Source organism: Sturnus vulgaris, chromosome 7 (assembly GCF_052056855.1).
Source record: "Sturnus vulgaris isolate bStuVul1 chromosome 7, bStuVul1.hap1, whole genome shotgun sequence".
NCBI lineage: Eukaryota > Metazoa > Chordata > Aves > Passeriformes > Sturnidae > Sturnus > Sturnus vulgaris.
Genome location: NC_142249.1, coordinates 18,151,146 through 18,409,573, shown reverse-complemented (window position 1 = coordinate 18,409,573; position 258,428 = coordinate 18,151,146). Strand labels below are relative to the sequence as shown.

Genomic DNA, 258,428 nt, shown 5'->3' with positions numbered 1-258,428 from the left:
AGTATGAGCCATTCAGTTAACAAGGGATTAATTAAATCGATACAATCATACAAACCACACCAAAACACAAAAGCCATATTGTTGCTATTGTTTGGAAAAGTGATGTGAACACAACTTTCAGGAGGCTAAATTTAGAATATGTACACAAATATGTTTCCCAGCCACACATCTAATAGAACATTACTTTACACTTCTGATATTTATCCAGAATAGAAATATTGAGCAGGGCAGTTGAATTTTAAGTGTTAGAGAATCATGAGGCTTTAGAATCCTTTTTAAAAAAGTCATTTATCAGTGGAGTTATAAATAGCATGCTTTGTTTGGTTTTAAAAGATAAGTCTATCCTTATAACTGCTACTTGACTTGAAGGTTGACATTGCTGAGGATTCCTTTGTATGTTCTAGTCACACATTGCCCTCTTCCCGACCTTGATGCCTAAGACATGGAGCACATAATCAGGTCCTGCCTGCCCCTTTCAGGTGAGTACTGAATTGTGTCACATACTTGGGAGAGGAAATCTTGGAATTCCAGCCCCAGCCACCTCAGTCTATTTGTCTGGAGCTGTGTTAAACAAATGGATGCTTACCCAATGCGTCAGGAGTGTGGCTACAGGGTATGAGGATACTCCCTCTGTCCTCCCAGTTTAGGTGGCCCTTCACCCTACAGAGGTTAGCATATAACACTCCAGAATTCAAGTCCCACAAAAATCTAGGAAGCATTGCCTACAATTAAAAAAAAAAAAAACAAACAAAAAAACCAAAAGAAAACCTTTCCCCCCTCTGCTCAGTACTGTTTAAACACTGAAGAGCAGTGAAGATGGATTTGCATGTTTCACAACCACTGTTTGCCATAGCAAAAACACCATCACCAGGAGTAAGTGATTTGTTCCTTGTTCTGGGTGCTCAAACTGCTTTGGATCCGAGCACTGCTGTCTGCAGCAGCAGATGGGTACCTGCAAAAGGAGAGGTTCAAGGGACACAAACTCGGTACTGGGACTGGATACAGATCAGTGTTCTTCCTGCTGCTTCCGAGGGACACCATGATGAGCGAGCTGCCTGCACGACAGTGACACTGTGTACTACAAGACACCATGGTGTAATCCTGTGGGGACATCACCTGCAATGAATGTATCCTTATCCTACTGGAAGACGTTAGGAAAATAAACCCCCAAAACTTTTGCTGATTTGTTTTTGTTTTTATTTTAAATACTCCTGGAGTGGCTTTTCTTATGATCTAGCTATGCCAAAAAAAAAGCTCAGGGCATGGGAAATTGAATGCAGGTTGATGTCATATCATTAGGACAGCATTACCTTTCCTGTGTCATAGCTGGTGCTTTTGGTTTCTTCTTCCAGAACCTGAAATGTGAGGTGTTCTCCTCCCTTTTTCTGAGGATTAGAACTTTTTCTGTAGGTCTTGGTTACTGAGAAAGTGCTGCTCTATGCCTGCTTGGGTGGATGGGGTAGGGATGGGAGCATTCAGCTCTCTGCTTGAGTAAGAAGTAACCTCAAAAAGGAGAGATGAAAAGCACTCATTTTTATAATGCAAGCTTCAGCTCTTTTTTGAGGCACTACTCAGGGAGTGGCAATGTTCTTCAACCTCATAATGACCCATCAGTCATCTTTGCTCATGCTTGCTTGCATGCTTGCTCCAGAGTGTCCTCACAGCTGGGCCTCTACTGTTGCAGGAATTTTTCCTTCCCCACACACAAATATATAAGAATCCAAGGTGTTCTCATGCCTTTTCCCATGAGAGGACCCAATAGTTTGTCTATGAACTGGGACTATAAGGAATAGAGAGCTATGTTAACTTGGTGTTAACTTCTGCACATTTGGCTCACTTGGGCACCAGGACTGGGTATCCTACACAGAGCAGGACCTGGACAAGTGCACTTCAACTGGGAGCTGCTTCAGGAAGGTTTCTGTCACAGCTCAGGGTCCTGAAGGGATTGATTTCAAAGGCATAGCAGCCCATAATCTCAGTCCAGAGATAGGTGTCACTTTGCCACACCACTGCACCCAGTGCTGTAATATCAGCAACAACAACAAAAAAAAAAATCAAGAAACCTCTCTTCCCAGATATATGCACAGAATATCACTACCTTTACCTGGCTGTAGTAGTGGTCTCTTAGCATGTCCTTGTTGGATTTGTCTGCAGATTGCAGGGACAAGGACCCTGGATCAGCTCCAGAAGGTTCACACTCCTTTGGAATCTCCCATGCTTTGATCCCAGGATCTGAAAGCCTGTCTTGGCAGTGCATTCCCATCTGACAGTCTGTTCAGGCTCCTTATACAGGTTATGTGCATGCAATGCTGCATTCCTTTGCTTCGCCACATGTCCAGAATTCTTCCTATGAATCGCAGAATAATTTACTTTTGACTACTTATTCTGATTTCTCAAACCAGCTGCTTCTGAAATATCATTCCTCTAGTGAACTCTGCAGTCAGCTCCTTGATTAAGGATCCCCGTTGCTTAATTACCTTAAATTTCACACTTAAAAATAGACTTGCCTGGGACAATAATCACCATCTTTGTTTGAAAAAAGGACAGAAACTGAGATTTAATGGTATGGTGGATACAAGATGTGATGATCTCACATTTTGGAGACAAAGGGCAGACAAGAATTATAGTTGAAATTTGCAGTCAGAAACAAAACTGCACTTGAGGCCCTCTATATATAATGGAATTAGGGAAGAGAGGAGAGGAAATACCAAATCAAGTACAACTATAAGCTTCTTGTATCTTTCAAATTGCATAAAGGTTCTTGCTTTGTTTTTAACCTTAACACAATTTCACTGTTAGAATTCAGGAGGCAGAGTCCTGTGACATACATTCTTGGGCATTACTTGCCTGATGTTATGGCCTGAGAGCAGCTCTGTGTTTTCACTGACATTAATAACATTACTAGGGTGCTGAGTAATGCAAAATAATTTCCAGATTGAGGTTTTGACTGGCCATATTGAAAATGCATGGAAGTTGTTACAGAAGGTTTACAAGGGAATCACGGTGTCACTGCTGTGCAGTAGATTTTGCTCCAGTCTGTTCCTCTCCTCTAATCTGCAACTGAGCATAATCAGTGTGTTACTTTGAGGTCCTGAGGTAAAAGAGGTGTATATCAAAGTTTAAAATAATAACAATGCTAATATAATTGCAAATCTTTACACTTCCTCTATTTTTGCACTGGTTGTTTAAAATCATGCAATATGTTTTATGGTACTATTAAGATTAAAAAAAATCTTAAGTAATTCTCTCAAGTTGCATGATGGAATATTAGATTTAGACTTTTTTATAGTTATACAGTTACTGTGGGCTATTTCTTCAGCTAAATCAAGAGAAAATTTATTTTTTAACTATTTCACTGCCTCCATTTTTTAACTCACAGAGCTTGAATCCAACATCAGGAATTCCAGGAGAGAGCTGAAAGACTGAAATCCACATTTTAATGAGGAATCCCAGAATTTGGCCTAAATTAACAGACACTTTTGAGGAGTCCTCTGTCTTCCTTTCATGTAAGTCTTTTCAGAAGCACAGACAGATAATGTACCATAAGCCATCCCTTGTCAGTGCATCAGGATCTGAAGTAACCATGTTTCAGAACCTTGCTTTCAGTGTTCCTGGGATAAAAAATACCATGCAAGAGTACTTCATGGACTGTGTATCTTTTTTTTGTCCACTTGACCTGATATTTGATAAGTATCCTGTAATTAAACTCCTTTCTCTACATTAGTCTTTCTCACTGAGTGAATTTTCCTTCTTTTTGCAGTGTGTTTGATTAACTGACTGCAAAGGACTTGATCTTCCAAAACATTAAAGGCCAACTATTGAAACTAAAATATTTTTATAACTATTTCCACTGTATGTGAAACACTTATACCATTCACCAAATGATTTTTCCACCTTTCTTTTTTTGCTTGCTACTGCTCTTCAGGTCTCACTGCTATATATAGGGAAAAACCCCATCATCTCAGTGTTCTAAGATGAAAATTGTTTCAGCTGTGCTTTTTACATTCTCCATGTGTGTGTATGATTTTCACGACTATAACATCTTGCCACTCCTTAATATTGATGAGGTTTCCTTTCTAGCAACACTGTGAAGCAGGGCATGCAGCTGGCACCCTCTCCCAACATACACTGGCACTACCAACCATTTCATCCCAAAGTAAATTCTTCTTTGGAAACAATGAAGAAACTCTTTAAATGTCTGTTGGATCACTTGAAAAGTCTTTGATGAAATTGCTGCTGAAGAAGAGAGTTTAGTGGTATAGGCATGTGGACATGAAATAGTTCACATTTCTGCCACCTGCAGGAACAAATGCCCTGGCTTCTTCACGTGTGGCTGGCTCTGCAGAGGCAATACACCATGAAATGATGCCTGCAAACAGCAGCTACCTAACAAATTGGCCACATGTGATGAGTGGAAATAAAAAGCCAACAAGGCTCATTGAGCACACTGCAGCCTTTCGATGCTGTTTCAAGCAAAGCACCAATATTAACCCTGGCTTACATGTCACCATATTACTGTGTTCCTTTGGATACATTAGTGTTGGGGAGGAGGAGAGGAGGAAGGCCACGCTCTGAGAGGCACCGAGTGACATAAAGCAGACAGTGGGCATCACATTCACATCATCACCACTGATACGTGGAGCAGCACTCAAATGTGTTGAATACATTGCACAATCCTCACCCTGCTCAGCCCAGCTTGCAGTTATCTACCCCCCAACAGAGGTACACTGAGCTGTATACAACGGTTGAGAAAAAGAACAGGCTGCTCTTAGTACCAGTTTAGAATATGGCTTGTTCCCAAGTCTCTGAAAGCCAGATCCATATCACACAATCACATTAAATATCAAGTAACCAAGCTGTAAGTCTTGCCTCTGACAATGGCTGAGACACCATGAAAGCTACTCTCTTGCCCAGTAGTCTGAAAACCTTAAGGGAAGAATGGAATGTTAAAAGACACTTATCACACATAAATCCTGGCACAGTATTTGAGAGAAACATCCTATTGGAGCTCACTGGAACTCTGTAGCCTCTCAGCCTGTGAGGAACAGGAATCTTGAACAATCCTGGCATGCCTGGAAATTCAGCAATGACAGTGGGAATATGTTGTCACCCAGCATCTGCAACTCATGCTAAGAAAATGAACGTGGGAAGCAAAAAACCCAAAATTGAGATAGAAACTCATTCACTGCAAACCAAGCATAACATGGTGAACCATGCCTGAAAATTACAACTCTGAAATTAACACATTGATGACTCCTGCCAAAATGGAGAACACAAACAAATTAAAATCAGGGTTTTGATAGGTACTTGTTCATGTTTCATTCTGATACAGAATGTCTCAAGTTACAGGTCTTCTCTCAGTTCTTCCAAAAGCCTGTTCTTAGAGGTAAGATAAGCTTTCCTCTCCACTTAATTTTCATAATGTATAGATTATTAGAATTCACATTTGGTGTGAGAAAGGGGCTCTGAAGTTTTTAAGGCCCAACCTATAACATTTTTATCCATTCAAATGGAGCCAGCAATTCTCAGGACTTCACTGAAGTCTCAGAGCTGTTCTACCAAGAGCTGTCACAGCCTTATTCCAAGCACAATACAGAATACACAGAGCTGCCCAAGCATCTTGCTGTGTATGTTCTAGGACCTACAGCTACCATGGAATTTTATTTTTGCTGTTTTCCAATCCACATAACTCGTGTTGCCTTCTGACAGTGACAGTATTGTAGTGGAGCAGACAGCACAAGGCTGGGATTTGTAACAACAGGATCCTCAGAAGAGCCAAGTGTATTTATATTTATAAGTGAACACTACATCCTAGCAGGGTGTGCAAAGGAGTCAGAGTTATCTGGGCCATGAAGAGTCAGTGGCATGGTTTGCTATAGAAGTTTGACACAATCTGGGACTAAATCTGCCTTCTTAAAGACAGAGCTTTACATTCTGAGTATTAGAAAGTAGGGGTGGTTACATTAGGCCCACTCAAACATTTTAAGCACAGATGTATGAGCTTAGTAATCAATAGGATATTTTACATAGCTTGCAGTATTCCCGCCCTTTGCATACAAATCCAATGTGCATTAAGAGGTTTCCCAACAGGAGCTGCATCAGTGGTGTCTGAGCAATTATCAGCTACCTGCTGGTAGGAAAGCTAAAAGGCTTCCCAATATGTAAAAAATATCTAGAACTATAATATATAGAATTATAAATAAAAGCGCATAACAATTTTAAATTAAACTTTTAAATACACTTACTTGGAAGTGCATTTTGTCTGATAGTTACCTGTGCACAAAAAGGTAGTTTCTCCTGGACATTCAGGGATCACAATGCATTTAATGCTTCGATGTTGTCATTAAACTGCATTATTATTATAAAACCTGTGGTTCACCTGCACTAAAAAGGAATGTAAATTATCTGCACAACTTTTGCTAACACAACCAATTGCTTCCACTTAACAACCTTCTCTCAATGTATTCCAAAAGGATACCAAATAAAATTTCCTTTGCTTTCCTTCATGCTTCAAAAGTCAGAAATTACAGTCCTACTCTTTGCTCTTTGGCCTATAAACTGTAAATATCACTAGTATCTGGAAAATTAGCTGAACTTTTCCCATTGAACTTGAATTAAAAATGTGGATTTTCACTTTTGACGTTTTCCAATGTATTGCCTCAGCACATATGATATTTTAAGAAAGTTTTTTTTTTTTTTTTCCACAAGAGGCATTTATCTCCTGACTCAGCCTTCCTCTTGTCTCTGTGTTATATTCCCGTAATTTAGCTGTAATAGACTCATGTAAACTAAAGTCAACTGAGAGGAAAAGAGAAGGCTGTTACATTAATTTTCCTTCTATTTTGAGCTTAAGTGTATCATTGGTGCTTTAAATATACTAAAAGCTCCTTAATATATCCTGTATTAATTCTTGTATAATATAACTAAAATTTTAGAGCCACACAAGCATCTATTTTGATGAGTATCTTTGATATGTGATATGTTGCCTTCCAATTTCACATAATCAGATGTATTCTCACAAGTTTCTTCAGTGATTCACGGTCCTAAATGGTCCTAAAATACCATGTGCTTAAGAGATCTGTATAAAGGGACCCATTAGGAGTAGGAAATCAATCTCCTTTTTCTGTGGTTATTTTGTCTTACCTGTATTTTCACACAGTCAACCTTCACAACAAAACTACCTCCACTGAGCATCAGATGAAAAGTATCTCGAAGCACTCCTTGGCTCCATAGCCTTGCAGAAGGCATGCAATTAGATTTTGAATAGAATTTTCAATTAAGATGTAGTTTTGGCATGCATCAGTACTATAATGATTCCCTCCACTATTTAACTGAAGAAAACAAAAGTGGGACGACTGTGGAAATCAATTTTAAAATGATATCCCATAATATTTTCCTAGCATCCGATATTGATTCTGCAGAAGGAACCCTGCAATTGCCTGCACTGTTAGACATCAGAAAATTGTGGAAATGGCACACTACAGAAGACTCAGTCCTCCAAATGACTGTGCAGGGATCCACAAATAGTGTAACTGCTTGACTACTTGCCTTTTTATCTTATTTCAGAGTGTATCAGTTTTCCACAAACCTGGAAAAGACAATATTTCTCCAAAGAGATAATGAATTAATTAATTACTTGGAACCATGTTATGTAAATTCCAGATACTCAAACTGGTTTTGGCTCTGCAGCTCACATTCAGGTACTTTTGCAGCTATTACATATGTATGGATGGTTATTCTGTTTCAATCAATTATTTTATTTTTTAAACTAGAGCAGAAATCTAACAACCTAGCATTTTTTAGTCCTAACTCCCTTTTTACTAATACAATCTGTAGAGATACTAAGTAAATCCTTCAGAAGTTAAGAATTAACCAAATCTTTGCTTTCATCCATTTCTCAGCATTTTAGCTTCAGAGCTATTAGAGAATTTTCATCTGTAGCTCCAAAAGCTTTCCTTCTTCCTCCTTCTTAATAATCTCCTTAAACAGATTAAAATTATCCTGTAGAAAGAATTCAGGAAACTAGAGGCTGTTATAACACCATTACATGTCATTACTGTTGCAGAAAGCCTATGACAACCTCACTTTGTAATCGTGACCTACTGACACTTTTATTTTTTTACTGTGATGGAAAAAAAATTTTCCCCTCATCTTTTTGTCAGCTGGCACTGATATCCTTGGCTAGCACCATGGAATAAGAAGTGCTATATGATCCTGCTCTGCACACAGTCCTTCTCCACCCACACCTCCAGAGTGGCTTTATTTGAATGCTAAATCAGTCACTCACAGAAAGCAATACAAGTCCATGGCCCAAACCTGTTTTTTACCAAAAGAAATGTAACCTCATGAATCCTACTAAACACAATATAAACAGTGAAGAGCACCAAGCATTTTTATGGACACTAATACAACAGTTCACACACCTTTTGCAAATAAAGAGCTTGTAGGTATAAGCATTTTCTATGGCTGTCAATCTGTGCAACTGATGCCCTAGGAGAAAGGGATGACACTTACCGAGTCAATCATCTTTGCATTCACTGTCACAAAAAGACACTCAGGATTACATTACCAGAAAGAGTAACAAAATAGTTATCATATTTGAACCATTTCAAATACATTCAAATTTGGCTAACAGGAACAGAAAATCTCAGTGCTCATTTCATTACCATGAATAGGATTGACTCCATCACTTCGAAGTCATTAGTTGTAACGTACTGAGGGGCATAACAATCACAGTCCTTGCAAATAATCCTTCCCTTTCTATGGGTATCTCCCCATCTCACACCTAGCAGCACTGTTTCCTCCACTGCAGGTGATCTCTCTAGAAAATTCGAAACATACTTGCATCTTTTGGAACTCCATTGTTTGAATTATTTTTGCAACCAAAAAAATACAGAGCAAGAGCTACAAGTAGAGCCATCACTTCTGTTTGCAGTAGCAAATGCACAGACAAGTTAAAATGGATTACTTGAGCACAGGGTTTTTCACTTTTTAGCAAGTCTGTATAACACTGACTTTGTGTAATATTAAAGGTTGCTTATTTCTAAAGGTTCAGTAGCAAGTACAACCACAGAGAATGGAGTAAGAGTAAAGACCAGTACAAAAATTCCCCTCTCACTTACATTCAATAGCAGTATTAACTGAAAATATTTATTCCATTGTTTCAGTAAGCTAGGAAGTCTCAGAGTTCATAGGATTTAAAATATCTGGCAACACAACTTAGAAAACTACTTTCCCTCATTCCTGATACATAGAAAACTGGCAAATGGCAAAGTGATGGCAAACAGCCCTTTGCCAGACACTTGATTTGCCTAAGGGCAAGGAATTCCAGAGGAAGAAAGCAGAAAGACAGAGTAAAAAGCTGGCACAGCCCAAGATGCTGTACTGGAGACTCCGAGTCAATGGGGTGAAAGTCAGGATCCACTGGCCCCTAGGAATGTCAAACGACAGATTAGAGCGGTGTCAAGATTGGACTACACACACTGAGCCAAAATTAACATCAGGGTTACTGGGGTGAGCAGTCAACAGTTCCAAGTTGTGCATGCAGCTGTCACAGGAATGAGTGAGGAGCTTCTGATACTGCCCTGGGTTTACATATAGTTACATATATTACATATACATATATATGTTACATATATAGTTGCATATATTGAGCCCCTAAAAAAAGTTTAAAAATAAAATAAAATTCAAAAAACCCAAAATAAAATAAAAACTTGAAAATAATATTAAGTTTTTGTAATACTTGCTTAATCTAGTATTTTAATGAGATTTTATACTGCAGACCATTATTTACCATAAGCAGATTCAATTTACAAATGCTGCAGAACTGGAGACACAGTGCTTATTAATGACTACACTAATTTACTTCTGTGTTTGCACTTTATATTAAATATATGCATACTTTTCACGTTTGGGTTCTTTCTAAATTAATTTATAGCCTCCAAATATTAGCCATAATAATAACATCAGCTTTCTCAAATGTAATTAAGCAACTAATTTAAATTTGAAAAGATTATATCAAAAAAGCCTCTTTATAAATAAGGTCTGTAAACCTTCAGTTAGTTTTAAACTAACATTAATGTAATATTGCACCATTGCATTCAGTTAATTAAAAAAAAATTGTATTTCCTCTGCCAAAATACCCCAAGAGGAAAAATACCTTTATCACTGAATTTACAGGTAAGCCATTAATTTGTATTTACTGTTTTGGGTTTTTTTTAATAAACGGCTTTATGTGAAATATCACTTTCCTCTGGAGAAAATGTACAAAACTAAGAAAAGTAAGTATAATATTTTAATGACAGATCCATCAGGAAAATGTGCAGAGTAATAGCAATGCCTGTAGGAAGAGCATTATTTTTACTGTGAGCAAAGTACAGTGCAATAACAGAGTTCTCAGACCCACAGTTGTTCGTTCCACACACAGTACTCTAAACAGTCAGATCCCACATCATCTTCCAAAAATATAATAACTGATGTATCCAGATTGCATCCTGAAGATTAAGAAGTTAACCAAGCCATGCACACAGCTGATTTGGTTTCAATCCAATCCCATTCCCTGAATAAATTTAATTTCATTACTAATCTCATGGTTTTAAGTGATGAACCTCATGTTAATTTCTCTTTCATTACATGAAAACCTTTAACCACAAAGGTACCAGCAGGGATATTCACATTATTCAGGATTCTCCATTTAAAAGGAAACAAAGGATTTAGAAATAAAGCAAAGGAGACATGTGCCAGTCTTACAAGGGAACAAAACTATGATTAATATAACAGTGACTTATGCAAATACCATCTTACTTTTGTGCAAGTACTGCTATGAGAAAGAAAGGAAAATACCCATCAATAATAAGTTCAAGAGCTACAATGCATTTAGCAAGAAAAATCATACAGACTTTCTAAATATATTGGGGAAGTAATTATTCTTACTACCATTTATCATAAAAATGTAACATGAATATTTAGAAATACAGACCAGAACAAATTTATCTTAGATTTTAAAAAGATGATTTTTATTAAGCACAAACAGCTTTTAATACATTATCAATACAAATAGGAAAACATCTGTTTAATGAATTTGATATATCAAAGATCTGATGGGCAGGTTGCATACTGGCACAATAAAAATGATTTTTTTCTTTTTAAGTCTTTCAAATTAAAATTACAGGGTTACCACAGTCTACACTGCAGGTACTTTCCTTACAGTCTAAAATTACTACATCACCTGGGCATGGGGGAAGCAAAGAACTAGTTTCATAATATGGAACTTCTAACACTTTAATTAGCACCACTCAAAGCTTGCATCAGCTGTCTAACTAAGAAGCAGCTGACAGGTCAGGTAAAGCTTTACAGCAAATTTCAGTGCAAAGTTTACAGTTCCTTTTCATAAGATACTTGAAGTCTATGGTTTCATAGCATGTTAAATAATTATGGCTTGATAGATGTACAGTATTAAGATGCTGAGAACATTTACTTTGAAAAAAAGATGAGACTCATAATAGCTGTGAAATGCATTTTAATATATTATACCAAATTCTGTAATATGCAAACAACATGCTGGATTACAAACTGAAGTCCTGTTATGAATTCACAGACAAGGTCAGTATTAGCTCTCTGGGGTAGTGGCTTCTGGTTGTCTCAGCTGCTGCTTTTTCAGGCTAACTAACTTCATCTTCTCTCTAATGTGTTCTGCTGCAGAAGCCATATCACTTGGGCTCCCAAAGTACTGCTCAGACCTAGAAAAAAACCCCAAACACAATAAATTATCAGTAATAAGTAAGTCAGTACATGAATACACCTGTTAATTGTAATAGAAAACACAACGCAGATAAGAAAAATAGTCACTTTTTCCTCTTGTCATTTAAAAGCCACCTGGAAAAGGCTTTGGAGGCTTAGTGATGAGACTCAATAGTAAATTTTTATGAACTTGTTACATATACTCAGTGAGCCTTTCATATCCAAAAGACACTGTAAACAGAAGTTTGAGGGTGATAAGACACTGGCACAGGTTGCCCAGTGTGGCTGCCACATAACTGGAGGTGTTCAAAGCCAGGTTGGATGGGGCTTTGAGCAGCCTGGTCTAGTGGAAGGTGCCCCTGCCCATGGCAGGGGGTTGGAACTGGATGACTTTGCATGTCCCTTCCAGCCCAAATCATTGTGTGATTTGAACAGCAAGGGACTATTCTGTAAGTGCAAATGAATGCTTCCAAACACTCTTTCCTACCTCCCTTCTCTGGCTCTCCTCCAAGTCTGTCTGACAATTTTGCATACTGTGACAATCTATGATACCTGTCTGTACATGAATTCTGAGTTTATAAAATTGCTGTATTATTAAAGGACTCATCACATATTGAGTCAACCACATACTGTCAAATTATGCCATCTACCTCTCAAAGTGGAAGGAACACATGGCTGTGTAGTTCAAATACATCAAAGAACAGCTGAAATGTTAGGGAAACCACTAACCAAGCTGTCAGCAAAGGGAGGGTTTGAACAGAATATATGTTTCAGAAGAACAGGTATTAAATCTAGTTACAAAGCAGAGAAGTTGTACACTTTGGAAATGGAAGTAGGACAAAGGACTTTCTGACAGGCAAAAGTGGACAGAAAAGTTATTCTATGCAGGAAGAGCCTCATTTGAGGAGGTAACTGGTCCCACTGCATAACTGCACATGGGTCACAGCACTTCCTCATATAGAGCAGAAGCCATGAGCAGGACAGGGAACAGTGACCTGAACTTCCAAAAAGATACTGGCAAAAGTCTGAAGAGGTGAACCGGCTGATGAAAACACCCCCAAGCATTTATGACATTCTGCATGTTCTTAAATCTCAAACTATTTCTAGTAATGAGCAGACTCTGTGCAAACTTTGTTAAACACTTCGAAACCAGACTGCCAGGATGATAAGCAGGGGTCCTGAGATACAGGACAACTACGATACCATTTTTGCAAATTTTTGCAGATATGCACAACTCTACTGAAATTCCAGAGAGGTCAGAAATAATGTTCAGGATTGAACAGTTGCTACTTTTACCAGGTCACTCAAATCTGCTATACAGAAGTTATACAAAAGTACTTCAACTTGATCTGGTTTTGGGTCAGTTTTTTTTGTTTGTTTTGGTTTTTTTTTCCCCACAGCTATAAAATCCTCCACTATTTTCAAATACACTATTGAAAGAATAGTAAAAATCACTACTAATTCAGGCCTGGGCCCATCTACATGATTAGCACTTCGTACACTGCAGAAGGCATATGGCATTTTGGAAATAAGATGACAATAAATTCTCATAACCAGCTCCCTGCAACTGTGTTCTTCAGACAGACTTCAGGTAACCCTTAATGCAGTTGCCTGATGCTATCTTATAAGGTTTCAGCCTCTAACTCAATATACTTATTTCAGACCTTTTTCATTATGGTGTGGCTTCCTACACACCAGAGAATTGTTCCACAGCTTGGCTGTAACTCACGCAGAAATTAACTACAAGCTCAGCATAACAATAGACATCATTAAACACAGAGAACTGAATTTTATTATGGCTGAGATTTCAAATTCAATTTGCTTTTGTAGCTCAAGAGAACTAGTAATTCAAGTAAGTACTAATACTTGAGGGAAGTACTGTTTTGTTTACCGAATAAATCAAATATGAATTTATCTTCAATATACTGGCTTAGATAGAAAGAACTGCAAATAAATAAATAGAAATCCTGTAATTCTCCTCTGGCATCTTTCTTCAGGGAGAAGAGACTGGGACTGGTCATTCTTCTGTTACTTCTGCATACCGTGCTGGTGCAAAGACTGCATAAATTTAACAATCATTCAGTATGAAAAAGTCACTACTTTAAAAAGGCAGTGCATTAATACTCATTAAAAATTCTTTCCCATCTTTTCACAGAAAGCAGGCAGGTCCTATTTCAAGCTTTATAAAAACAATATATGTTCACTTTTCTATTTCAGCAATAAGCCTTCAGGATTATTCTGCACATGAGACTATTGTAAAACTTCACCACAAGCATTAGAAAAACCATTCTACATACCCATCAGGATAAACTACAGGCACTGTTAGTCTGTCCAACAGTGATTTCCCAACTGCCTCAATTTCGTCAAATTGATCCATTTCATTGAAAGCTTCAGGCTGCTCTGGACATTCCTGCAAAATCTGTTTAATCAAAGTAAGAAAATACAGAATAAAGTACATAAGAGATAGCATGTAGTTTTCTAAGTGCCATTAACTGGCAGAGTCAATGTTCTTTTGGCATTTTCACCACCACATTGACATGAGATCAACTGACATATGCAATTCCAGAAAATAAAATATTGATTAAGGTCCATTAAGAAGACAGTTCAGGGCCACCACTGTTTAGTATGAGAATATTTTATGTTACTCTGAGAAGGATTAAAAAGTAGTCTTCCTAGACAACATTCCTGCAACAAATATGAAATGCATAAAAATAGTGACCGACATCATTAAACATACAAGACAGTAATGTAAAGTGGAAATATCACATTAATGAAGAGCCCCTTACAACAGGTTTCAAAACTAAAACCCACATCTGGCACAGAACAGGTAGGGCTAAAAAAATCTGAACACAAGTCTTTTCAGATGGGATTGTAACCCAATTCTAGTACTCAGTACTCTATTTTCTTCCACTTCTCACTCTGTTGCTTCTTACTTTTTTCCAAAGCAGCATGGATATTAACAGTCTACTTTCCACATAGACTCATTAATATATGTCCAATAGTAAAAGAAGAATTATGGTTTTGAACAAGAGCACTGTTTTGTCAGCCTTTAATTTACTTTTCTTTAAACTTAAGACTGCCTAAACGCAGCAATTAACTACTGCGACAATGAAAGAATGCTCATAATATGGATTGAGAGATTCCACTCTTTTAGGAGTTTACGAACCACTGAAATTAAATTTGGTATCAGGTAAGTCTCTAGAAGCATGGATTATATATTTCTGTTTTTGTGAATCTCCATCTACTCCCAATGCCTGCAAATTCGAAGTATCTTCCACTAATGCAAATAAGAAACTAATAAAACCAAGGAGCATATGAATCAACTCTGAATCCATGCTCTCTTTCAATGACAGAATGATTTTTTTTTTTTACCATGTGCAAGATTTAGGGGTTTTTGCAGTTACATGAAATTTTATTGTCACTATTTGAGATACATACTCTAAACTGATTTTTTAAAACATACCGCTTACAAAAAAAAGCAGCTGTTGACAAAAAGGAAAAGGCCCTACCCCTCATGACCTACAAAAAAAACCATTGTCTCAAATTCAAGCATTTGAAAACTTTCAACATTTTCCCTCTTCAACAAGCTGAATAGCAACCATTCTTCATCACATTGTTGACTGCTCATCCTCCCAGTGGAGGATGCTGCTTGCATCACCTGACTGGGTACAGCAGTGAGACATTTGGTTACAGGAGTCTGAAAACCTCACTGAGGTAGAGGTGTGCTCAAGAAGAAAGCGCATGCAACCCCCCTCAGGTGCAAAATACGAGATGGAACAAGACAGCATGTGTGGAAACTACAAGAGCTGCCCTAATTTACAGTTTGTGAGAAGGTTATCCCATCCAAAATCCATACAGCTTAAAGGGCAATACGCCTTTAACTCTCCAAAGAACTTAAATGACCTAATAGCTTTGTATCACACCTTGCACAAAGAAGTGCTCCTGGCTTTTAAAAACTACAATCTAAAAGACACAAAGAAATGCTTTATCATCAGTATCAGAGTTCCTATTTGAAGAGTGCTGTTCTCTTTTTTGTTAAGCAGGCACTATACCAATACAGGCATATGAAAAATTATTACATTAAGTACTGAAATTAATGGTTGGAAAAAGATACTTAAATTCTTCTTTCTGCCTTTTTTTTTAATATTTAAAAAGGGTAAATGTACACACTGGCAAGTTCATACTTCTTATATTTTGTTTGCCTGAACTTAGGCAAGAAATTTTTCTTCTTAATAAAAACACAAGGCTCACCTTTTCAGCAGTTGAATGAAATGCAACAGCTGTTTCCAAGCGATGTACTCTTTCTTCAGAAGTCACTGTAAACTGTTTCCACACTCTGTTCAGCCTGGGAAGTGTGTCCCCTGAGGACCTTGAAGTGCATCGCAAGGACTGGCATAGCACCACTGTTGCTTGCAGTAACTGTCTCCCATAATCATAAGTACTCTAAAAATTGGAGGGGATGGGAGAGTAAGTGCATTAAAAACTCTGCACTTTACCTGGGAGCAAAACAGCATCTTAAAGCAACAGCAGGCAAGTTTATGGAAGCTTCACAGTTTAGGTTCACAAAGTACATTGAACTAATCTGGTCTACTAGAAAATGCTGATGAAGTAAGAATAAAATTGTAATGACCAAACAGTGCTTTCACGCTAAAAAAAAAAAAAAATCCAATATCCACTGCTGCCTAGTGTTCACACTGGCAAAGGAGGAGAGCTTCACAAAAATTCTGAATAGCAGTTTGGATCTTCCAAGAGATACTTGATATCCACTGCTGTCTCCCTGACTTCACTGGCACCATGTCTTTGGTCAGCAAGCATCCAGGTGGCCTGAGGCACATCACTGTGACAGCAAATGACTCCTATCATCATCAACTCTTATTCATCAAAAGAGGAAATCAGTTCCAGTGCAACAGGTGAAATTGGAAAAGATCACATTTGTTAACTAATAAGTCCAAATTAGACATTCCTAAAAGCAATAAAGACTGACAAAACATCTGACCAGGTGCTTTGGCCTAGCATGTCAAAAGTAATTTTAAAGACTGTTTGAGATGTGTCTTTCACAAAAGACAATGAACTTTGTTTGTTTGCATTGCCCATGTGAAGGTTAACTAAGGTAGTGACCTGCAGCATTGGTACCCCCGATGGAACTGCAACATCTCATTAGGCCCCTCACTAACTTCAGCAATCAATTTCTTCACTCAGGCATTGAGGCAAACCAGTAAGACCAGTGACAGCTGTTCAATGACTGTCCATACAGATATTGATTCTGTTGAACAGAGGATGTGAAACTGCACAAAGCCCATATTGCTTAAAAAAATAACACATTTCACCTGTGCAACATCAACAAATTTTCGATGTTTCTCCAGTAAAACTTTTGTTTCTTGAGCATCATCTCCCAGTCGGATGTGCGTCTTCAGCAGAGCATCCAACAGTTCACTTAACCATTCTACTGCCTGAAAAACAAGCCAAAAGAATAATAACTAATACATTAAAAACAAATTATACCAGAAGGGTGATATTACTTCAGTACTAGCATACACTTTTGACATAGAAAAAATGTTAAATGAGCTGTCACAAGCTGGTAGATCATGCATGCAATTCCCAAATATACTATTTTCAGAAATTGCTATATCCTTTCTTTTCACTGTACATATTCCCTACATAAAACTCCATTTGAAAGTTGCAGAAAAGTACTGTAAAACTACCAGCCCCCATGAATCAACCCAGTGGACTACAAAAACCAGAATGATGAAATTCTAGAAATATTTCCATACCTGAGCAGCATCCTCTTCACATTTAAATAACTGCACCATCTGAAGCATCTTCAGCCGCCGCACATCCACCATATCCTCACACCTTAAAAGAGCAGCACAGAAAAACTCATCAACACATGTACAGCAGGCACAAAACACTCTGACATTGACAACAATGTTTTCAACTGAGTAACATTAAGATAGAAGCATTCATGAAAAGGTGATCAAAGCTGCTTAGCTTGGCCAAAATACCTAATGTCGCAGAGAACAGTAAGAAACTTGTAATAAATAAAACTGAGCACTCAAAGTTACCAAAAACATGATCCTCAAGATTCCTGGTATGGTTAAGATGGAGGCAGTACCACCAGAGACAGCTACCAGGTCTTGCAGCAGCATCCCAAGTTCCTTACCTTGCTGCACTGGAAAACTCTGCAACACAGAGGCTTATGTAGCTAAGACAGACTGTCCTACTAAAATTCAATGAAAGTCAGTTTCAACCTGGCATAATCCTGAATTGTTCTGGTTGTTTGGGGTAATGTTTTCTTGATGAATACAATGAGGCTATTTAAAAGATAATACATTTTTCCTTGTTTCTTTTTAGCTGACTAAAGATGGTAATGTCTGACCACTTACATGATGATGTCCTTCACTTGACTTGTCAGGAAGTATTTCAAAATCTAATTGATATAAAAACTGACCCTAATTATCTTGCTCTGAGTTGAGCACAGTTTGCAGTTCCTTCTCCAAAATTCCAATAAAAGTGTAGAAAGTCCTTGTCTTTCCACAATGAGACCTAAGCTAATACATCTAGCAGAATGCTTCCCACTTCATTTTCAGAGCCTGCTAAGCAGACAGCAAGACTCATGCTCCTGTTCAGTGCAAATGGAATTACTAATGTAAACAACAGTTGGCTTTATAAGCAAATGCAAAAGACTGTGTGCATGATCTTTTCCAAACTGGTTACAAACATAAGCTCTTCCAAAGAACAGTTTGTTAGCATGCTGCGTTTTGTTACATGTCCTGCAATGCTTACACTGAAAGGACATCAGCTGCTCTAGTAATGCAGGAAAATACTTTATAGGTTCCAAAATCATAAATAAAGCAGCAAAATGCCCCTAAAAATAAACATTACATTACACGTATGTAAATAACAGGAAATGTTCAACAGAACTTGGGAAAGAAATAAAATTAAATGTTGCAAAAAATACTGTTACATGCTACTGAGAGATACTTAGTTCTTTTACTTTTTTGTCTCTCATCATGGCTAAAAAACCTTGTTTAATCATTCACCATCATGGAAAGCTGCTTCATCCCTTTTTTCTAAAAATATTATTGATGTTATAGTCCTCTGAGTTCCCACAATTCTATAACCCTTCTGAGAACAGGAAGCAGAATAGTGTATCACAAACAGAAATTGACTACCAATCTATACAGTGACACAATTACATTCTTCTTTTAGTTTCCTATTCCTTTCCAAATAATTCTTAGCATTCTACTTGCTTTTCCCTGTGTGTTTGAACATTAAAGCAATTTTTGCAAGTTTTCCAATATTTATCCTCGAGTTCAGAGCTGATTCAGATTCCATTACTGTATATACAAAGTGTTTCCTTCTCCCATGGACATCTCTTTTCTCAGTAGGGAATTCCAACTGCCATTTTATTGCACAGTGACACATCCTCTTGTGGCTTTTTTGCAGCTCGCCCTCTAAACACAAGTATTGGCTTAAATGAATAGGATTCAGAGGGCAGACTTAAAACAGTATTTTCTCTATGCACTACCAAAACACACAGTTCCTTACTATAAGCTCCCTAAAAAAACAATTTATGAATAGTGGAATTAGTTTGTAAAATGGGCAATTTGATGCTCACTAGACCTTGCTGTTGCCTAGAGGCATCTTTTTGCCCTTGAGCATCAGGCCCCTTCTATAGACAGTACTCCATTGTCACAGGGGTTCCAGCAGTAACACTGGCAATAGCATCTAATTCTTTCACACTGTTGATTGGAAAAGAAAAAAAGGCAGTACTACAGAAAATCCAGTACTACTACATCTTTAATTACAAATAACCAAATTTTGGAGGAAGAGGACAATGGCAAAATCCATCCTTCTTATCAATTCAACTCTCTCCAACATTTTTCCCAACTGCAGCTTCATCCCCCACTGTATAATTTTCCAAAACTCACAAACCCCATGTGCTGAGATGACTGTACAGTCCAGTATACCATCGTCTGTTCTTTTGAAAACTGAAAATCTGTGCCTCCATTTCATACCCTGTCCCCTCCAACACCATCTCATTTGTCTTCCTATCTTCAGGAATGATAATTTCAAACTCCAAGGATAGAGCTTGTGATAAAGATTTTACACCCATCACCATACTGTAGACATAGTATACTTTCATCTCAAACTGCTAACATATAAAAGATGCCTCTTGCATATTTTCATAAACTCCATATAAAAGGAATGTATCATTTTTGAGCATTTACAAGAACAGGAAAGCATTCAAGAACTTCATCCAGTACCAAAATATAAAAGGTGCTTGTTTTGAGGAATACACTACAATAGATTAGTCAGGGAAGTTTCTGTCCCATTCAAATACACAATAATATAAATTACAGTTGTAATACATCCCTTAACATAAAACAAAATGAGTTCTTTAAAACAAACTAAATTGTATAAAAAGTGACTTGTTAACATACAAAAATCTTAATGACTAGAATTGCTGTTCTTACCTTTGTTTCCTTAGCTGCATATCTTCCATCACTCCTTGGATGTGGTCCACATTTTCTTTGTTTTCAATGGTCACATCTTTCCCATAGGCCCATGATGCCTGGTTAGATATCTGATCAAGAAGACTTTGACCTTTCTCACGCAAGCCTTGCAAGCCTAAGTCTAATAAGAGAAAGGAAAAAAAAAAAGGTCAGTGATCACTCAGAATTTTGGTGGGGTTTTTCCTCAACTGAGGGAGATAAAATGCAACAGAATCATACATGGATGAAGACTGGAACCTGGAAAAAGGACATTACTATGCCCTTCACTGCCAACTCAAGTTTGAGTGAGTATTTGTCTATATTAACAAAGAACTGAGGCTTTGCTATTTTATGACCTAGCAGATAACAAGAAAAGGAACTTCTGTTCCTTTCTGGGCTTTTTTTCTGTTCCTTTTTGGTTTTCTTGTTTGACAGCCTGTCAACTTTTCAGCATATACATAGCTAATTAATGCCTTTCATCCACACAGTTAAATAATTCCTAAAATATTTATCACTGCTAAGCAGTTGTAGCCCAAGTGTTCTTCCAGTGCTGGCAGAAGTTACTACTTCATAATACATCTGATAAGGCTGATAGAATTTTCTACACTGAGATTTGCCAAGCCTTGGGATCTGCTGTTACATCTCTTATTTGGCAGCTCTATTATCTGTTTCCCTGAAGGAATATCTTCTTTATGCATCAAACTGTTATATTCCAATCACACCTACTTCTACCATAAATTATTTTTCTTTGCAGCTCTTTCTCCCACAACTTAATGGACAAGCTGATCACTGTAGACCCCTGCCAACTGAAACAATCTATTCCATATGTTTTACAGTGTAACAACCTTTAATGTGCCATTTATTAACACATACATTCAAAGCTACTGCAAAACACCCAGTATAAGCATCCTAAAACTGAGTGGATAAAACCTTAATCATCAAGGCATCAATTCTAGAGACAAAAAGATCATCTAAGCACTATAATTCCAAGTCACTAAAGAAGATTAATGGGAAAAGAAGTTGGTTTACAGATGAAACACATGATAATGGCATATAACAAATACAAGAAGAAAACAGTTCCAGATCATTTCCCCAGACAAAACCACTACACAGTAGATGGCATAAGCCTACCCAAAGTAGCTCAGTGGAACATTACAGAGTGAGGAATCAAAAGTCATAAGATCTTTATCCCCTGCTTTTCTGGTGACTTTTTAAAAGAGATTACTGTACCTTCCCCCTGTAATGCACTCATTAAAATGTGTGTGTCTGAAATGCAGAAATATCTTGCTTACCAACACTTTTCAATTTCTCTTCCAGTAGTTTCAATGTTTGTTGAATTGATGCTCCATCTGCTGGTGCTACATCCACACACAACATTCCTAGTAAACCATCCAACTGCTGAGACAACTAAAATGTAAGAACATAAATGCTGATATTTAAAAAGAAGTTTGAGCTTCAGATGGTTGGGTCTACAATCCTCTAAATGCTTTGAAATTTGTCATTTTCAAATTTCTCTTTGCTGCGACAGGAAATGAAAATCAAGATGAAAGACAAATGACCCATCTGCCTTGTAGAAATCCAAGAGCACAAATCCCCAGATGGTGGGAGAGTAAGAAGCCAAGATTCTACTTGTTTTGTAAGAAAAATACAGGAAAGGAACATGCCATTTTACAAAAAGAAAATATGAAAAGTACAACAAATTCCGTTTCAAGTAAAGCATATGCCTCTAAATAAAAATAACTCTTCAACTAGTAACCTTTTCATTTCAAATACTACTGAAATGTAAGACATATTACAAAGTACATCCCTCCTAAAAAAAGGGGGAGCCAATTTTCTCAGTGTTTCAATTACAGTAAATGATGACTTACAGTATTTTCACAGTGACATTATATTTCCCCTCATCCCTCTGAATATTTTTCCCATGTATTCAACGTTTACAATACTAATGCACTAATTTATTGACAGTGCCTCAAAAAAACTAAAAAGAAACACTTACATCCTGGGCAACACTGTGGAATTCAAGTGCTGCTTGTAATAGGTTCTGCCTGAATTCCAGCTGACTGGCCTGCCTGTAACACACATCACTCAGCTGTTGCTGCAATGCTTTCAATTCCACAAGGTCCTCCTCATCCCCTGCATTTAGAAGAGCTGCTATCTGCTGATTAAGCTCAACATAAACAGCAAACCACTCCTAGAAACACAAGAAGATGAAGAATTAAAAATGCCAAATACAATTTTATTTCTCTTAAATGGTATACATCCAACTGCGAGCTAATAAATAATCAGATTGAAAAAGGAGGTAATTACAGATTACACTGTCTCACAAAGAAGGAAAAATATTCCTAATTTCAAATCACATCTCAATAAAGAGCTTAGCAGATGTTGATACATGCATTGTAGTATAAAAAATGGTAGTGCAGAAAGATGAAAAGAGTTCAATGCATTAGTCTCAGCACAAACTTCCACCGAAAGTGGAATTCCACCATTTTAAAATTTCTGGTGCTTAAACGTCTACTGGTTTAGGGAAAGAAAAGATCACTTTTGCCAAGTGATCAGCTATTACAAAAGGCTGTTCACAGGACTATCCAGATGTTACCTTCAGTGACATGACTGAAACTAGCAATAACTTCTTTAAAATATTTAGAAAAAATACTGCTGTTGACAAAGTGGAAGTAATCTCTATCTTCTGAACAAAAGAGAGTCCATGCACAGAAACTTCAAAATGATCCTTGTTTCTTATTTAAGGAAAGCTTTATACTATTCAATATAAAATGTGCAAATTTGTTTTTCACATGGTTTGATTAATGAATACATAACATTTAGTTATGTGGTCCTATTGGTGTATTTGCAGAGGAAAATAATTCAAATATTTAACAATTTGGGGAGATTTAAAAACAGCTTGACACATCCAGATCACATTCACATCTTGCGTGACTGAGATGCCTGTAAAGCAAAACGTGTTTGCTCAACAGCTCTAATTTTGACCTTGAAGAGTCCTATGCATTTCTATGGAATAGCACCATCTCTTGGCCTGCAACACTTGATTTAATTTATATTCTTGTCTCACTCCTATTGGGATGTTTAGAGTTTTGTAAATCATGTCTTCATCTTTTGCATCATTTATTTACAAATCATGCAAAACGGAATATAAATATCCATATTCTGAATTTTTTTTCTTTTTTCCCAAAGCTGCCTCTACCATCTGCTCACAGAAAAAAAGAATATGAAAAGAGCAAGGAAGGGAACAAAGAGAAAGTAATGAAAAAGTTAAATTAGCAATCATTCAAAAATTTAAGAGCAGAATAAATCTCTCATCTGTCCCAAAAGGGGCAACTATGATGACATCATGTGAAAACTTCTTCCATTGTGACACGTGTACTGTAGATACACAGATTCAGCACAATCAGTTCACAGAACACACTTCTTTGACACTGAACATACAAACCCAGCTAAATGTGACATATAAACTGCAACATGAGAAGTCAAAAAAATTTAGATTAATATGTTTAAGGATTTTGGTTTTGGGGTTTTTTTTTTCAGGTTTTATTTTTAGGATTAAAGTAGGTAAGAGTTGCAGTAATTTATTTTGATCAAGCTGTCATAAAATTTAGGTACCAGAAAATCAGGTATAAAATTGTGTTTCTCATCTTTTTCATGAGAGAACTTAGGCACAGTTGTATGTGACAACTCAAACCCATAGAGCAAAGACCTGCTCAAAAAACAACAGTTCCAGTGTATTGCTCAAGAATAAAACTAGCAGAAAATTAACCCCCCCCCCAAAAATCCAACCACCCTTTCCCGACAAAAAAACCAAAAATACACCCTATGGAAATTATTTTTTTTCACTTCAGAGTAAATTGAAGCAAAAAAAAAAAAATCTTCAAAACAAATCAAACATTTTTGTAAGTCTCTTTAAAATACTATAATCAACATTAAACAGAAAGTGATGAAAGAAAGCAAGCATACAAGCTGTCAATTCAATTATTAGGAGAGGAAAAAAAACAGAAAAACAATGGAAGAGGAAGCATACACTAAAAATCAAAGGAAAAGGCAAAGCACGTTTTTCTAGCACTGTTGACAAGAAATGGTTTTAATCTCTAAAGGCATCAAAATTTAAGGTAGGACAGTGGTCTTCCAATTACTTCTTTTGATATAAAATTAATTCTTTTTCTGACTGCTATTTCTGCAAACTCCTGCCAGTACCTGAGAACCAAGCTACATTCCATGCTGCCAGTGCTTCAGCACACTCTAGGCAGCCTGCAAACTTCAGTGGCATTTCAATGATTTCAAGGACTGCATTTAGCCCCAGCTCAATCACAGTTCTCTGTCATAGGTAACCAAGTGAAAACAAATATGTTCAGTCTTGTTTACTCTTTTCAGTTTGAAATAGCAATACAACAAAAAGACACTCAAATTTATTTTTGTCAATGAAATAGGTAGTCTAAGGTGTTTCTGTTGTTTTTTTTTTTTTCTTTTTCACCTTTCCAATTAGGATTTCAACTGCATGATGTTTTACACTTCAGGAGGTACAGGTTTCCACACTGCTTGAAGAAATGGCAAGACAGAGGAGATGGGATTTACTTAACCAAACACAGACACCTGCACTGCTGCATCCAGCAAGGAAACCACACTCACTGAAGGTGGAGTAAGTAGAGCTAATGTTGTCTAGGGTGCTGTGTTTCTCAGATTAAAGGTTTAGGGGTTTTTTTGCCGCCCCTTAAATTACATCCAAAAACCTATAACACAGTGACTATTTTTGTTGCCATGACTGCAAACAGAACTTAGGAAAAGTAGACAGAATTGTCAATGTCTACATCAAGGAAAGTCAGAAAAGGTGAACAGCACTGTGAGCAAAACTCACTTTGGGAGCACTGAATATTCATAACCTAATTATAGTTAATCATTTGATGGAAAGACAAAATTCCGCTGAAGCTTAGGAAGTATTCAAAATTAGAAGCAAAGGCATCAAGTTAATGTAGTTACAAAATAGCATCCTCATGATTTCATTATGAAAGTAAAGTATATCTAAAGTCTCGATCAATGAAAGTTTTAAGCCAGTTTCAGTGACTGGTAGTTGTAGTCTAATAGAGACAAAAATATTAAGTTATTCACCTGAGAAGTGCAGGACTTCTCAGACATTTTGGCAGAGAGGAAAAAAATAAATTTATTCCTTCTACTCTACGTGAACTGCTGTACCATACTAAACCCAAGAAAAATCACAGATAGAAATCTGTATTTTTCTACAATGGAAAAAATAATATACAAATATATTGAGCATATTAGTTCTATAACTGCTCAGGTAATTTCCTCTGTAACTCATAACATCTACGTTATTATATTATATATCATAACACTATGCAAAATTCCTAGATACTCATAACCAAAATACATTGCTCATAACCACATGCATTTAGAATTATTTTGATACTTGAAAAGGGTATGGGAAATCTCACACTGTGCTGACTCTCAATCTCTTCATGTTTCTGTTGCAAAGCTTGTGAAGCTCTAATGGAATCTCCTATTCCCCACTGGGTTCTTAGTTGTTCTGATCCAGGTCCTTCAAGCCAATTGACTACCTGTCAGTACGATAAAGATGATAAAAACAAAGGAGCAAATCAATTACACAAAAACTGGTGTAAACAGAATTTTGTAGCATAAGCAGAAATACAAATAAGCATATGTTTATGAAAAAAAACAGAGTTTTTCAGCTCTGTAAAAATCTTGTTGTTGAATCCATTCACATCCTTCAAAGTTTCAAATAGAAACTACTTTTCATTGCCCTTAGCCTGTCAGCTCCATGAAAACAGGTGGCAGCTACGACAAGATTTTTCATCTAGACAATTGTCATTTCATATCTCTTGTCAATAAAAGAGCTCAAAACACAATGATAATGGACCTCTTGTGTTCAAACCAGATTTTTTTTTGCCCAAGTGATTACAATGCACAGTTGTGTTCAACCTCACATCTGAGAACTTTCTCCTTTTATTGCTGAATAAACTAACACTCAAGTACACGATACATACATATTTGTTGCAAAATTAAACTTGCATACCAACTTGCTCTATTCAAATAACAAAAACCTGAGGTTTTTTTAGCCACATCTCATGGAATTTGTCTTTGCAGGGTCACAGCAACACAACTCTGGACTATAGCATTTGATTTATTATTACTTTGAAACTATTTTTTGCTGCAAATATTACACAAAGCAAAGCAGAATGTTTCAAATCTTGCTTTCCTTACACACATTTGAATTATCAGATGATACCTATGGAAAAATTTCCTAATAAATTTTTAAATATCTGGGAAACAAGAGATAGCTGCTATGAAACCAAGTGCAGAAGTCACTTACTACTGGAGTCCTGAAGTAAGGAAATGAAGGAATACCTTCAGATTCTGAACCTTAATAAAAAGGCATAGGAAGCCAGCTTCCTGTCTTTAATGTGACTTTTGTTTAAACATTGATCACAAAACAGCTTCACACAGGTTTTCAGGAAACATAATACAATACACAATGTAACCCCATAACCACGAAGACAAATGAAACAAGGACTAATTGGACCATTTTCCTAGTGCTGCTAGACTGCACTGCAGCAGTAATCAAGAGCAATCATTGTTAGAGAAGGCTACTCAATTCACTCCAGCTTTGAGTCATTATCTATCTGCCTTCCCACTGCCCTTTCTGCTCCATGCCAAAGCACTGTTTCAGAGAATATATTCATTCCTCCAAAAGTATTCTGAGTCTTCCTTGCTTTTATCATTACTAGGACAAATTAAGACTCTACAGCTACAGGTTCTTTTTTGTTTAAAGAGAAACTTCCTGTTGTGCTCAGCACCTCTGCACAGCTGTTATGGGTTAAATATAGAACTGGCCTAGAAGGGAAGGGTCCCTGATGTCCCCCTCTAAGGTCAGAGTGGCCTGAAAAACTTACACATGGAAATGACAGTTCTCATGCAAGTCTGCAACAGTGGACAAGGCTACTGCTTAGCAATTGCCCTCTCTGGCCAAGACCCAAAATCACCTCCCCATGACAAGTTTCCAGCAACTACTGCAACTGTTTAGGCCAGAGCACATGGCTTGTTCTTGTGACAGATGCTTAAACTGAGGAAGGAAGAGTTACTAGGGGACACACAGAGAAATGTGATGTAATTTTCATAAAATAAACTTTTAAATCATTAATGACAAGACTACTGCAAGACCTCACAATTTTTCTGAATTAAGATCAGAAAAATAGTAATTAACACCTCTGCCTAAGGAGGGACAAAGCCTGAGTTTATCCTAACCTACAGTTACAATAATAAGCAGCATTTAGAAAAACTGCTTATTACAAAATATCTGACAATCATAGAATCCTATACATTACAGAACGAAAGACAAAGGAGAGGGAAGCAAAACCATGGAACAGAAGCAAAAGGGTAATTCAAAAGAGAGGGTAGGATATTGAAGGCATAAGGGAGAGACTTGGTTTTGGATAAGAAGGCTTTGAGAGAGGAGTAAGAACTAAGCACATCTCAATAAGGAGAAGCAGCAAGTAGTGAAACTGAGACAGGAACACAAAAGCAAGCCAGGAGTGGTTAGCAATATAAGATAGTGCACAAATAAAGAAATAGGAATGTAACTCTAAAGAAAGCTAGCAGAAGATCAAAACATAAAAGGAAAAAATAACAGCAACACAAAGGAAACACATCCATTCTAATTAAAGTACTGCAAGTGCTCTTATATGGCAACTAGTATTTATTTTGTCAAAATTAATTCCATGGCAACTTTGCCTCCATTGGCTTCCTTCTGTACATCATTAGCTTCTTACAGTTAGCCTTTAACTCTTTCTATTAGCCTAATTTTTTGCCATAAATCCAAAGGAAACTAAATAGTTTCCTAGATTTAGTAAGTTTTTCTCAAATATTTGTATGCCATTTAGAAAGCTTCTAAATGCACTTTAAAAAAACGGATTAGCTTGGCAAAACAGCAAAATGCATTCTTCCTCTGTACTGAAACTCAGTTCACTTGCCAGGTAACATCTGTAGCATACACAGAGCAAACAAGCAACTATTTCTGCTACAAATATTGAAAAATGAAGCTGAATAATGGTAAATAATTCTATTTAAATGCATTATCAATGTCAGCTTGCCAAAGTACGATAAAAATCACATCTTGTTCAACTACTAAAACTTAAACACAGGATAAGAACCTCACTTGATTATACCCAAAGCTGTGCTGATATGCTCTATATAGGATTATATTAATCTCTCATATTTTTAATACTCAATATATCAACAAATGACATCTGCTTTTTAGATTTTTTACAGTAATCGAATTACTGTAGAAATTAAAATTATCTACTCAATAGATTTCTATTTTCACTGCTAGACATGACAAAATTGATTAGTTTTTATTTTTACCCATATCTACAATGCTGTAAAGTGCAAATACTCGACTTGCACTCCTCGTGCATTAGCAATGGCAATGTTGAAAGGTTAAAAGCAATTATCTATTCCATTTTCTGCATATTCAAACTATACAGAATCTTAAAAATATACATATCTAATTTCAAGTGATAAACACATGAAGAATAAATTAATTCCATCTCCTTGATTTTCTCTACTGACACTCTGCTGAGAAAATGTTGAAAGTGCTAATTACATGGCTGTTTCCAAAGGACCAAACCAGTTCATCACGATCTTTAACATGCAATTGATTAGGAAGTTTCTATTATTGTCAGGGTGTTCCTGAAATGCAGACAGTTTAAGCACTTCAGTTTAGGTTAAATCGCCAAGCATTAGACAAATAAAGGAATAAATAATGGCTTGTCTTCAGCAACAGGAACTTTAAATGACATAGACAGGGGAAGGTTTTCAATTCTCAAGCAAAGCTGACGCTCAGTTTCTCTCCTGCCAGCAGGGTAAGGATTTGCTCCTCCAACAATGCAGCCATGCACTGCCACACTGTGCAGCACAGGGGCAGCCCCAAGGCAAGAGAGCACATTTATAACAACCTCCACATAACAAAATAGCCTTTGGAAAGTCACTGTGGCAGCCACAAGGTAAAGCACTGAGTGAACCTAGCACACTGACGGGAGGCATTAAGGCCTCCCCTCTGATTTTCGCAGAAGTCACAGTCTGGGACTTGAGCTCAAAACTCCACCTCACCACATTCAGGACGAGCTCCAAGCTTACCTGCATTACCTTCTGCTGAATCTCCTCTAGCTGTGTGCGCTTGCTTCGCTGTCTACAAACCTCCTGGTAGCGGGTGTACTGCTCTCTGAGCGAGTCCAGCAGCTTCATGACCTGTGGCTGAGCCAGCAGCTCGTCATCCATCGGAGACCAGGACACCCCTCCATCAGATCCATTGAACCGCCGCTGCTGCAGCTCCGAGAGCAACTCGTGACCTTAGAGAATACGTAGAATGATGTGGTTCATCTCGATTCAAAGAACAAAACTACAAAAATTAGTAGTAAGATTGCCTGCTTTTAAACCATCAACAGTACATTTTTACAGCTAATGATCTGTCATACATTGGGCACATTTAATGATAAAACTTCATGCAGAGCTTTGGTCACAGTCTGTGGGGCTGGATCAGTCATAAAACAGAAGAAAAGAAATGTGGTATATTTCAGATCTAGAATATCTGAACATTCTAACATTCAAATTGACAATAGCATCGATAAATGTAAAGAAAATTGTAAAGCACAATCCTGAGTCTGAAACAACTCTGAAGTATTGATTTACTTCAAAATGGTAAGCAGCATCCAAAGTATTTCTCTCAAACAATTAATGTTCTTATATTGAATGAATGCTCTAAACGGAGGCACTAAAAATCTGACTATATAATTTCTGTGTTGTCTTTCAGGATTTTTATATCAAGTACAACTCTTTCATAGAAAGTGTGAAGCTGAATAACAACTATTTTTTCAGTGTTCTATTTTCACCTGTCTTGCCCTTTTCTTTATGCTCTTAGGCATCATATCAGGGTACAGACTCTCAAATTGCAGTGACTTCCATACACACAAAAATAGCATGTTTGGCTATTTAATCTTTTGCTTCAACTGTTTGAAGAATGTTACTGTTGTGTTAAACTTCTCAGTACGTAGACACCACACTACAAGTAAACCCAGATCATTGATTTGTTCCTCAAAAGCTCAGTGAAACACAAAATAAAACAGTGTTTGGTCACTAAAGAGATGTTGGTGTGAAAGTGAAAATGAGCCTGTTGGAGATCATTAGTTCTGCAGGTCTTAAAATGGTAACATGACAGTTCACTAAAAGAAAAAAACTACTACTTGAGTAATAGTAATACCTCAAGGAAAATGCAGAAACAAAAGTCTAAGTTCAACTGCTATTATTGAGACATTCAAAATGCCAAGGGCTTTGAAGATTGCAGCAAATAACTTTAAATTACTCAGCATATATTACTGTGAAATGAAAATGTTTTAAGAATTCAAATATATTTTGCTGTACTACATGAAAAACATCTTGGATTTCATCTTTTATAACACTCCACAGATAGGCACAGATAGTTGCAGAGCAAACAGACTTTTTTACAAGTTTGTTCTACTGGGGTAATTTTGAAATTTTATTGTATTGTTTCAGCAGCAAAGGATCAGCATTTTTACAGGTAAAAACATCTTTTGAACTAAGTTCTTATCAAATTCTATGAACTATATATATGGATTTGGAGCTTGTGAAAAGAACAGTACTGTAGTTATGGAAGACAGAAGCCTTTTATCTAAACCCTCTGTTCACATCTATCCTTAGGAGATAAAAATTTAACTGGGGAGAGTAAAATTTTTCGTTTTCTCAGCCTTTCAATACTGTGACTCTAACAGAGAAAGGTTGCCTCTTAAAACTCCCATGATTTAATCACAGAATATGCTGAGTTGGAAAGGAGCCATAAGGATCATCCAGTCCCATGGAAGTTATGAAACTTCATAGCACCAAAAAAATTCATTAACAGAATTAAGAAAACAGAGAATGCATATACACTAATGGGCTAAGGAACCATCTGCTTACACAAAATTGGAAGTGTTGTTTCGTCCAAAAATCTTCCTATTACACAATTAGGCTAAAAATCTGGTGACACTCTCTACAGACACTTCATGTTTTAAAAACTTCAAAGACCAGAGCAAGAAATGATTGTTTCACATTTTAACTCAAACCAGTACTATCCCAAACCTAGATAAGCTAAATCTTTACATAGAGGGCACATAAAGCCACTGTGACAAGTGTTACATGTGATCCACACATTGGTTTATAGGAGGCTATAGGGTAAAAATTCTAAATATTCAGACTCTGATCACCACCTAACACTATGCATTACTTCTTATTCCACAAAGGTACTAATCAAAAAAAAAAAAAAAAATTCCAGTCCAAATAGAAAGACTATTGTACTTTATTGTCAATAGGAATTTCATCCTAAATCAAACATGTTAAAGAATCCCAAATCATTTAATGCTGAATAGAGAGTCCAAGAAGTGAAGTATGCTTCACTTTTTTGACAGATGATCAGCTCAGAACTAGACTGATGCAAATTGTCAGAATTGTGCAGGAAAATGGTGGCTACTGAGATGAATTTATTCTATAAGCCGAATATATTGATATCGGCTAGAAACAAAGCATTCCCAAACTTCAACATAATAGCTAAGGTAATATTGTAAAGATGTTAGTGGGATTATAAAAATATGTATTTAAAAAGACATGTTTGGAATTCTGCCATTTCTTAGCACCACTTTTTTAACCCAAAGATTACAGTTGATAAGTTTGCTACATTGTGAAGATGGCTAAGATAACAACTGTGCCCTTTGTGCTTTCACTTGGGGACTAAAATGAATGATGTCACTTTACTAACCAACATTCTGATTTTTTGACTTACTATACCTGTCTGCAATACCGTCTCAGGATCAACTGATGGAAGGAAGTTCAAATCTATTGATCTTTGAAAAAACAACAAACACATTATTAAAATTTGTATTACAGTAGCACTAAAAGCTTCAGCTAAGGCTAGAACTACCTAATGGTCTTAAAAGACCAAGTTTTCTTCTCACTTAGTAAAGCCCTCACTTTTTCAACTCATTGAATCAAAACAAAAGCGGAGGTGCATGTAATCAGTTGACTGAGCATCCATCTACAGACAGACTCACCTATTTTGTAATCTACATTATAAAGGTTTAGAATTTCTTTACACATTTCAAGGTATTTAAGGTGCGTCATTTTTTCAGTATTTTCTGGAATTCAAATGAAACCTTATATCCAAAAGCACTGATTTCAAAAAGTGAATCACATACCTCTCTCTCTCTTGTTGAGTTCCTTTATCACTTCCATTGTTAATCAGAGCAAGCTCATCCAGTAAAGATGTTGATTCTTTTGTGAACTTTTCAAATACCTAAATAAGACGAAGGTTTTGATTTAAGAAACAAAAATTTTAGGTAGTTGTATTGAAGGCATCAGTACAAATTTATCCAGTGGTTCCATTAGTATACTTCAGTCTCTACACAGTGTAATTATTTCCAAGCATTCAGATGGTAGGGAGGAAATAACAGAAAACAAAGTTTTGTTCAGAGAACACTTAAGAGCACTCAGATTCCTTAGGGAGACAGTAAATATTACACTGAATATAATGAACACTGAAAAAATTTGAGATACCTGCAAAATCTGTAAGATCTTATGGACATATTTAGTCTACATCTTCATTTTAGACTTTAATAATGCTAGAGAATCCAAGCATGCTACAGAACTACTGGACAGCTTACTTGGAATGATTAAAATAATTTTGTAAAGATTCCAGCTTCTAATCACTATTAAAATAGGCCATATTGTAATGAATAATTGAAATAAAAGAAAAATGTATTATATTATATAAAAAGTTTATATAGAATAAACCAAAATAGCCTCATAAGTTTTATTGTACTCAGGGGCATCTGATCTCAGGTAACACGTGTACAGTCAAGTGTACAGTCACTGTGTACTGTTCAGACAATTCCTCTGTACTTGACTTCTGAGGGTTGGTTTTGCTTTTTAACAGAACCGAGCATAACTGGCTGCCTTACGTGACATGCAGTAACTTTCAGGTCTTTTTGCTGCTATTAAATTATTGATCAATAGCTTGCCAATAAACTTTCCTTAACTTATCCAGGACTACTTAAAATTTCAGGGGAAAGCAGGTGCAGTTGCACTTGGAGATCCCCCCTGGAAACACATATTTTAAGAACAGATTACACAGGAAGGGAGCATGCTGAGTTAATAAAGATTAAATATTGTTTTGAAAATTCAATTTAAATAACTGAAAAGCAAGTATCAATTAAGAAAAGATTAAGAATGTTCTGGAGAGCTATGCACACCAACAGCTGCTTAAACAATTTGTGCTGATAAATAATTAAAGGGTTAAAGTTGCTCCTAGACATTTACTGCTTCTTGGACTACTGGGGAAACTGTGCTGACAGAGGTTTTTGTGTAGGACAGCTTAAAACCACAGAAACCAAGATCTAACTGATAACCCAGGAGGATCTGCAAAGTCCCAAGTATTTTCTCCTTGTTTCAGTCTTCTCCTAGAGCAGCCAATTTCCCCTTATAGCAACTATACCACAAACTCCGTCTCTTCTAGAGTTACTGTTACTAAAAGAGCTTCATTAAGGAACTGGTTATTCTACAAATTGATACATTAGCTTTATCATCCCTTGAGTAAAGGCAGCATTATTTATCACAAGACTATTCATGTAAATGAACTGCACGACTATACACGTGACCATTTCCTACACAAATAAAAATTTCAGGGTTTAAGAAGGAGACATCAAAAAACCCCTGAACCCCCAAACACGCAGATAACTAACCAGCCTCTTATTCAACCAATCCATGTGATCATAGGTGAGAGTTCCTCCAAAATCTTCTGTTAGTTGGCATGGTTCTATGTATCGAGTCAGCTTGTTAGCAGATACTAAAATAACCTGCAACAATAAAATAGGTCATTTGTAGGTAATGCTCATGGCTTCCTGATGTACCTGAGAAGTGTGCCTAGAGATACTGAGCAGATCTTTCTGTGATTCAGATCTTACTGCTAAATGTTTAAATGAAATATGGCTGTTTGCAATTAATGTGGGTCTAAACCAGACAGGTAATTCTGACATGGGGTGTATACCTCATGCAAAATGCTGTAAGACCATCATCCTTCCCACCTTCTCTATTTACAGTGGGAAAAAGAAATGTGTTGCCTGGATATCTGTTCTCTTGCTGGGAACTGATGCTTTGTGATTAAGTCATATACCACACTACCTATTTCCAGTGAATATAGCAGCAGGCTATCATACTACAGAGCACTTAGTGTTTTTACCACTCTCTGGCAATACTTTCAGTCCCAGAGGTTAGTTTGTGCCATAAAAGTTAAGTGCCTGCATTTACTGTACAAATATGCTCAGCAAAAGTTGGATCAGTCATACTCTTTCCATGACCAGTCAAAAATTCAAATCTTAGTATGCTTAAAAGCCTGAGTCATTCACTCAGAAGACAAATCTAGTTCATCAGCTACCTCAGGCCACACAGGAAAACACAGGTCCACTGCTATGTGGAAAACGAAATTCTTGCTTTTATTTCTGCATTTTAGAGGCTCCTGAACAAGCCGTATTCATATAAGCCTAAACCAGAAGCTGGCAGCACAGCCTGCTTCGATGAATGATATGCTAAGCCTGGAACAATTCCTGTGGAAAAAACCCCCAAGAACAACCTCTCTATGGAAGCAGGCATATTGGCAATATATAGCCAGAAACAAAAGAAAAAAAGGAAAGGAAATTTCCATAACCCATCAAATCATTCACATACTCTTGCAGGGCACAAGAATATGTGGAAAGAGCTAACTAGAGAGAGGCTTCTATTCCAGCTCCATTTCCCTGCAGATACTGAAACTAAAGAATTCAGTGTAGCTCTGAACAAACAGTCTATTATTGCAGAGGAAAACCTTTCAGCAACATCCAAATATACACTATTGTCCTGTACTCTTAATGGTACATGGCTGCTGTAAATGGAATTGGCTAGGAGTTTCTTTAAGTAATGCCAGTAACCAACCCAAACCCCAGAGGATTCTACGTCCAAGAAACAAGGAAAAAAAAGCCTTTGTTCTTCCTTCTTTTGGCACTAGTTTATAGTTTAGGTAACTTTTAACATTCATCTCTATGAATTCATTAAAAAAAAAAAAAGAAAACTAATTTTGGTATGGACATTTTGGTATGGAAACTAAAGCAAACAGGGCAGCTAGTTCTCATTACTGAAATACAAGTTTTGAGAAGATCCAAATAGCCCGACAAAATAAATGGACTGCATTGACACCACTTATTTCAGATTTTTTTAAAAACAAAATATTTTCTACATCTTGACTTTGAAAATTAAAAAGTTCCACCTCATTAGTAAAGCCTGTTGAAACTTAAAGCATTACTCCCAAACCCATTCATTCTGTAGGTTTCTGATTTAAAAAACACTTATTTCTTAAACTGTTTATTGACTGTTCACTGGCTAGCTGCTAAAATCCTGTCTGAACTTTTCACAACATAAACAAACATTTGAATTTTTGACTAGGTCGTGGCAGAAATGAAGGCTCCTGAACTGAATTTAGCTCTTGCTCTAAGCCTGAACTAGTGGCAGTGCTAACCTAACATCCTCTACATCCTTTAAATTAGTAAATTAGCATTGATATTTTCTAGGTGTCAAAAGTGCAGTTTGCCTCTCTGAAGCTTCAGAAATAATGTTTTAATCAACTGCTACAGATTAATAGTAGAAATATAAGTACACAGACCAAGAGCCAAAGAAGAAAAAAATGTTGAAAAATGCAACGTGCACAGTGAGAAGACATTTCTCTTTTACAGATATGAATTCTACTTCAAGCCCAGCAGACTTCTGCTGTCAGGTTTGCAAAATGTTTCAAAATCCAAACAGAGCAATTATCTTTGGCCTTTTGTGAAAATAGATGTCAAAATACCCCACCCTAGAAAAACTGTCCCTTATGAATTAGTGTTTCACGTTTGCCTTTGAATTTCACCCTCCAACGTATTACCACAGGTAAAGATAAGGTCATTGACAGCTGTAAAAACAGAAATAACTCTGTTTGCTTGCAACTGAAATGATTTTTTTCTTTTCCTTTTTTTTCCCAAACTATGTTAACTCCAGAAAAAGGGGGGAAAAAAAGCAGCTTTCATAATCCAAAGTAAAAGCCCTTGGACAGCAGATTATAGCTGGATGTTAGAATGAAGAGCTTAAATTTCCCAAGGGAGAAACAAATAGGTCTGGACAGATGGTAAGACAGAAAAAAAAAGTATAAATTATTGAACCCTTTAATCTTTGCTTCCCTTCCCATTTGATCCACCCACTTCTGACAGCAGGGACAGCTAATAAGCTGACAGTGACAGTAGGTTTCAAACATGTCCTGTTTGCTACTGACCAGAGTCATGGAATCATCATCTGCACTCAGATCTTTTTAAACAACTCTGGAAGAGTGGTAGCAGCTCTCATCCTTGCACTACTCTAGTCAGTAAACTTGCTCTGTACAATATTGGCCTGCTAAATCCTTGTGAAAGCCTTTAAAGAAATAATTCAGAACAGCGCTTTGGGAAAAGTAGAAGTGCAGTATTTTAATAAAATCAAAACAGACTTTGCTGTCAAGCAAAAGAAGAAAGACAAAGCTAAAAACATGGACTGCAAAGTCTTGTGCCTTAAGTGCAAAATTCTATTTCTCAGGAGTCAAAATACAGGATTTTGATCCATGCAACATGTATCTTTGGTAATAAGAAAGCTTTAAATACTGTTCGTGGTAAGCTGATCTCTCTATGTCATTTGCTGTTTTCTGCAGTTATCAGTGATCATCTACAAGGGGATAGAGGCAGAAGTCAAGATGAGAGAAGAATTCTAGATATTCAAGAGGGCACATAAAAGTGCTCCCAAAATGTTAAATACATCCATCTCAACTTACTTTCTCTCTAAAGGGAAGAAATGAAAAAGTTCTTTAATACAAGTGTCACATAGTCAAACAAGACAAGAGTCAAACCCAGGAGTTACTTGAGAACTGGATGCTGTAAAATTTCAGTAACAAGGAGCTTTTTTTCTGAAGTTTGTAATATCAGAGCAACCACACTACTGAATATGAAAAGGAGTAGTTACTATCCAAAGAACAATACACACGTCCCTTGAGAACAAAAAATTTAAACAATCGTAATCTAAGTATGATCTTCACTGCCATGGAACACAGTGAAGCAAAGGCTACCTCTTCCTGAGGAGAATAATCCTATTTTTTCAGGCTAATTACTATTTTAATCCATTTTTTGAAATACAATTTGATTAAATACTGAGTAGCATAGGGTATTATTTAATATGGAACACTAATCTAAACAAAGACCATTTTCTTTAACATTACACCAAGAAACACAAGTTGAATATTTATCTGGCCAGTGCACAGAAACCTGTCATAGCAGAAACCCAAGAGCAGCTGACAGAACCTAGATAAAAACAAGATGAACCCCACTCCCAGGAACTGCCTCCTTCACTTGTGGTTTTACTCACTCATCCACCTTACCCTCCAGGGCTCAAAATAATTAGCACACTCTCATTTTTACATGCCAGAGAAGAAAAAACAGGCAAAGATTCTTGTATTTTTCAACACACTTTTTTGAACAAAATTCAGAAATTGGCATAAATGCAGGCTTACATGCCCCAGATCCACACAGTCACATCCCAGATTTGCTGAAAAACCCATTGCCTCCCATATTAAAATAGCAATAGAAATGCATACAAATATAAAGAGAGTTAAAAAAGCAATTTTGACTGGAACTCCTATATGCTTTTTTAGGAAAGTCCATGGAAGCGACAAATTCTGGTGCCTCAGTCTTAAAACACTGAGCTGAAAATGGACAAAAATTAGGTACTTCCTACCAAGTGTTATTCATTCTTTATTTTGTGAAGCAACACTCTGCTCGTTAGCACCATTCTTAAAAGGTAAATTAGAGAACTTGAGATTTTCCAGAGCAGATGCTGCAGAGAAATTATCATAAGAAATTTCTGAGACTCTTTAGTAGAGTTAGAGCTGTCAGCTGCTACAGTAGAAGTGTGAAGCATTTAGAACTACTCAGACTTTGGACTTCAGGATGATAAATATCCTTATGCTATACACTCTATTTTTTTCAACTAATTCATAGTACTTTACCACCTGATTTTTCCTTCCTCTTATTCCTTTTTTTAATGCACTTGATTTCCTTACTCCAAATTCTAAGTGAACTTTTAAAATTTTGCTCCCTGATTTCCACAAGGATAAGAACAGCAAGCACATCGTCTTCTTTCCTGCTCCTAACAAACTGATTTTTAAAGTACTAATCTAAATCAGGCTCAGAGATTATTTTCCCTCTAAGTTCCTTAAATGAATGGCATGTGCAAAAGAACCTCAACAATCTATAGGCAATTGTGCATTGTGTACAAATTTGTATGTTTCTTCTATTTTTATGGTAAATTTTTTCTTCCAGGCATGCTCCATGTTCTCATAAGAAAAGCTCACACTCAAATACAACACATTACATCTACTAAAAGAGTGATTTGTTTCACATCACTATGTAGAGTATATTAATAAAAAGGCAAAAAAGCTCCACCTCCCAACTCTCTAAAAGACAGCAATTTTTATACTCAAATCCTGTTCTTCAATCTTTTAAAACATTAGCAGTATTAAGTATTACAATGTCATATATGCAACATTTCGGTTTAAAGACAGTTTTATACCAATTAAGACAACTCTCCTCTTATGAAGCATGGCACAGGACCAGATAAAACTGCTTCAATGAACACATAAGCTGGTTGCTAATAAGGGAGGAATGAAGTTACAGAAGAAAGTTCTGCTGGAGGACAAATGGGAATTGTCCTGAGGCAGGTCCAAAACCAACACTAATACTAACCAGAAATAAAGATATGAACGCTTACTCAGCTGAACCAGCCCACCTCTTTGTACTTATCCAGCCAGTACTGTTTGATCTCAGTTCCTACATTTACATTCAGTGCTTTGTAACTCATCATCACCACATCTCATTCTGAAGCAAAAGGGAAAGGATGACCCAGGATGACACTGTGATTAATGGCTTCATATGGTAATATTAAGCAAGGTATTAAGAACAGATCAGGTAGTAGGAAATAGGAGGTAGATGTGATGCCCCATTAGAAATCACAGTTACACAGCATTTACTTCAAATAAAATGAGGTTACATCCAAATGAATAAAAATATTTCATATTTTAATTCAAATCTTTAATTCATAATGATTTCACTGGTGCATAACCAATCCTGAATTTTCCAAGTAGTTACACAAATCTAACCCAAGATCCAAAACACGAGTTGGGTGTTGTTTGTTTTTAGTGCCAGTAATGCAAAATTAGGCAGCTGTAGATTGTGCATGAGTTGGAGCCTTACAGAGCTTTATCAGAGCTCTGCACCTGTATTTGGAATAGAAGAAAGACATACTCCTGTCTCTGACACAAAAATTGGAGCTCAGGGTCATTTTTACTGAAACAGTTTTCCTGACTGCAACTAAGTAACAGAAACCAAAAGGTCTTGTTACATAATTCCAGTGGTCTATGCCAACAACAATGCCAACACAATTACTAGCACAGAACGTGCTTTATAAAATTACTAAGATTACTAAATTAATGGATTATCATTTAATGACAGTTAGCCAAGCCTTAAAGTGAAACACAAAATCTTTTTATTATCATAGTCATGTAAAAATATCCCTGCTTTGTTGATACATTTTCTGTAGGCTTTCTGCTTATTTGTCTAAAAATGCATTCCAGCCAAATCATGCTAAAGAAAAACCTAGGAAGAGTCTGCTAGAAGGATTAACTTCCAAACTAGCAACATCATCATATATACACTAACAACTGCTATATCACATACTTGGATATCACAACTTCGAGGACTTCCTGAACTTATCTAAGAACTTCGTTTACAGCAGTGTAGCTGGGAAAAGAGAGCCTAAATCACACAGTAAGGACTTCTAGAGAGGGGCTTTCCTTTATTACCGCTGCTCTCTGGACTCTGACATTTACCTTATGTTGTGAAAGATCTGTGTGAAGCTGAATATTGCAAACTTAAGTCACTTTCTAAACAGCAGCTCTTAAATCTTATTTTTGGGTACAGATGGTTAGTTCAGAGGCTTCGAAAATTCTCATCTTGGATGTGGCTCCAAACAATATACTAATTTATAAAAGTGGGCGCTGCCACACTCATGTTTTTGATTAAAGACACTGTGACTGGGCTGCGTGCTACATGCCTGTTGTAGTTCAAACAGGTTTAGCTTAAAAAATGAGTGGAAAGTTTGATGACACAGATATTTTCTAAAAAAACAGGGAAAATTGAGGTTTCCATTAACCTCCCAGACAGAGAGAGCTGCTAAAATTAACGTGTAGTCTCTTGTACACACTCTACCTCACAACACAGAACAGTGCCAGCCTGTATGTGGCAAGGGACCTACAACCTGTTCCTGATGCCAAAGAACTTACAAAATGAGAGAAAATGTATGCAATACCAACAAGATATTTGTCAGAATGGTTACAGCTGATAGAAGTGACACCATACACCATCTATCTCTACAGCCTATTAAAAAAGTCATGAAAAATTTCACACTAAATCCTGTACAACAGTTTCTGACTCAAAACACCAACAATATGTATCAAATAACTTTATTTTCTTGCTAAGCAAACAATTAAATGCCACACATTTCTAAGTTAAGAATATTAAATGAAGAAAGACTCATTAAAAATGGGGAAATACACAGTGGTTTGTTAAGGTTATCCACAAAGCATCTGGAATATAGTTATTTTAAAGATACTTTAGCTGTCATCCAATTACATCAGTATTTCAGAAACAGTATTTCTGACTGAAGTAGACAAAAGCTCAACATACCTCAAAGCCAAGTCTATCTTTCTCTTTCCAAAAGCAGAAATGTGTAACCTTCTTATCCCAAAATTCATCCGGCTTTACTACACAAACAAGTGACACCTCAGCTGGAACAACATTCTGTAAAACAAATGAAAAAATAAGTAAAACATTCAAGATTAAACATTCATTTACCACAGATCTGAATTCCACTTAGATTTCATCATCTAAGATTATACAAGAAATTGAAGTCTACTTCACCTATGTCACATACTTGTTCCATCCTGTTTTGTAACATTGCACAAGATTCTATAGCAAATTGTGTCAAAACTGAAAAGAAAATAGAACCTCTTTACTCCCAGTCCTAATGACAAACCATTATTCTATGCTGTGTTAGTACAGAAAAATGAACTATTGGCTAGACTTAATTTAATTTATGGTATTTCATGAAAAAGAAGAAGAAATGTTAAAAACAATGCTTTCCACCAATGTTATCTTCTATGCAGAAGAAAATCATAATGAAAGCTAGGAAAAAATTGTATACTTGTTATCAGATCACATGTCAAGATGATATCTTATATTTCTTTAGTTCATACTACTTAGACTAAAACGAAAAAGGTTGAATATTGACATTTCAACATACTAATTCATTGAAATACTAGCAGGAAAACACTTCTCAGACTAAATCAGTCATTTCATCTATTAAGTTGATTTTACGATGTCACACTGAATAAAGATCAAGACTCTTGGTTACTCTAAACTCATCAGCTATAGCAATAAGTAAAAGTTAAATAATCAGAGTAGTGATATAAAGATGACACAACCCATGGGATTTCTCTTTAAATATCTAATTTTATTCACAAAAATTTAATTCAAAAGAAGTTAAAGAAATCAGCAAGAAATACCCCAATTCATTCCTGCACTATTTTAACAAATATGCAAAAACTATTTACAAGTAGACAATATCATGAACACAGAAGTGTTTTTGAGAACTACATATGATGAAGCAGACAGAAATTTCATGTAATCTGCACAATTCACACAGGAAAGTAATCTTTATTGCTTCCTTCTCAAACTCAAGACACAGATGTGTAACCCATGTTTCTGCAAGCTTTGCAGAGGCACGATGAGTGCTGCCAGCAAGCCAGGGAAATAAGAGTGTGGGCAAAGAGCTGACCTTCCCCACTGAACCTCACAGCCACACAGTGGCTGATGCAAAACCCAGTTGAGATCATAATCTGAACACAAGGGATTCAAATACTGTAACTCTATTAATAGGAAAACCATCTTAGTCAAGAACAGGTGAAGGACACCTTGACACAGACTTCAAAACCCAGAAGCAACAATGACCCAGCAGGACAAAAAAAAGAGGAATTATTCATATTTGACACACTTTCTGAGGCTTCATCTAAGTCTGAGAGGAAAGCTGCTCTGATAAAGAGGAGCCATCTGTGTAGTAAGAAAGGCAGTAATCCAACTGTTTTAATGTGGTAGAAATGGCATTTTCTTTCACCACTGAGACCGGAAATAATCTATACTGTTCTGCTTGTAAGCCCACAGTTCTGAAAAGTTAAAAAATATTTTTTTAGAATTTTTTATTGGAAATTGTCACACTTCTTCTACTTTTGGAAGTACACAGAACATGATTTGTGATTGGAACTATGATCCACAACTAAGTCAACTATATCCTACTGCAATGGAAACCAGGTAGTACAGCATATATTGCAGCAAAACCTGCTCAGCTGCAATACCTGTGTGAACTGCAGCCCTGCACACATTCCTACTGCTCATGGCTGGTGATGCCAGGAGCACATTTCTGAACTTTTTAAACTAAAATGCCATTTTAGAAAAAGGTCTACAACTGTGTGTCCTCAGCATATAATTTGTCTCTCACTTGAGTGAGCTGTAGCATCTGCTTTTCAGAATTTCTTCCTGCTGCACAGAACTCCTCACAGAACCACATTTTAAGGAAATACCTGTCTCTACAATAACACAGCCATTGGGCTCACATCCATAAAACTGATTGGTCAACTACGAATGCATAAATATTTATTTACCTGGAGCATTAACACAACCGTCTTTACCACGTTCCACTGAGATTTTCTGCCATCCACTATCACAGTGAATCCTCGAGCTTTACACTTCTCACTAAAAGAAAAAAAAAGCACTTAGAAAAACATAAAATTCACTCTAACAAGTGTCATATCATCACAACTTCGGATTTTAAGCCTTCTGTAAAATACAACTCCATCGCTTTTTTCCTTATGGAAACACTGTCTTATAAACCTTAAGTTTACTCTATAAAATAACTTCTAATTTTAATGCTCCAGCATATTATTAGATATTACAATTTTTCAGTAGCTCTGAAGTATGTCTCATAATACAAGTTCTTCTTTAAGCTGTGGTAACTCTGAAAAGGTGTCACAACCATTAACTTGACAAAATCCTCACAAAAGAGATCAATTTACAGTGTCATAAAAGGAAGACAAAGGAATGTCAATTTTCACAAGGAGCATCTAGAAGATGACTTGCGAGTGAGCCCATGGTTTAACATTAGTAACCACACTAGATTATCATGTCCCAGGTTGAAATTCTTGTGCTGGTGAAGTTATAAGCAAATAAAATCCAAAAATTACATTTACGTGCAGTAGGAAAGTATTGTGTAATCCTTCCCAAATCTGCAATTACAAAACAAAGCTACTTCTGTGATCTCCTCAGCTTATAAAAAATAAGACATGCAACAGTACTCATTCTGTTTCACAAGAAGAAATTTACTGTTATTTATTTCAATTTTAAGCTGAGCTTCATCAGGTATGGGTAGAAGACATTCATTTTGGAGTTCAAAAAAACAAACAAACAAAAGATGGGGGAAAGCACTTTACTAGCCTATTTAGGAAAAAATAATTCAACTTGGCTGTTTAATTAAACAGTCCATGAATGCTTTTGGTTTTAAGGAACCTCTAAGATTACACACATAATTTTTCTGGAAGCACGCTGAACATTCAGGCTTCATGAGTGCAATTTCCAATCAAAACCAACTCAAAAGGCAAAATACTATTGCTTTTAAGAATAAGGTGAAGAGTGTTATTATAGGATCTTGAGATATGACTTCCTTAGGCTCATTGGAATAGAGCAGTATCTGCATCTGCTCCTCTACTACTAATCCTATTAAACCCTCCAAACCCGACAAAATACACAACCTATCAAATTCAGAAGTGACCAACCACTTCTAAAAAGTGTAGTCAATGCAAGTGTTTGTATGTAAGTTAAAATAAAAAGTAAAAAGCTTGGTGATTTGAGCCACAACTGAGAGAATACAATAAAGGAAGCAAACTTTAGTATGGACAACATCACAATGTCACCACTGTTATTTTTCTTCAGTTCTGAAAAGACCTCTTCATAATCTGAGAATTTTAAATACCATCAAAGAAAGGCATAACAGTAGACTTCAACACCTGGAATAAGTTGTCTGAAATTTCAGAATTGCTTTATACACATACTCTAAAGAAATTCTACCCAAGACACTTTAAGCAGTTATGCCTCTTAAATTCTGAACAAAGCCAGCAATCCACAGTAGACTGCAGATCTCAAACCATTTGTAGTTACATCATATACCATGCTCTATTGAATTAAAAGTCAAACATACTACGTTACCTTACACATAGAACTTGGGGAAAAAGTAGCATTAATGTTGCTTGGACAGCTATCTGGGTTTGGGACAACATCTCTCCCCTCAGCCCTATTTTTCCCAAACACTGTTCAGCAAATCTTTCCAGAACCAAAAATAGAAGTGCTTGGGCCAAAGTTTGCATTTCCCACTGAAAAACAACATGCAAACCAAAACTACAGTGATTTTTCCATACTGCTATAGAAGAGAGGTCATTTTTTCCACAATTGACAGAGAGCATTAAATGTGGGAACACTGACTTCCCTTTCAAACAGATTTCCCAGTTTCTACTGAGTACAAAGAGCACTTTGGCTCAGCTTTTACCCAGTTATTGTTACACTAATATATGTAAAGACATACATCAGGATGAGACTGTGGAATAATTAACGCTTACTAGAACAAGAATGCCTGCATCTGTTCCATAAATGTGGCCAAGTCCTTAAGTCAATGACATGACTTGTGTGGATGACCATTTGGTGTTTCATCACTTTACAAAAGACAACAAGCTGTTTGAAAAACCTTAAAACTTACACAACTGAAATGTTGTGCGGTATACTCATATACCCACTGATGTTTTACTTTTAAATAATTTGAGCTTATTCTTTGCTTCTCTCTCACCAATCAGGATTTTTTAAAGTTTTATCTACCAAAAAAGTCTCAACATTGGATCCTTTAACTGTGTTTTATATACATTTATAGATTACAGTATGCAAACTACAATGGGTATCTTTAGTTATGCCATTGGTGCTCTGTTTTCAGAAGAGAAATTTGAAAAGATACAAAAGCAAACATTTATCTGAGAGGCTCCTTTTCTTTATAAAGCAGTGAGACACAAGAGGGAAAAATATTATAAAGATCAATCCCTGAATCTTAAGAAAACAGAAATTCAGGTAACTAAGTCAGGACCAAAAACTGTCACTATAAGCTGGCAGTGACACATGCAACTTGAACAACAATAATTTTACAGCAAGCTATGGATGACAGGATACTCAAATTGTCAGGCAGCATATTTAAGCAGTACCACAAGCTGCTCATTAACTTCAGTAAGATTGTACATTTTTAAAATTTAGTGCACTTTTAAACTGAAGCCCTACAAGCTACAAAGCTTAGGCATGTAGCACAGAAAGGGCAATGGGCAATGATGTTCCTGCAAGCTTAGGAGTTTGACTGGAATGGCTCATTAATTTAGCAATTTAAGTGCATTGTCATTAAAAAGAAATTATGAAAAAAGCTATCCCAAGAAAGGAGAACATAAGGACATAAAAGGACACAGACAAGCCTTAGTACACATCCCTTAGCTTATTGAGATGTGTGTTTCTAACTCAGTCAGACAGTATCACATTCTAAACAAGTATTTACATAAAATTAATTTGGTAAAGAAGAGCAAATAAAATGAAAAACAATAGATCCCTTCTGCAACTGGAAAAAATAACCCCAGCTCTGAACAGAACGCCTTTCAAATCACCTTGGTATACTTAGAAGATAGTCTAGTGTGACACTCAGCTCATCCATACTCGTCTGTTCAAGGCATAATGGAATTGTCAGAATGAGGCCACTTCTTCTGTCCTTCCCTCCTGTTTCAGAAAGAAAAAGTAATTACAAAATTAACATGATGAGATTTAAACAGAAGAAATACTTTGCAGTTTTGTGGTCTCAAACTTCATCATAAAAGCAATCTTTAAAGTTGCTGTGAAAACCTCAACTGACATTTCACCTCCGTTGTGAAGGTTCATTCACCACACGGATATTTAAAACATCACCAGGGCATCAGAGCACAGCCCACATCCACAGCTGTCACAATTTTTCACCTAATACTTTCAACATAAACAACACAAATCAAGGGTTCCAGAAGCATTACTTTTACATTTTCAGATGATGTTATTAAAAAGCATCTCCTAGACCTTCTACACTAGCAGGCTATCGGAAATTCAGTCCACTCCCAAGCTGAGCATGTACCCAGAAGATCCAGCTGGAGCTCCTAGAAAAGGAGGAGACTTTTCTAATCCAACTGACTACTACAGGAGGATCTTGTACCACACAGGCTGCCCATGGCACATACTCTAAACTGATTTTAAATTAAATTGACTCTAAAGGAGTCAGTTACTAAACAACCTTCTCTATATTTTAGAAAAAACTGCACAAAGACATCTATAATTCTTTAGGTGAAAATGAAGCAAAGTAAATTTCAGCAACCTGAGAAAGAACATCTTTATTCTCAATGGCTAAAGCAATTAAATTATGCTTTTGCTTCCTGAAGCTCTTCAGTAGAACTGAAGTTCCATCTAATCAGTAAGAACAACTTTTTACAGAACAGTAACAGACGTGTAGAAATAAGAAAAGGCAAAGCACAGTACTGCTTGCAGACTCATACACATATGTTGACATAATTTGGTAAGAATTCTCCCCATCCATGAGATGCATGCAAGATAATGAACAAACGCTGTTTACACAACATATGTTAGAATCTTAATTGCAACAGGCCTTTTTTCCTTGTTTCTAAAGCTGTGCAAAATCTCAAAATTTGGAGTTTTAAAGATCCACTGATACATAGATATCTTGTACATTTTCTTAAAGAACCTACTGCTTTCACTGCTCCACTGCAGTAGTTATGTCCCCCTCCCTTCCTCTCTTTTGTGAAATAATTGTTTCTGGAAAACAGCAACACACTTTAATAACTGTATTTCTAAACTGAAGAATCAAAGAGTGGTGCTGTATGAGAAAGGACAAATGGACAGATGCTTCCAGCAGAAACAATCCAAAGCAACAGTTATTTGCAGACTGTCCACCTTTCTGTTTCTGAACGGCAGAAAGCCTGAAAATTGGAATGAGGAAGCAGAGGAAAAAAGGAAAAATGCTTGGATTTAAATAGCAATTGCTGAACTGACTAAACAAAACACAACCCAAATCCCAGAAATATCATCTCTTGCCATTTCACGAAAAGACCACAATAATTATCTAAATTATTATTTCCTGACAAGTCATCTTGTGTAACAACTGACAGGTTTTTCCCCCGGCTTGTAAACACTGCTAAGGAAAGCAACTGAGAGAATCACAAAAGAAAAAAGCAAAAAAAAAGAAGAAATAGAAAAAAGAGTTTTTTTAGTTAATTTTGCACTGAAGTGGCTGTTCAAAGCTTTTTGTTGACTTAGGAGCTTTCCTTTTCTTCTGTGCTATGTGTAATGCCATATCAACATGAAAGCTAGAGCAGCCATGGATTTCCATTAGAAACTCCTTTTTTTTCCAGAAAAAGGCAGGATCAGCATTATTTGTACCAATTTAACTCAAAAATGACAACAGACTTCGGCACATAAACACTGCAGAACATATTCCTAAAATATTATTTTTCTGAGTACATGTTTTCAATCATTAATGAAACTATTACAAAACTATATGGAGTAAAATTGATGTAAAGGGCCATGATGAACTGATTTGTGTCTCTCAAGTTACTTTATTTACACTGAAGAACACTAAAAAATCCTGCTGCATCAAGCTTTACCATTCATTAAATTAAAGCACCCATTAATACTAATCAATTCCAAAATGATCAAACCTACTTAGAAATACAGACGTCCAAAATGGTTCCTAGCATTTAAAATGCCACTCAATAAATTACTTTCCACTAAGAATACCTGTATTTTGAAACGGATCAGACAGCTTCAATAGCAATTTGAAAATGCACTCTAGTTAATGAGAATATCCCCTTGCAATATAATGCTGAACAACCAACTCACTGCACATCTGCTGTTACAGTGGAAAAACTGTACCAAGCTTTAATGTGAGATGAGTTTCAGGGGTTTGATTGTTCATTTTTAAAAAGGAACTGTTAGATTTGCAATTGATGGGGACAATGGGCAAATTCAAAGCAAAATAAATTCTATTAACAAAAAGAGCAGTTTTCACTTCTCAGGTGACTGGAGCAGCCTAAACTAGACTGGCTAAAAACAAACTGAAATGAACTACGCCAGAAGAGTATTTATGGCAACACTTGTCAATTTTTGAAGATGACAAATGGTCTGTAAGTTACCTGCCTACACTAGATCAGACAATCAAACACCACGAACTAACACAGCTATCTATAACAGCAGTGAAACCGGTAAGAGAATGTCATTCACCGTTTGAAGCATTCCCTTTAATTTTTTTTGGTTTTCTTTTAGAGGGAGGAGAAAAAGTTACCTTCACTATAAGATTCAGGAAGTTTTAAGAAATACAATGATAATTACAGCCTTCCCTTAATTAACTAATTGGCAATAATCAAACAGTTGCAATGCATGGCTAATTCTGCTTCCACATGTTTCTATGTTGGAGAAAAGGCAGGTGAAAAGGAAGAAAAAGTTTTCTATAGAAAATTCTGAAAATATTCACTCTATTTCTAAAAACAAAAAAGTAAAATCAGCAAGGATTATTTTTGGATGTCTATTAAATCATCATTCTCTTACATATAGACTGAAACTTCTCAACAACTTTGCAGGTTGAGCCACAAGCTGCAGCAAAGCAAGTCCTAAACACCAACAGCTTAGCTACTATATAAAAAGTTCCAGAGGTTTGTTTGGAATACGACAAAGCACTAACCAACAACGCATTTTTGTTAAAAACTGCTAGCAAACACAAACAACCAACTTAAATATGCCATCCAAATTATGCAGGGTGGAATCAGTTGAGGAAAACTGAAATTGTACCTGAAAGAAAAGCCAATTTTTTCTTCAGAATGGGTAATATTACCGACGCTTCCATTCTACTTCAGATACTTTTCGCAGCTCTGAAACACAAGAAGTTGAAGTTGTCAAGCATGGGAAATCAATTACAATGTTTCACTTTTGTATTCTTCTGAAGAAAGAACAGAACACTGTAACCAAAATCTAAAATACTGTCAAAACTAAAGAAAAAACATTATTGTAGGCATTTATCCATATAAATATTTAATTAAAGATTTATTTTCCCTCATTGGGGGGAAACAGTCCAACCACAAAAAACACAGCAGAATCTCAACCAAGGACAAGATAATTTATTTAAAATCCCATTTCCCAATCCTAATAAACTACAATTAATTTACAGGTAGGTCATCTGCTTGCTCATTCAGATGTAAAGTAAGTGCAAATAAGACTCTACTTTTGCAGAGTCTGTCTGGTATTTCAAAGAATATAGTAATTATCTAAATATGTTATGGTACATTTCTGTCAGGACACTGCCATTACCCTGCCATTAGCAGGGCTTCAGTTGAACAAAAACATCCAACAGTGTGAATAACTATGCAATAACAACTACCTATAATCTATACCTGGAAATGCTCCTGCTTCTTTTACCTCTTCCTTACCCTCATGCAATTTTTATTGCACTGTGAACTGCAATTCACCATGATGAAGCTTTTTTGCTTCACTGACAAATCCACAGGATGCCTCAAGTGCAACCTCCTCTTCCAGCCTAAACAAAGTAAGAACTGGCATCTGCTTGTAACTTGCTGAGGTCCTACTTCCACAGATCAATCCATACAATTAAAAAACTTAATTCTGCTGGGAAATAGACAGTTCAAGATGTGTGTCAATATCCAGCCAAAATAAAAACAGATCAAAATTGATTTTTTTTTTTTTTGTTTCTCATTCCAGGCCCAGGGCTTTGGACTGCAAACTGGAATTCTCCCTCTAATACTTCAGAATGCACACAAAGATAACTTCTTTTCCTGGCATGGGGGAAGTTAACTGAATAAAAACTATAAATGATTTAGGAAAAGAAAGAAAACCCAAAAAATCCAGAGAAATCCAAATAGCCTGAGGTAAAATAGTTATTCCTTTTAATGTTAAAGCAATGAGTTTCATAACAAATAAAAAAAAAGAACTATCATATTATTATAAAAAAAAAATCAACAGCTTTTTACTGCCTCATCCAATGTGCAATGTGTCACAATGTTCATTCCCATCTCTGATCCCAAAATCTCCATACTGAAGTGCAATTTTTGCCAATTATATAAAATTCACACTTCATGTATTACAGAAGGAAACAAACAACTTTCTGTTCTCTCAGGAAACTGAGTCCCATGACAGTCTGCACTTTGAACAACTACTCAAAAAAGCATCCTATTAATGCTTCCTGTATGCTTTAGACAAAGATTTGCATTTATTTGTTGCAAAACCACAAAATTCCAGAATTACTCAGGCAGTCATTTTTGTGTCTCAAACCTCTCTGTGTAAACTTTTTAACTTTCTTTTTATTTTCTTTTTTCAAGATATGGAACACATACCTGAATGATTTTTTCCCCCTCCTTCCTAAGTTACATTTCCAAATTATTACAGATGCCTCTTTATTATAATGAATGAATGAAGTTCAAACCTACACACACTTCATTATCTTTGTACTTTCACATAGGAACAAAAGCCTGCATCAACTTACTGACTCTAGGGAACATGTCTCCCTGCTGCTCTGAAAAGACCTATTTATTTAATATGAAAGCATCTCTTGGCTTTCTGCCACAGTAGTGGCACTGTCCATGGATCAAAATAGTTCTTTTATTCAGTATTTCCTGGAACCAAAGGAAGCATTTTGTTCAGAGTGGAGGGAGGTGAGTCAGACCAGTTAGAAGAACTGCTGATAATTCCAAACACCTGGCCTTTGTTCTATAAACTCCTTAAGTTTACAATTATCTCTCTTCTGTGAGAGCTTAGATAGGTTTCATCTAGAAGAAAACTCTCACCAGAGCAGGTTATCAGAATGTACCAGAAAAAAAAAAATCTTCACATTTAAAAAACAGGCTTAGCATCCTTCTCTATTTTTGATGTCCAAAGAGTCTCAGGATGAATTAAAGGAAATGTCTCTTTTTAATACTGGAAAGTGAAACCATTTCAAGAAAGCTGGCATCTACTTTCCAATGGGAGCTACTAAAGGTGTTTTGAAAAGGTACACTGTTTTGTACCTTTGCAATGTATTCAGACCTACAAAATACACGTAAAGTCTTCAATTTGTTGGAGGAAGACAAAATGACAGGCTCTTAAAATTTTCCATCAAGCTCTCAATTTAGCATGAGGAAAGAGTAATTTGTTGCTCAATATTCTACCACTATTTAGCTGAAAGAAACATTTTCAGTGTATATTCATCAATTAAAAAAAACCATTTGGTTTCATTAAATACAGAAAAGAAGAAAAACAAAAGCATTGAAGAGAACAGATTTCATGTGAGGAAAGTGAAATACTTCAGGAAGCTGCATTTTATCACTTCCAAATCAAAAGACATAATTTTTATATGCTGAAATGTTACAGATATGAAATAAAGAGGTTAAATTTGTTTGCTGAATTTCAGGAACAATCTAGAGTGCTGTATGCCCACCTAGAATCTACTTCACCATAATACCATAAAAGACCATACACCAAACTGTAGAACTTGTAGTTCTTTTATTTAACAAGTTTCCTGGACACATTCAATGCACTTTGAAGAACCTCTTTGAACTTGTTTAGAATGACATAGGCTTTCAGGTTATTAAATCAATATAGAAATGTCAGTCTCCAAAATTGTATTAATTCCTTTTAAGATTTCCACAAGAAGGTGGCAACATTAAATTCGCATAATATTTGTATTTAAAACCTAAATATTTGAAAGGCATTCCAGTGGAAATAGAAAACTCTTCCAATCCCTTGACAAGCAGAAACAAATACTATTTGTGGAGAAAATTCCCTTACATACAAACATGAGATATGTATGCATTAAGGAGAGAATGGGAAATATTAGACAAATAGCTCAAAAAAATTACAGAACAGGTAAAAATGCAAACAATATTTCAGGTTCCATTCCAGTGTGAAATCAAATCACAACTTAATAGGCTGCATCCTCTATTATTTCTAGACTGGAATAACTGTGAATTATAATGTTTTACTCCACACATCTAAAATTCCTCAAGTTCTTCCAAACACTAAAAACAAACAGAAAAAAACAACTCCTCCCCCAACAAACAAAAACACACCAAAAACCAAAGAAAAATACCCAGCCAAAAATCAAAATACTCATACACAATAAGTACTATGTGTAATTCATCAAAGAGCCAAATTTCTGATGAATGGAAAGTTTCACCTGCATTTTGTGCTACCCATCTTCATTGTCATTGAATTAAAAAAATAAATAAGAATCAATGTCCAGACACTGTTTAAAGCCATTGTAAAAGTCTATTAAAGACAGGGGAAGGAGGACAGGTTGACTGGACAACTAGAGTAAGATGACAGAGAGAAGTTCTCCTGTGAGTAACAGGTGTTTTCTTTCTAAGCAACCCAGCAGAAACAAAAAATTACCAATCAAACCAAATTCAGGCTTAATGAGAATTAATATTAACACGTTTATTCATGTTTGTTAGACTTGAAACCTGTAATACTCTCAGTACATGGTGCAAGGTCTTGAAATGGGTTAGTTTGCACATGAGCATCTGTTGCAAGACTCAAAAAAGGAGCTCGCTCTTCATTCCTTTAGCTTGTATCTCACAAGAGCATGTAGCTGGTCTGTTATGCACAGGGCCACAAGTAAGAAAAAAAAAATCTGGTTTGTATTCCCTGTTCTGCTATGAAATATACATATGGCTTTCAGCAAGTCATTTATCCTTTTTAGTCTCCATTCAGTTTCTCCATTTAATTCTCTTTTTACAAGAGTATTGTGATGTTTAATTCATTAATGTTTTTGAAGACTTGAGAGATTAGAAGGATCTCCACAAATCTGCCTATAAATAACCAAGGAGCAGATGGGCAGCTATGTTCAAAACTGTAGCAGCTTGCAAGTCCAGACAGAAACAATAGCACAAATAACAATAGACATTCTGAAGTACCAAAGGAAAATAAGTCTCAAAACATACAGAATGAAAACACTTTTTCTTTTAGATCAACTTTTGAATTGCAGACCTTCAAAATTAACATCTTCATTCTCTGAAGCCAGCATGCAAGCTTTTTCAGATGCTAACTTCAACCCACAAAGCATTACCCTCTTTTTCCCTGAATCAGCTTAAAACTAGTTCATCTGTTCCACACAGAAATAAAATCCACATGTAAAAGACAGGGAGAAAGCTGAGTATCACAATTATCTATGTAGATTATTATTTCACCTTCCTTTAAAGCTACATTAAAGGATGTCATCTCTCCCACAGCAAAGCTGTACAAAGAGAGAATGCAAACGAAGGTGTCTCCAGGGCTGATGCCCCAGGGTAATTTGAGAAGCACAAACCTGCCCCCAAAACAGAAAAAGGCTGTAAATATTTATTAGTTAATGCTGTCTTCAATTAAACACCACCTGGAACTTGGCTACTCAGTTGGACAGTTTTGAAATAACAATAAAACCTGGCAGATGAACATCAGCTTACATACACAAATTCAGTGTTTGGTTTTTACTCTTCAAGGTAGTATGAGCAGCACTAATAAATATTTACCATTAGAGCCCTCAGGAGAAAAGGTAACTCCAGATATTTAAGGAATATCAAATTTTTTGCTTTTTCAACCACTTTTGTATTTTTAATTTTTTTATTATCTGTAAAAACTATCCAGAAAAAACCCACAGAAGTTTTATGTCTGAAGTTGTACATAACAAAAATATTTCTGATCTTCTTTAACCTGCTAATTCACACTAAAGAAGTCAGAAAATAAAAAACACTGAATAATTTCATGAGTATGTAAACTGCTTTAATTCTTAAGCAAGATGCAACCATTCAATGCCACTTTCATAACATATGCACTGTTAGTAACCTAACTCAGCAACTTGCTATGGCAGTTCAAAGGACACACTGAAAATGTGCTCTGACTCTGGTTAAAGCTGAGGTTAACAACATGCTAGGCCATGACCCAGAAGCACATGGTCACAGCCACAACAAATTTAAACTTGGAAAAATTCCAATTCCACTCCATTTTCACCTGAAGGTTCAAATCTTGTCTTCTAACTAAAGTTAATAATAGAATTCAGAACTGTCTGTTAACTACTTTCTCTATTTTAACCCATCTTCCATATTAATTTCCCACCCTTTTGCAATCCCTCAACATTCTGTGAAAAGTGAAATAACAACGTGAGCAACAAAAGGAAGTGATGAGCAATAGAATATAGAATAGCAAAGCAGCAAATGGAGAACAGGTGAGTAAGAGGTTATGCCATCTGAGAAGAAAAAGACATTGTGTGTCCGAGTTCTAACTTTGATCACAGTCAACTATTCATTTCACACAAAGGCAGAGCTTTTCCTCAGACTTCAAGCAAGTGCCAGAGGAAAAAAAAAAAGGAAGAGTAGCAAGCACAGAAACAATGTAACTCAGGATGAATAACAACACCTGCATGTACAGCTGTGAGCCACCATACCAACACTTCAGTCTTTCCATACACCAAGGCCAGCCATGAGCACTCTCTCAAAGGGCAGCACTCCTTGGGTCACTGGCCATGTTCAGAGAGCAAACCTCCCAACCCAAAGGAACACACACGGACATGATAATGATGCTGCAACACCTAACACAAAAGATAACAGCTCGCTAGAGTTTTCTACCCTTTCCAGCCTCAGTCCAAGCCAAACACATGGTCTGTGCCAAGTTACAGCCGTTTTCAGGCATCTTTAATCCAGGATAGCAGAGAAAATAAGCCACAGGTTTTGGATGCATCTCCATATTCCCTTTGGTGCAACATTCCTGCCACATTTTGCCATTCTCTCGCAAAGTGAGAGACAACATCTACCTTCCTGCAGAGCCCCATAGCTTGCCCACCAGCATCAGAAGACCAATCTACCTCACACCCTCCTTCCCTCACAACAGGCAGCCAAACCTGCAGTCATCTGGTACAACCCCATCTCACTGAACACTATCAAGTGACCACAGAATACATAAAATGATGCAAGTTGAGAGGCTGCATCTTCCACCATTTTCTACATAGCAATATGTCAATTGAAATGCCATGTTCAAAGCATAGCCAAGGCATTTTCTCTTCCTCATCACACCGCACTAAAACCCATTAAAAGAAAATTCTCATTTTTAGGTCTTGAAATTTTCCTTAGTCAGAAGTCACATGGAAATAGTACAGAATCACATGGATTGCATTATCACAGAAATACTTTGTGAGGTTAGGGGAAGAAAAATAACCTACTGATAGTAAAATAAAACTACAGAATCCTCTCCTAGCTCCCTCTTAAAGAAAAAAAGGAAACACAAAAACCTCCAACAAACAAAACAAAATCAACATACAAGTCACAAGTGCTTGGAAAAATAAATACCTTATCACCAGCTCTTTAAGGAACTGTCCAAAACCAGTTTGTGATGAAAGATGAGAAAGCTCCTATGACTACAGTACTTCATGCAATGAACTAGGACAGTGGGTAGAATGAGATTGGACAACCCAGGCCATGAGCAGCCAAGTCAAAAGACAAAATCAAAAGACAAACAGCTGTACTGATGAGTGCAACTGCTGGCAGTCTGGAACAAATGAAAAACACTTTCCTCTGGGGTGCAAGATTAGAACTTGTTGTTCTTTTTGCAACACTTATGTAAGAAAACAATCTACCACTTCATAACAATACACAAATTTGGCATTGGTTACAACTGCATGTGGCTCAGGGCCTCAGGATTCAATTCCCAGCTCAGTATAGTGACACTCCCCTGAGTGGAAGCAAAAAGAAATGCTCCCCTACACTGAAAGCAGTCTCGTGCAGCAGACACAAAAGCAGTCATCCTTTTGGAGTGGAGAAAATTAAGCAAAACAAGATGACAATGAAGAAGGGACTAACAAAATGTCAGTTTACAAATCCCTAAAACTCTGAGTTTGCTACCTGACCAAAAAGTCACCAGCTGAAGAGTACGATTTTGTGTGGACCTTGAAACACCCTGAACAATTTCCTCTGCCTTAAAAAAAACAAAAATTACTGTTGTGCACAGCACACAAAGTATCCATGGTAAGAGTAATAAAAAAAAATCCCTTCAATAAGAAATAAATAACTTGAAAATTTTGCTAATGTTAACCAAACAAGAGATTGAAATATTCCAGATCTGGTAAATAAATACCTTGTTCACATATTTCAGAAATCCATGGATTCACTGCTCTATAAAGCAAAAATAATTATCTAAGATGTCCTTAAATTAGTGGGTGCAGGAGAAATAAATCTTAACTTTCATGGATGTCTTCAATTTTTGTACTCAGATTAAAAATTCTGAACATTTCTACTGCAAATCACAAATTAAATCCACCACAGCAACCACCTGCAGCAATCACAGCACCTCTCCCTCTCTCCTACCCCCTCAAAAATACATATACAAGTAGCTTTCCACTACCAATAAATCAATAAATAAACTGTCACATGCTTCAGAGAACATAAAATCAATCTCTCTAAGCTTCTCCCTGGAACATCCTGCATAGAAGCAACACTCATACATTTTCCAATTATACTATTTTCTAGGGTCAAGTGAGAATGCAAAATGAAAGAATTAGCAAACAGAACACCAGCAGAGAGAAAACAGACAACCTCCACTGAGGTCTCAAGTTCAGCCACAGATATCATTTAGTGACCAAAACATCAAGCTAACATCAAACCCATTTATCTTATTCTTCAAATAAAAATTCATATTTTTTTTTTTAGCCTTCCTTGGTCTGGTCAACACTTATCCTTCATGATACCTCACTAAAGAACACCTCTCAAATACAACTCTGCCAATATCCTAGTAATTTATCTTGGTTCTGGATTCTCACATATCTACTACCTCTATCTCCCTTGAATTATTGTTTCTGCAAAACCCTAAGTCATACCTTCATCTCCTCTTAACTATTGTAATTTCCTTCTTAATGGGTTCTTTATGTCCCAGCATTCCAACTTCAGCTTGTCCAAAATGCAGCAGTTCATCTTCTCACCTGGAAACAGGAAAATAACACTCCAGATTGATTTTCACTTGCTTCCTTGTTGAGTTTAGCATCTGCTGGAAGGTTATCCTCACTTCAAAAATCTCTCACTCTTATTTAGTCTGAAGAGTCAAGAGCTTTGCCAACACATTTTTCTACTTGCACAATCAAGGTTCCCAAGTCTCTCATTTATCTTCCAGCACAAGCTTATCAACACCATCAGACCAGCAATAATTACCTCGATGCTATTAAAACTTCTTTCCTTACTCTCACTCACTACCACAGAACCCTCTTAAAAATAGAATTCACTTATCTCCAGTCTTATGCTTAAACACCCTCTAACACATCTATAGACAATCCTCTCCCTGTGAGACACTACCACTACGTGAGACACATTAACACAAGCTGTACTGTGAGATGCACAGCCAAACAATGTAATTTAATTTTAATATCAGTTTTGTTTATCTTATAGGGCCTTTTAAAGGCTTTTTAGAAGTCACAAAATGAAAAAGCAAAGCAGGTAAGTTAGAGAAGGCATGAGTTAAAGGCCAAGTAAGTTTCTACAAAACCAAATGCAAAGATGTTGTTCCAGGCAGTATATTCATCAGTATCAAAGCTTCGTAAGAACCAAATATAATGCATGAAAATTATAAAGATTTATTTTTGGAAGAGACCTATCTTACTTACCATTGGTACCGGAATGCAAAACTGTCTGCTAGGGTTACAAGTTTGAGCTCCAGATCCCGGGTTCTGTAAATTTAAATGAAAAAGTATTTGACCATATTTTTTGATTTTGCTACTCAATCTAAAAATTTATTTCCTTGGAGGTTGAAAACAAGAGTTTCTTACAGAACTACATGATAGGGGAGTCAACATTTCCACTGTACATCCACAAATACTAGTAAGCTAGGCATTTGAGTTTAGTGGGACAGCAGGAATCCTGCACTTTCTACCAAAACATATGGTAGACATCAGCATTGTTTATAGTTAGCAGGCAATGCTCCTGAGGCAGCACCGGAAGCAGCGGGAAAGTAACAAGAACCAGAATCCCTGTAGTATGCTTTCAATCAGAGGTAACCTACACGGAGTTTTAGGCTGAACTGAAAATACAACAGTGTTAGTAGAATTTTTGTGCAGAGGAAGAAGGTATTCCACAAAGGTACTCACTGCTATAAAATTTAAAAAGGCAAAGTATAACTAGAATAAGAAGATATAAATAGTCCCTCTTTGTATTAGAGGATAAGGAGTTAGCATATAAGCATCAAATGTTAAACCTCAGCAAACGTTTTAAGACTTGCATGAAACCTTGTAACTTGATCAAATTCCACCCATTAAACAAAACCTAACGACAAAACCCCAAAAGTTCACACTAGTGTATACGGTGTAAAAGGCAAAGTCAAGGTGACAAACACACTTCACTGGTTTGACAGTAATTCTGATAGATCAGTCAATACAGTAATCTAACTCACAGTAAATTTTAAATTAAAACCGCCCCTCTGTTGATGGAAGTTTACCAGTCAGCCTCAAAAAGATGGGAGAGAAGGCAGGAGGACATTCTTATAGATTGGGAACAAAAATACAAACAGCAAGTACTTGAGACAGCTGAAGTACAGACACACTGGAAACCATAAAACATGATTGCCAGGGTAGGCTCTGCCTCCTTTATCAGAAGCTGCCTATTGAAGGTGTTCTGTGTTTCCCCACCCATCATCACTGGGGAATAAATGTGTTCCTCCTCATAATCTGTTCGTAGAGATTCTTGATGGTTAGGTAGCACTATATTAAAGATCTTAGAGAAATTCCTCTGGTTTCCCTTCCTACTACCACTCTCAAGCAATAGCCAACTGAAACTGAGCTAAACTACACTTCTTTATTTTGTTGACAGAAAATGACAAAACTATGTTAATTTCCTGTTTACATAAGCTTTACTGAGAAATCCGAATCCATATCCAATTTACAATTACAGCCTACAACTCGACATCACACCAGTTTTTCTTACACTAAATATTCTTATGAGAAATTTAAAAATACATCTATTATCTTCTCTTAAATTGTATTTCTAGGAAAACTGATGTTACTGATCAACAAAATATCATCTATTAGCATACTGCTCCAGGAAAAACAGTCAGCTGAGATGATTTTACAGGACTCTTCAAGCAGCAATCTATGACATAAAGAATTGTGCAAAATCTTAAAATCCACCCCTAAAACCACATTGCAATTACTCCTAGTTTTGGCGGAAGATTTTCACTGAATTACAGGATTATTAAGATTGGAAGGGACTTCTGGAGATCATCTGTTTGAATGGAGCCCCATTTGGACACATTCCTGTGTAACTGCTGGTGGTGACCCAGCCTAGGCAGGGGTCTTGGACGTCTCCAGAGAGGAAGACTCCACAATCCCCCTGAGCAGCCTTTTCCAGCCCTCTGCCTCATTGCTTTTCTCCTGAAAGAGGCAAGGCATGACCAGCACCTCACCAAGCCGTAGGCCTCTCTGAGCAAGCTCCAGTTCTATTCTATAGTCCACCTTCCCCCTTTTCTCTCTTAAGTTTCTACTTGGAATAGACAATGGCATTAGGACTATAAATTCTCTCATTCAGATAAAGGAGAACTCTTATTAGCACAGTAATTAATAACTATCAGTAATCCCATAATGGAGTCAAGTAACAGTATTCATTATTTACTATACACTGAATCTTAGCAGGCAGTGTCACGGAAGGGAGAAAAAAGGGAAAAACCGAGTACTTCCTCATCACAGTGAATTTTAATGCATGAACAATTGTGAGGACACTGCAGACACTGCAATACTAAAAATGGAGAGGACCAATATTTCCTTTGGGATGCAGAATTATGAGAGAGCAACAGACAAAAGCATCTATTAATACATGTCCACATAAACCTCATCAATTTTGCCCATTAAAAAACTTACAAAAACTAAAAAATAAAGAACCACTCTCCTCTAATTGTTTCCAGTCTTGCTTCCAAACAGTCGTTTAAATTCTTTAACAAAACAGTGCTTTATAGCATCGCCTTTGTACAATTGCCTGGCTAGCAAGCTCTGCTAGGGGGTAGCAAGGGACACTACAATAATGGGAAAGAAGGCAAAACTGCTGGACAATAGACCTGTCAAAAATCAGAGAAACGATAACCACAGCTATGAGCAACCACGTCTCCAGCAGTGAATCAGTTTCCCGACTAGGCAGCGCTTCCAGAAACCCAGGAGCGCCCGACGCGGCGGCAGTGACACGGCCGTGACTGGTCCCCAGCCCGCCGGCCACGCACCGCCAAAATCCCCGCCGGGAGCCGAGGGTTCCGCCAGCCGGGCAGCCGAGTGCCGCCCCCGGCTGCCTCCAGGGCTGGCTCCCCTTCCCGAACCCCTGTCCTTCCTTGCCGGGCCTGCCGCGACACCCACGGCGGGGCCGGCCGGGAGGGGCGGCCGCCCTCCCGCTCCCGCACAAAGGCAAAAGCTCCGCCGCCGGCGGCCACTCGGGAGCCCCCTGGGCAGCCGAGCCCCCCCGCCGCCACCGCGGCCGCGTCTGTAGCGGCGGCACGAACAATGCCCGAACCTGTTGCGCGGGTTCCCCTGGGCCGCACCGACCCGCCGTGCCAGGGCTCCCACCGCAGGGCAGCGAGCGGGGCGAGAGGCGAGCCCACAGCCGGGGCTGCTCCGCAGCACGGCCCCGCCGCCGCCGCCGCCGCCGCCCCGGGAGAGCCGGAGCCGCCGCACGGCAGCGCGGAGCGCCCCGGGCGCCGGCGCCGCCGCCGCCCGGGAACAAAGCGCGGCCAGGCCGCAGGGCCTGCGCCGCCCTCCGCGGGGCTGGGGCCAGGGCAGAGGCGCTCCGGAGCGCGGGTACTTACCCGATGCGGCGCTGCGGGTGCCCGGGCTGGGAGGACGCGGGGCGGAGCCTGGACCCGCCCGCTCCGGCCGGGCTGCGGTGGCTAACCCCGGCCGCCTCGCACCGCCTCGCTCACCCGGCGGCTGCCCCTGGGGACGGGGGCGGCTCCGACCCCTCCTCCGTCGGCACGGAGACGGCGAGCGCCGGGCGCTGGCGGGCCCGCCCCCGCTGCGCTGCCCTGGCTGAGCGCCGCCCCCGCCCGCGGGCGCGGAGCCGCGGTACCGCCCGCCCGCCCCGCGCGGAGCCAGCGCGGCCCCGCTCTGCCGAGCGCTGTGCCCGCAGGCTGCGGCCCCGCCCGGGCCGGGCCCCGCGGCTACCGAGGGTCGTGATAAATACCCAGCGTGGGACATGCCGGAGTCCGTCCCACTGCGGAGTTTGTGGCACTGGCGGCCGCGTTACGGTAACAGTGCTGTCGCTCTGCTCTTTGGAGGGACCCGCTGTGCCGGCTGGATGCGAGCCCAGCGGCTCCCAGGTGAACGCTGGCAGTCTCAGGCAGGTATCGGTTGCGCCTGGGGCCGTTCGCCACCAGTGTTTCAGCATTCACAGTATCTCAGAATATTCTGAGTTGGACGGAACCCACGAGGATCATCTAGTCCAATTCAGCACTGACGTGTATTTTGTTTCCCCTCCGATGGCAGATAAATAACCCAGTGTCTGTCTTAGCTCCTGGACAAACACCCTAAAACTCTGTCATGCCAAGATTAAAATAATAGAAGCAAAAATGCAGAAAGAAATGCTGTGAAGAAAGCTGGCTGGGACACTAGCCATGCATTCAGCCTAACCACTCCAGGACAGGTTTGCAGTCTTAAATCTCCTAGCTGAATACATCATTAGGTGACCTAATGGCTCTTTAAAAATTGGCTTCTGCAAATTCTATCTTAATCATAATTTTGCTCTTGGTTTTTCCAGAGCAGTTGAATATAATTTACTGAATCTCATTCTGAGTAGGAAAACTGTCTCACAGAGGCTGCAATTGCTTCATTTCTTCCCTCAAAACAAGAGTTTGCAGAAACACCACTGTTCACCACTTTTCCTGTTTGCTGTCCAGTCAACATCTGCTGCAGCCATCGCCCTCACCGTCACCATCGGGCACGCCTGTGGTACTGACCTCATCCCTGGCCTCTGCTCACTCAGAAAGCTGTCCTCTCAGCAACACCACCCACTGGACATGCAAGACATAAAGATACTGTCATTCCGATTTTCAGATGAGGCATATCAGCCAAGGCCTGCCAGCCTCAAGAGCATACCTTTTGAGCCTTTCTCTCCTGGAAAAATACTTAAAACAGCAGCAGCAAACAAAGAGGAAGGGCAAAATTGCTTCCTTCACAACCTGTCGAGATAAACAGAGATAAATTATCAGCTTCCCACTAAAAGTAATTGCTGTAGAGAACCAAAATAATTGGGTTTTACTTTATTAAAAGAGGAAAACTCTAACAATATTTGAAGTGTGTTCATTAATGATTTAAGAATGTGCCAGATAGAACTTTTAGATCACTGTTCTACATTTATGCTTATTGCATACTTGTGGGCGAAAGGTAAGATAATAGAAGCTTTCACTATTCATGAATGCTTACTTGAGATCCCTCAAGCTGTATCTTTGTAAGCTCTGATTGTAGGACAAATAGTATTTTAGAGCACTAGTTAAGTGATCTGATGCCCAACACATGTGAAAACTCAGTAGGACTCACTGACACATATATCTTTAAAAGGAGCAAGACAAAAATAAACAAAGGAAAAACTATAGCAGATTGTCATACATGAATATCTCTTTCTTATTTCATATATCCAAGAGCCTCCATAATGCAAATACTACATTCTGTGTATCACAGCTATCACATAGCCTACGCAATAAAGGAAAGTGCAGCTATTTAAATAGGGTGTTTTTGCTTTGGCTTGTGGATCTTAAATTTTCAGTACACTTGAACTCATTAATCCCAATAAATTTTCTTATGGTTACTTTTGGGAGAGGAGGAGAGTGGGAGAGAGAGATGAGGGAGAGGGAAAAGAATTCAGGCCAAAATTTCTATTGAGATAGAAATGTCTCCATTTTTCTGGTCTCAACTGGAGTCTGTTCTCAAGGACAAAACAAGGCTTCTCCTTCAGAGGAGGAACAAAATACTTGCAGTGCCTTCCATAAGAGAGAGTTACCCAAAAGTCACTCTCATTTGTATTCTGGTTAGAGATATGCTAGTTTAAATATAAAGAAGTGCAACAGGTTTTCTGACTTTTGTTTTCCATGCATACTCTGCTGAATGAATTGCCAGGATAGAATCTGACATAATTATTTTTTTTAAGGTCATACTTCAGTTCAGAGTCGTAGTTAATTGCCTTTTCCACGCAAACTGCCTGTAGGAAGAAATCAGAGTATCAAAGATCCGTTTGATTAAAATGACCCTTAATATATGGTGTTATTCTCCAGCAGCTGTGCCAGATTAACTCAAATACAAATGAAAGCAAATAGGCTGAAAACATCCTGAGCTTTGGGCACTGTGCTGCGTGCTAGCACAACAGAGCCTTTGTTACGAGGCAGAGCAGTGCTCTCACAACAGTTACTGCTTCCAGCCTCAGTCGTTGCACTTCTAGAAAAATCAGCCTTCAAAGAAAAACAAAGCCCCCATACACTTCTACTGAATACCAGCTCATGGTGGCACTGGTGACACTGATCTCAGGTGTCACCAGATGTGACACTGGCCATCCTGTGCAGCACCCCACAGGCCTGTAATACACCTTCCCTCTTGCTCCACTTGCCACTGGGCCCAGGGAGGTGCTGCCAGGCACAGCCTTGCACCTGGTGGGCTGGAAGTCCTCCACGTGGAGTGATTTACCTTGCTGCCTTGCTTGTAATTTGCTTCCATGTCTCCCTGCAACTAATAGGCAATTGATTTTACTTGTAGCACAAAAATGACTGTGAGCAGTTAAGTTAATGTAAGCCAGCAGTATCCAGTGTATTGGCTAGAGATGTAACTTATAGAACAGTCCAATTCATAAAAGGTATATACAGAAAATAAGGAAATAACTATATGCAATGGGATAAGTATAGGCTGGCAGCAATGAATTGTAAATAAAAGCTGTAGAATGTTTTCTATATGGAGCTTTTTGATCATGGCAAGATGGTATCATCATATTCATGGGTAAGCAGAGGCATCTACTACTTTAAAACCTTATGTATTTGTCATACAGCCAGATTCATGTTGGAAAACAGTGAAAAAAGCCCTTTCTGTGTTGATAAACAGTATCAGGAGGTTTGGAAACTGAAAGTGACAAAAAAATACAAGCATTCAGTGCACATTCAAAACATCACAGAAACAAACAAAAGATCTGCGGAATTCAGTACATGAGCTGGCTTCTGAAGGTAAGCACATTCACCTATTAGCATCGAGATTTGAAATGCCCCTTTAAACACAAATACTAGGTTTTAATCCTGAACTGAGGAGTGATTGTTTCTTCTGAAACAATTACAACAAAGCCTTAAATTGTGCTCTTAATAGAATTTGAAACTTGAGCCCCGAATAGCCCAAACCCAAGAGATTTTGTTTACTGACTAGCACAGGCTGAAAGCCTGGCACTCTATGTAGGCACCACCTAGCAGGTTTGGAAGGATCTATGTTTTATTGTACTCATACTTATCAGAGGGTGTGCAAAACAGTATTTTAAAAGTCTGGCCATAATTTTGAAGTTCTTCAGTTAAATTATATATAAAAACAAGATAAACTCTTCATTTTATAGAGGTATGAGTGACATGTCTGTAATGAGATACAGCAGTATGAAACTTTGCAAGGTTCTGAAGAATCTGGAGTGTTTTGTGTTTTTATTCCTGTGCTTCTTAATGCTAAGGTAGAAACAATAAATTATCTCCTTATCATGTCCTTCCAAGTACTAGTTGGATTGTGCTTCCTGCAGCAAACTTGGCAGTGACTTTTATTACTTTCTTTAATGACTTTTTATTTTCTGTGAAATACAGTCTTCATAACTTGGTCTTTCTTGAATAAAATAAAATATAAAAGCCTAAAGGCTGCATTTCCTGAGAAATATTTAAAAGGTAGCAAAGCTCTCTGTGGTTAGTATTTTGCTGCTCAGATTTCTTAAATATGAACGTGGGAAAATGGTTTATGGCTGTCAGTAGACCCTGAGCATCTTTGATACAAGGGGGAATGCCTTCCTTTCTTCACAGCACCTAGCAGAACAAGGAAGTTGGTTCTCATGTCCTTCCCTAGTGCCTACAAACATGGCCTGAGATACAAGGGCAGGGATCTTTATCCCATGGCTTCAGTCAGAAGGTACACAGCAGCAGAATGGAGATGGGAATGTCTCAGGTCATGTTTGTGACCACAAGGGAAGGACATGAGGACCAGCTTTGTTGTTCTGTTAGGTGCTTGTGCCATGCCACTGGTCTACTGGAATGTCTGCAGCATACTCTGTCTCCTGATGGCTCAATCTGATCAGGGATTATTGCTGGTGTTTGCTGAAGAAAAGGAGCTGTACTTACCATACTAGTGATCACACGAGGCATAACAGTTCTGAGAAGACATGACTGAAGTGCTAATGTAGAAATAACACAGAGAGCTGATAGTCAATGACATTCTGAATGACTCCTGTACAAAGCAGGATAATAATAATATTCTACTGGAACCATATTTACATGATGCTTTCTTCTGCTTGTGCCACGAAAAAGGAAAGAAAGGGGATTTTTCTAGTGGGACTTGATTCCCATCTCCCTGCAACTCTCTTGCTCTTCAGGCATGGAGTGTATTAGCACTGCAGAGGCAGCCACACTCAGTACCACCACCATTTTTGCTTACATTAGATTTACATTTCATTTCCAGCTTCAAAATTAACTATTTGCAAATTGTTCACAGCATAAAAGATGGCAATGTTGGTCAGGGATTGAGAAATGTGTTTCCTGTTCTGTAGCTGTTACTTTGTGTGGCCTTACAAAAGGGGAAGACAAAGACAGCTTTACAATTTTTGTGTGCATTTCCCATTATTGTGTGATTCTACATTCTAGCACAGTTGTGACATGGTGATGTTACCATGCATCTTCTTGAGAAAAAAACTCTTCTCTAAGTTTCTTCAGAGGGCCATAAGGATGGGGTGTTTGGAAAGAGGATAAATTGAAAAAAGTAATAGCCTTTTCTCTAAGCCTAAATAGATTATCTTTCTATGATGACAAAAATTAATTTACATGAATAAGTAAAGGTTCTGCATTTGTTCCTCTTCATATGGCTTGAATTTCTTACATTACAAACAGCAGCATGCTTCAAGGCTAGGTTATACACTAACACTAATCACAATCATTGTTAGCAAAAGTGAGTTGAAAAAGGATAAATAATATGAGCTATTTTTAGAGGCAATAAGAGGCAGAGCTCTTCACTTACAGGGAAAAGTAATTTTTAGGAGTGAGTGGCTGAGCTGGTTAAAATTCTTCTTTGTATCTGCATAGATGTCCTTAGAGCTACCTGACTTCATAGTTTATTACGTTCATGTAGAAGCTGTAAATTGTAGTCCTCTGAGTCAAAAAGAGCTTATTTTATAGAGATTCAGTGTTATTTGATGTTCAATTACTCACTATTCAATGTTCACCCAGAATCAGAAATTCTCTTCAAGACAGAGAGAATATCATGGCTTAAAGTCCAACAATTTTTCCAAAGAAAGTAATTACATCTGTAACTATAATTAAAAAAAAAATCTTGGCATGTGTGGAGTATATTTCTCACTGCTTTATAAAAACTTTTGTATACAAGCTTTAATGCATTTTGAAAGGGTCATTTCAAATATAATGAAGTATGTTTAACCTTAATGTAAATTATTTCTGAATTTTTTGTCAGAATGGCAAGGATTTTCAAACACATCCAAAAGCCCTGGGAGCCTAATCACAGTACATGTTTCTAACCCACAGAAGTGTTTTGAAATTCCAGTGATTGGTCCTTGTTTTGTCTTCCTGCAACTTTTTTCTGCACAGTTGTGGGCAATCAGGCTGCAATAGTTATCTTAGTCACAGAGGTCATACACATTAGGAGCAGGTTGTTAAATCATTCAGGCTACCTTGAGAATAAAGTGCCATTTAAATGGAATTTGAATAATACTGTCTAATCCAAAGTGCTGATAATTTTCCAGTCTGAGGCAAGTATTTCTTGAACTTGTCATCTTTAGAGTATTTGGTGTTATACAACAACTGAAATTTGGATGTAACTGCTGAGTACTAAATTAGGTACTTGGCACTTTGTCTTCCAGTACATGAACATAATTTCAGAACAGCTCATACTGAGAGAGAGAAAAAATAGGGCAGAGATTAGCAAAATCATGCAACAACTTTTACTTAATAAGGTAATACTGAAAACCTTTGATAAAAACAAATATTGTTAAAGAATATTATCATATACTAAGTTACTCTACATGAAATTTTGCAAAATGTGAAAATTTACATTTCTATATGTAAAAAAAAGATAAAAACCCATTCCCTCAGAGACTCACAGCAAATTTTATATCAGTAAATGATCCTTTCTAAAGAAAAGATAGCTAAAATCCCTCATATTCTTCCCATGTACCAGTGAGATTGAAAACGCAATGGTACTATGAATGAAACTTGCAGTATTCTTTATCCTGACATAGCAGCAAATTGTCCTGATGAACCTTCCTTCTTAAAATTCATGAGCATGCTAAGTGTGTGCAATCAAAACCAGCACGTTTTTAAACCTTCTTTAGGATAAGCAGGCCCCAGATGTTTTCATTGAGTGGCCACCTACAAGCCCTCACAGAAGGAGGTCCTTAAGCCTGGTGGTTGTTGTCACCAGTGCTAGTGCTGACTCTTCTATAAAGTTTCTCAGCACCCTCTCTAGCTCAAGTCAAGTCCTTTTCTGAGCTCAGACTTGCTGGCCTGCTTAGGACCTGGAGTCTACACTTCAGTGTTGTGCCATAAGGGAAGCAAGCAGCCTGCTCAGCTTTCCCCCCTGCTAACAGTAGAAACTTGCTCACACATTTCTCTGTTTAGGTTTCCTCTCCACCTTTCCCTCCTACCAAGCACGCTCTGGATTTAGCTCAGAGGGCTCTCACTGCCCCTGTTCTGCCTGCCAATGCCTCTACCAGTACGTGTCTCTCCAAACAGGCTCTCCTCCATGGGGGGCCATTCAGACAGACTTTGATAAGCCCTAACTTCGCTTTCACCTGCCCTTCTTGCCACTGCCTTTTGTTGTGCATTTTAATTTGTGCTGTCACACAGTGAGCCAGGCTGGAGAAATAACTAAGATCAAAACCAGCATCTTTCCCTCCCTGCAAAGTTGATTTATCCAGCACTTCCATCAGGGAAATATACATCAAACTCTAGCCCGAGTTATAAAGTAAATCCTTCCTGTTAAGTCATGCCTGCCCTTCCCTCTCAGTACTCAGTCGCTCCATTGTGCCTTTCCTGGTGTCAAACCTTCTCTTCAAACATTTTCCTGCTGTCTGACAAATTTGATTAGCCAAGGTTTTCCAAGCTGCTTCTCTGCCATTCTTCAGATGGCGTCCCCCTGATGCAACAGCGAAGTTCAGGGGTCCTCCAATATTCCAGTTTTTGAACAGGTCAACCTCTGTCAGAATGTGGCAGGTTCCACCTATGCTGTGATATTTAGTAACGCAGAAATGTTTTGACATCAACCAGAATTTCTCAGTTGCACAAACATTACCCTGGAAGTTATGTACAACTCTTTCCTTCACTCTTTTTAATTTTCAACCCATTGTAAGGAATTAAACCATTTTTGATAGAACAGGAAGAAAACTCTTTTCATAATTCTTGTTTCAGTCCTGCTAAGCCTCATCAGTTCAATTAGTGCTCTTGTTTGAAGTTGAGTGCTCATGTATATGAAGTTGCTTGTTTCAGATATCTGCAAAAATAGACATACTTTTTGCACCAGAGTGCAAATCTTGTATAGGTTGCCTCTGGTGACAAGGAGCCCTGCACATCTCAAATATTTCTGTAGCTCCACCGGCAGGTTTGAACTTTAGATCACCTATAAACCATATAAGTATGTAAATAATAGAAAAGATTTAAAAGCAGATTTGAGCTGAGTGAAACATGAGTCAAACCAACAAACCTGTCTTCGGATACTTCTGTTCTGTAAAGTGTCTATCTGGGTCCAGACCAAAGGCAGTTTAATTCCCAGAGCCTATGTGTAAGATCCCTCTAAGATCACAACTGAAAATGCATTTCTCAGCTTCTCACAGGAGGCAGGACACAGATACTCAGTTTGGAATATTCGCAGCAGTTAATCTGCAGCAAAGCAAAACAGAAAACAAATCAAACACTAAGTATTTTTGTGTAGTACTTAGTAATAAAACATCGTATTTGGGTTTAATCCAGATTATGCCTTAAAATTTTCCCCCTTAAATAAATTTAAAGTTTTTCTATTCTGCATATTAACTATTATCTTTATTTTTATCAGTGGCCACCATACATTTTTTTCAATTACTTTGTTAGGCTTCCCTGGCAGAGCAAAGTCATTAGCAAACGACAGTATCCTGTGTGCTGAGTTACTAGACAATCTTTGAAAAGTATAATCTCCATTTCTAATTTCAGGTTTAAATGCAAAAGGATAGAGTTTTCTCACCATTTCACGAAAATCTATATAAGAATCTCCAATAAAAGAATTGAAAATAAGTTTTATAAAATATGCAAAATGTTTACTATTTGTTGCAGTAAAAGGATTGTACTTTTTAATAGGATCATATTCTCATTTTCATTACTATATTAACAATAATCACCAGCAATAATATATATATATATATAATTGCTATAACCAGGTTACATCCAATCATAAGGAAACTAAACAACCCAATAGAAGAATTTTATTTTGTTCATAATTAAATCAATAAAGCAGCTGTGTTTATTGATAGTGAAAACAGGATGCATGCAATTATTTTCCAAATAATTATAATATTAAAATAATACTTTTTTTAATTCTAGCTATACATGAAACATTACATGCACTTTCTTGCCAACAAATTTCACATATTTTTTGGTGGAGAGGGGAATTATTTCATAGTGGTTTTGAAAGCTTAGGCATCTGTATGCCATTCCAGCAAAAAATCACTTTCTTTTTCTTGATCTAGAGGTTTTCAGTTGCTCAGAAAAAGTAGGAGGCTGCAAAAATGTTAGCACAGGAGGAAAGGGAAACAGTAATTATGGCCACATTATTTGTGAATTGCTCAATAAAATAAGGCTGATGTTGGTTTAACTTTCATTCTGGCATTCCTTAAAAATAGCTATAAATGAGAGTACTGCACAAGCATAATGAAGATTTTGTTTATTTGGGTTGTTTCAAAAGAGAAATAAAAATAAATAGCTATATGGTAGGAAAACTGCAGTGGTGGAACCGTGTGCATAGGAGAGAGGAAGGTGTGCTAATCAGCTTCATATCCTATGCTCAGATCCCTGAGAGAGCACAAGTGATAATCCTTTCCTGTGCAGCACAGGAAGACATCACTTTCAATCTGGACATTGATATGAGAAATGTAATGACAATTCAGAGCTGGTGCTGATAATTAGAAAGCTAGAGGGACTGATTTATGAGGAAATGGCATTGATTAAAATTTGCATTTAGAGGACTTTGTCGGAGACGATCACAGCACTGTGCTGGTGTTAGACCAACATTTTCAAAAGCAAGCGTGAAGGGGCTGCTGTGCTCCTGGGGACTCTGGTAGTCAGCAGATTTTCTGAGCAGGTGTTCAACAAAGCCAAAGCCTGCTGAACACCCTTGTGCTAAATACTCTGGGAGGAAGTGGTGGGGATTTAGTTGAAGCACCAGACACATTACTTTTATTTGTAAAAACACTCAGGCAGCCACTTCACTTTGTTTCCATCCAGGTGCCTCTGATTTAAACAGCTCAAAGGCATAAATAAAGTGACAGGAGTGAAGGGTCATTAGGATTATATAGACACTACTAATAGTTCAGCAGACTGTGTGCTTGGAACCTCTAACAGAAAAACAAAACAAGCTCTCTTCCACTACTTCCCCTAAAACCTTAGGAATAAAAAAAAATTGTCTGAATATGAATGGCACTACAATAGATGAAAGAATGCAGAAAGAAAGAAGTGGTTATTGAGATGCTTGGATGAAACTGAAATTGGGAATTGCACTTCAAAGGGCAGTTACAGCTGCAGAGTCACATTCACCACCAAAGGCTCCACCAAGATGGATATTGTGGACAGGGGAGATGCAGGTATGTGATTACATGTCAGATATATGCACACTCTTAAAATGGTGAGTGAAAGTCACTGTGAACTTTTTTCTTGGAAGACAAACATTTACCAAAAGGATGAACTTGAGAAGGACCTGAAAAAATAAATAATTTAGGGATCAGCCAGGCTTCTGACAGATTTATGCTGTACATTCATGCTCCCATGGTTTCTCCTACCCCCACCAGCAAATACCTCCTGTTCCTGCCCTTGTTACACAGAGTTGCAGTAGAAATGTAAAGATTGTGGTGAGTGAAGAATGAATGGGAGTGCCTGGAACAAAGGGCAGGAGAGGACAGAGGGGCCCACATGTTCCTGGAAGCCAGATTAATGGGTCATCAGGATCCCAGCAGACTGTGTGCAGTTTTTCACCCAAGTTAGGAGACAAAGGAGAGAGAGTAAATCCCAGTGACTCACAGAGCTGGGACAGGATGGAGAGACTGATGACTGTCAGCTCCTAAATGATGTATAAGAGGCATATCCAAAATCAGCACATGGAGCTCATTGAGAAGACTGCAGAAACTGAAGAAAAGCTCAGCATGCAAATGCAAATCAGTTCAGCTAACAGAAGAAAGGAAATAATATCTGCTATAAAAATAGAAAGGTATTATAGAGCCTTTACATTGTTTTCCATGGCTTATTCTGTGGAATAACTAATTTGTATTAATGGAAATTAAGACATTGCAAAGCATTATGAGATAACCTTGGAGAAGGAGAGCCTCAGCACACAAGTTCTTTGCAGTCAGATGGGTCTTTATAACCTAACATAGGACCAAAGCAGCTGTGACTTAGGAATTAACTACTTATATCAGAAGATCTGGCACATTAAAAGACTTTATGCTGCTGCTGTTAGTAATTAAAGTTTGCTTTTATTTTGAAGCAGATGCATATAGGTCATTGCTTTGGTGAAATACATACTTCAGTAATAATTTTCAAATCTCTCAGGTTCTCATAATTTAACCATTGTTAATTATTTTGCAATTATGCTGATGAAAGGTTAAAAATTATTACAGAGGCATTTCTTCAGTCAGGGAAAGGAGAAATGGTTTAAAATTATATCCTTGCAGTTGGTACTAAATGGTAATGACATGCTATTTTTGTATTACTGGAAGTTACAGTTGATTACTTAGAAACTTCAGCATTGGAAAGTGGTCTAGAAAAGTATGGTGAGCTAAATAACACACAAGCGTTTCCACTGAGAGATTAGTACATGGTAGAGACCTACAGAAATACAGTTTACAAATTAATATCTTGATGATCATTGAAAAACCACAATATGAGGTTTATATGTTGGGGTTCAAATGTAAAGTAGGCAGAGATTACAGATAGGAGTGTTGAGAGAAACTTTACCTTTCTAAGAAAGACCAAGGTGTATTTTCGTGCATTACTAATGCATCAAGTAATACATATTTAAATGAAAAATAAAAGTGAGTTATGTCAATAGTAGGTGTAGTATCTTAAAAATCATACCTGAAGTTCTGTTAAATTGCAGATTTTCTTCTATTTTTTGAAATTTAGCATAGTTTAAGGAGCATAACTACCACATCCTATCATCCATTTCAGATTGCAAAAATGAAAATGAAATCTATTTAATTTCTCCCACAAACAATATTCAGGGTACATAGAAAAGCCTATATTTCATTATTTTTTCCCCTCTTTAAAGGAAAGCCAGAACAAATGAGCCAAGTCTTATGGCTCAAAATTAATAACTCCAGAACATTTCAATGTAAGAGCAAGAAAACATCTCAAAGCCATTAGAGATCCCTGTGAAGAATATCCTGCCAAGCAGGAATGAGGAAGGTGTATTATAAGCACCTTTACCAATTGCATACACGATACCAGAGGAAAGTAGAGGGGAGAAATGTACCTGCCCACACAAATTGATCACTTCTGGTGCTTCATTTCAGACAATATAAAATCTCCACTGAAAGATAAGCCACTCTTTTGACTATGGCAGAGGCATTTAACATAATTCTGCATGCTATAAACAAGAGTGAGGCAATTGATGACCTCACACATGTCAGAAACAGCTAGAACATATGTTCAAGCTCTGGTTAGAGGAGAGGTATCAGCACATTTAATCTAAGAACAAATTTGAATTCAATGATGCCTTACAGTATACAGAAGTATATGGCAACATATGGAATTTCTCAAACATTTCTGAGTGTTTATTAAAGCTTAGTATCCAAAGTTAACTACAACATATTTTAGGAAATATCATGCTTATGGAGATGGGGAAATATAACCTTTCTGTCAGGTTTTTAGTGACAGCAAAAATATATGAGTTCTAAGTTCAGAAGTTTCTAATAAACACCAGCTTAAATTTATACCCTGGAACTTGAAAATATAAAACTAAGTGAACTAATTATTCCCATTTGCAAATGGCAGATGAACTTAAATACTAGAAAAATATTTCAGTGAAGCAGGGAGGAAGAAGCAGTGAGGGAGAAGAGTTATTTAATACATAACCACTTCTTTCCAGAAGCATTTGATATAATCCTTCTCTTTCATCTCTTGTGCTGGGCTCTGTGGCTGTGATTCTCATCCTGTGCTAACACCTCAGCCTTGCAGGTTCCAGCAGCTGTGCTGGGGGGATGTTCCCCACACTGCTGAGGACAAGCTCCTGAAGCTCCAAGTGTCCAAAGCTGATCATTGTTTGCCATCTTTGCTGGTGGCTTTAGCCACTTGTCTTGGCCAACCTGATACTCCAATTGGCCTTTGCAGTTCCAAGCTCACCTGAGTAATCACTGCTGCTCTGCTGCAGGCACCTGCTGCTCAGCCCCTCTGCTCTCAGCAAGTTTGCCAAACACACAGGGCTGCACGGGGGTCTTTGCTGGTCAAAGGAGGCTTGCTAAATAGACTTCCTATCCTGCCTGGTCACTCTTCAATGTTTGCACCCTGAATCACATTTACCCAAGCTGACTTGCCCTCGGGTCCACTCAGGATTGCACCTGCACAATTTCCCTCGTGTTATGATGTATCTGCTTATTACAAAAAGAAATATTCACCTTGTACACCAGCAGCAAACTGTGTCTCAGAGCCATCCCTTTGTTCCTCTCCTGTTGCCAGATATTAACAGTTCTCCTCCTCTTCTGGCAGGAAGGCAGCTCTTCCCTTCAGGCCACAGCCATCAGGACTGCATTTGTCTAAAATGAGAGAAAACTGTAGACAATCTTCCTGGCTCTTTCTTGAAAGAGCAAAAGAGCAGATAAAAATAAATGGGTAAACTGAAACCTTTTGTGAACATAAACTGTGGTACAGATTAAGAAACTAATTTCGGTCAAAATAGTAGAGTTTTGTTGCTTTTAATGAAAACTTCTTGCTGCATTTGTATGAATAAGGGTCATTGCTTTTAAGCTGTGTCTGTATTCCTCTGTGATTTCTAATATCCAGAGTTTCAGCGCAAATATATTTGAACTGCACCATACCCTTCCTTTTCTGTTTGGGCTTGGTTTGGGGGTTTTTTGATTTTTTTTTCTCATTGGGGCTTTCTTTGGTTGGTTTTTGGTGTTTTTGGGGGGTTGTTTTTGTTTTGGGTTTCTTGTTTTTTGTAACGTATTAGACTACCCAAAGTTCCTCAAAGTTCTAAGAGATATTTTTTAAAGTTTGTGTGCTTCTTCTCACAGTGATCATCAACTCTGAACACATCCCTCATTCTTACCAATGCTCAAAAACTCCCACCCATTTTTACTTTAGAAACCATTCTCACTTGAGATTTGTGGTTTTTCAGGATTTGGGGTTTTTGCATCATGGTTTGCTTGGGTTTTTTTGGGATACAACATCTCTAAAATCAACAGTTACCCATTATCTGGGAGATGTTAGACATTAGTGACTTGTAAGTAGCCCTGTTGTTCTGAGGTCATCTAAAGCACATACAGGTGCAAGTAGCAGTTTCAGTTGAGGTTTTTACATTATTTAAATTATCTGTGTAAACCTGTGTTTGAAGACATTTTCCAAACAACAAAATAGCAGTACCTGTTGAGAGGCCTCAAGGGTGAGGCAACATACCTAAAATGACCCCTGTTTGTAGGAGCAAGGAAATTAATGAATCTATATTTCAAGGAAAAATAAGCCCAGACCTCTGTTATCTTAAGCTTGGTATCCATGTGTCTCTGAAGGTCCCCAGGCCTATGAAATTAGCACTGCTGGAAATCAGGAGAGCCATCACTGTAGTCAGTAAGGAAATCCTCCTCCCCACAATCCTCAGAGCTAGGTTGGAGCAGATCTAAAGTATCCTCTCAGCCTTAAATTTCTGTCTGAACATCAACTGCTAGTCAGCACTCTGGAAAAGGTGCTATGTGCTGTGAGTGGCTTCTAATCTACTTCTCTCTCCCCACACACTCTATTCAAACATTTTCTATTTGTCTCATAACACATAAAGCTTGGCTGCCTTCACAGTATAGAGGAGCTGAACCATTTCAAATGCCCACAGGACTTCCATTATTCTCCTTGCTCTTCTGCAATGATTAATGCTTTGGAAAGCACAGTTGCCCTGGGACGGCTGGAGCAAATACACGAATATCTGCAGAGAGCTGTACCCTGAGGCAGGAGCAGAATCACTAAAGCTCTGCTGACTGCAGTGCCCAATCAATAACCCATGGCAAAAGCATCACATACAACATACCATAGGTCTGACAGTGGTATTGCTAGCACCAGATTCCTCTATGAAAATCCAGCTCTGGAGAATGTGGAATATTTGCAGGTTTGTTCTTCAAAGCACCACCTTGGTATCCACACAGTAGAAATTTGAAAGGGAACTTGTTAGGTGCATTAATTTGGATTGCTTAGTCTCCACAAAACTGGAAGAAAAACTCTTCTTGAAAATTAACATGAATATAAATCTTGATGTCATTAAAAGGATTAAAAATATACGTAAGATTTTTACACAGCCATTTACTCCTACAGGAGTAAAATCCTATGTGCCAGAAGACTTGTTAAACTGTATCTGCTAAACAACAATATGAATTACAGCGATTATTTTGTAAGAATCCTTCAGACTCATATATTTGTCACAAATCCATAATTTAGTAGCCGAAGACAGATGGAAGAGCCATTTTCTTTAGGGAGGACCTAAAGGTCGTTTTGAGCTCTTGAACTGTATTTGGGATCATACCATGGAAACTTATCTGCTTGTAGGTAAGGCACTTTTCAGTCTGGTTACATGCAGCCTCATCCTAACAAAGATACAGATCCCTGTGCATCAATGGCACATCAAGGCTTCATGAATATTGATAGCATAGTTTCAGCAGAAATCCTTAGACAATCCTTAGTGTGAAACTCAGTGACCACAGTGCTAGGTATGAGGCTTATGCATTCTGTAATTCTGATGGTTGTTTTTATTTTCTAATTTTCCCTTATTTTAGTCTCTTTCCTGATACCATTCTCTATTTGTCCTCTGCAAAGCTATTTCTGTCTGTCTACATTCCAAATTTTCCCACAATCTTTCTTTCCCTCACTTCTATTCCTCTTGCTTTCTTTCTAAATATTTTCTCAAATTTCTTCCTCTATAGTTTCCACATTTCTTCTCCCCTTAACTTGGGGTTTTTATCCTTTTTTTTCCCCTTTTTTTGTGCTTCTTAAGTCTCAGAGAGTTGTATGGCTATTTATTGAGCCCCTTTAAAAATAATTCCTTCTTTGCCAGCTCTGTCTCTGCATAGGCCTTAACTTAATGTTAATTCATTGTTAGCTTGTAGAGAAGCCAAGCACACTAGTAAGTCGGACTCACACATACAAACAAAGAAAACTCCAATTGGATTCTTTAGCTGTAATTAATAATTTAACACCACACTGATTAGGTTTTAATAACAGACTCCTGATAAGCACAAGAAGTCTTCCTGGACACCTCTTCTACCAGTTATCATTTGCTTGAAGTCTCCTCACAGTACTCACATTCTTTCCTGATAAGTGCATCATCTCTCTGAAACTACTGGCACTTCTACAAATATATTTGCTCATGGAATGACAGCCGCCAGCAATTCTGATAACACTAAATTAGCAGGAGACTGAGAATAATGTGCTTGTCAAACACCTTCCAGTCCCACTCCCTTTCTCTGAATGTTCAGGCAAGGGAATGCATTTTTTCCTCCTTTACTTTTCTGTGATTTGCATTTTCATTTGCTAAGTGTATTACAATGTCCCGTTTATCTTGGACTGCAGCATCAAGATCTTTGTACATCGTATTCCCTCCAGTAATTTCCCAGGCAAGTATTTCCCCACTGCACCTATTTGTTAAACAAAGACAAAAGATTTCTCTAATGTAGAAAAGTAGCAACTCTCCTCAGAGAAAGCCAAAATCTTTCTAAAGAATAATTAATTTTCTGGAAACAATTCAACAGAATGACATTGTGTGTGTGAATATGTGTTAGTAAGAAATAAAAGTTTTAAATTGTATAAGCTCTCTCCTAGTTGATTGGAATAATCAGGAAAAAAAAACAAAAAAACAGTTCAACGTATTTCGGGGTTCTTATATACCATTAGTTCATGGCCCCACCCAGGATTTCTGGAACTGCTAAATCCTGAAAGACCTCTTAAATTGTCCCCCATTTCTAAGCACTGTATTCTTGGGGCTGGGAAGAAAGATTACCTTAATATTCAAACACAGCTTCAACCCAACCCTGCCCCCAGCAATGTGCTTATGATGACACATAACATATTCTCTTAAGCTAGTGTTAGAAATAGCCCATTGTTTTGACTCCTCACTCACCAGAAAAAGCATGCAGGAGGCATGTCTGCTTTTAGCTACCACCTCTCTGCTTGGTGCATGGTTCTCACTTTGTAGCACCATCCAAGAGGGCTTGCAGAGAGGCTTCAGCCTCTTGGGAACACTGCCCAGCCCTGTCCCCTTCAGTTCAGCCAACAACGACTGGTTCAGCTCTGTTTAGTTCTGTGACAAAAGAGGCTCTCTTGGAGCTAATCCAAAATTTCTCTCATGCTCTTCAGCTTCTGGAAGAACTTTCACTTTGTTTGGAGTCCTTCTGGTTCTTCCTGTTATGATGGCTCAAAAGCATCAGTAGGGAAGTGCTGAGATGAAAGCTGATGCAGTTGAAGCTTTCTGAGGGCTGACTTTTATGTGCCAATAACTAAGAGTAGAGAGCACTTCTCTGTGGTTTTACCCCATCAGGAGTTCTGGGTAAATAGTTTATGCAGATGGGCTAGCTCCCTTCCCATTATTCTTCCTTTCTGTGAAAGATGAGAGTCATGAAGATTCAGAGCATGGGACTTAAATGAAGTTTTATGAAATTATATTTTTCTGCTTTAGAACAAAACCTGTCAGAAGGAAAAACAAAAAAAAAATTACAGGAGTTAAAATTCCCACAGCTGCATCCAAGTATTTTTTAAATGTCATTATCCCTCCAGAGTTAGCACAATGTTGATGATACTGCACAGAGGTGCAAAGTTCTTTAGCTGAATCATTCTGTTATCAGATGCCATGTGCTGTGTGAAAACAAAGTTTTTGTTGATTCAAGGTCAGACAAATTCCATCAATATTTATCTCTTACTGACTTGTCTAGAAAGCGCCTCCAAGGTTTAAACTGGTCAATCACAGGTACATTTGAGTGCATTCTCTTAAATTTTCTCAAACATATACAGTGCTTACTTCCCTTTCTCCACTTCAGCATCCTCATGAGACATAAGCCTGCCTCCTCAGTATCCTCCCACCTTAGTCTGTATCACCACTGGTAATGTCAAGAAGCAGTTTCAGCTGTAGCATCCTGGGCTGAAAGAAGAGACTTATCCCCACATGGTTCTGCATGCCTGTAAACAACAGTTGCCACATTTCTTAGGGGGAATAAACTGATTTTTGTGATTCTGCTTAGTGTCCTCTGAGCCATATGATTCTTTTTTAGGTCTTCCTGCCCACTTATTTTTTCAGTTCAGTTTTGACTCTGTGGCTTCTTCCCTTAACATAAGGCATGAGCTTTTAGTTGCAAGTGTTTCTTAAGCCCACTTATTCCAGGAATTTTTTAGCAGGGCACCAAGATTTTTTCAACTGTTACACTGCATACATTCTCTTTCTCACTTTAGAAAAATACTGAGATTACTAGCTGCTTTATCTAATCTTATCTTTTTGAACCCAAACCTTGTAATCGAAGGTATTTGAAAAACAGCTGAACAGAGACCAGGCATATTTGATTAGGACTGGCAGTATGCAAATATAGCTGTACTTATTCTGGGCCAGATCCAGACTGAGTCTTGTGGATTTACAGGCTCAGCTCAGCTTGGTGATGTTTGTACCATATTGTCTTCCACTATATACAGACATATTCTCCCTCACCTGGGCAGTATCTATAGCTGTGCACAGCAGCCCTTTCCTTGGGCAGGGCTTAGCCCTCGGACATAGCCCTTTTCTATATCCTCTTCTCCCTGCTTCACTTTCACAGTTGCTTTTATGTCACTCTCTCAATACAGTGGCCACCTTTATTTTTCTGTACTTTTAAACCACAGCCTGACTGTTAGCATTCTGTTGAGATGTCTGGGTCATTTCCCTTAAGAAACTCCAAGCCCAGGTTTCAGTTCTTTGGTCCTTTGCTGCACTGCCTGCACTGGGACAGTCAGGGTCTCTTCCTGGTGCAGCTGTGCAGCTCCTGCTGGGATTCCTGGCTGCTTCCTGGTTCTTACTCTACCATCAGCAATAGGGGATGATTCCTCTCAGAAATATTCTTCACTGAATTTATTAAAAATGTCATAACCACTGTTATTCATGGCAGAAAGATGTACCTACACGCTAGTCTGAACCACAGGAATTAATGGGACTATGAGTCCAGTGCTTGGCAGATTTATCATAATGGAAGCAATTTTAATCCCTCTTGAGCCAGTTTAACCAACACACAAAAGATTCTGTAGCTAATTAGAAGGTCTTTGTAGTATTCAGACCCCAATAAATATTAATGTGATGTCCTAAAGAATGAGCTTTATGTTCCTGAATCATACATTTATTAAGTCAAGGTTTGACCTTTTTGGAGATTACACAGGCAAGCTCCTTCACTCTCTGCAAACACAAGCAAAAATCAATCTCCTGCAAGCACTTCCTAAAAGAATTCAAATGCCACATCCTACACTTAATGGACACATTTGATTAAACGGAATACAAAAAGACAAAATAAATGGAACCATCCTAACCTAGCTACAAAAAGTTAAGAATTAACACAATATCCACATCTTTAAAGTGCCATTTATTAGTTTTGAATAATGTCAACAATTACAATTCTTCTGTTCTTCCTACATTAAGAGGACAATATATATAATTGCTGCTAAAAACCTACATTAACATCCTGCTCCAGATACAATGTCAAACACACTCAAATTAGTAAATGCTAAAATGAAATCTATCAGTAGAGTGATCATTCACTGTCACATAAGCATTCTGCTATTTTCCTCCCAAAGTAACGGTCAATAGGATTTTAACTCCTGCACTTCACACACAGCTCCCTTACACAGAGGAGTAACTGATGGCAGAGGTAAAAACAGCAGCATGGCACCCTGGCTGCCAAAGGGTGACAGGGAACAGGCAAGGCCTTGCTTGCTGTGGAGATTCCTGGCTACCAAGAGCCTGAAGGGGGCTCAGGGAAATGAATTCAGAGAGGACACTTGTGGCACTTGAATAACATACACAGTAACTGTGAAGAGCCATGAAAATGAGCTGAGAGATTTCATTTTGCCCAGAGAGCCACCTGCATTCCATTCCTATAAAACACTGGCTTAAAACTCTGGAGTGCTGTACTGACAAGAGCAAAGAGAAACTGCCAGCATCCACGGGCAGAAGTATTAGAACTTGGCCAGTGATTAGACTCATGATGTACACAGAAATATTTACAAAAGCTCACAAAAATGAGGGTCCATGATGTTGCAACTTCTGGCCTACCCTGTTTTAGCAGAAGTGTGCTACAAAGAAAGTCCCACCACAGGTGCAGCCAGGTGTGACAAGACTGACTTATGTCATATTCAATAAGGTATAAATCCCTAGCAGAGGTAGTCCTGTGGTGATTGATCCATTTGAGAATAATTCATTCCTCCCAAATACTTTCTACCATTGGCTGATACACTGTATGAATAGCTGAAAAAAACTGGGATAAGAAAAAACTTTTATCTTTTATCAGGCCATCATTACTTTCATTATTGTTCTTTTTTTACTGAAAGACTTCTTTCCCTAAAAAGAAAGACCACCACAGTAATCAAATATGCCTATTGCACATCTGCAGCAATACTGCTACAGTTACTTAGCAACCAGTGAGGATTAAAAAAAGAAATTATGTAAAAGAAGAGAAAAATTAGAAGCAAATTGAGCTGAATAAAAAGAAAGCAAATACCATATTAACATTCAATGTGCCTAAATACATGGGGCAGTCTTTGCTGCATGCACCACCAACTGCAGAACATTGTTAAATCAGCTCCTATTACTTAAAATCAAAGCTCAGTCTAACTTAGATTTGAAGATGTGCTATCTAGACTCTTATTACCATATCCTCTGTTTCATATTAGGGGCAGAAAGATGCAGGAAAATGAAGAATGAGATAAGGCTTTTGGAGGTAAGAACCATCCCTGTCAATGAGAAGAGAAAGCAACCTCAAGAGAAATAATTTACAAGGAGTAAAATTCTGCTCCCTCTATTGAAAAATAATAACCACAAACATTCATGGGCTTTCTGGAGGGGTGGAAACTCGGTTACACCTCTGCTGGCCAATGAGTTTCATGCACGCTGTTAAAACCTGCTCATTTGGACAAACAAATCCTCCCCTTCTCCCGTGACTGGATCCCTCCTCTTCTTCACAGCTCCCTCCCAGCTCAGGCAGGATTTAAAGCTTTCTTTGATTTATTTTAAGAGGTGAAGATTTCATGTATGTTCTGGCATGGAAAAAACATGATAAAATTTCTATATGTTTGCCAATCCAACATAAATTTTTGACTTGACTTCTATAATTTAGGAAGGAATTAATCACAGTTTGAAAGAAATTACAGTCTTTACTGAAAGTAATGATGCTATGAATTATCACTCAGATTCTCAGCAGGAGGTAATTATGTTTATGGTAATTTGAAAAATGTAGCACTGCAGGTTTTTTTATAAGTCAGCAGTGTTCCCTCAGGAGGCCATATTATATATATCACCTTCCAGTGCAAGGAGAGTCTTAAGTGTAAAATATCAGAGACCAAAATTGGTTTCTGTACTTGATTATTACATTATTTCTTACATTACATTTCAGCAAAACTGCTGGCAGTTACAAGTCGTTAATAGTTTTCTGTGGTATCGAATGCATCAAAATGAAGAAAATTAGTATTTTATTTAATGTTTTCCACTGAAATAGTCTTTTGCCAATAGAACCCACATATTTCCTGGGCTCTGCTTTCAAATTTGTTCACAGGTAAAACCAGTTCAACATAAAACATCCCTCAAAACTCTCCATTAACTTATTTTTTTTCAAAATTTTGAAATAAAAATCCACAGTGTTTAATGTGGTGCAGGTCTGCCACTATCATATTCTACGTTTTGATAAAACAAGTTTTTTCTTGTCAAACGCAAGAGAGAAATTCAAAGGTCTTTTTCAAGTATTCAAAGAGAGAGAAAAATAAGGTAAAAAAAGGCTTGTGAGCTGGGCTTCTCTGGGTCTTAAATTTCAGTTAAGTAACACGCATTTTAAAGGGAATGTGTGTTCATTTGCATTTGGCAGAATAAACCTTCTCCTAAGATGCTGCTGCTAAGCAAGTACCCGGCACTGATTTCTGCCTGCTGCTCTTAGCCCAGCCCAATGCTGCCAAAAGAAGCTCTCCTTACCTTTGGACTTTACAAACGGCAGTTTCCTCCACAGCTTGTCCTGGAGAGCAAGGAATGGCACACGAAGTTTCAACAAGGGGTAAACTTGTGGTTTACAGTAAGCAGAGGAGTGGAACAGGACTGCGAAAGCTTAGATGGAAATAGGAGCATTTTAAGAGGTTCAAGTGAGGAATATCAGTGCATAACCAACTCTTCATGCAGTCTTTGAACACTGCAAGAATTGTCACCGAGGTAGTGTAGGTGTGAAAGGCTGACTTGCAGTGGCAAACATGAAAGTCTTGCTGTCAGACTGAACAGGGCAGGTCTAGTCCTTCACAAGAGGCACCAGCAGCTGACAGATTGACTTTCAGTGATCATCTCAGTCCCACACACCTCTAGCCACTTGAGAGGGACATTTTTCTTATGATTGCACCTTTGTTCAAATCATACATTTATTACCTTTCCAACATAATCATGGGAAGCTTTTTCTCAGAATTCTTATTTTCCCTTTTGTTATTTGCATCTAGATTTTTCAGCTGAAAGGCCTGAAATTCAGTTATATTTAATTCCAAGAAAACAGAAATAGACCTCCATATAAGCAGGTAAATAAAGTATGAGTATCCTAGGGAAAAAGGTGCTTTCTCTGGACTAGTGAAGCACAGAGAATGGTTTGAGTTCTGGGCTGGTTTTCTGCCAGTCATGTTTAAATCCAAGACTACCTGCAGCTGGTTTTCCTCCTGCTTTTTAAAGAGAGTTCATTATCTCTTCTTCACATCTCCATGCCTCACTCCAAACCTTTAATTTAGAGAAGGATACAATAGACTGTTAAATTTTCCTACTTACTTTAGGATGATAAGGTTTGATGACTCCAGAAGCAGTAGGAAGAATCCCAAAAGCTGAATGGGCAAAACCAGGCAGGTCTTTCTGGAAAAAAGATGAGCTCATGATAGAGTAGTTACATGGAGTGCCATTTCTATTATTACATATTATCCTCTATTCTGTCCAGTTCATTCCCCTCCAGAAGCCCTGCAGTAGTTTCTTACACCAATTTATTTGTCATACATCCAAGCTCTAGGTTTTCTGGGACAAGATCATCTTTTCTGTGTGCAAGCAATAATGAGGACAGTGAAGGCCTGATTGCTGACTCAGACCATTTGAAATGAAAGTACTGGTAAGAAATGCTGTGGGGGACACTGAGGGGTACTTCACCCTATCACAGAAAAGCTGATGCTTCAGCTTCACACAGAAGTTTTTCTTTTCCCAACACTATACATTAAAAGAAAGAAAGCATGATAGGTTGTCATCTAAACTATTTACAATAATTGTCTTATGTTCTTTGTATTTAATGTAAGACAGATTTCTTGTCTATTAAGGTTGGTTCCTGTCAGTAGATTTGAAGTAGTGTCTTTTGACCTTGGACGAGAGGCTGAAATGCTTTGCTACAGGCACATAGAGTCATCTTCCTACCTGAAGGTATTTAGCTGCAATCATTTCCCATTCAGAGAAGTGCAGAGCTAGAGACTAATAACACTAGTTTCTGGTGGCCAGATATAACTATTTCTCTTAAGAGTTAAATTGCATGAAAAATATGCACCTGGGGTTCCAGAAAAGTAAAGTGCCAGGCAAAGATATTTTTCCATCAACTCCTCATGCCCAGCACAACAATTTTCACAGCATGTACAACAGACACTACTTTTTGCAAAGAGCTCGTGACTTTTGGAAACCCTTTGGCATACAGCTGTGTAGAGATCACTGCTGAAACCCATGGTTCACTTAGAAATATGTCAACTGCAGTAGCTTCCAGTGTTGAGTATTCTAAGCTTTGCTGTTGGTATTTGAAGGATAGTTAGTAAGCCCTGTGTTCAAAGCAACCTTTCTGACCAATGCAAAAACTGTGTAACAAACTTCTTTTCTTTGAAAGACTGACACTTAAAAAGACCTCATTTAGTTTTAGATTTAGTTCAGAACCATTCCATTTAATGGCCTGACAATTTAAGTCTTCCATAGTGGATGAATCATAAATGCTGAAACCTAGCACAGTTTTAGTTTTACTGTTGTGATGGGCATCTGCACTGAGCAATGTATAAATAGAAGAATCCAAGTGACTATGCATCATAAATATTTCCCAAATTGTGTTTCCCTATCCATCAGACAGACCTGGGACTGATGCTGAAAAATGTATTTGCGATAAACCCTTCCAGCAGCTGCAAAGTGAGCAATGGGGACATCTTGGGGTCTTTATTAATTTAGAGGTAGCAGGAAAGTGAGACTGAGTTTCTTAAAACTGTGCACCAGCAGCTTTCCTGACACATTTCACAAATGAGCCAGACAGCTGTTCTCATCTTTCCTGCAGACAAAATAAAGATGACTTTTCTTATCAGTGCGACTTACTTTTCAGTTAACAAGCTGTCCCTCTAAGTCAAGAGCTGCCCTCGATGGTCACTCTCTGTAGATATCATTTCTGTGCTACCAGGTATCTGGCAGGAAAAGGAGCAGAAAGGCTGTAAGAAGTTGCTGGTCCTGCCAGACTGCTAGTCTGGGGAAAGCTCTTCACACTTACTATTTACTCTTGAATTACTGGTATTTTCCAGGAAAAAAATAGTGAATTCTTGATGGAAATACATTTATTTGATGGCAAGGCCACAGGCCCCCCTTGTTATTTGAGCTGATGATACCATATAATCTTTCACACTGGGGGCTTCTGGGAAAAAAACAGCAAATATGCCACTCATCACTCTCAGTTTCTACTTTTTGCTGTAATGTATTTTTAACAGCTTTAATTATTGTTTGGCTCTTGTACTTGAAGTGTTCTCTATGAGTCAGGCTAAAACTTAATACACATTAAATAATAAAAGAGAAGCAGCCAATTAGTAAAAATGCATCTGAGTACTGTGCAATACAACCATCGAGAAGCTGATACAGGATGTTTGATGTAATTACTGGGGCTTAGATGTCAAATGATTGAACAAAGCAGCAAATCAATGAACTGTGCTTATACAGATTATTAAAATCAAGAGTGGTGAGGGATCTCAAGGTATCAGTCAACACATTCCACTGCAGTGAGTCATTTTTTGGCAAAAATTTGCTGAGGGATTGTGAAATCTCCTCTGTTGTAGGTTTTAAGAACAAAGCCTTGACAATCTATGCCAATGCTTAGTCACCCGAACCATGAGAATTTTTTCCTAACATCTCATTTAAATCTTCCTGGAGTTTAAACTCATTGCCTCTTGTGCTAGCCTCAGTTAGCACAAAGAACAGGTTGTTTTATTATTTTCTGCTGGAGCCTTTCTCAGACTTGGCACAGAGCAGATGTTGCATGGGGGCTGGTGAGGGCTGCACCCTTCCCTTACCCCATCCTGTGCAAATCCCTGCTCTTGCAGCTCCTGTCCCAGCAGCAGCAGGGCTCAGTGGGGGCTGCAGCACCTCTGGGGGTGTAAAGAGCCAGCTCAGCCCTAAGGGCAAGAAGATCTCTGCATTTCCAGTCTCTGCTATCTAAGCCAAGACAAGGGCTCTCATTTACCTCTCCTCCCTTGTTAGCAAAAATAACTAACTCTTGCTTTAGCTAGAGCCTGGACACAGACTTCACTTGCATATTGTGAGAATATTAATATTTTATTTCTTCTTCACAATTTTTTTTGTTTGAACTATTTAAATAATATAACTATAAAAAAATCCAGATAAGCAGGACTGACTGATACATTATTCAGTCTTGGGAAAATATTAAAATGAGATAAAAAGTCCCTAACGAAGATTTTAAAGTTTAGGATATTGTTCCAACAATAAAGAAATTACTGAGAAGTTGTGGGAGGAAAAAAAGCTTTTGTAAGTTCCCTGCTTTCTTTTCTAGCTTATAGTCCTGATACTGAAGTAGTTGCTGACCTTTAACTGTGATATTATAGAATGAAAATGAGGACATTCTGATAGGAAAATGTGTCATCATGTACAAATCATTAATGCTGGTGCCCTCAGATAATTAACTAGCTGGGAAATTTTCAGACATTTAGAACAAAGAGAAACCTAACTATTCAATTTCACTGCTTCTCTGTGAAGTGTGAGTTACTACATTTTTTAAATGAATGTTCAATTGACTGAGCAATCCCAAACTGGTAATTTGGTTGTGCCCTCAGCAGTAACTGTGGCAGGCTGAGTGCAGCCCCAGTGCTTTCACTGCCTGACAGACAGCAGGAGAGGAGCAGGAGAGTGTGAACAGCAGGACTCCTGTGCTATGCACACATCTCCCAGTCCACACCATATACCGGCAGACATCACATGGCAACTAGAAGCTAAACTGAAGCTCTGGTGATTTCAGGGCTGTTTCCATAAAGCAAAGGGAAGATAGTACATAAACACACAACACAGAACAGCTAAAAGCAACGTAATAGAAATCTTTAGGGTGAAGGGAATCATTGTGTAAGACGGGGCAGAAATCTGGAGTATTTTGAAGGTCTGTGACAGTGATGAGAGACTTCTCTCAGTAAATTATCAGCAAGGTGCAGGAGGAACATGTTTGAGAAATGAAACAAAAGTAAAAGCACTAAACTCATCAGTGAAAGGGCTTTCTCAGGGTTTGTACCTGGTGTTTCACTTTAATATTCTCACAGATCCAGCTTGGCAATAAAAGACATAAATGTAACACCCTCACTGTGCTCACAGCTCATGGAAGGTCCCTGGCCACCTTGGCAGGTTCCAGATGATGCTGGGGAGGGCTGCCCTGTGCAGGCCCACTCTTTACCCCCTTCTCCCAGCCTGCTAAAAGGTGTTTAGAGGCAAACCCAAAACTTATCCTCTGAATAGAGATTATTCCACAAATTTAAATTCACATGACAAATGTTTACCTGGAGCACAGGTATTTATTACCCCGATTCTTGTGTTCCTGGTTACTTCACATGAACAATGGTGGAAGTCACTTGAATGGTATCCAAGGAGACCACTGAACTAAACTAATTAATCCTCTCATGTTGCTGTTTGCAGTTCTTTTTAAGCAGGCAGTAACTGATCCCGTGGAGCCGGTTATGGCTCCTCCTTAAGGACTGCTTTATGCAGATATATAATACATTTATCAGAGCTGGGTTTGCCTCTTAAAGTAATGTTATTAAGCTTCTCCAGTTCATTTCTTGCATATTATTTTCCACTTTTAGCTACCAGCCTCTAGTTTACATTAGTTCCCCGTGGATTTAATTTCCCTTTAGTTTCAGTGACATGGCTATCCCACACGTGATTCCATTTCTGGTGCGTTATTCCAATTTTGCCACCAGGTGTCATCCAAAGGCTCAGCAGCACTGCGGCTCGCGCCTGGAAGGATTTGGGATCTCCAGGGAAGTGTACGGGGACTGTCATTAGCTGCCAATAAATTGACACAGTAATAAGGGGGCCACACTTCTGGTTTCCCCACGGCTTTCTTTGTTTAGCTAGACTTTACATTACAGCAACAGAATGCAAAGCACACGCTCCAGATGTTTGCAGCGTGGTGGGTGACACCAGCCTACCTTTGGTTTTGCTAGGAGCTATCCCAAAGTCTGCCTGGATTTACAGCCCTCATAAGGAAGTTTGGAAGAAGTCATTCTTCTTGTGCCTGGCCTTAAAGGCTTTTCAACCAACCATTGGAACTCCCACTTACAAGAGATCTTCAGGATAAAAAAACAAATTGGAAAGGCATCAGATAGGTCACACTCATTCCAAGGTTTCATTTAAAAGGTGTTTACTTCCTTCCTCTCTTCCTGGTAGATTGTGAAATAATTTTTTCCCCAAGAAAATGTAGCTCTTTATCTTTGTTCTCTATCCCTCCCTCTCCAAATTTTCATTTTTTCGACAAAAAATATTCAACACTGGTTCTACCTATCACCATCTACCTGCCCATTTCTGTAGGCCATCACTTGGCCAGTTCTCCATTTCTACATGAATTTACTGTGTAGGGCATTTCCTTTTCATCTGGACCAGAATCTTGGATGAATTGGTGTTGCCCAGGGCTGTTAATTACCTGATACAAAGGAATAAACTTGCCCTGACTTCACACAGGCAGCCAGGCACTGTGGGACTTGCTGTCTCCATGGGGGCAAAGCAAGCCCAGACAGCAGGGCTTTTATAGGTATCATCTACTTCCTTAGATATCATCTACTGGCAATTCACAGAAAGAACATTGCAGTAAGCAAAGACCAGCACCACTAAAGTCTTTAGTATCTTTCAGACAATCAAATCGGCTCCAATGTACCAAAATATTACATATTTCCAAGTTTCTATTATTTTGTTTCAACTTATACAAGATTTTAATTGATTTATCCTGCAAGATCTAGTTTTTTAGATTTTTCCCTTCTGAGGCTGTTTAGTTGGAGTGGATGCTGCCCAGCAGCTTTTAACTCAGCTGGCTTCTGTCTGAGCACACTACTTCCCTCTGGGATTTGAGGGGAGCAACCCAATGTCTTCATTTGCAGTTACTCTTATGCAAGGTGAATAGCAAGGGCTTCTTCAGTCAATCTCTATGAGGATAGAAAGAGAACTGATCAAACAAGGCTAAGGAGAGTCTCAATCTAGAAACCCTCTACTTTCCACACCCTTGATGCCCAGAATTGGTAGAGAGGAAGGAAGCACACCAGGGAGGAAGGAGTCCCAGGCCAGTATTGAAAAGTCTGAGAAACTCTGGCCAGTGCCTTTGCCTTGTATGAGATGGAAGCTTACACAAAATTCAATCTTCAGAGAATTCCACAAACTGAATTTACTGCTAAGTATAACCCCTAGATTTCACACAGGATGGGTTATTATTAATATCCCATCTATTTGACCTAGATTCTGTCGACTGTAAAGTGCCACATTTAAATTTAACTTCTGAAGGAAAAATAATTGAATTGAAAAATCAATCACTAGGCAATTTCACATTCAGTTCATTTAAGGTCAAGTTATTGCTGTCTCAGAGAATAAAAGTTTCCTTAATGGATCAAGTTCAGGAGTGATGTAAAATCAGGCATAATTACAGACTGGCTAATGAGCCTAAACTGGCATACAGCATATTGAGAGGTATATATCCATTTACACCCTCTCTGACTCACTTACTAGCTGGAGAAGACAAGGGGCAGGAATTGCCACCAGGGGCTTTGGATGATTCAAAAGGCCACAGCTGAGGCAGACAAGGACCAGTTCTCTTCCTGCATGAGCAGCCAGGACTGGGCAGGGGGATCACAGGTTGCCTCTCAGGAGTATTTTTGCTGATATGCAGGAACTGCTGTGCCAGATGTGATCTGTTGTGGGGGGCTGTCCTTTGCAATCCATAGGGCACCATTTCCACCATTCTGCCCCTTTCTAGGGCTCTAGGGAAAGTCCCAGTCCAGGGTGAAATCCAACATGTTCAACTTGCTTCAGACTTTAGTCTTCTTCCATTGTCAGCTCCAAATTATATATGGAATTCCTGCAGAAAATCCATCATAATCCAGTTTGAAAGGTTCTTCGATCTTACATCTAATTGGTTCTCCAGCTCAAGGTGCTTTGAGTTTTCACCTATTTTTTCAAACTGCAAAAATTCCATTCAGCAGAACATTTTCAACAGAATTTTGTAGTACTATGAGGCATAAATATTTTCTAACTGCATCATGGTATTTTTCATCTCCATTGTTCAGATTTTAGTCCAGTGTAACTTGGTTCTAGATTAAGTAAATAATTCCAGATTTAAGGCTTTGCATGTTTGGCTTTTGGGTTTTTTCTTTCCAATTTAGCTTATGGGCTCTAATTAAGTATAAAAGTATTTGCCTATCAAAAAGAAACACTAGTATTTCTGTTACATCATGATAAATATCAGTTCAGGTTGCATAATACGTCTTTTGAAAAGTAAGATTTTATATGCTATATTTTTAAATGTCTCATTAGGTTCTGTGGAAAACAATTTTATTGACTTATAACAATAAACTATGAAGTAATTAATCAGTTTAGGATAGTAATCAGCAAAGTGCTTTAGAAAAGTATCTTTTTCTTTTAATGACATATTTCTCATTAGTCTGTTTTTAAGGAAGCGATGTTGGTTCTCCTAATGAAATAGTTATTGCACATGCAGTATATTTAAAACTCAGCCTTAGTAGACTCAGTTTTACAGACATACAGAACTTCTACAACTTAAAGCTGTAGTGTTAAAGGGGAAAAAACCTATATGCAAGTTTAACTGCACTCATCTTAAAGTAACAGAAGCTGGCCACAAGAAAATCCATCTCTGTATTACTTCCTTTACTCTGAATTGTAGAATAAATCAAATATCCCTAGTGCAACTCTGTTGAGTTACACTTTTATTCCTAATTTTGCATTTCAAGGTATCACGTAGCATCAGAAAGAATTACAGATTGTTAGCCCTTATCTACACATCAAGTCAGAATTTCTAATATACAGATTCTTGATTTTCTCTTCAACAGGCATGACTATGACAGGAGCACAGGTGATGAGCCAGCTGCAGTGGGGTTGCAGGGATTCTGTTCATCAGACACTGACCCACGTTAGGGATGCAATTCTTTCCAGTTCCCTCTTTCCTGTTTCCTTCATTCCTGGATTAGTGAAGGAAAAGAAATGACATTTTTGTCCACTGTATTTTTCCTTCCTCAGGAGATCAAGCAAAGGCCGTGTCAGAAGATGAGGCTGAGCTGTGTACTTCAGTCACAAGGCTTCTTGTGGCAGCCAAGGCTGTACCTCCAGGAGAAGGCATTGGGCAGATCAATGACAGTATGAGAGGACTCTTTGAAAATCCAGTTAATTACAAAGCCAGATTCTACCTAATTAAAAAGGTCAAAGAGTTCTTCTAATTTAGCCATCTCTTAAGAATATTAAAAATTAGTTTCCGTATATAAAAATACATCTAAAAAAAGGAAACCAAAGAAGGACGCTCAGTGCGAAGTTTGCATGGAACAGAAAATAATATTTTATCTTCCTTTTGTTTATTTTTTTTTAATCAATCTGAAAACTTCTTAGCAGACTGAATATTTCTATTGTAAACCTACATTCAGCTGTTCCAGGTGTGACAAGCTCTACTGAGCTTTTCTTTTGTCTGTTGTTGTCCTCCTGGTATGAAGTCTCTGTGGGAATAGCAGAAATGCCTGACAGCAACTCTCCATTCCTCACAATGCCTACAGAGAGATTTCTTTGGAGCTTCACATTTCCCCTCTATATTTTCAATCAGTGCCAAGAAGAAATGCATTTCTCCTGGGAAGTGATGGTGCTAATTTTTTGGTTTCTTTATCCTCTAAAGGGACTCTAGTCAGTCTTGTTATTCCAAGGCTTAATTCTGAAAATTGAGTTTCAACACAGCAGAAACATTTTGTTTGTTTACTTGTTTTAATGCCACTAAAAATAAGAAGATCTGTCCCAGAAAATAGGGGGAAAAATCCGTCTATCAGCAGTATATGCAGACCAAGTATCATGCCTTCTTAACAGTACACAGAAATAAGAAAATTGGTCAGACTTCTCTACTGTTACAAATCGATTTTTTACTCTTTTCAATACCTGTCCATACTTCACAGAGATCACTTATTCATGGCTCCAGGTTGTCTGCCACACCAAGGCAGCCCTGCCTGTGGACTGACTGCATCAGAGTCATGTGCTGCAGGATAAGTGCCAAAGATCAGGGAAGCAAAGCATTGAAGATTTCCAAAAGCTATGGCCAGGACACTCAGCTGTTTGAGGAGAATGGCATCTGTTCATCTTTGCTGTTATATGGCAAAGAAAAGAACCGTGATGTGATCTCCAATTTACTTTCTCAGCTATTCCCTTTGATAACAGATAATGGATGAGAGGCTGACTTCCCATCAGCACAAGGCCCTGGCAGTCTGTTTCCCAGACTGCTTTGATTCAGTCCTGCTAGAACTGCCCGTGTCTTCCTTTTTTCCAAAAATCACTAGCTGGTTTTGAGGTCCTGGTCTTTCTTTTCATGAGCACTCAATATAAAAAACTCCCTTTGTCTCCACTGCATGTGAAAGAGACACTCACAGAATCAAAATTTTCTTATTTTAAATGAAACTAGAAAGCAAGTAGCTGATGTGTTGGAACACATCATTGTGTGAACTGCTTGTTGAAAGCATGCAGCCAAGAGTTGAGAGAAGGTGGGAACAATCACCACTATCAGCCTTCCAAATACCAAGCAAAAAAAGTTTGATGATTTCCATGTTCTCTATCTGTCATGACAAGATAACTTCTTTGACAATGTGGTGAAATATATTCCTAAAATGAAAGAGGACAATTGTAACTTTTTTGTTCCTACCTTCTTTAAAGAAACTTTATTCCCTATCTGGAATCCATCTCTACTGACCTTACTCTCTGGAAACATCCAAGTGTCTTTTGGAAGAATCAGATAATTTAAGACGTGGTCAAACTAGGAGTAAATTTTCCATGAGGCATGTTTTAAAGGATGTCTGGCTATGTCAATACAAACTTTAAGTTCTATTAAAGTTTTATCTTCAATTTCAATGTTCTGTGTTACAGAAGTAACGAGCTGAATGTCTACTTTGGAATAAACACATGCATGTGAATAGAAATAAATAACCATCACTATCCCAGTTTCTTCACTGTTTTCTGGTAATTCCTTGAACTTGGAACATTTGCCAACTCTGGAGATATTGATAGTAAATGTGCCTTGTGGAAAATGAATAGGGTTTCTGAGTTTGCTGCACATCAGAACTTTTTCAAGTCACAGGATTAAATTTCGCAGTTTAAATTGTAGCACTAGCAAAAGAAAATGAGAAAACAAATTGAGTCTTTTAGCATGCAAATATATTTTGTAAAACACAGAAAAAGAGATGCCAGTAAAATAAGTTAGAGTGGTGAAATTCCTGGCACTGAGGAATGGTCCACTTCATAAGATCTATCAAGCATCTATAAAACAGCTCTTTAGTTTAAGTCTTCACTTAAAAGTTGTCTTTAAGTGACAACTTAAGTGCATTTCAAATCGCAACTTAATTCTTGCCCACTCACAATGTAAACAAAATCTGACAGTCTGAAAACCCGTGCTTGTAAATGTGTTTTCCTCCTTAAGTGCCTGTGAGTGCACTGTACCTCTCAGTAGCTCACACATCGCTGCAGTGCACGGAGAGCTCCCTCTCCCCTTGCAGCCTACCTTGCCCAATCCCGTCTTGCTGCCTCCTCCCTGAACTGCTGGAGCATCGTCCTAGCATACGGCAAGCAGTTGCAATGCGGATTTAAAGTGTCTCAAGTTTCCCTTGAATTCTCTTGAAAAATAGATAAGAGCAATGGCAGGCAACATATATAAGGAGCTAAGTATTTTCAGAAGGAGACTAAAACTATTTAATGCCTTTTTTCCCATGACAGAGGACTGCAGAGCAGGCCAGCTCTGATGATTTAGAAGGCACCAGAGCATTCCCAGCATTCAGTCTCAGGAAGTCAACAGCAAATCATCATTTTAAAACTAACTTCTGCATTTGAAAATGTGGATGTAAATCTTATCATCCTCTATATTTAAACACTTCTGGTGCCTTTGCTACCACTAATCAGTATCTCCCACACTAAATCATTTACAGAAAGCAACCCCTGAAGCTGATTTATGAGCCTGGTGCCCTGTCTGGCACCATGGAAGGCACACAGGGCAGAAAGTATCTGTGTTTGCATGGTCTGCCACCTCATGTGTTCCAAAGGTGGGTAGTGGAGAAGGGGAAGAACATAAGTGAAGTCTATTTAGTATCAGCAAGGAACTGGAGTCTGGAATTTATTTTGTTTCTGTCACAGGTAAAAAACATTTCCTAATGAAGTTCAGTGTGGTGTCAGACATTGTGCTCCTGTTGCCATCTCCCTTTCCTTAGAGAATGAATAATTCAGCAGCAAACACCTACCTGAGAAAGTCACAGGTAAACCTCATACTGCATGGGTTTTTCTGCATGAACTCTGCCTCTGCACTGGGGGAGGGAGGCAGGAAGACAAGATGCAGGAAAAGCCTCTGGAAAGGAGGGAGGCATAGACTTGAGACACTTTGGAGAATTAACTTTTCAAGATATGGAAGGGGACTGCTGTAGCCCTAGACTAACATGCAGACAGACAGCAGGAAACAGATCTGTCTCTCTGATTCAAGTCAGGCATTCTGCAGGAAAGGAAGCAGAGCCCCAGCACAGAACACACTGTAAGGCACAAGTGCACCCTCCATAGCCTGGCTGTGCTGCAAACAGTGCTGTTCTCCAGGCTGGACTGGGCTCCAAACAGGAACATAACTCCCACTGGAATCATACAGGCAAGAAAGAGCAGGGGTGGAGCCAGTACATTTGTTCTTGCATGAAACAAACTCCTGCTATTTCCTTTGCCCTGTTGGGCAAGGGGTAAACTCACAATTCAACTGTGAGAGCCCCTGAGCAGCTCTGGTGAAGTCAAGCAATGAAGATCCACTGTTCATTCAGCCTTTGCAGAAAACGTTAGAGAACGTTTTAAAATTCAAATTGCATACGAAAACCTGATTTGGCACAGTTCAACGTGAAAATTAGTTTTGAATCAAGCTACCACCTCCCTTTCTGAGGAGATAATATATCCTGGAAAGGAAGAGTTTCAGGCATCACTGACCCTCTAAGGCAAGCATCATATCTGCTAGGAAATGTGCTTAGTATAGTCAAGGCTGACAGAGTTTACTGTTATGCTGTCCCCTATTCTTAGGCTTTCTTATTTGCTAAAATTTGACATCACAAAATCTCATGGCAGTTTTACTCTCCCTGCAGTGGTGGTGGCTCATTTTAGGGGAGGGGTAGGAGGTGGGTCTGGGTTTTTTGCTGCCATAAGTGAGCTTTAGGAGAGATATTGAAGGTGGACTTCTGCCAACTTTATAGTTTAGGGAGTTGAACTTTTAAGTTCAAGGGCAGAATGGAAAAAATCTCACTAGCACCTACTGGAAAATGAAAACAGAGGTCATTCAGGGGATGGAGAAGGGAGCTGACATCTTGACAAGCTATGAGAACTCATACCTAAGAGGCTGATAGAGGGCTGGAAAAACAAGGGCATGGTTTGATGTGGTCAAGGAAGGAGCTAGAGAGAGTCAGCTGATACAATCAGAGGGTGAGGCAGGACAATACAGCAATAGGTTCAGAAATGGGATGGCAAGAGATTGGACAGCAGAAATTAATCCTTGAGCAATGGGAATATGTTCCCCCTCTCACAACTGGAGGAGGGAAAGAGTTTAAATGGAGAAGTAATTTGGGTGGATGGTTCTGGGGAGAAACCTTAACCAACAATGACATCTTTTATGAGCAAGATACCGCCTGAAAAATATAAAAAAATCCTGAGGAAACAAAATTGAAATGTCTCTTGCTGGACAAGAGCTGGGTCTGGAGCTCTAGAGAGGGTGCTCATTGCCTGAAATATCCTGAAAGCTGTAGCTGAGATTTAGAACTCTGACATCACCAACTGGCTGCTGAGCATGTTGGGCATTTAAGTCTGCTGAAATTACATTGTATATCTAAAGTGCAAACTGCAGTTTTTGAAAAAGAAGGCTTTGTGCTTTGGCTGCTACTAGCCTAGTAAAATAGCTCACAGTAGCTAAAACCTTCTAATAAATGTGTCTTTTAGCACCACTATAGTCAAATACTTTCATATAAGATGGATGTATTTGTTTTAGCAAAACTCACAAAGGCCTGAAACACATCACATAGCAATTACTGCAAGATCCTTCTGGTCTGAAAAATACAGCCTTTCCTCAGCCCTTCAAAAATCCAGTAATAATACTGCAGTACAAATCATTTGCCCTCCCTGCCACTTCGACTGCCTCACCTTTCCAGGTACATCCTCCTCCCAGTCCTTCTTCTTCAGCCTTTGCAGGCAAGATGTTTGTCTTCATTTTTTCAGGCATAGCAGGTGCCCACCGTGTTGTGAATCATCGGTCAGTATTTACTGCTGAAAAGTTTCCATCAGCTGTTAATTGCACTGTAATACAATGATTACTTTTGATTTTTCAGCAGACCTTGTTATCTTTTAGAATTATTGATTTATTTAAGATGACAGGTCTTCTGGAGGTCACCTACTTCAGCCTCCTACTCAAGAGTGGATATTGCAATAACCTTCCTGTGCAACCTGCTCCAGGCATTATCCACTATTACTTCAAAACCTTTTTTCTTATGTACAGTCTGAGTGTTCTTTCCTACAGTTTCTGGCTGCCTTCACTTATCCTCTTATGGTGCTTCTCTGGGAAATATCAATCTCTCTTCCCTGTGACCCTGGGCTAGCCACTTGAGGACAGTGGCCAGAATCCTGCAGCCTTCTCCGGGCTCAACACACCCACCTCACTTTCCTGAATATGACGTGCTCATTTCTTGACCACCTTTTGACCTTCTCCCAGACTTGTTCCCATTTGCCAGTCTCTCTCACACCAGAAGCCCCGGGCTGGACACATTTCTCTGGGTGCAGCCGTGCAGAGGGGCTCTGCATGTCCCTTAAGCTGCTGCCTGTGGCTCATTTAACACAGCCCCATATTCAGCCCGGTTCTGCTGCCTCCAGGACACACTGCAGACTCCAGCTTCCTCTGCCCACCCAGATCTGGGTGTCCCCTGCCCGCCCAGGTCCTTTCCTGCAGGGCTCCTGCTGGTGCCGGCCACTCAGCCATACTGCACAGCAGGCTCCTTCCCCAGCTCCTTTGGCATTTTCCATGTTCCCATCAAACCAGGTCTCCAGCTTGTCAAGGTCCTTCTGGAGGGCAGCCTTACCTTCCAGCACACCGCTGGAAAAGCAGGCTCCTGGTTTGGTACTCACATACATTTCTTCCCGAGGACTGCCCACCCCACTGCACAGGTACTCAGCAGGAGCTGGCTCTTGGCATCCAGCACAGAACTCTATCAATACGAATAAATATGAATATGACATGAAACCAAATATAAACATTTCTAAAGTAGTGTTAATTTAACAATAAAACATGGTAATATGGAAGAATTCTAGACACTCAAAAAAAATTAGTCTTACCTGAAATACTAGCCATTCCAATAAATACTTGAGGTTGTCTCAGCTGTCACTTGAAACAAAAGCATTAAGCAAAAGGTAGTTAAAAAGAATATAGAAGCCACAGTAAGGAAATTATTGTGACCACTGTGACCAGATGATGGCTCTGGAGATTTAATGTCCAACCAGGCATGAATAAATAGTGCAGTACCTCACTTGTTCAAGGTGACACATTCAAAAGATATACAGTAAGACTCACTGGGTTATTGCCAGATCCGTAAAGATAGTGGAACACTTCCTGCAGAGTTTAAAACCACCATGCTCTTTTTTTCCCCCCAGAAGAATGTGACAAAATCTTTTGCAAAACTTTCTCACCATAATATTCATCAATTTTATGATTGAGCTCAAGATCAGATTGTAAGGAAGTAAAACAAGGCAACTTATTTTTAATTAAAAAGTCTCTTTCTTAGAGGAACTGCCTTTTAGTTTATCAGTAGATGTGCCCAGTGTAACATTATCACGAGAGTCCAAGTGGTGATATTGACTGGGCAATATCCATGCTAACTCCTGTCTTCTCTTGCTATCTGACCAGAGCTGGAAGGAAAGATTTTACTACATTTTGACCTGCAGAAATGAGAGACACACACACTAGTGACCTGCAGGGGTTATAGAAGATCCTATCACCATTATTTTTCTTTTTAGAAAAGCAGTCTATATAAATCTTCATTCTGTACAGACTAGTGGACCACATCTCTGATAACCCTTTGTAAAATCTTCTGTGACACAGAGACCACGATCCAGTCACATGTACCAGCAGAAAATTCCTGTTGATGTGTCTGTATCTGGTCTGGATCCTTCTTTTTCTGTTACAGAAAGATGGCAGTGCCAGGTGATAATCCCTGACCAACAGAGTGCCCTTATAACTTTTGTACTTCCAGCTCAGAGTACAGCCACCAGACCTAGAATAATAGGCATACTAGAGGATATGATCCCATCACTAACATTATTACCTTAGTGGTTTCCACATCTGATATTGTACTCAAAAAGATGACTGTACTGCACTGCTAACTGCACTGTATTTCAATACTTGCTATTTTTGCAATGAATGCATGAATTTCATAGCTAGACACATGTAATGATGTAACACTTCAGGAGAAAATATCCTAACATTACAAAAAAGCAGCGGATTGTGTTTGAGTATGATACAAAATTTCTTTCTCTTGTAAAGCTCATTTTTAAAAGGAGAGATTCCAGCAGGCATAATGAGAGGATTTACCATTTACCCTGTAATTATCATCTCAAATGCTTGGTCCTGCATGTTGTAGAAAAAACTTTGGTGGCAAGCAGAGTTTCAATACACAAAATGTATATTAACATAGAGTTTTTGAATAAGGATCTTCCTTGGTTCACGATCACATTTTTTAGCTCCTCATATTTCACAGATTAATTCCTTTCATTGCTGAATGACACAATGCATTCTTTCACCCTTTGTGACCCAAATATTTCTCCATTTTAAGATGCTCTTTGAAATAATCACCTGTGCAAGAAATCTGCACATGCTTAGCCAGTCCCCTCCTTTTCTGTATTTCATATAGGAACATTCTCAATTGCAGAAACACGTAATTGCTTTAAATTTCTCATCATCATCAGTAGAATATAAAAAGAAAAAATAGTGGTTTAATATACAGACAACTCTGGGTTTCTGAGGAACCAGTTAAAATACAGAAAAAAATACAGAAATAAAGTACAGTTCTGTAAACCTAGCTCATGTTGGACAGCAACAGGCTCCTGATGGGATTAACTCCTCTGAAGGGAACTGAGCAATTAAATCTGACTCCCTGCAAAACCAGGCACAGACAGATGCACATGGCAGGGTGTCTACCTGTAACCCTGTGATTCTCAGAGTCCACAAGATTAATATAAAGGTAACTTCTCTCCTAGAGGATGCTAAAACCCTGGATTCCCTTACCTACCCCTTTGGCAAGTGATCCTCCAGCCAATTATCCTCTCTCAACACAGCTGACAGCTCCACAGAACAGTGGTAATTGGGCAGAATTACACTTGCAGAAAATGGTCTCTAATAATGTTGCTACTATGAGGTATATTTCGGTCTGTAAAATCTCTACTAGAAAGTTTCTGAAGTCTTTTTCCTTGGCCTTTGTCGATTTGTAATGGCCCTGTTGCCTTTGTATTAATCCTAACAGCCTTACAGTTGAGTCTTTTTACTCTTGTACTCCTTAATTTCCACTTTTTGTTAACAAAGGCCAGTCTTTTAAAGAAGAGATTTCGTTTTTCAGCCATAAAAAAAGATAATTTCAAGCTTCCCCACACATCTCCTCTCAAAAGCTTGCTGATGAGTCAAGCAACTGAATACTTCAGAGCAAGTCCTGGCTCCCAAGTGACCTGCTTCCAGTCTCAAGTCTGCCCAGGCTGGTTTTAAAGTTAATCCTTAATCTCCATTAGCAATGGCATGACCATGGTGTAGCATTTTGGTGGTACAGTAAAACACCCACATAATCACATACCTGTCTCTGCTGCATCTTCCTCCAAAACTCCGATGTAGCCCCAGTAAAGGCTGCTACAGGCTACAGTGAGGAAAAGACATGAAAACACAAGGGAAACAAACACAGGTTCTGTAATTGTACTTTATTGCAACTCCAATGCTTTGTCTGCTCCTGGAAGACTCCTTTAGCTAAATTTGTTTCAGGCTTTTTTTTTCCTGTACCAATTAAAACACAATAAGCATGTATAATTTTCTTATTATTTTATTGAAAAGGTACATTTAAAAAAATACACAGACATCTTACTATTATGGATTGCTGATAGAGATGCTCTAAAAGTTAATTCTCTTTTTTTTTTTTCATTTCTTCCACCTGTAGTCCTCATTATCACATAATGACTCCAGTCTGAGCACTGCATATTGATTCACCTTTATAAAAGGGTTGGGGAGGTAAGAAGATAGGTGGGACATTACTGCAATATATTCAGTAAACAGAGAATACGGTCAATTATAAATATTTTATGTTCTGTACATTATTGCATTAGGGAGCCACAATGTTATGCAGCATCATTACAAAGGAAACTAGTTAGAAATTAAGAAAACAGGATATTTACGTACAAACACATGGATCCATTGTCTTCTTGAACAACGCATGTGAGCTGTGGCAATGTGCAATTGAAAAGCTTTTTTTCTCTTTAAACATTGCTTAGTAACACCAGTGGAGAAACAACAAAAATAAGTTAAATGAAAGTAGCAAACAAGCAGTAATCTTAACTCTATGTTATATGGCTTTCTATTTTTGATTTCTCTAAATAAAGTATGACACAAAAGAAATAATTAAAAGCTTCAGCATTGCATTGCTTTCAAACATTTGCACAGAAACTAAAAATATTAAAATCAGACATAGTACATCTGTAGTACTACACAAGATACACCAGTACTGGGGTCTAGGACAGCACACAATCCCTGTCAACAAGAGCACACAAAAAGAATGGATGCAATTCTTTTTTGAGATGTTGTCTGCAGTCAAGCATTTGGTTCATCTACCTTTTCCTTTTTTCCACATTAGATTATACCCCGTTGCTTTTCAGAGAAGTATTTACATAAGTGTGAGTGAGGAAGACCCTAGTTTTCAAGTCTGTCAGGAAAATATTTAATGTTCCTTGATTCCAAGGTGCGTCATATAAATTGAAAAAAAATAAAAAAGAAAAAATGAATAGATGCATGAATCTTTAATGGTATAAATTTTATGAGCAATTTAATTCTCAATCAAATCACACTGTTTTGGTTAAAAAAATATAGACAGAGAGAAGACAGAGTTGTCTAGACTCCAGAATGCAGTGCTGTCAGTGATGGATTTTATGATGCGGTTGGATGAGGTGTCACGCTGGATGGCATTGCAAAAGAGAAACACTTTAAAATTTCAACCCATTTCCTGCTTCCCTTTACCCTTTGTACTGGCCATAGTTAACTCTTTTTCACATCAATAAATTAGTACGGTGCAAAGAGTATGGAGGCAGGCGTTGCCCGGATGGGCCCGTGGGCTGGCCTGAGCAGAGCTGGCGGAATTGCTGGTGCCTGGAACAGGGATGCCGAGGGCCGGGGAGGGAGGGACAGAGCTGATGATACAGCTGCAGCTGCAGCAAGAGGAGATGACAGGAAAGCAGGTGCCAGCGGCTTAATCATGTCCTTCTGGAATGCCAGTTTCGCCTGGAATAAAACACACACACAAAAGCAATGTAAATACAGTTCTCCCAACGCCCACTTTTACACGAGGGAAAAAGTGAACCCTGCCACTGGGAACACTGTGGCTTCTCACTGAAGCCTCTCACCAGCTGCTTAGAAATGTTACCTGCACTGTCCTCTTACTCCCAGGGCAATCAAAGCAACCAAATCCTATATTTAAAGATAAATCTCTTGAGTCTATAGAGTCCAACACACTGATGTTTAGAAGGAATCATAACTTGCAAGTGAGTAACTTTATATAAATTATAACTGTGCATGAAATATTAAAAATACCCCCACGATTAAGACTTCAATATCAAAAGTCACATTTTCCACTTGCAAAAATGAATTGTATAAAAGTAGAGTGGACAAGATGGGAAGGTCATATTAGGCCAGTCAGCTTTGCACCTTCCAATGCAGACTTGCTCTGCTCGAAATAAAAATATTATTTAAGACTGATACCAAAAAGAATTTTTTCTGAAATATATATATGTCTTAGTTTATGATCTACAAGTGTTGCTGGTGCTTGTGGTGAAGCAGCTAATTAGAAATATATACACTCATATCTATATCTCTCACTGAAAATGGTTTGCACTGTAATCATTCAATCGTGGAAGCAAAAATGCTCATGTTTTTCCTTTATAGTTGGTGGTCTCTCCTTATGCAATGGATGATAAAATGATGTATTCTATAAGTGAAGAAGATTAGAACAGGCACAACCTATCAGATGGGGAGACTTAGAGGAAGCCTACAGCATTTTCATTTGCCTCTAAACAGTTACAAAGAAATATCAATATTTTAGCATTTACAGGCTTTTCACATGCTTTCTTTTGCCCATACACATTTGCATTTCTCTTTTCAACTTGTAAACTTGTTTTTGTGCCATAGGTGGCAAGAACTTTTCTCTAATGAACAGTGGCTGTGTCATGAGCAAATAAACACAAACTGTGCTGTGCTAAAGCCAGCCTGAACTCCAGCTGCAGATGATCAGCAGGACCAGCTTGGGGGATTCCTGGGAATGCAGGTGGGTGTGACAGGGATTGGCTACTGGTTTGATATCCAGTGACAGACATGGCCTGAACATACAGGCAGTCTAAACACCTAAACACCTGATGGCTCTTTTGCACCAAATAATAGATCCACACAGCATTCTGTTTTGCTGTATGCAGAGAATGAGCACTAGTATTTTTACATCTTAGCATCCTATGTCCTTTTCCCTGACTGCATCCGTCATAACTCAGAGTTATCTCAGGTGTGCAAAAAGACAGAGTATACTCATTGCTGCCTTCAAAGAGAAGAGCCTTCACCCAGCAGAGCTGATACCTTTCCACGGGGCTCATGGTTCATTCCCCATTCCACTGATTATTCCCTTCTTTCTAGCAGTAAACAACACTTGCAGTGCTGTCTGCATGCCTTGGACTGGGCAGACAGAATACATAACTGTCTTCAAATCTGATTCCTGTGCAGACTCAGCCTGCAGGGGAAGAGAGGCTACAGAAGCATCAGGTCTGTCATGTTCCTGTCTCTGTGCAGTGGAGTCCCCAAGGTCACAAATTCACACAGACAGCGATGAGAAATAAAAATACTTACTGCTAAAATACTTGGGTTGCGCTGCAGTTTGTTGTAAGGACTATATTTAGGTTTCATAGGCTTTCCTGCAACTCTGTCCTTATGCCTTCGGCTGGAAATGTGCTGAAATAAATATCCTCACATTTAATTAGCTCTTTAAACATTTCTCAGTTTTGAGTTTGAAATTGATTTATCAGTACGATATGCCTAAGTCCCTGTTTGTAAGATAAAGTAGGTTCTTTAGAGAGAGCAAAGATGAGTTTTGCTAAATTAAACATAATAATTTGGAGGATATCAAATAGAGAATCAGAAACTAATCAAGTACAGCATATTTTGTGATTTAAGACAGGCTCTACAAATTATTGATATTTTGTTTAGTATTTCCTTTTTCCATTTGAGGAGCTTTAAACTAGGCAGAGATGTAATCACTAGGTCATAGGGACATTCAGAAGTAAGAGGTAAATTTTCATCTTGCTGATACTGTTCAGTTGTGTAAATAATTCAGTATTAGCTGAAGGAAGAACCAGTACCCAGGGATATGTCTACACATGCAATTTAATATTATGTTAGAGCTAACTAAAAAACAGGGAATGAGAGGACACATTCATGCAGCACAGCATCATCCAGTCAGAGATTCCCATCTGGGTATCAGAATCACTGCATTTGTATGGGCACAGCTCTGAACCCAGGGCTAATTGGCTCAGAGAACAGCTCCACAGGCACACAACAGCCACACTGTTAATGATAATGTTGTTCTACATAATTCAGACATATCTACAGTATTACCCTACTGGTGATTGTCCCAAACCAATAGATTTGAGTCATGTTTTTCTTCTCACATAGCATTAAACATTATTCCAGCAGACTGAAAACAGCACCAAAAGATGAATTCAGAGAACCTCAACCCAGAATTTCTTCTAGTCAGGAGAACAAGTTTCAAATATCTGTCTTGAACCACAGAAAACTTTTAAATGAGACCTTCAATGTCATTAATTGATATTGACACCTCTGCTTTTACAACTATCTAAGCCCATTTTTCCCAACTGAAATAATTAGGTGAACTTGACCTATGATGAAATATTTAGGAACAGCTGTGGGAAGAGAGATAAGAAATACTAAATTTATTCAGTATTCATCAACACATCTTCACACAGCCCTACACTGCACCTACAACATTGCAATGCAACTTCAACCAACAAAGAGCTCCAGATACATGCAAGTTACCTGCTTAAGCTGAATTTCTGAATTAACATGGACATCACAGATTTCACAATGGAACGTCTTGTTCTGCAGTCCTGAGCCTTTACTGCCATTCTGCATCTTCATTCGGGATCCAGGCCTAGGGTAAGACTTGATGGGACCAGCACCATTCCGAGCTTCCACCATGGTCTTGTGCTTGGAACCTAATGGGCAAAGAGATGCAGGTGAGTTCATGTTCAGCAGCACAAAACATTCCCTCAGCCTTGGGACTTTATGACATTTATCTTTCAGACAGAATGGTTGCAGTAACCACAGATTAATGATCACTCTTGTTTCAGTAAGTGTAGTTCCTACATCCTTGATCTAAGGGCAAGCCAGAAGGCTTTGTGCAAAAAGGGAACAGCAGGGATGCTGGACCTCACTGTTTGGGGCAGTGTGTGACTGAATGGCCAAGTGTTTGCTGCTTTTTCTTTTGCCAGATTACATAGAGCCAGTGAATAGTAGAAAAGGGTATTAGCCAACACTGGGACAGGAACCACAGCAATCCCTCAAAACCTGCCTAGGAACAGGAATACTTCAATAAATATCCTCTGATTTGGAAGAAACGGCTGCTTTTCCCATTTCAAGAATGGATTACAGCTGTAAAATCAGCTTCAATGGTTTGTTAACAAGCTTTACATCACCAGCACACCATACACAGATAGATCACATTAGGGATTGCTGCTTGTGGCCTAAAAAAAGACACATATCTAATCTTCAATAATCAGAAGATTCTAGGACATCTAGGAAACCTAATGAGTCCACCCTAAAATTATAAAAAAATGCCAAATATCAAATAACAAGAAAATTACTGTAAGTTTTAGCAGCAAAATAACAGATACCAATGATAATGAAACAAAATATGAAAGAGAGAGAGCACTGACATTTTAGAAACCTTAAGTGTTCTAGAAACCACTATGATCATACTGTGATCCTCAGTGTGAAGGTAGGGATTTTGTCAACTAAAAATTTAGAGAGTACATAAAGGACAGTTTAAAAAAAATTAGAGTGCTTTAATAGAATATCAAAAACCACACAGGAAACTGCTATTAACAGGACTGGTTTTTTAAACTTGGTATTTTAAGTTTTAACTAAAAGATGCTTCAGTGAAGTGTGGTTACCACCTTGTTACAATGAAGTTTAAAAATGTTAACACACAACTGACTTGTACCATATGGATACTCACCTGTATTGTGGGCTTCTAGTTGTGAAAGGGAATTCACAGCCACTTTGCATAATGAACAGTAAAGTAGTTTTTTGGCTTTTTCCTCTTCTGACTCAGTAACTGTGTTAGCAGCTCCATTTGTGCTCTTGGAGGATGAGGCAGGTGCTGCAGGTGCCACTCCAGGTTTGGGAAGAAAACCATCCACGTCTGTATTGGACTGCTGACTTGCACTGTTGGGTTTTTCTTTCCCTTTATCTTCTAAAGGAAATAAAATGCATGTGTTGTTGTTTTATGCCACACACACAAAAAGCATACAGTAATAGTCCTGCGGGTTTAGTAAACGTAACACAACAGGGGGCTAATTTATCTCATTTTATAAAAGAGAGCAGCATCCTTGAAATCTTGCTAAAAGTCCTGCCATGAAATGTGTGTAATTTTACAAAAGGGGTGATTTTCTGTTTTTAAAGTTACAAGTGAATACCAACCAGTTCATGCCAGCTGTTGTTGCTGTTGTGCTGCAGGCATGGCCATTTGCACAGGGCAGGAGCCCAGGCAATTCCAAAGGAAGCCAGAGTTAAGGACTGCACAACATTCAGAAACAAGCAAGACTTTGCACTGGGGATTAAAAAATATTTCTCAAAAGCAATACATTTGTGTTTGAAAGGGCTCAAGTTTCTCAAAGTCACTGGGAGGACGCTGAGAGGCTCCAGCACTATCATGACACACATCCCTCATTTCAGTTCCAGGAGTTATGGTACTACATGTGAAGACAGTTGCTAACATTTTTAGGTTTTTCCATTAACAATTCCCCATATATTTGTGGATCAAATGGCTTCTGTGTGCATTCAGTGCATTCCTTTATCACTTCACAAGCATGAGTCAATCATCTGTGCTCCTACAACACAGGTAGGCAGGTATTACTTCATTTTGCAGATGGCAATCACAGAGCAAGAGATAAAATGTCCCAGCTGGGCCTACAGAGGAACTTTGTGCCAAAGCCAGTATTCAAATGCTCCCTGCATACATGCTGCCCCTCAAGGGCTCACTGCATTTGAAGCTGTTCAACTGCAGCCCTTGTGACCACAAGCTCTATTAACTGCCAGCAGTAAAATAAGCTCCATCCAAAACAAACACAGGATGGGAGGGGGACAGTGCAGTGGTGCTGGTATGAGCAAACCCGACAAAACAGACATGAGAAATGACTAAGTGTCACTCTGAACAACTGCAATCAAATTTCATCATCTAAGCAAGTACAACATCTACACGAGAGCAACCTCCCCATTTGAAACCCATGTCTTAGTTTGAAATAGGGTTGAACTGACTTGAAAAACTAGGCTCTATTTTGAGCATTTATTTTTTAACATGGACCCTTGCACTTTATGTTTACAGCTACCAGACTCTGTCTTAACATGCCTTTGTGTATCAGGCCAAGATTGTGCTACTAAGAACTCTGAAAACAGGATTGTACCCACTCAAACACTTGAAAGCCTGTATGAACTATGAATAGCCATTCTGAAACTAAACCCCACAGTTGTTGGCATATTTCCCAGAAGTGCATTGCAGTACATCAAGTTTAGATTGTTATAAACCAGGAGAAAGAAAATTCTAATAAAAGAACTGTTTTTTAAAAATAACCATAAAAAGACTTTGAAATTTCACAATATAAACTGTATTAAACATTGAAAATAATGAAGTACAAAGACTACTATTATGACCAAATTTATGTTAAAACCAGATTCTGGAGGTATTTTGATTGACAAAGCGTGACAAAAGAAACTGATGTTAAATTGTACTTCATAACCTATTCAATTTTAAAGTCTCCATAGGAATAAGTCGAATCTGCAAAAATATAAAATGCTTTATACGACTTATGAGTCTTCATAAAATACAGTTTCAATAAATAGCACTTGCTAACATTCTAAATTAAAGAGTTTTCAATATGGAAAATTCTCAGAGGTGCTAACATCTACAAATGAAACACACTGAACAGCTGTCATTTGCGAATTTACATTACTGAAAAATGGAATTGTTGTTGTCGTTTTCTTGTATGCAATATTATGCCAAACTGCAAAAGGCATAACACCAGTATATATGTGAACCAGAGTGCAATAAAGGAAGGTTCCACAGTATTTTGCATTTCAGGCCTTAAAGGAAAAAATACACCTACAGAACTGCAAGCTGTATGTTAACATATACCAATTACACTTATAGTTTGGCTTTGGGTTTTTTTATGCCATTCCCTATGTATTTTTTTTTATGCAAGCATAAAAATGTGGAGTTTTTGAAAAACCTCCTGGAGATAAAAATCATCACCCTTGTGCAACAAGAACAGTGCTTACCTTCCTGCCCACATCCCCTACCTGCACTGATCTCATTGACCAAGACAAGAGGGAGCAGACTTTATTTGTTTTGCTATCAAGTGTCAGTGGAGAAAGATCCCAAGATATGGAAGAAGATCCATTTTACATGGGCCACCAATTACCATCACAGTGATGGTTTTACAACACTGAATTTAACAGATGATTGAAAAAATTACAGATTTAATTTCCCACTTCTCACTTAGCTGTCCAACAGCTGATGTAGTATGTTGGTTTTTATAACACTCCCCAGATTTACAGTGTTTTCACTAATCATATTCCAACAATTCTAGAGTATAGAACATGTAACACACTAACAAGAAAACTTATACAAAACTAGAGAGAAGTTACCAGCATGCAGCTGGGCTCAATTCTGCCAGTATCACAGCTTTTGGAAAGAACCTCAGTTCACACAATAATTCCATCATTTGGAAAGCTTCCTGACACAAATAAGCTCTTCATCGATGGAGATGGATAAGGAGAGACATACGCCCCGCTATGAATTAATGTTTCCTTCCACCATTCTAAATGTTTAATGCAGAACATCTTCAAAGATCATAATTGTAAGGCTATTATACAGTTTAACTCCCACAGAAAGTACATGGAGCTAAGTGCGTATTTGTCACTGCAATGGGGCCAGAACTGCATTTTCCTGGCTTCTAAAATCAGAAAATTGCACTTTTCCAAATGGGCTTTTGATAACAGCTTATTGTTTCAATCCACAGAATTCAAAACACCATTACTTACAGTTTTATGTTTGAGACAGAAATGCCAACTATTCAACAGTGCAAAGCACAGGAAATGCAAATTGCATGTATATACAAAGTGCAAAGATGATTACTCTTTTATTTGTACTTATAGCACAGGGCTAACAAATAATATTTGCACGTAGCAATCAAAAAATGTAACTGTTAATGGCTGTGCTCATATCCATACTTCCAAACTATCATCACCTTATGAAATGCATGTGAATTGTAAGATGCAGCTGTAGGATTACAGTCCTCTTGCTATTTCTGAAGATATGACTGAGAATAGGCTCAGATTTCCAGGTGGAGCCCAAACAAGTGCAGGAGTGAGTCCATCCTGCCCAGACCATGGGCACACCAGCTTCTGCTGCACAGCTGGCAGAGCACAGCTGGAAGCATGGGACCAGGGCAGTACCAGCCTACTGCCTGAAGGCAGTAGCTGTGATTCAATCTGCATCAGGGTCAGGCTGAAATGCTCACACCAAAACTCATGTGCAAGAAGTTAATTTAGAATCTAATTTGTACTGTTTCCCTATGTTCCTTTTCCATACAGAAAAGCCATACTTCATGTATCTTAAATTCCTCTCTTAAATTCCAGAAAAGTAAATTGATGATTCAGATTCTTACTGAAGCCTGAATTTATTCTGAAGTAGAGCCCAGGGAAAATAACTAAAGCAAGATAATTAAGTATTGCTTTGGGCTCAGTAATATCAACGCTTTTCTCACCCATTACATTGTTTTAATTCTGCTTTGAAGTCGTTTTCACACATTTCTGCTCGTTGGAATCATGCATGTGTCAGCGCCATGTTAAAATTCAAGATTTATCTGATCAGGACTGCTTCATTTCAAGTACCAAAGTCAGGACACTGCAGAGCAACACCTCACAGGTTCAAACCTACAGGTTCTACTGCTTCACTTCTACAGCTGAAGTGGCTCACTGACCTTTGCAGGTCATGTCACTCTTACTTCAGCTGCTGTGGCATAGACAATAGATCCTATCCATTAATGGGTTTTTTGTTTGTGGTTTTTTGTTGGTTTTTTTTTTTTTTTTTTTTTGGTTGGTTCTTTTGGTTTGTGGTTTTGTTTTTTTTTTTTTTGAGTCAGTGTGATGCTTTGGTACACATTAGAAAGAAAAACCTTTTAAAAAAAGGACTGCTTGGTGATCCTGAACATTTTCAACTGGTTTCTAACTATGTCAGTTCCTGTGGTAACTAAAATCAGAAGTGATTTCTGAAAGTAAACATTAATATTTTATTGTTGGGATATGAAAGTGCGGTGCCAGTATTGGCTTGTGATAGCCTTGAGTTCATGTAAGTTGTGCTACAGGGAGTTGCCATTAGTTTGAAGTGTTGATTTTGGAGACTAAGAGAGACTTTGAGGGAAAGCAAACATATCTCCCATACTGTAAAGCTGCACTGAGTGAAACAGATTACCAGGTTCTCCCTGCAATTTCAACAGCTCCATATATGCCTGTAAATATTGGGCTGCACATTAAACAACCTTTGAAGCATACAGTGATTACAGAATGGAAAAGGAAATCCATGAGATTGTCAGAGTATTAAATATTCTTTCCACAAACAACTGTGCAGAAAGGCAAAATCATTTGCATTAATTGCACTAGTAGACAATCCAAGAAATTTTGCTGAAAAGCTTATCAGTAAAGCTAAATTAGCATCCATAAACACAAAGCAAAAATTTGTCTGTTGAAAAATAAAATTCTCAGTTTAAATTTGACATGTAAAATACTTGGCACATGTGAAATAAATCTAAAAAGTGACGAAGTTAATTACATCTTTCCCAGACTTTACAAAATATGCCCACTGACAATGCTGAAGATAGGTGAGTTACTTGAATAGTTACTCAATAGTCACCAGCTGACCTCTCTATTCCAAGATTTCTGTGCACCGAAGTTGTTCCCCAGACCAAAGGATCAGCTTAAGAGCAGAGACGACCACTGCAGACAGGTGTGAAACCACAGAGAGACACAAGAACCAGTCACTGACATAGGCACCACTGTGGCAGGCAAACTTCTCACAAGTGTTTTTCTGTTTTTCAATCCATCACAGCAAAAGAGAAGTTTTTAAAGGTGAGAATAAAAGAAGCAAGTTTTGCAGCTGATTGTAGGGAACTCTTCACAAATTGGTCCAGGCAAAGCAGGAAGCTGTATTGGAAGCTGGTTTAAATGGCTGTGTGTGGTAGGTGCAAGACAGCATTTGAAAGTGCATTACAAAAGACATACAAAGGTATGGAGAGCTTTGAAAATGAAGGCCATAAATCTGGAGAGAGAAAAATCAGTGCCACAGAAATACTGTAACAAAATTTGCAGGATTTAGAACAAAAACATTAAAGTAGAGAGACCACAGTCAAAGAGAGAACAAGCCTAGCTGAATGTAATTAAGGGAGATGTTAAGAAACTACAACAAAATAAAATCAAGGTGGGAAAAACTTAGTCACATTATACTTGTGACATTTAGTCACATTATACTGCCTAACCAAACCTTAGCATCTACCCTGGAACACAGGCCTAGGGATAGAACAAGAACACTCACAAATAATTATATTGAAAACAAGAGCTGCTGTACATCTCCTTGACCTGAAATAAGACTTGAAGGGAGGAGATCATCAGTGACTGAATTACTAGGACAAAAAGAAGAGCCTCTTTCAGTGTATTAGCAGAAAACTTGCTGAATAGAAACTCAGACAATAGCACCAATAAGAAAAGCAAGTTTCAAAACACTGTTCATCACAAGAAAGCATTTTCTCCTGGTTCACAGCACTATAGAGGAATAAACCACACACACACTATTAGCTTTTCTTCTTATGATGGAAAAGATGAACACTTTGAGTAATACATGCCATAAAGACAATAGCAGGACAGCAATTAAGTTACTAGTGGTCACAACCTTCATAGATTTGTAAATACCCTGTCCTGCATCTCAGCACCACTCACAAAACCCCTCAACAAAACAAACAACAAAAAGCATTAGATTATTTCTTCACACTGGAAGATGGAGGTAGCAAACTTGTCTAAGGTATTTCAAAATATTTTTTGTTCTATCTGCACATTTGCTGAATAATGAGAGTCTAATGGCTGTCAGACAAAATATCTACTTTCTCACCAGTTGTGCAGTCTACTGAGAAATGAGGCTGAAAAACCCGTAGGGCTCTGTTCTAGAAAAATTCCACTGCAAACCTACATGCAAATCAGACAGCATAGTGTATCTATTAACCCTTTGGTTACTTTTAGTTTTTTTCTTGTACTTCAGGCCTGTATGAAAAAGAACATTTTATATAATGAAATAAACGTGTTTGACACATTCTGAAGAGAATAAATCTTGTCTCTATACAAAGATGGGAAAAAAATGGAAGCTATAAATATAAAGCTTTTCCTCTCAAACACAAATGTGCCCTCAAATAAGCTGCAACATATTTTCTCACGATACTGAAGCTACATCAGGAAATGTCTGGATGGCTGTGCAATATTAGGCGAACTTGGTTCTTGGTAGCTAGAATGATTATTTGATTAACTGCATCACTACCCTCCAGCAGGCTGAACCCAAGTATCTTTTCACTTCAGAAGTATGGCTTGCATGGTTATGTTACAACAGTGATGCTGACAATTTCTAAGATATTTTATTTTTGATTTGGCATACCAAAGGCTCTTACAAAGAAACCTGCATTTTCTTCAGAGTATGAAAATATTTGTGCTGATCAGAATAAAGATGTAATGTTAAAAAAAGTTCACTTTTGCAATTTTGGTTAGGTTTAATTTTTATGACAGCGGACTGATGAGAATTAGAAAATATTCAGAAGTACATGTAGTTCTGCAAGTGTAAAACCTTGCCCTACAAAATCTATTCCTGTACCTATTTGTACACCTTCCTGAAGTGAAAGTTCCTGCAGCTTCAATTACTGGGCTGTCAGAGGTGATCCTGCTGTATTGCCTAGGATTTTTAATCAATTTTACTTTCACATTTGGAGATTCTTAAGGAATTGGTTTAGTTTGGCTGGCTAGTGTCTGTTTTAAAAGACATGATCAAGAAAAATCTGTATGCACTCATGAGCAGGGAAAGAAAAAGATACATTGGCACATACATAAAAAAATATACAGTAAAATAACTGCAAAATTGTTATGTATTAACAAAGGGCATTCACATTTCAAAAGCATCTTATTCAATACTTCAACACAATGCAATTTCCAAAAGCTAGAGGAATAAGAAGAGTTGATTTTGCACTGTTAGCCAAAATGCAGGAGAGTATGTAGGATATCTGGAGAAAACAAACTTTGAACACTCACTTAAGGCCATTTGCATTGTGTCTCCATGTCACCTGCTGATCTTTAATGATATTTTACAGAATGCATGTTGTATCAGACTTCTCTTTTCCTGATTTGAAAAAAGATTATTACAATTTCCAGTTTCCTCCTCCTCTAGGTTTTAGACCTAATAGGGTGAACAAGAAACCGTGGCAAATGCAGAATATTATTTCTGGAGAAAATGCCTACAAACACCAATACAGAGCAATTTCCTAGTGTACAATGCTAATATCTAATTTCTCAGTGACATGTTGACAGGTTGGGAAAACTATCACTAGAAGTTTGCTCGTAAAACTCAGCAATATCAGTAGCACTACAGTGCTGGCAACTGAAAACAAGGTGGAGCTAAAAAACAGCTAGCAAGTGTGAATGCTAATTTAAAGTGTATCCATAAAGTGAGATCATCCAAAAGCTCAGTCTTCCTGAGTCCTGTTGCTTTATAGCCAGTCATATTTATTTTCATCTATTCTGAGCTATGCCAGTCTGTTTGGGCTCGAATAGGAAAATTTGTGAGTTGGAAAATTTTAACACAGTGTGAGCAAAGCTTGAAATACAGTATAAGATTTTCTATTACAAAATATGGCTTTCCTCTGGGTGAAAGCAAATGTTTTTTGCTAGCTATAAACTTATGGTTTTCTGGCATCAGACATCTATTATTTTGAAAATATTTTATACTTCCATTGCAAATTCTAATACATCTATTTCTTATGTCCTGGGATGCAAACTTTCTATAGTATTGTACTGTCTTCTAAACTTCTTAATAATGTAGGAACGTTTAGAAAAATAACTTTTAAAGATTATAACAAACATACAATATTTTGCCCAGAGATCCTTCACTTCTGCTTAGTCTCAGTTCATCATCTCAGCTGTAAAAGTAACATTGGCTCCACCATTTATGAATCTGAAATATATTACTAGAAACATATTTCACTTGCTGCTTGTGCAAAACAAAAATCTTAAAACTCTATGCTCAGATGCTGAAGTGCTTTGGAACTTAATATGAAATTTATGGGCATCTAAATAAAAGAATCAAGGAGATCTGACACACTCTGCAAGTAAATCCTCGTGGGTCTGTGTCTGAGCTATTCACTTGGTTCTTGCCCAGGCAGAACTGCAGTTAAAGGCAGCTATGAAACACTTGTCTTCATTTCAGTTAAATGACATCTATAATTGTGGATTCTCAGCCACTTCTGTAGCAGGTTTGCCTGAGCACTGTGAGTATTCAGTCGTGCCCTCAAGATTTGAAAAAATAAATTGCATTTCAGATATAACTTGTCTAACCAACACTAAAATACTTTCACTCTCCTTGAAAACAAGTAATAAGGAAATAATGAGTAGCTTAATGTTTATATAAATAATTTTTCTATTACAGGAAATTAAGTATATTTCCCCCTTCACTGCTAAAGCAGCATTGGTCCTTAACGATTATATTTGGACACTAAATTCAACCAAGGGCTCAGAGAAAAGGAGAAAACTTAAATTTTGCAGTTTCAACACGGCCTTGTTCACTTGTTCAACTACCCATTTTATGAATAATCACCAGAATCCTGTTCTTTATTTTCCGATACCAGTGAAAAGTACATATGTGTATCAGAAGAACTGCCTTATCTCCTTAGGAACATGTTGCTTCAATAAGTGTTGTGAAAGTATTAAATACAATTGAAATTATTTCTCCCAGGGTTGTTAAAAAACCCAACAGAACCAGTAGGTATCTTTTTAGCAAGTTATATTGTTATTTCATACTGACTATCATTCTGTTATCACCATCATCTTATTTAAAAAATTCTCTTGGGATATTCAATAGGTAATGCTATATTCAGTCATTAACAGAACAAACAAGAAAAACAGATGCCTGATTTCACAGTATAAAAGAGGTGCTGAAAGATTCAATGTATATGAAAGGATTCTTCAAATGACCACATACATCTAGCTAAAAAAACTCCAGTGGCTGATAGCATCCCTGGGCCTGCTGCCATCGTCCAGCTCCACTAGTACAGTCAATTTTGCTGGGCCAAATGCCTGTCTCTACTTCTTGAAGAAAGAAAAGCTTTATATCATTTCATGCTATGAAATTCACATTTTTAGAACTTGAGTAAGTAGAAATACTAGAGGTATACAGTTTTAATGATACAGGACATGAGTGCTCAGGCACAGAGCAGACCATTCAAAATAGTCTTATTTTACCTTACAGTATTATTTTGGTACCAAGCTTATGCTTATTTTACTACAGGAAAAGCAAAACCTTACCATTCCTTCAAAAAAAAATCCTGGTTTCATATATTTCCGATTACTATAACTGGAAAGAGAAAAGTTTGGCCTTTTCCAGTTTGAACAAGAATTGCAACAGCTCATCCATGTACATGTGTCAGCTGCAGAGCTTGTTTCTCATTTAATGGCACCTATAATCAGTTCTCAGTAGAGGTGCAGAATTCAAAATGTGCTAGCATTATAGACAGACCAAAGATTTCCAGGAGCTGCCAGGAGCTTATGAAAAGCAAAATGCACAGTATGACTGGTCTTCCATTCAGATTTAGACACGCATAGAAAGATGAGTTTTGAATATCCACTTTTGAAAAGTATGAACAGTAAGACTGGCAGGGAAGAAAGTGCTTAAAGATCCCAACCTATTATAATGATTTCCTGTTAACAGACTTTGACTTAATTTTTTTTGGCTCACCTTTCATCCTAAGAGCATAAACCAAACAACTTCCTGAAAGAGCTACTGAAATTTCCTGCCAGAAAATGCCCAGAAGCTATTTGCTATTAAATCAAATACAGGCATTGCATGTGCCATGGATGTAAGTACAAATATGGTACTTGCATGTGTAATTGTGAAGAATTTATGAGCATTTATTAATGATATATTATATTATCAATTGTAAAAGCACTGTGGCCAAGCAGAAAATTCTATACTATGCCATTACCTCTGTTCTGGGGGTAGAGTTTCAACAGATGGCAATATAGAAGGATCTTCATATGGCTGTGAAACACTGAATCAAAAAAGAATAAAGCTTACCATCCTCAGAGGATGCAATGGGAAAATGCCCTTGAAATGACTCTCCTTGGTGGCTGAATCAGATTGAATTTACTACTTAGTTGACTGTAAACTAATACCTTTATCTAATAGAAATATGCCTGTGCTTAGCAGGCACCATCTGAATCCACATAAACACAGATGCATGGTTATTTTATAGAGTGTAGCTTCAGCAGAATTCTTTATGTCATCATAAAAGTGAAGAAATGATGAGATTTATCAGTAGCTTTGAAGGAGGCCAGACAGAAGCACAAGCACCTTTGAAGGGCATAAGGCAGAACCTCTAAATAGGGCACAGTGACACTCTGGGGGACACCAAGCCAAACACATCCTCGTCCTCTTCCTCTCTTAGAGCCTCTCCCTACCCCTGCCCCACCCTCAAAATTCAACTTGGTCACAACCTGTTTGGAGGTCTAGAGGTCTTTAGTACATTACAAAAAATTATAAGATTGAAAAATAATTAGAAACACTGTAGCTTTGAGGTTCTTATAATGGTATCTGTGTGACAAATAACCTCAATTTTGCTAGGACAGATATACCACAGTTCAGCTGGGTAGGTTGTATGTCTTTGGCTCCTAGCTATTTCTGAAGGATTGTATAAGAAACAGTTTATTTGGGCTATGCAAACAAGCCATTCCTCCGAAATGTGTGGAAAACAAGCTGATAAATAGAAAACAGAAAATAGAAAGATAAATAGAAAATGTTAAAGTGAAAAAGAATTTTGCTAAGAGGTCTGGTATAATTTTTTGCATTAGTCCAAGTAAGGAGTTGAATATATAAAAGTTTAGAATTTAAGCACTGGCAGAAAGATTTTTAATATAAACAATGAGAACAAGATGAGTACGGGAGTGTCCTGATGGTGGATTTGTGAAATACAGACTGAGCCCTCCAGTGGGACATTTCACCATTGGCAGTTGATAAATGCAAGGCACTGGCAATGGGGACACTGGAGAAATCCAACCTATCATAAGCTTCCTGAATAAATGTCATCCAACATCTTGCATGCTACTTCAGGAATATAAGGAAATAACTGTCAGTTTTTGTTGTGAAAGCATCCAAAGACAGCCCTTGATGAACTAAAACCCACAGACAAGACCACAAGGTCAACTTATCTAAATCTGATAAAGCTTGGAGTTGCCAATGGGACAACTAATTACCATGTCTACACGACATCAAGTCATTTATTAGGCCCATCAACAGGCCCAGGTTATTTTCCAAATGTGATCTAGTTCACTCAGTGTCAGACACTGCGCCACATTCCAGCATGACAACTTTCCTCAGAATAACCTCCAGCTATGTTGAGTTATGCAGCTGTAACCACTGGAGTAACTCTTACAGGACACACTTAGGATCACGAAACTGGCAATAAACGTTGCAGTCACAGCCCTTTCCTGCCATTCTTGCCATACACAGGAGATCAGCCCAGGACTGCTCATATGCTGGAATACCATCACTATGACCCTGTGCACTGCTTGTTGAGCTGTCCTGAGACAGGGCCCCAGAGCAAAGCTGTAGTACATAGGGTCAGGATTTAAAACAGGTTCTAGAGTTTGGCCTAGTTAGGAGTGTAACATTCTCTGTTCCTGTACCAGCTGAACAAAATGGGGTTTCAAAGAGCATCCAAACGTTTATATCTATCTACTAATTCCCAAACAGCAGAGTCTTCTGCTCTTACTGCAATGAAGACTGAACCTGAAATGCCTGTACCTATCATTTCACAAATGGGCATGAAGCCAACAGAGCATGCAGTGAATGATCAAAGGCCAAAAAAAGATTATCTTTTATAATCTCAAATATGATTTTGACTCTTGAGTAGTTTAAAACAGTTGCATTTACTTTCCAATTTTCATATCAAAGCAAAATGCAAAGAAGATGATACCACATCATTTGTATGCTTCATTTTGAACTATTTATTTTGATTTAGAAGTAAGATCAAAGAATTCTTCTTTGCTTGATAAGTAAACAGTGACATTTCAATCCAGTCATTATCATATGCATTCCTGAAGGATTCATCACTGTAAGCATCTAGACTATGCTGACCTGGGGTCACAGACACCATCTTCTATTGCATTCTTAGAGCTATATTTAAACCACACTTCAAATATTCTAAACTCTGTTGTGTACTTGTTATTACCCTTGCCCTTTCTCAAAGCAATGCCATCCACAGATGTATCCTTCTGTGTAGCCATCTTGAAAACCCTGGCTTCCACTGGGAGGGAAGGCTTCTGTGAGAAGCTATCAGAAGTTTCCCTTATATTTGACAGAACTTGACTCACAAGCTTTTTGCTGTATTTTCTCTCCCCTGCCCAGCTGAGGGTGGGAGAGGTAGAGTGGCTTTGGTGGGCACCTGACATCCAGCCAGGATCAACCCACCACAGCAAGAGCAGCTCCCAGTGCTATTAGCACAGCTGTTCTGTAACCACTATCAAAGCAGCTACAAAAAAGTTTGCAGGGTCACAGTAGTGATTTTCTAGCATATAAAACTGTAATATAGCCTTTACTGGACCTTTCCTGGGTGGTTTGAGAAACTGTGTGGGAGACAGGTTATGCATACATGCCCTATGGCCACCTCCAGTCTGCAAATACCTATCAGGACAAGCAGAGATGGCCCAGCTATAGTAGGAGGGCAACAACTTTGTCACACAACCTGTGGTGATTCTTTCCTATCTGCAGAGTGAATGGGGTAGGGTGGTTGTATTTACAAATACCAATAAATAAGTATTTTCTGAACAGCAAGGAGTTGTAAGCTTAGACAATGAGATCACACAGTAGCCTAACAAAGTTAGAGTGCAAACCTGTTCAGTTAAACCCATTGATATCCACCTAGGGTGCAGCCACCTGCACCATTCCTGCACTATGGCTTTATCATTCTATGCTTGCTGATGATTAATTTACAAATGCCATTTCCAAGTCACACTGTATTATTAACAATAGCAGGGAAGAACTCTCTCTTACGATGTGAGCATTGTCATGCTCAGACTACAGTTACACCTTTCCTTTTGGCTGAGGCCACTTTTGTCTACAGGAGCCCACATTCTTCTGGAGATATCCCAAAAAACCTTTAAGATTAATTTAACATTTGTAGAGTTCTACCAGCAGCCACATTTCTCAAGCTGAAAGGAACAGCTGTAGAGATACTACTGCTTCATACGTTTTGAAAAATAAGGATTAATTTGTATTTTGCCTTTGATAGATTCATCACTAGCTGAGCTAATAGTGAAATGATTTTTCCTTTTAGTACTATAGTGGTGACTTCTGACATGTAAGTGTTTTGGACTTCATGCTATGTCTGACTCAAAGAACATATGGCTCTGTAGCAAACTTAACCTGACATTTTAGTTCAATATTTAACAAGTGTTCTGTCTGGAGAGCTCCAAATCATTCATCATTATCTCATTCAAAATGACAGCACATTAGAAAGGGTGCTACTCATGTCTGTTGTGCCCCTTTATTAGCAGACCTACGTAAGAGAATAATTGCAGATTATCACTTTACTGTAATGCTCCCTACTCTTTCTGCACTAATACCCACAGAACTACACAAATACAAAAAGATCACAAGAACTTGTAATTGTCTTCTCTGTTTAGCTTCTCTTTCCACTTTTCCATACACTAGAAAAGGACACCAACATTTCTCAGGAACTCTCCAAAGTACAATGGCTAAACAACAGCTTCCCAAATGATGGAATTTAATTCTCTTCTGTGATTTCATTTAGCTTATGTACTTCTAAAGCAATTTTTTCAGATCTACAGCACACATACACAACTGTCCCATCCTGAAGGCAAAGTCCCTGGTCAGTCAGCAGGTCAAGCAAAACAGAGCTCACATGGGAGCATCTTTCAGGATAGACCATAAGTTAGGACTTCTACCTAAGCGCCAATTTTCATCAAACGAAAAGGATTTATAGGACTTATTTATATGACTTATAGGGCTAAAATCTCTACATCTCTTTTTTTTTGTTTATTTTGTTTTTGCACACGAGGCAATGCAGCCAAAATTGTGAAGACACAACCAGAAAATAACAAAGATAGGAATAGCTGATATGACCATTTCCTCTGGAAATCAGGATAAAAACAGAAGACAAATACACACATGAACTGAAATTCTTAGTATTAAAGATATTCTAAGGAAAATGAAAATATTCCTAAAAAGTTAATATCTAGTACTAGCTTATTTCTCAGAGAACAAAAGCTCTGTCAAACAATTCAGAATTGTCAGGAAAAAAGGTATATGTTAATCTTTTGCTCCAAAGCAGAAAAACCAACCAACCAAAAGAAGACACAAAACAAAACACCCCCAAAACCCCAAAACACTACCCAATGGCAATTTAGTGAGTGCTTCAGTTGCAATAAGCATTATGTTAAGGAGATAGATATATGTCAAAGAATAGATGGGCAATAGTTTCTATAAGGGAAAATGTAGGTGAACAAAACTATTATTTGTTCCAAGTCTGGTAAAACCCCCAGCCTTCAAGTTGTTCCCCACCTCTGTGACCAGCTTTCCCTACAAATACTGAAAATTTGCTCCAAGTTCAGGTTTTTTCCTCCCAAACATCCCATCCTCAGTCTCCTGCACAGCAGACACAGAGAATACCACTGTTCTCCTGATGGGAAGAAAGTGTTTAACTAAATTGCTACTGGGATTTATTTTTAATGTAGAAACAGTTGCAGTGGTGTAATCCAACCAACACAGATGGAAATCTGTCTAATTTGTACAGAGCAATTAATAGCATAACAACACACTGTCAAAACAGGGGAATTAAAAAAAATATCAAGACCAGGTTTGCCTTTTGACTTGTTGTATTATTTTATCAAAAACTGAATGTAGATTTTAGATACATTGCAGAGGAAAGAAAAGAATTAATGCAATTCAGATCTCATAGTCTGGCAAAGGAAACACAAAACAGCTCCAGATGGTTTCTGGAAGATGGAGTTTGAAAAAGATGATGAAACTTTTGCTATCTGGACCTCAATGTTTAGCATTGAAGAGGGAGGGCATTATAAAATTATGTTACCACAGATGAATTCTTAACATGTTAAATCCTCTAAAGTCTTAACTGACATTTTACTTTGGCAGTTGTCTGAGTTCTCCTCATGTACACCTGGAGCAGTAAGCTATCTTAAAGCTATTTTGAATATTTCAGAGAGCAAAATATTTATCAACTATTTTAAATCTTTTTCTGTTCAGCAGTCCACCTCATATTTAGATCAATGGCAAATTGCTACTGTTTTATACCAGCATGTCTTGTTTACCTGAAGATGCTACTTGGACTTAGCTCATCTCTCAAAACTAAAATGTGATTTGCTAGGTAAATTTGGCATCCACTGTCATTGTTAAGGACCCACAGATAGTTTTGCAGCTGCTGTAAAAACATCAGGATGACAAATAATCACTGATACTTTTTTTGAGTTGGTTCTTTTTTTTCCTTATTTTTAATGCGCACTTCAAAAAACTGTTATTCACCTCATGGTACCCGAGTCAAGATCAGCTCTGGTGAAGAGGATAATAAATTTGCTTCCCTAGGCAGAAGCAAATTTATCAGCAGTAGACTACTGGACTGTCAGTCAGGTAATCCACAGTAGGGGCCTTCTCTTGAATAACACTGTCAGCAAGTTCATGAAAGTCTCCTGTTTCATTCAGTAATACAACACTGACAGAGCAGAAACTCTGTCAGCGATTCCATTGCTATTAGTGTTGCTGACCTTCCTCAGATTACTCATCTGGAAGGTTAAAAAAAAAAAGAGAAAAAAGAAGTGATGTTGAAGCACTAATGAGCTAACAAAGTCTGGAAATACCCAGACCACGAGGCTTCATATTTCTGTGGGTGTGTTTTCCTACTAGAGCAACATTGTCTTATTCAGAAAGGAAAGAATTCTTACAAAGATTTCTTGTGCTTCAGCTAAATATATAACCTCAGAATTCACCCTTCACCCACATCCATCCACTATTGCCATAAGAATATCCATACTTTTTAATAGTAAATTTCATAGGTTTTCAAAAAATACACTTCAGCATTCAGAGGCACCAGCTGTTTCACAGACATGGCAATGCAATTTGAGAGTACCAAAAGAAATCGATTCTGTACAAGAAAGCATAGTAATGGCTTAGAAAAGAGAAGTTATAGATCACTATCATGCAACCAAATTCTCTCATACAAACACAAAAAAGGTAGAAAGTAAAGGATGTATAGAAAAAAAAAGTTTCCATTGACCTGATTTGTCAGAGATGTTGGCTGTGACTGGCGTGGCGGAGCAGCCCGTGTTAACCTTTGCGCTGTCCTTGGAAGAACCAGCTTTGGGTTTGTTTTTCGTTGCCTCTAGTGCTTTGACCTTCTTGGCATGTTTACTTCCTTTGTAGTGGGCCTCGGCCTGGCTCTACAAAGGAGAACAAATCAGGCTCACTTTTTTTTGCACTTGTATATAATACAATGGATGACAAGGCAGAAAAGTGACACTTTCAATAGTAGGCACCATATTATTCCACCTAAAAAAATTGAATAGCTTTATACTAACTGTTTTCGACAGGATTTTAATGAATATTGCATATTTTCAGTACCTTGGAAAAAGAGGCTCTAACATTCCATAAAGCTCTGTCACTCCTAACATAATTCTGTACTTCTATGGTGCTTAAAGATTTAAAGGACTATACAAATGTAAACACATCCAATTCAGAAAGATGCTACTCAATTTTCATGTGGTGTTCCTTTGTCTTTATTGCTTGCAGCTAGAAAGATGGACTGTGCTGAAACATGATTAAATAATCCATTCTTCCTTCTGTTTGATCTAGTACAGATGTCATAAAATACTTTCACCTTCACACTAACAGCAACTGAGACAATTTAAAATTGAAAAAATATTACTTCACTATCAAAAAAGAAGGGTTAAAATGAGGAAACACCATACCTGTAAACTTCAGTAGACCCAAGTATAACACAGAAAAATAAATACTTGTCAGTCTTGATTGCTTTATAAATTGCCTTGAATATTATTTTTTAAATACTAAGAAAATTGGAACCTGAAGTACAGGGAGAAGAGGAGCTTTTAAAAATTATTATTATTTATTTCATCTTAATCTGCCCAAACAGAACAGTCAAAATATGTACTGAGATATTTTGCCTTAAAACTATCTTCAGAAACTAGGTCAGTGTTTTTGAAGTTGCACAGCTAAAGCTAGACACATAAATATCTGCCCATGTTTTTCAGTGCTATTGAGTCCCCTTCATTGTTCTTGACTCTATAGAATCAGATACCTTGACAAATCAGTTTGCTTTTGTTAGAAGCAAAACTAAGGAACTACATACTTAATACAAACCCCAAAGCTTGGAAATTTCAGCAAATGATTTTAAGTGTTTTTCTTGACTTCTCAATAAATTAATTTACCAAATTATGGGCAAGAAAAAGTTCTATCCAAAACATTCTGTTTTCATTGCATTGTCCTCTTCAGCAATAGCTTTGCATTATTAATATTTCTGAACACAATTTTAAAACATTATTTCAGGCATACCACTAGGTGCCTCTATTGAAGGTTACATATTAACCAAAGAAGTTAATATTGTTGTTTACTTCGAATTAAAGCACTCAGAGAAAGCATGCTTTTCCTAAGAACACCTTGGCACCTGGCATGTAAAAACATCAGTGCAAGTAAACTTTCACTGTATTCATGCAAAACCACATTCATTCTCTCTCGTCAATCAATTATTGATTATTTTATTTAGTTCGCTGTGTTAAATGAAGCGAGCCATGAAAAAAGTCACATGCTTTTTATAAAGAGCAACTATAATAGCTAAGATGCTTGAACTCCATAAAGAGTGCTGCCCTAATGAGGAAAATTGTTTTAAGATCCAACAGAAATGGGCATTACAATACCGTCACCTTGGGACAGCATAATAACAGCTTTATCATATGGTAGAGTGGAAGTGAAGAGTGGACACAGCTGGAGTGGGCAAGAGAACAGACAGCATGTTGGAGTCCTCACACAAGTTACTGGCACCGTTAAACTCATGGAGAATTGCTGCTAAAATAGAGGAGTGAAGTTCTTACACACCAGAATTTCTTAAGTGATTATATAGTGCTTTCCACCTCAGAAGGACAGTGTATGATGTTGTGGGTGCATCTTTCCATTCATAGGAGATTTTAGTAAGCAAGCATTCTGCTAGACTAGTTTTATTTAGAGTTCCCCTGAAAGTGAGATGTCTTTCTAAAACTTTTTTATAAATTTATTATAAAAACAGTGAAGAGTTTACTCATCAATTGCTATTAAAATATTTCTTGATTTTAAAACCTTTGAAATATTAACACGCATACAAACACAGTTTAAGGATCATAAAGAAACAACTAACCAGCTATACCACTAGTACTACGTGCACTACTTAAAGGGACACTTGTCAACTTCTGGGTTGGATGTCTCCAGTTGTGAATGCGGGCAGAGGAGCACATCCTGTTTGTGCCCTGCTAAGCCAATGTGCCTCGTGAGGCACAGGAGTGTCTGCCTGTCTCTCTCCACCATTGCTGGGTTTTATCCATTTCTCCTAAGCTTTGCAGTTGCCACATGATGCACCAGAAGGGATGTTTTCCATCAACAACATTCAATAAACTCAATTCAATTCACACGTTGCAGTGTACAAAAAGTGGAGCTAAAAATTGGGGTGAATATATACCGTTTCCATTCCAATATTTTAACTATTAATAATAGCAAGTACAATATTCTCCACTCAAGCATTCTCAAGTTGATGATGTCCCTTTAAATATTTTAAGTCTATGCTCTGCGCATATGTGTACTGTTGATAGGATCATATGCTGCCTGAGGCCAAAGCTATGACATTAGAGACATAAATGCACTCAAGAGAAAGACTTAATAAGTCAATTCCTTGATAATAAGCCTTTCTGCTGATATTTGCAATAATAACGCCTGCAATATCAGTGTTAACCTACTACAGTCTTTGATTCCCTTCATTCAATCCTCATATAGTGTACATGAGACCTGTTGAGAACAAACAAGCCCAGGCAGAATTAAAATTAAGATTTCCATAATAACAAGTGAAACTTCATGGAAACATGATGAATGGACTAATTTTTAAGCTTTCTAATTATCATAATCTATCAATTTCATAGTTGTACGTTATAAGAGTAAAAAGTATTGCTACGACCAACCTAAGCAGGAGTTTGGAAATGCCGTCCTTCAATACTGTTTCAAACTAGACCATATTCCTTTGGGGGCAGGGGGGATTCTCCAGGTTGGATTTTAAAGTAGTTAGGGGATACAAAAATCTACCTTTAAAAAATGGTTTCAGTGCCTCACTTTGTAAGTTAATTGCATACTTTTTGTTTCTACATTGACTTTGCCAATTTGCAGTTCCAGGGGCTGGATATTGTTAAACCTTTGGGTTTTAGGCTTTTTCAACTCATCTCTGCTCTGTGAATAGAAACACAGATAGTCTTTCCAAGCATGAAGTTAGAGGAGCATTCCTTAAAGTATTGAAGTAATCTTTCCTACCCACATAAGCATTATTTTCTAGTCCTTTCAGATACACTTGAAGTTCAGAGTTTGCTTTTCATGCACTGTGGGATAAATCATTTGATTCAGCTGCCTTTAGGTAACTGAAATGCTGTATCACCATGTTATGGAAACCTTTGGAGTTTTCTGGAATCATAGTAAGCAAAAGAAAAAAGGGCAGCTGAGGCAATCTGAAATTGGAACTCAAGTTCTGATTATTACTGATACCAATTATTGTGACTATTAATTTCCTGGTCATTAATAACTCTAATTTTATAAAATATTTGCAAAAGCACCATATCAAAGGCAAACATATTTGTTCCAAGTCTCACTTAAAACTTGCTTATGACATAAATACAGCAGTAGAGCAGAGGTTTTGAGCTTTGTAGACTATATCATTGAAATACTGGACTTATCTTTGAAATAAACCATGACATATACAATTTTCATTTTTAGTTAAGGCAAGAAGCTGAAATTTTTTTTCATTTTCTCTGGTAATCCAGAGGAAGTTGTGTACTCATAAGGTTCAATAGTCATTGTGCATAAAAGAAAGACACTTTACCAATTTTAACATAAATCCCCACTAAAAGACAAAGTTAACTTAAGAGTAAATAGCTTTGAGATACAATATTTTAAATGGATACTGAAGGTATTTTTGGTCATCATTAATTACAACTAATTAATGCAAATTCTGTGTCAGCAAAACAATATTTAAGAAAAAAAAAAGAAAAACCAAAATTAAAATATCTTACCTCAAAATATCATTGTATAAGCATGTACTATAATGATTTTAATTGCAAAATACTTTATTCCAGTGTATACAGCTGCATATATTGTAGGCAATAATTCATTCTACAGTAAAATAATTTATCTGTGCCACAATTCAATATTATTTAAATATTTATTTTTCAGTTCAAGAAGATTAAGTTACATCTGTTGCTTACATAGTTGGTATTTAACCTCACCATTGAATTATCATTATTACAAATTTAAAATTAAATGCATAATAGGTTAGGAGGACACGTTTTGAAAAAGAGAAATAAGAAAATATTTATATGAAAAAACTCCTTAACTAAAAGTTTAATTTTGAATTCAATCTAAAACTGTGATCTACTAACTTGATATATGTACATTGCAATATTTTAAAAAAGAGTCTGCCTCCTTGTGAGACAGCACGGAAGGTCATCAAGTACTGGCTAGAAAGGTTTAAGGAAAAAGAAAATCTTTAAGCTGCCATAAATGTGACATTATGAATCAAAATGTAAAAAATACCTGACAGGCCAAATTCCAAAAAAGGGTTTATGCATTTGTCTAGCATTAGTTTTTGATCAATGGGATGCATATTTTATGACACTAAAAAAGAAATAAGTCTATGTATTTTTAAGGCCATAGCTTAGTGAATAGCTGTATTTCAAATAAAGTTGCAAAAATTAAGAATATAATTAAAGACTATTAATGCAGTTTCCCCCCATAATTTTTCTAATTTATGCACCTTAAAATTTATACACCTTAGTTCTATCCACAGTCTTTTATTACCAACTAAAAACTCCCAACTAATCAAACCTTATGAATGTTTCAATTTTTAAGAAAGTCTCTATGTTATAAGGATTAATGACTTGGCTGTAAGAAAGGATAGCTTTTTCTGCTCTTAAAAATTATCTAAATGCTGCATTTTATTTGAAATCTGTATTTAATTGCTACTTTCAACTACAAATTATTAAGTTTGAAATCCAAGCAGGATGTTAAACTGTACGACTACATAAAATACACATACAATATAACTTATATACTACGCTGCATTTAATAAAACATCAACGATTTAAATTGAAAAATAAATAAAAATAATTTTTAAAATAATTGAAAATAAATGTGAATGACATTAGCATATTGTGGTGCTTAAAACAACCTCAGTAGCTTTACTACGTAGAAAGTTAAAAATGTTTATAAATCTGCATATATCTAAAGATCTAGATAACCAGGAAACAGGTAGATCATATGGATTCATTGATAGCAGTACCATCCTTAAGAAAACCCTGAACTACAGGCAAGACTGTAGTACAAAAGATAACAGAACAGTCCCCATCAGGAGCAATGACTGACACTGTGTTTGAAATCCACATGATTCATTTTGACAGTTCACAAGTGACTGAGTTGTAGAATCTACTTGTGATGTGAATGACTAATTAACTGAATTTATTGCTACACAAAGAAACATTAACCTGATGAAAGGCTTGAGTAAGTCTAAAGGTTCAGTGTGTATGTGTGTGAGATCAAGATTTTTTGCAGGTTTATTCAAGATCAGCTGAAGTAGCCCTTCATTTGGTCTTCGTGGAAATAAGACAATTGTACCATCTATTCTTTAGCTGAATGCTTGAATCTGCTACCACATCATCCAGTCTGGAAATTAACATATACAATTAAATATGAGTACATCTGTGTGGAGAGAAAGGAGGAGAAATGAAGAAATAAAGGGAGACTCTGCAGCATCCATGTGGGAAATGCAGGTTCATGCCTTGAGCTGTGCAGTATTAGGTGAGTGCCACAACTAAATGGAACTGAAATGGTGGCTCACAGCTCCTATTTCTTCTTGCTTGCTACTGCACCTTCTTAAAGCAGGAATTCCACTCTGGATGGGAAATACTCTCAATAGCAAGGCTGTTAATAACAGGCTGCCTGGTGAAGTGGTGGAGTCACTATCCCTGCAGCTGTTCAAAAATCACCTGGGTGTGGCACTTGGGGATATGGTTTAGTGGTGAACATGGTGGTGGCTGGACTTGATTATCTGAGAGGTCTTTTCCACCCTCAACAATTCTATCTGAAATCCTGTGTTCATTTGGTGTTGATACAATTGGTAATCTCTAATGAATAGTATTTTGTTGAAAATACTACAAAAGCCTCTGCCATAACAGTTCAGTCACAGAAAATGGAACAACTGAAAGACTGAACAGATAATCATGAAAACTTCCATTCTGTTATGGAGTAGTTACAAAGATGATTTTTTTCCTGCATATCACAAAATAATTGAATTAAAGCTAAAAAAAAATAAACATGTCCTAAATATAGGCATAACTTATATTGTAGAAAGAACACCTCTCAACACCTGTGTTCCTGCCCACTTTTATACATCAAGTTGAGTACAACAGTGGTCCTGGTAGAGGAGGAAACTAGCTGTGCAAGACAGGAGCAGAGAGTGTGTTTGCAACATACTGTTATTTTAATTCACAGCAGATCCTAAACTAGAAAACTCTCTTAATAGTAAGATGTCTACAAATGTTTGATTTCTTAGTTTGTCTGTTGGAACCATTCTGTAAGAGTATGCACATATATATGAGTATACAAAGATTTTAGACTAGAATCATAACTCTAATAAAAGTTACATGATAAATTAGGAAGAAGTGTTGCAAAATATAGTTTTATGTCATTTGTTATTAATAATAGATGTAATTGAGGAAATATGTAAACCTGGCATGCTCATATATTTTTTAAACCAAAGGCATGTGTTCGTTTTTCAATTCCATCCTTACAGATTTCTAAAACCTAACTGCTCAAAATAGTAAGGTAAATTTTTATTGAAAAGAACATAGAAAAACCAAAGAGCTGTGAATATTAGCCATGCCATAAGAAGTCAACTCTTATTTTAAATACCTTACCAAACTTAGTTAAAAGCTCCATTAAATAGCTGTTATTTGAACAGAACTTCCATCATGTTCTAACCCTGTACCCTATAATCATGCGGTATTTCTGTCATGTTGGAGCTAACAACTTCCATCATTTTGTCAGTTCTGTCTACAAAACAGAAAATTACCTTCACAATTTCCTGAGATTTATGCTTTTAATTACCTCCTATCTGCTTCACTACCCTCCATACCCAAAGAATCAATATAGTCTTATAAATAAGAAAAATGTAAAACGTTTGACAGAAGACAATGACAGTTCTCTTAGATTTTTATGTGATGTTATTGATTATTTTGTTTATTATCCTTTTGACAGCACGAATGATTTATTTAAATCTGCAAAGTCAACTTTTGTTAATACTTGCCTAAACTTAAAAAATTTACCTTCTGGCTCTTAAAAAAGATGAGGACTGACATCTCATCATCTTTATTAGCTTTAAATGCATTCAATAAGATGACCTTCATTGTCTTTCAATGCCAAATCGTTACATCCATTTTTCTGATATGCCTACAAGGTGTTTCTTCCTGATTTTTGAGGTGACACCAAAAATCAGGGCTGACTTGCACTCATTGCCCACGCAGCAACACACTGTGCAAACATAAGTTTGTTTTCAATCTGATTATACCCTATGAACAAGATGGTGCCTACCAGGCTGTACCACAGCCAAAGACATTTCTATAAGAAACAAAGTGTGCAGAGGGAAGCAGGAACTTATTTTAGGCACAATCAACAGATGACAAAATCTGTTTATGAAGAGGACACCATTGAGCAAAAATCAGAACAATAACATGTGGACTGCCAGCATCATGTATTTGCAAGTTTGGACTATAGAGAAGTCGTTTCCTGGCTGTTGGAAAAAGGGAATGGAGTAGTACTGGCATTATTGTGTAGTGGCTAAGCTCCTAAAGGTCTATGGACTGTTATGGTATCCTTTGTGTTGGAAAGGGCCTTTAAGAGCAAGTTCAAATGTTAACTCAGCACTGCTGTGTTCACCACTAAAACATGTCCCTACACTCCACCACTTCCCTGGACAGCCTGTTCCAATGTTTGACAACTTCCTTTTGGTGAAGAAATTTCTCCTGATATCTAATCTAAGCCTCCCCTGGCCCAACTTGAAGCAGTTATTCATCATCCTATCAGTTGTTTCCTGAAGAAGAGACTGACACCCACCTTGTTACAACCTTCTCTCAGGTAGGCATAGAAAGTGATAAGGTAACCCCTGGCCCTCCTTTTCTCCAGGTTAAACAATCCCAACAACCTCAAGACTAAACAAAAAAATAAAAATAATGAGAGAGAAGAGCAGAGACACTACTTGAACACAAGGTAATGATTCAGATAAGGAGAAAAGAGCAATTCTGCAGGAGCCAAATATCCTTCCAAGTACAGCTCACTTCTCCCTTATGTCTGCAAGCTACAGTGTCAGATATTGTAACAGAATAGACAATCTTGAGGCCAAAGCTCCATAGCTGCTGGGAGACTTATTGCCACACACCAGTTGAGGAAAATGCTGCAGATTCATCTAGTGGCCAGAAGCAATGAGAAAGAATGAGCCAGGGGTAGGCAGAGTCTATATGGGATAAAAAAGAGCCATTTTTCCCCTTGCCCTCTTGCTACTGCACCCTCTCACTGGTATCATATGGATTCAGCAAACTCACTGTTGTGGTTAAAAAATGGTATTCCCCAATTTAATACTCCAGCTAAAATCATGTGTCGCTTCCCTTCCCTCCTCCAAATAGAGGCTCAAAAGGAAAAGATCCCAGGTTGATATAAGAACAATTTAATGGAAATAGCAATGAGATAAGAAAATGAGCAGTAAGAGCAATATTAATAACAAAAAATATAAGAAAAAGAAGCTCCCAGCAATATATTATACAGGACTGCTCCATTCACCACATTTACGTGAGTGGAAGAAATTCCTTCTTAAAGAGAATCCCTTTTGTCCACTCCTAGCAAGGATGTGAGGTGATGTAGAGCAATCTTCAGAAGTTGGCCAGCTACTGCAAAAAATTAGCCCTGTCCTGGGCAGAACCAGGATACTCACTTGATGATTTTTAGTTTTGCTAGAATGTCTATAGTATTTATAATTATTATCATCATACAAATGTATGTTACTAATCTCAGCTTTCTTAAAAGGAAAAAAAAGTATTTCTTCAAAGGTTAAGCTAGATCTTCCATGGCATATCTTGCTTCCTCTTGGTGGAAAACACATACTCTAAAAGCTGACTCACAATCACAATCTGTTCCACGGAGAGGATTCTTCCTCTTCTACTGCCTAGTCTCTCATGGTAGTAAATATAACTGAGTATTTCTCATTTTTCCTGAGCTAGATTATAACACAAGACCATAGCTTGAACTTCATTGACACATTAGTCATTGCTGCACTGGAGCACATGCTGTGTCATCACCATGAAGAAATTAAAAAGTAACATGGTGTTTACAGATAATTTGATGCAAAGATGGAAATACCTGTGTTTATTCCAAAGCACTGAAGCACATCCGATTGCAACTGCTAATGGATAATATTGCTTTCTCCTTTTTTTAAAAACTATCTTCAAAAAGAGTATGTTCCTCTGTATAACAGAATGAAGTTTATGCAAATTAGAATAAGTATCTCATTGGCAATACTGTTTAATCAAACTTATTAACTATCAATCCTCGTAACACTATGCTTCCTAAAATGAGATTTCTAAACTAATTCAACTGTATTTGACTTCCGGTATCTACCACCATTTAAAAAATGCTAAGGAAAGAGCCCTTTTCTCTATTCCCTCCTAACATTTGTTGCCCATGTCACTTCCTCTATTCCTATACTTTTATGCTTTTTCTCCTCACTGAATCCTGCTTCTCTCTCCCATCTTAAAGAAAAAGAAAAAGAAAATTGAAAGAAGAAGGAGGAAAAGTAATCCAGAAGGCAAATGAATGAGTGGGGATTCAGAGACAGGCATCCCATAAAATTTGGCATGTCCTCGGGTGTCCTTGTATTAATCAGCCAATTCTGGATGTCCCAGATACCTCAGATATTTGAACAGCAAGACACTTTGATTTAGGCACCCAATCCCAGTCTGGGTTCCAGCCAGGGTATCTTAAGCAGATCATGCAAAAAAATGTTGAAGCAACCACAGTTATCATCACTGTAATGTTGATACTACTTTTACAGATTTAATTCCCCTAAAGAACTTTAAAGTTCAGGCTACTAAGACAACTTTAGCTTGCCATTACTTCAGAGATGACATTTTATTTTTTTGTTTCTCAAGACTTTGGATCATCTCTTCTGTACTACACTTTTTTTCTGGAGATGACAGAGATTGGAAGGGGTGTCCACTAGTTGTACTAGAATTTATTAACAGAAATAGACAACCTCCAATTTGACCAAAATGAAGCTGAAAATATTAAAAAAGGACAGGCAGAGTATGATGGTGAATGTCTGTAAATATGAGTCAAATACTATAATTTCTTTTTTTTGGAAGAAGATAGACATGTCAAGTTAAGACTAGCCAAAAATTTGTACACATAGATTTTCTTCATGTTGTACTTTTAAAAATTGAAGACTGGGAGATCCTGAAGAGTCCAGTTAAAAAATACTGTTCAAATTATAATATGGCAGAATAAAAATCATTCTAGGAACTTTATTTTTGAAAAAACATCATTTCAACACATGCTTTATCCCACATTCAAGACAACCTATTTTTAAATATTTAAATTTTAAAACGTCCTCCCATCTCTGGTCTTTCTTTTCCTGCAGGTAGCTGCAGATCCTTGCCACTGAATCTGATGCCAGAACACTCTCACCAAAGCTAAACATTCAGACACATAAACAAAAGAAACCCAAAACCTTTGCAATTCACTGTATTAATTTAGTGGGAGGTTTGACAACTATAAATTGACTAGTCTGATTTTTACTCTTTTTTTTTGTCTATTGATTCAGACCAGTGAGTGTCCACAGCACAAGGAAAAGATTGCAGGCAAGGAAACCAATTTTCTTCTCACAGATGAATGCCCACTGTCTGTGTGTTTCTTGTGCAATTGATAGAACACCACTAGAATGAGATCAGCATCCTCAAACACCATGTAAGTGAAATTCATTTAGGAGACTAAAAATAAAAAAAACAAAAAAGACACTCTATAGTTTATTTTTGTGATTTTTATCTCATTTAATTGCATAATTTAGGTCAGAGAAGGTTCGAAGGAATGGAACGCCTATCAACACCAAGCAGTATGTCAGCCTTGTAGAGCTAGAAGAAACTGCAAGTGTGGAGTGACTGCACAGAAAATCTCATTCTTCAATGTGCTACTCTGAAGTTCTAATGCAGGTTAATAGAGTTGGATGCTACTCAAAAGCGTGTAGCATGGTGGAACCAATTTCCTGAGATATTCAGTGGTTACAAGGTTCACACCTATATGACTCCCTTCTTCCCCAGTCAGCAAACAAGGGATGGATTGTAAAGATTATTCCATGCCCTGAGCATAATTTCGTATTATTTTTGGTCCAAAGGGACCAAAAGAAAAACACATGCAGAGTCCAGATTTTTATTTCTGTGAAGGTGTTTCAACAAGCTAAGAACGAACTGTGAGCCTGCAGAGCTTGGTTGAAACCCCACTACCTTTACCTCAGTGAAACAATAATAATGCATATTATGGGGTGGGGGTGTGTCTATTTGGATAGGCAAGAATAACATCCAAAGAAAATAGGATCTCACTCTCAGAAAAAAAAGATGCAGCACATGCTCAGATAAATAATTCTTAAGGTTAATTGGCTGAACCTGAAGAAAAATTTAGAATCTTATGTACAGCTTCTCAGGAGAAGCTAAATAACCCAGTGAAGTCTAGAAAGCTTTTCAAATAGAAGTACTACACTATGAAGACCCATTCTCCAAATATTCCTGAGGTTGAAGTTATTAAACAATTGCAAAATTAGATTTATATTTAATTATCTTCTAGTATTTGTAACATTACTATAACCTTAGCACTTTCCAAAATCAAATTTCTATGTTGTTTGTAATGTCCTGGTAAATTAAACTGCTGTAGAAAGCAAGGTGCTGCATTTCAGCATGTAAAGTATCATAGTCATGGTGCTTCACCCTTTCTTACAACCACTCATCTCAAAAGGATGATGATATTTCCTCGTAACTACAACTGAATATATTTATCAAATTTAGGAAGAAAGAGCACACCACCCTCTTGAATACACCTGGCCCAGAAGAAGAAGTGTGGCTATAATTTGCCATGCTTTTGTGACACCACTATTTAAAGCAGAATATGATATGCATGTTTTGTTCTACTTTGTAAGTCTAGACAGGAAAAATGTCTTGCTTGACAGACATACAAAATGATATAACATTTCATCTCTTTTTTTGTTTGTTTGTTTCAAGCCACTCAGTTGTGATTCCATTTATCTGCCTGAAGTGCTGTTTGTGCACCTGAGTGTCAGCACAGACAAAGTGAGTGACTCTTCTGGGGACAGGACCCATCATCAGAGGGACCCTGACCTCAAGAGGAGAGGGAAGAGTAAAGACAGCCTGAGCTGCCTCACTGGTGATGGATCCACCTCAGAAGCAAGATCCATGAAGCCAAAGAAAATTTTAAAAAATGTTATTGGTTCCTTGATTTAATCAGTAAAAGGAGACACCTGGACCAAACATCAGAGCAGAAAAGATTTTTTCCCCTTAAATCTTAACCTTAAAGTAGAAAGACAAGCGAACTAAAATTAAAATAATGACTTCTGAGATCAGTTAACTAAGCAGATATTGCCACTTCAAAGGAAGTTTAATAAGCTTGTCAAACGATGACAGATTTAGAAATCAATTTGAAGCTAAGATAGCACTGCTTCAAAATCCTTACCAGCCTAGACAAGAAAGGCAAACTGGGAAAAACACTTTACAAGACACTTTTCAAAGTGCAATGTTACAGGAAGAGAAAGTGAAAACCAGAATAATGGGTATGGGTGCTTTACTGCACATCCCTAGGAGCACAAAATACTCAAAGGCTTTGAGGAGGTTCCTGAAAACTGTTTCTGAGACCAAAATTATGGCGGAAAAATATATACTATTAACACATCACTTAGGGATTTGTTCTTACCCTTGAGATTTAAAAAAAATAAGCTGGGAATTTGGGTTTCTTTTAATTAACTTAATGGCATCAGTAATAGTCTCCAAGAACAAGTACGTACTCCTTAACAGTCAAAGGTCATAATTTTCTTAGATATAGTGTCCTTGAATTTCTTTAATTTTCAAGCTACTTAGGAAAAAACATTAAATGGTTATATATTTTAAAAATACGAGTGTACTCTTTTGTAATGAGTTTTTTAAAAAATAACCTCCAGGAAACAGTTCCTTTGAATCTCTCATACTCAAAATGACAGCTAGAACTAAGTGTTTATATTTTTTATAAATGAAAGCTATTGGAAGAGTGACTTTATTCAGAAATTGAAAGACCTATCAGCAAGGACGTGCAAACAACAATAAAAGCTATTTCTTCCAGAAGAAAAGCAAATATGACCTGGAGAACTCACTGGGAAGCTTTTCTGCTTCACTTTCTTTTAAAAAAAAAAAACCTCAGGCAAACATTTCTTTTTGCAATACCTCTTGAAGGTTACTGTACCATCAAATGGGGTCTCACCTATGGACAGGGCATTGGATATCATGCCAGAGCTATCCAAGACAATTAAGAGTTCATGCTCTATGGACTTCTGCCTCTGAGTGGACAAAACACCAACCCATAAGGCTGAGCAGAATGTAGATAGAATTGGAATGAGCTATTTGGGAAAAAGAGATTTAGATTAATTATACTTAATGCACCAAATAAAAAATAAAAAAAAAATTAAAAAAAAGGAAGCAAAATAGGCAATACTCACATCAGAGTTAAAACGAAGCTGGCAGACATTACAGGAAATGACTTGCTTCTTCTTTGGGGGAATGGACACTCCAAATGTATGGTTTATGACTGCTTTTTGCACAGGATCCATCTGGAAAACAAACAATAACCAATTCTTAACTTTTCAGGGTAATAAAGAGTACAGAAGAAAAATCAAAAAACAACACTTGCAGCAGCAAGCTCTTTTCTTTTTTAAGATAAAAAGGAGAAACAAGATTCCAGCCCTCACAATAATTAGATTTAACAAAGGTTAGGGAATTGGTAGCATGCCAAAGCTGATGAAGAAAAGGCGGCTTCATTGTTGCTGTCATCCCCAGGTTACTAAATAGTTCTTTCCCCAACCCTGCACATCATCTGGGCTGCAGGGTCCCACTACCACCTCTGAATTGCCAATGAAAGCCCTCCCTATCACCCACTGTTCCAACAGACATATTACAGAAGCCACTTTTGCACCTGAGAAGTCACTATCATTTATTTCTACATGTTTTCCTTTGAGTGATAGATATTAGTACTTATTTGAAAAAGATTCTCTCCTGGAGATCTTTTTATGAAAGGAGGTCCTTTGCAGGCTCCCTTACCAATACCTCTTGCTGGAAAAGAGGCTGCAATCCCCAAGCATTTCCATGCAGAACTGATGAGTGACAGAGCCCATGGGAAGGCTGAAGTTTGGAGGAACATGAAGGGAATGTTTGGACCAGGAAAGTTAGCACGCCTCAGAAAACATTTTAACACTGAAAAAAAATGTGAGGCAAGGGGGAAATCTGAACATATTACTCCTAAATTTGACTGAACCTTTTCAGGAACTCAGAACTGATCACATCTTTTTGCCAAATATCGGGATTCCTGTTGGTCATTAATATGCTCAGGATTGCAGAGCACTCTGCTGTTAATGCTGCAGAACCTGGGGAATGACAAGGGATGTTCAGAAAACAGAGTTTATAACTGCTGCTGTGTCGAGGCTCAGTCATAACATGTCATTCTTCCTGATGTGACATGAATACAGATTAAAACTAATTTCCTGATGCAAAAACACTCAAATGAAATTTTCTAATTAAAGAAAAAGCAGAATATCTGGTCTGGTCTCACAACTGATTCTGCTCTCAGCAGGATGTTGAACTAGATGACATCTGAGACCCCTTCCAACCCAAACGATCCTATGAGCATCTGTATGTGTGGTCCCTCATCCTTATCTAAGAAAAGTAATGGATTCTAAAACCGAGTGGGGAAAAAATAGCAGTCTACGACAAAAGATTTCCCCATTTTGTTTTTAAACCAGTTCAGAAGAAAATATTTTGATTTTTTTATAAAGTCAGGTTTTTCTGAAGCTTGCTTTGCAACCACAGTGATGTTTTTTTCCCTTACAGTACTATTGGAAGAAACAAACCTGGCTATTTAATCCCAGGTGATACACATGACACACTTGGTACTAAGCCGACGTACAAAAGGACAAGAGAAGAGCTAAAGTAACTGATCCACTGAAGAATTAGAACAGGAAATTACCTGCCTCCAGACTTTCTAAACATGAAGCTAAAGACTTTTATTTTCCCTTAGTACAAATTTGAAACTTCCAGAGAAGCCTGCACTACTGAAGATTATCTGCACATATTTGCAAACACACAAAAAAATGAATTCAAGAAAAACATATTGCATTATATCTGCCTGAGAAGATATTCCCCTAATGTATTACCTAACATTAAACAACCACGTTGGGTTTTTTTGGACAATGGCTACATATGTTTCTTGCTGCATTCATTTTAAACCAAATGCATGATTTTGTAAATGGCAATAGTAATAAATTTCCCTGAGAGGTAATTTAATTTTTATCAGCTTCTGCCACTAAATGCTATATTTCATTGCCACAGGGGTACCACATGACAATGCAAAAGTAAAACCACTTCATCTGGAATGATCTACTGAATTATTTAATGATGCACTGTTGTTACAATGAATTGTGACAAAATCTAATAAAAACCCATGAAATAAATGCCCTTGTTACCTGTTTCATCTATTTCTAGGACATAGTTAGAATTCAAAGCCTAAAAGCTTAAAACACAATAAAAATCCCCCTTTTTCTGACTTGTACCATTTATGGCATTGTCCTACATGGTCTATCAAAGTTTTAAATGCAGATTAAAAGTTTTTTGAGCATCTACTTTATAATAGATATGACAGTCAGTATATATTATATTTATTATACATGTTCAAATATTGCTGTACTATTAGGGAAGAGTCGATTGGATCTTTTCTTAAATGGAAGATAGTATTTAAGTTAAAACATAAAACATAAGTGTTAATCAGTTAATCTAGAAGAAAAGAGCAACGTTCAAAAGTACCTCAACCATTTGGAGTGTCTGAGATCGGTGAAATAGCAAAAATACCCAGAATTGTCTGCAGACCCGTTTAAAAAAAATACAAAGGGAAGAAGCAGTGCTCAATGACTCCTCTGTGCATTCCAAATAACAATCCACAGCGCTAGTGCGAGGCCAGGCACTTCACAACCACACAATGCACACTGTGCACAAAGTCCCAGCTTCAAACAGATACAACAGCCCAAGGAAAAAAATCCACAAAAATAATACAGCTCATGCTGCCTCCAGAAAGTACCACTCGTGATCCCCAGGGGAGTGGGTAATGATCCTTCCCTAACTGGAGCCCTGCATGCAGGTTGGTCATGATTAGAATTCAAGAAGTGCAACATTAACAATTAATATGCTTTAAATATATCAGAAACTGGCGTGGATTACAGCATGCTGGAAAAATAAAATAGTATCTCTCTGTTAGAAGATTAATGCTGCAGGGTAAACTGATCTTAGATCCCTACACAAAATCATCCTCTTCATTGCAGGGAGGGAGGGAGCAGGAAAGAGGGAGAGACTTATTTGTTGAGGTGTTTATTAGAAAATGACATAGCATAGCCTTGCCCAGTGGGGATCACCAGTATTTAAGAACCAGATCTATAAAACAAAATAATAACAGAAGCTAACAGCTACCACAAATTCAAATAAAAATCTGCACTACACAGTTTATGCTACAGGGAGATTTAACAAAACAATTCATAGTACTCTGGTAGCCTTAACTACGTTTAATAACCTATTAGTATTGTTCTCCTATTTCGATTTGTTTAATAAAAAGGTAAATTTTAAAATGCCTTTCCAAGAAAGTTAAAGATACCATCTTTTTTGCAATAATTCTCATTAAAACCACCCAAACTTTCGAAGCAAGTAAGGGTTAAGAGAATCCAGACAGAAATACTCTACAGTTACTGAGATTTGCAAGAAGAACTTTAAAGGCACCTAGAAAATACAAGTGTAGAAACAGACAGGAGCAGCACAGATATTGTATTTCTGACTGATTTTTTTCATATTTTCCCACCAAAAATTTTCCAGACTCAGGTGTCTTCTGTGTATTTGATCAATTCCAGTGACTTTCTGTTGCATAGTTACCCCTGGAATGGATGTAAACCAGTTTCCACCCTTTGAATGCACTTCCAATGCCTACAGTCCTCAGTGCCAAGAAATTATTACTTTTGTTTAAATGTACTTTCATAAAGTTCAATTTTATAAAACCTGTACCACATCTCAAGTTATCTTTGTGCTACTCGGTCATTCTGTGTATAGAAAGTATTCCATTATTTTCCACATTCTTGTTGCCCATATCAATTTTACCAAAAACCAACTAATTAAATTAAATATATTGAAGATATGGACAGGAACCACATAAAATACTCTGGGTATATCAGTATTGAACTCTGAGCTGATATTTTCAAGGAACCACTGTTATAAAGATGAGCTCTCACTCCCATGTCTTGATGGCCAATTCCTAGCACACTACTTTCTATGTCAAGTTTTGTGAATTTTTACTCCCATGTGCCTCACTTTAGAAATATCTGGATGTAACTTTACCAACCACTATTGTCTGGCTTGTCAGTCTCATCAAGGTATTTTACAAGTTTGTTGTTTTTCTTCGTCCTCACTTCCTTGGAGAACTTTGTCAAGAGCAAATTTCCTCAGCTCACTTAACTCCCAAGCATCTTTTTGTCATGCAAGAATCTTCTCATGCCAGTTTAGTTTTCTTAAAAAATCTTTGCCAAGGAGTTTTGTGAAAAACCTTTTTAGCAATTCAGACTATGTAGATTTAAACATCCTTATTCACATGTTTGTTGATACGCCTATAAACAGGCATGTAAAGAAGGATTTATCTTTACAAAGGAATTATGTTGACACTTAACTGGCGGTTTACAGGACGAGGTATTCTATTATACTGTTCTTACTGAGGTACCTGTTCATTTGCCTGGTAAAAAAACCCTTTAATTCTCCATGGAATGGGTTTTAAAAACTTGCACCATATTTCCCAGCTTTTAGTCCTCAGGTACAAAGGCAGTTTTAGATGAGCTGTTACACATTGTCATTAGAAATTCAGGAATTTCATCCTTGAATTCTCTTATTCTTGCTACCAGAAACTCTACCTGCCCTGCTGTATATCATAGTACCACAGATTCTTCTGGTGCCTCCTGGGAAAGGAAACAGACTAAAAAGAGAGATGAAATTAGGCACAGGAAGAAGAGAAAAAAAATAAATACGTTGGGAGAATTCGTTTGGTGAAACTGAAATTCTGGTTATTTTGAAAGCTCTCTTTATACACAGCAGACTCTAAAAGCACCTATTTGTGAGCCTCAGAAATAAACTGCAATGATCTTGAGGGGAGGGAAGTAAGTGCTGTCTTTTTGTAACAGAAGCATAACTTAAACCTGAGTAAGGTTTAAAATTGTGACTGGCAATGTATGTCCTCTTACCTCTTATCAAGATGTAAATCTTGGGTCAAATATAGAGTTAAGTGTTAGACAAGCTTTTGTAAACATAATATTGGTTGTGAGATGTAACCCAGTATCACTTAACCAGCAGGCATAATAAGCTTCTGAAAAACACAGAGAGTGGCCTTCAGCATGTGATGCTGGTCTACTCTGATAAAGAAGTTTTAAAGCCAATGTGGAACAAACATAATATAATCCAGTATTTCCCTCCAGAAAAAAAACAAAAACACTGGCATGTATAAACTACCAGTGCAACATCTAAATTAAGTTCTGTAACTCATGTGTTTGAGCTCCAGTTGCTTTGAAAGCCAAGCACACTGCCACTGTGGAGAATAATCATACATTGAAGCTTATCATAAATTCTGCCAGGTATACACGGGCCCCTACCATAACAGTACATATTACAATGACTAAAAGAGTGACAGGAGTGAATACGCACTCTCAGCAAAGCACATATTTAAAATGCCCAGCATAAAATCAGAAACATTAACATTGTGATGTAATGCTTGGCATGTTTGGTCAACACAAACCAGCAAAAATCTGCTGTCTCCACATTTGTGCTGCCTTTGTTCCAACAGGGAACATATTTCTCATTTGACTAATTCTAAGCATAATTTAGTGCTCAAGTCATTACAATTCTGTTATTCATTTCATTGCTTATTTTGCATCACCAGGAACCCTTGTGGCAGCTCTACTGATGGAGCTCTACCTGAAAGCAGGTTGTAGCAAGGTGAGTGTCACTATCTTTTCCCAGGTAACAAGCAACAGGACAAGAAGAAACATCCTCAAGTTGTACCAGGGGAGGCTTAGATTGGATATAAGGAGAAATGTATTACTGGAAGGATTATCAAGCATTGCAACATTGCCCAGGGAAGCGGTGGAGTTTCCATCCCTGGAGATATTTAGATGACGTGTACATGAGGCATTGAGGGGTATGGTTCAGTTGTGAACTTGGCAGTGCTGCATTAAAGGCTGAACACAAGGATCTTAAGGACCTTTTCCAGCATAAATCACCCTGTGATGTGAACAACTTTCTTTTCTTGCAGGAAAGCCATCAATATTCCCTGTGCATCAGCTCTCCTTGAGATGTATTCCTGTAGAGTGAGCCTGCAGCTCTCTAAACCTCTGTCCCTATGCTCTTCACAACATTTTGGGGATTCTTAAAAAACAGGCAGGTGTAAATGGCCAATAACCAAACCAGGAGTGACTCAGATTCTCAGCAGATTCGGAGACTTGTGTAAATACTTCATTAAACAAAAAGAATAATTAAATTACAACATTATAGAGGTTTTTTTAAACTGCAGTCCTGTTATCTGAGGGTTGCTTTAATCACTTTTTTTTTTTTTTTAAGGAGGCTCTCTCAATGTTCTTAGACATAGCACATTTACACAGAGCATGAAATCTGGATCTCAGGTAAATCAAACCTAACCATACTCAGGTTACAGAAAGTCCATGATTTTACTTTTTCTTTTAAAAATTCTAAGTAGATGTATTTCCCCAAGTGCAGAAAAACATAAGCATTCACTAAGAAAGAATCCAGACCACAGGACTAGCATCTCCCTTCCCTTGCACATGATTCCTAAAATACAACAACAACATTGTGCTCTGAATGCAAATCCTTCTGAATGCAACTTCTCACTGTGTTTGTCTGTCCCCTCAATTTGGCAGCAAGCTCCAACTTCCCTGAGGAAAACAGTGGCTGTGATAGCTGTGACCTCCACACACTACTAGTAGTCAGTGGAATCAGCCAGAAAGTATCTTAAAACAAACCAAAAATCTTGCTGTAATTCACTCGTTAATGTTAGTTACTACAGCTATCCATGAAGAGTTGCAGAAATAAGACTGAGTAGTGAAAAATAAAGGAAAGAGACACCTTCGGTGTTTACATTTCTACTTCATTTTTAGTACAAGACAACTAAAAGGACACCCAGAGCTGGAAACAACGTTTTACATCTTAAAAGAAATATCAGAAATAGTAATAAATTCAGCTTCCTCATTTTCCTTTTAGATTAAGGTTCAACTAATTTTGCTTTTACAAATTCCACATAATTTCTATTAACAGAGTTGCAGGGCTATATCCCTGCACTTCAGAGACCGATTTTCCATCTCCAGCTCCTAGCAGCTAAATTTCCTTCACTACATTTTTATATCCTATGTTATAATGCTTAACGTTAAGTTTATGTCCTATGGTATAATGCAGAGCCTCTGGGTGTGCTACCTGCTTGCATGCTCCTCCTTTAAAGTAAAGTTTGCATGGAAAACTGAAAAAGATGCTGATTCTCTTTGTGTGCCTTGATCTACAGTCACACAGAATACTGAAAGTGATGTCTGAAGTGATTTACAGATTTGGGTTAGGCCAGAGGGAACCATTACATCTGATTTCCCAAAAAATTTACGATATAATTTCATTCACTGAAAAAGTTCAGCCCTTCCTATTACAAAGTCCAATAATTTGTGGTCAACCAGAGGCTAAAGTTTAGGGAAAAAAAAAGTCTCAACAGCTTGATTTAAAAGTTTCCAAACAAGTTAATTTACATCACTGTAGAAGCAATACTTTCTGAGTTGTTATAAGCCACTCAATCTAGTAGTGTTTCTCTATTAAAGGTCACTCAAATCTCGAATACCTTCTGAATAGTGATTGCATGCACTGCAGTCATGTCAGCTCTTAACCTTTTCTTTGATGTACTCCTTAAGCTGCTCACAATAAAAACCTCGATTCATTTGCTAGCTTTTCTCCAACTCCTTTTCAGATTTTCAGTATGCCATTGAAGCCCAGGTACTAAAAGTCAGAACACATGCTCAAATATACTTTCTCTTTAACTACCTAATGACATCCTTTCTGTTTTAACAAGAAATGCATTCATCATCTTTCCTCAGCATGGGCTTTGGAACCAGAGCCCTAAATCTTTAGTGGCATCCACATTTATCCCTCCTGTGTGTTAGCACAAGCAATTTCACCATCACACATCCTTCTCTCTTAGGATGTTTTCTGACCCAGCCTCGTAGAGGGCTCGAACAGCACCACCCTGGGAATCAGGTTGAAGCAGTGACTGCTTTCAGCAAGGTTTGCACGTAGGAATTTGAAAACCATTGTCAGACCAAGATCAGGAGGCTACTGATGAATCCCAGTCTTCTCAGTAGAATTTTCATTCTCCTAACCCAGTTCTGAAATCATGGGTTAGACCAACAAAAGCAAAAGAAACAGTTGAAACAAAACCAAGGATTTTCTAATCTTTTGCTCTTCTGGCTTCCTCTGTCTTTGCACTACTATAGCCTACATCAAGTAACTGATATTAAAAACCAAATCAAAGATAAATAAACTCTCAGCTCTTCCTATCTCTCTCTTCTTTCCATGTAATGTGATATGATTAAGCACAGAAGTCAAAACTGAAAAATGAACTGAAAAACACCTTTAAACTTTTGTTTACTATTATTTTTTCAGTGCTGTGAATATTTCCTCTGCCCTTCCTTCCTTTCATGCTTGTATAGTTATTGCATGCTAAAAACAATTTCTGGGTTAGAAAATCATAATCAGGATAGTCTTACTCTTAAATTTTCAGAATTTTCTGAAAATGAAATACCGCTGCTGTTAACTCTTTTAGAAATCTGTTTGAAAAAGATTATGAAAATGTGATATTTGATTCCGATAGAAGTACTTGACCAAAAGAAAAACTTGATGAGACACCACAGAAAAAAAAAAAATTCTGAATCTGGTCTCTGTTTCTTCTAAGGCTTATTCTCAAGCAAGGATATAAATACACAAAAGGATTGAGTTTGTTATGAGAACACCAGAAATAGACTTAACCTTTATGGTAAAATTGTCAAATTCTCTGCTCCAGACAAGACGGGAGACTTTTGTAGGTGAAAAAAACAGAAAGCTGCTGAGAATGTTTTAGGATAAAAGAGAATTCCCAACCAAACAAATGGGGAATCACTAAAAAAAAAAAGCAAGTGGCTTTTTTTCTTTCTTTTTTTTTTTTCCGTGGCTCAGGGCTTTTTTATATGTAAGAGAACCAGCTTTAAATATTGGCCAGCTTCTTTTTTAATCCATCTACTTTACCACTGTGCAATAATTTGTATCTGTAAAATGAAGTGCTGGGACCATGACAGACCAAACCTAAGAAAAAGAGTAAAGTCCAAATCCAATGGTTAAGCTAATGCTCAAGGAATAAGACAGTTTTCTTTCCCTCTGGCTCACAGGTTTTACTGTATATGAGTATTTTCATCTGAGCCTTATATTACTCATTTTTAAAAGAGGGATAAAAATATTTGCAACCTCATAAAAAAAGCTGAAAGGTCCAAATAACAAGTTAAAATCATCTGATAGAAGGTGTTATATAACTGCTATTTATTATTAAAGCTGCTGTTATTCAGAGCACTCAGCTGTGTCCAGCTAATCAAAAAAACATTACTGTCTTGCCTTCAGATCCAGCAAAAAATAAAAACATACTGTAGTTTGAGACTTGCTGAAAAGCAAACCAATAACATACTCTGAGAGCAAAACTATTCCTGTTACAATACCTTTTACCAACTGGCAGAAGAATAATACAAATAAGTACCTTTCAGCAAAATCCTGCCAAAAGATTTAAGTCTAAGAGTTTGTACTCAGAAAAGGAGCTTAGATTGTACACGGAGTAAACAAGATTCCTGATTTTTCCTTTCATCTTTGAGATGGTCCTTAGCTATGACCCTTTTCTGCTTTAAAGTCTGCTCTAAGTTTTGATGAGTTTTCCTGCTCCCAGGCTGCTCCAGAACACCAAAACACAAAGATGAATGGTATTGCATTAGGTACACTTGGATTCCACTACAGTTCTGAACTATGTTGAGAGATTAAGGACAAATTCAGAGCTTTTGATTAATTCTGTGCACAGGAGAGAATAAAGACACAAGAAATCTAGTCTTCTGAAATTAATTAATACTATTGCTTTTCACATACTGAAAAATACAAAACAAACGAATAAGAGGATAAAATTCATGTGTATATAGAGACTTGGGTATGAAGGTATAAAATGGCTCAATATAAGTGAGAAGCAAATCAGAACCAAGATTGCTTAACTATTTTCACAGTTGTCTTCTGCTTTTCACCATATATAAGAAATAAGGCCTTTTTCACTTAAAAAGTAATAATGATATTTCTGATTTGGGTTTGTTTTTCTTGTCTTTATTTCAGTTTTTTTTATCAACAGAATACACTACACAAACTTCAAAATGCTTTTGATTAAAAAACCCTTGTATTTAGATATGAATCGTTAAAGGATTCTTCTAATTAAGCCTGTTCTGAAATTTAATGTAGTATCAAAAGACTATAGTCAAAAGACTGTTGGTTTGGGTTTTTTCTTTATGCTTGGTGGGGATATTTTTCTTTAAGTAAATGAGAAACAAAGCCAGGTAGAAACCTGTCTTGTGTAAAAAATACACGGGTAAGAAATGAGATCCTCTTTCCCTAGTAGTAACTTGGGGAGGCAGATGAAGTTCACAGTGGAAATGGACAGACTGAATATAGACAAGACTGGTCTGAAAGGCACAGCTCTTCAAATCAGCCTTGCTCTGTCACTTGAAAGGAGCTGGTCAGTGCTCCAAACCTGGGTGGTGTTGGTTTCCAGGCTTGCAAAGGAAAGACAAGTTTCACAGTGCAGCTTTAAATTGTCATATGGTACCTTCAGATTGTCATGAAATTGACTGTATTTAGATTAAAATACTACAAGTACACCCACATTCCAAAGGAATGAGTGTGACAAGAATTAAATTTTAACTACATTTTTATAACATATTAACTAATAATTATTGCAGAAATTCTCAGTTTTGCACGGAACAATGTGACAAAACTCTAAGGCAGAGCAGGAAAACTCACCATGTACAGCCAGGATACTACAAAAGCAGCCACTTCATCAGACATATGGAGAATTACTCTTCTCTAAAGCTGCTCTAGAATTTTGCTTAGAACTTGTAGAACTTAGGTTTGTAATTAGGAACTAGCAAAATCTTTGCAAGCAGAGTGATAGAACACATATTACTTGTCCTAAACTACAATTCTGTGATTGCTTGCTTAGAGGGGAGATGTTTTAATCACAGTCTACTTGCAAAACATCCTTCAGTTACCTAATGCCTAAAATATTTATGATCAACAACCCTCTCCCTTTAAAAAGCTTTCTTGTATTAGGAGCATGCTACTAACTTAAGAAGAAAGCAATTCAATGCAGATAAAGGCTTCTGAGCTTTCCCATGCTGACTAGTAAAAGAAATAAATATTGCTGAAATGTTAGAAAGAGTAACTCCAAGCTTTCTGTTAAGAAAGATATAAAACACATAGCGAAGGACCAGATTTTCTGGAGGACTCAGCAAATTGTAGGATTTGTACACAGAAACTGTATTTCTTTAAAGAATTAGGTGGACCTAATTACTTTTACATGCAATAATGGATGTAATGCAGCCATTTAGGAACCATTTTTCAAAATCCACACAGTGGATGCCAGATTCCTGCAAAGGGGTAGGGAAAGGCTGCACCTGGTGACTTCTGCTCCTCACCAGTGCATGTCAGTGCAATTTCTCCTTAGAGACAGGGCTCCCTCTCAGGCTGCTGATCTGGAAACTGAGAGAAGGAAGCTCATCCATCCAATTCCTCTTTGAAAAAATACAAAAGCAATAGGAACATCTATTAAATAATTAATGTTTGAAGAGATTCTCCCTTAAAGCCTGACTGTATTATTTTAATAAACACTTTTCCCCCCTCGCAATTACATGTATGATATACTAGAAGAAGAGACAGAAGAGTGCTTATTTAGGCTCACCAATTTTAGAGAGTTGCTCTTTGAGAGATTCCTGACAGGAACTAGGGAACCTGCATCTTTTGTTAAAATACCAGAAACCGAAAAATCTGTCAAATATCAACTGACAAACCCCTGCTTTTGGCAGCTTTTTTTCTTATATCTCAGTGTATCTTACCAGGTGTTTTCTTCAAGCTCAGAGGTTTTTGAAAGTTTCAGAAGAAGACTCAATTATTTTGTGGGAAAAAATATACCACCTTCAATAAACATTTTTCAGGGCTTCCACAGGCTGAGAAGAATTTTTCCAAAAACTCCTAACACAGCTGAAAGAGTTCTCTGCTGCTTTGCCTCAAAGCTGTAGAAAGACAAAGAGGGATTCCTGGCTTGGTAAAAAATGCCAAAGGAAACAAAGAAAAGGGACTACAGAAAATTGAGAAAATGATGATATGGAGAGTAAAGGGGCTCTGTAGCCAAGTACTTGGACAAGAGACAGCAAAAACTAGCCACACAACAGAGGTCCTTGCTGACAGAATCTGGGCTTTAATATGTGGTCCCTGAACTTCTGCTTTCCTCACTTATATCTCAGAAAATACCCATTACATTTTTTATTCCCTTAATAAATGGCAAAAGGATGACTCCTCATATTGTGAATTGGATGATTCTGGCTATGATTTGAAAAACATGAACTTTTATATCTGCAACAACTAAAACCGAAATGGGAATACTTTTAAATTTTCAAAAGAGGAACAGAAGGCAAACCTGGAGTCCTTGTGTGCCTGCATGACTATAAAGGGTGTAAGAGGTTTGTAAGAAAAACATTACCATTTCTTAATTAAAGAAACCTCAACCAACAAAAATCCTCAAGAACAATACCCAGCTCCCTGAAAAACACCACTCTTAAGTAAATTGCTTAAATTTCCTTTCTGTGAGGTTAATGAATGTAAAGAATGGCTCTTAAAAATTTTCACCTCCTCTCTGGAGTAGATGGAGAGGACCAGAAAAGGTCACTTCCCTCCAGCACTGCATAAAAGGGAAAAGGGGAAATCAGAGCACAGGGACAGGGTACTTGGATAAAAAGGATGGTAGATAACAGGCTGGCAACATCCAGCTGGCTGCGTTTGTAATCTGTCCCTGCCATATACAATCCTGTGCTGCAAAGCACTCTTTGGCACTGCAGCAGGGTGTTAAGTGGCTGAATTCAGACCCTGCTAAGGAAAGAGAAAGCTCCCAAGCCACAGTGTCCTGCCAAAAAGGCAGAAGAGGCACTTGGCGCAGAGGGGCGAGTGAAGCTGGTGATACGGGTGCCCTGTGCTCTTATCTGCTGAACTCAGCTCCTGCCTTGGTGATTACTGGGCCCTTCAAATGAGAAAGAGACAGGCAGCAAATGAAAATGTGAGTAATAATTGAAAATGCAGAAGAGGAAAGAGAAAATTAGTTCCTCCCAGTAGTTGTCTTGGGGGTAGGCCAGGGATACTTGGTCCAGGCAGGGCTAATGTTGGAGAAGAGTCAAATTTCTGACTAAGTTACTAGTCAGCTCCTCTTCCCTTCCTGTAGCACATTCCAGCTGGCTCACCTTCACTGGCAGATGTAAAATATCTCTGGTCCACTTTGCAAGGGGGACTGAGAGAACTCTAATATAAAGAATCAGCATAAAGCTACTTGAAGAGAAATAAGACACTGAAGCAATAACTAGGCCACATTAACCCATGTGTCCTCTAAAACGTGAAGGGTATGAACTAGCATTTAGAAACCAATCATGGGCTAGTTAGATGCAAAATGTTTCACTAATGTGAAAGCTACAAGAGATGCTCTAATCTTTGATTACCCCCGAGGCCATAACAAACTCAGAAAGAAGCATATGAATTGCTGATTATTTTCTATGATGATAGAATCTGAGAAGCTGCTGATAATGTTTTTGTGCAGACTGACAGGTCCCTGGCTGTACCACTTCAACTAAATGTGAATCATGTAGTGCTGCTTTCATTTCAGGACATGGCAGAATATGCTGGAGTTTTGAGATTTCTTTTTTTGGGGAGTACACAACCTTTATACAAGGAGACAAAGACAGATAATGATGATAAAGAGAAAATGATCGTGAAGTGATCAGTGATCTTGGTCTTACAAGATAAATCCTGGCTTTTGGCCACTTTAGCAGGTGGAATTGGAAGTTTGGGAAGTTCCTTTGATGACTTTTCCTAACTTTTTATAAACAAGAGCATTTTAAGTAATAATAGCTGAAAACTTGTTTCAAGCTCTTCATTTCAGACAGAGGGGTATTGAGCAAGACCACTTGGAACTTGATGCCTGGACAAAGGTGATGTCACCTTTGGATCCACTACTGCAAGATTTCATTTCCGTTTCAGAGGGCTTGTCCTTCCATGTATCATCTCAAGTTGAGACTCTGACAGTCCTATCATGCCTCTACTGTTCTGACAAAACCACTTGCTGCTGATATGAGAAGACCAGGGAAGACAGCACCTATCCTGCAATACCTCTTTGCTTGTTATCCTTCATCTTGCCCTTACAAGATACCCTTCTGGCCAAGCTGTTGAAATAGAAAAGTTTTATTCCCCTTACTGAGGAGTAAAGATATGTATCCAGTGAGTTAGTAAAATCATTCCCCAAATAATTTTTCCTACATAATAAGTCCTAATGAAGAAAGACAAATTTAATTGGGGCATGAATTGGCAACTACTGTACATACATCCACAGCATATTTAGAACTATTAATGATTTAAAAAGAAGCAAAAGGGAGACAGCTTAAACTAAATCACACAATTTCATCGAGAAAGTTAAATTATGACTGGGATAAGCATTTCTTTTACAAAATCATGGTCTGCTCAGTGCTTCAGCTGAAAGTACTCCTTGTGGAGAGAAGCTAGGGATCAAAACACTTCCACAAACAAAATGAGAGCACTAATGTTTTATCTGGAGAATCACAGATGTTTTCAGAACTGAAAACTGTCAAAGTTAACTAAATAAGAAAGGGTTTACCCCAGATTTTAAATATATTTCCATAAATAAGTTCTTTTGGGAAAAAATTGTAGGGGGTGTTACTTTGAAGATGTTTGTAGTTAATACATTTTACCTTGTTTTTCTGCCTTGGTAGTTACTGTATTAAGCTCTCATGCAGAAACTTTTCTTTTTGAAAGCCATCGATGTTAAGTTAGAAATCATCTCCTGGCAAGGTTTAGAATAATGTTTCTATTTCTGACAGCCATTGAAAATGCAGGTGGATCCAAAGAAGTTTTGTCTCAGACCATTTCTTTCTGCCACCTTCAGTGAACACATGCAAGAACAACCAATATCTCAGAAGGGTCCCCTCAGTCCCTTGGAAGGCAGAGAGGTGAAGGGAAGCACACTGGAGGATTCCCTGTCTGCAGTCCTTGACAAGTGCATAGATTTCCTGACTGATCCATAAAGCAAATGAGGACTTTTTTGGATCTTCTAATATTCGCTTCCCCCATAAGATAAAAGAATGTGGCGCTTTGGATGATGCATATGTTATGGATCAACTGGATTTAGCTTCTATAACTCAAAATCATCTTCTGGAAAATTGTTTTAAGCACTTTTACATACTATTGTCAACACTTTGGAATGAAAAAGAATAAAAGCATACTACATATACCAAAACCAAGAAATGTACATTTGCAAAGGTTGTGCTAAGCTAGAAATAAAGGAAGTGCATGACAGCTGGCATTCATGGTGCCTGTGAGTAGAAGATCATGAATGATTTAGTTTTCTAGTGAGCTTTGAAGTCCATTGTGAAAGACTCTTAAGGAAAATCAATACCTGCAAAATAAATGGCAAAGTCTGCAAATTAGAAATAGAGAAGTACTGAACCACTGTTTCTTAAAATAAATAGTTTAAACATGCAACGTCTGTGGTGTATAGCAGCATAATTTTATATAATTATTAAGAATTCCAAGGGAGGAAGTAGACACCAAGTTGACAATGTTTGCCAATTATCCCAGGTCTAATTTTTAATTAAAACTACAGAAGTTTGGAGAGGAACGACAGTTGTGAAGGATAAACATGCCAGGAATTAGGCAAATGAAAGGTAACCCAGATAAATATAAACTAGGCAAAATCAGTGTAAATATACAAATTAATATGTCTCTAGAGGCTTCTGTGACTCTGATATTCAGTAATACCACCAGAAAGGAAATAATGGTTGGTTAGCACTAAAACTACATCTCTAAAGAGAAGCTTCTCTGAGTCATAATGAACAGCTCTGTGAAAAAGCTCACCTAGAAAACCTGGGTAACTGGAAAGCAAACAAATCAGTAACAAACAAAATTCCTGAGAGTATTAGGAAGAGGATGGAAAATTAATATAAATTTAATCATGCCTATATATGGTAATGACACACTGCTTCCTTAACGGTATTGAGTTTTGAGCCTGCTCTTTTGACATACCTGGGTTTTTTTCCTAATGATTTATACCTTTGTGCAAATGCACATCCCCACATCTCCTCGACAAAGGCACATTTTTCACATACATGTTTTGCAATGCATTAGTAATAATTGTTGCTGTTCACACACTGTGCTGCTGACCCACGAGAGAAGCTGGCTCATGTGCCACCTCCCAAGCCCCCCGCATCACGGCGTGCTGCAGCACAAGGCCTTCAGCAAGGGGGACCTGCTCGGCAGGAGGAGAAAGAATGCTGTTGCTGTTTTAATTTCAGACATTCTTGTGAAAGGAAGCGCTCGGCAGTGGTTCAGCTGGTGACTGTGTGGTGGTGATGACACTGCTCCCCTTCCTGCCCCCCGCAGCCGCAGTGGCAAGCGCAGCACTTCAGGTGACGGTCACCTACAAACACACTGTGCCCACTGCCTGGGCAGAAATGACTCACCACATTTTCCTCCCTGCTGCCATTAGCTTAAACATTTAAACTAAAGTGTGATGGCAAACAAGCGTTTTGATAACACTCATTGCCTTTTTATGAGCTGATAAAGAAGTGAGAAGTACGGAAGAGAGTATTTTTTTAATTTCTGCTCTGATAAACATGAAGAAACACAGAAATATTATTTTGGCAATATTATTTTGGCAATATTATTTTTTGTTTAAAAAACCCCCAAGATGCTTTACCATAAAGCAAAAATAACAGGTTCACATTTTTCACATTGGCTGGCTGTGCAGTTTTACACTTTAATGTTGAAATTATGCAGAATTAACAACACCCTTCAGTTGCTTTCCTGGCTGTATTATACTTAGCTTGATTCACAGCAGTGTAGAATCTAGGTCTGACCTGTCACACCTGTCTTTCCATTAGCTTTTATTCTTTCTTTTTTTACGGCATATAGAAATACACTTATCCAGACAAATGCTCCAAATCATTCTACTGTTTCTCAAATCTTAAGCATAGCACAGGATTATTTTTGTCAACGTGCAAACACCACCTCAAGAGACCAAGTTAAAATCAATCAGCTCCATTCACAGTGAGAAGGCTGGACACCACTTCAAGCTTTTTCATACAGGGGAAAAGCAACCACCATGGCACAGAAACAAAGAGCTCCCTAGAACTGTGTAAGCAATGCACTATTTTAAGGCAGCTGCAGTACTGGATATTAGAACCAGATTGGAAAGCATACACTGAAACTAAATGTGGAAACACCTTTACTTACTGTGTTAAAATTTGGGAAGAATCCAACAGCAGAGCTGCTGTCCACAGGGAAGGACATAAAGGGTTTGATATCCAGGGAAGGCTGCATCATCAAGGTAGGTGTGCGCACAAGGGTGGGAAGTGTAGTAGTGCCTGCCAAGAGCAAACAAAACCAGGAATTCATGGTGTTCTCCTTTCTGCAACACACACAGTATAGCTGACACAACTGCCAAGAAAAAATTGTACAGAGGTTGATGAAAAGGCTCTTTAGGAGTTAATATTAAAAGGAACCTATTTACACACAGTACAGACGAGGCAGAACACTTCCCTATGGCCATGGATACTCAGATGCTGAAGAGAAGACATATGGTATATAAATCACACTGGAAGGAAGAATAAATCCTTTCTACAGCTGCAAAATTCTTCTTGTGCCAAAAAGGCCAGGATGGGTGCCCATGAAAGCCAAATGCTTTTGCAATTCATGGTTGCCTACTAGATCAGCCAGCACAGACAATACATGTATGTATGGTGAAATCCAGAGGTTTGTTTCCAAATAGTGATCTGCATGCTATTTTTTTCCCTTTTCTGACTAACCATCAGGTGCTACACAAATAGTATTTCATCTAGCATGCAAAAAATTGCATATTTTATGGTGCCAGGAAAATATTAGAAAACAGCCAACAATTAAATAATCAGCTAGCATATAGATGAACATAAATCTTTACATGCAATGCTAACTATTTTCTAAATTGGACCTCTCCAAACAAAAGTTTTCTACAAATTTATATGCCAAAATTTTTGCTGCATACACTTAAGAATCACTGCCCAGCAAGATCCCAAAGGAATGGGCAGGCACAGACATCCAAATATTCGTTTTTAACTAGATGTCTGCCCTATTCACACAATAAGTGTGCCTAGCACACAGCTCCCAGCTATGCCAGTGGGAGTATTTTTTCCCTGAAACCATACAAAATAGATTTCAAATAAAATTTCCCTCATTGAAATACAAAGTGAAAAAAAAAATCACCCGAAAAATCCCTCATGTCTCCTTCCTGGGTTGAATAAATAATTCAACACTGACAGGAGCAGGCAGTAGAACATAAGTGTCCCACACCTCTAAAGGAGGGTGAGTCACTCTCTGTCTCTCCTACCACTGTCACAATTTCTCCATAATTACCTCCTTCTCCCACTCATCAGTGGCCAGCAGCTGGGAGCATAACAGGCCTCTCAGGAGCTTCCCTTGTCTCAAGCACAGCTTACACAATACCTGAGCTTCTTCTCAAAGAAGACATCTGAGCTTTTCTAACCCAGCCAGGAAGGAGATGGGTAGGAGGGAAGGGGAGGGCTACTGAGAGGGAGCGAGAAGGAAGGGGTTAGAAAAGTAAACAAGCAATTTTTCTTCTCTTCTCCCATAGCATCAAATCATTTGTATTCACTTGCAAAATGCCAGACAATCCCTATGGGCTGCATGAGCACCAGTCTTCCACTAAAGGATCTCCCTTTCTGCCTGATAAGGACACACAAAACTGAAGGCAAAGGAGAGATTTTCCTCCTTCTCACTGTCCTGCCTCCACAGGCACAATTTCAAGCCCATCTTATGGTATCCAAGAGGAAAGCTAAGTCCAGCAGCCAGATGGGGCTGCATGGATTTTTTGGATGACCAAACACTTGTAACTAGCCCTGAGCTCAAATTTTGTTGATGCTGGAGAGACAGTCATTTTGATCTCAGCTGCAGCACAGTAAACATTATATTATGGTGTAGCAGATGAATAGCAGGCTGTAATCTATTCTCTGTTTCTTCTATAGGAAAAGCATGATGATTGCACAAAGATGGGTTAATGATATCTATGCAGAGAGAATGTTTTATACCACCCCAACAGAGCTGCACAACTTGAAAGGAAAAATATAGTCGAGAAACTTTCCCAGAATATTTTCTCCCTTCTTCTATCCCAATACTTTCATAAATGTCAGATTTGTTCCTGCATAAGCCCATGAGACTAATTGACAGTTGTGCCTAATTAACTGTATGTCAAAGCTTATTCAATTGGAGTCACAAATGTCAAAAAGCTAAAGGCTAACATTCCTATAGTTTCTTATTAATATCCATTATGAAAAAGATGAATCAATAGGAAAGCAGTGTGTCAGAATTTGTCCAAAGAAAGTATCTTCAACTGCAAAAATGATGATTATTTTTACTAGCTGGTTCTGAAACAGTAGATTTACATAATTTGGATTTACTCATGCATTCAGACAGGAACTATGTTGTATTCAATTACCTAAAGGGCCATCATCAATCTAACTTCTGTAAGTTTCTCTTTGAAGTTCATAAGCAATTAAAGATCTGTGAAGTTAAAGAAGACCTGTCCTCTCTTTATATAAATGTACTTCAATGAAGCTATGCTTACATATTTTAACTCGGTTTTACAGAAAAAACAACCAAACCATAATAGACCTAAATCGTGACTGACATTTAAAATTAAAGTTACTTTTCTGATACTTCTGTCCTTATTCAATGTATAGAAAGTATTTGGCATAAAATCTTTAAAGCATCCTACTGAAAAAAATGCAACCTTCTTTGTACTCCTTGGTTGAGCACAGACTCTTTCATGTGAAAAAGACATCTGAAATCTCTTTCTAGTTTTGCAGTTCATGGTGTTTCTGCTGCCAGAGTAATTTATGACCAGGAGACTAGAATACATTTGGAGTCCACACAGAAAAGAAAACATATACACCTACTGGACTGATTAGTGAAGGCATTAATCATAAAAAATGTGTTCGATAACCCTGTTGGACTGAAGTCTGGCTTTCAGACCTACCTCTGAAAGCCTCTGAAGGAATTATCAGGTCAAGGTGACCTAAATTACAAGTAGAAGCACTTCATGACAAAATCGTCAAATCAAATGCAATGCGGCAGTTTTAGCCTGGCATTGCTCCCAATGGTCAAACAGATTCTCACCATTACTCCACTAAATCTTTATCCATACCTGAACTAAGCAGGAATACTGGCACAAAAAATATGCCACTGACAAGTTCATTATCTTAATGAATTTACCAGATGTTTATCATTTCATTAGCATTTTAATGATAAACACAAATTACCATGTCAAACACGGATTGGTTTAAACTACCTATACATCTTTGGAATAAATATAACTGCACTTTCTTGTAGAGGCATTTGCTTATTTCAGTTTCATACTTGTTAAAAAGTATTTTATAACTTCAATTTTGATTCCCACAGCAGGAGTTATCTATGTACTGGGAATGCAAGTTGTGGACAGACTGCAAAAAGCACTGATCCTCACTGGTCCCTTTTACCCTTGTCAAAGAGAAGGAAAAGAAGTTTTCAGCTGACCCAAACTGTCCCATTTTATTAGAAGTTTTTCTTCTTCCTACACATATTTACCTGAACAAGCAAGTCCCTGTGTAACAGGTGCTGCTCCTCTTTAGCCATGTCCACTTGGCTTTGCACACACTGCAATGCACTGGGACACTGATGTTTCTACAGAAGTTAGGAAAGGTTGTAATCTTTACCCAAATTTAATTTGCCTCTAACAAATAAGGTGCAATGGATTAAGCAGCACAAGTGATGTTTTTGGGGAGCAATTAGAAAGTCTTGCATCTGTCACTCCTGTGGCAAGATGTGTCCCCAGGGGCCAGTGAAGCAAGTTTTAGCCTGTTGCCAGCAAGGGGACAGGTGACACAGGGACTTGCAGAATCTCTACCAACAACCCCTGTGCTTTTCAAACGTCACAGAAAAAACATAGAATTCTAGACTAGAAAGATTGCAGTTTTGGCAGAGGGAATCACAATTAACTTTGGCCATGGTAAACAGTCACTGGTCCTCTTAGTCAAGTAAAAGTGGTGCCAAGTTCAGTCAAATCTAAGCACACAACTTCACCCTCTGTATCTCCTGAAAACTATTTGTGACACTATTACTTCTGTGATATTCTCACCACGTGCTTTTCTTTGTCACTGAAAAACACAAAAAAGTGTAATGCCTACTCATTAATTCCTCAGATTTGGGTCATTATTAGATCATTAAACAAAAAAAAGCCCCAATTCCATCACAAAACACACTAATATAACACATATTTTGTGAATTATTTCAACTTTCTTAAAGAAATTAATTATGTTTCAGACTTCAAAGCATTCTCTTCCCACGTCTTCATTAAAGGCAACTATAGAGAAATCTGAAGCCATACTAAAGTCTCTCCTGTTTTCCTGTTACCTAAAGATGTTACTACAGTACTTTAATCCTCTTATTAAAGGAAGCAATCCACATTCAGAGCAAGAGCAGTGGAGGAGTAACTGGACTCAGTCTCAGGACTGAATAAAAGTATTTGGTTGACAAATTTCTGTGCACTGGACAATCTACATCCACCTCAGATTGCACATGGTTGCATTTGTTTTAATATGTGCCAGTGACAGTATTTGGGAAAATTCCAAAGGCACATTGAGATATTCAATTTACCAACCACATCTTATGTACATTACACTGATAGATTTCAGTTATGGACACGCTGTGCTGCTTTTTCATCCCTGAATTGTCTGACCATTTTCAGCTATGAGAAACCTTTATTTTCTACAATAATGTTACCTGGCCCCAGAACAGTAGCAATGTAACTGGTAAGATGGATCAGTTCTGGGCTTTCTCCTCCCTTCACCTTTGTAGAACTGTGTTTTTGAGACACTGCTTGAGCCAACAGTACCCCTCTGAGGGTGGATGACAAATTGCTCCTTTTGTTTTACCCACACTGGCTGAATTAGTTAAGAACTGCAACCAGAGTGTGCACAGCCACCCTGTCTCTAGACCTCACAGTGTCAGCTCCAGCTGCAGCATTTTCCTTCTGAGCTCCAGGAGGTGGAAGCAACTCCCTGGAAGGATTCTGAGACCATTCTGCACATGTTCACCTATGAACTTTTTCTGGCACCCTACAGTGTCATGCAGTTTATTATTTTGTCAGTGGAAATTTTCAACATTTTCAGAAATATTTACTTCTGCATGTGGCTAATAACTCCAGTTTTATAAACAGATTATAGCCAGAGGTAGTACCTAGGGCTTTCATATTGAATAAAAATCTCTTCAGCTCTATTGCCTACAACTCACAAAAAAAGCCCCAAAAACATCAACCACTGCTAGAAAAGCCTAACCTACACAAGACTTTCCTACATTTGCTTATATGCAACTGTTTTGAATGATAGGCATAAAAAAATACGTTTATAAAAACCCCTCCACCTAACTACATGATAAAAGAGTCACAGTTTTCTTCCCTTTTATCTGATGCTCCCATTGCATCATGCCTCAGTTCTGCTTCCACCACAGTTTTTTCTTCCTACCTGACAGGTAAAAAACAATCCCTTGTAAGTCACTACATTTTGTTGTTTGGGTATCACACTAGCCCTTGAGATTTTTCACCATGCTTAATATTAGCAATTTTTCCTTTCCAGTATGATTAAAGAATTGAGAAACTTTCTAATTTCATTTACTTACAGCTATACTGGGTATTAGAAGATGTAATTTGTTCCTGTTAATACCTAAGATAAACTCATAAAAACAAGTTAAGTGCAAGTAAAATAATTCTGAGTTTCTGAACAGCAGGTGTTGATATCAAAACGCTTAAGGAAAAATCTATTCTAGAAGCATCTCATTAATAATACTCCTGAAGGTAGATATTAACACATGCATCCCTCATATTAAAAAAGCCAGTAAATACAGAATTTTAATTAATTTTTTTTCACATTTCACTCAGCAGACCAAACATTTCTTCCTTATAATATGGTATTATGAGAAATGAGACCTATGACACCCGTATGGATTGCAGTCAGTCAAAAGAAGTCATGGAGAGATAAGACCATTACTTCAACAATTTTTCCCAAATTAATGTGGTGTTAAGAGATAACTCACTATCCATGCAACTTATTTTTACAAGTAACCTGAAGCAGAGGCCCAGAATCTACATGACATGGCAAAGCCCCTAGCTGATAACAGGGAAAATGCTAACAAGTTTTCTGCCCCCTGGACACCACACCAACTAAAACAACCATGAACGAGGATGCAGCTCCTCTCGGAATTGACATGATTAGCACCAGAGCTAGTGATACACATCTCTTAAAACTTGGAGACTGCACTGTATTCATATCTCCTAAACATTATTCAGATATCAATGGAATAGTCCTTGGCTTACTGATGAATTTAAAACCCAAACTACACATACTCATTTGTGCCTAGCAAATAAAACCAGGTAAATACTCAAAAGAAGTGTTGTTTTGCTTTCTCAGGAGCCACAAGGAAAGGCAGCAAGAACTGGTGTAGAAATCATGGCTACTTAACTAAAGGAGAACATCTGCAAGGAGCACTCATAAGGCACATGGTAAGAAAGCATTGGTCCAGGTCCAGCCTTCCATAACAACATATGAATAAGAAATGTACAGAGTAAGCTCTTCACATTCAAGAATGACTTACCTAAAAACCACGTCAGATTATAAAAGTAATTCTCTCCCTAAAAATTAAAACATGATTTCCAGTATGCTTGAGCATGAAGTTAGTATTTCCATTATTATCCATACAGAAATGGTCTATGAAGGTGTATTATCAGAATTACATATTCTCCTTTTGCATAAAATTGGATATCTGGAAATGGGCTATTTCTATGTTTCAAATACATGTAGGCTTCCACCAACTAGGTCAAAACCAAAAATAAATTGAAATCTGGTGCTACTGAAATGTATGGAAACTCTGGCATTTTCAAATCCAAAAACTCAATCATCACTTACTTAATATTGATAATTATACATAACTCATTTAAAAAGTCTGTATAGCTATATATTGCATGCAATTTCATGTAAGAATTCTAAAAATAAAAACAAACTTTACAAGTAAGCATAACTCCATTGGATCAGATCCTTCCTCATTGAAATATTAGTTGGTTACTTGGAATTACTTTGACTTACATTAATTGTTAATATTCCTTTGCCTAGTTAATTATTTTCCATCTCCAAAGCCATATGATAGAAAGATGGTCATTAAAAAAAGTAGATTATATGTCATAAATATTATGTGTACTTGATAGGAAGATAATGAAAAAGCTGATATTGAAAATTTCTCTTATGATAATATGAATATTGAAAAAAACTGTGTCAATACTTATTGCCTTAATCTCTACATTTAGTATATCAAAATCATATATATGGACAAACATCATGATATCTACCAGGGATGGGGGGCTGCAGAGGGAGAAGATAGAGACAAAACTATAGGAAACTGGAATTTCAGTGTTTTAGAGACAAATATGTTAGAAAATTAATTTAAAAACTGCAAACTTTTTTTTCTTGCAGTTGTACTGCCTTTCTAATAGTTTTCAATAACAGCAGAAATCCCCATAGGTTTTTTATGGAAGATACCAGCTAGAGTGGAAAGTGAAGTCCAATAACTAGAAGTGGAACAGATTATCTTGCATTTTCCCTAAATAGCTGTGTTACAACTGCCTGATCATAACATCAGGAAGAGCCCTGTCCTTGCTGCATTTGCAGGACGTGTGACTCACACTCCTGTCCCCCCTCATGCAGCTGGCCCTGTGTGTTCCTGTGGCTCAGGACGCACACACCTGCACAGCAAACAGCAGAGTTTACAGCAGTTGTGCTTCACTCTTCATTTCACTTTTTTTTTTCCTCAGCATTGATATCACCCAGCCAAGCAAACACCACTATACTGCTATCAAAGCAAGTTTGTTAGCACTGGCTCCTTGTCAAGTCTAAGCAATTAAATAAATTACAAAACATCCTTTACTATATTTAGAAGAAACATGCTGGCGGGAGTACAATTGCAATTTGTTATTATCTGTAGATACCATGGAAATATTTGCCATTAGTTTCTTAAAAGAGAGAATTCTCTAGACTTCTAAAGCAACACAGACTATTTGTTTGACTGAGAAAGAGAGTGCCATGTCAAGGCTTAATATGATCAAGCTAAGTAAGCTGGATTTTTTTCTGATAAAACAGTAACAAATATTAATAAATGCAACACTCTGGCCTGCATTAAGGTCAGCTGAAGTTTTGCAGTCTGTCCCTGTTGGTTTTTCTCAGAATTCTCTGGATGGGTCAAGCTTCTCCCTCTGGTCTCCACAGAGTGAGTGAGCAGCATTACCCTCTCCTGTGTTCTTATCTGCTTCTAGGAAACATTGCTTTGGATTTGTTTTCACTTTGAAGTCTTCCAAGTATAAAAGAAAAAACAGCTGCATCTTTTTCAGCTCTCTGTTCTCCTGCCATCTGGACTAATGTAGATCTTTCTGAAATCCTTAGGATTCTTTTACTCGATTTATTTAAACCAGCCCCTACCCTTGCCTTTTGTACTGTCCCAACCCAAATGCAGGGAGAGGTGTTTGCTTTGCTGCTGTCCCCTTAATTGAAAACACATCAGGTAATACCTACTGAAGCCACAATCTTGTCCAGAGCATGGTGCAACTTCTATAACAGTCTCCATTTTATTCCTCAGTGCATGTTCTTGGGTGCTGGGCACCAAGCCTGTAATTGTCTCAGGATTAAGCACTGCACTCCCTTCCCTTCCAGTTTAGGAAACATGAGTTTTCTTACAAATTGAAGCTTCCCTGATAAAGAACAGGAGCAAAATAGACCAATATATATTACCTTGAGAGTTTCATAATTTGGAGGAAAGCACTTAATTGCAGTCAGTTTTTAGAGTCTGTTATCTCTACAACTCTCATATGACCTGATTTTTCTCAAAATCCAACCCTTTCTCATGATCCTGGCACCACCGAGGCCACCATCTAACCCCCAATGAGCCTCAGCACAGGCTTTCTTTCAGGAGGTACTGAGCTGCTACCCACAAAACCCAAACAAGTCTGTTAATCATTTGTTATTTCTTGGACAAACAGATTTATGTTTGCAGCTGGTTTCTTGCTCCTCATTCCCCTTCAGTATGCCAACCCACTAGCTCTGTAGTGCTGTGCACAAACGTAAGAGGGGTCTAGACACATACAGCCTCACAGATGTGTCAAATCCCTTAACCACATTAGACCATTTCCAATGCTCTTGAACGTCATCATAGTTCAGAGAATTTCATGCCTCATTTGCTTTTCCTGCATAATACACAATCTCCTATACAAAATATAGTTACCCAAACTGCTGCTTGTTTTCTTTTTTAAGTTTTTCTATTGTCATTGTCCTGTAAATATCCTTCAGATAAAAGATTGCTGCGAGAACTAATTTAGGTTATTCAAAAAGGTCTCTTGAAAATATTGGCAATAGAAACTCAGGTCTCCACCAAATGAAATCTATTTTCCTTCCAATTATAATTTTCAATTTTCAAAAATTTCAAAAGGAGTTTGTACATTCAGTCCACCCCTTTTCTATCCAAACCATCACACCAGTCACAATCTTCCCCTTACTTGCCATCATGTCCATAGCTAGGCACATGCTTTTTGAAGAACCACTACCTTCTCTGTTTGAAAAGAAAAACTGATGATACAGGGGAGAAAGGCAGATTTAAAAACCTTCATGGTATTTTCCTTGTAGTCTACACATGTTCCACATTGAATTTAATTGCTCTGCCACAGCACAGGCCATGCAGCACACAAGCACCTGTCCAAAAGAGATCAAACATGTATATGTTTCTTCTAGCTGTTTCCCCTAACTAAAGCAACAAGAACATCTTCATAGGATTTCCTGGAGGATTTCAACTTCCTTCTAATCAGATCTAATTCCCTGAACAACTACAGCAAGAGACAAGTCAGAGCTCAAGCTTTACAAGTTACCAGTGCATCCTGTAGCACCATACCTGGAAAAAAATAGTGCAGACCTCACCCCACACACAAGGGTAGGAGCCAAGCTTAGCACTTCTCTCACCTAAAAATACAAAGAAAGGTACTTGAACCTGCCTGTGGAAAGAGCATAAGGGTTGCATCATTTTTCTAGTTTTTTTAAGATCTATAGGCCATTTACAAAAGGAAGACAAGCACTACAAGTTTACCAGTTTATCAGAATCTTCCTATGTTTTTGCTCTGACCACACAATCATGAATGATTTTAGCAAACCAAAAGGCATAATAAAACACACACCATGCAGCCCCATAACGGCTTCCCACTATTACTCAGTGCCATGGTGCTTACTTAAGTCACTAAGGTTATAATCCACCACCTCTGCAGCACTTAAACATGTATATATGCACATATAAACAAACAGCTTAAGACTCAGAGGCAAATAATTTCATTTCAACACTGTGCTTTTGTGACTTTGGGCACTGTGAAATAGTGAGCAACTATCAAGCCTGAACTGTTGTAATTGTGTGTTTAGCTCTGATGATCTGTGAGAAGAGCACACCACGTGTCTGAAATGTGCCCTCTGATTCTTGGGGCTGTCCTGTGCAGGAGCAGGAGCTGGATTTGATGATCCCTGTGGGTCCCTTCCTACTCAGAATAATCTGTGATTATGTGAGTTTTTGCAACTTGACCCTGGAAGGAGGGCAGTCTGCTATTCAACATTAAAACATAACCTAAAAGACTGATAAACTGAATTTCACTGGCATTTTCCCTGCTATTCTTCTTAGAATTAAACTTAAAAGGGTTTCTAGCTAGCTGTCTGCTACAGAGCTGTATTTAAAATAACTTCTGGGTGAAGAAAGAAACAAAAAAAATGAAAAGAAATGGTGTCTGTTTGAATTTTTTGAAGAGTTCATAAAAGGGGACCTCGGAGCACAGGGTTACAGACAGCATGCAGTCATGGCATTCAGAAGATCAAAGTCCACAAATCCTGTCTCCCTTGAACTAAGGTGCACTGCTTTACTTATTCTCAAAGTCAGCATTGATGAATAAGTAAGAACTTGAAAACTTATAAAACTAAAATATATGCTATCTACCTTCTATTTACAGAGAATGAAGAGAATAGATTTCAAATTAACAGACCTGCTATGCCAGGCTGCCACATTTGTGATGTTATTGAACATTAATTAAACACCGGTATATGACTAAAAACCCTGTTCTGCTTTGGGGTGCAGCAGTGCTCCAGCCCTGCCAGGGCTGGTACATAAAGACTTTTGATGCTGTTATGTTTTCAAAGAATGCATGACATGAACTTTGACAATTCTACCCTCAGCTTATCTTCAGAAAGAGAGAACAAAAAAAACAAAAAAAAAAAGAGAAAAGAAGCAGGTAACAGAATGCTTCTGCTAAATTAAATTGAGATTGGACTAAAAAAGACTTTTTTTTACCCAAACATTTGAATTGATTTAACAGTGCTTCAACTGATTTAAGCTTTTCAAAAAGAGGCTTCTTTTTTCTCCTAGTTTCCCAGAGACTAATTAATATCACTTTAATATGATTTATTTCATCAACTAAATGCAATTAATCAAACGCTATGCTGAAAACAAAGACAAATAAAGAGGAGTGTAAAAGCATTATTTAAAAATGTGCCATACAGCCTGTATCTACTTTCCATGATGACACCAGGAGCAGGCTGGGCAGCCCCACTGCTCCTCTTCTCCTCCCACTCCCCTTGAGCCAGCACAGGGAATCAAGCCAGTTGTAAAGAAACACAAATCAACAAAAGAGAAGTGAGCTGGTCGAGCTGAAGTCATGGTTGTGAAACAGAGAGTACCAAGTTGACGGCAGCAGAAATGAAAAATTTTGTTGAGCATTGATGAGCCTTCTTCTCATCCAGACTCATGTGAACTAGGCCTCATCTTTCCTGCAGTGTAACAGTCAAATTTCATGCTTGCCACATTGTGTTTTTGGTTATTTCTCTCAGGATCTGTTTAAGTTGACAACACGGCAGTGTTAACTCAAGTTCATCCTATGAACACAGCGGCCCAGTCCTGCATTCACAGAATAGGGATTCCTGCTCATGTGCTGCATTGGTTATTACTCAGCTCCTGATTTCCATTATATACTTTGGCATAATTTATTTTTCCTTCTCTTCAAAGGGAAGACAACCTATTACTTCTTAAAGTTAGTCTGTTAGTTCTTCTCTTTTAAAATTACTGTGACCCTATCAGCTCTCTCACTTCTCTGGAACCTCTTCTACAAGTACCACAGATCTGTATTGTCATCCATGCAAGTACCTTGTGGCATGTCTGTCAGAGCCAGAGCTTTGAAGATTCTGCTTCATCGAGACACTCTGACCTGTTCTTGGAGGCTTTTTTTTTTTGTTTATATTGGCAACTGTCACATGAAAACAACTGATCTTTCTAACAAAAAGTAATTAAAAACTGGCTCCATGCAACCCAGACTTCTTGGGTTTATCTGACTCTCATGGTAATAACCCACCTTTTAATTTGGTATTTATAAGAATTGCAAGCGCACTTACAGAAAGATTTCTTTAAGTTTGATGCTTATTTCAGTCTCATTTTATTTTCTATTTTTCCCCTACAGATTCATATTGCTCTTTCTTCATCATTCTTAGCAATTTTAACCCCTTTCCACTTCCTACCTCTACACACAGCTCTTGTGCTTGAGTCTGTAGGAATTTTAGTGTTTAGCCAAATGATTCTTGCCACATTTCTTAACTTGCTTCTGGCATGAGACAGTTTGAAGCTGTGTTCTTATTGGGGTTACTTTAGAAATACTTTCAAACCCTTACAGTATGCTTGATAAAAAGAAATATCCTGATAAGGATATCTTAGAGAAAAAACTCAATCCTCTTTTCAGAACTGCTTTCACTACTAGTTGCAACATTTTGCTACATAATTAAAAACCAGGCAAGATGGCCATTCTGTAATATTTTTTTCCTACTAAAAAGCAACTTCCTCTCACTTCTAATAAATAATATTTTCCTATCTTAAAAATTAGTGTAATATTTCACTCTAATTTTAAAAGCAATAATCAATACTTCATATTCAGTGTCTTAAATGCTAGTTTAAAGATGAATCTAAGCAGCAGAAAGACTCCAGCTTCCCTCCTGGAACAGATAGCATATTTATTTCTTTTTCACTTCTAAACCCCTGGTTATATACTGTGGTAAATGATTGAGCCTGTAATTCTGAGTAGTGTGAAAGAAGCAATGAGCCCTTCACTTTTTTTTTCTCCCTGTCCTGATGCCTGATTTAAGAATGCGCTTAAATTCCCAATCACTGGGCTTTAAATTCACATTTAAACATTCTTATTAATTCTCTCAAGAGAACTACACATCTTTAACCTCACTTTATACTTTGTGATTGGCACTACTGAAGAGAGGATTTTCTGACTGAAAGGCAATACACATTTAACAGAAAGCATATGGTGTGAAATATGACTTTGTATTTCTAAAATATTCAAAACTTAACAATGAGAATTGAAACGTTCAAAGAAAGGCTGTTTTGATTTTGTGAAGTGGAAAGAACTGGCAAAAAGCACAAAGGAGGAAAAATACTGACTGCTATTGCAAAGGTGTGTCTTCCAACCCCAGTGATGCTTCTAGTAGCTATAATGCCACTCCTAGTGAAAGGGAGAGCAAAACCACTGAAATGCTACCCAGATTCCTGGAGAAAATTATTCATGTAAGATTCTGAAGTTACAGTTGAAGGCATTTTATGAGTATTATGTTTAGACATAAAGAAATCTTTAAAATATCTGTAATATAACTGTGCTTTTCCCTTTTAATTACCTATATTTACAAAACCAAGAGAAGCAAGCTCGCTTTTATAAACTTAAGATCTGGAGCTATGATGTGTGATGTACGAAATTCTGGCAAATAATTCAAACACGGATCTATTACCCTGGTGCAAATCTGTCATCATTCCTTTTAAGTCCAGAGAATCACCAGGATTAGCAGCAGTACAAGTGTGAAGTTTGGCTGAATAACTTCAGCGGGAGGAGCTCTGTGTAGAAGCAGCAGCTGCCAGGTCAAACACCACAGTGAACCTTTCCCAGCACAAAGCAATAGCAAGACAAGGTACCAAAGTATTTGTTATCAGTTTCACGTAATCAGTTTGGTACTACATGCACAGAAACTGCTGCACTCTCTTTGTTGACTAATAGTTCTCAAACTGCTGCACAGAGGAGCCCACTGAGGACATGAAAGATGCCAACACTGACTGGAAAGAGGTGAACAACTGACAGCAGCACTTCCACAGAGCAGCACTTGTAGGAGGAGCCCAGCAAGGGAGTCGAGCAGAGTGACTTGGAGTGCAGGGAAGGCAGCACAGCCCACCCACTCTATTTATTGCCACTTTTATTGGACTCTCTCTTCATTTCCATGCAGATGTCTGAATTATAACATTTTACATAAATAACTGCTACAGTAGCATACTAAATCTGCAAGAGAAGCATGAAACACTGGCTCCTTAGTTAAGGTTGAGGCTGGTATGTTTCTGTGGATGTACCAGACATAGTTTCACAGTTCATCATGCATTCCAGAACGGGTTTAAAATATGCCACATATCTCCCCAATAGATACACCTTTTCATACCATACCCCAGAATACACTCAGAGCCATATAACCTAAGGATTCTAACCAAAGTCCCTGATTCAGGAGCTGGAGTTCCTTAAGCAGGCGATCAAGTAGGCAGCTCTGAACTTGCATTCTGCAGTTGCAGTTCAATCACCTGAAGAAGGATCCCACATTTTTTAACACAGTCACCTCCAGGAGAAGTATAAGTGATCTCCCTCCATCTCTACTGGTGGTCCCTACACCCTTGTAATTTCTGTATCTTTTTTCCAAAATTTTCAAAACAGTTCTGGTGAACTCTTCAATTTGGGTCTGAGAGAAATTTCTCCATTATAGTATAAATCTTTTAGCAGAAGGAAGATCAGATAACTGAACTTAAGATTAACTTACTTTTATGCATTTTGACCAGGAAAATGCATGATGACCTTAGTTGGTTATAAAAAAAAAAAAAAATGCTTAGGCATTTGAAAAAGTATATTCAGATTGGAGGAAATAAAAGAATAAGGCCATTTGCCAATAGGAAAATGCTTACATTTATGAGAAAAATGTAAATTATTCTAAATATACCTCAAAGATTCAATATTTATCAGATTTTAGTTGTTTGGGGTTTTGTTTTCTTTGGTTTGTTTTTTTAACTTAAGATCCATTTCACTATCTTTGAAAAGACAGTTTTTAATCTTACAGTTTTCTACCAACACAGAGTTTCAGGCTTGTACAACATCTTTTCGTACATAAAATTCAAACATCTTCTATTAAACATTTTTGAAAGTTGCACTCAAAAAAAACCCAACAAAACAACAAACAAACATGCAAAGTGAAATTTAGTCCTTGGATATGTTTTCTATTATAAAATAATAGAAATGTATGCCACATATTTTAAATGCTTTATGGAACACACTTGAATTATGGAATATACGTGAATTGATGACTATGACTAAAGCCTCAACTGGAATAAAAAAAAAGAAAAAATGGAAAAAAAACCAAAAAAACAACAGTTTGTCCTTAGAAAACACCAGAGCCAGAATACAAAACAGACATAAATATCATCTTTTTTCCCCTAGATTTAACAGCATTGCTTGCAACAAAGGATTTCAGAAGAGCAATCATTCAACATGAAAAAAGAATAGTAAATATGCCTCCAACACAAACTGAGAAGCAGTCATCCTGTGACATGAGTGCTCACCTGCAGCAAATTATTTTAGTCTTGGAATCCATTATGAAAGATAGAAAAAAATTAACTTAAAATGGGAATAAGAAGAAATCATAAGCGCAACTGGAATCCAGTGTGGCAAGCATCAGAAAACTGCAGCTGACTTTGAGATTAGATTTCTTGTAGAAACTTTGGTGTCTACAAGAACAGAGGTTTGAACATGATCAGCATTGCCCAGTATTTCTATTTCTGTACATACATGCTCAAATAAGCGGAGAAAATTTGTAAATCAATTTAAAACCACCCAGTCTTCATATGTTGGGCTAGGTATAGATTGATAAATCACTCTATCATGCAGTAGTGCTGAGTTTAAAAGAGACAAAACACTGTAGAAAATAAAAATATCTGGACATTTTGTCTGAAAAAGTTTTAGTTCCCTTAGTCATGCAGTGAGAAATATAAGAAAAAAGTATAAATAGTAAAAACGCTTGATGCACTTCCAGGTAACATTTGAGTTGAAAGAGCAAGGGATTGACCAGCCAGAGTAGCAATTAAGGTGAAGGAGGAAAAAGCCTAATAGAAGCCTAATAACCTGGTCACAGCATGAACGACAAAGCTCAAACTGTCCATGTATCCTTTACATGAAGGAAGCACTCATAAGTCCATCTCTGATAAAGCCTATTGTGCTGAGCAGCAGGTATCTTTTAACTGGGAAAGGGTTTACAAATTGAAAAGAGACTGAGGTAAAGCAAGCTCTGGGAAGTCCAGAAAACACAAAAAGTTAAATGTGGACACCCTTGGAACAATACAGGACAGATGCAGAGGCTAGAGAGGCTACAGGTATTTAAAAGACTTCTGAAGTGAAGAATTCTGAAAGGTTTTGGAGAATAGAGAGAACTGAAATAAAAAGATGTAAGTGAGAAAAACAGGTCTGAACATCACGGAAAGCTTCTTGACACAAAGATTAGTCGGAGAGATATTTAATGTTGATGGTGGCAGCCTTTTTTTAGCTGAACCAAAGTGCGGAAATAATCTCCTAAGAGATTTTGAGATTCTCAACAGCACATGCATTTGTATCAAGACTGAACAAAACAGTGCTGTATGTACAATAGAAGCAATTCCACACTGGCAAGGAGAGGATACCAGCAATGGATACCATGATTGCACTTGTTAAAGATAATATGAATAGGTTATTGATAGTCCGTGTTAAGCTTTTATTTTGTGCAGTACAAGCATGGCCTTGCTTCATTTCAAGGATGATATCTCTTTCAGAAAGTTTTATCATGAGTTTTGATCAAGAGATCAATAAAACAAAATTTAACAGAAGCAAATAAAACTAAGCATATGTTACCAGCTAACATCAATGAGAACCCCAATGCAATGTTTTATTGGGTCCATTTTACAGCAAAAGAGTTGGTCCTTCCACCACAGAGTTGTCAAAAGCTTAACATCATAACATAGAAATAGATAGAAATAGCTCTATATTTCTCTGTATAGAGCAGAAAAATGCTCTAGCTTAAGAAACAAGAACACTTATTTCTGTTTCAAATTTGCATTTTTATTTTCTGATGGTACTTGCAGTCTTTTTCACTTGAAGTGCAGAAGACAATACAAACACTAACAGTGTCATTCTGGAATTATGTACCTATTCCTGTGGAGAAATAAAGCAGAAAAAACTTTTTACACTTCTGTAAAATCTGGTTGTTGACAATTGAAAAATTTAGTAGTTCTGAATATAGGAGCAGTTGCAAATTCTGGGAAAAGAAGGTTGCTAAGATTCCCTCTATGCAAGTGGAATATTCCACTTTATATAAATACTATTTTTGTCAAAGCAATTTGTACAGGGTCATGCTACCACTGCACATGAAATGGAAAGTTCCACAGCTGTAATGGAACTGGGAGCTTTTGTTCATGCAGCACTTTTATTTTCATATTAAGAACAAATGTGCGTCATAGTCAAAAGCAGCATTGCTTATCTTTGCAGTAAATACGAGATTTACAATTTTATTCCTAAATATCAGTTGTATCTCATTTTAAATGCTAATGTTCCATAATGCATTCCTAGGAAAGTTCATGGTAAAACACCCTGAGCACAGCTGCTAGATGCCATGTCCCTTACATCCACTGTAACTATCAGCTTGCATGCAAAGCACTGTGAGCTGAATCAGCAAAAAGCAGAAGGAGCTTTCATTTAGGGACATTAGGATTTGTGACAATGGCAGCACACGAAGACATCTATCCAAGAACTTATATTTACTCTTTCTAGAGTGATGGCAACTTTCAGCTATCATTCCTACATTTATCAAAGCATTTTGATTAAAATCTGCTCATCGAATCATGAAAAGCAAGGCTAGATAATCTCAAGTCATCCAATCCATCTACATGAAATCAAACAAGAATTCTACCTCAAATCTACAATGTCAGTCAAACACCACTTTATTTGAAAATCACTTTATTATAAATAGCACTCAGAACAATGGGAAAAGAAGTACAGGTAAATGAAATGCTGGCAGAGAAGAGAAATAAAAAGACTGGCTGCAGGGAATTTGGTGTGTTTTCCATACAAGCATGTATCTCAAAAAACCCTCCCAAAACACATATCTTTTAACAGATCTATTGAGGAGAAGCTACGAAAATCCCTAATATATGTCACAGTTAAAGGAATGGTTAGGAAGATTATATCATATTTGCAGAGTAGATAGAATATAACGACAAGTATCAAGATCTTGCTCATAGTCTGGAACTTTAATTACTTAAAAGAAAATATAGAGGAAAATAATTAGAAAGATGATAGCTGTTAATGATGCAGAATAATTGATGAAATTATAACAACTGCTTAGGCATTTCAAGGATCATTCTTCAACAGCAAGAAAGAACTGTTCTGTCTAATAATGGTAACAATGTAGAAATATCAAACACTTTTCCCTGAACATCTGGAATCCCACTGCTCCATGTTTTGCTTATGCTGGAAAACCGATAGTTACAAAAGTAGAAATATGTATTTGGCTTGCAAAGAAAATTGTCACTGGCGATAAATCACAGAAAAAAAATATATGCAACTTTCAGAAGCGTTTATAGGGCTGGAATTTAGGACAATAATAGCTTTGCTTGTAGATTGAACAACTTACAGAATTGGTGAGGTTTAACACATACAATATGTCAAAAGGGAAATGCTTTCCAAAAGAGTCAAGCAAAGGGAAGAGGGATAAAATGGGATATAAAATTTCATTGATTGAGTCAGCAGATTTGACTTCATAGAATCAAGCGAATTCTGAGTGGGTACTGACTTAAGCAGGCACTGCTCAGTTTGATGCCAGGCTGAAGTTACCTGGTGGCCTTTAGTTCCTATGACAGACATACATTTAGCACCTTTACAGACATAACTGTCCTTCTCAGGAGAGCAAATGGGTCGAGAAAAACGTCCAGTATCTGCATTACAACCATTTTGTTAAAGGAGCCTGTCAGTCTCAGGAGCTACTGTTATCCTGTCTCTCATTTTCAAAAAGTTCATTCCATTGAGTGCCCTGCAACTACAGACACCCGGTGGCAGTGACCCATATAAATTAATCTCATCAAGAACATTAACCCAAGTTGATTTCACTCTTAAAAAGATTCCCACCATTATCTCATCTTGTACTGCTTTACATATAGTTGAATGTATAAGAAAAATGAATGAGTAGATTAAAAGTAAAGAAAAGCTCAACAGTTTTCTTAGTGCCTGACATCACAGTGATGTGATGACAGTAGAACTGGTAGGATATTCAGGGTGCCTTACTCTTCCCCATGTCACTGGTATCTCCCTCAGCACCATGTCCCACACTTGGTTCTCACAGCAAAGCAGGAGACCTTGCCTTGAAGGTCCACCCCCACCCATAGTGGCCTGCTGTCCTGGGAGCCTGCTCCTGTGAACTATTCCACTTTTCATCACTGCAGCTTCACACAAAGTTCAAGCCCTGATCTGGAAGAGATCCCATGTAGAGAGCCACAGTGCTGACTACAAAGACAGCTTTCTTAAGTGGTCCATCTTTTGAAGGATACATATTTGTATAAATTTTAAAAAAAAATATATAGGGGAAAATAAATGAGACAAAAATTTCATTAGTTCATTCAAACTAATACTGAACTTTTCACAAGACCATTAGGGAGCTGTTAGCACCAAGTAATAAATAGCTTGTAACAGTGCTCTCTTTTGAAATGTTCCCATGTTAACCACAACAGTTGCTGCACTGCTCCCTTAAGCTGATCTGGTCCCAAACTGCACAGTAGAAGAAGCTATAAGCAAAAAAACCACGAATACATGCTGTAAGAGCTCAGCTTAAGTTTTGTCACACAACATGTTGACATTTGAAAGGCTGATGATGTTGTAGGTTAGAATTTCAGTTTCATTAAGAGTGTTAAGAAAGTCTAAATAACTGGGATCTTCAAAAACTCTATTACTTTGAATTAAATCCATGCTTTGGGTTTATTTATACACTTTGAGACCCACAAAACTGCTCAGAAAGCTTTCATATCTCAGATGAAAACAATCAATCAACAGCAAATAAGCAAATAACAAGCATTAAGCAAGAGTTGGATGTGTTTCCTAGAGTAAGTAGGCTAAATTATTGGAATACAGCAAATTAAATAAAATCCACTAATGTTATCTCCATTTAAGCAGGGCTGAAGCAGGTGTAACTGGAGCCATAGTAATCCAGGGCCATGTATCTGTTCAGTTTTCTGAAGTCTAAGAGAGACATCAGATGGTATCATGTAATGTTTTAAGTGAATGAAGTTGTTCCTTTTGCCTGCATCAAAATAGGGTTTGCTTGATGCTGCCAGGTAAGCTCTGGAGACCAACTGGTTGCATTTTCCATTCTCCATCTTTCTTATGGAGGAGAAAAGCCTTCTTTGATAACAGACAGTTCAAACAATGGGGAACCCCATTCAATAAATGAGGTGAGATTTTACAAAATACAGGGCACTAACATGATACTTAAACTGGAGAAAGTGGCACTCAAATTCAGCTAATTCAAGATTGTAAAAGGTGTATTGGTGCACACTGCATTGACTGCATGCATACATACAGATTAAGAGGCAGAATTCCCACAGTACATCCGGTACCAGCAGTTCATATAGATTTGTCAAATATCAGACAAAAATTACTCAAAATAATAGAGTTTTATTTTCATTAGCTTAACACATCTGTCACTACTTTTTCTTAAGAATGGGTTTCCTTATTTAGCATGTCTCTACATAAAACCTACTGTAATTCCTATTCTCCCTGCTTTAGCATCAATCATCCTTTAAAAATTTTTCTCTCCTAGCTGGTTTCCAGCACTAGTCTCAGCAATGTTCAGTCTGATTTCTCATGGCTTTTTCCCTCTGATTTTTTTTTCAATTATACATCTCAGTAAAACTTCCAAATCCCTGACACCATGAGATTAAGATCAAAAACTGACATAATCCCACCTCAACTCCTTTTTATTTTATTATTTTTAAGAAAATCATTCCCTTTTCTTTCTTTAACACGCTTCCTTTTTCAGATCAATGCTGAAGTTAGATGAGAACTTCAACTTTTATCACCTTTAGGAACTGACTCCACTTTTCTAAAGTGGCTCACATTCTCTTTTCCATCAAGAAACTGAGAAGAAAGCTTGAGCTGCTCTCCAGGTGGCATATATTGTACACACAAGGAGCTCTTCACTTTTCATGCAATTCATTCCATTAGAGATGGTAAACCACAGTTTTGAATTTTAAAGCAGGACCTCATGTATAATTTATAAAAACTGCCAGTTGCAACCTTACTTTTTCTGGTGTATTTTCTGCTTCAAAATGCTATTCTACTTCAGCCATAGTTGCAGTATCAATTACTGGCTTTAAGTGACCCTGCACTGGCATGAGTTTTGTTGCTATCAACAATCTCTTGAACGTTACAGATTTTTGGCTGACAACATCACCTACTGCTTTGTTGTTACTTCTTAAAGTTGCCATAGAGACAAAAGAACAGCTGAATAGCAATCTTAATGCTCAAGAAATGGTTATTCTTTAGTAATAGGATGCTACTTGACTTGCCAGTTTGGAGTCTCAGATTCTAATGGAATTTATTTTCAATTGTAAGTTTGGAGTCAGAGAAAGCTCTGACTCAAAACTTACTATGGAACATAAATTAAAAAAAAAAGAAAAAAAAAAGAAAAAAAAGGCAAAGACAAAAGCCTTTGTGCTTCCTCCTGCCCTCTGTAGTTCTGCTGCTAACGAAGAGGCAAAGGAGACAGTCTCCCTGCTGTAGCATGAGACAAACACAGCAGAAGTTGACTCCAGCCCCATACCCTGAAGGATAAAACAGTCATTGCACAAAGACCCTTACCTTATTCTCTCTTCTCACACATATATTTTCCTCTTCTTATGTCTCAACATGGGAGGCAATAAAGAAGCTTCATGCTTCATCTTTCTCGCCAAGTAAAGTGCTTCACCACCTCATGCAAAGTGCTGCTTCATCCATAGAAACACAACACAATCTAAAAAAAAAAAAATCAAGGATTCCCTCCTTGAAATTTTTTCTCTAGCTGTACAGATCTCCTTTCTCTCCAGTACAACCCTTCCTGTACAGGGTATGTGCAGAAGCTCAGACTAACAGCTGAAACTCACTGCTCTCTGCTCATAATCCATTAACTCATATTACAGCATAACTTGCAACTGATGGGAATTGAGGGCATTCAGCCCTGGGATACTTGGAGCCTTTCAGATTCCAGTCCTAGGTTTTGAAATCTCTCCATCTCCCCAAAACTCCTGCCCCTGAATGGACAGAATGCATGGGATCAGATTAAGCATTACCTTTTCTATCTTAAATCTTGTTGTTGAGGAGTCAGAGAATTTCCAAAGATAATTATAATTAGCAGATTATCCCTGGTTTGGTACAAACAAAATGCAATATATCAGAATCCTGTCCTGCAAAGCCATCCCACGGACAGAGCAAGCAGCTGTCAGGAACAGCTGAAAGGATAATTTGCTGTCCAAGTGTCTTTGCCTCACCCTCAATTTGACATCGCTGCCCTGCTCCCAACACCTTAGTGGCAGAATGAAAACAAAACCTATTCCCAGGGTTTGTTGCCTGATCATCCCCCAGCAGCAGGAGTAGCTTTGCCCCTCAATTTCCAGCCCCATGAGGAGACCCTGACTTGCTGTTCCTGCAAGGTGCAGGATAATAGGAAGAATATACTAGCAAGACAACAGGTAGTAGGGGATAATGCAGAAGAGAAGGGGGAAAACTGAGATACAAGTGATTCTTCCTCCTCCTCACTAGGCCTCCCTGCTGAAAGATTCCTACATGCCCTTTCCCTGACACCGAATTTTCTTACCCCCCTGCCTCTGCTCCCCACAGTCCTGACATCCCACTTGAGGCACCTTTCACCTCTACCATGGCCTCTTGTGAAGCGTCAGCTTTCAATAACCTGGCCTCTGTGCCAAGATACATTTTGTTGACACTTCAGAAAGAACACTTCACACTGACAATCATGAGCTTTTGCTCATATTGGACAAAAACTGCTTTTACTAAGAAGACTTGAATTGACTTTGGAGCTCACACAGGAGCAAAAACATTAAGTATTAATATATGAAAGGGCAAGCAGGCTTTAAACAGTGGAGGTCTGTTCCTCCAGCTTGGGAGTTTCCAGCTGAGTGAGAACATTCTAACGATAAACTGAAATTAAACACACAGATTGATTTTGGTATTACAAATTCTCTGATCTACAGCAAAGGTGCTTAATGTGGAAATAAAATCCTTCAAGATCACTACTCTTCGTTCTTTTGAGCAAGTAATTTTCTACCACTTGAGAGAGAAGAAGATAAATTCAGTATCTCAGATATCACTCATCTAGGGGCTAAGGAACATGATCTAAACAATCACAACAACAAACAGAAGTAGTAGGACTATAAAAGCAGCTTCATCAGACAGAAGGCAAGACCATATTTTAAATAAGCTCCTTGCCCAATCTCAGGAGTTTTGTTAATCCGACCTCAGCATTGCCTCAGCAGGTCCTGCTCTAGGCTTGCTCAATCATGGCACACTTTAGGAAAATCACCTGAGCAGACACCCAGCAAGACAAGAGCTCATTTCAAAAAGAGAAAGTGCTCTCCTCTGACGGAGGAGAGGCAGCAGCCCCTGTGCCAGGGATGCCCAACAACAGCACACAATGCACCCTCTGGAAGAGCATCCATGAGGGGCAGCAAAAGGCTGAGACCTGGGCACCACTCACTCACACAGCAGCAACTGCTGGACTCTGAATCTGAGCCAACTCACAGCCCCAGCTACAGACAGGAAAATGCAGTCTGGTACATCACTGCTGACAGACTGCCAAGTCTAATTCTACACCTCTCTGAAAGGGAGAGCTGAAGGGAAAAGACAAATCTTAATAATAATAATAATAATAGTAATAATAATAATAATAATAACAGAATTAAGTAGGTTGGAAAAGACCTTTGAGATCATCAACTGAAACCTATGACCAAACACCATCTCGTCAACTAAACCATGGCACTAAGTGCCACATGCTGTCTTTTCATAAACACCTCCAGGGAAGGTGAGTCCACCACCTCCCATGGTGATGAAAATAATAATAAACCATAATGACATTTCTGATCCTGTTGCCCCCATAGGCAAGACTGAATGGAAGGCAAAGAAGTCCACAAACCATGAAGTGAGGTAAAACTCAAAAGGAAAAGGAAATAAGTCGAGTGGCAGCCTCAGACTCAGTCCCAGCAGTATTTTTATCAAACATACCATTTCGAATTGCTCTCGCCTTGGGAGCAAAAAAATCTTTCCTGAAACATAATTTAAAGAAATATGTGATGGGACAGGAAATAAAAGGCTTCAGTTTAAAGAGTTATATGGAAAGACTATTTTATAGGGGAAAGACTTGGACATAACTTCTTCAAACAAAGTATGAATCTTTCTTTCACATGATTGAAATTATTATAAACTCTTGACTTCCATTGCTAGCAGTTTGCCTTATATTTCAGCTCCTATTTTTAAATACCTTAAATAAAAAACAGTATCTGGATAAACCAGGAGTGAAGGAGTAGGGGTCTCAGACTACATAAGTGCAGAGGCAGAGCTGCATTTAAGACAAACAGTAGAGGTCAAATATATAAAGTTTTTAAAGGTATCAAATCAAATCACAAAAACAAAGAACAGTGCAGAAACTGGAAAAAACACCCACAGCAACTTCTAGCATTAACTACTAAAAGCAGAGACTTAACTGCTGTCTTGCTGAGTTAGCTAAGAAGTTCCTTGCTGCACTAGTCTGTGGAAAAGTGACTTCCTTGGTGTGAAGGCTCAGCTGTGGGCAGCTTTTCCCTCCACAAGTCTGGCAGAGAGAAGCTGCAGTGCTGCCCTGGAGCAAGGGGCCCTGGGCAGAGCACAAAAGAGCTGCCACAGCCACCATGCAATGGCCTTGCAATACTCAAATTAAGAAACCTTTCTGTCCTTCTACAAAGTCCATCTTTCATCTTTTTGATCCTTTTGGTGTGAAAAATCATTCCAGATGCAATTTAACTGGAGTTTGTATATTTTCTCAGAGGTCAGTAGCAGATACATCATTATTTATGTTCATATTTCCTTAGGGAATTAATTTTAAGGGTATCATGGTTTTAAAATTCTGATGAAAGGCCTTAAAATTCCCCCTGGATTTGTATTAATAATTGACAGTATTACATAACTTTTAAGTACTGAATGACTCACAATTGGATACAAAATACTGACTTTGTAGAAACTTTGTTATGCTTCTTAACATTTCTTACACTTTCTTTGCTCTAAGGGTCTAGGATTTCAATCCCCAATGCTTGGATTTACAAGAAGCAATTCCTCTATTTCAAGTAGAAGCATTTCCTTTGTTTAATTTTAAGAAGCAAAGACAGTGCAGAGATCCTCATTTTTGTTAGACTTGCATAACTACATATCAAAGTACTTCTCAGGCAGCTGTAACAGAAGGATTTCCCAAATCTTACAACTCCAACTAGGAGCAAATGAAATCCATAGGTTTGCAGACTCAGACTGTTACATGTATCTGGATGAATCTTTCCTATTTAGATCAAATATTAGAAAGTTTTAATGTGTGTTCTGTGGTTAGGTTTTCTGTCATCAGCTGACCCTCCCAGTTCACAAAAGCTGTTAATTCCTGTCAACTCAAAATGCTACCTAGATCCTGGGTACTCATTACCCAGATCCTGGTAATGTATCTTTGGGGCATTCAGACTATCACTAGCTTCTAAGTATCACACCACAGTATAATAAGTCTTTATGTTTAATTTAATTGGAGTCCTGTAGAAAGAAAGTTATTTACTTGTTTTCATTTGCTTGTTTGTTCCACTATTATTAAGCTGTAATAGGATCTCATCTCTTTCATTATTTGATACTATTTCTTAATGGTCAAACTTGAACAGGGACTCAAAGTAAAATGATAGTGCTCTTAATGTCCCACAAGCAGGCTGCTAAAACAGTAAAGTGATACCATTTACAGCTGCTGGAACTAAACATTTGGCTAAAAGACCTCTCATGTAATGAAATGTGTTTTAAAGCACCACATATGCACAGAGAATGCCACTAAAAGTAGCTCCAAGTCTGCTGTGTGCAAAGGAACAGCAACACCCACATGGCAGAATACCCAGTGCCACCTTTATGATCCTTGTGACCAGGGCAGAACCAGTCACTAACTGCACTGCAGGGAAAGCACTGTTCAAAAGGTGTCTCTGAGTCGACTTGAAATCGACAATTTTTAAATAAATATTTTACTGAGGTTATTAAGACTGGTCAGTTCAACCAGAGAACACCATTCCTACCTCTAATACCAGGATTAATTTAATAGCAAATTACTGTCTGAACCCCTCGCTGCACAACAAATGTTTGAGGTATTAATACTGTAATTAAAGCGTGTCCCTTAGTTTGATATATCGTGGTTATAATTAGGAATGACAAGATGGAAGAAATGAATGGTATTTCAAAAGCTTAATATTGGAAAAACCAATATCCAAAGCAATCTATTCAATAAAGCAAAAGGAAAGTGACTCATGGGAAAGACAGGAAAACCAAATAGCTTAGGACTTTTAAAGGAAGATCAGAAAGTAATTAAATTAGTGAGTGCAGCCTATTTTCATGTGTTTCAATATAATTTTCACTTGTATTTCAATTGTATTTTTAATATTAAAACTTATAAAATGTATTTTAAATGTGATAATTACCATAATTTTAAAATTTAAAGAGCACAGAGCCACAGAGTAATTATGTAGTCTCTAACAGTGCTCATCTTGAAGTATATCCCTTACTATTGAGTATGCCCAGTAAAAAACTGATTTTGTTCTACAGCTAGAGTTCTACTTAATCAGAAGTGTATATCTCTCCTCATGTACTACTTTGCACTCAAGATGCAAAACTAAAATGAAAATACCCTCCCTTTTAAGAATTTAACTTATCTTCCATTTAAATTGGACAAAGACCAGATTTTGTGGATTGCTGATCCTATTTCTATTCTCACACATGCTCTTGTCCCTTAGATTAATTCTACTAGCCTCAGAGGGATCACATGAGTAAAGAATAAACATTGAGCAAGCCAGCCATGACACTTTGAGCTGAAGCAGGAACCCTGTGGGAGTGTGACCTGCAGCACATTAAGCAACTGATGGGCAGTGGAGACGGTGATCAGCCTTTTGTTTTAAAGTGTGTTAGAAATACAACATATTGCTTCAGAGGCCAGCTCCTCATCCCACTGCAGCAAAGCTTCCAACAAAACAAGATAAAAATTTAAAGGTAAAGGAAAACAGTCACAGAGAACCTTCCAAAAGCTGACCATACATCTTTAGAGCTCAGCAGACACCATATGCTATAAAAAGAATGGGAAAGAGAGACAGACACCCAACTCCCTCACCTCCCAGTATTCCCTGTGTCTTTACTGGCTGAACAGCTACTCTTTCATTGCCATCAAAATCACACAAGCATATAATTACTTTTTCAGTTAAACCATAGGACTGAGTCTATCCTTATTCCTCAATCTTTTCAAAAGCTTTAAACACTTTGAATTACTTTCTTTTCACGTGCTTTCTCATTCTGCTGTGCTACTACCTGTCATTTCACAAAGTTGGTGCGAAGTTTTCAAAGACCATTTCAGAACCACTTTTCAGACTTGTTATTGGCATTTCTACCTCCTTCAGCTGTGCCACCACAACATGGTGACACACTTTAATATATGGTATTTCAAGTCACTAAAAAGCAGTTGATAATATCAAAAAACTGGTTCGTTTCTGCACTGGAAATAAAACCCATGAATCAACCTAATAGCAGGCGGGAAGTATTGCCAAACTCTCTCAAGAATTAGCCACCTTTTCAGAATTCTTCTAATTTGGTATGTACCCTGAAATAAACCTAAAACCTCCTGAAGAAAAAAACAAAACAAAATAAATTTAAAAAACCAAAACAAAACACAAAACAAAACAACACAACAACAACAAAAAAAGTCACCTAAAAAAGCCAAGAATTAAGACAAAAGTGTATATTTCCACATCCCCTTTTAAAAATAATCACTGGAGGCTGCTTTATAAACATATAGCACTTTTGAAAGGAGAAGGTGGTCTGTGGCTGACTTATGTGACAGCCACTTGCTGTGACTACTGCATTCTGCCCCTCAGTTTCGTGAAGGCCTCCTAATACATGGCAGCAAGAACTCCTTTCCCAATAAGTCTGTAGGGATGTATTCCTAAGTAATCTTATGCAACATAAAAGTAATTTATGTCTCCAGAGTCTGCAATACTTATAATCCTATTTTTAAATGTCTATTTATATAAAAGGATATATTGTAATTCAGTATATGCCAAATTTAGCATTTTGTGGGGGCAATGTTTTGTTTTGGGGTTTTTCTAATATCAGCCTTTTCTCAATCAATCCAAACAGGCTATTCTACATGCTTAGAACACCATTCCAAGCTGTTAAGCAATGTGGTAGGTTTGTGTAATGTGAAAGGTATGAATGAGTGCTTCAGTGAACAAGAACAAGAAATACAGGTAACCAGGAGCAAGATATGAGGAGAACACGGGCATTGGACAAATGCCTTGACATTTAATAGTGCATGTATTGTTGTACAGTGACAAAGGGGAAGAGTTCAAAAAGCAATTTTCTTTCCTCCCTTCTGAGAAACTTGTCTTTCCTCAGGTTCCCCATACAAATCTAGAAAGAACAATCTGATTCTGTAGTTACCAATTTCATTTTAGCACAAATCACAGCATCACCAAGGACATACATTTTAGTTATTGTGCAAATACCTGCAAAAAGCAGAGGAAAAAAATTAAAAATCGCTTCAGCTACACATGAAACTCTCTTTTTTTACGATTACCACACAGGCACAGCCATACAAACTGGGTGCTAAAAAAGAAAGCAAAGTAAATGAAGTTGTGCATGGACATGAAGATCCAGGACGGCCATCAGGTGGGTTTTGAAAACACCATATAGGAAGTACTCTGTGTAAATCATGGTGAGATCTGGTGAGATACTTCATCATTTGTGGCTAACTGCACTTATCACTGCCATACCAGTCTCCACCTCTTCAAGGAAGGAATCTGCTCTAACAGGGAACTGGACACTGGTTTGGATTTATGCCTGAAGGGTGTATATAAAGTTCTTTATGGAACACTACCCTCTGAAATATGGAAGACTGAGGTACATTTCTCTTCAGTAACAATTAATGAAATTACCTAATAAAACAGAGATTTCAACCACAAAGCCTACAAAACCAAATTTGGTTTCACAGTATAAGCTGAACTTCGCTATCTGGTTTGTATTACTACAACAGGCAACACATTTCACTAAGAGGTTTGCACATTGCTTTTTATTGCAAGACCACATTTCTCAGTAACTTATGTCACTCTATTAGCTGAAGTTTTCCTCACCTAGTTTAAATTTCTGTTATTGCTATAAACTTCAAGTCACTTCTGAGAGCAGCTATTATAAGTAACTTGAGTGCATATAAGCTTAAAACAACAAATTAAAAACTGATAGACATTACCCAACTAAGATTATCTGATGCTGTCCACTTCAATGGATTCTTAAAATTTTGAGGGAATTCCTCTTATTTTCACTGACTGTTGGTACATGAAAGTATTTGCTAAGCCTTCCAGCTAATCATTGGTCTATTGCTGTACCTTCTGAAGTGTTGAAAATCTTTTCCTATCCTCACCTTTGCCTCAGAGAGATTTCAGCAACCTCCCAGAAACTCTGACCAGCCTCTGAAAGGAGAATGTGACTTCTAAAGCTGATGCCATAGCCAGCACTTTTGCATACCTGGTCCCTACAGCCACTGCAGCAGTGAAAAACACCATCAGGGTAAGAGAGCAAAATGTCCACTCAAACCCAAAAAATTTAGCTCAGCCCCAATACCCCAGTTGCCTCCTCTCATTCCAATGGACAGGTTTTTTCTAGGGGTTTTGGACAAGCAGGTTTTTCTGTAAAGTGTTCTCTGTAGGTAGCACATGTGACTAGCAATTGTTCCTATCCACTGAACTTAGGGAAAAAAAAATATTTTTCTGAGTTCTCTCAGGAAGAATAGTGAAAACAGGAGGTACAAAGACATGTTTAGCTTCCTCTTACAGGTTCCTGGATTCAGTAACCTTCTGCTTGAGTTGAAAATTGCCAACTTTTATTGTAAGAAAATAATATTAGGCTTGTAGACCAGAGAATAACAAGAAATAAAAGTATACTATCCCCTCTCCTTTCTTGTCCCTTTCTGGTTTGCACTGAAGTCACTGCATTCTTGCACTTCTACCTTTCTACCCACAGTGAGGACAAAAGTTTCCCTAAAGGGACACAGTACAAACAAATAAACATGACAGCAAAGAATTAGAGAAATATGTAAGTTAATCATACATAAAGAAACTCCTTTTTTTCTGCAAAGCAAGCTGTATCAGGATCAGATTTTTCTTTAACTAATCTTCATTAGTCTCACCAAAACACTACTGAAAGATCAGATCAAAATCCCAGAAATTAAAGCAGGAGAAAACTGTTCCAAATATAGCATACTAAAAAACAATCCCTTGTTTTAATTGCACAACTCCAAACGATGGCCAACAAGGTTCTGCAGAATTCAAGCCAAACACATCCCCAACCGAACAGATCTAGCTAAAAGCAAGTTGTTGTTCAGATAGATCCTACCTTCTTTCAGCAGCTAAACCAACATTTGTAGGAGAGAGTGCTGCTTGTCTCCGTGTTCTTTACTCTATTGATTGTTGTGTAAATATTAGGCTTCCTGCTTGTGGAGAAACTACTGCATAGTTTCTTTCAGTTCTGTTTGCACATTTTAAACTTGTGCATGTTTTAGAACAAGGAAGTTTATGTAATGCTCCTGAGAAAGTGCAGTACATCATGGCTCATTTTAATTCAGGTATGAATAAATGACACAGATGAATTCACAAAACACTCCTTTCATCTGAAATTTAAGTAGTAACTCTTTTTCCCCTGAAGGTTTAAGCAGCTTTAAGTGATGAAATGATTAGATTTTCCTGTTTCTTTAAAGCAGTACTGGATTGAAACAGCTTTGGATGAATCTTTCCTGAATTTATTCAAATACAAATACACCGTCAACCATAAGAATATTTGAATAAGTCATCCAAAAGATGTCAATGTTCTCTACAGCCGTAGAATATCATTTCAAACTTTGCTCAAAGCATTTCAGTGTTACAGCACATAAAAGCATATTCTCCCCAAAGGCCAAATTTTCAAGTACTGAACAAACCCAAATATTCCTCTACAAAATCAAGAAATCTATACATGCATCTGGGATATTCATCTATCTAAACACAAACCTTTGAGACAAATTTTATTTGCACGCTGTTCACTACCAGTGGTGCATTACTGAAATTCTTGCTTATCTATAAGGCTGGTTTCGTTTTTCCTTTTTAAACTACTGTCTTTAGAAGGTATCATTGGGAAAGTGACAGCAGATTACTCCTGTACATATGGATTATCCTTTTTACTTAGACACCTCCCCCTAGTTCAGAGTCCTGTTCAAGCCCCCCCCCCCACTTCCAGGACCCTTCCTGACCCCACTGCTGTCTCTTGTCCCTGTGACTCAGTTCTGGTCCCTGTTTCCTTGAAAGTAGGGTCAAGATCCTCACTGGTACCAGCACAGGTCAGACATTTCCCCCCATCTGCCAGCATTTGTATTGCTCAGCTCTTGCCAAAATTCAGATCTTTTTTGGTGCACAAGTTTTATTTGGTTTCCCTTCTCAACAGATTTTCTCTCCCAGTGTGACAGAGCTGCATAAAGCAGTTTTGATGGGTTAAAGCTGGAACTTTTTTGGTTAGTTGAGTTTGGCTTGTTTGAGAGTTTGTTGTTCATTGGGGTTTTCTTTTTGATTCGTTTGTTTGTTCTTGTTGGGGTTTTTTTGGTTTGTTTTTTTTTTTTTCATTTTCTGAACAGACAGAATTTTCTCCTTTGCTTTAATCCCAGTCCAACAGTCCCCAAAGACTTGACATAATTTTTTGGAATCCCACTTTTCTCTCTCAGCTGGAAAACCCTTTTTGGGCTTGCTCCCTGCTAGCCAAAGCTGCAGATAGATGATGCCTGGCCAGCATGGACTGTCTACTGCCTATGCCTTGTCTCCCAGGACACAGGAACAACCCAAGATTTTTGGGCTGTCTGCACTGCAGGGTGGGCTCTCAGATAAGCCATGCTGGAAAGCCAAAGATAAATGTGAATCTAGACATTACCATGATAATGGTAGCACAGGGAAACTGTGCCTAGTGATGTTTAACAAAGCATCTTGAGGCTGAATGGAAGATGTGCATTGCTTCAATTTCAGACAGAATTAGCACATTTCTAAATAGAGATTGCTGAAATAAAGTAAATGAACAACAGGAACAACCAAATCCCAGATTTCTCTCAGGCTTCTCTGTTAAATCTGCTGCAACGTGTATTTCTGTGCAACACAGGAAATTACTATTGTGACTGTTTCTGAACATACAAAATGACAGAGAAGCAAAGGCCTAGAAAAACCCAAAAGCAATTCCCTGCAGCAAAGAATCCAGCACCCAAGGTATAAAACTGTGATCAGCAAAGAAAACATAGAAACAATGTCACAGACACATATATGGAGAGAAAAGGGACAAGGGACAAATGCTTATGAAGTAACTATATGAACAGTCCTGATTCACATACAAACACGCAAACTAATTTGCTAAAATCTCACCAACTCAACCAGACTAAGCTAAATTCTACACTAATCTTAAATCCTGCCTGCCAAAAGCACCTCTTCAGGCCATTTTCTTGTCTTTAGAAAGTTAAATAAAGTGACAGGAGCAAAAAATTATGGTCAATAATCACACATCAGTTTAGGTAAAAAAATAAGAGAAATATTACATAGCAGTTTTAAAAGCAATGGAATCCTATAAGACGTAATTTTGCAATTTACTACATACCAAAGATTATCATACTTACACAGAACAAAAGCAATTTAAACATTCAAATCACAGAAAATGAGCATTCTATTACTATTTATTTCAATAGCGGAAAAACCTACCAATGACATTCCTCCAGTCAAGGTTGCCTTGTATAAAAAAAAAAAAGAAAAAAAATTAAAGGTGTTTTCTGCAAGCTCATCATCTAACTATAAACAGGACTTGGAGGACAGAAGAGACCATTTATGTTTTTGACCTAACAAAACACTCTAAGAGGAACTTTTTGAATGAATCATGCACATTTTAACACTGCAGTTAAGCAATGCTGTATAATTTGCAACACATTAACAATTCAGAAACTTAATAATTTCAAGCTTTTCTTTAAAATACACATGAGGGCATTCCCTCTTTCAAATGCTACTACTATTTGTGCTTATTAAAACTATTATATAAATAATATTAGTCAACAGATTTTAGCAGCATAATGATAAGAGAATTAGAGACATGCAATAATTAAGCATTAATTTTTTACAGTGAACCATCAGTAGACCCACAAATAAGAAACATTTTTTTTCCATATTTAAGAAATACATTCTTCCAATGGACTTACTAACAAAAATTTTCATTTAGAATCTTCCTTCAGAAAATGTCACGATTACCATCTAAACATGGGGAAAAAAAGTTCAAATGCTGATTTTGGCATTTGTATTACTTTGGCGCAGTTTACTTAAAGATAAAAAGTATCTAAAAAAATAGATCACAGTCACCCAGAGTGCTAAGATTGCCAAACTTGACTGCTCTGCTCCTAAACTGCAGCAAATGAGTACAGCTTTCACTAATGGATTGCTATTAAAAATAAATCAGCTAAACATTTCTCCTTCCATACAGCTGGAGCAAGCATACAGCACTCTATTATGCAGCTGCTTGAAAGACAGATTTCAGCCTCCACATGGAATTACTTACCCAGAAGCATGTTTCTCTTCTACAGTTAGTTCAGCAGAATAGAAAGTTCTGCACAATAGACTTAGCAAAAGAAATGTTCTCACAAGCTCCTGTTTGACTTGGTGCAAGCCTCGAGCAGGGTTTGAGCTTGTGCTGCTGAGAAATATGTCTTGCTCCACAAAGCTGCAGGGACACTTTACTTCACTCCCATTGGTGAATGATATGCGGGCTATGCACAAGTGATGCAGACAGGCGGCAGCTGGTGCCACCTCAATTCGAGGTAACAAACCCATAAAAAACCAGAAAGTAGTCACTTCTGTGAAATTTTTAGTTAGTATACTTTAGTATATCTGTCCTGCAACTGGTCTTAAAGTAGTTGCCTATCTTTCAGCAAGAAGAAAACTCCTTACAGAACTAATACATTGCGTCATGGAAAATCTATATGGTAGGCAAGTTTTGCAAAAGTAAATGCCCCATCTTTCCATTATGCTTAATTTCATTAGAGCTGAATTTGTCTTCTCCAATGCAAAAGATTTCTTTTTTTAAAGAACTACAAACAGGGAGCTGGTTTGGGACTTTTTATTTAGTTCAAAAGTCACCTATGAGACCAAATTGGACAAGCAAAAAAACCATTCAGAATGCTGCTGCTACCATGGCAATTACCTAGTGTCCAGTAAAACTGATTACAGACTATGTGCCCACGATTAAACTTAGCAATGAAGAGGACAAATATCCTTCTTCATATTATAGAGGCAAAAGGCACATAATCACAAAGCTAGGACTTCTCTAATCTGCAGCACCTATCTTTGGGATGTGCTGCCTCAGTACACCTCACCTGGGGCCTGCACAAAACTTCTGACTCTTCAAAGGAATTTTTTCAAGCACATCTTAATGAGGATACTGGATAGAAAGAGTTCTATTGAAAACAAAATTTAAAAAAAAATAAAAGAGAGCGAGAGAAGACATCCAAGATCATCAGGAATAGACTTTTAGCTGATGCAGTTAGCAGTTACGTCAGATAATTCCTTAGAGAGAAATAAAGATTACAGAAGAAATTTTGTATATAATCCTTCCACTTTAGTGCTTTGTGTAAAATATATAAAGTTTTACTTAATCTTCTCATTTGTTTTTCACAAAAGTGAAGGAATGAGAAAAGAGGCAAAAGTTGGATTTAAAAATAAACATATTGGAAGAAATTTCCACGCCTCTAGAAACACTAAACAGAATTTCTGTGACAAAATTAAATTTGTACCCAGTCCTGAATAGAGCATATTATTTCAGTGACAACAATCTTCTCTAGTATGTGACTGTTAGTTACTCAAAACGGCACATATGAAAATTTAGCTTAATCTTATTTTATTTTACTACCTCCTACTCCTCCCTTCCACTAAAGGGGGATTACTTAGATAATTACCTGCTAACATGAGCAATTACATAATCTTGTTACATGTCCTGAAATATTTGGTACTCTTGTTTAAAAAGTCCCCTTCTTAAAAAAAGAGAAAAAAAAGAAGAAAAATATAGTGGGTATTGCTAGCAATGGAAAACATGAATCAGCTTTGACATAAAAAGGCAAATAAAAACCAAACCAAATTAAAAATAAACCTCTGTTATTTTTAAGCAAATCTGGGAAGATGTGACTCATTCTCATTGCACACTTCAGATTGGCAACACCAAATTCCTGTGAAATTTTATATGGTTTTATACAGACTCCGACGACTTCACAAGATGACCAGTATTCTCAATAAATACTCTGTTTTCTCAAAATAATATTAATAATTGCATTTTCTATGATGACTGAAGGATTTTTATTTTTTCCAATTTCACTGTTAACTGCAGAAGAGCCTTACACTTTCCATAAGCACGTGGTAGGTTTATGCACTATAGAAAGACAAAACAGCAGGGACTGTAACTCCCCCAGACTGGAGGCACAGCTCCCCCACTCCCTCCACTTGCTCAATGACTGGAGGGTCTCTTTTTTTGCCAGGGTTTGATAGTTCCTTGCTAAAACCATTAGTATGCACTAGTTTAATATGTCACAGCTCCTTTCTGTTTCCCTCCTAACAGCATAGAACACCTTGTCACACAGAAGACCAGACCTTGGTTTCAGACAAAGGTCTTAGGACACAGTAATCTCAGATTTAATGTCTCAGCCTGCCCCCTAGCTCATATCTAAAGTGGGATCTCCAACCACAAATTGTCACAGCTTAAACTAGAGTTTTCCCTTCCCTGTCCTTTAAACAATGCTTATTCCCATCTACTCGATCTGTCCCAAGATTTTGGAGATGCCCTGACTTTGAGAAGGTCTCCTCAGAGATCCATAACAGCACAGAAAGCCTCCCCACAGTACAAGCATGATGGACTCTGGGTGTTGAGGGCATGCAATGCACTTCTGCAAGCACAGCAGAGGTGCCATGGGTGAGCAGGAAAGCAGGATGACAGCAATTCCTTTTGGAGCAGCAGTCTGAGGCAGTCATGCAGCTACTGCATTATAGATGCAGAAGTCAAAAGGTTGAGGAGAGGTGGCTGGAAGAGAAAAAGGAGAAAGTGGAATACAGAAGAGAAAGGTGTGGGGGGAAGGTTTAAAGTCAATATAATATGTTGGAGAAGAACATAATGAAAGGGCAAATGTTATTATACCAGGAGAGATTAAAAGACAGCAAAAACATCAAGATGAAAGCAAAACAGGCAAGGAACAATAGTAAATTAAACAAAAAAAATTAATGCATTTTTGTTTCCAAAAAGCTATAATGTGATCACCTTCCACAACACAGGGGTACAATGTTCACTGCAAGTGTCGCACCCACACCACACCACACATCTAAGCAAGGGGAAGAGAGAGAAAGCACAAAAGAATGCACGTTAGAATCACAGAGCTACAAGAAAGGAAAGGCCTCTTGAGGAGGTTATCTGAGGGCAAATGCTCTCAGGTGTCAGTCACAAGCAGCTCCTATAGCCAAAGAAAGGAAAGCTGACACTCAACAGCTCAACTGCCAAGATGCTCAGGTGGTGGCTTTTTATTTTTTTTTACCCACAGTTCATACTTCAAACTTTTCCCCTCTCTATTTTCTCTCTTTTATGTGAAAGCTGGAGAAGCAACATTTTAAGCACTTTGAATAGGTTACTTACTATCTCAGAAAACAAGTTTTAATAACAAACAAGTCACCCAGAATCCAAAAACATCTACACAAAACATGCTGTTTCCATTTAGATTCTATGTCCATGCTCTTCCCTCATGTTGCTTTGACACAGGCAACTCTCCTTAGCAGACTGGAATACAACATGCTTGTATCTTGGCTGATGAGAAACTTGGAGAATTGTATTGTCAGGATGTGACACAAGAGAAATGGACAGTCTATGTAGATGTCCTGTATTTTCAGATGGAGCACTGAGAAAAGCATCTTTCCAAGAAGCCCAAAACTTAGCAGCTTGGACTTCTGTAAAGCTTAGTACCAAACAGCAATAGCATGCTACTGTCAAATTCATGAAAGGCTTCTCTGATAGCCATGCTTGGATCCTTAAGGTTTTGTTCTCTGCTTTTCATGCACAAGCAGCTCTTTAGGGTTGCTGTTATTGCTCTCAAGGTTTTCTCTTCAGTGCACTGTATACTAGCCACACACACAATTGCTACAGCAAATTTTCACTAAAGGGCAGTCTAGAAAAAAAGTGGGCAATACCTGGTAATAAGATAAAAGTTAAGAAAAAGATAAAACTTAATTGCTGAGATTTGACCCTATTGTTATTTTAATACCCATCATGATTCTTTCAACTTTGTTCAGCAAATATCTTCACACATGCTTTCAGCAGAAAAATGCTGCTATTATGATCTCAGATAGAATGAATTTCATGAACATTTCAATGAATTTATAATATGTGGAATATCACACCAATGAACTAGAAGCACCTTCCAGAGATATTGACTTAAACCAATGACCAGTATGTAAAAGAAAGGGCCTTTAGTCGACAAAAAAAAACAACTATCCTCCCTACTTCTTGGAATAAAGGATCAGTAATCCAAATTTTTTTAAGCATAGATAATGCCAAATCACCCATACTTAGCTTCAAAAATTCAAAGCAGGGCTCAAAGCAAAGGTGAAGTAACTTTGTCAGGAGAACACTGATGCCCTGCCAAACATGCTGGGAAATCTGCTGGCTATGCTTGAGTAGTATTTTAATACACCACACTTGATACAATCCCCAATAATCATCCCAGTTTGAAGGAGGAAAACAGAAATTGGAGGTGAGGTAGAACAACCTGATCCTACTATACAGGCACACAGAACAGGAAAAAGACATGGTCAAGCACATGTCCAGTGAGTAACAGGTAAATCCCTTTTGCAGTAGATAAATTTCACAAGACACAATGAACTACCAGAAATATCTCAGAATAGAAAAGCATTGAATCAAAGGAGTTCAGTTATGTATTTCCCTGAACTCTTAAATCTTAACCTCCAGCAACACATCTGCACACAAGTCATACATGTACTACAGCTTTTCCTTTTTCTGTCACCCAGCCCTCACTAAGTTTGGTTCCAGGACAATTCAAAAAAGCAGTATTTAACTCTGCCCCAGATTATGCATAGGCAGATGTCTCATGGCAAACATATCCTTGAAATACATACGAAGGGACTATTAAAACCTATCAGCTTGTGCTGGTATCTTGTAGTCTTACTTACGTGAGGCAAACTGTGTTTGAATATCTACTTCACACAGATGCATCAAACTTACACACATATATTCATGGGTGCCTATACACCCATTAAACTTAGCAATATCTTGCATGCTAGATGAAATAATAAAATAGTATTCCTGTTCCAGTTTATGGCATTTAGAAAAAGACCTACAGCACATCCTCAAAAATGACATTTTAACTTCAAAAGCTCCTCCCAGGACACTGGTGGCATGACAAATATATTCACCATTTTATGAAGCATAGAAGTATTTCCATACGTAGCAATCAGATGTCATGTTGTGTAACACATGCCCCTTTGTCACAATGAGGAATGGGGCAGCCATAAGAACTTAATGTCAGTTTAATTCTCCCCCTGAGCAGCAATCTTCACAGACAAATTCTTAAATCTTTCTCCAGCCTCAAGGACTGCAGCAGGTTCTACAGGTATGCAGCCTTCAAAGTCCTAACAAATATCCAAGCCATGACACTCCATTTATAAATGCACAGTAAAATCTATTTTTGTTCAAGCCATTAATCACTGCCCCACCTCACTTGCTACTTTGATCTAAGCATTTGTCATTAAAAAGTCGAGATGACACCAAATATTTTAGGATTCATCTCAGTAAATAGTTACTTCAGTGCAGTTGGAGAAGAGAGAATGATGAACTTATTTTCTGCTTTGGATCTTGTACTCCAAAGCACTGGAGAAGAGGATATTTCCCATGCAGAGCATGAAACACCTTTAACCCGTCCTCTTTATCATGGGCACATAGATTCTGAACGACTCTTAACTTTCAGTTCTCAAATTCTACACTGCATTTCTCTACAACCTTCATACTAATTTAGAATTGAAAAAACCTCTATATTTGTAAGTGGCAAAATTTTAACAGTCAGACATATATATCTCTTCCCCAGCTTTTTCTTCACAAGCACATATTTATATATGTATATATACTTGTCATAATGACAGAGAGTTCCTAAATAACGTGAATAGTAGGGAATCACATAGGATAAGCAGCTTCAAGCTGGTCTAAATAATATGAAAGATCCTTGATTATTTTTAATGTGTGTATTACAATAATAGTGAGAAGTGCCAAAGTGACATTAAGATATACAGTACTAAGAGCTCTCCATACACAAAAAAAGAACTCTTGACCTAAATTATAGTTCAAGTAAGCAATACCAAAAAGAGATACATCTAACAAGTACATCAACTTTTACACAAAGTGAATTAAAGCATCTGTAACTTCCCCAAGGTCAAAAAGAAAGTATGTGATATGTACTGCTTAATAATAACAAATTTCTTCTACTAAGCATGTTCTACTCTGATCATTTTACTCAGTTCAGTCATCTTTACTGGAGCTGAAAAGCAGATATTCCATCACAACAGATGGATCCCAGTGACACTACTCCTGAAATATATATATTTTTCTTTTAGAAAGTGATGACACACCACTAAAAATCCCATACAAACAAAACCCTCAAAGACTCACCCGTCCAATTCCATTTGCAAAGCACTTTGTCACTAAGGAAGAAGCAACACTCATGCTCCAGAAATTCCCAAATTCTGATGCAAAGAATTGCACACAGTCAGGCTGAGGAAGTTTTTGTCCTTAAGCAAAAGTATAAGCACTTTCAGAGAAAGAGGAAAAGGGAGCAGGGTACACAGATTCAGGCTTCTGAAAGAACTTTCTACAGCTTGGGCAGGGGATCATATTGTGGAGTATGTTTATATCAGGAAGAACGACTATCAGATTTCCACAGAAATTATTTGACTTCATTATTGTGAATACTTTGAAAGACCCTCTTTAACTATCTTGAAATGCACTCCTTTGGCACTAGAAATATGAAAACCCAATTAAGGCCATGGGAGAGGTGGTATAAAAATTTCCATGTGGATAATTTTTTTTAATCGGTATCCTCTGTTGTTGAGGGGTAACAGCCATTAGTCAGTCATCAAATGGAAGCACAGTGGGTCACAGACACAAAAATGTCACAGTAATGATAAAAAATGAGGAAGACGTTAGCACCAACATGAAAAAGTAAATTCAACACAACCTTCTGAGACATTATTTAGTTTGAAAATACATTCAAATCCTGTGAATGACTAAGAGCCTTGGGAATTACTAAAAAAAAAAACAAACACAAAACAAACAAAAAATCTCCACTCCCCCCAACAAACCAAACATACTTTTTTTTTTTTTTTGCAAGGACTAATATCCAAAAAGTTTGAACATAGGCAAAAAGCATCAAGACAGTTTTACTGAGAGTGAAGGTATAATCCAGGTATATTATAACATGACCTGACAGCTCAAATTGACTCCAAATTTCCATCCGAGTTTTTTGTTTTGAAAAGTATAGCATCCAGATGCAAGAAGAAACAGAAAGAAAGAAACTAAGCCACATAAACACCACTCATGACGCATAGGCTCACTAATTTAGGGATCTTATTGGGAGAGCTATCCAAACTACCAGTATCTCTTTCTGTTCAGATTTTAACTTGCCACCTCCCTCCTGAGTGGACATTCTTGTTCAATGGCAGGGCACAACAGGAATTTTCTATAGGTGAAATCACTTATAATGATAAAATGCAGGGCTGGAAGCCTGTACAGCCCAGTTCTAAGCCAGGTGTTTCAACTGGGTGCAGTTATGACACAGTATGACTCCCTGAGCATTTGTGTTCAGCCAGAGTCATAAAATAGGGGCTGAGAAAAGTCTCCTGCCTTCAGGAGCTGAGTTGCTTAACTGGCACAATCCAAGAAACTTAATTTCTACCCATACTCTGTAAATGTGAAGTGAGATGTCTGTTCTTCTGTGGACTGTGTTTTGGCTCCAATCTTCTCCCACACAGCCTCTTCAAGCTGGATAGAAACTGCACATTTCACAAACTCCCTACCCTTCAATCCTTCCTCTGTCACTTTCAGTTTTCCTTTTCTTGGTCTTTCCATCTATCCTTTCTCTACTTAAATTCACACTCCATTGCACATAACTATGATCATACTGGCCTCTCTTCCTTTGTTTTCTCTTCTTGCATACCAAATCTTTTTCCTTTTTAGTGATGCTTGAGTTAGCAACTGGGGGTTTTTGTTGGTTTTTTTTTATTTTTTCCTCTTTTTCCCCCTTCCCCCAGAATTGCACAATACCTCATCCTGAAGTCTGTGTTTCAGTATATCTGCAAAACATCAGATCAATGGCACCCACTTCAGAGCCAGCTGGAAAGAAAATACACTCTTGCATCAGCATAACTATGTTTCAGACCACGGGAAGGGAGAAAGCTGATGGAATGGAGCCACCAAGCACGAAAGAATCCATGCCAGGGCTATTTCGGATGCAGAAGATGCATGTGAGATGCTGACCAAGGGCTCTGCACTGCACTGGGAGGATTGTTTCTGTGGTCAGGCAGCTGGATTCGTGTAGTAGGACACAGTCTACTCTAGTAAAATTTTTCTGAAGCAGATGGATGTTGTTATTCAACAGAGACCAGTCTCTTAGAGCATGGTGACAAGTAGTAGCTCGTTTTTATTTCAGCCTTAGGTGTGAAAGTCATTTAAACTGCTTAAGTGACACAAGACATAGGGTTAATTTTTCTTGGCAGCCGGCCTTCTTTTTTCACAAAGTCATCAAATTGTGTGCATGGGCAATACAGAGATGGCATGTGTTAGAATTAGAAGTAGATTTACACCTGTTAAAATCCATCCCAAAGGTTTGCAGGTTCACAGATGCACACAGTCATTCAAATATTTCTGAGACTCTGTAAGTATATATATATATATCTACTATAAACACAAGCATATGCTCCCAAAGCTGTGTATGAACAAGTGCAAGATAGACGGAAGCTTGGTTGAAAATTTCCAGGCATGGGATAGAAGAAAAACAACACAATCCAGCTCCAGGAACAGTGCTGCAGCAATGGCTTTGCTGTCAAACCTCCACCTATACCATTTCGATGGAAAATTCCATCCGTTTGCTCTGCAGCTTCCAAAGCTCATAGTTCTAAAAACATCACAGGAATTGTGTAGGTTATGTTACTGCAGTTCAAAAATCACAGCAACATCTGAGAACAACTTCATCCTGAAACATTAACTCTGAATCCTCTTTTATTTGATAAGCATTCCATATAGGTTATATTTGTGTTGTATACATGACATCCTCCCTTTCTCAATCTGGATAAAATACTGATCTTGATATTTTAACCTCTAAGGTTTTTCCTTGATACCTCAATTATCTTTCATCACATGCATTTCAATATATATTTTCTTCAGGGTATCTGAGATGTCCCCATTTTATCCCTTTGGGACAACAAGCTCACATAGGACATCCGTTCTGTAAGGGGGTACTCAATCAGCTAATCCAAGTTCTCCAGAGACATTCAAAGCACTGATAGCATTAAGTAAGATCATTCCAGGCACCTGTTATGAATTTTGAAGCAACCTAATTTAATTAATCATAGGCTAAAGTAATTTGGATTTTCTCAGTCAGATTGGCATGTATTTTCTCTGATTTCCTTGAAACAAGTTTGTTTGGACTTCAATAGATTCATAGCACTGCAGTCTGCCACCCTTTTGGCAAAGTACCAACATACTGCAATGCATGACAGGACGCAGATTTTATTCCCATAAAAACATGACTGAGCTTCTAACTGTCATACAGAAAACAGATAAGAATCACATTTTTAATACAACAGACATGCATATGCATTTTTAAATTTCAAAATGTTATTCAAATTAGGTTATTTCGACATTATTATTAACTAAATAAAAATATCAGAGTGCAAAGCTATTTGACTAAGCTTTCCCTAATATAATGATTATTCCTGAGGGCTATTTCACTATTATCTGCCATTCAGCCTAGTTTCCCAAAGCACTGATCCTCTGAAACTGCACAGAAGCCAAAAGAAACTGCAGATACTGTGTCCTTGGAAAACTAGGCCAGCTGTCTTTCTGCAATTCTTCAGCTTCACCTCAGTTTAAGTCTGAGATACCCTTAAAAGAAATCACAACCCAAACTCTCTTTAAACGAATCCTACAGCCCTGATTATACCATACTAATTTAGGCTGCCCTGATAGGTTGAATTCCCCTAAAAAATATGGGAAAAACCTACCAAAGTGAATGGGGCTTACTTGTGCCCAAATTGTAGGTGACACTACAAGACAGCTTTTGTTGAGCAAGCCAGTTCACTGGGACAATGAAACATGAAGAGCAAACATCCAGGACCAGATGAACTAAAACCAACTGAATGAGATGGACTCTGCAGTACATCCAGTATCTCCCTTAGCCACAGAACATTTTGGCACCTAACAGCACTCAAATTTAATAGAAAACTGAGACAATTTACGTTGTCTTTCAAACGTATAAGGACTCTCTCCTTGAAAAAGTTTTCTGGATAAATGAAGCCATCATTTCCATAACAATGTACAAAATTATTCCCATGAATCCTTCACTTTAGATATGTATGTCTGGCCTGTTGGGCTCAGGAAAAAATAGTGGTGGACATTGCTCATTATTTGCCAGTTTAAAAAAAATCATGATTGTGTTCTTAAATAGAATGCTGAAAGTTTGGAAAGGCAGTTTTAACTGAATTGAGCAGAGGGCCACTTTCTGTAAATGAGTCAGTTCATGAAGTCTGCTCTTTTTCACAGCTGTAGAACCATACGAAATATCGGGGAAAGATATCATACTACCAAAACATTTAAAATTCCAATAAGGTATCTTCTATGTCTCCTTTAGAAGCAAGTGATAAATAATAAATTGATATAAATAAATCTATAAATTGATTATATAAATATTGTCTGGGCAGACTAGCTTGGATTTGCTCTACAATATTGCTGGCTAAAACAAAAACCTTAACGAGTGCCTTCACTTAGAGAAGGGGCAGTACGAGAAACAACCTCCCCTGCTTTCAACATATCTCCAATTATTTAATCAGGATACTATCTTACTATTTCTGTATTTTGCACACATTTCTAGGTTTTCATGCCCATCGGTCTACCGAGCATGTCAGCTATCTCCTTCCATTTCATTGATTACAGAGGAAAATATAGTGGGCACACAGCGGTTAAGCAGACTTAGTAAAAGATGAACAAAAATGATTGATCTTAAAATAACTTAATCTTACATTTCCTCTTCTCAATTTCATATTTTTTTAAAGATATAAAATAATATTATTAAGAATTTTCTTAAAAAAATTTGCTCCTTAGATGGAAACTTGAGAAAGAATAAAACTGACTGGACTTCTACAAAAAACGTAGCACATGCAGGTAAATGAGTGTTTAATTTGGCATCTCAAATCATTAAATATATGTTTCACATGAGAAAATAACTACTTTAGAAAGGAGTATAGGTTTCATATAAAAGATAGCTCACAGAAAGGAAGAGCCTGCATAATGAACTCAATGTCAAATCCTACAAGCCAAGAGCTTACATCCTTCAACACCATTGTGAAGAATACAGAGCACCAAAGAATATTCTGTCTTTAGTGGGTTCATCTGCACAGGGCAGCCATCCTCAAATACATCACAAAAAGATGTGAGTACCTCCTAAACTTAGAAAGGGACTCTTACAGAAAATTTCTGCCATCTCTGGAAATAAATTGAACCTTCAGTCAAGCAATTCTTGCCCATAATTGTAAATAAACACATAAGATTGGCAGCAACAGAACTGTGAAATACAGTAGCTCCACATTAAGAAATCCATAAAAAGGTAACTCAGTATTTTGTTTTTGGACATCTCTGACGTCAGGCACACAAGTGCTCTTCTGTCGACCCCTCCCAAACAGTTCATTTGTTTCAGTCAGCATTGCTGGCTCCCGACAAGAGAAAAACTGACTAATGAGACAAGTGTTCCTTACCAGAGCCAGATTTGGATCGAGAATGAAACTTGAGATGCAATGAAGAGCCAGAGCAGCTTTGTCACAACCCTTCACATAATCTTCTATTTTCTTTATGTCACAGAGTGACATAAAGACCAGCACAGAAATACATCTTGCAACCTCACATCCACTTGTTGAGGAAGACAGATATCCTTGCTTTTCCTAACAGAGCAGTGGACACCATCCATCCATAACAACTCACATACAGAAGAGCACAAAAAAGAAACCACATCTGACATTACTAGCTGTGAATCCAAACACACAGATTGCAAAACAGCATAACAAATTCTGGTCATTTCAATCACTTTGAAATCTCAGTATGAAAAAACAATATGTTTAATCTTGATTAAGATTCATCTTCAATCCTCAGTCTACAGGGGCTTTATAAACAGATAGAGATGTGATCATTCCAATCTACTCAGTGCTTGTCAGGCTGCACCCACAGTACTGTGTGCAGTGCTAGCCCCTACAAACCAAGAAAGATGTGGACAGAATGGAAAGGTCCAAACAAGGCCCTAAATGGTGATGAAAATTCTGGAGAACCTGCCCTAAAAGGAAAGACTGAAGAAGCTGGAATTTTCTCCCTGAAAAAGAGAAGGCTTGGGTGGAAACTCATAACAGAATTTCAGTATTTAAAGCACTGTCAAAAAGAGGATGGAGGCTCTCTCTCCATGAGGAACCACGTGGAGAGGACAAGGTGTGAGGAGTACACTGGGAGATGCTCCATCTTGACATGAGAAAAAATTACAGTGAGATGAAAAATTCACTGCAACAACCTCCCAGGAAGACGATGGAGTCTTCAGCACTGGAGGTTTCAAGATGTGGACAAGCTGCTAGATAATCACACCATGACTCCCCTTCCCAGGAAAGCTTGGACCAGAGGGTCTTTCAAGATCCCTTCCAACCTGGGCTGTTCTCTGATACTATGAGTAACGAGTTTTACATGAATAACTTGCAATAAAGGTTATAAGTATGCTCATATAAGCTGATGATTCCAAAAAGACATTGAAAAAAAAAAAATCAATGTAGTGACAAAAAATGAGTCACAAGAATGCTAAATTAATATAACACAATTATATCAGAGAATTTAGCTCCTGTTCAGCTATTTTCAAAATAGACATTTGAAATTAGGATTTCCACAACTCCGCTTTTGCATTTTGTTGTTTAAGTAAATTCCAGATCACAGACATTATATTTAGCACAGTCCAACAAAGATCGAGTTTTATCTAGTAATAGATATATCTATATATACAGTTCTAGAGCATAAAAATGATATTAAGAGATCTCATTAAATCTACACTCACTAAGTCAATCTACAAGGAAAAGTGGCCATCTATACTCCTAATAGCCACTCGCCAAAATCCCTGTAGACTATGTGAAATGAGTTCATTCTTTGTAGAGAATTCTGAGAGATGGAAAAGCCATTGTTCCTATTACTAAATGATCACAACTCAAAATAATGTGACTTAAAATATTCAAGATCTAAAAAATTCCAAGAGCAATTCATTTAAGAGGCTTTTAAAATACCTGCATTGCTCCATGTATTCTCTGAAGCTGCAGTGTGAAAGTGACATAGGAAATCCACTTCTGTATTCAAATAACATTATTATGTGATATCAGGGTTTGGAAAGGTGAACATGAAATAATTTAATGTCTTCAGATGAAATGAGAGGAAACAAAAAAAGACCCCCCTACAATTTTTCAGGTTCTCTCATACAATATTGTAAAAAAAATGCTTTTGTGTTATAACTAACTGTGATAGCACTTAACATCAGATATTCTGTGCTCTTCTTCCTCAGAGAAAGCACTTTTTGTAGCAGAATAGACAGTAATACTCACCTGGGAATGGCCTTATTACCATTTTGCATAGGACTTGTGTCTTATCATAATAACATATATTCCTTAGTTTTAGAAACAGAAGTTCAAAACCCAAATCCTTTACTCATCTTGTAGTTCTCATTTTTGTGTTGTCCATCCAGAAGAAATTTAGTTCACCAAAATAAAGCTATTATCACTTTTCAGTATATTACATTACTCTGACATGTTCTTTCATCTTCCCTGCCCTACTTCATGTGAATTTTATTATTACAATATTGCCTACTATTTTACTTAAATCATCTCCTCTCTATTATATGTTAACATAAACAACATCACATCATTTCCTCTCTCTTACATGTTAGGATAAAAAGATAGACCATAATAAAGTCTCAGCCAAGAGGTGTATCTATACCTGCTTTAAGCTCTTTTCTGTGCCGTGGAGAGTTAGCAGCACTGGCACTTATAGGAGAAATAAAAAGGCATTATAAAAAATTTGTACTAAATGCTACTGGCTCAGGAAATGAGAGACCAGCTCATTAATACAAGAATCTACCCTGAAACATAGACATAGCTTCCTGCTCAGATGTCTTCAAATAATAAATCAAGTGGATATTGCTAAGACTATTTCAAAGATCTCAGCAACATAGAAGAGGTCAAGGGTTTACTTGTCAATATTGTTAAAACAGAGCTTTAATGCTGGTCACAATAGATGGAATTTTTATATAGAAGCCTCTACATATTGTCATTAATCTTACTTGACCTGAAACAAAATAACCTGTAAAAATGTAAGCCCTATTTCCCCCTTTATACCTTCTCTAAATTTGTTGTGTTATTTTTATTTTTGTTCTTTGCCTGGGCAAAGCAGAGGTCATACTTAAGCACGCTTAACCACTTTGCTGAAGAGAATACTAATGTGCAAATTACCAAGAGCAGATTTATTTACATAATTTAAATCCATATCAAATAAAGTTAATTCCCCAAGCTTATTTTACTTTTTGTATCTATTTTATATAATGATATATCATTATGTATTTTCTTAGGGCTTTTTTTCTCAACTTTTTAGTAAGAACAAAACACTATATGCTTAAACAAAATTTTACCTAATCTTAATTGACTTGAGGATCTTTCCATCAGGAAAGGAAAGAATAAAAAAAAAGAGGTAAATGCTAATTACAGCTCTGATCCTCTTTGTTAGAAGTTTGGGAATCAGAGCTGCTTTTGCTTAATAAAGTAGCTGCAGAATAAAAATCCTGCTCATCTAATATCAAAACTTTCAAAGGGGTGAGGGTAAAATATTTAAGAAAGTTTTCCCATAATAGCCACTGGCAAAAATCTTAATTATGCTGAAACTGTGAGATCTATTTTCTCTTATTTTTTCTATCATGAATCTTCATTCTTAAACAGACACGGTCGTTTGAAAAATTCCAATTACATTATCCCTTAGTGCCTCTTGATCTTGTGCAGACTGCTCTCATAGTTAACATTTACAAGAGAGCAACAGCCTCTTCATCTATAAAACATCCAAGTTTTAACAACATTATGTATGAAGGTGAAGTTCACTAAGCCACGTGGGAGCTGAAAATCAGGATGTATCTTAGCAGTAGCTACATGAAATTCTGAATACTTGCTTTTATGTCTGGATTTACAGAAGCTGTGACAATTTAAAAATCAGTTAATGATCTGGCACAAAAGATCATTCTATGAAATGATTCTGCAGCCCTACTACCCCAAAAGAATGGCTTTCTCTCCAGGTACAAGTACCCACAGATAGGCAAAAATGTATTCTAGCTAACAAGCCACACCAGGAATGCCACAGTGAGAAATAGCCTGGCTTTTACATCAGCAAGACCAGACTCATTTTTCCTCATTCTCGTCAAACTCCAGCTTCTTTAAAAACGTCAGCCAAGTGTGATAATGCCTATTGTAATTCCAGATGACTTCCAAGTCATAAGATTTGAGAAATAAATAATTTAATGCAGATGAACTACATTTCAGTCTTGTCTAGATTATACAGTTACTATGTTTTCATTGATTCTGCACCCACGCAAATTAAAATACATATTGAAGGTTAAGAGAGTGAACAAAATCTTAAGAGTTTATTTTTCAACTCTACGCTATTTTCCTTTCTCCTTGACTGAAGACAAACAGAACTGTCCCACAAACTCATCAGTTGAGTTTAGAAACCATTAACTCAACCTACAAGGTCATCAAGATAAGAACAAAATCAATAGGATTGTCCTTCAGAGCTCTTTTCAGATATGGCTAATAAGTCTCTACAGCACAGTCTTACATACTGGCTCAGTTTTAGTCAAATATTTACCCTGGTTGCAGTGCAACTTCTGGTTTGCTTTACAAGATGTCAGTGTTCTGGTTTTGACTATAGCACCACTCTGTGCATCTGGTGGGACCACACTGCTGTAAGGCCATGCTCAGTATACATAACACCCCAATCAAGCCTGGGTAATGCACAGCTTACTGAAGAGAATGGGAAAGTAATGCTCAAATAATGGAAGACGGCATCTGGATATTATAATTATGACCAACCATCTAAGCCAGAATGAAAATCTACACTAGGGTTAATGTTAACTCGTTAAACAGAAGTGTAGAAATTAACTCTCTTGGCCTGCAGCCAATGATGACCCCTCTATTGCACAGTCTGAAGGAAGGCCTGCAGGCTGAACACACCAAAACTTGCTGCACAGATGAGTGGTGGGAGAACTCTCATCACTAGACAATGACAAGCCCTAACATAGCTCATGTTATGATGATGAAGTTTTAAGGCTCCACCCCCTTGTCAATCCTTCCACCACTAAAAGTGAGCATCAACTGATTTTCTCACAAGCAGATCACACCTTCCCTTTCCCTGGCATGGGAAATTTCTGTCTGATGGCCACCCCATCATAAACCTTTTAATGCTGAAAATATAAACAAGCTCTGCAAACAGGAGCAGCTTCCCTTTAATAAAAGTCAGAATGGTGGTACTGCCTATAAAGGGACTAAGTACCAGCAGTGCCAGCACAGTGTGCCTGCTTATCATGTGCACACCCTGAAACAGCTACTGCTGAGCTAAGCTTAATGACACACCAGAGAAGACATTTGAGAAATAGACAGCAACACCTGCCATGGATGCAAATTGGCCTACCTAGCTTCTATTTTCAACAATTTGGTTCTTAACTGCTATGTTTGGAAAAGATAGAAGAAAAAAAAACCCAGTTTGTGTTTGGGAACCATGAAGAACGTTAAAATACCTATTCAAAACAAGTGATCCAGACAAAAATTCAACTCACAAGAGTGGATATACAGGTTTCCTTTGGCAGCATGGGAAAACCAGGGTTATCATGTAGGCACAGGTCATTTCACCTGTGCAGAGAAGCTTTGCAATCTGTTGCACTTGAATAGATGCAGAACCACCTTTATCTAACACACTAAACAAGGAAGGCTATCACTGCTTCACAAATGCAGCTAAGGACCATCCCAGTCATCTTTCAGCACAAAAAGGCACACAAAAAGGGTCAGCAATATCCAGTACCCCAGCTGAAGCCATCTTGTTCACAAGTACTGTCTGGAGGGAGTTTTTCTGGCAGCATGAGTCTGAAACTCCTCCAAGATGCTGACAACAATAGCCAAGTCAGCTGGCAAAAGTGGAAGTAACTTTAAGGCTTGCCAAGGGCCATAAAGGTCATTAATGAGGGTGAAAAAACCAAACATCCAAAGCCCCACCACAATGCCATAAGCATGAGACACAGACATGCTCAAATTTTTTACACCTAAAGCCCCCCACCACACTAAAATACATCCTATACCTTTATGGTTTTTACTTCTTAAAACCTTCCTTGCAATTTCCTCCTGCACACAGCAGACAAAAACTGCAAGTAAAAAATTCTCAAAATATCTCCAAGCAATTCTAAGGGCATTTGCTATGATGATAGTAAGGAGCAAAGAATTTCATAAATAAAATATTTTATGTGCACTTGTTTAGCGTACATATACGACTGAAAAGTAGTTATCAAATAATTTTTCTTGGTTGGAAAATTATAGTTTTATTTACAGCTACAACATACAATTGGCAAGCAAAACTGCTAAAGCATTGTTATTTACAGGTATCAAAAGTTTGGGCCTTTGACTTTCAAAACACTTCCAGATGTTTCTCCAAAAAGTAGGGTTTTTTAGTGGTTTATGTTAATTTTACAAAAAATGTCATTTTAAACAGCTGAGAGTAAAATGCCACATTATTTTATGAAAGACTTCCAGGTATTGCAATGACTTCAACTAGCCTGTCTCTTCCACTCCTGCTAGACTGTGTCATCCTGAATTTTGCATATGCCAAAGCAAAATTCCAAACTTCCTCTGCTTGGACATAACAGGATATAAACTGAAATAAGAACAAAATAATTTATGCTGATTTTATGAATATACACAACTCCAATTGTAACTCTTTGAAATAATTTATCACTCCTGAGATGTCTAGTGTATAACTTCTCTGCCCACCTCAGTTTTGTACTCTGGAATTATTTTTAGTTATTTTTTTAATGCTACAAGTCTATATACTATGTCAAAGCACATATATCCCTGTAAAAATGATAAAATTAAAGACTGCTGATTAAACCCGTTAGACAAAAGTCTAATAACCAAATAGTTTCTCACAAAAAAATCAAATCATGCTTGGAACAACATTTTTAATGTAGCAAATAACAGATAAGAAACTACTTCATTCTTAAAAGCCCAGTTATGAAGAAACAGGCTTTGAATCAGTTCCATATGCCCATAAAAATGCATGCAGGACTTGATTACTTTTACATTTCTTTTCTGTAATGCTTTATTCTACTTATATTGAATACCTCCTTGGGATATGTTCTTTAAGCCACTTATTTTGTTGAGTAACATTCATGTACTTTAAATGTTTTTACTCTCAGACATTGCTTAGGATTTACTTCCCTTTTCTGTTTTTTTCATTACTGAAGTATTTTAAAGCATTGCAGAAGTTTCCTGAGATACAATCTTTAGGTCCTCCTATAAAAATAGCAGGGCCTTTTCTTATCCTTTTCTATACTACCTCAGTCTCTCAACATTTGGAACAACTGTGTTCTTCCTAGAATTGCTGAGATTTTATTTGCTTTTGGTTTATGAAATTTATTAGGTGTGAAATATTTTATTGCCTTATTTACCGGCTTCAGTGTCCTATTCTGGGAAAGCAGGCAGATCAGCTACAGGCACCCCTAAAGACAACAATATTAATGACTCCAGCTGATGTTCCTACTTCTCCAGCCAATGGAAATGTGAGAACTGTTCCTGCAAGCAGCATGCTTCCTGAAGCACTGCCCCAGCATACTCCAAGTGTTCACTGCCTGGAGTGAAGCCAGACATATATCCTGGCCTGTTGCACAGAACGGCAGAAGACACATTTTGATCATCACTTACCAAAGAAAAAAAGTCATTTATATTTTTCATAAGCAGGAATACTCAACATAAAACCTAAATTTCCCTCACCCAGAACTACTAAATTGGTCATTCAATTATCAAAACAAGAACTGAAAAGGAAATTTAGGAAACAAATATTTACAACCAAGAAATTCAATTTCCCTCTTGCACACAGAAAAATAGGTTCAAAACCTGAAGAAAAGTATTGTGCTACTACCTCCTGCCAATCCCTGTGCCATTCCAGCGTGCCACAGAGCCCTATTAGCAGTCACTCCAACACCTTTGACAGTCTATCACAGATATTTGCATTTCATTTATCTATGGTATATTGACCAAATAAATATGTAACACCATCCCAACATGTCCTGAGCAAAACACAGCTTAACAGCATAAGACAGATGAAAAGAAGGAACAGGCACTGTATAAGGACACTGCTTATGATTATTAAAAATCTGTGTTAAAATCTCCAAATTTAACTAAATAATATTTTTGTTGAAGTATAATGGAAGTTTAAGATTCAGTGATCATAGTTTGGACTCTCTGCATTTAACATTAAGGACCTGCCTGGAAATCTGTGAGTTTGCAACATGCACCACAACTTGAGATGGGAAGAGATCAGAGAGCTCCTAGCTCTCTATCTCCTCCTTCATAGCTGTTAGACTGCACACTCATTTTCTGAGGGTGGCTCCTTGACTCATTCTTCCTTTTCAAAAGCAAATGCCCTCATGGCTGAGCTTTTCTTGCAAGGCACGGAAAGAAAACAGCAACTTGTGTAAGGAAAACCACCAAATTTTATAGCTGTCTCGTTAATATATCAGCTACATCATGGTTAGTCCAACTGAAAAAATTACAACCCTGCCTAAGTCAAAGACTGTCCTACAGGACAACTAAATTTAATATGCAGCAAAACTGATTAATGTTCAGGAAGCTCCTCTTCTTGTTTTGTTCATATATTAGACATTTTTCTAGTGTGATATAATCAAGTGTTGCCAAACAAGCATTCACTTTCATGGGAAACTCAAGAAAATAATTTGAGTTTTGTACAGCAATTTTTCCTAGATCACTCTATTCTTATAGCTATTGTTATTGTCTTATTGCCTTATATTTCAAAGGAGGATTTTAAAATGTTGGGAATAAGTCTTTTCCATAATTCTTTACAAGCCTAGCACAATAGAACTGTAGCTCTTAAGACATATATGTAATACAAATAATTATTTGTTTCATTATGGCAGCATGAAAAAAAACAAGCTCCAAGCAAAATACCTCTCATTTGTAAAGATGATCATGACTAATCCTATGCCAAGATAAGACCAAAGATGTTTTTTTTAAAAAACAACAACTAGAAAAAATTACTGCACAATCTAAAATCTTGTTTAAATTTTCTTTTTGCTACAAGGCTATATTGAACAATTAAATGATTTTTTTCTGTCATGAAATCAAGACTTAAAGTACCTATGAATTTGAGATTCCCTTACTGGACATGAATTTTAGGCAGGCAGTTTTCATTATAATTCAGCATATCAATTCTTTTTTTTTTGCAAGGCATGTTATTAAACCTTCATGCTCCACATCCCCTCCAATTCTTATTAGCATTTTCATACCCTATGGTGAGGCTGACAAAAAGCAGTGTAGATTTGACAACCATAAGCACAGGAATCTAGCAAGAAATTACTATGCAAATGTGTCTGGGAGAAGATAACATTAATAAATATTTGCTGATGGGCCTTTTGCTCCAGTAGGTGGCACATTTATAATGAAAATTTAACAGTAGTTTAAGCCAAAAATCAGAAGCCTCAGATGTACAGGCCACTGAGAGATGACGAAAGAGGAAGAACACTTCCACGTGTTGTCATTTTAGAGGAACCAATCCAAGCTCATCAAGTTTGTGTAAAGTCGGAAGGAAAAAAAAAAATCTTTTCTTCTTTCTCTAAATGCTTTATTCACAAAAAAAAAAAAAAAAAACCCCAAAACCAAAAAAACCCCATATTTTTTCTCAGCTGTTACTAGCAACCTCAATTAAAAAGGTCCATTAAAAAATAATAGTTGTTTACAAAAGAAAAAAAAAAATCAAACCTTTGAAGTTAGACTTTAGTTAATTTTGCAGCTAAAGGAATGTAAACTACAGGAAAGCGCACCACATTTTTACTTCACTGTAGAGAAAAATCAGTTACAAACCCTGATACTAAAAGAAAAATCTAAGAGAAGGGGAGAAAATATTACCATGTGATTACATAAAATTTGAACTAAAAGAGTGTAAGATCATGTTTCAGAAAAAATAAGTAACTAATCCGAGGTAACTCCATGACTTCAGAAGGAGAAAGTAGAAAGAAAGGTTACAAAGCAGGAGAAAAAGCAGACAGTTCAGGAGTGACCAACTTTCCAGATATTCAGTGCTGTGCAAAAGAGGATTCTACTTAAGTTTTAGTTTGAGCATTTTCACTTTAGTTACTGCTACAAAATAATGTTCTTCTTTAATTCAAGCCATGTTATTTCTGGATTTATTCACGGACAGTGCTCTCAAAATCTTGAATACAGGTACACATACCCTGATCCAGAAGTGAGAAGAGCTTAGAGAAAGGTCAAGTTTCAAACAAACTGCAGAAATAAATTCCAAGCAATACTTAAATTCATAGAGCCTTTTCATTCCCACTTCTGAGGGAGAAAGTTAAGTATCAAAAAAAATTTTAAAAAGTCATATTCTGGCAGCACACTTTCTGGAATCAGAAATACTGAACACCAGCTTGCAAAGTATTAGAAAGATTAATATTAGCATTATAGTCACAGGCTTAGGAGCAAGCCTGTTAAATGTACATCTTGTCAAGACATTTCTGTGCAACCCAACTGTAAGCATTTAACCTTAAGTAAAAGGGTAAAACAGGAAGGAATTGGTTGTCCAAACAAATTAGTATGCTTATGCTATGCTTCCCACTCTTCCCACAAAGTACAGAAAGAAGTCTTTGTGGATAGATGGATGTAGCTGCTGGGGACATGCTCCAAAGGAGGTAAAGACATTCCAAGGATAATAGTCTGAATATAACTCTGGATGATATTGTCACTAAACAATACAATGAAGTGAGAAAAAGACAACAGCTAATGAGCATGACTGTCAGTACCAATGTACGCAAAAAAGATAAAAACTCAACAAAATTATTTACATGGTTGGATTACAGATATTCTTGTCCCAAACCCTAGGTAAAACTGTGAGGAAACATCTGTCAGGTAAATCATATGCAATGAATTTATAAGCTGATTAGATACTCTATTTTCCACTTTCTGTCCTCACTGAAGGTATGTTTTAGAAAGCTTTGGAAACTACTACCAAGAAAATTAGGCAACATGATAAGCACACATCACGTACAGGAAATCAGATAAAGCTATGCCAGTACAAACCCTACACCAATATTAAGCTAAAATATTATGCATTTTTTCTTTTTAAATTGGTAAAATAAATTTGAGTGACAAAGTTCACTGCACATCCCAGATGGTACCAAGCAGTGGACACAGAGTTGCTACATAGCTGCCTTTCAGTGTTTAAAATACAGTAATAGAAACAGTCCAACCTCTACAAAGGAGCAAAAAAAGCAGTCCATACTATAAGCAAGGAATTTGACCTGGAAAATTACTCTCCTTTCACTCTCTTTTCACAGAGAAAAGCTTGATCTTGCCAGTTGAAAATAACTAGAGGAGAGGAAAAGACAGCATAAGTCCAGAAAATCTTGAGAAGTATCAGTATCATGCTTCTTACTTGATTCAAAGAAAGAGAGCTTTATGAACTCACTCCTGGTTGAAAGAGTATTTGTTCCAGTTACAAGTATGTCATGCAGACTTTAAACACCAAGACCCAACAGACAACGACTGTGGAGGCAAAGTTGTCTTTCTGATTCATCGGCAAGTCACTGAGGCCACTGATGTAAAATCATGTTATTAAAAAAGTAATACATAACCTTTTCAAATGTTACACAATCTCTGCTTGTAATTGCATCCTTAATACAAACAGTCCCAGGCTTGAAATCAAGATTCCTTGCCATTTTACAAGGAGAATGAATCTAATCATGGAGGTTCTGTAATAGTAGAGAAGAAAAGGGACCTCCTAGCACATAATTAGAAAATTCAAATTAGCAGTAAGATGCAGTTCTTAACTGCAAAGGTAAAGGTTTCTTTAAACAACTCAACAGCGTAACAACTAAATTCATCACATCCTGAAGGCCTTAAATTGAACTTGAATGTGTCTCTAAATAATGTCTTCTAGTTCAATTGCAGATTTATTGGACTTAACAGCAAACAATGGCATATTTGGGAAAGCAATTTCTTCTCCTGAAGGAATTAATGCTTTGAGATTACTTTGTCCAGTACTGTAGAATAGATAAGACTTGGTGATTCCTTCAGTCCTCAGAGTCTATGAGCCCCAGTGGATGCACTGATTCTGACTTTGTTTATACCAGAACTGTCACCATAGACCATACATAGCTTCAAATGTGCTGACTTCCAAATTTCTTGGTAAGAAGTTAACTTTGATTAGTGTAACAATAATAATTTTCCCATTATTTTCAGTTAATTGGTAGATGTCCCTTCAGACCTCGCTTTGCACTGGGACCTGATTGCTCCACACCACAGCAGTACCATCATATTCCACTAGCATTCAGCAACAACATCAAAGGGAAAAGAAGAAAAGGGAAAAAAGTTTCTAAGTGATTATGGTTCCTCAAAGGCTCCTCTTCTGTGTGTCTGCACTGTTACTGGCTGTTGTTCTACCAACTATGCAATTCCTGATACCTTGAATTTGCATAACAATTTCTCCTGACCCAAGAACTCTATTAAAAGTGAGCAGTAAACAACATGTTCATGCAATAGATGGCCCAGAAAATAATATACTGAGTAAAGGGATTTCAATTTCTGGCCAGGTATCACAGTAGCACAGCAGTTTCTTGCCATTTATCATCACTCAGCTGCCCACTAAAAGCTGCTATTTTCACACATTTTAGGATGTGTAATTTCTAGCTACATGTATTTGACCACTCAAGACAGAATGAAATTTGCCACTTTCCACCCAGACTCCATGCATGCTCCCTGAGATTGAATGAGGTGCCCATGTATTTCTCAGCTCCTAGTGTCCTTCCAGCAGTCTGTTTTTGCCACAGAGGGGTCGCTGTAGAACAGGCGAGGCAGATGCTCTTCGAGAGGAGCCGGAGCAGCTCCCCTGTGCACAGCACACAGCGCCTCTGAGAATTGATCACCACGGGCACGGGATGGATGAGACTCCGAGAGCAGAACAGACTGCTCATCTGCAACCAGCAGAAACAACACAGCCCTGCTCTCCACTCTGCAGATATTCAATTTATGAATGACAATTCCTCAGATTAGGAGTCTTATCTTCGTTATTTAAAGCAGTTAAAACAGCTTTGATGCATTGCATCAACCTTGCAAGGGGATGACTTGAAGCAGTCAGGGTAGTGTGCTATCTATCAAAGCAACACCAAGCTTCCAAATGAGGAAAGCAGTATAAAGCATAAATACCTTAAAAATACAGATAGCTTTATCTGCCCTATTCATCCACTGATTTCAAGTCTGGATAATCGTAACAAGTATTTCTGAAGCAAAACTGTAAAAATACAAAAAACAACTGAATTCAGTCTAAGGCAAAATATGTGCCTGGCATTCCATCACCTACCAAGAATTTAAGCAAAAAACAAGCACATTAAACATAGATACCATGCAATAACTAATAGCCAGAGGCCAAGTCTAATATACACTTAACAGAACAATATAAACTCAAATATTTTTTCTGCAAAGGTCATCTGAAAATCTCTGGAACAAAGTTGACTTGTTTGTTTCGAGGAAGATTGAAAGCAAAAAAGACAATTTTGCCTTGAAGGAGTAATACTCATTAGATAGGGAGAATTATTAAAATGAGTAAATGATTGCAACTGATAAAATAAAAGGATAACAATATTTTTACTTGTTTCTGCTACATTTGTCCTTGTTTCTGTCAATAGCTATCAAGTACAAATATGGAACTACACCACTTTCTATTCTTTATAACCACGTTTAAATACCCAAAACCTGGGGATGTTTTCATAAATATTTACTCCCCAGTCAATACACCTCTGGTGTTCCACCTTTGGCTTTTCTCAAAGTCTCAGCCTTAACTCAGCAGCCTGTGACTGAAAAGCTTAAATCCTATTTTCAGAAGTAACCTGAATACACAGGAGCTAAGTACTGTTTATGTTTCCTTAAAAAGAGCTTGCTACAATGATTACTTAATAGATCGATTTTTACTGTTCAGAACCTTACTAGAGATGCATTAAGCTCAAACAGTACCACTAACAAAGCTGGCCACAAGACATGAATTGCAATTCCTGACAATAATCTTCAGTCCTTTCCATCTAGTCTGTTTTTTCCTGATGAAGTGATTTCTGTGTCTCTTTATCCAGATGTGCCACTCTAAAGCCTATGAATCTTCCTCACCTCTTTATTTTCTCCATGTTCCACTTAAGTTTGATTGCCTGATAAAGCAAGCGCCTCAACTTCTGCTCATATTTAAATACTCAGTCACAAAACATTTCAGGATGTCATCACTGCAAACACTCAAGGCTGAGCCAGAGGAGATGCACATGTGTGAAAATTCTGAATCCATCTTGAGCAGAAAAACAGACAATTTTAAGAACTTACTATGTGGATTTCTTACCTCACCTTCATCTCGCCACTATGAAATATCCTGATGAAAATGGAGACCCCCAGGTGGAAGTTACAAACCCAGGCACTGTGTTTCAATTTCTGCCATCACAGAATGCTAGAAGCAAGCATCCATCTGAACACAGATCTCCTACACCATCCCAAGCAACCCATATATTAACAAGTGATATTACCAAAGGCATCATAACACAAATTCTTGCCCAGTCTGACAGTTTCACAAGTTGCTTAAAGGGAAAATTTTGTCCACTGAGCCTTCATATTCATATCCTTTCCCTCAAGTAGCTCCTGTAACACACTGTACGAAATTTCTTCCTCAGTCCTAAAGGAAGCTGTATTCCTTTATTCACAGAGTATTAAAAAGACTTCCTCATCCCATCCCAAGATCTGCACCGCTCAGTCAGAGACACAAACACTTCAGTATAGGTCTTGAACCTACCCAAGGCTAAGGAACTTAGCCTTTCGTCTGCCCTGACTGCTGGTATCAATACAAAAGCACTCTCCTTACACCTCTGGAGATCAAAACACAGCCAGCTTTCCTCACTTCCAACTAAAAAATAATTTTAGAAAACATCTTTACAGGAACAAAAAAGCATAAGTGAAAGAGGGAAGTTACTTAGTTGATTTTCCCTTCAGAGTCATGTTATGAGCAAGGTTCAAAATCCAACAGAACAGAAAGCATATTAAAAAAAAGAAAAAAAAAAACAAAATAAAGCAATTTCTTGGCTGAACATTCTGGGTGAGACCTCCAGACATTTCTGGCTCTTTAACTTACAGACAGGAAAAAACATATAAACTTGAGCTTCAGTAGTAAAGCTTCAACAGGGATGCAACAGTGAACTACAGTTCTCAGTGCACTCAGTTCCTCTGGCAGGATTCATCAGTGACCTGCACTAAAAAAAAAAATCAAATTTCAAAATTTCCACCAAGAGCTTATCTAGACTTGGATCCCAGAGTCAAGTGACTAACATGGAATTGCTCACAACATACCACTTCCCCAATAATTTCTTTTCCTTTTAGCTTAGTGTCCTCTTCTTCAGAATCTCCTTGTAAAGTAATCTTGGCAGTAGAGAAGCTGTTACCCCCTGAGCACTCCCAAAGTGCAAAAGATCACCATACTTTAACACTGATGTCTGCCAAAGGAGAAGAAATTAAAATTACAGTGCCATGTGATAACTGACAATCTGATACAGAAATGGCTAGAGAATGGATACAGAAGCAATAGAGCTCCACAGCAGGAAGTGAAGTAGTTTTGTCCAGCACAACAAACACACCAAATCTTGCCTCTCACTTGAACTACCAATATGAAATGGCAGAAGGGGAAACATCCAGCAATAAAGACACTTGGACGAAGATGCAAGATCTTTAAGGGTAAAAGGACCTTGCAAAAACCATCTTGGAACAAAGAACCAATCAGATTGAAGTTTGGCAAGTTTATATTCTTAATGATACAAAGAATTACCAAAAAAAAAAAAAGGACAAAGAAAGGCGTTCTAGCTCAAGCACTTAGAGAAATAAAACAAATTTTATATGCCATGGTAGCAACATGTCACACATTGTTTTCCAAACGTTCATCATATTTTCTGCCTGGTAGCCTTTAAACACACACTGATAGCAAGCAAATTTATTCACAGGTCTTAAAAATGACAACAGTATATATTTAAGCTGCCAGTATGCATCTCTTGCATGACTTCAGAAGCATCCAAACGCGGTTTTGAAGGAGCTTTGTTGAAGTGGGACTGCTGTGCTTTCCAAGTGCCTGTGACAAAGGGCAGTTGTCTCCATAGCTTCTATTCCTTCTCCTCCATGAGGATGGAATAATAAAAAACAGGTGCACCAGGCTACATTTACTTCTTAACTAAACTTCTGGGAAGTATGAATTCCAGCTTTTTCTTATCCCAGGAAGGTGTAACAGTAGGTGGAACAGGATCTCTCCTCAGCACTTAACAGAAGAAACATTATAAGCTCTAGAGCCAACCACATCTTGCACAAAAAAAAAGCAGCATCAAATTTTGCTCCTTGCAGACAGAACTGAGCAAAGAGGCAAATATTTTATCAATAAAAAGGCTTATTTCTGGATCAAATCAGAATTCTGAAGACCTAGATTAAAAGCAATGCAATTTTAAATTGCCTATATACAAGAGAGAATAATGTAGGCTAGAGAGAATAACCCAAGTACACAACGTCAACCACCTTAACCTTTCATCAAGCATAGCTCCTAGTGAGGGAGGGGTCATAAATCTGGCATAGTTAGAAAAACAACAAAAATCTGCTGAGAACGAGACACGGGTTAAAAATAAGTTGGTTCATCAATTTATGAATTATATGCTTTAAAAAAGGTTTTAATAGCAATTTATTTTTACTTCTATAGATTTCCTGAAGAAAGGGAAAAGCTTGTAACATATTCTAAAGCTGCTATCTAAAAATCATCCTGAATGTTTAGGGTGCTTCATATACATTTTTCAAGTGCATCTTAACCTTAATCATTAAATAAGCACATAGGGAAAATTAGCATTGAGAGACACCAATTTTACATGTCATGTGAAAATAAAAGCTAACAAAAAATTTATGAAGCTTAAAAAGGTAACAATTAATTTATTTTTTTATGTCATGAATGACAAATATTTTATGAAATACTACAACAAAATAATTTCAAAATTATATCAGAAATGTCAGGAGTTCGGTCATTTGGGAGAACTTGCTTTTATTTGCATCTCCCTAGGATCCCCACCACTAACTGCATTTTTGTTGGGATGTGTTGTTTTGGATTTTGTTTGTCTTTATCTCCAAAGAACACCTTAGCAGAAGCTATCAGCTTTGACAGAACACCAAAATTCTGGCACTGAACCATAAATTGACCATTACCATAAAAAGAACTGCTAAATGAGAAACTATGTGCTCAGTATAAAACTAATTTCATGCTTTCAAAAGCACACAGTGGCTTCTAGCAAGATAGTGGCCCTGGGACTTGCAAAGACAGATTGGCTAATACAAATGGTGTGTGCTCCTGATGCAGTCTGCTTAGCCAAGCTTTACATGTACTGGCAGTAAATGGAAATTCTCGAATCTTCTGTCAAACAAATACACACTTATCTATAACTTTGGAGCTGAAAGCTATAAAACAGCTGCCTCATAAATATATTTAGCAGGAAAAAGCATGAGCTGTCCTAGTTCCTCAGAAGGAAAAAAAAAACAAAAAAACACAGCAGTCTTTACATAGTAAGCACAGACATTTCTATAGCAAGCAAAAAAAAAAATTTTCAATATATTTCCTTTTTTTATTAAAAAAAATATTATCAGCATACACTACTATAATCATAGGAGGTCTCACCTCACCAACTCAATATTCACGTAACAGCAGTGCTTAATAAGTAACTCAGCTGAACTAATTTTTTTTTGTTCTGCTATAGGTGAAATTCTCAATAAAATCCCCTTCTTTTAAACACACAAGTACAAAGTCTGTTTAGTTTATGATAATACTTTCAAGCTTAAAGATTTACTACTAGAACTTCACAGGCTACCTTTAGCACACTATCTGTTCCCTTAAATAAAACTTGGTGCACTAAATCTCAAATTTAACTGGTTAGGGAGAAGTGACAGTAATTTTATACCCTTCTCAAAGAAAGCTGTCAGTGCAAATGAATTACTGGAAGCTGTCCTAGGCATGACAGATCATAACTTTTAATATTAACAATGACAGACATATCTAATATGTCAAATCCAGTGCACAATTTATTTCATTCTTTACTTTTCTAGTTTATCTGGAGAATCCGACAGCTCTTGTGTTTCACACATCATTGTAAGTATACTTTGAGATTTAACAAGCCAGAAAGCAAGCTCTGATAAGAGGTATTTATTCACGCTGCTAATAAGTTTCTTTCTACAACAATAACACAGCATCTCTGACATTCAAAAAACATTTAAAATGCATAGGAAATCACCTACTGGAAAGATGCCCTCTGCAAACAGCAAGCAAGGAAAGGGAGCTTGCCATATATTTAGTTACTTTTAATACTGAAATGAGAAGGAAAAGGTGCATTATATGCCTTGTCATTTTTATTATCCTTTCCACAGGAATAACTAAAACAGAAATGCACTGCACATAGAAATAATGCCAAACATGTAAGCATCCACTCTTAATGTCATAGCACAAAGCAATTCAGTGAAGTTTAATGATAAAAAACAGACTCACCTCTACTGGGAAGCCCACTCCACATTATGGCAATACTATTTAAGCAGGTTAAACAGCAACCAAGTTACATAAACAAAACTTCCAGTATGTGACCAATATGATCTACGGTGCTACAGTGTTGGCTCCAGCCCTGATCATCTGTGTGGCAGTTCACTGCTATACCAGAGCAGCCTCCAACCTTCCCAGATGCTGGCTTATTGCACTGCTCATTGAAAATCCTTCACACGCTGGCAACATTTTAGGGAAGGACAAGCACACTCTGAGTCATTTGTAAAGAAAGCAAAGCAATTTCAGTTCTGTATCTTCATGCGTACCGAAACACAGAGCACTGTCAAAGTAGAAGTCTGCCTGAATTTATGCTGAGAATCAGGCAACCCAAGCCTTCATTATCAATGCATGGAATCAGCTACAGAGATCAAATTCAAACAAACCATAAAAAAATAAAAGGATATGATTATGAAAGGCTCTACAGCTTCAGCTCCAAATCACACAGAATGAGGAATCATCTATCTAGACTGTGTAAATGTTAAAAATAGCTCTGTCTTTTCTACAACGAACACGAGACAGAGGAGAATCAGCAGCCTGTATTGTGATGAGGTTCATTATGGGGGGGGGGAATACAGCAATAAAAATTAATGATTCCTTACAGATTTTCTAAATAAGATTAATTCAAAATTATGCAAATGAAGTAAGCATTTTTAACCATGTAACAGACAAAGTCTATTACATATTAAAAACCAGAATATCTATTAAAAATAATAATAAATATTTGGGTGAAAAGATTTAGAATACTGACCCAACAAAGACCTGTACAGTTTAGCAGATTAACGATTTGTACCAAAATAAAATTATCACTAAAAGCATGACATTACATGACCAATGCCTTCATTCTTCCAAAACAACAGTAATTTTAAATTACTTACTATGAAAAATCTCCATGGTTTATTAAATTCATGCTATTCCTACTCCCACACGGACTCCTCACAATGTACATCTTTTTATCTTTTCGGGTTCTTCACAGGTTTTCTTTCCCCAGAAAGGTAAGAGAGCGTGTGTGGCTGTGCATACTCACACCCAGAGATACACAGCATAAGAGAGATGTAATCAAAACCAGGCTTTCAAGAAATGGAAAGACACAGGAGTTTTTTATTATATTACCTGTACAGTTATCCAAAGATACTGCTGGATCATGAGACAACTACAAGAGAAATTTTGACAGGAACTGATCCCAGATGAGAAAAATTACTAAACAGAGAAGATATCAGTTTTCCTTTTACAAGGTAAAAATAATAAACACTTCGTTATTTTGTTTCTTACAGTAGTTTTAATACAGAACTCATGACTAGAAATGCACATGGATAAAAATGTCTGAATTTACAGCTAAACTGTGGATCACATCTTTCAGTGAGACAGTAAGAAAATTCTTGCAGCTATATCAACTTAACTGATTCAAGAAGCTCCAGGCCATGCCCAAAGTGGTTAAATGACAGGGGACCTGCTCCCAACTGAAGCAGAAGTTGTGTCAACACCACTCCTGCAGCCATTCTCAGCTTGAACCCATGGCTGGGGAGCAGCTGTATTTTTGGTCCTAGACTCCAGAACATCTGATTTTCTGATGTCTTAAATGCTGCTTTTTTTACCACAGCATAACTGCCCTTGAAGAGAGGTTAAACTGTCCAGGAAGGCATTTTGCTACGGGAACATATTTATGAAAAGCAGTGGCAAAGGGTCCCAAATGTACTGTCCAATTTTATTTCGGAATTTTCAATCTTTATCCTTCCACATTCCACCCAAAGGACCACTCCTTTTAAACCATTTTTTTTCCATAATAGGTACATACTTTGTTTGTTTGCTTAATGTCATTCATGTGTTCCCACCTCCAAAAGAATGAAATGGAGTCTAGAAATGAATAATTTGTCTCAGAACACTTACCAACTTCAAAGAGTTATGGTTTTCAATTTGCCATTAGGCAATTAGAGAATTTTGAATGTTTTGATGCAACTTATTACTTTAAAACAACTAACCTCAATAAAATAATGATTTTGGCATGTTCTTCCTGAAGACTACCAGTGAGTGTGCGTATCATCTACTTAATATTTCTTTTTAATTCTACCAGGGCTTTCACAGTGCAGCTACTCAAAGAACAGAATATTATGGATACAGTGTGGAGTCATTGGCAAAGAAGAAACCAACTTTAATGTCAGTTCTGGACTGTGATATTAACTCTCATCATCAGTATTTTGTGAGGAGTACCAAGTGCTCAAAAGGAATACAATAAATCTGCCTAATTTCAGAGCAGCTAGTCATAGTCCTGATGGATCCCTTCAAATTCAGCATATCCTATGTTTCTATGACGACTTCTGTGAAAGAAAAACAGAAATTGCTTATAATAAATACATTTCATACTATAAGAAAAATGTTATGTACCATTACCTATCTCTTATGTAAATGGTGGAAGAGACTCAAGCAATGCAAGGAATGTGGTACCATCTACCAAATGCAATCTTGTTCAAGAGACCACTGAATAAGAAAAAAGCAATCCTGTAGCAAGAAGTGAAATACTAAGAGTTTCTCAACAGCTCACTAAGCTAAGTTCCATTATGGGCACGTAACTCTGTTTGTTATTATTTCTATCATACTGGACATAGTTTTACTTTTTAGCAAGAGTCTAATATTTTACAAATAGAAAAATGGATTTTACCTATAGTAGGACAGCAAAGCATGGAGCAAACTCTCTCTCATGGGGAGACAGAGAGGGAAGCCCTAAGGAGTTGCTCTGCTTTGTGCCCCCACCCCACACACAGTTAAGGAAACTGCTTTCTAAAAGGTCAGGCTGTAGGCAGAACAAATGCTGACCTTCTACTAGTCTAAAAAAGGTATTGGCCCAACACAAAAAAAGAGTAAGCTCACAGTGCTCTCTACAGACTCATGCATTAATTCTACAGCTATGCATGCACACATTTAATAAGACTCAGTTCACAAACTTTTTCAAGATACTTTTGGTTGCTACTTTGCATTCCTCTGAGTAATTGCTAGAATAATTCATAAAGATCTTCTCCAATAAAAATCGGATTATCCTTGTCTTTTTTTACATTAATGAAAGACAAACACTGAGAAGGAATTGAGGACCTAGATCAAGAGGCTTAAAGTAAGCAAAAATTTTATTCTCCATTACATTGGCACAAAGCAGTCATAGACGGCAACTAAGCTACCTGTCAGAAAGCCAGATAAGGCTTGGCCCAGATAAGGATTAAAACCTACTTACAAAAACCTGTGTTTAGGTTAAGATTCTTCTGACAAAAACCAGGGAACAACTCCACTGAAATGAGAGCAGTGCACTGCACATTCATTCTGTTGTAAACAACCATCATTTAATCCTGCACTGATCTGGTCATCTGGCAAGGTAATTTCGTTCATAGTGTCATTAAAGAAAAAAAGTCTTGCTCTCATGCATGAGGCCAAAATTGGAAACGTAGATTTAAGACTATCTGGAATATTTTCAGTATAATTTCTCAATGACTATCAGTAGTCTGTTTAATTTTTTGGCCGAAGATACTATTCACATTTTCTATCTCTATTTTTTTTAAAACTAATATGCAAGTTAGCTATACTGTCCATGGATCCTATCAAGAAAAATCTGAGCTCTTTAATTGTAAGCCCTCCTGCCTCCCTTAACTTGATAGGTTGCCTACACTTACAAATTTATATGGCATTGCACAGAGACAAAACAGCTCTAATCTCTGGAAGAAGCCCTGCCTTGGCCATACTCCCTGTTCTTCCCCCATATCCAAAACTGCTGTTTAACCTCTCCCTTCCACTACCAGGCACCTGATTTAAGTCACAAACATAACACAAGTCCACTAATTTATTCATTTAGCTGTATTAACAAATCCCTGGCTGTCATTGCTGTGAACCAGATCACAAAACTGTGTGTCTGTAACACCTCAAGAAATCAACCTGTGACTATTTCCTCATTGCAGTGTAAACACGGTAACTTGTAGCACTGTTCCTTACAAAGGGTCATGGTATAGTGTCCTGCAGCATTTCCAAAACTGTCCCGCAATGTCAGACATGCCAGGAGCAAAAAGGCAGAGGTGCTGCTAGAAAGAACTACATCCTGACATGCCGAGAGATCACACGGGCATGCATGAGTGTCACCTGGGCCCTAAAGCACATCTTTAGAGCACCCTACGACCCAGGGAAAAGGGATTCTCCTTTGCCCACTTTTAAATTTGGACACTTTCTGTAACAACAATGAAACTTCCCTACACGTTTCTAGAGATCTGTGAAACCTGGACTTCGACAGGCACTTCTAAAACTACATCAACTGCTCCCATGTTGTCATGGGGGCAAAGGACAGAGAACCAGGGGACACACCAGAAGATACCACCCCATGGACGAAACATTGAGAATTCGCGAGGCAAAAGCTGTGTCAGCCCCGGGGAAGGAGTGGTAGGAGCACAGGGGAGCCATGCAGGGACCGGCAGCCGGTACCGGCAGCAGCCCGCAGCTCTGGGGCCTAGGCCGGGGCGCGGAGCCCGCGGCGCCGGCACGGCCCGGCCTGCAGCGCCACCGCGTGGGGGCCGCGGCCATCGAGCCACGGGAGCTGCTGGGACGGGCGGCAGCGCAGGGGCAGCGAGCGGAGCTCAGTCAGCACCGAGCCAGGCTCCTGCCCCACGCTCACCGCCGGCCCTGTGCTCAGCCCGTGCTTTCAGCGGGGACACGTGCATTTCAGGGACCCCCAGAACGGCTGGATCTGCTCCGCGCTGCTGCAAGGCCCGCTCACTGAAAAGCTTTAAACTGCTCACTCCAAAATGTATCTACCCAAGGCTGCAGGGAACCTCCCTTTCTTATCCTTTTTCCTCATAGGGAATGCATGAAATAGTTTTCAACTTAAGCTGCGAAGGCAAACACAGCCTGTCTGTCCAGGCCAGGTGTGCCTGCACAAGGGCAGAGCTGGAACTGCAGCCGGAGACACGGCTGGGAATAAACGAGCACTAACATAAACAATGGTGAAGGCTCCAACACCACGTGCAATGTATTTTCCAAGCAGAATACTCTTTTTGTCCGGTTTTCAACACCGATGTAAAGAAACGGAGGAGTTCAACGAGTGGATCAATCACCGACGTTGCCTAATATAATCCACTAATTTATTGATTGCGGCAATATAAAGAAAAGCAGCTCTTAAATCTTTATTTTATATGAAATCTCACTTGCTAGGAACTAATTCAAATTGCAGTTAGAGGTACAATAGCAAAAGAGCTTGTATATGTATATCAATAACTGGCAAGGCAAGATACACTAGAAATAAAGTACATTTTTTAGAAAAATATGTTGCTAAATATATTTTAAATCCTATGACAATTTCACCCTTACTCTAAATATAAATAAGTAACTTTTAACTAATCTCTAAAATTATATTTAGACTTGAAATATTTAAAAGCCCTTCATCTACACTATTAAAGGTATTCTTGTCAGGTATCAAATCTTAATAAGCACTCCAGTAGTAGTACAACGAGGACCATTACCAGCAAGTTAAGAGCTTATACTTGTAAAACATAGTGGAAGTCAAAAATTAAAAGGACATTTTCCAACAATTGAAGGCCATCTGTCACACGGAATGAATATGAAAATATGTCTCATCTCTTTATAAGAAAGTCCACCAAGCGTCTGGGAGAACTGGAGTCAGTGATCCATCAATTCTGTCACACAGAATCAAGACCGTTCTGGCAGGTCTGCAATCCTGGTTTCTGGAGTGTCAAGGAAATTTTACAGTCACTTCATTTTCCAGTGGGAATATTACTGACTTCACATTTATCTTTTGAACACAGAGGAAACTCCACCCTGACACTGGCAGGAACTTTTGCAGGAAGTTTCCTAAGGTGTGCTGAACTGTTCACTAGGTGCTTTGTTAAAAGGGTGCAGCTATAACAGTGAAGTATGAGGGGGACTATTTGCTTCCTTTGCATGTGGAATGAAGTCTATTCACTGGTGAGGTGAGATTAATATAATTGCTCTCTTACCATATGCACAATTAGTTCTGTTTACAATGTTAGCTGGAGAAATGGGAAAGGAAGACTTCCATTACAAGAGGTAATAACACTCCAGAGGACATGGATTAAAACTGAGCCTAGATAATGACAATTTATAAGGAAATTAGTTTCTAGTTATTTTTGGAATACGTTCTTTGAGAGCTACTTCTCAGTAAATCTTGTTCTCCCTCTGGTTCTCCAACAGTATATTAAATTGTTTATATAATCACCGTAATAATAAATTGTCTATTGTAAGGCATTTCTTTCTTTTAAAAGCTATGAACACAATATCCCTCAGCTATGAAAAAAGAACACTTCTTTCAACATGCACTGGATAGACCAGCATAACTAGTACACAACTAGGATATTGTCTAATATAGAGATCAATGAACAAAGTACAAAGAAACATTAATTTTTACTCCCAACCTGTGCAGTAACCCCAAAGCATGTGCTCCAGAAAACATAATTGTATTCTGAGCATCAGAGCATTCTTTGAGTCATGGTGCCAGAGCATCAGCTGTGATCCCCAGATATGACAGCAAAGGCATCAGATGAAGGAGTTCAGATAACAAAATCAACTAAATTGAAAATGTTCTTATGTTTTCATTGTAGATCCACACACAGAGGAATCTTAATTGTAATGTCTCACACATATTCGGTTATTTTAAGAATGCACACAATTAAGTAATCTAGATGTTATTTCATAGGAATTTAATCTTTTGAATCACGGGCCTTGCACAAGTGATACTCTCACACTACTTAGTTCTAAATCAAACAGAACAGTACCACAGACTTCAAAACAAGTAAACATCAGTTAACAAGAAACAAATTCATAAAAAGGAAGAAGCTAAACCCCTCAATGCAGCTTGACTGTTTCTATACAAAACAAAATAAAAGAAACCAAAGCCAGTGTTTTAGTGTAGCAAATGAAAAAAAAATTACAATTAAGAAAACTTCTTGTATGAAGTTTCAAGATCTGTAAGATTTTTCTCAAGTAACTATGAACCGAGTCTAACACTGAAATAAACTTCCCCCCCAAAAAAAGAAAAGCATATTATGTGCTTTGTCTCTTTACATTATGCATGCTAAATGCATTTTTCCCGACTTTTGTTTTTTCTAGTAAGTAAAAAGTCTTATTTTGAAATACTTCTTAATTAGAAGTCTCTTCCAACCGAAACAAATTCTATGAATGAGAGTAGTTAAAACCCACAGGGATGAAAGCAGAAAGAATGAAAGGGATGTAAATTCCAGCTCTCCTCCTCCATCATTCCACTACTAGATTTCATTTAAAAGTTGTTCCTGTACACGTAGCATCCCTCCTACACTTTCTTTTGTGAACAAAAGCAGATGACAAAACATATAAATATTTGGATCCACAAGAGTTACTTTGAAATAGATCATATCTCAAGATCCAACACATAATGGAATATTGCCTGGAATAATGGAATATTGCCACAATACCGCTTGGCTTCACAGGAAAATAAATACACCTGTAATTCTTAACACGGCAAAATATTATCAACTACTAGTATTAATCTATATTAAGTTTAATGGTTATGTTGGGTGGAGGAGAAGGTAGAGCTTAAAAGCTTCCTCAGAATTCTTGACCAAAATCCAACATCTCAGACTAATTATGTACCTGTGCTTGTACTTGCAAGCAAAGTGCCAGGAGCTGTACTTGTAGGGAGTTTTCCATTATTCAGCTGCTTCACTCTTTTCAAGTGAGATTTCCCGTTGTAATGGACTTGAGCTTGCGCTGCAGAGTTCAGCTGTATATTGCACACTTCACAGAAAGAAAACAGTATCTTCTTTTTTTCTTTGCTTAATTGATAATCCTGTCTGTCATTCCTCAGTCCTTTTTCTTCAAAGACCCGGAGAACAGCTGGTTGATTCATAATCCCATCTTCAATGATGTGGTCAGGACTTAATGGACGCTTCATACCTACAAAGAAAAGAGACAAAATTGTTACTAGATAGCAACGAATCCTTACTATTAAAATTCCATTTTCTTATTTTAAAATGCTATCATGTATGACCCAACAACCAGATCTAACAAATAAGGTTCTAAACTGCAGAGGCATTGCTTAATATAGAAATAAATGAATTTGTGACACACCAGAGAGTTCAGAAATAATAAGTTGGTAATATATCACAGTCTGCGCACAGCAACTTGCAACAACTCATTATTTTGTTCTGCAAGCTCTCTATTTTAAAGTAGATTTATTATTGCATCTGTAGCAGAGGTTAAGATTATTTTCAAATACATTTCTTCTGCCTTACTAAACACTGGTTCCAGAGCTTTTTATTTTCCAATGACCATAGCAGTGCCCACTGCTTCAAATACAATTGTTCAACAAAAAGGATGCCAACAAGAAATGTTATGGAAATACTGGAAGACAGTAGACTGTTCAAATGAGACTAATGAAGCCTTTACATTTTTATATGCATCCAAATCTTCAGCTTCATACAAAGGTTGTATGTTATCTGTATTAGTCCATCAATACCTTCACAACTCAAACTATTGTACAGAGGAAAGGCAGCTAGACGTTAGTCTTGTGGAAACTACACTAAATCATGGTAAATTATAGTCCCTAAACAACAAGCCAAGAGCCTGAAATACTAATTTGCCCTACAGAATAAAAACCTTGTCATCAAGCTGCACAAAGAACAGTGTTATACATATAGGGAGAAAGTCTGTATTTCATTTAAGGTATGGTGCTAAACAAGCAGAGGAAAAATGGGGGGTCTAGGGCAACTCATAAATAAAATAATTCTGTTTTCTTAGCTACACAACTTGATGTTTATTCTTTTCCCCCACCATCCAAGTACTCTGGATGGCCAAAAGCTGGTTCACAGAGCTGTGCACAAAAGCAGCTCTTTCCAGGCAAGAGTGCACCTATGTTCAGGTTTCAAAAGCAAAAGACTTCAAACCCAAGGTCCCTTTTCCAGCTTGGGAACCAGAGCAGCAGAGAACTTTGTGTATACCTACCATTCTGTTAGGCAGGAGCACTGAGAGACACAGACATTGAAACTCAAAGTGGCAGCGATCCTCCCCAGAAGAGTGCAGCATTCACAAGTAACACTAGAGTACTCCTCTCATAATCTAATTAACTTTATTACCAAGAGAAAGTCTGTTCTGTTCTCTGGCACAGGGGTGTACACAGAAAAAACTTCAGAAATAGTTAGTCATTTATATGGTAGAATAGAGTATTTCATCACATTTCTAACTCTAACCCATGCTTAACATTTTAGTATTCATACAGATTATTTCTCAAGTACAATTCACTGATCAAGTATTCTAAATAGACTTCATGTCTTTGTTTCTTACAGGTGACAGTTGTGTCGTCAAACAAATAATATTAACAATACATTAAGGTATAAATCGTATGAAATAAAAATAAAACTAATTATTAAAGATAATTGTAGTGTACAGGGACCTAATTAATTTAAAAACAAAATACTGGTGATCCTGAAAACCTAGGCTAGAGACTGTCACACTAAATCATTTAAGTGTAAATATCATATTTCAAGGCCAGCAACCAAGATCGTCGACTCATCTGAGCTAAGATAACATTTTCATTGAAAATTTAATCTGCTTAGAGCTTCAGTATGTTATTTTTCAATGTACTTTAAACCATAAATATCCTGCCCAGTCCCTCTGTTTTCTGTAAATATTTAATTCAACATTACTTGTTTTCTGAAGAAAAAGGTTCTGAAACAAAAATTCTTTTACAAGTTGTACATACAAATCATTATAGAATAATAAGATATGTTACAATTTAAAAATCTTGGCCTGTCAGAAATCTTGTATGTTTGGTTGCAGACAGAAAATAATCCAAAATATAATTCAGCACTTATTTCAATCATCTGTAAGATCTTAGTGAAGGTCAGTTGGTTTGGATACCTTTAAAACTGGCAGAGGCAAACATCTGCATTAGGAAGCTGAGTGGACCAGAAGGAAGACTGATGGAGCTGCCTGTAAGAGCACCACAGCCTTCCTGAGGAGGGTTATTTTGGAAAGCACCAGCCTGGTGCTGCATTAGCACGTTAGCACTGCAGCACAAGATACAGGCACTCCTGGACTGCATGTTTCTGCTTACTTTCCTCCAAAGGAACAAAACCTTGCTGAAGTCTGAGACTGTCAGTTGTGGGCCAAAGCAGGGTAAATGGGGAAAATCAGAACATTTGCCTCAAAAGTGCAGTCCTGACATCACCAAAAGTGTTTGTAAATACGGATGCACCCAGAAAGAACAATTGAGCACAGTAAGGAGTGCCTGCACCCTTAGGCATCCCAGCTGCCAGCCTAGAAAGAAAATTAACCTTCAAACAAATAAAAAGAAATCATTGCCAAGGTACACTTCTGTTTTAACAAAAAAGTAAGTTCAGTTTTACTACAAAGTTTTGCATACACAGGACAAATGAGTCCTTGAAACAATCTCTTGCTACTAATTTAAGAATTAAAAAAAACAAGCTGAAATTTTAAAACGACCATCGTTGCCTTAAGCTCTGCATCTAAATTAAAGGTGGCCTGATTATAAGCAGCAATGACCTCCCAACAACTGATGGGAGCAGCAGATGCAAATCAGCTCTGAGAAAATGCCTAGACTGAGCATAGGAGGGCTTGCAGCAGCATACTCTGGAGAGAACCTGTATATGCAGCCAGAGACAGAACCATGCCAAGCCTCTAAAGTCTGCCTGTTCCTTACAGAAATCCCAGCCCTCATCCTCCTGGGATTTGAAGATCTGAACATTTGGTAAAGCAAATCACTTCTGTTTGAAAAGCTTTGTTTAGTCTCTTCTAGAGTTTTTAAAAAGAGAATGTTGGTGGCAAACATGCACTGAGATTTTAAGGTATGGCCATTTTTCACACAGTAATACAGATTTTACCATAAATGAGCACATCTTGTGGTGTATGTATTCGTCCAAAAACTAAAAAGGTTATTACATGCAAGGAACGTTTCCGTTGTTTTCAAAATTTCATCTCCTTCCTTTCTTCCTTATATTTCAGGTTGGAAGAAAACACCTTTGAAATGTCCTGGTTCTAGAACATACAGCACAAGTACAATTCTTCATTGAGTCAGTGTTAAGAATCCCACCATGAATTATCTTGTACAAGTTAACCTTTCTTTAGAAAGCTATCTGAATGCTTTAGACTTTTATGAAAGAAACATGTACATACAGATTAAATTGTAATAGAAAAAAACGAACAACCAGACAAAAAAACCCCTCAAACTGCTTCCTTCTTATTCTCTAGACTTTGTAGTCACTCAAATTTATGCAAGCACACATCTATCAAGTGGTTTTTTTCTTTCAAAAAGAGCTTATTCCTGCACATAGATTGTGAAGAGTTCTGCGTGGTACTTGTTCTTACCCACGAGGAGTCAGATATGAAACAGGGCCATTTCATTCCTCAGGTTTACACATATCTCAATAGCATTATCATGTAACAGAAAGAGGTACTTGAGACTACAGTCAGTGAGCTGAGAATAAAGAGAAGTTACATAACCATTACATTCTGTGAAACCAAAAAATAATTTAAAATAATTATTATAGGTAGGACTGTGAAGTATTTAGAAGTTGGTTTAAGAGTAAGAACAAGAATATGAGTTCATTAAAAGGCAGAAAGGTTGGGAATTATCATATGGAGAAAATACATTCAATCAACCCAGCAAGCTCCCAGTTCTGTATAACCTTAATACAGCACAGTGTAAACCAAGTCTCAGCAGCAGCTGATACCTAACAGCATCCACAAATTAAAAGGATCCATACAAAAAGGATATAATTCTGGATACACACATTGTGAAGGTTGAACTGTATTTACTCAGGGAGGATTAGACTCAATTAAAAATTGAAGGGTAAGAATGGGAAAACAAGAAAAACAAAGCAGGAAATACAGAAGACCATCCATATATCCAGCTGAAATGATCCAGAAAAACATTAAGTCTGTAAAGGATTGTATGCCTCATCAGTCTTTCTCTTGCAAAAACAAGTTCTGAATCAAACCAGATATATTCATTTTTATTTTGATCAAAATAGTAAGAGGAAGAATTGTAAAGTATAAGACCTTTTCAGGTATTTGACATAAACTGTTACCAGACTAAACAGGGTTGTCCCTCCATCATATTTCCTCCCCAGTACATAGAACTGATCTCTCTCAATAGATTCTGCAAACAATACTGGAGCAAGAATAAGTTAGTGATTTATGACACCACATTAAAATTCTGAAGTGCCATGAGATACCCTGTTAGGATTTCTGAAAACACATCTTCTCAGTCTCTTGCAGCTGGCAAAGAAATCTAAGTGTGGATATCCTTTGTACTTGAAGCTCAAGGCAATTAGCCTTTCAATTTGGCTGGCTAATTTACTTTTAAACAGAGTTGTGCTTTCAGAGGAGCTACAAAGAAGTATTATATATAGTATAGTGCTATAGGTGAGAATGTGCAAATCTTTACTCAAAGGAAATAAGCTTTGGTTATCCTGATGAATTAGTGATGGTTACATGATGCATTCTTTTCCCGAGTGCTGGTCTAAACTTTTGCAATGCCCATTCCTAATTAGTTCATACTTCAAAGAACCACTTTGCTGGAAATGTAATTAGACATCTTTTCCTCTGTGGATCTGTGCCAGGTAAGCAAAAAAGAAAACGTATTTTAACAACTTACATATGGGCAAATAGAATTTTCTCCTTTAGCCTTTGGAAATAATCAAATGAGTTGTGGAAGACACAGGAGCAAATACCAAAATTAACTGGCTTTCTATATTGTTACATTTCCAAAAAGGTTCATTCAGACAGCTGAGGAAGAGAGAGGAGAGAGGGACCCAGGACCTAGCCTTGTGCTGTAGTCCTGCCCAGCATCTTCAATGGAGAAGAGCTATCTCTGCAATGAACTAGTGAAGTCTGCACGCATGCCTTAAGAGCTGTGGTCTCACACTAGGCAACCATGATTCCCTCCTTGCTCATCTCTGCCATAAAACCTTTACGCACATCTCCCAAAAGAAAAAAAATTAAAAAAAAAAACTAACCCCCAAAAAAGACAAACCAACTTTGAATACCTCCAGAGCATTATTTAAAAGAAATTCACTAGAGCTGGTTTTTTAAGAGTCTTATGACCTTTCTTGGATTTTTAGAGAGTATTTCCCAAACACAGATAAACTATCAAGAGGCATATGGTTTGCACCATCTGGGCAACAAGTTCTTTTGGGATACTGTGGTGAATAGCATATGTATAGTGCCTTGTGCACAGTATCCTACAGAGTTAAAAAAAGCACTAGAGACTTTTTTGAAGCCAACCTTGAAAAATCCCCCATATGTTTAAGGGACCTGCTTTGTTTCAGAAGATGTGTTCCTCTTTCTTTCAGTACGAACCCAAACAGAGAACTGCCATGTTTAATCTTCATCTTGTTCTGAAATTCCTCAAGGAGGCATCATATTCTGCAACGTCTCCACCTGTCAAACTATTTATTACCCATCCGTATCTGATCAAATCTTGGTTATGTCTTTCATCTCTGCTTACAAAGTACATGCAATGGTCTTATACAAAGTTACAGTAAAAATTGGATGGTTCAGAAAAAGAAACACATTTTTATTTCTTAAGACAGATAAAGAATAATCAATTCGTCACAGTACAGAGACCAAACTGGGTTAAGTAGTTTTTTAGCTTTAATTTTGATGCTAGTTTATCAATACAAAGAGGAATAGAAGCTCAGATTGCTTTCACTGTGCATGAAAAGTTTTGAATGGTGTAGTATGACAAATGGCTGACAGCCTCTTCACTAACACATTTTAGAGCATTTAACGTTTGAAGGAGATTCTCTTCAAACTATAAAAACAGATGGTTGTTTCACAACACAAACATTAGCTGTTCAGCACAAGGTAATTCAGAAAACTGGAAACATTCAAGTAGCTAGTATTCTGTTTTGCTTTACTAGCCTTGAAATTTTCCATGTTAAGGAAATCTAAAATTAGACCTACTGCTCTAGACTGAGTTCAGCTAAATTGGACTAAACAAAATGACTTTCAACTTAGGTTATCACTGACTACTGTTGCATGTGCCAATATCTGTAGTTAGCTCTAATTATAAGGTTCATCCTTTCCTCTGTAGCACCCATACTTACATATTCCTGGCACTCTTAGCATTAACAAGAATACAAGAATCTATTTACACATCAGTTCGTTTGCCAAAGAGATATATCCTCACCTGACATAACATATCAGACTGCTGCCAAGCAGCCTAACCAAGTTTGGAGTCCAGACAGCTACCCTGGATTATGCTTCAAGACAAACAGATAGTTTTACAGAATTATCATAATACAATTTTGCTTGATGAACTGTTTGACAAGTTGGTGCCTTCTACTCAGCAATCTGTCATTAAGTTACTGCTTACCTTCAGTTAACTTGCACTCTAAGCAATCTTAGCTAATTACAGAAGAATATTTAGATGCCCAAAGTGTCCAACACATGGTTTAGATGTCATTGTAGACATTTGCCCTCCCTTATCACATGCAGAAGCCTATCAGAGAGAACAGACCTTCCAGGAAAATGGCTACTCACCTCCCTTAGCTTTCCCTACAACAAGTCTTTGGAACAAATCCATATAATGATCCCAATATCCCACACTGCTCTCCCTGGTATGATATCTGCAACAAATTCAATCAGGTACCACTGGTTCAGTCTGTGTTTTAGTGTCCTCATAAGAGTCCATTTCATACCAGCCATCATTAATTGTCTGTATCTGATCCTATTTACATTCTATTTCATCCAGGAACTCTAGTTTCCTATTAAAGATCTAATTCCCAAATGTACCATATTTATAAAGCAATACCCAGGAAGAAGAAAAAAACAAACCACAAAAATAGAGACTTATATTAGCTCTTTCTTGAACTTGGACAGGGTTAAAACACCAAATATGCCCAAATGCCAAACACACAGGGAGGAAAAAAAGAAAATAAAAGAAAAATAACAAGGAAAAGAAAAGGAAAAGGAAAAGGAAAAGGAAGTTTAAAAATATACTTTAATAGGCTGAGCATGAAAATTACAACTTATTTTAGCAGCAAATCCTCAATTTTAAAAAACTACGTTTTTCTAAGTAGAAATTAGCAAAATGAGTTCTCTTATGTATATTTTCAATTTTGCCCATTTTCACAACCTGCTTTCTTGAGACCAGGGAAATGTCTTATCAATAACAAATTTAATAAATGAATTGAATGTTATTGCCTCTAAGAATTTTCTACAAAGTTGCTAGGTTAGGATTTTTACTTGTAAATTTCAAAGTATTGGATCCAAGTACTCTTTAAATCAAAATCAAATAAAAATCTTTAAATCAAAGGACTCCTCGTATTCCTCCCTAGAAAAACACAATATTAATTAAATGTTTCTCCATCAGATTTTACAACTTGGAAGAGCTGAACACAAATGTATAAAGGCAAAATCCTGTAGAGGGTATAGTTTGAATCTGTGTTCAACAATAAAAGGACCACAGAAAATAGGGTTTTTTAAAGAACAAATTCTTTTTATACATTTAAGAAGCTTAAAATAATATAAGGCCAACTGCAAAACAAATGAGTTTTAACTATTTGGACAACTGATTCAAGATGTAAGGTACTTCTAGTGAAGAAACTACTTTATTTATTAAAGAAGTTGTTCATGGTATAAACTTGCAAAAATAAAGATCAAAACCTGCTGACATAATCTGAGGTTCCTACAGGGTATTTGTACCTGGCTGTTACTTTATCTTGCTTGAGCATAATCTCATTTGAAGATTAAATCAATCCTTGGTCTCAGGAAGTAAAAATAATTGCCTACCTTCTTAAAAATATCAATAATTCGTCTCAGCATAAAAGGAAGTCACAAGAGAAAGTCAGCCCTAGTAGATGTCTGTCTTGTTCTTACATCTGACAATGCTAGGAGCTGAATATAAGTTGTAATGGAAATCATTAATTCAGGATAAAGCCTGGTAAGGCTGTGAAAGCACTCTTGGACACAAGAACTTTGATGATTGTGGGAAAATAATAGCTGGGCATGAACAAAGAACATACCACATTCAGAAAAAAATGTGAGATTGAGATCTATCAGCTTTACTGGAAGCACAAAGAATACAAAGAACAGAAAACTGCAAGCATGATCAGTGGCAGTTGAATGTCAATCCTAAAATGTTCCTAAAAAGATGGTCCCATATTTAGTTATCACTCATAAGAAACTGTCATTGTCCATGTAAAAAACTGGTTCTCTTTTGGAGCTGAAAAAATATCGAAATCAATGTTGCCTTATAGTATCAAGGGACATCACACCTGCTTTGTCTTATTAATTACTTAAGTTTTATGATTAAGTTATAAGAATATTACCCAACTGGTAGTGACAGATCATCAGAATAATGGATCACCTAGTTTGAAGCCACCTGCAGGCAGGCCAGGTTAAAGTTAGCACTGACCTGAACCTAACTCTTCACTTGCTCTTTTCATTGTTTAAAGGAACCACAGCTAAGCACATTTTGTACTGACACTGAACTCGGAGAGATGCTGGTGAAGTCTGTACCAACGATACAGCCACTCCTTAATTCTTCCTTTCCATGCACAGACCTCTCCTAAACTCGAGCTGCCAGTCACCTCAGGCTTTGAGTGACTGTTGCTTGCATAATCCATTCTGAAACCTGTCTTATTCCACATTAGAATACACACTTCCATTCATAAAAAAGAAGAGCCAGCCTTTTGCTAGTTTTGCTGACAGTTCACACCCATATCCAGAAATAGGACATGTATGTGCTTCCACGCTGTCAATAATGGACTCTGCTCTCCCCTCAAGTAAGAGCCGTGAGAATGAGTGCATTTGATCATATAAATTTGGCAGGCACTCCTCATTTCTGTGCTTTCCAGCCAGTGCAACCATATTATTGCTTTAATCAAATCTGGGTTTTATAAACTTTTGGACCTAACTAACTTTTACATTTTAAGATGACAGTACTACCTGAATGAAGAATTCATGTGGCAGATTGTTTGGATTTCTTCCTTTTTATTATTAATTTGAATAAAACCGGTATACTATTTGCATATCATAGTTAATAGCCAAAAATATACTCAGGTAATATACTGCTCTACCATAAAATCTTCACACCAAAGGTCCATTGGCAATTCCAGAACCACTAAACTGCATAAACTTCTTAAGCCCTGCACTCTCATATATATTCAGAAGGCACTGATAAAAGAATAGTCAAGTCAGCTATTTGAAAGTAGATATCACTTCCTTAAACTGTTGTTTCATAGAGCTCTGCAGACCCCAACAAAAGAAGGGCATGGACCTACTGGAGAAAGTCCAGAAGAAGGTCACAAAGACAATTAGAAGACTGAAGCACTTCTATGATGAGAGGCTGAGAGAGTTGGGGTTATTTGACCTGGAGAAGAGAAGGCTCCAGGAAGATCATAGAGCACCTTCCAGCAGCTGGAAAGCCATGAGAGAGCTGGAGAGGGACTTTTCATAAGTTTGTGGAGTGACAGGACAAGAGGTAAGGGCTTCAAACTGAAAGAGGGAAGGTCTAGATTCCATAACAGAAAGAAATTCTTCGCTCTGAGGGGGGTGAGACACTGGGACAGATTGCCCAGTGAAGCTGTGGATGCCCCATCCCTGGCACTGTTGAAGACCAGGTCGGATGAGGCCCTGAGCAACCTGGCCTCATGGAAAGTGCCCCTGTCCATGGCAGGGAGTTGGAGCTGGATGGTCTTTAAGGTCCCTTCCAACCCAAACCATTCTGTGATACCTACTTCAGCTCGTATAAAGACCAGCTAAGTGTGAGTAAAACAAAAATAAAACAAACCAAAATGGATGTTTTAACTGCAGGAGGAATCAAGTTGCATGATAAATGCACAGATCCTTTTGAAGAAATTTGTACTTGATACAACTCAGAGTCTCCTACAAGGCCAGCTTTACTGTCTAAAATACTCAACAGAAGGAACCTGTCACATGAAGGACAAGCAGCCCTTTCAAAATACCAGATCTAAATAACATTTCTCAAAACACTTCTCTTCAGGAAAGAGGTTAGTGCATAGAGCCAGGAACAGAGTAGATGAGGGAAGTGGCCTGTGGATATCCTCATGGTTCAGACTTCTGTCTGCATCTTGCCTGGGGGACGAGGGAAAATGGGAGTAGAGGAGGGTCAGAAGATGTGCATTTCCATTCCTGCATCTGGAACACAACTATGGGGTGTTTTTTGCAAGTGATTTCACACCTTTTCCTCCAAACTGTCCCCTCCATTTCCCCATCAACTCTGAGTACACTGTCAAAGCAAGGGCATATTTCATACCATGCATTTGTGCTCATTATCAGGATCCTTATGAAGCAGTATGAGGCATCCAAATATTACTATTGACCTAAGTCTTAGTACCTAAAAGAATAAAATTTTTAGCACAAAAGCAGTGACAAAGACTAAAGGTCTGTAAAGATAAGAGCCATTCAAGTTTGCCATCAAAATGAACAAGATTCAACTTACACCCACCTATATTCCAGAGATGAACCCATGGCACACAATTCATCTTTTGCTGATTCCTGCATAAAGTGTGCTTCTCGTGGTGGTGACTGCATACCAACTGCCACGTTAACAAGCGGTGTCTTCCTTCAGACATTTACAAACATCAGAATGCTTATTCATGACAGTCCCACATATCATCTGCCATCCCAGATGGTGACTGGTGGGATGCTGATTTTGTCCTAAGGCAGTTACCACCCACCAAGATAGTATATGCAGGGCTAAATAAAAAGCATGTGCCATCTGCTGTCAAGTTTATAAGATCTGTTGAGACCTACTAGATTAGTTTAAGTTTATTTTAGATCAAACAAATCAGGAGGTTATAGCTCTCTAACTGCCCAATAAAATAAGAGTAAGTTGCAGTGTCAAAGACATACAGTAATCTAAGAACAAGTTATAATGTTCTGCTGGTTCCACCTACTGACCTGGGAGCAGCTAAGAATTCTCACTGTGATCAGTGGCAAAAGGCAAATATGGCCCACAAGTTCAGAGGGAATCTGAGACCAAGAAGCAATCCTGCAGAACTTAAAGTTTTCCTTGGCCTGAAAAAAAATTTTAGGGATTTTCTTTCTTGCCAACAGGATGGTTTTTTCTGCCTCCTTTTCTATCTACTGTTATTATTTTGATTGCTGGTCCTCCATCAATTCTTCCCCAGTTCCAATTTTTCCTACCCTCTCCATAGAGTCTTCTTACCCTCCTGGTCATGCACTGACATATTATATATACATAGAAGAAAGAAAAGACTAACAGCAGAACTAGCATGATATCTTCTGCCTGCTTCTCAACAAGCATGAACTCACTTCATCTGTCATATCCATTTATAGATGGTTAATAGAAAATACAGCCATTTCCCTGATACCAACTATTAGGAACTCAAAATACATAAAATAATTTTATGCATTCATTTAAAATTATCAAATTAAATTCCTTTTTGTACATTGAAAAGCATTAAAAGCAAGCAGAGAAAATAGAAAAATACATCCACAGAAGCATTTTTCCAATCTCTTTTAATCACCAGGTACATGAAAACCTTTCAGAGGCAGGAAACTAACCCTTCCACAAGTATAAAGGTTACATCACTGTCTGCTTGGATGAAAAAAGCATTGCTTAAGCTGAATCCTTAAGAAGTTATATTTCAAAATATGGACAAATTGCCTTTAAATCATTAACATCAGGAGAACAGGACACAAAGGACAGAGATCATGAAGGGCTGCACTGCACAGTGATGAGGGAGAGGGGTTGCAAAGGTCTCTGTGGGAGCCCTACACTGTCAGAGTCCCCAGCACTACAGCCCACACTGCTGCACCAACACACATCCTCCAGGAGGCCCAGCAGCAAATGCACAAGGTAGCCCCTCATTTTTTCAAGCTCCTCAAGCATGTTTCCTTACCCTTCTTTAAATGCGTGTTTGTAGAACTCTCAGTTGTTTTAAATCATCCCAGACTGCTTCCTCTACTGCAGAGTTCACTAACCCGTGCATCCAGTGCAGCTCTCTGTAGAGCACATGACTTTATTAAATGGCCAGGCAACCATAAATGCATTTAAAACTCAATACCAGTTATTTAAGACAAAAAGCTCTGACATCAAATTATAAAAGTCACATTCAGTCTTGTGCTGTCATCCTGCATAGAATACAAGGCTGGCACCTACTCAGGGATAGAAACATCATTCCACCTGTCATTTTACAACTATGTATTTGAAGTCTTCACAGAAATTCATGCATACTGCTCCCCTAAAAGGTAAAAAAAGTAATTTTGCAAAGGGATAAACTTCTGATGATAGCAGTCACACAGAAAATTGGGCATTAATATCCTCTGAATAAATATAACCCCCAGGAAGATGAAAGCATGAGCAGAATATATGTTTTTTGCACTAGAAAATGCTGAGGTGCACAACGAGAAGCTTTTACTTAAGCATTTTCAGCTCAAGTTATCTTTCAGAAGCCCTTTTTATTCTCAGGAGATATTTCTCTCCAGTCATTCACTTTTCAAAGCCCTTGGCAACCTTAAGATTGCAGTAAAGCTGACTTTTATACCTTATTTCAGTACCTCTCTCCCTTGTCCAAGCTGTCACATTCCCTGGAGACATTTGATAGTTTTAAATTTCCTCAACATTTTATTAATAAATAAATTTTTAAAACCCTATTCTTTTTTACCATGTGCAGACAGTTGACTTCATAACACAAAACATCCTCGTGATAAGAAATTCTTCTATTAAATCCTCCAATTCATGAAGATCTTTCTCTCTCCCACTGATTTACCTAGTTGATCTGTGCTCAAGTTGTCCTTTGGTGAATAGCTGATGATTGAACACAATTTCTGTTCAAGGCAGTTTGAAACACACTTACTGCCTTAAAAGTCTCAGCAGATTGAATATGCCTCCTGTGTTGACATCACAAGCATGAAGTTTTGAAACATGAAACATTTGGAAAGGTTCACTTAGTAAAATCCAATTTATCAATCTGATGTCATTTCTGCTTATGACACTCCACTCACAAATTCAGGGCAGCCAGCTTTCAGAATTATATCTTGCAGTATTAGGCATTTTTCTTAAGCCTGGGTCATGCAGTCATAAAAATCCCCAGGAACTCTAGCTTTTTAAATATCCTTCTAATCCTGGCAGAGCTGACTGAAAACATGAACCCTAAAGGCTCAAAAACTAGAAGGGAATTAAAGAGAAACCAATTTCAATTTACTTCTAGACCTGAGATGATTTTTGAATGTTCAGATCTGACAATGTTTAGCCAGGAGTATTTATCTTCTCTCAGCCATGCACTTGATCAGGGTCTGGACTGCTGCTGTGCTTTATCACTGTAAGAAACATAAGACTTACAAAAACAAAACCCAAACAAAAATAAACCTAAATTCTAGTCCTCATGTACTTCCTCCAGGACAAACCTTGAACAGTCAGGCGTGTTTTTGGTCATACAATCCAGGCATTAATTTTGGGTCAACCCTGGCTGATGATTTAATTTCTCTTTCCCTGCTATACATAGTCCATAAATCCATCAGAAGGCAAATGTTCTGCCTTCCCCTGTGTTCCCACAATCTCCCCCTTTTTACAAGGGCATGCAGTGACAGGACATGGGGTAATGACTTTAAACTGAAAGATTATATTAGTTATAATCTAAACTACTTCACTATGAGAGTGGTGAGGCCCTGGCACAGGTTGCCCAGAGAATCTGTGGATGTCTCATCTCTGGAAGTGTTCAAGGCCAGGTTGGATGGGGCTCTGAGTAACTTCATCTGGGCAAAGATGAAGTCTTCCCACAGCAGGGTTTTGGAACTAGATGATCTTTAAGGTCTCTTCCAACCCAAAACACTGATAATATAATTCCTTTATTTTTCAAACTAAGAAAGTTTTCCCATAACAAAACAGGATCTCCTTTTCCCTGGCCAGAACTCTTCTCTGCACCCATGTCAGTCTGAAATCATCACAAGCATTAATTAAAACAGTTTGCTGGACTCCAGATGGACACACATCAATTTTGCAATTGCAGCATTAATGCTCCCTTATCCCTGAAAAGCAGGAAGGTAGGGAATCAGTAGTTCATTTTACAAAATACTTCTAAACAATATACAAATCAAAATTTTATTTAATTATGCTTCATTACGTATGGCAATTAAGTGAGAGTCCTCAGCTACTGTAATTAATTCAGCTTATGCTAAATGGCTAATTCAATCATTAGGCCAAATTGTCAATTAAATGCCACATTATTATTTTTAAGTATTTATCAGTTCTTAGCTAACAAATGAAGGAAGAAAGCCCAGTTTAACTGTTAGCAGAAACAGACTCATCTGCCATAGCAGTAGCTTTCCTCTAGGAAAGCAACTAGAGATCAGAGATATCACAAAATATCCTTACAAAGGAATGGATAATAAGGACTTAGTTTCTTTACCAGGCTGTTTTCCTAAATGCATTTTGAATTCACAGTATAATTACTGTGAATCCAAAGGAAAAGTTCCATACCTACTTATACTATTTATAACATTAGTCGTGTCCACATCAAAAGGACAAAACATGACTTAGGTTCTAATGACTCCATTTTTGCTCTCAGAACACCCTGTAGGGACAGTGCACAGGCTGATCTAATGCCTGCTCCTGGCAGGAGGGCATATCTTACCTAGATTATCTGAATAAATCCTGAATAACAATGGAGGAATGGCTTTATCACTCACATCTTTTAGATACAAAGCCACGATGAAACAGTATCATTCTGAAGAATTTAAATAATTTTTATGTGTCTGGCTCTTTAGACTGTAAACAATAATTAAGTACCACTTCATCTGGTCTCTTGTTGACCTTCCAAAATCAAATAGACAGATGGACCAGGAAACCATAAACTTAAATTACTTTCTTTTGAAGACATTCATCTGATTCCTTTAATGAACACTCTTATTTCAGGGCAAGCACAAATTTGGGGGGAAACCTTGAGAGAATATGAAACTTTCCCACCAAAGTCTTTACTGCAACAACAACTCAAAACAAGGTAGTATTGTCCCAACACTGAAGTCATTAGTAAATACAGTCTGCCTATATTTTACATTTCACATCCTAAAAAATGTTGCACTATGGCTCTAAACAGCTGCCACTTCGCACTCTTAGGATATCATTATCATTTTTATGCACTTTACATTTTTGAATTACATATAGGCATTCTGAAATAAATAAAACTAGACAAATTCATATAATTTATTATCAATGATAAGCATTAGGCATTAACATCAGTAAGCATTCTGGAAATAAGTTCATATGGAATACCAGTTTGCATTTTTAATTTTCTTTATATACTTAATTAGATTTCATACTATGTTCATAAAAGAAGTGAAGACACCAACTGAATTTCCTAAACCAAGTCACCCTTACAATATACCCTAGCATATTGCAGAACACTGAAATAAAAAAACTGCAATTTCTCCAATGCAAAATACAGAAAAATCGTAATGAACTCACTGAAAGTATAAGAGATCTGTAATCAAAGAAAGCTGTGTGGAATAGCTGTATTCTCTACAGGAAAAATAAGTTATATTTCAAAGTAATTGTTGTGCCAGAGAAATAGGAACAAATAAATCAGTGCCCTAAAACTCTGTCAGTGAGTGAACTCATTTGGGAACTACAGCTGTTGTGCTTTAGAGATTTGGATTAAAATCCATCATTATCTTTCAGTTAATACTCTTTCATCGACCAATCAGCAGTCATATGGTGTTTACCAACCCTGGTCACTTAACCCACTTGAATGGCCTTTGTGCTATAATTTGTACTTCAATACAATCAGATTACTTCTAATCTAAATGATTTGTGTCCTTTATGGGACAGATGAACACTAATCCCAAGGTTCCTAAAACATAGCAAGCCTTAACAGGGCAGTATGGAATCCATTATTTGCCATTTTAATACAACATTTCATTCAAGTTTGGAAGTACTTGATTTGATCATACTGGGGCTGCCTTCTAGATGCTCATGTCAAATTTCTTATACAAACAAAGAAGAAAGATTTATTAGCAAGCACCACCACTCAGCAAAATCAGCAGCAAACCAATCAATATACCAATATATAGATACTGCTTTTTGATCAAATTATTTCACAGGAAAAAAAATATTTTTAAAGGAAGACTAAGCCAAGAGGAACACTTAAAAACTGATTTTCAGTAATGGCTTACAGTCCCTGGGTATCAATTTTAAAAGCCTGTCCCCTCAGAATGGTTTTCCAAGTATTCAGTACTTAAAGTGTCCTTAATCATTTCTGCTCTTCAGTTAATCTTGGGTGACACTTGGAAGCAGTTGTGCTCTAGGGCGAGTCTAGCATCTAATTACATTTAGCAGTAATATGCTTAGGCTCTGATCTCACAAATGCTTCTGCACAGGTGGATCAGTGAGCATGCCACCATGTCCCTAGAAAAGGGGGGACCCACACATGCAACTATAGATGCATCATTGAAACCAAGCACATCAATGTATTTGTACCTCAAAAAATGCCAGAGTTGGGAATAAAAACAGTTGAATAGTTCAGTAATAACCTCATGCTTACAACAAGTATGCAAACAGCTGTATATATAAAGGTATTATTAGTGTCACCATTTTATAGTCACATTTTTACCAACATATATATTTCTTACTGACAAAAATGCCAACTCCCTACAAAACATACCACTATGTAAAATAGAAGTGATCGTATTCAAAGTTAAGCCAGGATGACTCAGAATTGGATAAGACATTTCCAAAGAAGAATTAAGATGCTGGCTGGTCTTAATAGCATCTGTAGCTATTACCTTACACTGATATAAATGTGTTTACTTGAAATATCTCAGCACAGGTGCTTGTATTGCATATTAAGTAAAACTCTTTCTAGTTTAAGTCATTAGCTAGGCAAAAGTTCACTTTCTTATGGTGCCCTCCTTTGCAGGCAGGGCTGCTCTCCATAGGTGACCTCAGCCTACGTTGTGGGGATGAGTAAACTCACACACACAGAGAGAAAGAGAGAGAATCAGGAACCACCACCACTGCCAAAATTCTGGTTTCAACAGTCACAAGCTGACACAAAAACCTTTAAAAAGTCTCCATCCATATTTGAGAGGAGTGAGAACATAGGCAGAACACAGGGCACGAGGGGCATTGCACTATGAAATTTTCCATTCTGGCAGCAAGTACTTCCAGGATTATTCAGTGAATGCCATGTATACTCCTTACTCTACTCTGAAAATGGCCCTTGCATGTTCCTCGTACTTTGGTCAAGATCCTCATTATACATTTTGAAACAGCCTCCTTGGAATGTCCAGCAGAAACCACAGCTTGTTTGAGATTTCCCAGAAGTTGCAACAATTTCAGAAGTGCTGGGAAAGCTTCTATAATTCACTTTTGAAATTATAACCTAACACACTACCAAATACAGAGGACTCACGTAGCTTTCCAAGAGCAGTAATCTCTTTGTTTTTCACTGATTTCTCAAACTGTACCAGAACCTCATAAAGTTGTGTATTTCCTTGTATACTGTATTTGTGTTTAACTGCAAACATGAAGTAAGCACAAACTGCAATCATAAAACAGCAAAGCACATTTTCTTTTTTACTGACATTAAAAGGACTATATCAGGGTCCAAAAGCCAAATGCAACAATGACATGCACAGCCCACTTGCACAATTATAGCCACTGCGAATGCTTAGAGGAGACTGGGATGAGGGGGAGTGTTGCTATTTTTTCCCCAGATACCTAAAAATTCCTGGACCAGCTGTCCCAAAGACTGCTTGTTCCAGAAGAGACTGTGAAGTCCAGAAGTACTGAAAGAAATTTTATGAATGTGAGAAAGTAACCACACATTTGAAGGAAGAATTTGTAAATTCTACAAATGCTTAATTAATCAATAAACACCTGGCAATAGCAAAACATTTCTCAGTGAGAACCCCAGAATTTATGTCATATCTCCCATCATGGAAGGAGGTAATGGGCTTCACTTAAAAACTCAGTAGTTCATGTATAAACTGAAAAGGTACCACACAGTTCTTGCAGATTAATAGCAGCAAGTCCAAACTTCACAAGAGGGGGAAAAATAAGAATAAAAAAAGAGAGAAGGAGGTAGGGAAGGACGAAAGGGAGAGGTACCTACAAAAGTCTAAGGGCAAAGCTTAGCCCTTAGAATCAAGTCAGAAAAGGTTCTAAGCTAAATAAAGAATAAGGTCACTTCCTGAAATATGTAGGAAAAGGAGATAGATCACAACAGATTCAGAAATAAATGTGTGTTCGTGTCAGACACAAGTGCCAGAAACATACCTGTAATGTTACTGTACTCTTGGCAGAAGGTGGGAGTTTTTACATTTACCATGCAGCTGCACAGTAAAAAAAAAAAAAAAAAAAATTTAAAAGAGCTTCATTCTGCTCCTGTATTTCAGAGGGTTCCTCACCCTCAGCACTGAAAGCTGCTGCCCCAAATAGTTTCTGGAGATCCAAAGACGGCTGGAGGCAGCTCATTTCTCTGATATCCCTGATTCTTTTCCCCTTTCCATTACAGAATACATGCTTAGACCTCTTAAACTATTAAGAATCCAGAATTAACTAATTTGAATTTAAAGTATTGGACTTAAGAAAATCAGAACCCCTATATCAAAGATGCTGCAAAGACAAATATGTGAAACTGACAGAAGCACAATTAGAGAAACTAAAGGTTTTAAAATAATACAGTAAAAATCACCTTTTCTTCTAAAAAGTTATTTGTATGGTCAGAGTAGCCTTTTTCCAAACGGCTCCCCAAAACTCCTTAGCTAAGAAAAACAGTTGGCCAGTAAGGGTTTTACAGCCCATTATTGAAATTATATCGCACTGAAACACTGTTGGTCTAGGATCAAGAAAAAGTTTCCAGATACGTGGAAACATACAGCTGCACTAAACTCAGTTTGAGCAAGAAAAATTACATCTGCATTTCTTACCTTACCTGCTATTTTTATGCTTTATGGAAGAGCCACATTCCCTCCTCCCTCCAATGAATTGTATATGTGACAAGGATGCAAACAACTGTAAGTCACAGCAATGTGGACTGTTACATCCTTGACATAATAAATGAGGAGATGCTTACAGCTTCTTCTACAGCACAACCATTCCCCTACCTCCAGGAAACCATTAAACAACTAGAGGTGTGAACCCATTGCAGCTTTCTGCTTCATTAAGTCATATATCCTTTTTATATTGGAGTCATGAAGCTATAAATCATGAGAGATGGAATGAGAGCTAATTAAAGAGTGAGCTAAGCATAAAATTTTGCATTGTTGCATATCAGGGAACTCCAAAATTGGCCATACTTTGTGTAATATATTGTAAAATATTAAAAGATGTTTCCAGCAGATAGCCATTTTCTCTAAGAGTTGAGCACTGCCACCTGAAAAATATCAATATTTAATTTCCTAGCAGGGAAGCCCTATGAAAACCCGACTCACCTTTTTTTTTTCCTTTTTAATAACAGATCATTCTGCCTTGTATTGCAGTGCAGTCTTTTATACAGTCTTTAAACTTACTTAACTCTTTTTCTAATTAGAATCAACTGCTATGCTTCTGAAGACAGAAACTCACAACCTCGGAAATCTCTACATACACTAAGGCAGAGCATTAATCAAATTTATCCAACTGGCCCTTAAACTTCAGTGCAAACACTTCAGGCTATTTACAGAATTCCTTTACTAATAAGGCAATACTCATTTGAGAAAAAAATCCATTTCCTGATACCAGATTTCTCAGCCAATGTAATTATGTCAGAAAAGCTCGTCTTTGAAGGGTTAGAGATAATCTGATGCAGACATGTTACCTGAATATATACATCTCACAACCCAAGAAGGTATGCATAATATGCATATATATTACTGTGACACCTAGAGCATCCATTACTAGGTGAGAAACTTCCTCTTTTTTTCCTATTAAATAAAAAAGAAAAAAAAAAGGGGGTCTGAATTTATTAAACTAAACTTTTATTTCAGACTTCACTGACTGGAAAAAGGGCTCAAAATAATTTTTATTAAAAATGGGGACCATCCATAAGGTGATTCATATTTTACTGGGATATTCCAAGAAACTCTAAGTTGCTAGCCACTCTTGGAAGTTTGTTGCATTCGGCTGCAATCAGGAGCAGGGGCATGGGTCAAATACACAACCAGGACAAATACTAAGCTCAGCAAGTCAACACAGGGGTCAGCAAATTAGAAGAGCCAAGAAATACAGCTGCTGAAGGAAGGGCCAAAGGCTAAGGCATTCCAGCTGCCTGAGGGACAACCAAGAGGCAGGTGTAAAGGATGCTCAGAAGTGACAGGGACCAGGCAAGGCTGCTTGCAGTAAGCCCACAAAAGCCACAGCTCACACTCCTGCAACCTGAAAGATCCAAAGCAATGTCCAGTAAGTTTTTAATAGTCTACTAATTCTGAAAAGCATTTGGCAGCACTTTGATACGTGAATGGAGTTCTGCCTATGGCTTTACAGAAAAACATGATATACAAATCCTAGTAACGAGCATTTTAGAGAGACTCCGATAATTCTTCAAAAGCAGCAGTGCTGAGTTTTATAAACTAACCCATTTGGAAATTCAAGCCGAAATTATCCTTTTAAACAGCATAAAGTACTTCTGTGGCCCAGAGCCAGCTACTTCAACCTTATAAGCAATTTAAAAATAAATTTCAACAAGTCATTGACACAAAAGGAATTTGAAGGTTCTCACAAGATGGAAGAAGCCATACAATAGTAGCAACAATAAATGACAGGAACAGATTCAAGAGCATTTATGTATAGTAAAAATATACATAATCAGAAACTTTGATTCAGTGTCACACAAAATGTGATCTCCAGCTCTGTAAAACGATGAGCCACTCCATCATGCTGATATTATGAAGACATTCATATGGTAGAAGCATACAAAAGCAAACCTGCCAAGCCCCATACTCAGCATGAAAAGTGATGTTGGCTCCTAACTGCCCGTGACAATTCCCACAGTTATCACGGGCACCTGGCAGAACAGCCCTCTGATAACTGCGTGAGGCAGGAAGCAGCCGTGTGCTGCACGGGGAGATTACAAACCCCGCACGTTCCTGTCTGCCGTTTAACGCCAGCCTCTGCTTCCTTTATTTTTAAACATTCGCCAAACAAGGTTAGAGTAAATCCTCCCCTCTGAACAAGAAAGAAGTTCTCCTATCCTTGCTCAAGGTCTAGATGTTCAGTTTAAAATAAAGAAAAAAAAAAATCACATCCTTTCTTGAAAAAACTGTGGTTCAGGAACTTAATCAAATTTCTAATTTACAGTTAAGAAAAAAAAAAAAAAAGGTTAAAAGCTTCTGAGAACTACAAAAAAGACATAAGAGACTTCCATGGGATTCCTTCAGTGGCACGGTTTTGCCAGATCTTTTACACTGCAACAACACACCACCACCAAGCTATATGCAGAAATACTGGCAAATGCAAATTCACTGAAAGTGGTAAAAAAAAGAATTACATCACACCTGTTTTATCGGCCTCTCACTGCCCCAACGTGAGTTACATAATAGATGGTAACTATGATGGGGACAATTGAGACTCAACAAATCTACCGAGTTAACACAGTTGCCAATACAACCAAATTATGAAGCTGACAACATAATCAGATGTTGACATTACTTCTGTCAAAATTTTTTAATACTGAGCATCTATGCAAATTCCTCTGATGTTTGAATTTGTAAAGCTCCATTGTCCGGTTTCTTAAGCTGTTTTTGTAACATTCATGAGATCATGAGACTAACCCACATGCCAAGGAAAGACAACGTTTCAAGCAACCTCTGCTTTCTCCAACCTGTTTGAAAGAGGAAGACAATGTCAGTGTAGGTGGCTCTTGTCTATCCTTTCAGGAATATCACCTGCTCAAGAGCATTTGTCACCTGCCTGCAACAGAGAAGAGGTCTCTGAGTACAGTGGACTTGAAATTTTGAAATCTATTTTGTACATTTACAGACAATACATATTCATTGTCAGCAGTTTAATACTATATAGAATAAGATTATAGCACTAAATATCCCCACCCATATGTTAATAGTGCTTAATACTTTCACATTACTTATGGGACTAGGAGTGTCATTAGTCCATTTTAGCTGTCCAACCTGACAATAACGTTCTGCTGCTTCTGATGTCACCTGTCTAAAAGAATGTGAAGTTCTCCAGAGTGGAATCTGACAATACCTGACCAAGTACCACTGAAACACAAAGCAGTTCAAGCCTCTAATGCTACTCCAAAGAGCACAAATTTATTTCTTCAATTGTTGCAGAAGCCAGGCTCTAGTTTTAAGAATTTTAAAAGCACTCACTGATAAAAAATTCAAGATTTACCATGATTCCTTAGGGCAGAATAGCTTGTTTTTAAAGAAACCTAACTAATAGGCTCTTTAAATTACAAGATTATATTTTCCTTCCCCTCACAGACTGATTAATCAAGACAATCAAAGTCATGAGAACAGCTACCTCATGAAAAAAACAATGTCATTTGCTGCAGAAATTGTAAAAAAGGCAGGAGACTGCAAGAGAAAAAGATTCTCTTATTGTTAAGGCACTTACATGCTGCAGTGCAGAATCAATCTGCAGCCTGAGCTCCACTACAGAGCTGCTAGAAATGCTTGGCAAGTTGCTTAAATCACTCACTACTAGCACACGACTTTGCTGGGAGCCTGAGTGGAGAACTGCAAGCTCGAATTTTCAGAGTTGCTGTATTGGACTCAGGCTCTAACTGCTGAATGCTCCTGCTGCTGCTCAACAGTTCTGCTGTGAGCACACCCTGCATTGCTCCAAGGGCTGACACACCTCACCTCAGGACTCAGCATTAGCATTGCTGGAGACTCCTCTCTGTGCTGGTTTCCCCCTATGTCAGGAGAATGCTCTTTTATTTCTGTCGTGGGAGTGTTGCAAAGATTTTAAAATTTCTCTTACTATTGTTGAAGCACATATTACCCATGCTGTGCACAAAGTGTGGTGAGAAAAAAAACAAAAGTTACTGTCGATTATGCCCACTGACAGACCCAGCTACAGTTGTATTCCATTTCCTAGTTTTCACATTCTTAACTTTGCAAGTCTTAAGCTCTCATAATGCTGTTTGAAGTTTAAAAAATTGGCATACTTATTCCAAGATAAGCGTCAAGCATGGTACTGACTATGCAGAGACCCCCACAATCTACCAAATAAGCATCTGTCTGGCAGAGACTGCACCTGCATTGCAGACAACAGACTGCAGAAACAGACAAAGGCTGAATCTTTTCCATAATTTTTCATACAGACTCATAAGGGGTTTCTTAATTGTAACATATTAAATAATCTCATTTTAACAGAAAGATGAAGTGCACCTAGACATGCATAGGCATTTACAATTTCAAGTCAAAGATTCACCATCCGGTTGTTAGCAGGTGGCCAAAGGAAGAAAAATCATGCAATTACTTTTTTTGGTCATACGCAGTCATGCAAAAAAAAGAGACTAGCTAGCTTTTATTAGCATTTTCATTACAAAATCCCATCAGGAGATTCCTGCAGCATCTTTGAAAGTCTTGCTGCACAAGGCAGAGTAAAAACTTTGAGGGTGTTTACTAATTATCTTACTCAAATTCATCTTCTCTGGAATATCCCTTGATAATGAGTCCTTATGCTCAAATTTTTTTCTTAGCTTAGGAAAACAAGGTTCTTTTTAATCAAAATTATGGCAGATACAATTGGACACTGTCAAGTGTAAACTAGATGACATAAAAATCACATTAAACTTTTTTCCTCGCTTCCATTTTGAAGCAGACCATACTAATGTTGCCTGCCACATCAATGATTCTTAACCTAATTAATCTTTGAAATTGTATCAAATTATACTAGGACTAAGGAGACTGATAGTCTACTGTATCTAAATGGGATGTACTGAGAAGTGCCAAATTAAAATACAATAGCATGTGTTATTAAACAGTCTGGTCCCATATGTTTAACTTTCTGGTACCTGCACAAGCACCTATAGGAAGAACAACTGCCATAATCAGTTATGTTATAAATTCATTAGATCTTACAAGTTCAGTAATTCTGAGAAGTGTTAAAAATTTATTGGAACACATCCTCTGCTAGGAATCAGCATTTCACCAGTCCCCAGTAAATAACTCAATTAGGAACTACTCATTATGAGACCACAATGGTTGTAGAACGGCAGCAGGTTGACTGCCATGATGTAAAAAAAGCCTCATAAACCATAAATATACTATGACATAGAAAAATAAACAACAAAATGAACAAAACTTACTGTTTAAAGTCATAATATTAATTTTACTTTGCTCTCCTGACCTGAATGCTGCCTTTTCAGTCGCTGTTCTTCAGTGACTGTAGTAAGTAGTTACACAGTCTTCCTCTAAACACAAGACTTACCTTAGTCTTAAGGATCACTTTCCGTGCCACACAGGTGCAAGTAATGGATACTATAAGAGAGCAGACTGGCTTTGAGCCTTGTGGTTTGCTTGCAAGAGGAGTCTGTGAGACATCTCTCAGTGTGAATCAGTGTGCTCTAGGAGACAAGATTAACCTCCCTTACATGCAAAATGACTGACTGAGCTGCAGGTGTGCCCCAAGTTTGTCATACCTTCAGCACTGACATAACTGCACCCAACAGTTTGCCAGCAGAAAGCAGAGAGTAATAAAAAACTGCCTGGTATATTTCAGAATCACAGCACCTCACCAACACCACAGTGCATCATCCCATCACGCAGCAAAATCAGCAGGTGTAGAAAACTGTGAAGCAAGATGCATAACTATGCACGGCCTGCATTCTGCCACAAAAACTGCATTTCACCTATTTGTAAACAGAAACCTATTTAATACCATTTCTGTGTTCAATGCAATCTCACAACATTTTAAAACTTGTGAAACATTTAGAAGGCTATATAATTGAAAAAAATGTAGGTATATAAAGTAAGGGAAAAAGCACTTCAACTGTCTAAAGCTGCCACTTGTACTCATACCTAGCTACTGCTCCCTCTTAAACTCCTTATTTTAAATGTTAAATAACAAAAAAAAAAGTTATTTTCAATAAACAAAGTTTTATTGAATAATTTCACTGAGGAAGGAAGCATTAACAGTGTTTTCCTAACAGGTTAACTTGCTCATATTCAAACAATCATCAATAATGTAATCAGCACAGTTCTAACATGCCTCATTGTGCATTGGCATCACCTGTCATTACAAGAGCTGTCTGGTAGTTCAGCAGCTGCAAATTGTTAAGGTACCAATATTGATAAGCAACAGACTGGGGCAGCACTGATATAGTTAGATTGGTTTACAAGGCTTCTATTTTTACAAGCCTTGGAAGCTCAGGTTGTCTAATGAATTTTTAACATGTCAATTAATATGTTTATAGAAAGCAATGTCAGCGTTTGCTAATATCTAAGAAGAATCACAGTTGTATGCAAAATGTACAATGTGTTAAGGCTCCAAGCTTCACGTTTGAGAAAATCAAAAGAATTATTGCACATGATCTGAGGGGAACAATCACTTAGGAAACAATACAAATGTGTAAGTTAGTGGGCATGATTTATCACTCTGGGAAAAATTAGTGCAATTTCATGCAATGTGATGTATTGCAGGACATTATAAAAAAGACTTTATTTGTGGCAAACAGAGTAAGACCTTCACTTACTAGCACCAAAAGATACCTTATACCACAACAAATTACCAAACATTTTGTTATTTTTACCAATGTACTACTGATAACATAAATTAAGCAATGCTTACTTAATAACATTCAGTGCTCTCACTGAATGTAATCGTGTTAGAACACTAGCTACTCTTTGGCAGCACTTTCTCTGACAGTACAGAATGACGTCAAATGACTGCACGGTGCAGAGACAATTTTTGTCATAATTACCCTGCTTGCTTTGTGCATTACATAAGGTATCATAAAACATATTAATTTTGTGAAAAAACATTTTTAAAAATCCTTAGGACACAAGTTTTCATAGTGTTTTAGGTGTTTTGTTTTTAAAACATTGGCATTTGTTAAATAATGGAAACCATAAACTTCCTGTTGTAAGATTACGCGTGCTCTGTGAAACTGCAGTAAAAAGACAAATTTTACATTTGAAAAGAACCTGTATTTTTTTCACATGTGGGCAAAATAATAATAGAAAATAGCCCTTCAATCAACATTTGAGCTGCATCTGTAGTTAGGCAAGCAGAGTATGTGGCGACAATCTAGTGACCTATGCAGCCAGAGGGATGTTACAGTCACATAGGAGAGTGAAGCTCCTGTAATTCTTTCAACTCTGTATGTTCATCAGTCTGAGGATAAAATATTCAAGTGCATTCTATGGATCTGGGGAAATTCTCCCTTTGTTAACTGAGGTATTATGGCATTTAACATCTGGCTCTACCTTCACTGCATCAGAGGTAATTGAGGATCAGATAAGATACAATATTCACAGTTGTATCTTGATGGGTGACATATACTAAGTACTACAATTTTCTGAATGCAATGCAAAAGTTATGGAACCAAAATATTTATCTGCTGCAAGTTGTCATTCAAGGAATTGCAAAGGGCTTAAAGTAAGAGCAGAATTTCAGAAGCAAGCAATGTCATATTTTCTTGCCATTAACTACAGATGACCTGAGCTTTGCAGTGTATTTCAGTACACTAGAGAGCATCTTGCACTCCAGTTCCATACTCTGCTACATCCCAACACAGCCGATGAATGCTTTGAGATTTGAGACTACCACAACTATACCATATGCTCATTTTGAAAATAACAGGAATGCCCCATTTCATAAATTTTCAAACTCAGAGAGAAAATATTCTCAAACCACAATCCCTTGTGATAACCTGAAGAGAAAAAACTGCAAGAACTGTAAAGCATCTGTTATGTTTTATGCAGTAATCCTCATTGCTCTTCAAAATCTTAAAACTTCCAGAGCTAATTAACTAACAAGCCTACACTCCCCCAATAGATTATCTTCCACAAGGCCTTTTGCTGCTTTTATACCAACTTATCCCTGAGAATTGTATTCAAGGAGGCAGATAGCTGAGGAAATCCAAAAGATAAAAAAAAAAAAGGACAGTGAAGAAGAGTTAAGAGAAATTGGTGCTGGTGTGAGTACATTGACCCTTTGTGAGAAAGGGTGCAGTGCAGAGGGAGCACGGGAGGGATGGACAGCTCCTGTTAGTACAGGAAGAGGCAAGTCAGCACAGTATCTTGACACCTGGGATAGTTTCCTTTCTCATTTCTTACTACCTTGTGGATTGTTAAGCCAAACAAATCGGAAAAAAAAGTTATTAATGGGACTAGTGTCATAACTCCTGGTTTATCTTCTGCCTTCAGATTTCACACAAGCATATCAATTCCCATCCACTGGAAAAGGTCTGAGGCACAAAAAAAACCATTTGGCAAGACCAAACACCAGAAAAAAGTTTCAAGTATAGAGAAATACCCTAGAAACAAAACAGAAGAAAAATATTGTCCCTCCCCCTAAGCAGTCTATTAACGTGGTGAATTAAAAAGAGTAGCAAGATTGCTTCTTTGGAAAAGGAGAAGTATTATAACCTAGTCACAGCAGCCTAGTGCCAGCTCTGGACTACACAAAAGACACCTTTTCCTTGTTTTCAGAACTGCAGTACGCGGGCAGAGGGTGGCTGCAGCCACTGGAGAGCACAATGCTGCCACGAGAGGCAGAAGCTCCGAAGAGCACAGAGCACGTTCTCCCTGAATCCAGCACATCCCCAGCGGTATCCTGCCATCGCCCCCCGTCCCGGACCTGCAGCAGCAGAGCTCCATCCACACCCGCTGCAATCACACGGATGCATCCCCCGTGACTTCAGGGTTTTACACTACTGCTTCATATTACATTGCATTCAGGTAAGAAAACGTACAGGTTCTTGATACCAGAGGACTTCTTTTGCATCTCATTTTCATACTTTATCCAAGGCAGCATTAAAGCAGCAGCAGAGTATGGAAATAAAATTATCATCTCCCTCCTCCCATAACTAGTAGTTAGTTGCAGTTAAATTGTGTTTTGAAGATTTATTGAAACTTCTGAGGGCTCACAGTGCCGCACTTCTCTAACTTTTCCATTTATAGATTTCCCATACAAGCTTAGCAATAGATGCAATGCCAAGCTCACAACCTTTGAAACCCACGAAGAGAGTTTACAAGTTTGATCAGGAGTCATAAACAAGAGAAAACAAACCTAAGCCTTCATACATGTATGAATATTCTGACAATTCCTCGGACACAAAGGCATTTCTTGCCTGTAGCTGCAGAAAATGCAATCTTGTACATAACTCTCCTCCGCATATTTTGAAACAGTGTCACCAGGACATAAACTTTAACATTTTAAGCATACCATCAACCGTCCACGAGCTTGCGGTGCCAAGCACTTACACTCATCACGCGTAATTAGCTCATCAAGGATGCCTCCTTCATGTGGGTTAATTCCTCCTTTGCTGAAGAAATTTAACTTTCCCAAACTCGTCAGGATTTAAAAACAAGAAAGCCGAGCTGTGCTCACGCAACTACTTCCTTTTAAAAAGTCACTCCGTGTGCCAGGGAAGCAGAGCTCGGTCCAGCTTCGGAGCCCGGGCACAGGAGCCCCGCACCTTTCCCACGTAACAAAAATCGTTACGCAAATCCCAGGCGCTGCCGAAGCCCCTGACCTATTTAGAAACGCGCTTTATCCTTTGTGCAAGCCAGCGATGCTGCGGAGACGCCGATAAGTCCCCGACAGCCCGGGCAGGAGGACACCCCGGGGGCCCCGCTACCTGCGGCTCCGGCCGGCAAACTTCGCCCGGCGGGGCCGCGGAGCGGGCGGGCTGCTCGGGCTCCGGCTGCGCGTCCCCCGCCGGCCCCGCACCGTGACATTGAGCAAGGTCCCTGCCGGTATCCCTGCCGGTATCCCTGCCGGTATCCCCCCGCTCCCGGGGCGCCGCCCGCTCACCTCAGCAGCCGCCCGGAGGGATGGAGGGATGGAGGCAGCGCGGCACCGGCGGGCGGGCGCTGCAGCCCCGCTCCTGCCGGACCGAGGCGAGCGCGGCGCAACTCCGCCGGAGCGCCGCGGCTCTCCCACCGCGACCGTCCTGTGTGTCTGTGTCTGTGTCAGTATCTGTGTGTCTCTGTGTGTGTGTGTCCGTCCGGCCGTGCCCGGCCCCCGCCCCGCCCGCGGGCTCAGGTGGGGCGGGGGCCGGGGTCGCCCCGGGGGCGGAGCCTGAGCGCTCGCGCCGGGGGCGGGGCGGGGCGGGGCGGCCCCGGCACCTGTGGCTGCGGCCGGGCCCGGGAGGGGAGCGGAGCCCGAGCCTCTGGCTGAGGCCAGCGGGGCTGCCGGGCTTCTCTGCCAGCCCTGCCTGCCTGCGAGCCCAGCCCAGCCCAGCCCGGCCGGACGCGTCACCCCAGCGTGCCCCAGGCAGCACAGCCTCGTCTTGGGGCGACAGCCGTGAGGAACAATCCCCAAACGCGGCTGGAACAGCTCCTGCTTTCCTCACTCCTTCAGCTTCTGCTCGTCAGGAGTTGCCCTTCGTCCCCTAAACCCACAAAGCTGTAGCCAGCCTGCCAGCCCACCTGTGAGGGCTTCAAAACAATAGCCACTGCTCCTCAGCTCTGTTTTGTAAAATGTTAAAGTGTGTCCTAAATAGAAAACATCAGGTTTTGTAAGTACTTAAGAGAAAACTAATAATGGTAATGGTAGAAACATCCAGATCAATGCAAACCTAAGTATAAGAAATTTTACTGCATTTTTATAATTTGAGTTAGTTTTTATAGTTCAAACATTGCTCCTGGAGAATGTGATGCAAACGGGGGAATCCTACAGTATTTAATTTGTTATTCTTCTGCAGGAAGGAAAACAAGAACATTTAACATTGGAGAAAAACTTCTTGCTGGACTTTTATTTTAGCTTTTGGAGAAGAGCAGTGATACTTAATACCATTAAGAATTGCATCATACCTTGTTTACAGTTTTATATTCAATAAGTTCTTTTAGCATTCAGGACAGGAAATTCTGAGAGTTTGAATTAATCATCCCATAAAAACATGAATATAACCCTTCTTCTGGTGTTTTACCTACCACAAACTTCTTGCTCAGAAGAAATCTGAAATTTAAAGCATACCTAAGTGTTTTTGAAAGATTTGCTGGTCTCCTACAGAAAGAGAAGCTGAAAACCGGGCACTTTTTTATCTGTTCCCCAGAAGTCCTGAGTTTGTCTGAATCTACAGCAGCAGAATAGATGGCATAGCAGGAAAAATCCACTACTGAAACTGGGAATGTTGGAGCAGTGGTAGAGGAATTTTGAATGTATACATCTGCTTCAGCAGCAAACAACAACAAAAATACCCAGAGAGGGTTTGGGATCAGTCAGACAATAAATTGATCAAATTGATTATCTTGAAAAGGCACACACATGTATGACTGTGCATTAGCAATATCCAAAATTTCATGTTTTATTATCTTTTATCTATCTTTTAGCCCTTTTCAAGACAAACTTGTAGTAAACTAGCACAACAGTCTCCAAAACACATTCAGAAATCTCAAAATATCTCTGACTGGACAAAACCTCAGCAACTTTCCCTTCATATCCAACTTTCAAGTCCTGATGTAAAGAACTAAGAATATCTCATCCATGCAGTATTATTTTACTTATGTAAGCAGCTGTTGTAGTTGACACAATAGCTCAAATATATTGTTGCCACAATTTCAAATAGAAAAGTTGTCTGCAAATGACCATGCACTGTATTTGCTGTTAATATGAAAATGTATAAGAACCCCTGTGAATACTATAGCATTCTTCAGAATAAGTACATTTCTGTTCAGTGGCTCATGATTAAAAAAAAAAAATTGAGTGAATTCTAACCATCAGCTTCCTACTGAGAGATATAACAGGGGGTGATAATTGTACATGGTTTCTGATACTTGATGCAAAAGTATGTGTTGGATCTGTCTTTGAAAGGCTTGTTCTCATCAGAAACAGAAAATTTTAACCCACAATTGTACACATCTTTATGATGCATTTCACAGCTGTATTCCACTGTGCAACTCACCATTCTTCACTCCATCTCCTTATCAAATCCTGTGGTCTATAAGATTGTGTATGTGTGAAGGGTAGAAAACTTTAAATGTTCTGTATTAGCAATGTGTCACATTTCATCTCTCTAAATGCTGAAAGCACACTAGAAGTTATGAAATGACAGAATAGTTGTAGAATATCAAAACAATTTCAAAAGTGATGTGAGCAACTGGAAGACCATTTAGCCTGGGAGATCTTGTAAGGAGAGAACAGGTCTATAAATTCAGAGGAACCTATCATAAAGGAGAGGCTGCTATTGGATGCATTTCTACTGGAAATCTGCACAAACCAACATATAAAACCAGACAGAGGTGGGATCTTATACTAAGTAAGAATATGCAGAGTGTGAAGAAGACATGCTGAGTATGAATTAGAATTGCATTTTATCACTTCATTTTTTTCAGACCTTTAAATTTGGCTCTACCAAAACAAACTTGGATGGCTTTTCTAAAATATCTGTCACTGAACATAGGTTTAATGTTTAAACACAAGTTTGCCACTGAAAGGAGTTAATCCATGCAGAATGCTGCATGCAAACGAACCTCTTAGGGATGCCTGCAACCCAACATCAATTCAGGATGTCCCAAGAGCTGGGAAATATTTTCTACAAAAGGCAACAGTGACATTTAATATCATTTTATGAGGAGAGGTCACCACTGGGAGGCCTCAAGCAACCCTCACATTCATGACTCACCCTGTAAGAGACAGACTGCCAGAAATCTAAGTAAATTTCTCTCTGTCCCCAGCAAACAAGGAAACTGCTGGGTTCTCCACACTAAGCTATTTTTTATATATATGAAAGGCCTACCACTTATTTTGAGGAAGTCCTCTTTTTTGTTTGACTATTACATCTTTTTTGAGAATTAAGGTTTTACTATCCTCTGTTTCAAAAATAAGCTCCCTCTAAGCACCACAGGGCATTTGAGGTATGACTACAGACTTCATGTTTGTTTGGTGGTTGCCTATGCAAAATATTAAACAGTATCCTAATGCTCCAAATGTTGATTTGCCTTTTTGGTGATCCCATAATAATGCAATAAATAACAAGATATATAATGCAAGGAATAACAAGAAAAATAAATACTTTCAAGGTGTGTTACACAAGTATCCCTCTGTGGAAATAAACCAAGTGTTTCCAAGACTTCTTTTCAACTGGCTTCTCCAGTGGTAACCTATTAAATGTTAGCTTTGCCGAGGAGTGTGTCAGTAAAAGACACTTCAGAAATTAAAAGACCGGATGTAGACACAGAAACGACACTAATTTCAATATTTCCCCTCCATGAAGTACCAATGCTTTTTATAATGGGAGATGTTTCTAAGTGATTGCCTCAACACATCTTTTTTCCCAGAGTAGTTGCCCCACATTCTCTAAAGTCACGCTGGCTTTAAGTGAGTATGGGCAGCCTTCTGTGTTTGCTTTGCACTCTGCCCATTGTAAGACAGTAATAGCCTTGTCACCATGTACACGAGAAGAAGGAACTTGAGAGGTGTTTGGTTTTGTGGTTTGTTTTTTTTCCCCTGAAGATAGCCACTCATTTCCATAGTCTTCAAAATCAAGGCCTGATAAGCAGAATTTTAATAAAACACAGCTAAAATTTGAACCATGTACTTTTATGCATGGAAAAAGTATGGTGAATAAATGATGACTGAATTAAG

The 258,428-nt window shown here is 37.8% G+C and overlaps 2 protein-coding genes across 16 annotated transcripts; both read right to left on the bottom strand.

Moving 5' to 3' along the window:
- Positions 1–10,993: 10,993 nt before the first annotated feature.
- Positions 10,994–62,062, bottom strand: SESTD1 (SEC14 and spectrin domain containing 1). Of its 7 annotated transcripts, none has more exons than XM_088167954.1 (20): positions 61,807–62,039; positions 58,263–58,325; positions 57,486–57,587; positions 49,448–49,527; positions 46,237–46,345; positions 43,162–43,252; positions 41,132–41,245; positions 34,052–34,165; positions 32,510–32,607; positions 32,103–32,158; positions 29,406–29,617; positions 25,688–25,810; positions 22,231–22,425; positions 21,527–21,641; positions 20,217–20,376; positions 17,511–17,592; positions 17,067–17,189; positions 15,991–16,182; positions 14,037–14,158; positions 10,994–11,738 (listed from the first exon to the last, which is right to left on the bottom strand). In XM_088167954.1, the coding sequence occupies exons 4-20, from the start codon at positions 49,500–49,502 to the stop codon at positions 11,609–11,611; spliced, it is 2,091 nt and encodes a 696-aa protein (XP_088024080.1). In that variant the 5' UTR covers positions 49,503–49,527; positions 57,486–57,587; positions 58,263–58,325; positions 61,807–62,039; the 3' UTR covers positions 10,994–11,608. The 7 variants fall into 7 exon arrangements, with proteins under 7 accessions (XP_088024080.1, XP_088024079.1, XP_088024081.1 ...); XM_088167953.1 differs by lacking the exon at positions 61,807–62,039 and adding an exon at positions 61,433–61,618; XM_088167955.1 differs by lacking the exon at positions 61,807–62,039 and adding an exon at positions 61,141–61,256.
- Positions 62,063–101,046: 38,984 nt separating this feature from the next.
- Positions 101,047–254,866, bottom strand: ZNF385B (zinc finger protein 385B). 9 transcript variants are annotated; one of them, XM_088167945.1, is made up of 9 exons: positions 254,655–254,866; positions 225,365–225,667; positions 154,186–154,316; positions 136,965–137,075; positions 123,159–123,321; positions 106,517–106,753; positions 105,316–105,494; positions 104,113–104,214; positions 101,047–102,507 (listed from the first exon to the last, which is right to left on the bottom strand). In XM_088167945.1, exons 2-9 carry the CDS (start codon positions 225,663–225,665, stop codon positions 102,289–102,291), a joined length of 1,443 nt encoding a protein of 480 aa, XP_088024071.1. In that variant the 5' UTR covers positions 225,666–225,667; positions 254,655–254,866; the 3' UTR covers positions 101,047–102,288. The 9 variants fall into 9 exon arrangements, with proteins under 9 accessions (XP_088024071.1, XP_088024072.1, XP_088024074.1 ...); XM_088167946.1 differs by lacking the exons at positions 225,365–225,667; positions 254,655–254,866 and adding exons at positions 187,216–187,242; positions 217,694–218,184; XM_088167948.1 differs by lacking the exons at positions 225,365–225,667; positions 254,655–254,866 and adding exons at positions 176,030–176,180; positions 217,694–218,179.
- Between the last annotated feature and the right edge of the window lie 3,562 nt (positions 254,867–258,428).

Coding starts and splice junctions, on each gene's coding strand:
- SESTD1 (XM_088167958.1), bottom strand. CDS start 49,502: ATGGAAGCGTCGGTAATATTACCCATTCTGAAGAAAAAATTGGCTTTT. Junction 43,253..46,236: donor TATCTTCTAAGTATACCAAG/GTGATTTGAAAG, acceptor TTTTTCTTTTAG/TGAGAAGTGTAAAGCTCGAG. Junction 22,426..25,687: donor AGATTGAGAGTCAGCACAGT/GTGAGATTTCCC, acceptor TTGTGTTTCTAG/GAGTGGTTTGCTGTTTATGT.
- ZNF385B (XM_088167945.1), bottom strand. CDS start 225,665: ATGAAGCGTCCATTAAGTCCTGACCACATCATTGAAGATGGGATTATG. Junction 123,322..136,964: donor AGCTTCGTTTTAACTCTGAT/GTGAGTATTGCC, acceptor TCTCCTTTGTAG/AGCCAGGCCGAGGCCCACTA. Junction 106,754..123,158: donor CAACATCTCTGACAAATCAG/GTCAATGGAAAC, acceptor TATTTCCTTTAG/AAGATAAAGGGAAAGAAAAA.